The sequence below is a fragment of the Trachypithecus francoisi genome, unplaced genomic scaffold (assembly GCF_009764315.1).
Source record: "Trachypithecus francoisi isolate TF-2019V2 unplaced genomic scaffold, Tfra_2.0 Lachesis_group11, whole genome shotgun sequence".
Lineage (NCBI taxonomy): Eukaryota > Metazoa > Chordata > Mammalia > Primates > Cercopithecidae > Trachypithecus > Trachypithecus francoisi.
In genome coordinates this window covers 110,076,954-110,365,311 of record NW_022681456.1, presented here as the reverse complement: position 1 = coordinate 110,365,311, position 288,358 = coordinate 110,076,954, and the positions used below count along the sequence as shown (strand labels likewise).

General features: G+C 36.6%; 2 protein-coding genes and 1 pseudogene across 3 annotated transcripts; 1 reads left to right on the top strand and 2 right to left on the bottom strand.

The window, feature by feature from the left end:
* Nucleotides 1–56,627: 56,627 nt before the first annotated feature.
* LOC117090412 (solute carrier organic anion transporter family member 1B1) lies at nt 56,628–171,132 on the top strand. The gene is made up of 15 exons (XM_033222709.1): nt 56,628–56,720; nt 60,853–61,001; nt 100,930–101,071; nt 102,976–103,108; nt 105,180–105,301; nt 107,278–107,424; nt 107,624–107,722; nt 125,226–125,468; nt 128,802–128,966; nt 130,772–130,967; nt 133,320–133,485; nt 138,475–138,659; nt 140,865–140,929; nt 143,233–143,350; nt 169,351–171,132. Exons 2-15 carry the CDS (start codon nt 60,918–60,920, stop codon nt 169,559–169,561), a joined length of 2,076 nt encoding a protein of 691 aa, XP_033078600.1. The 5' UTR covers nt 56,628–56,720; nt 60,853–60,917; the 3' UTR covers nt 169,562–171,132.
* Nucleotides 66,454–67,390, bottom strand: LOC117090414 (annotated as a pseudogene). Its single transcript, XR_004439996.1, has one exon. The product of XR_004439996.1 is annotated as a 60S ribosomal protein L6-like (transcript).
* Nucleotides 171,133–210,112: 38,980 nt separating the features above from the next.
* On the bottom strand, nt 210,113–267,224 carry SLCO1A2 (solute carrier organic anion transporter family member 1A2). The gene is made up of 15 exons (XM_033222708.1): nt 267,132–267,224; nt 266,891–267,012; nt 251,792–251,933; nt 247,536–247,668; nt 239,944–240,050; nt 237,464–237,610; nt 234,182–234,280; nt 233,361–233,582; nt 230,643–230,807; nt 228,857–229,052; nt 227,206–227,371; nt 225,411–225,583; nt 217,374–217,438; nt 216,715–216,832; nt 210,113–211,086 (listed from the first exon to the last, which is right to left on the bottom strand). The coding sequence occupies exons 2-15, from the start codon at nt 266,948–266,950 to the stop codon at nt 210,867–210,869; spliced, it is 2,013 nt and encodes a 670-aa protein (XP_033078599.1). The 5' UTR covers nt 266,951–267,012; nt 267,132–267,224; the 3' UTR covers nt 210,113–210,866.
* Nucleotides 267,225–288,358: the final 21,134 nt, after the last annotated feature.

The window sequence follows — 288,358 nt, the reverse complement described above, 5'->3', positions numbered from 1 at the left end:
TAAGGCAAACAAGTATTGAGAGTCAGGATGCAATGATATACAGAAATGGGCATCCTTTGCATCTAGGACTGTGAACCATTTAGTTTTCTCAGGTATTTGAGTCAGCAAAGTATAGGGATTAGGGACAATCAGATGAACTGGGACTGTGGCCTCATTAATGAGGCAGAGGTCCTGAACTAGTCTCCATTCCCTATTAGGTCTTTGCACTCCTAATATTGAGGTGCTGCAGGAAATGTTACAGAGTTTGAGGAGGCCCTGCATCTTTAGGTTATTAACATTGGCTTCTAGCCCTTTTCTAGTCTCTGCATTTAGGGGATATTCTCTTGGGTTAGATAAAGAAGTGGGATCTTTAAGGTGGATCCAGACTGGCCTAGCAGTTACAGTCCCATTATTCTTCCTTGAGTTGCACACACTTCTGAATTAACATTAACTTCCACCAGAGGGAGACAAAGAGATTGTCCCAGGGCAATAAGGATGCTGGCCTTTCTGTGAGCTAAAGTATCTCTACCTAATAAAGGAGTAGGACTTCCAGAAATGATTTAAAAAGAATGCGTAAATAATAGGGCCCTCAAACTACAACTACATGGTTGAGAAAAATATTGGTTTAGAAACTTTTCTGAGATGCCCATCACAGTTATGCTATGGGAAAAGGGAAGGTCTGGATTTGAGAGAAGAGTGAAACTGACTCCAGTGTTCAGAAGGAGGTCCACCCTCATTCCTTCAATTTCCAAAATCACCCAGGGCTCCTGACCTGGAATAGCAGTTTGAGCAACTGGAGCCAGGGTGTTGAGCCATGTGACCCATTAGTCCTGTTGGACCATCTGTCAGATGGTCAGTTGTGGACTTGGTGACCTCCATCTCCAGGGCAGTCTGATCTCTAGTTGTCTCCCCCACAGGCTGGACAGGATCAAGGTGGCTTCCTCTTGCTGCCTGGGCAATCTTTTTTAAAGTGCCCTGAGTTGCCATATTGGTATCAACTAGCAGATGCACCTGGAGATATTGGAATTTGCAAGCTTGAAAGCAGCTACTGGAACTTCTGTCCCTCTCTTGTGTTTCCTTCTTATCTCTTGGGTCTCCTCCTGGTCTCTATTATAAAAGACCAAGGTGGCCACCTTCATGAGGTTTCCCAAGGTGCTATCTAATCCTGCAGCCTGCTTCTGTAGTTTCTTTCTAATATTACAAGCTGCCTGTGTAATAAACTTGTTCTTTGGGATGAGCATTCCTTGAATTAATCAGGGGACAAAGAGCTGTGTTTTATTAGTGCCTCTCTCAGTCTTCCCATAAAGGCTAAGGGATTCTCATTTGGTTTCTGGTCTACCATAGACGGTTTAGAGTAATTAAGAGTTTTGAATCCGTTCTTCCCAGGCCCTTTAATATGCACATTAAAAAGGGTTTCTTGTTTTGTTTTGTTTTTCCATTCATTTGTGGAGTCACCGGGCTTACAATTGGGGTTGCCAGAGATGCCACCTCTTTTCTTATTGGAAATGGTGATTCCTCTATTTCTTTGCTTTTCCTATTTTCTCTTTTCCTTTTTGGCCTGCTCTGGGAGACATATTGCTCATCTCCAAACTTCTCTGCTGCCTGCACAGCTACCTATTTTTTTCACCAGCTGTTAGTGTTTGGCTTAGGAACAGCACAACATCCCCCCATGTGAGGTAAAACACCTGAGTTAATTTTGGAAAGTTTATATATCACTGTAGGGATCGTCAGAATATTGACCCAACTCTCCCTTTATTTGCATAAGGTCGTATAATGAGAAAGAAACTTGAACCCTAGTGGCATCACCTCCATTGGGCATTTCCTGTAGGGGTAAGAGTGAAATTGGGTAAGTGGAAAGTTTTAGAGATGGTGGAACTGGAGGAGTAGATGCCATGGTTGGAGGAAGCCCCAAATAAGAAGGAAAAGAAAGGCCAACACCCTCAATTGCTGCATGAGATGTTACCCCTGGAAGTTACTGTTCTAGTTTTGTAGAATTGTTCCATTTGGGCCTGCCTGATATGACTCTTAAAAGACCTGGGTTAATTGTGCAATACTTGCAAGGGTCTAGTTTATCTCACAGGACAAAGAAAGCCTGTATATAAGAGACTTCAGACCACCTACCATCCTATCTACAGCAAAAATCAAATTGTTGGATAGTATTTAAACCAAGGCTTCCCTACTCAGGCCAGATTAGTTTAAGATGGTACGAATGCCAATCCCAACTACAAAAGAAAATGAATCACGTTTTATTCAAAGTCTCAGGGCCAAAGAAGTCCCAGTCCTTCAAATGCACTCCAGAGGAGTGCAGGACAAAGATGGTCTGTTCCTCATCTAGAAAGAGAAGGGAGAATAAGGCATCCTTTTTGTCTCCTTCTTTTCCATTGGAACAGCCCAGTGTGGAGGGCAAGATAGTAGAGGCATGCCCCCAACTGTTTGCTCTCCTTGGTTCCCTAAGCCCTGACATCTGTTAAAGGTGTTGCCCATGGATGCAGGCATGACCCTCAGTCATGGATCCAGAGGAACTAAGGGATGGGATTACTAATGCTAACTAACGCATCTCTAGTCCTCCACTGGTGATTTTCCCTTGACATTTTAGTCTTGTGTGATCTGTGTGGCTGCCCGATAGATGGATGTTGGGAAAGACTGTGTAATAGGTATTTGGGCAAGGCCACTTAATAAAGGGATTGTTCTGGGTTGAGTTTTACATTTTGCTATTATGGCCCAGAATAAAGTATTTCTTCTTTTTTTTTTTTTTTTTTTGAGGCGGAGTCTCGCTCTGTCGCCCGGACTGGAGTGCAGTGGCCAGATCTCAGCTCACTGCAAGCTCCGCCTCCCGGGTTTAGGCCATTCTCCTGCCTCAGCCTCCCGAGTAGCTGGGACTACAGGCGCCCGCCACCTCGCCTGGCTAGTTTTTGTATTTTTAGTAGAGACGGGGTTTCACCATGTTAGCCAGGATGGTCTCGATCTCCTGACCTCGTGATCCGCCCGTCTCGGCCTCCCAAAGTGCTGGGATTACAGGCTTGAGCCACCGCGCCCGGCCTAAAGTATTTCTTCTAAGGCAGTAGATCTGGTTAACTGTGGACATAAAATCCCCTTGTTTAGATAACATTGTAAATGGAGGCAGAACAGGTACCTTTCAAAAATATGGGGTCTGAGTGGCAGTTTTCCTCCTGATAGGACACTATCAAGACAAAAATTTGGTTTTGGAGGATATTTTCCTCCTAATTGTTGAGTTTTCTTATTCACAGAAGAAGAATAAAGCCTGGTCTCTAGCAGAGTGGCACAAAAAGGGAGGAGAATTGGGAATCCAGTGTTTTGGAAAAGGGCCAACAAGATTCCTCATTAAGAGGATTCCTATTCCACTAAGTAGTGCTATAAACTTTGAAATACCATGTGCTCTCTGGACCAAGCATAGTAAGAGAGAGAGACATTCACTGCAAAGGTAGGGGGAGACCTTCTCTTCCTGGAGAATCCCAAACATAGAATTCCCTCGAGATATATTCCCAGTAACTGTGGATTTTGCTGATCTTGCCTAAAAGGATTATTTCCCTGAACTGTAAAAATTCCTGTAGCATTGCATACAGAGAGGGAACAGAAGACATGGTGGTCATGGAAAGGAAAGGAGAAAAATTGAGATACAAAAAGCTTAGAGATTTTGTTGCTGATGCTCAGTGGGCAGTTGGAGGAGGGGTTAGTCCAGGAGTCTTTGGGTAGCACCAGGGTATAGCCCCAGGTGGACACTGTCAGTTGGCTCTGGACCTCTTCCAGTCCCATGTGATGACTAGGCTCTTCATGAAAAAAAATCTGTTCAAAACAGAGCCAACATACTCAGCACCTGGAAGGCACTGGAAGACTCAGCAAGTTCTCCCTGGCAAGCCTTTCCCCTGAGTCTTATACACTGGCAGCCATGCTAACCATTCTTTAATGGCTGACAGGACCCAGTTTTTCTTTTTTATTTTGAAAAACACTGAGGGCGAGAAGCTTTATAAAAGAAAGTAGAGAGTTGGGGTTTACTCGTATACTCAGCCTTCCAGTGGATCTACATTGGGATGTGGGTGAACCCCCACAGTGAAAAAGTCTCATTGCCTGGAGCAACATTCAAAGTTAGTTTTCCCATGGACAAGGAGAATAAGGACATGGACATACTAAGAGTGAGGTTGAAAGTGGAAGTTTCATAGGCAAATGAAAGAGAATAACCTTTGCTGCAGAGAGGGGTCACAGAAAAATGGGTTGCAAAATCTGTGGTGAAATACAAGAAGTTTTATAGACAAGTTTGTAACAAGATAGTGTCTCATTTACACTGGGCATGGAAAACTGGTTAGAGTAGGTTTGCCATTTGCATAGGGTGCAAATTTCTGGTACTCTCTAACTTAGTTTTTTATTATGCATGTGTGTTTTCTATCTGAGCTGCACTGTGTTGCCCATTTTTCTGTTACTGAACATATGGTTTAAGAAACAGGAAGATGAAGCCTCCATGTTGGATATGTCTGCCCCCATGTAGCCCTTCTCTACTAGCACAGCTGCTGGCATTCCCCTGTGCAAACTTTCAGCTTGCTTATCTACGTTTGCAGCTTGATTTCTCAGGCTGCTCTTTGTTAGGAAAAATACCCACATGAGTGGAATTCCCCCTAGCACAGCACATGACCTCTACCAATGGCAACCAGTGCGCTTCATTAAACATGTCCCATACCTTGTACCCCATGATGGGGTGAGACCCCTCAACAGGGGTCACTAAACAACTTATAAAGCAGTGTTCCTGCTGGGATCAGGTCGGTGCCTCTCAGGGATAGTGATTCCAGAGAAAACAGCAGGCATCCATCCTTGCTCTTCTGCAGCATCCTTGGGTGACCCCTCCAGGTGCACGAGGCACTAACCTCCTACTAACAATTCTTCAGTGGTGATTAGGGTTTGCAATTGACCCCCAGAAATCCACAGCAGCCTTACAGAAGAGTCTGACTATTAAAAGAAAAACAAACAGAAAGCAGCAACAATAACAGCATCAACAGAAAAGTTTCCACGAAAACCTCATCCAAAGGTCAGCAGCCTCAAAGTCCAAAGCTAGACAAATTCATGAAAATAAGAGAGAATCAACAGCAACAACTACAAAACAAACAAACAAACAAACAACTTCTGAAAACTCAAAAAGCCAGAGTGTCTTTTCTCCTTTAAATGATTGTAACACTGCCCAAATAAGGGCACAGGACTGAATGGAGGCAGAGATGGATAAATTGACAAAAGTAGACTTCAGAAGGTGGGTAACAACAAATTTTGTTGAGCGAAAGGAGAATGTTATAACCGAATGCAAAGATGCTAAAAACCATAATAAAACATTACAGGAGCTATTAACCAGAATAATCAGTTCAGAAAGTAACATAAATTACATGATGTAGCTGAAAAGCACAACATGAGAACTTCATGAAGCAGACACAAGTATCAAAAACTGAATAGACCAAGCAGAGTAAAGAGTTTCATAGCCTGAAGACTATCTTGTTGAAATAAGACAGGCAGACAATATTAGAAATTAAAAAAAAAGGAATGAACAAAACCTCCAAAAAATATGAGATTATATAAAATTAATAGCACTAAATGCCCACAAGGGAAATCAGGAAGGATTTAAAATTCACACCCTAACACCATAATTAAAAGAATTAGAGAAGCAAGAGCAAACAATTTCAAAAGCTAGCAGAAGACAGGAGATAACTAAGATCGGAGCAAAACTGAAAGAGACACAAACATGAAAAACCCTTCAAAAAATCAGTGAATCCAGGAGTTGGTTTTTGAAAAGATCAACAAAATAGACTGGTAGCCAGACTAATAAAGATGAAAAAAGAGAAGAATCAAATAGACACAATAAAAAATGGTAAAGGGGATATCACCACTGATCTCACAGAAATACAAACTACCATCAGAGAATACTGTAAACACCTCTACACAAAATAAACAAGAAAATCTAGAAGAAATGGATATATTCCTGGACATATACACCCTCCCAAGTTTAAACCAGGCAGAAGTCGAATCACTGAATAGAACAATAACATGTTCTGAAATTGAGGAAGTAATGAATAGCCTACCAACCAAAAAAAGCCCAGGACCAGATGGATTCACAGCCAAATTCTATCAGACATACAGAAAAGAGCCGGTACCATTCCTTCTGAAACTATTCTAAACAATAGAAAAAGAGGGACTCCTCCCTAATTCATTTTATCGGCCTGATACCAAAACCTGGCAGAGACATAACAAAAAAAGATAATTTCAGGCCATATCCCTGATGAATATTGGTGTGAAACTCCTTAATAAAATACTGGCAAACAGAATCCAGCAGCACATCAAAAAGCTTATCCACCACGATCAACTCGGCTTCATCCCTAGGATGCAAGGCTTGTTCAATAAATGTGCATCACTAAATGTAATCCATCACGTAATCAGAACCAATGAAAAAACCCACGTGATTATCTCAATAGATGCAGAAAAAGCCTTCGACAAAATTCAGCATCCCTTCATGCTAAAAACTGTCAGTAAGCTAGGTATTGATAGAATGTATCACAACATCATAAGAGCTATTTATGACAAACCCACAGATAATATCATACTGAATGAACAAAAGTTGGAAGCATTCCCTTTGAAAACCAGCACAAGACAAGGATGACCTCTCTCACCATTCCTATTCAACATAGTATTGGAAGTTCTCACCAGGGTAAACAGACAAGAGAAGGAAGCACACCAACATGGCACAAGTATACATACGTAACAAACCTGCACGTTGTGCACATGTACCCTAGAACAGAAAGTATTAAACAAAAGGCATTACAAAAAAAAAAAAAAGAAAGAAATGAAGGGTATTCAAACAGGAAGAGAGAAAGTCAACATGTCTTTATTTGCAGATGACGTGATTGTATATTTAGCAAGCCCCCTTGTCTCAGCCCAAAATCTCCTTAAGCTGATAAGCAACTTCAGCAAACTCTCAGGATACAAAATAATTGTGCAAAAATCACAAGCAATCTTATACATCAATAATAGAGAGCTAAATCATGAGTCACTTCCATTCACAATTGCTATAAAGAAAATAAAATACCGAGGAATCCAACTTACAACGAATGTGAAGGACCTCTTCAAGGAGAGCTACAAACCACTGCTCAAGGAAATAAGAAAGGACACAAAGAAACAGAGCCAAGGAATTTGGACACCCTCTAGAAATCGGAAAAGGTAAAGAAACATATTGTCCCAAACATTTCCAGAAAGAAACGTGGTCTTGCCAATACCCTAAGTTTAGTTCACTGACACCCATTTCAGGCTTCTGAATTTCAGATCTCTGACATAATACATTTGTTGTTTTAAGGCATTAAGCACACATATGCACAGACAGGCACCTACTCGCAAGTGTGCTTTGGGCTGTCATTATCAGCTAGTGATAAACATTATAAAACTCAATCAGGTGAAAGAGTTATGCATAGAGAATGCTGTTTGACATGGGGGCATCGGGGATGAGGTAATGTTTAAACAGAAATCTGAATGAGATGAAAGCACAAGACAACTGGAAGAAGAATGTTTTAGAAGAGGAACAAGGAAGTGAGAAATTCCCCAAGACAGAATTGTGCTTGGCATGTTTGAGGAATAACAAAAAGGTCACTATGGCTGGAGAAAAGAGACCCAGAATAACCCCTGTGGGATACCAATCTTAGTGGTGGTTACATATGTACTTACTTCAGAAGGAGTGGGAATGAAGGAACAAAGGGGGAACTTTTTATTTTGCTCTAATTTTTTTTTATAATAATACATTACTTCTGTGTTGTTAAAGACTTTTTATTACAATGTAGAGGTACAGGAAATTTGAAGAGCAGAAAGACCAAGTATAATGATGAAGGATATAAAGGAAGGTTCTATGTAACCTAGTTGGTTCAATTAAAAAAAAAATTGAAGTAAAAGGGTAGAAAATAATCAAAAGTGTGTTATTTTATTTAAATGGGTTTATCTACTTGTGCTGTTTTCACTTCCATATACTGAATCTGTGTGTGCAAGTCAGTAACTAGATGGGTATAGATTTCAGATGTTTCCTCTTTTCTCATATATGCATTCAGTGCAATAAACTTCCCTCTAAGCATTGCCTTTGCGACCTGTCACACATTTTGATGAATTGTGTTTTTATTTTTATTTAGTCAGAATATTTAAAAATTTCTCTTGAGATTTCCTTTCACCTATGTGTTACTTAAAAATGTGTTTTTTAATCTCCACGTATTTGTGGATTTTCCAGTTATCTTTCTGTTACTGATTCTAGTTTAATTCCATTGTGGTCTGAGAACAAACATCCCATTTTTTTAACTGATGAGATATATCTTATGGCTTAGAATGTGGTCTCTTTTGGTGAACCTTCCTTGTGAGCTTCAGAAAAATATCTATTTTACTGCTGTTACTGAAGTAATATATAGATATTTATTATATCCAGTTGATTAATGATGTTGTTAAAGTCACTTATGTTCTACCTGTTTCTACCTGCTGGATCTGCCCGTTTCTCATAGACGAGTGTTGAATGTCTCCAACCATGATAGTGTATTCATCCATTTCTCCTTGCAGTTCTACTTCCCAGAGTTTGATTCTCTATTGTTGGGTGCATATATGTTAAGGAATATTATATATTTTGGAGAACTGATCTCCTTATCATTATGTAATGCCTCCCACCCCCTTTTTTTTTAACCTCTTATAACTTTTCTTGCTTTGAGGTTTGCTGTCTCTGAAATTAATTTTGCTGCTTCTGATTTCATGTGATTATTGTTAGCATGGAATATTCTTCTCCATCGATGTATTGTTAATCTTTATGTGTTTTTATATTCAAAGTGAGTGTCATGTACACAACATATGGTAGGCTCTTGTTATTTGATCTGCTGTGATGCTCTCAATCTTTTAATTGCTCCATTAAGATCATTAATGTTAACCTTCATTACTATTACACGGTCATGTGACGTTCAATGACAGAAATGTATTCTGAGAAGTACATTGTTAGCCTTTATTTTTCAACTTTGCACACATTGTAAAGTGTACTTACATAAAGCAAGGTACTGTACTAAATACTGCAGGAATTGTAACATAGTGGTACGTATTTTTGTATCTAAACATAGAAAAGTTACAGTAAAATATAGTATTATAAGCTAATGGGACCACTTTCATATATGCAGTCCATTAATGACTAAAATGTCATTATGTGGTGCTTGACTGTAGTTGAATTAATAGCTACCATATTTCTTACTGTATTTTTATCTGTTATTCTTGATCTTTGTTTCTGTATTTGTCTTCCACCCTTTTTGTGCTTTCTTGGTTTAAAAGGAGTATTTTATATGATACTATATTTTCTCCTTTCTTGGCATATTCATTACATTTCCTCTTTGACTTGTATAGTAGTTGCCCTGATGCTTGCAATATACATTTACAACTAATTCAAGTCTACTTTCACATAACACCATACTGCTTCATGGGTAGTGTGAGTAGCTTGTAAAAACAAATTCTTAACCAGGCGTGGTAGTTCACACTTTTAACCTCAGCACTTTGGGAGGCTGAGATGGGTGGATTACTTGAGGCCAGGAGTTTGAGGCCAGCCTGGTAAACATGTTGAAACTTTGCTCCACTGGCCGGGCGCGGTGGCTCAAGCCTGTAATCCCAGCACTTTGGGAGGCCGAGGCGGGCGGATCACGAGGTCAGGAGATCGAGACCCTCCTGGCTAACACGGTGAAACCCCGTCTCTACTAAAAAATACAAAAAACTAGCCGGGCGCAGTGGCGGGCGCCTGTAGTCCCAGCTACTCGGAGGCTGAGGCGGGAGAATGGCGGGAACCCGGGAGGCGGAGCTTGCGGTGAGCCGAGATCGCGCCACTGCACTCCAGCCTGGGAGACACAGCGAGACTCCGTCTCAAAAAAAAAAAAAAAAAAAGAAACTTTGCTCCACTAAAAATACAAAAATTACCCAGGTGTGGAAGTACATGCCTGTAATCTCAGCTACTCAAGTTGAGGCGTAGGAATTGCTGGAACCTGGGAGGCAGAGTTTTCAGGAGCCAAGACTATGCCATGAAACTCCAGCCTGGGTGACAGAGTCAGATTCTGTCTCAAAAAAAAAAAGTTATATTCTTCTATTCCTCTCTCCCATTTATTGTACCATTGTTACATTTTTTATATTTATGTGTAAGCATATATGATAAAAATACATTGTAGAATTGTTAAATAACCATTTCTGAGATCAGTTATGTATAAGAATACTTTTTATTTTACCCTAACTTACTTTTCTGCCATACCTCCCTTTATTTATGAAGTTCTGAGTTTTTGATCTATAGTATTTTCTCTTTCTCTAAAAAAAACTTCTTTTAGCATCTTGTCAGGCAAATAAACTGACAAAAAACTTCTTTAATTTTTGTTTGTCTGAGAAATTCTTATTTCTCCTTCCTGTTAGAGGACAATTACACAGGGTTTATAATTTTAGGTGGTTGTTTCTGTTTTCTATCAATGCTTTACATATTTTACTCCACTTTTTGTGCAGCCATGGCTCCTGAGAAGTCAGATGCAATTTCTTATGTTTGTTCTTATATAGGTAGGCATTGCTTCCCCTCTAGCTTTATTTGGATTAGTTTTTCCTTTGTCTGCTTATTTTCTGCAGTTTGAAAATGATATTAATAGGTGGATTATTTGGGGGCATTTATCCTGCTTGTTTTTCTGTGAACTTCTATGATCTGTTGTTTATTATGTCTGACATAAATTTGGGGAAATAGTTGTTATTGAATCAATTATTTCTTCTATTTCCTGTTTTCTTTTTTCTTTACTGAGTGTGCCCATTATATGTAGGCTGCTCCTTTAATAGTTATCCCTCAGCTTTTGGATATTTTGCTTGGATTATTTTCAGTCTTTACTCTTTTTGCTTAAGTTTTGAAGAGTTTAATTGGTATATCCTGAGGTTCATATATTCTTTTGTGAGGCATGTCAAGTATACTACTATGCTTATGAAAGGAATTCTTCATTTCTGCTACAATGTTTTGGTCTGTAGCATTTGTTTCTGGTTCTTTTTTTTAGAAACTTTATCTCCGCTTAAATTGCTTGACTGTTCTGTTGTTACATGCTGTTTTTTTTTTTTTTTTTTTTTTTTTCTGTGACAGCCCTTAGCATATTGCTCACGGTTGTCTTAAAATCCCTGGTAATCCCTTAAAATCTGATAATCTGATATTTCCAACCTCTCTGCCGTACTTGAGTTTGGTCTTGATTCTTGCTCTCTCTCTTCTAATTGCATTATTTGCCTTTCAGGTGACTTGTCATATTTTCCTGATAGTGAATCAGAATGTATTGGGTTTTAAAAACCTGATATACATAGGCCTTTAATAATGTCTTGGTAAGGCATGGTCAGGAGAGGAGGCATCCTGTAATTCTGTGCTTAGGTATCAGTATTTGAATAAACCTGTACCTTCAGACTATACATTTCACGAGTGCTTCTCGTGGTGTTTTTTTGTTTTTTTGTTTTTTGTTTTGTTAGTTTGTTTGTTTTAATTTTTCCTTCCTAGGCAGAACAGAATGGCTATAGTGGGCTGGAACTGAGTATTTTTCTCTCTCATATGGAAGTCTAGGACTGGCTGAAGTTGGATATTTCCTTTACCTCAGGTCACTTAGGCTCAGACCACACTAGAGTTTCTGAGATTCTAATTAACTAGTTTCCCCTGAGGGCAAGTCCTATAATCCCTATTAACAACAGAATGCTCTGGCTTATTTCAAAATGCCTTCACACTGATGGAATGAGAGAATTCTTTCTCCAGTATTTACTATAAGATCTGGTTTGGGGTCTTGGGGAGAACAATCATAAAAAGCGGGGTCCTTGACTGAGTACCCCTGGAGTGTTTAGCCCTCAGACTTGTTCACATTGAGACTCCAACAATTCAATTATAGTACAGATTTTTTATTATGTATTTATTTATTTATTTTGCCTTGGCCTTGTTTACTTTGTTGTTTCTGTTTATGAGTTTCTGCTCCAGAAAGTCAGCTTATAACTCCCTGTATGGGGTTTGCCTCTTCAATCTTGGAGACAGTGTTTTGCCATATGTCATCACCTCTTTTATGGATCCAGGAAGAGTTGTTGCTTTTCAGTCAGGTTAGTGTTTTTCTTGTTGTTAGGACAAAATGGCACCCTCCAACCTCCTTGTCTTCAGAACTGGAAACCAGAAGTTCCAACATATTTTTTTAAATAGTATTCACTTATCTCATGACTTATTGGTTCTAAACTTTTACTTAAAATTTTATTGTAATTTCTTCATTAATACACAAATTATTTAAAAATAAGATTTTCCTTCAAATATGTGGAGATTTTTCTTTAGAAATGTTTTCTAGTAGTGTCTGCCATAGTTGCATTGTGGCAGGTATTATCTGTATGACACCTACTTTTTGAAATTTGTTGAAATTCTTTTTTTCTAACTTTTATTTTAGGTTCAGTGGGTACATGTGCAAGTTGGTTACATCAGTAAATTGTGTGTCATGAGAGTTTGGTGTACGGATTACTTTAATATTCATGTAATATGCATAGTAACCAATAGGTACTTGATCAGTTCTCACCCTCCCTGTACCTTCCACCCTTAAGTAGGCCTTGGCATCTATGGCTCACTTCTTTGTGTCCATGTGTACTGTTGAGACGTTTTTATGTCCAAATATATCATCAATTTTTGTAATTCTCCCTTGTGTACTTGAGAAAAATGCATGTCTTTTGAATTGTTGGATGTAGAATTTTATATGTCTTGTTAATTGTATTTTTTAGATCTTCTATGTCCTTGCTAATATTTTGACTAGTGACCTATTATAATTGAGAAAAAGGATACATTGAAATTTCCTCTAATTACAATAATTATATTGATTTTTCTTTAATATTTTGCAACTATTAAGTTGAATATTTTATAATCATTTTATCTTTCAGGGTGATTTACGTGTCTCAATATGTAGACACCTGTATCCATAATGATGTTTCTATAAGTCTACTTGGGCTATTATTTATACAGCTATAAGATTTCCTTTTAATTGTTACATTTTTTATTCCTTTATTATCATCAACACTTCCTCACAATTTAGAATTACCTCTTATAAAGAGCATTTATTTAGATTTTTTGGAAAATATTCAAATTGAAAAATCTCTGGCTTTAAACTAGCAATTCTGTCCCTTTACATTTATTGTATTTTATATAGTCAGATTTTTTCCCACTATCTTGGAATATGATGCCAATTTACTCCCTTCTCAGCTGACTTTTAATATTTTCTTACGCTGTTTGAATTGATATATCTATTTTTATAACAAGGCAAACTGTAGCATATTGCTATGCTCTGAATATTATGCCCTCCCCCCATTCAATTGTAGGGATATTGGCAATTGATTAGGTCATGAAAGCAGACCCCTCATTAATCGGTTTAGAGTCATTATAAGAGAGGTCCCAGAGAGCTCTTTTTCCCCTTCCAGCATGTGAGATTACAGTGAGAAGATGACCCTGCCATGATCACAGACTTTTCAGACTTTAAAGGAGTGACAAGTAAATTTCTGTTGCTTATAACATTCCCAGTTTTGTTATATGCTATATTTTGCTATGTTTTCAGTAGAAGTGCCAAACAGACTAAAACGTAAGTTCTCAAGTTCTTTGGTATGCCTTCTTAACTTCTATACTCTCAAATAGTATCTGGATTTTTAATCTAAAGTTTTAAATTTTGGATACTATACCTATTTTCCCTTCTTTTCTATTTTTGGTCTTATTTTTTTTAAGACAATAACAAAATTACCAAATATTTTATTCACCTTGTTTTGCAAATCTCACACAATTATCATTTATATTTTATTCTTATTTACGTATTTCTTCCAAAATGGATTTCAGTGTGAATCTTTTCATGCCAAAGTTTTGAGACCTTATATGCTTGAGAATATGTTTTCTTATAGTTGAATGACTATTTGGTTAAATGCAAAATTATGGATTTCACGTTCTCTTACTTCAATACTGTAAAAGTATTATTAATCTTTTGTACATCCACACTTGCTGTTAAAAAGTAAAATGTTTTCTTTCCTTAAAGATTTCAACATTTTTTCTTGCCACTGATATTCTTATGTTTTACTAAACTTTCTCCATATATGTGTGTGTTCTTACTTACATCTTTCACTGGGTTTTCAATGGGCACTCTCATCCTGAAGTTTTTATATTTTTGTTGAATATTGGGAAATTAGCAATTATTATTTCTTTAAATATTTATCCTGTTTAATTAATTTTTCTCTTTTTAAGGAATTCATTATTAATTTATTGTTAATTTTAATTAAAATCTTTATATACTTTACACTTTCATATATATGTGTGTATTTCCAAATTTTTAAAATAAAATTCTGTTTAATTTTCTAACTCATACTTTCTTGTTTTTATCCATATATTATTTTAAACTATTGCATATTTTGCACTTCATGTTTTACACTTGTACTTTTTAAATCTTATTTTGAGTTTATTTCATTTTGCTATTATTTTTCCTTATATATTTTGTGTATTTATTATATTTTCTTTAAATTCCTGTCTTCTAAAACATCTACTTCTATGATGTCTGCATACCAGTTATTTTCTCTCTCTGTCTCTCTCTTTTGAAGGGCTTTATTTTCCTCAATAATCTTGATATTTTGTCCTGTGTGTTCACATTTACCTAGTTGGGATGGTCACTCTTTATAGTCGTGAGCACAGGGGAGGACTGCCTACCTTTGCACTCGTACGAATCTCAGTTATTGTAAACCCTGGGAGGTCAGAAAGAGGGGAAGAAGATGAACCTGAAGGTGAAGACCAGCTGCCAGTAAACCATATTGCTCTGTGGTTTGCCAAACATTTTTTTAATCCATGACTTCCTCACTCCCCTGAATGAGAAACTGCTTTGGGGGAGATTATGATCAATTACTGCAGGGATATTGAGGGAATTACCTGTGGAAGAGAAGCCCCAAGGCTGATAAGCTCTACCTTTTTTACTCAGCTACTCTGTTGAGCAGGACGTTGGAGCTTCTCTAACTTTACGCTGGAGGACACATGGAATGGAAGGCTGAACTGTTATCCCAAATCCTTATATTGAGATAGAAAGCAGTGATTACCAGAGGCTGAGCTGGATCATGTAACTATATTGAAGACAATAAAAGATAGTATAATAGCTGTGAATTTTAATTTATTAAAACAATTTTTTAAATTTCAATAGCTTTTGGGGTACATTGTACACTAGTTGCACCCACCCCTTTCAACCTCACCCTTTTGAGTCTCCAAAGTTTATTATCTAACTCTGCCTGGCATTGTGTATTAACGCCTGCATCTCCCAGATATAAATGAGAATGTATCATGTCTGGTTTTTCATTGTGAGTAATTTCTCTTAGAATAATAACCTCCAGCTCCATTCAAGTTGCTGCAAAAAGATATTGTCTTGTCCCTTTTAAGGGCTGAGTAGTGGAATAATTCCACCGTGTATATATACCACATTTTCTTTATTCACTCATTAGTCTATGGGCACTTATGTTGCCTCCACATCTTTGCAACTATGAATTGTGTTGCTATAAACGTATGTGTTCATGTGTGTTTTTCATATAGTGACCTCTTTTCTTTTGGGTAGATACCCAACAGTGGGATTGCTGGATCAAATAATAGATATCCTTTTAGTTTTTTAAGGAATCTCTATACTGTTTTCTATAGAGGTTGTACTAATTTCTATCCTCACCAGCATATAAGCATTCCCTTTTCATGACATCCACACTGACATGTATTGTTTTTTGACTTTTTAATAATGGACATTCTTGCAGTAATAAAGTTGTATTTCATTATGAATTTAATTTGCATTTCCCTTATGATTAGTGACATTGAGCATTTTTTCATATGTTTGTTGTCTATTTGCATTTTTTTTGAGAAATGCCTATTCATGTCATTTTCCCACTTTTCAATGGGATTATTTAGTGTTTTCTTACTTATTTGTTTGAGTTCCTTATAGATTGTGAATACTAGTCCTTTGTCAGATGCATAGTTTTTAAATATTTTCTTCCATTTTGGTAGGTTGTCTGATGATTTTTTTTGTTGTTGTGCAGAAGCATTTTAGTTTAATTAGGTCTCATTTATTTATTGTTGTTTTTGTTGCATTTCCTTTAGGCGTTTTAGTCATGAATTCTTCACTTAGACCAATGTCCAGATGAGTTTCCCAAAGTTATCTTCTAGAATTTTTATGGATTCAAGACTTAGATTTAAGTCTCTAATTTTTCTTGAGTTGATGTTTTGTATGGGGTAAGGAATAGGTATCTGGTTTTATTCTTCTACATGTGGCTAGCCAGTTTTCCTAGCATCGTTTATTAAATAGGGTGTACCTTCATCAATTTATGTGTTTGTATGCTTTGTTGAAGATCAGTTGGTATAAAGTATTTGACTTTATTTCTGGATTCTCTATTCTGTTCCATTTTCTGTATGCTTACTTTTATACAGTATCTAGCTGTTTTGGTAATTACAGACTTGTCGTATAACTTGAAGTCTGGTAATGTGATGCCTCCAGATTTCTTCTGTTTGCTTAGGATCACCTTGGCTGTTTGAACTCTTTTTTGGTTCCATATGAATTTTGGGATTGCTTTTTCTAATTCTGTGAAAAATGATGCTGGCTTTTTGTTGGGAACTGCACTGAATCTGCTGATTGCTTTGGGCAGTAAGGTCATTTTTGGAATACTGATTCTTCCAATCCATGAGCATGGAATGTATATGTGTCATCTATGATTTCTTTCAGCAGTGTTTTGTAGTTCTCCTTGTAGAGATCTTTTATTGCCTTGGTTAAGTATATTTTTAGAAAATATATATATATGCAGCTGTTATAAAGTGATTAATTTCTTGCTTTGATTCTCAGCTTAGTCCTTGTGGTGTATAGCACTGCTACTGGTTTGCATACATTGATTTTGTAACCTGAGACTTAACTGAATTGTTTTATCAAGTCTGGGGGTTTTTGGAGGAGTCTTTAGAGTTTTCTTAGATATGCAATCATATTATCAGTGAAGAGCAATAGTTTGACTTCCTGTTTTCCAACTTGGTTGTCCTTTATTTCTTTCTCTGACCTAATTGCTCTGGCTAGGACTTTCAGAAATATGTCAAATAGGACAGGTGATTGTGGGCATCCCTGTCGTCTTTCTCTTGTTAGGGGGAAAGCTTTTGAATTTTCCCCATTCAATACCATGTTGGCTATTGGTTTGTGATATATGGATTTTATTATTTTGAGGTAAGTCCCTTCTACACCTAGTTTGTCTAGGGTTTTTATCATAAAGGAATGGTGAATTTTATCAAATGCTCTTTCTGCATCTATTGAGATAATTATATGATATTTATTTTTAATTCAGTTAATGTGATGTATCACATTTATTGACCTGGTATGTTAAATCATCCCTGCATTTCCGGGATGAAACCCACATAATCTGGTGTGTTATCTTTTTGATCTTCTGTTGCATCCAGTTAGCTAGCATTTTGTTGAGGATTTTTATATCTGTATTCATCAGGTATACTGGCATGCAGTTTTTTTTTTTCATTATATCACTTCCTGATTTTGGTGTAAGGGTGACACTGACTTCATAGAATGATTTACGGAGAATTTCTTCCTTCTCAATCTTTTGGAATTGTTTTGGTAGGGTTTATGCCAATCCTTATTTGAATATCTGGTAGAATTCAGCTGTGAATTTATCTGGCCCTGGTCTTTTTTTGTTGGTGATTTTTAAAATTACTGATTCGGTCTTGCTGCTTGTTATTAGTGTGTTCAGGGTTTGTATTTTATCCTGATTTAATCAAGGAGGGTTGTACTTTTTCTGGACTTTATCTATTTTCTCTAGATTTTCTAGTTTGTGTGCATAGAGGTGCTTATATTAGCCTTGCATGATCTTTTGTATTTCTGTGGTGTTTATTGTAATGTCTCCAGTTTCACCACTTCTTCTTCTTTTTTTTTTTTTTTGAGACAGAGTCTCGCTCTGTCGCCCAGGCTGGAGCCAGTGGCGCGGTCTCAGCTCACTGCAAGCTCCACCTCCTGGGTTCCCGCCATTCTCCTGCCTCAGGCTCCCGAGTAGCTGGGACTACAGACACCCGCCACCGTGCCCCGCTATTTTTTTTGTATTCTTGGTAGAGACAGGGTTTCACCGCGTTAGCCAGGGTAATTGAGCTTATGTGAATCTTCTGTCTTCCTTTCTTGGTTAATCCAGTTAATGTTCTATCAAATTTGTTTATCTTTTCAAGGAACCATCCTTCAGTTTCACTGATCTTTTATATTTTTTGTTTCCATTTTATTTAGTCCTGCCTTTATCTTTTTTTTTTTTTTCTTGTTTCTGTAGTTCCTTGAGGTGTGACATTAGGTTGTCTTTTTGTGATTTTTTTATTTTAATTTTTATTCTTATTTATTTATTGATACAGAGACTCGCTCTGTTGCTCAGGCTGGAGTGTGGTGGCGCCATCTTGGCTCACTGCAACCTAGGCATCCTTGATTCAAGCAATTCTGCCTCAGCCTCCCGATTAGCTGGGATTACAGGCACCTGCCACCTCACGGAGCTAACTTTTGTATTTTGAGTACATACAGGGTTTTACCATATTGGCCAGGCTGGTCTCAAACTCCTGGTCTCAAGTGATCCACCCGCCTCGACCTCCCTTAGTGCTAGGATTAACAGGAGAGAGTCACTGCGCCCAGCCAATTTGTGATCTTTCAGAGTTTTAATGTAGGCATGTAGCACTATAAGCTTTTCTGTTAGAGCTTCTTTTACTGTATCCAAGGGGTTTTGATAACTTGGGTCAGTATTATCATTTATTTCAAATAAGCTTAATTTCCATCTTGATTTCATTGTTAACCCAAAAATTATTCCAGAACATATTGTCTAATTTTCATGTATTTGTATAAATTGGGGGATTCCTTATGGAGTTGATTCCTAGTTTTATTCCACTGTGGTCTGAGAAAATATTTGATATGATTGTGAGTTTCCAAATATTTATTGAGACTTGTTTTCTGTCCTATCATATTATCTATGTTAGAGAATGTTACAAGTGCTGATGACAAGAATGTTATTGCGCAGTTCTTGGGCAGAATATTTTGTAAGATTCGTGTGTATCTGTTAGGTTCATTTGTTCTAGAATGTAGTTTAAGTCCATTTTTTATTGATATTCTGGCCAATCTGTCTAGTGCTGTCAGTGATGTTTCCAGTCATCCACTATTATTGTATTGCTGTCTATCTCATTTCTTAGGTCCAGTAGTAATTGTTTTATGAATCTAGGTGCTCTATTGTTTGGTGCATATAAATTTAATATCTTCTTGTTGGATTGATCCTTCTTTCATTATATAATAATCTTCTGTGTCTTTTTTTTTTACTTCTATTGCTTTAAAGTCTGATTTATCTGATATAAGAATAGCTACTTCTGCTGACTTTTGATTTCCATTTCCATGCAATATCTTTTTTCACCCCTTTACCTTGAGTTTTATGAATCCTTATGTATGATGTGAGTCATGTGAAGAAAGTTGATATTTGGTTTGTGATTCTTTATACATTCTGTTGATCAGTATCTCTTAAGTGAAGCATTTTGGACACTTACATTCAACACTAATATTTAGATGTAAGATATTTTCCCACTCATCATTTTAATTGTTACTTAGATACTTTTTTTTTTAATTGTGTAATTCTTTTAGAGGCCCTTTGAGTTTTATGCTGTCAAGTTCTATTTTGGTGCATATCAAGCTTTTGTTTCAAGATTTAAAACCCTTTTCAGAATTTTTTGTAAGGCTGGTCTGGTAGTAACAAATTCCCTCATCGTTTGTTTGTCTGAAAAATACTTTATTCCACCTTAATTTATGTAACTTAGTTTTACAGGATACAAAATTTCTGTCTGACAGTTATTCTGTTTAAGGAGCCTAAAGATAGGACACTCATCCCTTCTGGCTAGTAAGATTTGTACTGAGAAGTCTGCTGTTAGTCTTACAGGTTTTCTTTTACAGGTTACCTAATGCTTTTGACTTAGTACTCTCTGAAGTCTTTTTTCATACAGACTTTATGTAGCCTGATGACTATAGACCTTGGTGATGACCTTTTTGCAGTGAATCTCCAGGAATTGTTTGAGCTTCTCATACTTGAATATCTAAATTATTGCAAGACCGGGGAAATTTTCCTCAACTGTTCCCTGAAATATGCTTCCAAGACTTTTTGTTTTCTCCCTCAGGAACACCAATTATTCTTAGGTTTGGCCCTTTGCCATAATCCCATAGATCTTGAAAACTTCATTTATTTTTATTATTCTTCTTTATTTTTGTCTGTTTGGGTAAATTTAAAAGCCCAGTCTTTGAGGTTTGAATTTTTTTCTTCTACTTGTTCTAGTCTATTGTTGAAACTTTTCACAGCATTTTGTAATTTCTAAATTTGTCTTTCATTTCCAAAAGTTCTGACTGGTTTATCTTTAAGATATCTATCACTTTATAAAATGATTCCTTCATATCCTGAATGGTTGTTTTAATTTCTTAATGTAGGCTTTCACCTTTTTCAGGTGTCTCTTTGAGTAGGTTTATAATCAACCTATTGAATTCTTTATTTTATATTCCAAAGATTTCATCTAAGTTTGGATCAATTGGAGTGCTAGTATAATCTTTTGGGGTGTTACAGAACCCTATTTTGTCATATTAACAAAATTGTCTTTCTGTTTGTTTTTTTTCTCATTTGGGTAGAGTATTTCTTCTAATTATTCTTTTTTTTTTTTTTTTTTTTTTTGGAGTTTTGCTGTGTCGCCAGGCTAGAGTGCAGTGGCACAATGTTGGATCACTGCAACCTCCACCTCCTGGGTTCAAGTGATTCTCCTATCTCGGCCTCCAGAGTAGCTGGGATTACAGGTGCTCGTCACCACACCCAGCACATTTTTGTATTTTCAGCAGAGGTGGGGCTTCACCAGGAGATGTTTTCGATCTCCGACCTCATGATCCACATGCCTTGGCCTCCCAAAGTGCTGGGACTACAAGTGTGAGCCACTATGCCTGGCCTAAATATTCTTATTTATTTTTCATTTGACTGGTTTTTTAAAATTTCTTTTCCCCCTCAAGTATGTGACTTTAATGTTTGTAGTTTATTGTAGCTTAATTTGGCTCTTTGTACTTTAATGGGTAAAGATTCTGTATGAATTCCTTGGTTATAGAGAGTCTTTGTATGATGGCTTTCTCCGATGCTAGTTGTAGTAGCAATGTGCTCACCGTGTAAGCAAGTTCACAGTCTCCTATAGAGTTGGAATGACAGAGGTCTCTTGAAGCTTATCTCATTCCACTCTGGTGTGCATGTTTTTGTTTATTTTTTCTAAGTATTTTAGTTACTTGGTTAAATAGTTCAGGCTTCAGTCCAGTGTGGGAGGTATCCATGTTTAAAAACCAGCTGTGGCTAATCTGAAGATTTAATTTACTCCTTTGAATTTGTTGGGCGGGTGGGGGGGGCGGTGTCTCTTTTTTTATATGCCTTATTATTTTTTCTTGAAAAAAAGTCTGCATTTGATAAATCCAACAACTTTTCAGACTTTGTAGTCCAGTTTTCCAGAGGGAGAACTTTTTGCATTCTACATGGCTAGAGAGACTCTGGACCCCTCTCAGGCTTTTCTGGTTATGCATTCCTCTCTGTGTGCTTTGGCTCATGTGTAATCTTCTATTTGAAAAGGTTTGCTGGTTTCTACTCAGGCCCTCTCTGTGGCCAGGCGAAGTGGCTCAAGCCTGTAATCCCAGCACTTCAGGAAGCCGAGGTGGGCAGATCTCCTGAGGTCAGGAGTTCGAGACCAGCCTGGTCAATATGGTGAAACCCCGCCTCTTCTAAAAAAAAAAAAAAATTAACCAGGCATGGTGACAGATGCCTATAGTCCCAGCTACTTGGCTACTTGGGAGGCTGAGGCAGGAGAATGGTATGAACCTGGGGGGCAGAGCTTGCAGTGAGCTGAGATCAAGCCACTGCACTCCAGCCTGGGTGACAAAGCGAGACTCCATCTCAAAAAAAAAAAACAAAAAAACCCCAAAGCAAAACAAAAAACAAACAAACAAACAAAAACCCTCTCTCATGTCTGTGATACTGTGACCTCTCTAGCATTACAGTAAATTATGGTACTGGCGTTGCACCTAGTCTTTCTGTGGTAGTGCAGATTCTGATGCACATTTATTGTCTTTGTTCAGAGAGATACCCAACCTGTGCCTTCATTTCTATCAGTACTTGAATATAGGTAAGACAGAGGCTAGACTTTTGGCAGTCACCCTAAAGGTAAAAACATTGGACATAGGGAATTTAGATGCTTCCTCCCCACTGCATGACACAGTGTGGGGTGGGAGGGTCTCTGGTGAGACAGAATAATGAGAATCATGATGTTTCTTTCCATGTTGTATTTATGCTAACTTATTGGTGCAGAAACCTTGTAATTGGTATCTGGAGTTCCCACAAAGGCATTTAGTTTATTTGTTGTTAAACCTGTCTTACGGGAGAATGAGGGTCCTAGGCTTCCTCTTCTGTCATTTGGCTGAAATCACTCCCTCCCACATTTTTCCTTTTTTTTTTTTTAAGGTTTTGTTTGTTTTTAACATTTATACTAGCTTCGTATGGACACGCACAGCTTACTTTCACGGGTAAATTGCATGTTCCTGGGGTTTGATATACAAATGATTTCATTACCCAGGTAGTTAGCACAGTACTCCATAGGTGGTAGCTTTCAACCCTCACTCTTCTCCCAACCTCCAGCCTCAAGTAGGTCCTGGTGACTATTATTTCCCTCTTTGCATCCATGTGTACTTAATGTTTAGCAACACTTGTAAGTGAAGGCATGCAGCATTTGTTTTTCTGTTGCTACATTATTTTACTTAGGATAATGACCTCCAGTTCAATCCATGTTGCTGCAAATAACATTGTTTTATTTATTATGGTTACATAGTATTTCATAGTATGTATGTGTCATATTTTCTTTATCCAGTCCACCCTTGATGGACATCTAGGTCCTATATATTTGCTATTGTGAATATTGCTACAGTGAACATACAAATACATATATCATTTGAGTAGAATAATTCACATTTCTCTGGGTATATACCCAATCATGGGATTGCTGGGTCAAATGCTAGCTCTGTTTTAAGTTTTTGAGAAATCTCTAAATCGTATTCTACAGTGGAAGAACTAATTTACATACTCAACAGCCATGTACAAGTGTTCCCTTTCCTCCATAACCTAACAAACATCCATTTTGTCATGGCATGGGTTAGGAAGAAGTCCCTCTTCCTCAATGTTTTGGAATAATTTCAATAGGATTGGTACCTGCTCTTTTTTATACATCTGATTGATAGAAATTGACTGTGAATCTCTCTGGTGATTGGTACCTGCTCTTTTTTATATATCTGATTGATAGAAATTGACTGTGAATCTCTCTGGTCCAGTTTTTATGTTAGATTATAGGATTTTTTATTAATAATTTAATATTTGCCATGTTATTGGTCTATTTAGGATTTCTCCTGGTTTAATGTTGGGAGGTTGTGTATTTCCAGGAATCCATCCTTTTTTGTTGTTGTTGTTGTTATTGGTTTTCTAGTTTGTATGAAAAGAGGTGCTCATAATAATAGTCTCTGAGGCTTTTTTGTTTTTCTCTGGGGTTGGTGTCATTTGTCATTTCCTATTGTGTTTATTTGGATCTTCCCTCTTATTATTTTTTTTATTAATCTAGCTAGTTGTCTATCAATCCTATTTAATATTTCAGGGCCAGGCGCGGTGGCTCATGCCTGTAATCCCAGCACTTTGGGAGGCCGAGGCAGGCAGATCATGAGGTCAGAAGTTTGAGACCAGCCTGACCAATATGGTGAAACCCTGTCTCTACTAAAAATACAAAAACTAGACAGGCGTGGTAGCGCACTTCTGTAGTCCTAGCTACTCAGGAGGCTGAGACAGGAGAGTTGCTTGAACCCAGGAGGCGGAGCTTGCGGTGAGCCAGATCGTGCCACTGCACTCCAGCCTGGGCAACAGGGCAAAACTCTGTCTCAACAACAACAAAAAAAAAGGATTTCAATTTATTTCTGGTTTACTGTTGGGAGGTTGTATATATCCAGGAATCCATAAGGTTTTGTTTTTGGTTTTGGTTTTGGTTTTGGTTTTCTATTTTGTGTGAAAAGAGGTGCCCATAATAGTCTCTGAAATGATTACAATTGAACAATTTTCATTACTATTCTCTGACACAAAGACTGTATGTACTTCTGTATGTGCAAGCTGTCAGACGTGACTCGCTCAGATGAGAAAATAGATTATTCACGGCCTTGTAGGCCATTGGAAAGACTTGATATTGCTAAGAAGCACATGGGAAGACACTGAGTGGTAGCATGATCTATTTCTTTTTAAATTATTTTGAAAGGATTTCTCTAGCTACTGTTTTGAGAAGATTCCATTAGGCAGACTTGTGCAGAACTAGAAAGATGTATCAAGAGGCTACTGCAGTTATTAAGGCCAGACGTGGGGGTGCAAACCACTGGGAATATAGAAGGTAATAAGAAGGGGTCTCTTAGTTTAGAATGACAGAATAACAAAATTGGTAACTGAAGAACAGAACTTTATTTCTCACATTTCTGAAGGCTGGGAAGTCTGAGATCAGGGTGCCAGCATAATTGAGCTCTGATGAGGGCCTCTTTCTGCTTTTGAGATGGCTATCTTCTCACTGTGTCCTCATATGGCATAGAGAGAGGGCGAGAATCTCTCATTTCTCTTGTTATTAGGGTGCTCTACTCTTGTGACCGAGTACCTCTAAAAGGCCCCATCTCCAGTTATCATCACACTGGAAATTTGTGTGTCAACATAAAAATTTGGGGGGGAACACAAACCTGCCGTTCAGAGGCGGGTAATATTTTAATAGTAGGGCTAAAGGAATAGCTTAAGGATGTAGATGTGAGCTTTAAGAGAAAGGATGAATCAATAAATTTTGTTAGAAGAAAATTGGAAATTAAAACATCCCTACTACATCTCACATTGATACAGTCACTTCTGTTGGTCATAAAATTCCTCTTTGCTTCCACAAAGTTCAATATTTTAGCTGGCTCCTGGAAGTGCTACCTTTGCGAATGTACTACCGCCCACCCTCCCGATTAGCCTATGCTATTCACATGGAAATAAAGAATAGCTCACCATCGTGGCCATCTGAGAACAGTGTCTGGCTTCCTATAAATCACTTTATGATATTAATTTAGAAATAACAACCCTGATTATATTCCTCTAACAATCGAATGTTGTAACCAAGTTAGAAAATCATGCTTTACTAGTGTAGTGATAATACTGTTACAGGATATTAGACCTTTGTCAGATGGGTAGATTGCAAAAATGCACAAGAAAAAAATTTAAAACCCATCAAAATGTGAGCAAAGAATATGAATAGACACTTCTCAAAAGAAAACATTTATGTGGCCAACAAACAAACAAAAAAGCTCAACATCACTGATCATTAGAGAAATGCACATCAAAACCACAATGAGGTACCATCTCACACCAGTCAGAATGGCGATTATTAAAAAGTCAAGAAACAAGAGATGCTTGTGAGGCTGTGGAGAAATAGGAATGCTTTTACAATGTTGATGGGAAAGTAAATTATTTCAATCATTGTGGGAGAGAGTATGACAATTCCTCAAGGATCTAGAACCAGAAATATCATTTGACCCAGCAATCCCGTTACTGAGTATATACCCAAAGGATTATAAATCATTCTACTGTAAAGACACATGCATAGGTATGTTTATTACAACACTGTTTACAATAGCAAAGTCATGGAATCGACCCAAATGCCCATCATTGTCAGACTGGATAAAGAAAATGTGGTACGTATACACCATGGAATACTACACAGCCATAAAAAGGAATGAGATCATGTCCTTTGCAGGGACATGGATGAAGCAGGAGGCCATAATCCTTAGCAAACTGACACAGGAACAGAAAACCAAACACTGCATGTTCTCACTTGTAAGTGGGAGCTGACAGTGAGAACACATGGACACAGGGAGGGGAACAACACACACCAGGGCCTGTTGGGAGTTGGGGGACGAGGGGAGAGAACTGAGAGGATGGGTCAAAAGTTGCAGCAAACCACCATGGAACACGTATACCTATGTAACAAACCTGTATTTTCTGCACATGTATCCTGGAACTTAAAGTAAAATTAAAAAATAAATAATAAATAATAAAAACAAGTAAAGAAAATGTGGCTTATATACATCTTGGAATACTACTCAGTCATCAAAAGGAATGAAATAATGTCTTTGGCAGCAACTTGGATGGAACTGGAGACCATTATTCTAAGTGAAGTAACTCAGGAATGGGAAATTAAATATTGTACATTCTCACTTATAAGAAAGAGCTAAACTATGAGGATGCAATGGCATAACAGTGGTATAATGGACTCTGGGATCTCCAGGGAATGGTTGTAAGCGGAGTGAGGGTGTACATGTGCTGTACAGTATACATTGCTTGGGTGACAGGTGCACTAAAATCTTATAAATCACCACTAAAGAACCTCTCCATGTAACCCAAACCACCTATATTCCCAGAAACTCTTGAAAAAAAAAAAAAATCACTAAAAAAAGTTATAGGGCTGACAAGTTCCAATTTGTATAGGAAAAAAGATGAGTATGCTTTTTGTGATAAAAATGTTTTTAAGTAAAGAAAAAAGCTATTTTAATTCCATGTACTTATAAACATTGTGTAGTTCTTTGATTAATCAATTTTCTCTTTTCTTTCTGCTATTTTTTAGTTCTTCTCGACAGTCCTGTCATTCAGCTATGTTGCTAAAGCACTAAGTGGAATTTTTATGAAAATATCCAACACTCAAATAGAAAGGAGATTTGAAATATCCTCTTCTCTTGCTGGTTTAATTGATGGAAGCTTCGAAATAGGTAGCTTTTTTTTTTTTTTCTATTTTAATAACTATATCTGCATATGCTAAAAAAAAAAACAAAAAACAAAAAACTGTTTTTAACACTTGGCTCTCAGCCAGGTGTAAATTTGTCCCTCATGAGCAATTTGGCAATATCTGAAGACATTTTTAGTTGCCATAAATAAGCTGAGAAAGGGAGGATGCTACTGGTACCTAGGGATAGAGGCCAGGGATGCTGCTAAACATTGTGCAATGCACAGGACAGACTTACCAACAAAGAACAATCCTTCCCAAAATGTCTATAGTGATGATGTTGAAAAACTCTAATCTTACACAAACTCATTGTTTGCAAATTAATGCCTTGTGAAGCTTTACCTCTCTTGTCTCAAGGTGCCCCAGTGTGAAGAAAGACTGAGGGAGGACTATAATTCCTACGGTTTTAGGAGGGAGGGACTGTGTAGGAGCAACCTGTACTAGATTCTACTGTTTAATGGGGTACACAAATGAGGGGTTAAAGTCTTTTTTGGGGGAACATTGAAGATATTGCTTTGTTGCCTTCACTTTAATTTGTATTTCTGCAACAATTGAAATTTTTCAATGTATTGCTAGATCATAGTCTCTGCTACTTTTCCCTCTTCTTTTTACTTTCTAATTATTTAGAAGGACCTCCAAATCGTCTATTATATAAACTACAAATATTTTATACAATTGTTGTTTCCAACTTAACTGTATTTGCAATATGCTTAACTAAATAATATTTAAAAAGTAATTGTCAAAGGAAGACATCTCTTTAAATCAATTCAAAATATTTGTGATCCCAAGATATTACACTCTACATGTCCTTCACTCTTTCACCTCTCAGGCTTAATGAAATCATCAAGGATTTTAGAATTAGAATGTTATTAGTTTTAAAGTTTAATTCACTGAATGTCTCCTTTTGTTAAGAAATTGATCCTTCATATTTTGTTAAACTTTGCAGCTGTCTAACAGCAATTATTTGAACATCATTATCAGTTTGGTTTCTTTGCTTACCTCTGTTTCTTGAATCTTATGACTTCAAATCTCATCTTTAGTCCTTCTGGAATATATCTTCATGTACAGATGACCTTCTGAATGCACAGAAGGATGTGTGCCGCATCCATGGATTCAACCAACCGTGGATGCAAGATATATTCAAAAAAGATAAAAATGAAAAAGTAGCAATACAATTGTAAAAATGATACAAATAAAAGCAACACAGAATAACAACTGTTTACATAGTATTTATGTTGTATTAGGTATTAGACATTATCTAGATATGATATAAAGTACACAAGAGGGTATGGATAGGTTATATGCAATATTACACCTTTTTACTTAAGGGACTTGAACATCCACAAATCTTGGTATCTACAGAGCATCCTAGAAGCAATAACCCATGGACATTAAGGGATGACTGTAATTATGTTTTTAGGAAGAATTTAAAATATAGCATATTTTCTAAGCCATTGCCTTTTGGAAAATGTGTGTATTCATTGTTTTTTCTATCATAAAGATGTGGGTGAGACACTCCTGCTTCCTGCATCTCTGATGGAATGTGAAAGTCTCATTTTTATTCCTTTAGTGTAAAGGGAAATGTGTTTCAATTGCCTTCATAAATTTTCAAAACCAATTTGAATTATATGAGAGTATCTCTCTCCTTTTCCCTCACCTGATTTTTCTTAATAGATTCTCTAATAATTCATATAATCTTAATAGATTCTCTAACAAACAGGATATATCAGAGTTTAAGTAACCCTGGATTATTTTACCAAAACATCAATCCTTCACACCTCTCCCTTCAGAGTTTTAGTGATGTTCCCCTCCCAATATCTCCCATACTCTTAATCCAATCTTTTCATTAATATAAAGTCTCTAAACAACTGAAAAAGAAAAAATAAAATGATGCCATTAATATAGAAGGTGGAAGAAAAAGTGTAATTTTGTAAATGTATCTGATATTTTGAATAATTGCAAGAACATGTCCAGTGTGGCAAACTTGTTAGATGTTATTAGGTATATACTATACTAGGTCTGCAAGTGACTTTTCTCATAGGCCTTAAGAAAACAAGCAGAATTATCAAACAATAAGATTTTAAACTCATATTAAAGACCTATACACCCTTCCGCCACACTAGCTATTCCAAAAAAGTAGCACAGTGTATCTTTACTAACAGAAAGAATGTATCTCTTTCAACTTTTATTGCAGTCATTTAGTCATCAAAAATGATGTTGTTGAAGGGTATCTTGAATTTCTCAAACTTTTCATGTTATCAAGATAGGTTAAAGTAGTATTTTATTCAATAATTGACCTCAACAGTAATGATAAACATCTGAGGACTAGAAGAGTCCTGTGATGGTCTTTAATTTGATTTTGTTTTTCATACAATTTGCTTAAATTTTTCTTAGGACCAACCATAAGAAAAAAGCAAAGGTTTTTCACTTTGCTTTTATCACCATGAAGCTTTACTTTATTAACAATTGTTTTTAACAAAGCTCTGAGCTCTTTATTTGGGATATGAAATAACAGCTGCCTCACCACTTGGATCATTTCTGTAATTTCTGTCCTGTATGAGTCATGAAAAAATAAAAGGAACATAGCTACATTGTTCATAAACATAAAAATAATCTACTCAGACAGTTATTTGTTGGATCTAAAAATTACTTGAGTGATATCTTTTAAAACTAGATAACGATCATACATTTAAATATTATTTCCAAAATTTCCTGTGCCCGTATGAACAAACTGAAAAACATTTTAGATACACCGTTAGTAAAAACAAAGCCTTTCTTTCTATTCATCCTAGAGTGGGAGAAAACATGTAATCAATTTAAGTTTTAAAGCCATGATATTGTGTAATGGCATTTATTAAGCCAGTCCTAGGGCATAATTGAACTAAGGGTGACACATAAGTAAACATATGTTTCTATTCTCCGGGCATGGGCCGTCCATTATAATATTCACTTTCAAAATTTATTAAATGCTCTGTTTTTTTCTTCTTGTCCATTCCATTCCCTTCCTTTCTTTTTCTTTTTTCCTCTTGTCCATTTTTCTTTCTGAATAATTTGAACTTGACCCATTAGGTGGGACCTAGCAAGTGGGACTGTATATCAGGTAAGAAAGGGGGTGGCTCTCTAAGAGAAACTATAAGCACCTGAGTGTGGTGTAAGAACCCAAGGGCCCAAGCAGTGTTAGAAGAGTGTCCAAGGAGAGTGATGGTTCAGTGGTGTGTCAGAACCCACTGAACTAACTAAAAGCATATTAGGCTTCTCCAGAGAAAAAGAACATTTCTATGTATGTCTTAATACATATGCATGTGTGTATGTGTGTTTGTATCTGTGTATACTTGTAGTTGTCCCTTGAACTACATGAGTGTTACAAATGCCAACCTCACAGTCGAAAATCCACATTTAATTTTTGATTCGCCACAACTTATGTACTAATTGCCTGCTGTTGACTGGAATCAGTACCATTAACATTTGATTAACATGCATTTTGTATGTTGTATGTATTACATACTGTATTCATTCCACAAAGTTAGACAAAAGAAAATGCTATTAAGAAAATCATTGGGAAGAGAAAATATATTTACTATTCATTAAGTGGAAGTGGATCATCATAAAGATCTTCATTTCTGTTTCTTCACATTGAGTAGGCTGAAAAAAAGAGGAAGAGGACAGGTCGGTCTTGCTGTCTCAGGAGTGGCAGAGGCAGAAGAAGTGAAGGAGGTGGAGGAGGGCTTAGGAGAAGCAGACACACTTGGTGTAACTTTTATTGAAGGAAATCCATGTATAAGTGGACCTGTGAAGTTGAAACCTGTGTTGTGCAAGGGTCAGCTGTACACACACAGACCCAGACAGAGACACACACATATACACACACACACACACACACACACACACACACACACACACATATATAAGGTTAGACTAGTGGCTAGACTAGTGGCTATATATATATGTGTGTATGTGTGCATGCGCACGCGCGTGTGTGTGTGGGTGGATGTGTATATATGTATATACAGACAGACAGAGAGAGAGAGAGAGTAACCCTGCAAACTAGAGACCCAGAAAGGAATTGATGCTGTAATTCAAGTCCAGAGGTAGTGTGCTGGCAGGATTTCTTTGGGAAAGGTTAATCTTTTTCTATTAAGACTTTTAACAGGAAAGGTAATATGTTTTACTCAAAGTCTATTGATTTAAATGTTAATATCTTTTAAATACACATTCACAGAAACATCTAGAATGATGTTTGACCAAAAATCTAGATACCTTGTCTCAGTCAAGTGGAGACATACATCACAGAGAGCAAGGAGAATATCTATACATGGGGTATCCTGGCATGGGTGTCAATACCTGAATAGGGTGAGGAAGATATCACTGTGGTGGAGGGTGAACAGGAGAGAGGTCTGATATGAAGTGTTAGAACCTGAGTAAGGTTAGACTAGTGGCTAGATAGGAGAGTAGTTCAGTTCCTAGTGTGGAATCCCAACTGAGGTGAAGAAGAGATCTGCAGGGGAAAAGATAGGAGATGGGTTGTCAGTCCCACATTGACTCAGTTACTTTGGCTTTATAGGAATTAATATCCGAAGCTGGCTTCCTCCACCTTCATTCTTCCTCAAGATTGCTCTCGTTATTCTTGGCCTTTTACATTTTAAAAGAAAGGTTAACATTATCTCGTTAATTTCCACATTTCAACGAGTACTGGGATTTTGTTTGAGATTTCACTGAAACTACAGATGTATCTTTGGAGAGCCAACAGTCTTACAATATTGTTTTTCAACTAATGAATATGATATAGGTTTTAATGTCTTTAAATAATGTTTTGTAGTTTGGGAGTAATGGTCTGGGGCACCCATTATGAAATCTATTCCTCGGGTTTCAATTTTTTTAAAATGGCACTAAGTAGTATACTTTACTAATATTATTTCCTAACACGACTAATGTATAAATCACTACATTTGATTGTGTATATTTTATTCTATCCAGATAACTTGTAAAAATTAGCATTAATTTTGAGAGTTTATATGTAGTAACCTTTAAATTATCTACCTATACCACATGTCACTGACATTTTTTTTCTTTTCTTGTTCTTAAATTTAAATTCTTTTTCTTGCCATTTCTCTGACTAGAACATCCAGGATAATGTTTAATGGAAATGGTGATAGCAGGCATTATCTTCTCACTCATGACATCAACAGGAAAGCTTTTAATATTCCCCATTTTAATATAACGGTTGTCGTAGGGTTCGTTTGCTTTCTTTAAAGTCATGATTATATCCCGAAGCATATCACATGGAATTCGTTGTAACTTTTTTCTCATTCTAAGTAAATATTTGCTTCATATGCTCATTTTTATTTGTAATTTTGAATTATTGTCTTATAAAGGCCTTCTCTTAAATTTTATAATCTTATGAGCACAGGAGTTCAAGGCTACAATAAACTACGATCATACCACTGCACTCTAGCCTCGGTGCTGGAGAGAGAACTTGTCTCTAAAAGAAAAAGGAAAAACAAAGACCTAGAAGCATAAAATTCCACAACACCTACCCCTACCCCTGTCGATGCAGACATTCAGTTCTGCCTTGGGTAATGACCCTCCAGCAGCCCCCCAGCTCCACTACCCTTCCTGTGCTGTCTTTCTTCCCTAGGCTTGTTCCCTCATGACTGCAAGGTGACTACTGCTCCCCATGGCTAGTATCCCCAGTTGAGAAGAGAAGAAGAAAAATGTCTTCTCAGAAAGCTTTGTTGTTTTATTTTGGAAGGAAATTCCTTCCTAATTCGCAGCCTCTGCCAATATCTCATTGGCCTGAGGGGTAACCACTGAATTGTAGCCAGTAGCAAAGGAGACAGTCTTATATTTGCCTCTATTATTAATTACATCAGTAAGGACTGGATTTGGTTACTCCTCTTCATCAATCTGCAGTCATCATATCTCACCAAGACCTGCATTAAAAGCATAGCAAAAAACTCTGATTAGTTAGCGACTTATCACATTTCCACAGGATTTGAAATTAACTAATACTTTTACTTGTTGTTCTGTAATTCTTTTCTGTGTATATTTATTTATTCATCCTAAAAAGAAGATATCAACTTGAATTTTATACCTTACAACTTAGTAAGTTACCACCTGCCTCCCATACCCACACCAACACGCCTCTCCTCTACAATAAAGAAATGAAATGAAATGAAATGAGAAATCAATTGTTCCCTAAACATCTATTGGGGATCTTCAATAACATAATTTGGGGACTCAGTTTCTTCCCCTTTGATAAAATGCATCATTTCAATTATTATTATTATTTTTACTGATATGAGGTTCTTTATAAACATTGTTATTATTATTATTATTATTAGAGACACGGTATTGCTCTTTAGCCCAAGCTGGAGTGCAGAGGCACAATCACGACTCACTGCTGTTTCAGTCTCCTAGGCTCAAGCAATCCTCTCACCTCAGTCTTCCAAGTAGCTGAAACTACAAGGCCTCATTATGTTGCCCAGGATAGTCTTGAACTCCTGGACTCAACTGGGCTCAAGCAATTCTCCCACCTTGGCCTCCCAAAGTGCTGAGATTACACACATGAGCCACCATATCTGGCCAAGGTGTTATTTTTTAATTATTTTTTTTCTGTACTAGAAAAAAAAAAATCAAATGACACAAAAGGAATTGAAATGAAATACAAATGTATTGTCCTGTGATCCTCCTTATGACTAGTCCAATGCCCCAGAGACAAACACTTTTAAGCAGTTTTGTTTTTAGGTCCACTGGTAGTGAACTCCATAAATCATATATGTATACCATTAAATCTTAATTTATCAAGTTTAAAACATCTTTTAACAACATGCCATAAAGTATTAGACATTGTTATTCCTCTCCTTCTATTTATATTTTTCCCAATTTTCATTTTTTTGAAGTAGTTTTCAAAATTCCTGTAAATATTGATTGCATTTGGAAATGTAAATAATATGTTAAATCACAATTTTTAATTTCATTAACTTGAGACTCCTCACGATATTAAATAAGAAAAAAACTGACCCTCAACTTCTCACCAACTGTTTTGTTTCTTTCCTCTGCGTTTGTCTGCTGTTATTATCTCCTCCCTCATGAGGGTAGTACCAGTGCTCAGAATAAGAACTGAACTCCCAGACCTCATGGATGCCACTGACAGAGATCATAAGGGATCCAAAAGTGCTCCAACACCCACTTTCTCTGACCTGCTTTCCCCCACCAAGAAGTGTCAAAGGAGAAACCTATGCTTTCACAGTAAAATACCATCTCCCCCATGAGGCAATAAGAGTGAGCCCACGGTACTAACTCCACAATCATGTCCCTCTGGGCCTACGTTGCTGCATTGAGGGAGGAATTTAAGTGAGTGAATTGTGCACAGAGAAAAGACTTAACTTTCTCCAATCACCTCAAACCTATCAATAGTGATCAAAAAAGGGCCACAGGTGCTTGAATGAGTTACTACTTCTCCAGTTTGTCTCCATGGCAAGGGGTTGCCAAGTAGTCCAGGCATACTTTTCCTAATATTGACATCCACCATCTCACCAATACTGTCTGCCTTGAATTCATAAGAATTAATCTCATTATGTCCTTTGCTCCCATTTATGTCAGTCACCTGAAAAGCTCCAGAATTGCAAGTTAGTTTTCATTATTTTATAATTGCCATAAGTCTAACCTCCATATACCTCCTATGCTCCACCTTTTCGCCCTGCTTCCAGTTCATAAATGAGCATTCTGTTCACCACTGCACACTCAGCGAAATCTGCTTCCTCCGAAACTTTATCATACAATGGGTGTTTACTTTGTCTTACAACTCTGTGGTTAAAGGGCAAGACCTTGCTTCTCATTTTAGCTTCCAGAACATTATTCTCGCTCCCTCCTTGCCCCCCACAAAGAACAGCTTCACATTTCATGTCCTTAGACCTTAACACAATACCTACGTCAAAGTTACATTCCTCTTTTCCAATGATTTCAGCTCCTCTTCTTGTTTCAAGGCTACCCTCATCTCGAATCTTGGTTATTTGGAAGACACTCAGAGATAAAGTTTCAAACTTCATGGACCTAAAACTTAACCCATAATTTTTCCCCTTAAACCTGTTCTACACATTCTTTTGTATCACAGTTGCTTCTGGCTGATATCTCTAGACCTGTCTGGGGCCAAAGTGAACTCATGGCCCTAAAAGGAAGTAGACAAGCCATTCTGTAGGTTGCCTGTACACTCTAATGATAGTAATTGTTTTTTTTCTGCACAGAAGCATTTTAGTTTAATTAGATCTCATTTGTTGACTTTGGCTTTTGTTGTAATTGCTTTTGATGTTTTGGTCACCAAGTCTTTGCCCATGCCTATGTCCTGAATGGCATGGCCTAGTTTTTTTTTTTTTTTCTAGGATTTTGGGTTTTACATTTAAGTCTTTAATCCATTTTGAGTCAGTTTTTGTATAAGGTGTAAGGAAGGGGTCCAGTTTCAGTTTTCTGCATATAGCTAGCCAGTTTTCCCAGCACCATTTATCAAATAGGGAATATTCTCCCCATTGCTTGCTTTTTTTGTCAGGTTTGTCGAAGATCAGATGGTTGTAAATGTGTGGTGTCATTTCTGAGGTCTCTATTCTGTTCCATTGGTCTGTGTGTCTGTTTTCGTACCAGTACCATACTGTTGTGGTTATTGTAGCCTTGCAGTACAGTGTGAAGTCAAATAGCATGATGCCTCCAGCTTTGTTCATGTTTTGTTTAAGATTGTCTCAACCATATGGGCTGTTTTTCTTTGCATATAAAGTGTAAAGTAGTTTTTTTCTAATTTTATGGAGAAAGTCAAGGGTAGTTTGATAGGAATAGCATTGATTCTATAAACTATTTTGGGCAGTATGGAAATTTTCATGATATTGAGTCTGTGTATCCATGAGCAATATCAGTATGATATTGGCTATGGGTTTGTCATAAATAGCTCTTATTATTTTGAGATATATCCCATCAATACCTAGTTTATTGAAAGTTTTTAACATGAAAGGATGTTGAATGTTATCAAAGGCCTTTTCTGCATCTATTGAGATAACCATGTGGTTTTTGACATTGGTTGTCTATGTGATGGAATACATTTATTGATTTGCATATGTTGAACCAGATTTGCATCCCAGGGAGGAAATTAATAAGCCTTTGATGTGCTGCTGGATTCCGTTTGCCAGTATTTTATTGGGATTTTCGCATCCACTGTTCATCAGGGATACTGGCCTGACATTTTCTTTTTTTCTTGTGTCTCTGTCAGGTTTTGGCATCAGGATGGTAAAGGCCTCGTAAAATGAGTTAGGGAGGAGTCCTTCTTTTTCCATTGTTTGGAATAGTTTCAGAAGGAATGGATCCAGCTCCTCTTTGTACCTCTGGTAGAATTTGGCTGTGAATCTGTCTGGTCCTGGACTTTTTTTGGTTGGTAGGCTATTAATTACTGCCTCAATTTCAGAACTTGTTGGTCTATTCAGAGATTCAATTTCTTCCTGATATAGTCTTGAAAAAGTGTATGTGTTGAGGAATTCATCCATTTCTTCTAGATTTTCTAGTTTATTTGGGTAGAGGTGTTTATAGTATTCTCTGATGGTAGCTTGTATTTCTGTGTGGTCAGTGGAGATATCCCCTTTATTATTTTTTATTGTGCCCGTTTGATTCCTCTCCCTTTTCTTCTTTAGTAGACTGGCTAGAGGTCTATTTTGTTAATTTTTTCGAAAAACCGGCCCTTGTATTCAATGATTTTTTGAAGGGTTTTTTGTGCCTCTATTTCCTTCAGTTCTACTGTGATCTCAGTTATTTCTTGTCTTCTGCTAGCTTTTGAATTTGTTTGCTCTCATTCTCACTTCTCTAGTTCTTTTAATTGTGATGTTAGAGTGTTGATTTGAGATCTTTCCAGCTTTCTGATGTGGGCATTCAATGCTATAAATTTCCCTCTTAACATTGCTTTAGCTATGTCTCAGAGATTCTGATTTGTTGTCTCTTTGTTCTCACTGGTTTCAAAGAGCTTTTTGATTTCTGCCTTAATTATGTAATTTACCCAGGAGTCATTCAGAAGCAGGTTGTTCAATTTCCATGTAGTTGTGCAGTTTTGAGGGAACTTCTTATTCCTGAGTTCTAATTTGATTGCCTTGTGTTCTGAGAGACTGTTTGTTATGATTTCAGTTCTTTTTCATTTGTGTTTTACTTCCAATAATGGGGCTGACTTTAGAATAAGTGCCACATGGCTCTGAGAAGAATGTATATTCTGTTGATTTGGGTTGGAGAGTTCTGTAGATCTCTGTTAGATCCACTTGCTCCAGAGCTGAGTTCAAGTCCTGATATTCATATTAATTTTCTGTTTTGTTGGCCGGGCGCGATGGCTCAAGCCTGTAATCCCAGCACTTTGGGAGGCCGAGACAGGCGGATCACGAGGTCAGGAGATTGAGACCATCCTGGCAAACACGGTGAAACCCCGTCTCTACTAAAAAATACAAACAAACTAGCTGGGCGAGGTGGTGGGCACCTGTAGTCCCAGCTACTCGGGAGGCTGAGGCAGGAGAATGGCGTGAACCCGGGAGGTGGAGCTTGCAGTGAGCTGAGATCCAGCCACTGCACTCCAGCCTGGGCGACAGAGCGAGACTCCGTCTCAAAAAAAAAAAAAAAATTTCTGTTTTTTTAAGCTGTCTAGTATTGACAGTGGGGTATTAAAGCCTCTCACTATTACTGGGTGTTTGTCTCTCTGTAGGTTTCTAAGAACTTGATTTGTGTATCTGGATGATCCTGTATTGGGGGCACATATATTTAGAAGAGTTAGCTCTTCTTGTGTGATTGATCCCTTTACCATCCTGTAATGCCTTTATTTGTCTTTTTTGATCTTTGTTGGTTTAAAGTCTGTTTTTTCAGAGAGTAGGATTGTAACTCCTGCTTCTTTTCTTTTTTTTTGCTTTTTATTTGCTTGGTAAATATTTTCCCATTCCTTTATTTTGAGCCTGCGTGTGTCTTTGCACGTGAGATGGGCCTTCTGAATACACCACACTGATTGGTCTTGACTCTTTATCCAATTTGCCAGTCTGTGCCTTTTAATTGGGGCATTTAGCCCATTTACACTTAAGGTTAATGTTGTTATGTGTTAATTTGTTCCTGTCATCATGATGCTAGCTGTTATTTTGCACACTTGTTGATGCGATTTATTCATGGTGTCATTAGTCTTTATGTTTGGTTGTTTTTCCAGTGGCTGGTACCAGTTTCTTTTCCATATTTAGTGCTTCTTTCAGGAGCTCTTGCAAGGCAGTCCAGGTGGTGACAAAATTCCTTAGCATTTTGCTTGTGTGGAAAGGATCTTATTTCTTCTTTGCTTATGAAGCTTAGTTTGGCTTTATTTGAAATTCTGGGTAGAAAATTCTTTTCTTTGAGAATGTTGAATATTGGTCCCCACTCTCTTCTTAGGGTTTCTGCTGAGACATTCACTATTAGTCTGATGGACTTCCCTTTGTAGGTGACCTGACCTTTTTCTCTGGCCGTCCTCAACATTTTTTCCTTTATTTTGACCTTGGAGAATCTTGTGATAATATGTCTTGGGGTTGATCTTCTCCTGGAGTATCTTAGTGGTGTTCTCTGTCTTTCCTGAATTTGAATGTTGGCCTGTCTTTCTTGCTTGGGGAAGTTCTTCTGGATAATATCCTGAAGTGTGTTTTCCATGTTGGTTCCATTCTCCCCATCACTTTCAGGTACACCAATTAATCATAGGTTTGGTCTTTTCACATAGTCTCGTATTTCTTGGAGGCTTTGCTCATTCCTTTTCATTCTTTCTTCTTTAATCTTGTCTGTGTGTCTAATTTCTGCAAGGCAGTCTTCAATCTCAGATAGCCTTTCTTCCGCTTGATCAATTCAGCTATTGATGCTTGCGTATGCTTCACGAAGCTCTCTTGCTGTGCTTTTCAGCTAGATCAGGTCATTTGCATTCCTCTCTAAACTGGTTATTCTAGTTGGAATTTTGTGTAACGTCTTATTAAGGTTCTTAGCTTTCTTGAATGGGATTATAACATGCTCCTTTAGATCAGAGGAGTTTTTTTATTATCCACCTTCTGTGGCCTACTTCTGTCAATTCATCAGTCTCATTCTTCGTCCAGATTTGTGTCCTTGCTGCAGCAGTGTTGCGATTCTTTGGACAAGAAGCAGTCTGGCTTTTGGAATTTTCAGTGTTTTTTCACTGGTTTTTCCTCAGCCTCATGGATTTATTTACCTTTGATCTTTGAGGCCGTTGACCTTTGGATGGGGTTTTTGTGGGCAAGCCTTTGATCTTTGAGTCTGTTGACCTTTGGATGGGGTTTTTGTGGGCAGGTCTTTTTTGTAGATGTTGTTGTTGTTATTGCTTTCTGTTTTTTAGTTTTTCTTCTAATAGTCAGGCCCCTCTTCTACAGGTCTGCTGAAGTTTGCTGGACGTAAACTCCAGACCCTGTTCACCTGGGTATCACCAGTGGAGGCTGCAGAATGGCAAAGATTGTTGCCTGCTGCTTCCTCCAGAAGCTTCATCCTAGAGGGGCAATGGCCTGATGCCAGCCAGACCTCTCCTGTATGAGGTGTCTGGCAATCCCTGTTGGTAGGTCTCTCCCATTCAGGGGGCACGGACGTCAGGGACCCAGCTGAGGAGGCTGTCTGTCTGTTAGCAGAGCTCGTGCCTGTGCTGGGAGAATTCCCCTTGTCAGGATCAGAGCTGGCGGGCTGGAATGATTAATTTTATCTGTAAGCACCTGACAGCAGCTGCTGTGTTTTTTGCAGAGATGCCCTGCCCTGTGAGGAGGAAGCTAGAGAAGCAGTCTGGCCACAGCTGCTTTGCTACGCTGTGGTAAATTCTGCCCAATCCAAACTTCCCAGTTTGCTTAGCACTGTCAGGGAAAACTGTCTACTAAACCCACAGTAATGACGGTCGCCCCACCCCTAACCAAGCTCTATCATCCCAGGTATCTCCAGACTGCTGTGCTGGAAGTGAGAATTTCAAGCTAGTGGTTCTTAGCTTGCTGGGTTCCATGGGAGGGGAACCCACTGTGTGAGACCACTTGGCTCCTTGGTTTCAGCTCTCTTTCCAGGAGACTGGATGGTTCTCCTGTCTCACTGGAGTTCCAGGTGCCGCTGGAGTACAAAAACTCCCGCAGCTCAGTGCCTGTCCAAATGGCCACCCAGTTTTGTGCTTGAAACCCAGGGCCCTGGTGGTGTAGGCTCATGAGGGAATGTCTTGATGTGCAGAGTGCAAAAATCTGTGGGAAAAGTGTAGTATCCAGGGTGGGTAGCACTGTCCCTAACCGCTTCCTTGGCTGGGAGAGAGAGGTTCCCGGCTCTTTGCACTTCCCAGTGAAGCCACACCCCACCCTGCTTCTGCTCGCTCTCCATGAGTTGCATCCATTGCCCAACCAGTTGCAGTTGCAGATGAGCTGGGTGCCTAGGTTGGAAATGCAGGGATCACCTGTCTTCTGCACTGATCTTGGCCCCTCCTTGCCTTTTTATTCTTAAAAGTGTTTATTTGTGCTTCCTCTCTCTCTGTATTTGTCTTTCTAGATTATTTTTATTGTTATTATGTTTTACCTTTTCAAAAACATAGTGTTTTATTTTTTGTTACCTCTATAGAACATAGTCTATTTATTAAATTCTGCTTTTTATTTTTAAATTTTTATTTTATTATCAATCATTTCTGTTATATAGAAAAGACATTGGTGATAAGAATTAAGTCATACTATAATCCAGCATAACCTCATTTTAACTTATATCTTAACTAATTCCATTGGCAAAGACCCTGTTTTCAAATAAGGTAATATCGTGAACTTCTGAATGAATATGAATATTTTGAGGAACACGACTCAACACAGTACAAGGTGTTCTATCTCATTAATTAGATTGAAATCATGAATCTGGATTAATCTCTTCATTCCGTATAGATATATTATTTTCCCTTTGGAAATTGATATCCCAGAAACCATTGCCCATTTATAGATTTAGAGCCTGTGCATTCAGCCTATGAATTCAGTTCTGTTTACTCCTTTATGTTTCTGTTTAATTTCTGGAAAACCAGATGTCAAGGGCAATGTTTATATTGTCTTTGAACATAGATATGTCCCTGTGGAATTTTAAAAGCATATTGTACCAGTTATTCTTACTTGATGTAGAAAATATATCAATATGTAAATTATCAAATTATTTATCAGGTTGTTCTATTTTTTATTTTTTATTTTGAGATGGAGTGTCACTCTGTCACCCAGGCTAGAGTGCCGTGGCATAATCTTGGCTTACTGCAACCTCCAACTTTCAAGTTCAAGCGATTCTTCTGCCTCAGCCTCCCGAGTAGCTGGGACTACAGGTGTCGCCACCACACACAGATAGTTTTTGTATTTTTAGTGGAGATGAGGTTTCACCATATTGGCCAGGCTGGTCTCGAACTCTTGACCTCGTGATCTGCACACCTCAGCCTCTCAAAGTGCTGGGATTATAGACGTGAGCCTTCTCATCCAGGCTCTTTCACTTTTAAACTAGCTTTTTTCAAGTCCTGAAGTACCAAATCATCAGGCTTTTGGGAAACAGAGGGAGTAGGCAATGCTCTATTACTTCCTTTCTATTATCTTTTCCCCCTCTTTTTTCTCCCCTTTATTTCCCCTTCTCAGGCTCAATCACCACGCACAATGTCAGAAACATTATAATCATTCAATGCATTGGGTCTATCATAATAGTTTTTATCAAAGTATAGACAATACTGTAGTAAACATCTTTTTATGTAATTATTTGAATACATCTGTAGTTTTCTACAGTATATCATCTTGGAACCAAAATTACTGAATCAAGGAGTATAAGCTTTTTGAAGTTCACTTTTCAAGTTTCTTTTCAAAAAGATTTTACCAAAATAGTTTTTCCGTACAGATTGTCCCTGCTTATTCATATTTATCAGACATAGGGTTTTTTCAGTATTCAATAATTTATTGCAAAATGGTATCTCACTGTTTGTTCATTTTTATATATCTGATTGTAGATGGCATGTATGCTATTTTGACAGGAATTTATGATAGAGTCCTCTAAAATATTTTGTATGATAGAAACTTTTCTCAACTCTTTCTGGTTCTCTTGGGCTCAAGTCTAGAATAATACTTTTTATACTCAATGGCTAAAAAATATGTGTCCTCTTGGATAGCACCAATGTGGCTTTGGTTTACTGTCATAGAAATCCTAATTGGTGCTCAGTTTTCTGATATATGATCAATAATGTAGAAAACAAGATAAAGAGGTTTTCTGAAAATTTCAACTTTCTCATAGAATTCTGAAGTCATATATTCTCACATGATATAACAAAAACCAACCACAATACCTCAGATTTTCTTTGCAGCAACAGCATTCTCCTGTCCTCAACTCCTGCTAATTAAGTGTCTCCCAAAATTCCAGCTGTGACCTGCTTGGATCATCTTGTTCATCTGCCTTAGACCTCTAAAAATGTGTTCCCTGTTCTGTCGACTATAAGCCTTCTGAGATCCTCTTGACACACTGGATATCTATAGCTGCCTAATAATTTTTACAACACATTAAATATAAAAAACAAGTTTCTATAACATCCCAAAAGATCATACTAGCTCACCAGCATCCAAAGCAAGCAAATGTGAATTGCCAGAAAAAGAATTCAGAAGGTTGATTATTAAGCTACTCAAGGAGGCACCAGAGAAAGATGTAAATCAGCTTAAAAAACTCTCTAGAGATATAGATAACATACATAAAAAACAATCTCCACTTCTGAAAATTAAAGACACACTTAGAGAAATGCAAAATATGTGGAAAGTCTCAAAAATAGAACTAAACAAGTAAAAGAAGTAAATTTAGAGCTTGAAAATAAGACTTTTGAATTAACCCAATCTGATAAAGACAAATAAAAAAGATTAAAAAATGAACAGCCCTCAAGAAGTTTGGGATTATGTTAAATGACCAAACCTAAAAATAATAAGTGTTCCTGAGGAAGAAGGAAAATATAAATGTGCTGAAAATTTATTTGAGGAAATAATTGTGGAAAACTTCCCTGGCCTTGATAGAGATCCAGACATCCAAATATAAAAAGCTCAAAGAAAACCTTGGAAATTTATCACAAAAACATCATCACCTAGGCACATAGTCATCAGGTTGCATAAAGTGAAGACGAAGGAAAGAATCTCAAGAACTGTGAGGTAAAAGCATCAGGTAACCCATAATGTAAGACCTATCAGATTAACGGCAGATTTCTCAGCAGCAACCCTATAAGCTAGAAGGGATTGGGATTCTATCTTTAGCTTCTTTAAACAAAATAATTGTCAGCCTAGAATTTTGTATCCAGCAAAACTAAGCTCTATAAATAAAGAAAAGTTAAAAAAAGTTAAAGTCTTATCCAAACAAATGCTGAAAGAATCTGCTACTACCAAGCCATTTCTACAAGAAATGCCAATAAGATGTTTTAAACCTTGAAACAAAACTTCAAAATACAACAAAATAGACCTATGTAAAGCATAAATCTCACAGGGTCTATAAAACAATACATAATAAAGAAAAAATAAGGTATTCAAGCAGCAACTAGCATGATGAATAGAATAGTACCTCACATCTTAATACTAATGTTGAATGTAAATGGCCCAAATGCTCTACTTAAAAGATGCAGAATGGGAGGGGGCGGAGCAAGATGGCCGAATAGGAACAGCTCCAGTCTTCAACTCCCAGCGCGAGCGACACAGAAGACCGGTGATTTCTGCATTTTCAACTGAGGTACTGGGGTCATCTCTCTAGGGAGTGCCGGACAATCGGTGCTGGTCAGCTGCTGCAGCCTGACCAGCGTGAGCTGAAGCAGGGCGAGGCATCGCCTCACCTGGAAGCGCAAGGGGGAAGGAAATCCCTTTTCCTAGCGAGGGGAACTGAGACACACAACACCTGGAAAATCGGGTAACTCCCACCCCAATACTGCGCTTTAAGGAAACAGGCACACCAGGAGAATATACCCCATACCTGGCCGGGAGGGTCCCACGCCCACGGAGCCTCCCTCACTGCTAACACAGCCCTCTGCGGCGATCTATCCGCAAGGCAGCAGCGAGGCTGGGGGAGGGGCGCCCGCCATTGCTGAGGCTTAAGTAGGTAAACAAAGCCGCTGGGAAGCTCGAACTGGGTGGAGCTCACAGCAGCTCAAGGAAGCCTGCCTGTTTCTGTAGACTCTACCTCTGCGGACAGCGCACAGCTGCAGTCCATTAGGGGAAAGAGCGGGGCCGTGGCAGACGCGAACGACTCTGTCTGACAGCTTTGGGGAGAGCCGTGGATCTCCTAACGCGGAGGTTGAGATCTGAGAAGGGACAGACTGCCTGCTCAGGTGGGTCCCTGACCCCTGAGTAGCCTAGCTGGGAGACATCCCCCACTAGGGGCAGTCTGACACCCCACACCTCACAGGGTGGAGTCACCCCTGAGAGGAAACTTCCAAAGAAAGAATCAGACAGGTACACTCGCTGTTCAGCAATATTCTATCTTCGGCAACCTCTGCTGCTGATACCCAGGCAAACAGGGTCTGGAGTGGACCTCAAGCAATCTCCAACAGACCAACAGACAGTCCTTCTGACTGTCAGACGGAAAACTATCAAACAGGAAGGACACCTATACCAAAACCCCATCAGTACGTCACCATCATCAAAGACCAGAAACAGATAAAACCACAAAGATGGGGAAGAAGCAGGGCAGAAAAGCTGGAAATTCAAAAAATAAGAGCGCATCTCCCCCTGCAAAGGAGCGCAGCCCATCGCCAGCAACGGATCAAAGCTGGTCAGAGAATGACTTTGACGAGATGAGAGAAGAAGGCTTCAGTCCATCAAACCTCTCAGAGCTAAAGGAGGAATTACGTACCCAGCGCAAAGAAACTAAAAATCTTGAAAAAAAAGTGGAAGAATTGACAGCTAGACTAATTAATGCAGAGAAGATCATAAACGAAATGACAGAGATGAAAACCATGACACGAGAAATACGTGACAAATGCACAAGCTTCAGTAACCGACTCGATCAACTGGAAGAAAGAGTATCAGCGATTGAGGATCAAATGAATGAAATGAAGCGAGAAGAGAAAACCAAAAGAAAAAAGAAGAAAAAGAAATGAACAAAGCCTGCAAGAAGTATGGGATTATGTAAAAAGACCAAATCTACGTCTGATTGGGGTGCCTGAAAATGAGGGGGAAAATGGAACCAAGTTGGAAAACACTCTTCAGGATATCATCCAGGAGAACTTCCCCAACCTAGTAGGGCAGGCCAACATTCAAATTCAGGAAATACAGAGAACGCCACAAAGATACTCCTCCAGAAGAGCAACTCCAAGACACATAATTGCCAGATTCACCAAAGTTGAAATGAAGGAAAAAATCTTAAGGGCAGCCAGAGAGAAAGGTCGGGTTACCCACAAAGGGAAGCCCATCAGAATAACAGCAGACCTCTCGGCAGAAACTCTACAAGCCAGAAGAGAGTGGGGCCAATATTCAACGTTCTTAAAGAAAAGAATTTTAAACCCAGAATTTCATATCCAGCCAAACTAAGCTTCATCAGTGAAGGAGAAATAAAATCCTTTACAGATAAGCAAATGCTTAGAGATTTTGTCACCACCAGGCCTGCCTTACAAGAGACCCTGAAGGAAGCCCTAAACATGGAAAGGAACAACCGGTACCAGCCATTGCAAAAACATGCCAAAATGTAAAGAACATCGAGGCTAGGAAGAAATTGCATCAACTAACGAGCAAAATAACCAGTTAATATCATAATGGCAGGATCAAGTTCACACATAACAATATTAACCTTAAATGTCAATGGACTAAATGCTCCAATTAAAAGACACAGACTGGCAAACTGGATCAAGAGTCAAGACCCATCAGTCTGCTGTATTCAGGAGACCCATCTCACATGCAGAGACATACATAGGCTCAAAATAAAGGGATGGAGGAAGATCTACCAAGCAAATGGAGAACAAAAAAAAGCAGGGGTTGCAATCCTAGTCTCTGATAAAACAGACTTTAAACCATCAAAGATCAAAAGAGACAAAGAAGGCCATTACATAATGGTAAAGGGATCAATTCAACAGGAAGAGCTAACTCTCCTAAATATCTATGCACCCAATACAGGAGCACCCAGATTCATAAAGCAAGTCCTTAGAGACCTACAAAGAGACTTAGACTCCCATACAATAATAATGGGAGACTTCAACACTCCACTGTCAACATTAGACAGATCAACGAGACAGAAAGTTAACAAGGATATCCAGGAATTGAACTCATCTCTGCACCAAGCGGACCTAATAGACATCTATAGAACTCTCCACCCCAAATCAACAGAATATACATTCTTCTCAGCACCACATCACACTTATTCCAAAATTGACCACATAATTGGAAGTAAAGCACTCCTCAGCAAATGTACAAGAACAGAAATTATAACAAACTGTCTCTCAGACCACAGTGCAATCAAACTAGAACTCAGGACTAAGAAACTCAATCAAAACCGCTCAACTACATGGAAACTGAACAACCTGCTCCTGAATGACTACTGGGTACATAACGAAATGAAAGCAGAAATAAAGATGTTCTTTGAAACCAATGAGAACAAAGATACAACATACCAGAATCTCTGGGACACATTTAAAGCAGTGTGTAGAGGGAAATTTATAGCACTAAATGCCCACAAGAGAAAGCAGGAGAGATCTAAAATTGACACTCTAACATCACAATTAAAAGAACTAGAGAGGCAAGAGCAAACACATTCAAAAGCTAGCAGAAGGCAAGAAATAACTAAGATCAGAGCAGAACTGAAGGAGATAGAGACACAAAAAACCCTCCAAAAAATCAATGAATCCAGGAGTTGGTTTTTTGAAAAGATCAACAAAATTGACAGACCGCTAGCAAGACTAATAAAGAAGAAAAGAGAGAGGAATCAAATAGTCGCAATAAAAAATGATAAAGGGGATATCACCACCGACCCCACAGAAATACAAACAACCATCAGAGAATACTATAAATGCCTCTACGCAAATCAACTAGAAAATCTAGAAGAAATGGATAATTTCCTGGACACTTACACTCTCCCAAGACTAAACCAGGAAGAAGTTGAATCCCTGAATAGACCAATAGCAGGCTCTGAAATTGAGGCAACAATTAATAGCCTACCCACCAAAAAAAGTCCAGGACCAGATGGATTCACAGCTGAATTCTACCAGAGGTACAAGGAGGAGCTGGTACCATTCCTTCTGAAACTATTTCAATCAATAGAAAAAGAGGGAATCCTCCCCAACTCTTTTTATGAGGCCAACATCATCCTGATACCAAAGCCTGGCAGAGACACAACAAAAAAAGAGAATTTTAGACCAATATCCCTGATGAACATCGATGCAAAAATTCTCAATAAAATACTGGCAAACCGGATTCAGCAGCACATCAAAAAGCTTATCCACCATGATCAAGTGGGCTTCATCCCTGGGATGCAAGGCTGGTTCAACATTCGCAAATCAATAAACGTAATCCAGCATATAAACAGAACCAAAGACAAGAACCACATGATTATCTCAATAGATGCAGAAAAGGCTTTTGACAAAATTCAACAGCCCTTTATGCTAAAAACGCTCAATAAATTCGGTATTGATGGAACGTACCTCAAAATAATAAGAGCTATTTATGACAAACCCACAGCTAATATCATACTGAATGGGCAAAAACTGGAAAAATTCCCTTTGAAAACTGGCACAAGACAGGGATGCCCTCTCTCACCACTCCTATTCAACATAGTGTTGGAAGTTCTGGCTAGGGCAATCAGGCAAGAGAAAGAAATCAAGGGTATCCAGTTAGGAAAAGAAGAAGTCAAATTGTCCCTGTTTGCAGATGACATGATTGTATATTTAGAAAACCCCATTGTCTCAGCCCAAAATCTCCTTAAGCTGATAAGCAACTTCAGCAAAGTCTCAGGATACAAAATTAATGTGCAAAAATCACAAGCATTCTTATACACCAGTAACAGACAAGCAGAGAGCCAAATCAGGAATGAACTTCCATTCACAATTGCTTCAAAGAGAATAAAATACCTAGGAATCCAGCTTACAAGGGATGTAAAGGACCTCTTCAAGGAGAACTACAAACCACTGCTCAGTGAAATCAAAGAGGACACAAACAAATGGAAGAACATACCATGCTCATGGATAGGAAGAATCAATATCGTGAAAATGGCCATACTGCCCAAGGTGATTTATAGATTCAATGCCATCCCCATCAAGCTACCAATGAGTTTCTTCACAGAATTGGAAAAAACGGCTTTAAAGTTCATATGGAACCAAAAAAGAGCCCGCATTGCCAAGACAATCCTAAGTCAAAAGGACAAAGCTGGAGGCATCACGCTACCTGACTTCAAACTATACTACAAGGCTACAGTAACCAAAACAGCATGGTACTGGTACCACAACAGAGATATAGACCAATGGAACAGAACAGAGTCCTCAGAAATAATACCACACATCTACAGCCATCTGATCTTTGACAAACCTGACAAAAACAAGAAATGGGGAAAGGATTCCCTATTTAATAAATGGTGCTGGGAAAATTGGCTAGCCATAAGTAGAAAGCTGAAACTGGATCCTTTCCTTACCCCTTATACGAAAATTAATTCAAGATGGATTAGAGACTTAAATGTTAGACCTAATACCATAAAAACCCTAGAAGAAAATCTAGGTAATACCATTCAGGACATAGGCATGGGCAAGGACTTCATGTCTAAAACACCAAAAGCAACGGCAGCAAAAGCAAAAATTGACACATGGGATCTAATTAAACTAAAGAGCTTTTGCACAGCAAAAGAAACTACCATCAGAGTGAACAGGCAACCTACAGAATGGGAGAAAATTTTTGCAACCTACTCATCTGACAAAGGGCTAATATCCAGAATCTACAAAGAACTCAAACAAATATACAAGAAAAAAACAAACAACCCCATCAAAAAGTGGGGAAAGGATATGAACAGACATTTCTCAAAAGAAGACATCCATACAGCCAACAGACACATGAAAAAATGCTCATCATCACTGGCCATCAGAGAAATGCAAATCAAAACCACAATGAGATACCATCTCACACCAGTTAGAATGGCAATCATTAAGAAGTCAGGAAACAACAGGTGTTGGAGAGGATGTGGAGAAATAGGAACACTTTTACACTGTTGGTGGGATTGTAAACTAGTTCAACCATTATGGAAAACAGTATGGCGATTCCTCAAGGATCTAGAACTAGATGTACCATATGACCCAGCCATCCCACTACTGGGTATATACCCAAAGGATTATAAATTACTCTACTACAAAGACACATGCACACGTATGTTTATTGCGGCACTATTCACAATAGCAAAGACTTGGAATCAACCCAAATGTCCATCTGTGACAGACTGGATTAAGAAAATGTGGCACATATACACCATGGAATACTATGCAGCCATAAAAAAGGATGAGTTTGCGTCCTTTGTAGGGACATGGATGCAGCTGGAAACCATCATTCTTAGCAAACTATCACAAGAAGAGAAAACCAAACACCGCATGTTCTCACTCATAGGTGGGAACTGAACAATGAGATCACTTGGACTCGGGAAGGGGAACATCACACACTGGGGCCTATCATGGGGAGGGGGGAGGGGGGAGGGATTGCATTGGGGAGTTATACATGATATAAACGTCATGCACATGTACCCCAGAACTTAAAGTATAATAAAAAAAAAAAAAAACAAACAAACAAACAAACAAACAAACAAAAAAAAAGATGCAGAATGGCAGGATGGATAAGAATTCACCAACCAAGCATCTGCTGTCTTCAAGAGACTCACCTAACGTATAAAGACTCACATAAACTTCAGGTAAAAGGATGAAAAGAGATGTTCCATGCAAATGGACACCAAAAGTGAGCAGAGGTACTTCTTCTTATATCAGACAAAATAGACTTTAAAGCAGCTGCAGTTAAAAAAGACAAAGAGAGACATTATATAATGATAAAACCAACAGGAAAATATTACAATCAAAAAAGTATGCATTCACCTAACACTGGAACTTCCAAAATTATAAAAGAATTACTACTAGACCTAAGAAATGAGGTGGATAGCAATACAATAATATTGGGAAACTTCAATACTTCACTGACAGCACTAGACAGGTCATCAAGACAGAAAGTCAACAAAGAAACAATGGACTTAAACTATACCCTAGAACAAACAGACTTAACAGATATTTAGAGAACATTCTACCCAACAACTGCAGAATATACGTTTTATTCATCAGCACATGGAACATTCACCAAAATAGACAATATGATAGGACACAAAGAAAGTCTCAATGAATTTAGAAAAATCAAAATTATATCAAGTACTCTCTCAGTTCACAGTGGAATACAATTCTAAATCATCTCCAGAATGAACTCTCAAAGCCATGCACATACATGGAAATCAAATAATCTGCTCCTGAATAATCTTTGGGTCAACAATGAAATTAAGATGGAAATTTAAAAATTCTTTGAACTGAATAATAATAGTGATGCAAACTAACAAAACCTCTGGAATACAGCAAAAGTGGTGTTAACAGGAAAGCACATAGCATTAAATGCCTACATCAAAAAGTCTGAAAGAGCACGAATAGACAATATAACATCACATCTCAAGGAACTAGAGAAACAAGGACAAACCAAACTCAAGCCTAGTGGAAGAAAAGAAATAACAAAGATCAGAGCAGAACTAAATGAAATTGAAACAAAAAATATACAAAAGATAAATGAAACAAAAACCTGGTTCTTTGAAAAGATAAACAAAATTGAGTTTTTCAAAAACCTTTATCTGTGCTTTCCCATCCTTCTGAAAGCCTTCTCATATTTCTAAGTGAATATCTCACATTGAAGGCCACTGGGATAGAGGATTAATAGCTAAGATAAAAGAAGAGATACTAGATCTTTCTTTGTGCCAGACATGTTCAGAATTCATGAAGTTGATAATGGAGAGATTTTTGAAGGCATAGTTGATTCATTTATTCAATGTATTTATTTTCTATAATAATAATTTATTGTAATATTAAGTTACAATGAACTTTATCATAATAAAGCTAAATTTATTATAATAAATTAATATTAACAAAGGTTAAGTTCCTATAATACATTAAATATCTTAATTTATTTTGATATTAAGTTATTATAATAATAATTTATTTCCTACATATATTGATTTATTCTTTGTGGTAATATGCCAAGCTCTATACTAGAATCTGATGACTGATCAAAAAAAGATGAAGTTCCTGATCTTTTGTTGATCATATTTACGAGAGAAAAGACAATATACAAACATATTTCATAAAATCATGTAATTTTAAGAGATGGAGGGGTTAGGGCAAGAAGGTAGAAATTTACAAATGTTACATTTTTAGGCAGGTCAGGGCGAGCATCTGCAAAGCAGTAATAATTGAGCAGAAAAACAATTGAAACAAAAAGTGGACGTCTGTAGATAAAACATAAAAAAAGGAAGAATCATGTAGCTTGCTTCATGGTCAAGTTTGACTCTTTAAACAAAATAAATGTTGACTGCTTCCTATTTGTATCACATGTACTGATGATTGAATAACTGCTTCACATACAATTACAGTCATCTTTCTTACCATTTAAAAATACTATTGCAGATTAAGTCTTGGTTTTTCACATCAGTTCGTTGGTATGCATTTTTAAAATAGATATTTCATTTATTTATTTAAAAAATATTTATTGATTATCTTCTAGGTATGAGATACTATTCTTGGAACTGAGTATACAGCAGTGAACAAAGAAAACAAAAACCTATCTTTGTTCGTCTGGAGATTCCTCTGCAGCATAACTTAATGGTTGTTGGGGCAAAGGAAGGCTGGCAGTAAACAAAACATGTGAGTAAAATTTATAGTATGATGATGAGAGAGTAATAATTGAGTGCCAAAGGGAGTAATATTAAAAAATTGTTAGATAAGACCTCGCTGGGAAAGTGTCATTTGTGTGGGTATCAGAATATGGTGAAGGAGTAAGCTATGCAGCTATAGGGAAAGAACATTCCAGACAGAAAGAAAAATAGGAACAAAGATCCTCAGTAGAGGATGTATAACTCATAAGGTCTTAAAGCTGTTCTTTTGATTTTTGAGTTGCTCTGTGAAGCCAATGGGGGATTTGAGCAAAGCTGTGACATGGTATGACCCTCACTGATGTGTTAAGATTTACACAGGGGAGTGAGGTTGGGGAAGAGGGGCTGTGAGTGGTCAGGAGAAAAGCCAAGATGCAAGTATGAGGGTATTGCAATAATTTAGGACCAGCCTCAAAGTTGTGGAGGAGGTAAGAAATCATCAGATTCTGGGCATATTTTGAAATTAGAGCCTAATATGAGTGTGAGAAATAGAGAAGAATAATTCTAATATTGTGTGTGTGTGCATGTGCATGCATGTGTGCAACAGGAATGATAGAATTACAATGTATGGGGATTATTGTCTTCCCTGGACAATAATCCCTGGAAATGGGGATTATTATAAGACGAGAGGTTTGGGAAGGGAAGACAAAGATACCAGGTTAGAAAATATTAAGTGTAAGATGCCTATTAGAGATATATAGGAAGATGGTGAGAAGTCAATGGATAAATCTAGAGTTCATGAGTAACTTGGCTAGAGAAAAAATTTTGGAATTATCAACATATGGATAGGATTTAAAGATATGAGAATAGATGAGGTCATAAACACACACAATAAGGTTATTTTCTGACATGCTTCAATTTGGAAGACAAAGATAAAGAATTTAGAGTAAATGAGGTGTAAATAGGTAAGTCAGTGAGTTAGAAGGCAAACTACAAAGGGTAGTGTCCTGCAAAGTTTTGCTTACAGAGGGAATTCTCAGTTCTGAAAATTGCTGCTAATAGCTCAAGTCAGATGAGGACTATTAGATGTAGCATTTAGGTAATTTATGACTTAGAGAAAGTAGTTTCAGTGGAAATTTGGGGGGCAAAAACCTGATAAGAGTGTGCTCAAGAGAGAATGGAAAGCGAGAGATTGAAAGCAATAATTAGACAAACTATTTCTCTGTAAAAATAACACAGAAATAGGGCAATATTAGGAAAAAATGGGATCGAAAGAGAGATTTTTGGAAGATGAAAAACTGACGGCATGCTTACATGCTGATGGAAACATTTCTTTAAAAAGAGGATAGTGATATCCTTAAAAACACAAGGGAAGAGTCAATGTCATATGCAAGTGGAGATTGGCCTTAGCTTAAACTTGGGTAGTTCGTGAAGGTAGACCATGTGATACTGGGGCTTTACATAGATAAGTATGGTCAAGGGAGCTTTTGAAGTTTCTTCTTTATTTATTTATTTATTTTTTTCAGTCAAATAGGTCATCAGCTGAAGGTGGGGAAGAGATGTATTAGAATTAAAAAAAAAATAAGATGAAGGCACAAAATACTCAGAATGCAAAATGATGTAAACGACTTCTTGGCAAAATAAAAGGTCCATTTGGGCTTCCTAATCATATGTTTAAAGTCAGCATGGTTGAGAGATTTTCCTCAGTTACATTTAGCTTCATGAGGGAAATGTGCAGTTATTTGAGAGTTAAATTTTATCAAGATTGTGGCTTTGACATGCAATTAAAATAATGCAAAATAGTCAAAATTACATGAAATTATATAGAAGAGAGTGATTACCATGACCATTAAATTAACCCAGATATATAGATAAGGAACACTGAAATCTCCAGCAAAATCAAATTGTAAATTATATATCCTCCTGGTCAGTGGAAGCATGTGGATCTAGGGTGTTTCTGAGTGTGAGCTAGGAATGATAAAGAGTGGTGCTCCAATCTTTGATATTGTGGAGAGATTACAGTGGTGTGAAGTCTAGGATATGCCCATAGTAGTAGGTAGAAGCCAAGATCATTGAGTAGAAGGCTAAAAAATTTAAAAAAAAAAAAAAAAAAAAAGGAGAATTAAAAAGATTCTCTTCATGGTCATCACAATCATGAATAATTAAAATAGTAGTAGCATTTTGAGAGAATGGCTTTGAATCGAGAACTCAAATTGTCATGAAATGAGTGGGAGTGACTGAGGGTTGATAGATGATTTCAACAAGAAGAATAAGTGATAGAGTCTTTTAATATGAGATCCAAAACTGTGGATTATGAGTGTAAAGGGTGGGGCAATGTAAAGGAACTAGCAAAGTGAGGCACACTGGAAACCAGTCCATCTGGTCTGCAGCAATAGGGGGGATAAGGCAACCCCTGTGTATCACTGCTGCGGGAGAGGGAGGGTTTCAGGGAAGACCAATTTTTAAGTTCAAGCCAGAAGTGAAGCAGAATAACTTGGAGAAGAGGTAAAGGTAAGGGGAGTTTCAGTCATGATTAGTGATGAGTTCCAGAAAACTCAAGAGAAGAATTTCAGTCCAGGATTGGGAGCGAGAGAGAAGATGAGGGCGAAAATAGGAATGTGCAGAGCCTTATGCGGATTAGAGAAGTGGTGATGAGTCATCAGGGAATCCTTACCTTCTTTTAGTGGTCACTAACATAAGAGAGATAATTGCCATGGTAATATTGGTCTTGATGATGTCAGAGCTTTGAGTATTGGTGGATATAGAAACATGTTTGGAGAATAATATGTAGAATAGGGGTTCTTTCCAGAAGAGTGTAGCTTTCTGGAGCTGTCTCTTAATCAGCACCAACGGAACTGAAACGTTCAGGTATTGGCGGATCTGCTCTGAGCCTGATGGTTCCCTCTTGAGATGTGCCTGTGGTACACACATGAGAACTCTGGGGCTAAAACCTATTGGACATATCTACAGGATACAGATGTCAGAGATTTTATTTGTACTCATTTAATATAAATTAACTGCTTTAAAAATATATAATATGCAAATCTCATACAATTAGTCTAATTAAGTATTGAATCTATAATGTGCCAGGCATTATATAAGGCACTTTACATACACTAAATCTTTATTCCAAATATTGACTTCCTACTTTATAGATGAGCGCACTGATGCTCAGAAATGGTAAATAACCTACTGATGTTTATACTGCTGACATGTACCAGAGACATATTGGCATTTAAGTCTTTCAGACTTCAAAGGCCATGATATTTCATCAGAGCTGTGATAGCTGTTCCTGCAAAAAATATCAGCTGATTCTTTCAATCTATTTTTGTCATCTAATTGATGCATAACTGTTAGCATAATATTGATCTTGAAAGATGTTTCACAACATCTTTCCCCTGGTGTACTCTTGTTTTTCCATGATCCCACAAAATGAGCAGTCTAATTATTTACACAATTAGGAAGAGAAAAGGGGCACAGAGAATGCTCTTTGACCTCTGAAAATATTGAAGAATTTTACAACTGGCACCTTTAGCTTAGGATTAAAAAGGTTGTTAGTTAGTTTGTACTGTTTTGTCTTCATTGTATATAATATATATATTAGTCTCCAAACATGTTGATGTGTTTTCAATGAAATAGATGTCTGAGGAGAAAACCATTATCCTGAGAAAACCCAAACTGTATTCCCATTGTGAATAAAAGGAAGTCCATAAAAATGATGGAAAATGTTCTGCATTCCTGCTGTGATATCCAAATCTGGCAGTACGTGAAAATTTTTCAAAGTGCTTATTTAAAAGGCATAATCTTTAGTTTCCTGAGCCAGAATCTGCTGGGTATGGGACTGGATTGCTATTTTGACAACTCGCCAGTAGATTCTTACTCAGCAGAGTATTTGGAAGCCTTACTCTAGTGTTTTGGCCTTGGGTCTACATTTCTCAGCTTTGCACAATCATTCTTCCCCTCTACACTCTTTAGTTTGTCTCATGATTCCAATACTCTCAATAATTAACCAAGAATAGAACTAATCAATCAGATGACTGTGACACAGATATCAAATACATTTTGCTGCAACCATATCAATAAATGTCCCATGAATGATAAGGGGTAACCATATTCTCATATATGCATCCTCACATTACCACATATATAATATATATATACGTGTGTATATGTGTCTAAATGTAAGTGTGTGTATATATGTATACATGTATGTTTGTGTGTATATACACACACATATCTTCACACTTTTCTGAAGTATATATATTTATGTGAGAGAAGGGTCTGTACTTTATTTCAGAAGAGAGCTTAATGTCTGAAGTATAATTGGGAGTCTAAAATGTTTGCGTTATTGAATTAATTAAACTTCATCTCTACTCAAGAAAACTTTAACTGAGTTAAGCTCTTCCTTTCTCCAAAAGTCAAGTCAATAAAAGGAAACTGTGGTATTAATAATTCTTTCAGGTTTTGATGTAAAGAATCTATCGTGCAAAGCAGTGTTAATTTTCGTTATTCAGAAAAATGGTCTCGCAGTTAATTTGGACTTTCCTATTCCAGATGGTATATCCAGTCTCCATATATACTATATTAAAACCATACCTATGTACCAAGCAAAGATGGTATATTTTAATTTGTAAATGCCAATGTAACCTGTAAGAATATTTTTATGTGTCTTAAATTATTTCCTATTTGGAAGTTTTGAGTACCTTGATTTATTGTATTCATATTTTTAAAGAAAAAAATCTTATGCCACCAACTTAATTGAATAAACAAGTAAAAGCCATTCCCAAAAGTAAGGTTGACTTGTTAAGATTAACATAATATAATGTGAGAATTCTGAGAAATACAATCTTTAAATATTGGCAGCTGGAGTGAACTCTTAAAACTAACTAGGTTTCATCTGTTTGACTAGAGCAATGACATAATAAGATGGTTAATCATCACTGGACTTGTCTTCAAAAAGCCAACTATTTTAAGAGGAATAAAGGGTGGACTTGTTGCAGTTGCTGTAGGATTCTAAGTCCAGGTAAGAACCATTGAGATTCTCTAATTTTAACATATATTTTATGTAAGAAATTTTCACTAATTTCATGGAAAAAGATTTTGATGGTCTTGATAAATATTACAAATTTTATGCTCTGTGTCTTCCACATGCTTACATTCAGAGTTCTCAAAACATGGTAAATATTCCTTCCGGGAGTAGAAGAGCCTCAGATTTTTATACTGTTAAAAATAAAGTAGAGAAAATAATACCTTTATATATTTAAATATAAAGTTTCAAATCTTGGTCTTATGAATTTCTAAACAAATAAAAATCAAGTCACAAAAATGAAGCTCTAGTTACCTTCTTAAAATATGCTACAGGATAATTATTTTTATCAACTACATTGACTGATCACACTAGACTCCTTATTTCTTTGACGTCTTCTTAATTGGATGAAGGCAGCCCAGGGTGGGAGTAGAGGGAAGAGTTAATTGGCAAACAAAAAAATAGGTGTCTCAAAGCCACACAACCACCTCAGCTTCCTTGTTTCGACTCAAGTTTGATACAGGGTGAAGGGAAATATATTTTCTAGATAATTTATCTCCAATTAAATAAGCAAAAAGTGTTCTCAGCACAGTTTTTGGCATGAACTAAGGCCTCGATAAGTATTAATTCCCTTCTCCAATTCAGAAAAGTGTCTGCCTTGGTAAGACAATTGTTTTTATTGTGAAAGTAAGGTGGAGATGGGGGATGTCTCCCCTATAAAAGGTCTAAGAAGTTAGCAAATGCTGTTTTTCCTTTTTGCTCCTCAGTTGCATAGGTACGTGGTAGAAATTGGGTCACTTTGCCTAAACCAGTTTTCTGTAACCCATTAAGTATTGAAAGCTTGACACAGATAAGTAGAGGCTGATAAGATTCTGCCCTGCACCCCATTCCTATCAGATTTGGAAGAACTGAATTATTCAGGGAAGAGATGCAATACTAAATCCAAATGCCTATGGCTCTATCTATCTTATAAACAAACGGTGTCCTCAAAATTCATTTATGTAAATCATTTGAATTTTAAGACAAAAAAATATGTTCAGAGAAAAATATGTTAAATGTCAAGATGAATTAGAAACTGTGGCATTTAGTCAAGCCTAAATTAATATTCCAACTTTCTAGTTACTTTGTAGTTACTTATTTAACATTTTGGTGACGTGAGGAACAAAGTGTCCACCTTTTTTTTCTCCATATTTAATCTGAAGATCTAGGAGAGAGATGTGGAATAGTTGTCTGGGGAAGTAGGGGAAATACAAAGAAAAGTAATGACTTTGGGTATATTCTCCACTGGCACAGCAGGGTGAGAGATAATATCAACAGGAGGTAAGTATGAAAATATTGAAGAGGTACAATTTGGATCAGCATTACAATCAAGAGATGGAAAAGGACGTTCAGGATTGAAAGAAACACACAGGAGGACAGAAAACTTTCTTCTTGGGACTGTAGTTCGATGTGTCTGCAGGTGCTATGGGTATTTTGAGAATGGTTCTAAAATCACAGGCTTGGTTTAGGTTGTGAAGACCCTCAAATAGAAACTATGAATTTTATTTTGTGTGGTGTAAAGGGATCTTTGAAAGATTCTTAGAATAAATACATAGGATAGAAAGAAAGGTGGGAGACAGAACAAACAGAAGTTAATCAATTGAAATAAACCAGGTTTGGAGTGGTGGGACAATAGCCTTCAAGACTTCAAGAATATTTGTTAGTAGAGAGAAAATAAAAACCTAAAACTAAGGGAAGAGTATCCACCTTGCAAGTCATACAAAGATATTTGCTATTACATAATTTTTTTTTTTAAAAAAAGGGATTTCCTAATATTTAAATTATGAAGAAAGAAATAGAAACAGATATTCATGGAAAAAGTGGGGTGAAATTTATCAAAGGACAGCTTATTACCTTGAGACTACCCAGCCAATGACTTTTTCCTCACCTCACTGAACCCAGAAACCCGACATATTTAGGTACAGGCATGCATAAAACACACACATACACAAAATGTAATAATTGGAGTTCACTTAGAGATGCACATATATGGGTTTCTGTATTCAACCATATGTTTATATATACTCACATATACATAAGTGATAATATCCTATTTATTACTTCCACATTTATGAACTATCCCTTAAATATGTATTATAATATTTACATTATTCAGAATCAATAAGCCCTTGTTGAATAAATTAGTGAATGAAATATGGAGTCGAGCCTCATTACTCACAAATTCTATGTAAGAAAATTTGTCTACTCACTAAAATTCCTTTGTGACATCAAAATCAATACTGCTGGACTTTCATGGGCGTTCACATGCATGTGCAAAGTGGTGAAAAATTTGAGCTGCCGTGTTCCTAACTGAGGTTGAACAAAGTGAAGCTCTGTCTTCTTGTTTCAGCTCACATATGATAAACAAATATCCTTTTCACAGTGTGTTTGTTGCCACATTTTTGGCACTTTTGTGTTTTGTGTTTCTGAGTTTAGTGTTTCAAATGGGCCCCAAAGATGGTGCTGAAGTGCTGTCCGGTGCATGAGAGTAACCCAGGGAAAAGACACATATGCTGTATAAGCTTCCTCTAAGCCTGAACTACAGTGTTATTGACAACTAATTCAATGTTAATGAATCAAGAGTGTGTATTAAATAAAGTGTCTTTAAACAAAACATACATAAAACACAGTTCTCTATTGAACATTTTACAAAAATATTGTGACCAGAGGCACACAGGCACATAACTACCCTGACATCTCTCCAAGGAACAATGGTTCAATATTTGCTAATTCAGTGCTCCCAGCAACTTTATTAAACATAACTACTGTAACAAGTATCAACTGTACATATAACATATATTAGACATATTGTATAATTAGTGCCCTATTAGAAATCATGTATCTATGCTGTGTCTGCTTATATAGATATCTTAGATACATAAATATGTATTGTTTACACACATATGAACAAGAATGTATTTCTAAAACTCCATGAAGAACATATTATATTCTATATAAAAGAGTCAGCTGAAGTAAAAAGTTAAGTCATTTTACTAGTCTTTAAAATAGGACCTTAATGGCTTTCAAAATAACAATTTCCCTTATACATTGACTCCAAAACTCTAGTTGTTGAACTTATTCTGCACATATGGCCACATAAAACCAAAATGGCATATGATATATTAAGAACATCTTTAATATGAAATGATTAGGTACAACCTAAATGCTGATTAATATAGAACCAGTTACATATATTATGGACAACTTAATACCCTGCTACCATAAGAAAAATGAGAAAGACTTTTATTAATACAAAGTTAAGTATATAGAAAAGATAAAAAGGTAGATAATAATGTTTAAGGTATGCTAGCACTTGTGTTGAAAAGGAAAATATTATGTACTTACTGAAAAATGCATATTATATTCTGGATAAGGGGACAAGAGTTAGAGGAAGAATCTTCGTTTTTTTTTTTTTTAATTTGCGTTTTCAACTATATGCATTTTCTCTTGGAAAAGAAATGAACAAAATCAAAATAAAGTAACATCATGATGGTGGTAAAGTCAAGCAATACCGGAGTTGCTCTGAGAAGTACTAGGAGTACACTTTGCTCTTTTTAACAAATCCAAATTCTGTCTGCTTTTTGAGCCTGATTCCAGTGATGTCTCCTTTATTAAACTGTCTGAGGCCATTCTGATTTAATTGTTTATATTGTTTTTGTATCCATTTTGAATATCTACTCTGTGCAAGGGACTAATTGGCACATTTTAAAACTATAAGGATAAAGAAAACATATATTTGCTTTTATAAATTTTACAATATAGGTGTGTAGAAAAGATAATTTAAGTTTCTATAATTTAAAATGTTCATGTAATCTGGTGTGTGATTCTATATTACTTATTTGTTTCAAATTTCTCTCCACAAATTTATTTTTCTATTAAGTTATAATATCCTTAGGCTAGAATTTGTTATTGTCTTTGTCTTTCCTACTTTTGTGTCCAGCATTGATCTAGCAGAGTGGTCAAGACATAGTAGACCCTGAGTGAATGTTAGTGAATGGTTGATTGGTTGATGATGGCCTTGTGACTTTTCTTATTTCTAAATTATATATTGTAAAAAATAAAATAAACTATATTTTTTCTTCCTTAATAGGTGATTGTTTCAAACGAAGCATCAACAACAACTGAAAATATTCATATGATATCTATATTTCAATCATGGACCAAAATAAACATTTGGATAAAACAGCAGAGGCACAATCTTCAGGGAATAAGAAAACAAGATACTGCAATGGATTGAAGGTAGAATAAGTTTTATGTTTTTGAGCTAAAATAAGTAAACAGGGAACTTTAATGTATAGAAAGCAAGTTGTTAAAAAGAATATTATATTTCAAATTATGATTTTCAATTGAAGCATATATTGAAATATTAACATAATGATTCATACCTTCATTTCAACCAATCTTTTAATCTGATCAAGTATTTCTTTGGTGAAATTTTTGATACTTAAAAGTTTATCAATGTAGAAAATGTAGAAATATTTTGATAGCTTCTCTTTGGTTTTGGATTGATCACGAGATACTTACGAATGTGATTAAAATAAAAAATGCACAATGAATAATATGTTAAAAATTCTTGGAATTAACTTAGAAACTTAGCATATTAATGTCTTGGGACTCACTTTGTGATACTGTCTTATTTAAAAATTCTTTTTAAAAAAACAGCATTTAAAAACATTCTGATAATTTTTTTAATTATCAGAATTTAGGCTCATGGAACAGAAGTCTATGACAGTCAAAAACCTGGCCCAAAGACCTGTTTGATGATTTAGAAAAGATATTTAATTTTTTCATTTGCAAGCTGATAAAAGTAATAATTCTGCCTTTTGCTTTTGACACAAACTGTATTAAATGATACAGGTGAGGTGTTAAGTGATGCTGGCATTTTTATAAACAGGAAGGAGTACTCCTAAGCACAATGCTAAATGGGAAGCCAAGACTCAGAAAAGTTAAGAAACTTACCTGAAGTCATCTACATTGTGAATTGAAAACCCTGGAACCCAAGTCAAAGCCTTTGAATCCCCAAACATACGGAAGTCTTGAGGAAATCAAGAAATAAATAAGGGTCACCTTTTAGCAAATGTTTTACATTTTTTATTTAGTCAAATTTGTAGTCTTATACAGCTGAATAAAGACCACCAAGATTGGAGTCGATTGCAATAATGTTATAAAAGGTTCCTTTTTTTTCATCCAGGGAACATAAAATTTGTTTTCTGAGATCACTGATAAAGTCTTCTCTGATGAAATATTTGAGTATTATTTAGGCAGAATGGCAGACATAAGGAAAAAGTACTGGTTAGTGCAAGTGAATTATGTTCTATATTCTAAGGGTAACATAATGTACTGAATTGTTTTTATTTTGAAATACTGAGTGTTACGGTGATTTCACTTACACATGCAACAGCAAAATAGCAGCAAATTGCCTGGAGTAATAACATTTCCAGAGTGATCCCTTATAGCATGTCTGGAGAAGCTGGGAGTTAGGGAATTAGCATTGTATGGAAAGGACCTTAACTGCAGCCCAGTGAAGACGACCAGAGCTAGAGGAAGATACTGGGATAAGACTGACATCACTAATGCTGGTATTTCAGAAACATCGCTAAATTGGTTAATCATGTCTACAAGTGATATTTAAAATAATATTTTCACTAACTTAAATTGTTAACATTGATACGTTGTTGAGAAAGAATATTAAACTCAACAATCATTTTACAATAATTCTGTAAAGACTTGTGTGCCTGTAGTTGAAGTCTGTTGCATTTCTGAGCTTACTTTTTATTCATGAGGAATGAAAACATAATGCCACAAAATTTTTTAAATGAAAGGTATTTTAATTTTTTATGTTTAGGACTTCAAAGTATTAACAAAAGTTGCTGAAAATATATTGACTTTTACTTTCATTAAATTACATTTTATCATCTGATTTCTTAATTTTCTGTATTTGAAATATTATGAATTAGAGATATTTCAATAGATAGAAAGATAATGAAAACATAATGGTAAAACAAGCAATTCAGTAGCATAAAAAAAGATGAGAGAAACCTTAATAATAGTAGGTAACATTTATCGAGCATTTACTATATATGCCAGACATTGGTTTAGTGTTTTACTTTTGCTAACAGATTTTTTTCTTACCACAATTCTATCAACTGGATGCTATCATCTCCCCTTTTCGGTGAAAAAACCTAGACATAGAAGTGGTCTTCTCCTAGGCCTCAAAGTTGGTAATTGTGTACACTGAAGGTCTGAACTCAGGCAATCTGATTCCAAATCCTATGCTCTCAACTCTATCCCATATCACTAAAATAAATGTGGATTTTTGTAATATTAGTACCCTCAAGATGTTATGGCAAGCAGGGTTTTATAAGTGCTCTCTTTAATAACTTCCCCCTACTTCTAAAAAAGTATCTTAAGATTAAATTATTGAGTGTCAAGCAACCATGGATTCTAACACTTGCTAACATGCATGCACACACCCAAATATACATGTTGTTACTTACTTACATATACAGACTCAGCAGGTGGCAATGTATAAGTGCAAATTGATAATGTATCCATGTAAATAAAAACAATACTTTCAGAAATCAAATACTTGGATTCTTTTCTACCCCTTCTCCTCAATTTTTGTACTGAACTAACTACACTACATAGAACCTGCTAGTATACGCTTCATCATTACGCTCGTCATTTCTTCTCTTCAAATTTCAACTCAACAAGATACAGGAGAAGATTTAAACACAATCCAAAGAAAACAGGAAAACAATTCAAGAGTTTAAAAATGACATAGTCATTTTAAGAAAGAATCAAAATTGACTTCTGAAATTAAATATTTTACTACAGGAATTTCATAATACAATTATAGTAATTAACAACAAAATAGACCAAGCTTAAGAAAGAATCTCAGAGTTTGAAGATTACCCATTTGAATCAACACAAGCAGACAAGATTAAAAGAAAAATATTAATGAACAAAATCTTTGAGAAATATGGAATTATGTAAAGAGACTAAACCTGTGACTCATTGGCATTCCTGCAAGAGAAGGAGAAAGAGTAAGCAACTTGGAAAACGTATTTGAGGACATAGTCCGTGAAAAATTTCCCAATCTTGCTAGAGAGGTCAATATGCAAATTCAAAAAATTCAAAGAATCCCTTCAAGATACTATACAAGATGGCCATCCACAAGACACATAATCATCAGATTCTCCAAGGTAAACATGAAAGAAAAAAATCTTAAAGGCAGCTAGAGAGGAGGGGCAGGTCACTTACAAAAGGAGCCCCATCAGTCTAACAATAGATCTTTCTACAAGCTAGAAGAGATTGGGGACCTAATTTCACCATCCTTAAAGAAAAGAAATTTCAGCTAAGAATTTTATATTCTGCCAAACTAAGCTTCATAAGTAAAGAAAAAATATTCTTTTCAGTCGAGCAAATGCTAACAAAATTTGTTACCATTAGACCTGTCTTACAAGAGATGCTTAAGGGAGTCTTAAACATGGAAATGAAAGAGTGATACCTGTCATCACAAAAATGGACTTAACTACAGAGCCCACTGACATTATAAAGCAATTATGCAATCAAGTCAACATAATAACCAGCTAATAACACTATGACAGAATCAAATCTTCATGTATCAATATTAATCTTGAATGTAAATGGGTTAAATGCCCACACTTAAAAGGCATAGAATAGCAAGTTGGATAAAGAAGCAAGACCCAACCATTTCGTTGTCGTCAAGAGACCCAACTCACAGGTCATGACATCCATAAGCTAGAAAATTAATAAATTGAAATAATATTTATCTCAGAGTTGTCAGGATATTTATAAGGTGCTTAGCACAGTGTTACATAGAAACTCAATAAATTGGAAAGTTCCAACATAATAGAATTATAGTTGCTGCCCTTTTTTTGAGAGAGGGCCTCTGTCACTCAGGCTGAAGTGCAGTGGCATAATCTTGGCTCACCGCAAACTCCACCTCCTAGGCTCAAGTGATTCTCCCACCTCCTGAGTAGCTGGAACTACAGGCACATGCCACTTTACCTAGCTTTTTTTTTTTTTTTTTTGTATTTTTAGTAGAGATGAGGTTTTACCTTGTTGCCAGGCTGGTCTTGAACTCCTAGGCTCAAGTAATCTGCCCGCCTTGGCCTCCCAAAGTGCTGGAATTACAGGTATGAGTCATTACAGCTGGAAGCTGTTTCTTTTTAAAGTGACTACATTAATTTATTTGATCACAAGTAATATGTAAATGAAAATTGGAGTATACATTCGCTCCAACATTTGGAATTATGTGACTTCTAGATTTTTGCAATTTAAGTAGGCATAAAATGGTATTTTATTTTGGTATTTGTGTTCCTTGATACTTATAAATATTATATTATCATGAAATCCATTGCTGAATGCAAGTGGGGCTGGTTACATTTGCCTATTTCCAAGTTTTAGTACATTTATTTTTGAAATATATTTGATCAGTTTAAGGATTTATTTGGAATATCTTTGTCTGGTCTTGGTATTAGGGTAATGTTGGCCTCAATAAATGAGATAGGAAGTATTTTTCTGCTTCTAACCTCTGAAAAAAATTGTAGAGAATTGATATAAATTAATTCTTAAGTATTTGGTAGAATTCATCAGTGAAACCATGTAGACGTGTTTCTTTCTGTTTTGGAAAGTTATTAAAAGCAGTTCAATTTCTTAAACAGAAATAGTCTTTTTAATATTGTCTATTTATTCTTGTACAAATTTTGGTAGATTGTGTCTTTCAATATATTGGTCTATTTTATATAGGTTATTATAGTTGTAGGCAGAGTATTGCTTATAGTATTTCCTTATTATCCTTTTCATGTATATAGGATCTGTAGTTATGTACCCTTCTTTATTTCTGTTATTAGTAATTTGTGTCTTCCCTTATTTTCTTAGGTAACCTGGCTGGGTCAATTTTATTAATCTTTCTAAAGAATTAACCTGTGGTTGTGTCATTTTTTGTATTGATTTCCTGCTTATAATTTAATTGATTTCAGGCCTAATTTTTATTCTGTTTTTTCTTGTGCTTAGTTAAAATTTAATTTGCTTTTCTTTTTGATTTTCCCAAGGTGGAAACTTAGATATTGATTGTAGAGTTTTCTTATTTTCTAATATATACATTCAGTGTAATAAATCTCTAAGCCTTGATTTTGCTACCTTTCACAAATTTTGATCATTTGTATGTTTAATCTTATTTTTTTCAAAATGTTTTAAACTTTTTCTTCGGATTTCTTTCGACTCATACGTTACTTAAAAGTGTGGTAGTTAATCTCCACATATTTTGATATGTTTACAGTTATCTTTCTGTTATATTCTAGCTTAATTTCATTGTTGTCACTACAACCTCTATTAGTTTAAATGTGTTAAGGTGTGTTTTATGGCTTAGGCTGTGATATATCTTGGTGACTGTTCCATGTAAGCTTACGAAGAATGTGTATTCTGCTGCTGTTGGATGAAATAACATATAGATGTTTATCATGTCCAGTTAATTGATAATATTGTTAAGGTCAATCATGTTCTTCCTGTTTTTACCTGCTGTATCTTTCCATTTCTAAAGAGGCATAGAGTCTCCAAGTACCATAGTGTATTCATTTATTTCTCCTTGTATTTCTACTAGCTTTTACTTCAGGTAGTTTACTGCTCTGTTGTTTGGTGCTTCTATGTTAAGAAGTGTTATGTCTTTTTTTTTTTTTTTTTTGTAGTTAGCTATTTAATGAGGTTCTTAAGACATTTAGAACACCAATTTGTGAGGATAAATTCCATTCGTCAGGGCAAAAACAGATCGCAGGTAGCCCTGGAGCTGAGGAACAGCTTTGATTTTTGGTAGAATTTGTGAGTCCACAGCTTTCTGATCAATCTTGCACTGCTCTGTAATCTCGTATTTCTCTTTCTCTTGTCGAAGATCTCACCTTGCTGGTGTCTGGGCTTCCACAACTTCTTCTTCTTGAAGTAAGCATCAGTAAGATGTTTTGGGATTTTGACATTGCTGATATCGATTTTGGTTGAGGTGGCAATGACAAATTTCTGGTGTGTTCTTCGTAGAGGAACTCGATTGAGGACCAGAGGTCCAGTCACAAGTAACAAGCCACTAGCCAGCTGCTTCAAGAAAACCACCCTCTTGCCCCTGTGGCGTCCAGTGAGGATGATCAGAATGGTCCCGGGGGTAATGCTGGCTCGCAGTTTTCTCACGTGCTGACTGAAGGGTTTTTTGCCGTGGCTCAACAGCTTTCGAGGCACATCTTCAGTAGGATAATATCTAGGCATTTTGTGAAGTGTAACCACCTGGGTACCGCCGTTCTTGTCACCACTAACTGGTTTTGTAAGAGTTGCAAGAACCTTCTCCTTCTTTTTCTTTTCAACCTTGGATTTAGCGGCTGAGTACTTCCTCTTGTACATGGCCTTTCTGGAATACATGGCAGATCGGGAATACCTGCCAATTCCTCTGACAAGGACAGGGTTGTGGCTGCAATGGGGCTTCCCCTTCTTGGGCTTCTTAGCCTTGAGGTTACCCTTTTTCACCTTGCCACCAGCATCAGCCTTCTTGACTTCGGGTTTCTTCTCTTTAGTATCTGGCTTCTCAACTTTTTCACCTGCCATCTTGCAAGATGGGAAAGAGCAGAAGTGTTATGTCTTTTTAAGAATTGACTCCTTTATCATTTTGTAATGCCCCTTTTTTACCGCTGTTAATTTCCTTGCTTTAGAGTCTGCTGTGTCCAAAATTAATTTAGATTGTCTTGCTTTGTTTTGGTTATTATTGCCATGGAATGTTTTCCTCCACTTCTTTACTTTTTTAAAAAATTATACTTCAAGTTCTGGGATACATGTGCAGAACATGCACGTTTGTTACACAGGTAAACACATGCCATGGTGGTTTGCTGCACCCATCAACCCGTCATCTACATTAGGTATTTGTCCTAATGCTACTCTTCCCCTAGCCCCCCAACCCCCAACAGGTGCTGGTGTGTAATGTTCCCCTCCCTGTGTCCATGTGTTCTCATTGTTTAACTCCCACTTATGAGTGAGAACATGTGGTGTTTGAATTTCTGCTCCTATGTTAGTTTACTGAGAATGATGGTTTCCAGCTTCATCTATGTCCCTGCAAAGGACATAAACTCATTCTTTCCTGTGGCTGTGTGTCCAGAATTGGTGGGTTCTTGGTCTTGCTGACTTCAAGAATGAAGCCACGGACCCTCGCAGTGAGTGTTACAGTTCTTAAAGATGGTGCGTCTGGAGTTTGTTCCTTCAGATGTTCAGATGTGTCCGGAGTTTCTTCCTTCTGGTGGGTTTGTGGTCTCACTGACTTCAGGAGTGAAGCTGCAGACCCTCATGGTGAGTGTTACAGCTTTTAAAGGTGGTGCATCTGGAGTTGTTTGTTCCTCCTGTCTGGAGTTGTTCGTCCCTCTCAGTGGGTTCAGGGTCTCACTAGCTTCAGGAGTGAAGCTGCAGACTTTTGCAGTGAGTGTTACAACTCATAAAGGTGGCACAGACCCAGAGAGTGCACAGCAGCAAGATTTATTGCAAAGAGTGAAAGAACAAAGTTTCCACACCATGGAACAGGACCAGAGCAGGTTGCCACTGCTGGCTCGGGCAGCCTGCTTTTATTCCCTTATCCAACTCCACCCACATCCTGCTGATTGGTCCATTTTACAGAGAGCTTATTGGCCCATTTTACAGAAAGCTGATTGGTTCATTTTGACAGGGTGCTGATTGGTGTGTTTACAAACCTTGAGCTAGACACAAAGTGCTGATTGGTGCATTTACAATCCTTTAGCTAGACACAAAAGTTCTCCAAGTCCCCACTAGATTAGCTAGACACAGAGCACTGATTGGTGCATTTACAAACCTTTAACTAGACACAAAGTGCTGATTGGTGCATTTACAATCCTTTAGCTAGACACAAAGTGCTGATTGGTGCATTTACAATCCTCTAGCTAGACACAAAAGTTCTCCAAGTCCCCACTAGATTCCTGAGACACAGAGCATTGATGGGTACATTTACAAACCTTGAGCTAGAGACAGGGTGCTGATTGGTGTGTTTACAAACCTTGAGCTAGACACATAGTGCTGATTCATGCATATACAATCCACCAGCTAGACATAAAAGTTCTCCAAGTCCCCACCTAACTCAGGAGCCCAGCTGGCTTTACCTAGTGGATCCTGCACTGGGACTATGGGCAGAGCTGCCTGCCAGTCCCACGCCGTGTGCCCACACTCCTCAGCCCTTGAGCAGTCGATGGGACCTGGCGCTGCAGAGCCGGGGGCGGCACCCACCCGGGAAGCTCAAGCCATGCAGGAGCTCACTGGCGGTGGGGGGAGGGTGGGACTTGGGCATGGTGGGCTGCAGGTCATGAGCCCTGCCCTGCAGGGAGGCAGCTGGGGCCCCGTGATAATTCAAGTGCAGCATGGACAGGCCAGCAGTGCTAGGGGACCCAGTGCACCCTCCACAGCTGCTGACCCAGGTGCTAAGCCCCTCACTGCCTGGGGCCGGTGGCACCAACTGGCTGCTCAGAGTGAGGGGTCTACCGAGTCCGCGCCCATCTGGAACTCACACTGGCCCACGAGCACCGCATGCAGCCCCAGTTCCTGCCCATGCATCTCCCTCCATACCTCCCCACAAGCAGAGGGAGTCGGCTCAGCCAGCCCAGAGAGGGGCTCCCACAGTGCAGCGGTGGGCTGAAGGGCTCCTCAAGTGTGGCCAGAGTGGACACTGAGGCGGAGGAGGGGCTGAGAGCAAGTGAGGGCTGCTAGCACATTGTCACCTCTCAGCTGCATAGTATTCCATGGTGTATATGTGCCACATTTTACTTATCCAGTCAATTATTGATGAGCATTTGGGTTGGTTCCAAGTCTTTGCTATTGGGAATAGTACTGCAATAAACATACATGTGCATATGTCTTTATAGTAGAATAATTTATAATCCTATGGGTATATACCCAGTATGGGTTTACTGGGTCAAATGGTATTTCTGGTTCTAGATCCCTGAGGAATTGCCACACTGTCTTCCACAATGCTTGAATTAATTTACACTCCCACCAACAGGGTAAAAGCATTCCTATTTCTCCACATCCTCTCTAACATCTGTTGTTCCCTGACTTTTTAATGATCTCCATTCTAACTGGCATGAGATGGTATCTCATTGTGGTTTTGATTTGCATTCTCTAATAACCAGTGATGGATGATGAGCTTTTTTTATAGGTTTGTTGGCCACATAAATGTCTTATTTTGAGAAGTGTCTGTTCATATCCTTCACCCACTTTTTGATAGCATTGTTTGTTTGTTTTTCTTGTACATTTGTTTAAGTTCTTTGTAGATTCTGGATATTAGCTCTTTGTCAGATGGATAGATTGTAAAAATTTTCTCCCATTCTGTAGGTTACCTGTTCACTCTGATGATAGTTTCTTTTGCTGTGCAGAAGCTTTTTAGTTTAATTAGATCTCATTTGTCAATTTGGGCTTTTGTTGTCATTGCTTTTTGTGTTTTAGTCACGAAGTATTTGTCCATGCCTATGTCCTGAATGGTATTGCCTAGGTTTTCTTCTAGGGTTTTTATGGTGTTAGGTCTTATGTTTAAGTCTTTAATCCATCTTGAGTTAATTTTTGAATAAGGCATAAGAAAGGGGTCCAGTTTTCGTTTTCTGCATATGGCTAGCCAGTTTTCCCAACACCATATATTAAATAGGGAATCCTTTTTCCATTGCTTTTTTTGATCAGATATGTCAAAGATCAGATGGTTGCAGATACATGGCATTATTTCTGAGGCCTCTGTTCTGTTCCATTGGTCTATATATCTGTTTTGGTAAAAGTACCATGCTGTTTTGGTTACTGGAGGCTTGTAGTATTGTTTGAAGTCAGGAAGTGTGATGCCTCCTGCTTTGTTCTTTTTGCTTAGAATTGTCTTGGCTATACAGGCTTTTTATTGGTTCCATATGAAATTTAAAGTAGTTTTTTCTAATTCTGTGAAGAAAGTCAGCAGTAGCTTGATGGGGATAGCATTGAATCTATAAATTACTTTGGGCAGTATGGTCATTTTCATGATATTGATTCTTCCTATCCAAGAGCACGAAATGTTTTTCCATTTGGTTGTGTCCTCTCTTATTTCCTTGAGCAGTGGTTTGTAGTTCCCCTTGAAGAGGTCCTTCACATCCCTTGTAAGTTGTATTCCTAGTTATTTTATTCTCTTTGTAGTAGTTGTGAATGGGAGTTCACTCATGATTTGGCTCTCTGTCTATTATTGGTGTATAGGAATGCTTGTGATTTTTACATATTGATTTTGTATCCTGAGACTTTGCTGAAGTTTCTTATCAGTTTAAGGAGATTTTGGACTGATACAATGGGGTTTTCTAAATATACAATCATATCATCTGCAAACAAAGACAATTTGATTTCCTCTCTTCTTATTTGAATATTTTTTTATTTCTTTCTCTTGCCTGATTGCCCTGGCCAGAACTTCCAATACTATGTTGAATAGGAGTGGTGAGAGAAGGCATCCTTGTCTTGTGCCAGTTTTCAAAGGGAATGCTGGCCAGGTGCAGTGGCTCAAGCCTGTAATCCCAGCACTTTGGGAGGCCGAGATGGGCGGATCATGAGGTCAGGAGATTGAGACCATCCCAGCTAACATGGTGAAACCCCATCTCTACTAAAAACTACAAAAAACTAGCCGGGCAAGGTGGCGGGTGCCTGTAGTCCCAGCTATTTGGGAGGCTGAGTCAGGAGAATGGCATAAACCTGGGAGGCGGAGCTTGCAGTGAGCCGAGATCCGGCCACTGCACTCCAGCCTGGGTGACAGAGCGAGACTTCGTCTCAAAAAAAAAACAAAAACAAAAAACAAAAAAAAAACAAATCAAGAGGAATGCTTCCAGCTTTCACCCATTCAGTATGATATTGACTGTGGGTTTGTCATAAATAGCTCTTATTATTTTGAGATATGTTTCATCATTATCTAGTTTATTGAGAGATTTTATAACAGCTGCAGTGTGCAGCTCCAAAAAGATCAATGCAGAAGGTGGGTGATTTCTGCATTTCCAACTGAGGCACCCAGCTCATCTCATTGGGACTTGTTAGACAGTGGGTGCAGCTGACAGGAGGCAAGCTGAGACAGGGTGGGTTATCACCTCACCTGGGAAGTGCAAGTGGTAGGGAAACTTCCTTCCCTAGCCAAGGAAAGCCATGAGGGACTGTGCTATGAGAAATGGTGCATTCTGGTCTGGATACTATGCTTTTCCCACAGTCTTCACCACTTGCAGACCAGAAGATTCCCTCGGTTGCCTACACCACCAGGGCCCTGGGTTGCAAGCACAAAACTGGATGGCCATTTGTGCAGACACTGAGACAGCTGCATGATTTTCTTTTTAAACCCAAGTGGTGCCTGGGACACCAGCAATACGGAACCATTCACTCCCCTGGAAAAGGGGCTGAAGCCAGGGAGCCACTTGGTGTAGCTCAGCAGATCCCACCCCCATAGAACCCAGCAAGCTGAGATCCACTGGCTTGAAATTCTCCTTGCCAGCACAGCAGTCTGAAGTCGACCTGGGATGCTCGAGCTTGGTAGGGGGAGGGGTGTCTGCCATTACTGAGGCTTGAGTAGGTACTTTTCCCTCACAGTGTAAACAAAGCCACTAGGAAGTTTGAACTGGTTTGGAGTCCACTACAGCTCCACAAAGCCCCTGTAGCCAGACTGCCTTTCTAGATTCCTCCTCTGTGGGCAGGGCATCTCTTAAAGAAAGGCAGCAGCCCCAGTCGTGGGCTTATATATAAAATTCCCTCTATCTGGGACAGAGCACCTGGGAGAAGAGGCGGCTGTGGGTGCAGCTTCTGCTGACTTAAACTATCCTGCCTGCTGGCTCTGAAGAGAGCAGTGGATCTCCTAGCACCATTCTCAAGCTCTGCTAAGGGACAACTGCCTCCTTAAGTGGGTCCCTGACCCCTGTGCCTCCTGACTGGGAGACACCTCACAGCAGGGGTCAACAGACACCTCATGCAGGAGAGCTCTCACTGGCATCTGGTGGGTGTGCCTCTGGAATGAAGCTTCCAGAGGAAGGAACAGGCAGCAATCTTTGCTGTTCTGCAACCTCCGCTGGTGATACCTAGGCAAACGAGGTCTGGAGTGGACCTCCAGCAAACTCCAGCAGACCTGCAGCTGAGGGGCCTGACTGTTAGAAGGAAAACTAACAAACAGAAAGGAATAGCATCAACATCAACGAAAAGGATGCCCACACAAAAACCCCATCTGAAAGTCGCCAACACCAAGACCAAAGGTAGATAAATCCACGAAGACAAGAAAATACCAGCGCAAAAAGGCTGAAAATTCCAAAAACCAGAATGCCTCGTCTCCTTCAAAAGATCATGTTTACTTTTAATCTCTATGTGTTTATATATTTAAAGTGGGTTTCATGTAGACAACATATAGTTGGTTCTTGTTATTTGATCTACTGTGTCAATTTCAGTCTTTTAATTAATACATTTAGATCATTTGTGTTAAAAGTGATTGCTGGTATATAGTCATGTGTCATTTAACAACAGGAATGCATTATGAGAAATACATTGTTAGATAATTTTGTCATTGTGCAAACATCTTAGTGTGTACATACACAAACCTACATATTGTAGCCTACTACACACCTAAGCTTATGGTATAGGCTATTACTTTGAGGCTACCAAAACCTGTACATTATTGTGGCTTATTAAAGACTGTAAGAATTACAACACAGTGATATTGGTGTATCTAAACATATCTGAGCATAGAAAAGATAAAGTAAAAATATGGTATTATAATCTTATGGGACCATCATTGTATATGCTATCCAACATTGACTTAAATGTCATTATGATGTGTGTGACTGTAGTTAGATTAATATCTACCGTAGTGGTTGCCTCGGAGTTTGCAAGATACATTTACAAATAATACAAGTCCACTTTCACATGACATCATACCGCTTCATGGGTAGTGTGAGTACCTGATAATAGTAAATTATTTATAATACTCTCCTTCCGTTTCTTGTATGATTATTGTCATTCATTTCAATTTTTTGTCAGTATACATAATCAAATACATTATAGATACTATTTTAAAAACAGTTATGTCTTAGATTAAGAATAAGAAAAGTAATAATTTATATTTTATGCTCACTTATTTCTCCAATACTTTCCTCGCTTTAAATAGATCTGAGTTTCTGATTTATACTGTTTTATCTTTCTGTAAAGAACTCCTTTTAACATCTTGCAAGGCTGGTCTAAAGCAAAACAGTTCTCTCATTTTCATTTCTCAGAGGAAGTTTTATTTCTCCTTCACGTTACGTGGATAAATACACAAGGTATGGGAAAGGTATTTTTTCCTGTATTATTTTGCTATTTTTTTCCTTTGTCTGTGATTTTCTATAGTTTTAAAATGACATGACTAGGTGTAACTTTTTGGGCATTTATACAACTGTTTATTCTATGAACTTCCAGGATCTGTGGTTTGTTTTTGCCCGATATTAATTTGGGGAAATTCTCAGTTGTTACTGTTTCAAATATTTCTTCTGTCTCTTTCTATTTCTCCTTTTAGTGATTCCATTATGTATAGGCTATGCCTTTTGTAGTTGGCCCACAGGTTTTTGATACTTTGTTCTATTTTTTGTCTTTGCTATTTTTATTTGCTTTTTAGTTTTGCAGATTTTAATTCATATATCCTGAATCTCAGATATCCTTTTATCAGTCATGCGCAGTATACTGATGTTTACCAAAGGCATTCTTCATTTCTGCTACAGTGTTTTGACATTATAATATTGTTTTTTAATGAAATTTTTATCTTTCTGCTTTCATTGTTCTGTTCTTGCCTGCTTCTTTATTTTACCACTAGAATGCTGATCATATTCATTACAGTTGTTTTAAATTCTCAGTCCAATAAATCCAACATCCTTTCTATATCTGAGTTTGTTTCTGATTCTTGCTCTGTCTCTTCAAAATTATATATTTTTTCTTTTAGATGACTTGTAATATATTCTGGTTATCCAGACATAATGCACTGAGTTTTGTAAAACATGCTATACATAGGCCTTTAATAATTGTTGCTAAGGTGTGGGAGAAAAGAGGCTTTTTTTTTTTTTTTGGCCTCTGGACTGTAACCTTCACAAGTGTTTTGTAGTATTTTTTTTCCTTCTTAGTCAGAATGCGTTTGGTAGCGAGAGATGGATTTTTGTATTTTCCATCTGTCACATGGAAGACTAGAATTAGCTGGAGTTGGGTATTTCCTTTCCCTTGGGTCAGTTAGGCTCTAATAATACACCATCTTATGAGGCTCTGATAAACTAGTTCTGCCTGAGGGCAAGCACTACGAGTCCTATTAAAAACAGAGGGCTCTGGTCTATTTCAAAATGCGTCTTGTCCCCGAATGCTACTGAAAGAACAAGACAATTTTTCTCCAACATTTACTCTAAGAACCTGGTACAGCTCCTGGAGGGAAAACTCAAAATGTGGAGGTCACTGACTGGGTTCCCTTGGAGTGTTTAGTGCTGACTTAACCATACTGAATGAGACTCTAGCAGTTTATCAAGTGTAGTGAAAGTATTTCTACCTTCACACTAGTTCCTGTGTGGTTTCTGTTCATGAGTCTCTACTGCTGTAAGCTGTGACTCTTTGTAATCATCTATTTGCCTCTCCAATCTTGAAGGCAGTCGTTTGCCATTGGTCCTCACCTCTTTTACAGATCCAGGAAGAGTTGTTGCATTTTAAATTGGTTCAGTGTTTTTTTTTTGTTGTTACTATAAAACAGCAACCTCCAGCTTCTTGAAGTTTTCCAGAGCTAGAAGCCAGAAATACGAGCATATATTTTTTATTGCATTTTCTTATCTCTTGTCTTACAGTTATACATTTTACTTAAGATTTCATTGTGATTTCTTGATTAATACACAAGTTGTTTAAAAATAACATTTTCTTCAAATATTTGGAGATCTTTCTTAATGAATTTTTCGCCACTAATATTTGTCATAATTGCATTGTGGAAGCTATGACAACTAATTTTTGAAATTAGTGGAGACTTCTCTACATCCTAGTACATCATCAATGTTTGTAAGTCTCCCTGCTGTACTTAATAAAAATGCATATTCTTTGAATTGTTGGATGTATAATTTTATATGTGCCTGAGAGGTCAGTCTTGTTAATTGCGTTATTCAGATCTTGTATGTCCTTGCTAATTGAAAGAAAGATAATGATTTAGTAATATCTCTTATAAAAAGCACAGAGGTAAATTTTGAAGAAAAATGCAAACTAAAAATTACTTATCTGTAAACTAGCAATTTTTTCCACTTATGTCTATTGTATCTGTTGATATAGTTAGACTTGTTTTTACTGTCTTAGATTATTATGCTGATTTTCCCCTTTATTATACTCCCTTAAAATTCTTTCTTATACTTTTTGAATTTATATGCCTATCTCTCTCATAACAAGACAAACACTCTAGCATGATTCTATGGTTTGAATGTTTGTTTCCCGCTAAATTTGTATGTTGAGTCATAATCATCAAGGTGATTCTATTAGAACGGGGGGACTTTGAAAAGTCATTAGCTCATGAAAGTAGAGTCCTCTTGAACAAAATTAATGTCCTTATAAAAGAGACCCAATAGAGCTTCCTTGCCCCTTCTAACATGTGAGGTTGCAGTGAGATGATGGTTCTCACCAAATACCAAATCTGTTGATGTCTTGATCTCAGATTTCCCAGGCTCAAGAGTTGCAAGTAGTAAATTTCTATTGTTTATAAAGTACACAGTTTTCTTATATGCTGTATTTTGCTATACTTTCTTATAGCACTCCAAACAGACTGAGACATATGTTCACATACTCTTTGATATGCCTCCTTACCGTCTATACAGTATGATGCTATCTGGATTTTCAATCTATAATTTTAAATTTTAGATACTATGACTATTTTACCTCCTTTCCTGTTTTTAGTTTTATCTTTTTAAGACATTAAGAAAATGTATCAAGTATTTTATTCACTTCGCTTTACAAATCTCATGCAACATCTTCAGAATTTGATTCTTCTTTCATTTAAGCAATTCTTCCAAAATTGTTTCCAGTGTGAGTGTTTGGTTACAGTATTTTTGAGGTCTTATATGCTTGAGCATATATATCTTTATAGTTGAGTGACTGTTTAGCTTAATATAAAATTATGGGTTCAATGCTCTTTTACTTCAGTACTTAAAAAATATGTTTCTTTGTCTTTTGTATACCCACTTTTGCTGTTAAAAGGGATATACTTTCTTTCCTGAAAGACTTCAAATTTTTTTCTTGTCTTTGATATTCATAAATTTTAATGTACTTCTTCCAAATATGTCTGTGTTCTTACTTATCTCTTGTGTTGAGCATTCAATGGGCACTCTCAACCTGCATTTTTTTGTTTGTTTTTAATCTTAGTAAATTATTGGAAAATTTTCATTTATTATTTCTTTAAATATTTCTCCTCTTCAACTTATTTTTTTCTAATTTTAAGGCATTAATAATTAAATCATTCTCAATTTTAGTTAAAAACTATGTATATCTTAACCTTTTACCTATATATGTTTTTAATATTTTAAATGAAATAACCAATTTTATTTTCCAATTCTTTTCTTGTTTTAAACCCATATATTATTTGAAACTATTATACATCTTGCACTCCATATTTTCTACTTCTTTTTTGTTATCTTATTTTGCTTTTATGCTATTTGGCTAATTTTTTTTTTCTTATATATTTTGTGTATTTGTAATGCTTACTTTAAACTCCTGGTAAGTGTTTTCTAAAACAATTACTTCTTATGGTGTCTTCAAACCAGTTTGCTTTTTTCTTTCTCTTTTGAAGTGTTTTCTCAAAAACATCACTATTTTGCCCTGAAGTCACACTTACCTAGCTATGATGGTTTCTTTTTTATAGTAATTGCACAGGGAAGAGCTAAAGGATAGAACTCTGTCATTGTGAACCCCCAAAGGTCAGAAAAAGGGGAGAGAGATGAGCCTGAAGGCGAAGACCAGTAACCAATAAACCACACGTCACTCCGCACTTTGACAAACATTTCTTTACCCATGGCTCCCTTAGACCCCTGAATGCGAAATTGCTTTGAGGAGATTGCTAACCAGTACTGCAGAAATACTGAGGGGATTACCTGTAGAAAGGAATGCTCCAGGCTAGTGAGTCTTTCGTCCTTTGCTCAGCTGCTCTGTTGAGCAGGACTTCAGAGCTACTCTGATTTTACTATGGAGGACACCTGCAACCAACATCTGAACAGTCGTACTCAATCCCTGCATTGAGGTAGAAAGCACTGATTACTAGAGGCTGATCTGAATCATGCAACTGTATTGAAGGCAACAAAAAAAATAATAAAATAGCCATGTATTTTAATAGGGAAAGTATATAGTAATTGAAAAGAAAAACCAAAATCAATACAAGAAGTCTTGTGACTGAGAGACAAAGGTAAATTTGAAGATAGGTTTGTGATTTCATAACAGAGACCTTTGAATGCTAGGAGCTACACCCTCCCTTTGTAAAGAACAACATTAGGTAAATGATTAAAAAATTATGTCAAAGTCTATGATTTTGAAACTCTACCATGTTTGAAAATATTATATTAAAATAATGATACTAAACAAAGAATTTATGACAAATGTTCATCTTTTAAGTAAAAGAACTTTAAAATCTGTAAGCAACTTCTTCTAATGACATAGGCAACTGCTAGGATATCACAAAAGAATGAGATTGTAATAGTGAATTTACAAAATTTGCCTGAAATTAATCAAATCAGCACAGAAATGCACAGATGACAAACATTGTAAAATGTAAGAGGAATTAATCATAAGAAGTTTATTTGGCTGAAGTGACTACTGTTAAAGATAGAATTGCCTAACGTTAGTTAATAACAGAAAAAAATCTGAAATTTTAAAAAGTGCTATCTTAATCTATCAAAATTATATAAAGTTAAAGCAAAGCAATGTAGGTTTATAAACAAGAACCTTTAAAGAGCATAATACTGATGCTTAATACAAATTCATATCTTGAGCTGGGCTACCTCATCCAATTTATGCACGAGAAAAGTGTTTTATAATTTTTCACTCTGTAATTCATATTTTAAACTCATCTGAAAAGTATTTTACAGAGGTAATAACAAGCAACTTGATGCTCAACTCTCTTCCTGCTCTTCTCCTAGTGCTAACAAAATTTGTGTAAATGAACTGTGAATGAATTTAAGTTTCAGAAATAAAATTTATATTAATAGAGAGAAAGAAGGATAAATCAGTAGTCTTCCAAATATGGTACATGTACAATGCATTGATATTCACGAACATGTTCATGAACACATGAACATAATTTCTTTTGAATCTTACCATGAGCTTCTAAAATAAGTAAGTTGAATATTCTATATTATACTACTATTTATGAGGAAACTACATTTCTGTGAATTGTGTAACTTTTTCATCTTTGTAAGGTTAGCAAGCTAAAACAAACAAATAAAAAACAGCAAAATAAACAAAAACCAAAAACTTGGCCCAGATCTGACTTTAAAGTGCGTTCTCTTTTATTGTGTAACATACGATCTAAGTCCACAGATGGGTTCCTGATTTAGCCAAGAATATAGTAAAGTGAGTGTAAAGTAGAAGAAAAAAGAAGGAAAATATTAGGTTTAGAAGCCCACATGAAATAAAGACAGCCTACTCTTTCTGAAATGCACCAGTAAAACGTACTTGAATCTTGTATATTGAGTTTATATTCATACATTCAATTCAAAATTAAACTAAAACTATGGAAACTGATGGCTAATAATAAAATGATATACACAACATTCTAACCAGAAAATCTTCTAAGCAATTGTACAATTCAGATAAGAAGGAATAACTACAAATGTTCAGAAATTTAAGATTAAGGCTGTAAATTTTTTTTTTTTTTTTGATATGGGGTCTCGTTCTGTCGCCCAGGCTGGAGTGCAGTGGTGCAATCTCGGCTCACTGCAAGCTCCGCCTCCCTGGTTTAAGCCATTCTGCTGCCTCAGCCTCCGAAGTAGCTGGGACTACAGGCGCCCACCACCACGCCTGGCTAATTTTTTGTATTTTTAGTAGAGATGGGGTTTCATCGTGTTAGCCAGGATGGTCTCCATCTCCTGACCTCGGGATCCGCCCGCCTCGGCCTCCCAAAGTGCTGGGATTACAGATGTGAGCCACCGCGCCCAGCCAAGACTGTATAATTTGTTCCTGAAGGGCAGGGAAAATACAGTAGTAATTTTTCAAGATGAATTGGAAGATAAAGAGAGGTCAAATTTTTGGTGTTATTCAATTGAAATAGTTTTGAATTTCAGTAAAACAAGCTAAGGAATGCCCTTTGTCATCAAATTGAAGTGAAGACTAAAATAATTTTAAAAACTGGTCAGGTGTGGTGGCTCACGCCTGTAATCCCAGCACTTTGGGAAGCTAAGGCGGGCGGATCACAAGGTCAGGAGATCCAGACCGTCCTGGCTAAAACGGTGAAACCCTGTCTCTACTAAAAATAGAAAAATTAGCCAGGTGTGGTGGCAGGCACCTGTAATCGCAGCTACTCAGGAGGCTGAGACAGGAGAATGGCGTGAACCTGGGAGGCGGAGCTTGCAGTGAGCCGAGTTCGTGCCACTGCACTAAAGCCTGAGCGACAGAGTCAGACTCCTTCTTAAAAAAAAAAAAAAAAATAAAATAAAATAAAATACTAAATTCTTTAATATGTGAAAATAATCAAAGATTATTTAAATTTCAACAAACATTTAACAAGTGTATACCCATCCTAGGTTCCAGTTTTATCCAACTTCTTATTCCTAAGTATACTAAGTAAAGTAATAGCTATTAATATGTTGATGTCATTAGCAGAAAAATAATTTTGCAAATGATTAAGTGATGACAGTTGTATATCCATGTTATTAGATGTTCAAAATTCAAAAAGTAATTAATTCAATAAATTTTGAAACTAAATTCATAGAATAAAAACATAGTTTTTCAAGCTGTATTTTTCAAAGGTAAAAATTTCTCACATTAGGCCAGGTGCATGGCTCATGCCTGTAATCAATCCCAGAACTTTGGGAGGCCGAGGCGGGCGGATCACGAGGTCAGGAGATCGAGAGGAGCCTGGCCAACATAGTGAAACCCTGTCTCTACTGAAACTACACAAATTAGCCAAGTGTGGTGGCACGTGCCTTTCGTCCCAGCTGCTCAGGAGGCTGAGGTGAGAGAACTACAAAAATTAGCCAAGTGTGGTGGCACGTGCCTTTAGTCCCACTACTCAGGAGGCTGAGGTGAGAGAATCACTTGAACCCAGGAGGCAGAGGTTGCAGTGAGCCAAGACCATGCCATTGCACTCCATCCTTGGAGATAGAGTAAGAGTCTGTCTCAAGAAAAAAAAAAAAAAATTCTCACATTATTGTAAATAACATTACAATAGCTAGCATAAATTCAAGATTTATAATAAATTCCTTTCTTTTTTTTTGCTCATACAAAATACACATTTTACTGGATATTGGGTGTTGCAGTAAAAAACAATTTACTAAAATGAAAAAATATAATGTATATCTTAAATACATACAATTTTATTTGTCAATCATACCTTATATGAGAAAATAATGTTCTTCTTTTTCAAAGAAAAAAATTAATAGAGCAAAGCATTTTTATATTTTACAACAATTTACCTATAATCCATAATTCTGTCTAATATTTGATATTCTACTAATTGAATTGAAGCAGTGCTTGCCGACATTTACACATATATGAATAATCGAACTATAAAAGTTCTGAGAAGATGCTGATCTGAATTACAAAAGTTCCTCTATGATAGTAAACATATGCATAAATTAATTCTATAAGGTTTTATTGCATTTTCTCAAAATGCATTGAAGTTCTGTAGTCACAGTAATCAATAGAGAGCCAAAACTGGTTTTGAACAGGTTAGCATATTTTCGCTATTAGAAACAAAACTTGCAGATAGATATAAGAAAAAGAGCTGGCCAAATTAGTTTATTAGGGTTTAAATTGCATAAAATAATAATTTTGAAATTCTAAAATTGTATTTTAGAAAATCTTGACAGGTAGAAAAATTATTTTAATACAGGTCTTATTTGAATTAGGTAAACTTATATTCTATACCTGAATAAAAAGCAATTTAAAATACCTATGACTTTGCAGCAATAAAAAATGGCAAAAGAAAAAAATAATAAATACAATTTATTCAACTTTTTCTTACATAAATATTTGTGAAAAGGGGAAACTGAAGAGAGAAAATGTGATAGTTTATTTAAAGTGAAACGTTTACATAGTTCAATGTAGATAAAAATAAATTGAGAAAATTCCTATTTAGCATTATTTGCTGTGCGTTTACCAAGATAATGTTTTTCGCCATTTTAAAAACAATGGTCTATGGTCAAAAAGTAAGTCAAACTATCCCTGTTTGCAGATGACGTGATTCTATATCTAGAAAACCCCAAAAGCTCCTTCAGCTGATAAACAACTTCAGCAAAGTTACAGGACACAAAATCAATGTACAAAAATCACTAGAATTCCTATACACCAATAACAGTCAGACTGAGAGCCAAATTGGGAAGGCAATCCCATTCACAATTGACTCAAAAAGAATAAAATACTTAAAAGTATAGCTAACTAGGGAGGTGAAAAATGTCTACATTGAGAATTATGAAATACTGCTCAAAGAAATTAGAGAAGACACAAACAAAGAGAAAAATATACTCATAGATAGGAAGAATCAATATCATTAAGATGGTCATACTGCCCAAAGCAACTTACAGGTTCAATGCTATTCCTATTAAACTACCAACAATATTCTTCACAGAACTAAAAAAACAAAAAGAATTTTGAAAGTCATACAGAACCAAAATAGCCCAAATAGCGAAGACAATCCTAAGCAAAAAGAACAAAGCTAGAGACATCATGCCATCTGATTTCAAATTATACTACAGAACTATAGTAACCAAAACAACATGGTACTAGTAGAAAACCAGACACATAAACCAATGGAACAAAATAGAGAGCCCAGAAATTAGGCTGCCTGCCTATGACCATTTGATCTTCAACAAAGCTGACAAAAACAAGCATTGGTGGGGGGGGAACCCTGTTCAGTAAGTGGTTCTGGGATAACTAGCTGATCATACACAGAAAATTGAAACTGGACCCCTTCCTTACACCATACATAAAAATCAACTCCAGACAGATTAAAGACTTAAATCTAAAACCTCTGGCTACAAAAACTGTGGAAGATAACCTAGGCAATATCATCCTGGACATACGAATGACAAAGATTTCATGACAAATGACACCAAAAGCAATCAAAACAAAAGCAAATATTGACAAATGAGAAATAACTAAACTCAAGAGCTTCTGCACAGAAAAAGAAACTGTCAACAGCATAAACAGACATCCTACAGAATGAGAGAAAATATTTACAAACTATGCATCTAACAAAGGTCTAATATCCAGCATCTATAAGAAACTTAAATTTACAAGAGAAAAACAAATGGCCTTATTAAAAAGTAGGCAAAGGGTATGAACAGACACTTTTCAAAAGAAGACATACACATGGCCAACAAGCACATGAACAAAAAGGCCAATATTACTGATCATTAGAGAAATTCAAATCAAAACCACAATGAGACTATCTCACACTAGTCAGAATCACTATTATTAAAAAATAAAAAACTAACAGATGCCTGGGAAGGTTGTAGAGAAAGCGAACAGTTATACACTGTTGGTGGGAGTGTAAATTAGTTCAACCATGTGCAAAGCAGTGCGGCAATACATCAAAGAGCTAAAACCAGAACTGCCATTCAGCCTAGCAACCTCATCACTGTGTATATACATCCAGAAGAATATAAATCATTCTACTATAAAGACACATGCATGTGAATGTTCATTGCAACATTATTCACAATAGCAAAGAAAGACATGGAATTAACCTATATGCCCATCAACGACAGATTGGATAAAGGAAATGCGGTACATTCTATGGAATACTGTGCAGCCATAAAAATAACAAGATCATGTCTTTTGTGGAAATATGGATGGAGCTGGAAGCTATCATCTTTAGCAAACTAATGCAGGAAGAGAAAACCAAATACTTCATGTTCTCACTTACAAGTGGGAGCTGAATGATGAGAACTCATGAACACAAAAAAGGGGTTGACAAACACTGGGGTCTAGCTGAGTGTGGAGGGTGGGAGGAGAGAGAGAAGCAGAAAAAATAAATATTGAGTACTAGGCTTAATACCCGGATGATGAAATAATCTCTACCTCAAACCCCCATGACACATGTTTACCTGTATAACAAACCTTCACATGTACCTCTGAACTTAAAATAAAAGTTAGAGAGAAAATATTAACAACTTTAAATCTAGTAATCATAAATGTCAAATTTTTAAAAAAAAGATTGTAGGCTGGACACAGTGACTCACACCTGTAATCATAGCACTTTGGGATGCCGAGGTGGGCGAATCACTTGAGGTCAGGGGTTCGAGATCAGCCTGGCCAACACGGTGAAACCCTGTCGCTACTGAAAACATAAAAATTAGCCAGGTGTGATGGCATATGCCTGTAGTCCTGGCTATTCAGGAGGCTGAGGCAGGAAAATCGCTGGAACCTGGTGGGCAGAAGTGGCAGTGAGCCAAGATCACAACAGTGCACTTCAGCCTGGGTGACGGAGTGAGATTCTGCCTCAATACATAAATAAATAAATATGTAAATAAATAAATAAGATTTTAAATAATACTATAAATAAACTAAAATTTCTAGGAACAATTTTTTAAAATCAGAAAAATAAATCACATGATAATACAGATACTCTTAAGAAATGTATACATGAATATACATGTGTTCTTATTGATGTACATGAAAATAAACATATATCCAACAAGAATAATTATATCCATTATTTTTTAATATTAAAGTAAGCAATAAAAAGAACACTTAAAAATATTTTATTCAATTTAATGGGCTACTTTTTTAAATTTGGAAAACAATTTTAGCACGTATTTTAAATAGTTTAAATAGAGAAAAATGTACATAGAGCTGTATTACAAAGATATTCATGGATAAACATTTCAAAATTTTTTTAACTTTGTTATTTTTATCACGTATTTTGCTCTAGAAAATTTCCATTCCACATGATACATTTGTTGCATAAGAGATACAAAACAAATTCGTACTAGAAGAAATAAAGCTTCACTAAGGAGGTGGCATTAAGCTGGGCATTAAAATTCATGTAGAATTCCCATTGTTTCAAATGGAGAGAAGCAGCAGTGCACCACGGATAAACCAAGTGAGATGTAATAAGGGTTTAACTCAAGATAAAAAGGAGACGAAGAAAAAGGGGGTTATATTGTGTTCATGAACTACTTTTCTTTTTCATGTATAATACTTTTGTTCCAATTCCAGTTATGCTCCACTTCAGTTTTGTTTCTCTAGTTAAATAACTTTGCATCTCTAAACTTTATTATTCTTATTTGTGTAATGAAGACAGCAACATATGCCAGGCAAAGATTTTGCAGACACTAGAAATAATATACACAAAATAGCTGGAACAGTTCCTGAAAAATAGTAGATTCCACATAATGACATGATTTATGCTTATGCTCTTTCTGTATTATTTGGAAAGAAATATGTGAAGTGCAGGAAAGTGTTGTGAGGTTATTTTTGTGGGATATCTGATGTAATCCTTCTCCTTTATTGATGTTATCAAATATTTTTCGAAAGCTATATTTCCCATTAATGCTTTTGTGAATAAATTAATGAAGAAAATTTGAAGAAGGGCTACAACATACATCACAGAAAGGTATATATTACAAAAAGAGTATACACACAATACCTGTCCAGAAACTGTGGTATAAGTTAACATTTTGATTATACTTATTTACTTCAAATATTGCAAATTTTTCTTATTTTTATACCTTTTTCCTTTTAGTGACATTTCCCATATTTTCATTCATTATGACATTGTTTTCTTTATGTCAATAGTTATGAAGAGAACTAACTATTCTAACTAGGGAGTAGTTAGAATAGTTATTTTAAAATACTTCATTAAAAGACTACAATGTGTGTGCCATCTATGAATTAGTATTGGTTGATTGTCATTTTTCATGATCTTCATAAGTGGGTAATTTGAACACTCTTATATTATTTCAAAGTATGTTATTTGTTTGTTCATATGTTCTACAAATTCAGACTTTACATTTTCTCTTTTCCCTACCTCCTGTTGGTTCTTCTCTTAAACTATTCCTTGTGTGTCTGTAAGCTTGTTAACTACTTTTCATCACTACTCATTTTTTTTTCTGAAGTCAGCTTTCTAACAGATCTCTTTTTTGTAAGTTCTTCTTCTTCCTGGCTGCCTGAATTAACCCTCTAAAATTTAATTTTGTTATATAATATTTTTAAATGCATACTGACCCCTCAGTGTTGGACATATTTCTGTCTTTACACTTCACCTACACAAATATTATTTCTGGTTTTCAAATAATCCATGTTATTTCACTTCTTAGGGGCTTTTCATGTGCTTCCTATTTTGTTTTAAATATTTTGTGTCTTCAATATCTAAGCTTCTATGACCAACTGAAGGCTTAGCCCCAATGTCAACACATCTATAAGAACTTTAACCTGTAAGATCAGAATAGTCCCTTTTTCCTATCTACTCATAACATTATAAAATTATGGCAATTATAGAACTCAACACATATTATACTGTCATTATTGGTTTACTGTCACTGAAGATTATAATTTTTAGTGCATTGATTATGTCTTATTTGTTTTTACTGTCATTGTTCTTGTTCCTCTATACCTGCCTCAACTACATAGCTTAGCAGAGTAACTGCTATATTGCAGTTGCTCGATGAGTGTTTCTTGAGTAAATCAGTTGAGTCCCAAAGCTAATCGAAGTTGTGCATTTGACAAATGAGAAGCTTGGAACTGTCTTCTGACTTTAAGTTTAGAACTATAGCCATAATAAATTAATGACCGATCTGCCATGATTGCAGGTAAATACAGACTTTATTTCTTATCTCAATGTCAATTGTCTCTTTCTGCCAATGCACATTTTGTTTTATGATTGTGCACATTTATATCTCTGGTTTTTATTTGAAGAAGTTTAGAGCATATAGCTAGAGATGGTAGCTCACGCTGATGATGAAATTAAGTTATTATTATCAGGTTTATTATGTAGCTAGCATGGCATGTACACAGAAGTATTTAGGGAGCCACACATATGTCCAAGGCAAGACATATGCTCATAAAACGTCTGAGAAGATTGTATCCTTTTATCTAATGCTAATCCCCAAGCTTAGAAAAAGGCAAGTGAAAGGTCAAAGGAAATAAAAAATACAATAAACAAAATGAAAATTTACAAGAAGGTGTTATGGACTAAATATTTGTTCCCCTGTCCCCAAAACTGTATATTGAATTTCAAAATCCAACGTGATAGTATTTGGAGGTCTTTGGGAGCTAAAGAGATTATGAGAATTTTGCTCTTATAATGCGAGTAGTGCCTTATAAGAAAATGCTGAAGAGCTCACTAGATTTTTTTCCTCCGTGTGAGAACACAAAGAGAAGTTAGCTGTTTACAGCCTATGAGAGGGCCCTCACCCGAAATTGACCATGCTGGCACCCTTATCTCAGACTTCTCACTCTTCACAACTGTGAGAAAGAAATGTCTGTTGTTTAAGCCATACAGTCCATCATAATTTGTGATAGCAGTCTGAACTGACTTAGACAAAGATTCAACAGTAAATTTTAGTAGTTAGAACACAGAATCAGCAAACTTGAAGATAAGACAATTGAAATGTTTAGTCTGAGAAGCAGGAAGAAAAAAAAACTGAAGAAAGATTAGCAAAACCTAAGGAACTGTGGGACACTATCAGGTGAACCAGCATAAAAATTATGGTAGTTCCAGAAGGAGAGGAGAGAGAGAAAAGGGAAGAAATAATATTTGAAAAAAAAATGGGGCTGAGGACATCCCAAATTTGATAAAATATATGATCTAAACATTGCAGAAGCATAAAATCCAAATAAAATTAACTCAGAGATCCACTTTGAGGCACATTATGATCAAACTATCAAAGTCCAAAAATAAATAATTACAGAATCTTGACAGCAACAAGAGTAGGAAATAATCATGGGTAAGACTTCCTTAATAAGATTAACAACTGATTTCTCATCAGAGACCAGAAGACATTGGAATGATATACCCAATAAAGAACTGATATTCAAAAGTATGCAAAGACCACCTAAAACCCAATAATTAGAAAAATAACCCAATGATAAAATGAGGATGAAATCTGAACAGATGCCTCACTGAAGAAGATACAGAAATGACAAATGAGTATGTGGAAAAATGCTCCACATCACATCATTAGGGAATTGTAAATTAAACAATGAGCTATATCACTATATACTTGCTTAAAGGACTAAAATTCCAAACACAAAAAATACCAAATACTGGCAAGAATGTGGAGCAAAAGGAACTCTTATTTATTGCCAGTGAGAATGCAAAATAGTACAGCCACTTTGGAAAATATTCTAATGGTTTCTGACAAATGTAAAGATAGGCTTACCATACAATCAAGCATTTGTAGTCCTTGGTATTTACTGAAATAAATACCAAGTGGGAAGCATGTCTACACAACAACCTGCAAACAGGTGTTTATAGCAGCCTTATTGATAACTGCCATAAGCTAGAAGCAATCAAGGTGTCCTTCAATATGTGAATGGGTAAAGCGATTATGGTACATTCATGCAATAGAATAAGAATATTTTGGGTGATTAACAAGAAATGAGACATAACAAATGAAAAGACATAAAACATTAAAAGCATATTTATAAGTAAAAGAAGTCAATATTAAAATGTTACCTACTATATGATTCCAACTACATGACAAACTTTATTTTAAAAATGCTTTATAACAAAAGTTATTTCTAAAAATATTGAAATGCCACCAAAAAACAACCAAAAAATGTGGTGGAGATCATCTTTATAGTTTTTTATAATAATCCTCTTGATAAATATTTTATCATAACAAATCTTGACAGTTTACATACAAGGATATGACATTTTAATTACAAATTAATAAAATCTAATAAAATGTGACAATGAAAATATAGCTCATTATAAAAGAACCTAAATTAGTAGAGGGTGAGAGAGGAATGGGGAAGGGGATGTTTATCAAGAAGTTCTATATCAGTACAGAACTTCATAAATTAGTGGATACAGTATGGTAAAGAGCAATTGTAAAGCAAATGAAAATGTCGCAGAACTCCTATTAGTATCTGCAGCCACTCTGGCACTTTAAACATATCCAGTAGGAGAGGTTAATTCTCTCAGCAGGAGACCACTCACATTACTTTTTCTCCCTATAAAATAATGCATTGTTTTGTCATGCTGGTAAAAAACCCATAACATTAAATGTACCTTTTCAACCACTTTTTAAGTGTACAATTAAAAAGTGTAAAATACACTCACATTGATGAACAACAGATCTCTTGAACTTTTTCATTTTCCAATGACGAAACTTTGTATCCACTAAACTATCTTCTCCTCAGTTCTTAGTAAATACCTTTCCACTTTCTTTTTTTTTTTTTTCTTTTTTTTTTTATTATACTTTAAGTTCTAGGGTACATGTGCATGACGTTTATATCATGTATAACTCCCCAATGCAATCCCTCCCTCCTCCCCCCTCCCCATGATAGGCCCCAGTGTGTGATGTTCCCCTTCCCGAGTCCGAGTGATCTCATTGTTCAGTTCCCACCTATGAGTGAGAACATGCGGTGTTTGGTTTTCTCTTCTTGTGATAGTTTGCTAAGAATCATGGTTTCCAGCTGCATCCATGTCCCTACAAAGGACGCAAACTCATCCTTTTTTTATGGCTGCATAGTATTCCATGGTGTATATGTGCCACATTTTCTTAATCCAGTCTGTCACAGATGGACATTTGGGTTGATTCCAAGTCTTTGCTATTGTGAATAGTGCCACAATAAACATACGTGTGCATGTGTCTTTATAGTACAGTAATTTATAATCCTTTGGGTATATACCCAGTAGTGGGATGGCTGGGTCATATGGTACATCTAGTTCTAGATCCTTGAGGAATCGCCATACTGTTTTCCATAATGGTTGAACTAGTTTACAATCCCACCAACAGTGTAAAAGTGTTCCTATTTCTCCACATCCTCTCCAACACCTGTTGTTTCCTGACTTCTTAATGATTGCCATTCTAACTGGTGTGAGATGGTATCTCATTGTGGTTTTGATTTGCATTTCTCTGATGGCCAGTGATGATGAGCATTTTTTCATGTGTCTGTTGGCGGTATGGATGTCTTCTTTTGAGAAATGTCTGTTCATATCCTTTCTCCACTTTTTGATGGGGTTGTTTGTTTTTTTCTTGTATATTTGTTTGAGTTCTTTGTAGATTCTGGATATTAGCCCTTTGTCAGATGAGTAGGTTGCAAAAATTTTCTCCCATTCTGTAGGTTGCCTGTTCACTCTGATGGTAGTTTCTTTAGCTGTGCAAAAGCTCTTTAGTTTAATTAGATCCCATGTGTCATTTTTGCTTTTGCTGCCGTTGCTTTTGGTGTTTTAGACATGAAGTCCTTGCCCATGCCTATGTCCTGAATGGTACTACCTAGATTTTCTTCTAGGGTTTTTATGGTATTAGGTCTAACATTTAAGTCTCTAATCCATCTTGAATTAATTTTCGTATAAGGGGTAAGGAAAGGATCCAGTTTCAGCTTTCTACTTATGGCTAGCCAATTTTCCCAGCACCATTTATTAAATAGGGAATCCTTTCCCCATTTCTTGTTTTTCTCAGGTTTGTCAAAGATCAGATGGCTGTAGATGTGTGGTATTATTTCTGAGGACTCTGTTCTGTTCCATTGGTCTATATCTCTGTTGTGGTACCAGTACCATGCTGTTTTGGTTACTGTAGCCTTGTAGTATAGTTTGAAGTCAGGTAGCGTGACGCCTCCAGCTTTGTCCTTTTGACTTAGGATTGTCTTGGCAATGCGGGCTCTTTTTTGGTTCCATATGAACTTTAAAGCCATTTTTTCCAATTCTGTGAAGAAAATCATTGGTAGCTTGATGGGGATGGCATTGAATCTATAAATCACCTTGGGCAGTATGGCCATTTTCACGATATTGATTCTTCCTATCCATGAGCATGGTATGTGCTTCCATTTGTTTGTGTCCTTTTTTATTTCACTGAGCAGTGGTTTGTAGTTCTCCTTGAAGAGGTCCTTTACATCCCTTGTAAGCTGGATTCCTAGGTATTTTATTCTCTTTGAAGCAATTGTGAATGGAAGTTGATTCCTGATTTGGCTCTCTGCTGTCTGTTACGAGGCCGAGACGGCGGATCACGAGGTCAGGAGATCGAGACCATCCTGGCGAACACAGTAAACCGTCTTACTAAAAATACAAAAAAATAACTCCGGGCGAGGTGGCGGGCGCCTGTGTCCCAGTTCGGGAGGCTGAGGCAGGGAATGGCGTAAACCCTGGAGGCGGAGCTTGCAGTGAGCTGAGATCGGCCACTGCACTCCAGCCTGGGCGACAGAGCGAGACTCGTTCAACAACAACAAAAAAAAGAATGCTTGTGATTTTTGCACATTAATTTTGTATCCTGAGACTTTGCTGAAGTTGCTTATCAGCTTAAGGAGATTTTGGGCTGAGACAATGGGGTTTTCTAAATATACAATCATGTCATCTGCAAACAGGGACAATTTGACTTCTTCCTTTCCTAACTGGATACCCTTGATTTCTTTCTCTTGCCTGATTGCCCTAGCCAGAACTTCCAACACTATGGTGAATAGGAGTGGTGAGAGAGGGCATCCCTGTCTTGTGCCAGTTTTCAAAGGGAATTTTTCCAGTTTTTGCCCATTCAGTATGATATTAGCTGTGGGTTTGTCATAAATAGCTCTTATTATTTTGAGGTACGTTCCATCAATACCGAATTTATTGAGCGTTTTTAGCATAAAGAGCTGTTGAATTTTGTCAAAAGCCTTTTCTGCATCTATTGAGATAATCATGTGGTTCTTGTCCTTGGTTCTGTTTATATGCTGGATTACGTTTATTGATTTGCGAATGTTGAACCAGCCTTGCATCCCAGGGATGAAGCCCACTTGATCATGGTGGATAAGCTTTTTGATGTGCTGCTGAATCCGGTTTGCCAGTATTTTATTGAGGATTTTTGCATCGATGTTCATCAGGGATATTGGTCTAAAATTCTCTTTTTTTGTTGTGTCTCTGCCAGGCTTTGGTATCAGGATGATGTTGGCCTCATAAAAGAGTTAGGGAGGATTCCCTCTTTTTCTATTGATTGAAATAGTTTCAGAAGGAATGGTACCAGCTCCTCCTTGTACCTCTGGTAGAATTCAGCTGTGAACCCATCTGGTCCTGGACTTTTTTTGGTGGGTAGGCTATTAATTGTTGCCTCAATTTCAGAGCCTGCTATTGGTCTATTCAGGGATTCAACTTCTTCCTGCTTTAGTCTTGGGAGAGTGTAAGTGTCCAGGAAATTATCCATTTCTTCTAGATTTTCTAGTTGATTTGCGTAGAGGCATTTATAGTATTCTCTGATGGTTGTTTGTATTTCTGTGGGGTCGGTGGTGATATCCCCTTTATCATTTTTTATTGCGTCTATTTGATTCCTCTCTCTTTTCTTCTTTATTAGTCTTGCTAGCGGTCTGTCAATTTTGTTGATCTTTTCAAAAAACCAACTCCTGGATTCATTGATTTTTTGGAGGGTTTTTTGTGTCTTATCTCCTTCAGTTCTGCTCTGATCTTAGTTATTTCTTGCCTTCTGCTAGCTTTTGAATGTGTTTGCTCTTGCCTCTCTAGTTCTTTTAATTGTGATGTTAGAGTGTCAATTTTAGATCTCTCCTGCTTTCTCTTGTGGGCATTTAGTGCTATAAATTTCCCTCTACACACTGCTTTAAATGTGTCCCAGAGATTCTGGTATGTTGTATCTTTGTTCTCATTGGTTTCAAAGAACATCTTTATTTCTGCTTTCATTTCGTTATGTACCCAGTAGTCATTCAGGAGCAGGTTGTTCAGTTTCCATGTAGTTAAGTGGTTTTGATTGAGTTTCTTAGTCCTGAGTTCTAGTTTGATTGCACTGTGGTCTGAGAGACAGTTTGTTATAATTTCTGTTCTTGTACATTTGCTGAGGAGTGCTTTACTTCCAATGATGTGGTCAATTTTGGAATAAGTGCGATGTGGTGCTGAGAATGTATATTCTGTTGATTTGGGGTGGAGAGTTCTATAGATGTCTATTAGGTCTGCTTGGTGCAGAGATGAGTTCAATTCCTGGATATCCTTGTTAACTTTCTGTCTCGTTGATCTGTCTAATGTTGACAGTGGAGTGTTGAAGTCTCCCATTATTATTGTATGGGAGTCTAAGTCTCTTTGTAGGTCTCTAAGGACTTGCTTTATGAATCTGGGTGCTCCTGTATTGGGTGCATAGATATTTAGGAGAGTTAGCTCTTCCTGTTGAATTGATCCCTTTACCATTATGTAATGGCCTTCTTTGTCTCTTTTGATCTTTGATGGTTTAAAGTCTGTTTTATCAGAGACTAGTATTGCAACCCCTGCTTTTTTTTGTTCTCCATTTGCTTGGTAGATCTTCCTCCATCCCTTTATTTTGAGCCTATGTATGTCTCTGCATGTGAGATGGGTCTCCTGAATACAGCAGACTGATGGGTCTTGACTCTTTATCCAGTTTGCCAGTCTGTGTCTTTTAATTGGAGCATTTAGTCCATTTACATTTAAGGTTAATATTGTTATGTGTGAACTTGATCCTGTCATTATGATATTAACTGGTTATTTTGCTCGTTAGTTGATGCAGTTTCTTCCTAGCCTCGATGGTCTTTACATTTTGGCATGTTTTTGCAATGGCTGGTACCGGTTGTTCCTTTCCATGTTTAGGGCTTCCTTCAGGGTCTCTTGTAAGGCAGGCCTGGTGGTGACAAAATCTCTAAGCATTTGCTTATCTGTAAAGGATTTTATTTCTCCTTCACTGATGAAGCTTAGTTTGGCTGGATATGAAATTCTGGGTTTAAAATTCTTTTCTTTAAGAACGTTGAATATTGGCCCCCACTCTCTTCTGGCTTGTAGAGTTTCTGCCGAGAGATCTGCTATTATTCTGATGGGCTTCCCTTTGTGGGTAACCCGACCTTTCTCTCTGGCTGCCCTTAAGATTTTTTCCTTCATTTCAACTTTGGTGAATCTGGCAATTATGTGTCTTGGAGTTGCTCTTCTGGAGGAGTATCTTTGTGGCGTTCTCTGTATTTCCTGAATTTGAATGTTGGCCTGCCCTACTAGGTTGGGGAAGTTCTCCTGGATGATATCCTGAAGAGTGTTTTCCAACTTGGTTCCATTTTCCCCCTCACTTTCAGGCACCCCAATCAGACGTAGATTTGGTCTTTTTACATAATCCCATATTTCTTGCAGGCTTTGTTCATTTCTTTTTCTTCTTTTTTCTTTTGGTTTCTCTTCTCGCTTCATTTCATTCATTTGATCCTCAATCGCTGATACTCTTTCTTCCAGTTGATCGAGTCGGTTACTGAAGCTTATGCATTTGTCACGTATTTCTCGTGTCATGGTTTTCATCTCTGTCATTTCGTTTATGATCATCTCTGCATTAATTAGTCTAGCTGTCAATTCTTCCACTTTTTTTTCAAGATTTTTAGTTTCTTTGCGCTGGGTACGTAATTCCTCTTTAGCTCTGAGAGGTTTGATGGACTGAAGCCTTCTTCTCTCATCTCGTCAAAGTCATTCTCTGACCAGCTTTGATCCGTTGCTGGCGATGGGCTGCGCTCCTTTGCAGGGGGAGATGCGCTCTTATTTTTTGAATTTCCAGCTTTTCTGCCCTGCTTCTTCCCCATCTTTGTGGTTTTATCTGTCTCTGGTCTTTGATGATGGTGACGTACTGATGGGATTTTGGTATAGGTGTCCTTCCTGTTTGATAGTTTTCCGTCTGACAGTCAGAAGGACTGTCTGTTGGTCTGTTGGAGATTGCTTGAGGTCCACTCCAGACCCTGTTTGCCTGGGTATCAGCAGCAGAGGTTGCCGAAGATAGAATATTGCTGAACAGCGAGTGTACCTGTCTGATTCTTTCTTTGGAAGTTTCCTCTCAGGGGTGACTCCACCCTGTGAGGTGTGGGGTGTCAGACTGCCCCTAGTGGGGGATGTCTCCCATCTAGGCTACTCAGGGGTCAGGGACCCACCTGAGCAGGCAGTCTGTCCGTTCTCAGATCTCAACCTCCGCGTTAGGAGATCCACGGCTCTCCCCAAAGCTGTCAGACAGAGTCGTTCGCGTCTGCACCTGCCCCGGCTCTTTCCCCTGTTGGACTGCAGCTGTGCGCTGTCCGCAGAGGTAGAGTCTACAGAGACAGGCAGGCTTCCTTGAGCTGCTGTGAGCTCCACCCAGTTCGAGCTTCCCAGCGGCTTTGTTTACCTACTTAAGCCTCAGCAATGGCGGGCGCCCCTCCCCCAGCCTCGCTGCTGCCTTGCGGATAGATCGCCGCAGAGGCTGTGTTAGCAGTGAGGGAGGCTCCGTGGGCGTGGGACCCTCCCGGCCAGGTGTGGGATATATTCTCCTGGTGTGCCTGTTTCCTTAAAGCGCAGTATTGGGGTGGGAGTTACCCGATTTTCCAGGTGTTGTGTGTCTCAGTTCCCCTGGCTAGGAAAAGGGATTCCCTTCCCCCTTGCGCTTCCAGGTGAGGCGATGCCTCGCCCTGCTTCAGCTCACGCTGGTCAGGCTGCAGCAGCTGACCAGCACTGATTGTCCGGCACTCCCTAGAGAGATGACCCCAGTACCTCAGTTGAAAATGCAGAAATCACCGGTCTTCTGTGTCGCTCGCGCTGGGAGTTGGAGACTGGAGCTGTTCCTATTCGGCCATCTTTCTCCGCCTCCTACCTTTCCACTTTCTGTTTCTATTTTTTCGACTACTTTAAATATTTCTTTCTTTTTTTTTTTTTTTTTTTTTGAAATGGAGTCTTGCACTGTCACCCAGGCTGGAGTGCAGCAGTGGGGTGGGGCGATCCCTTCTCACTGCAACCTCTGCCTCCTGGGTTCAAGCGATTCTCCTGCCTCAGCCCCCCAAGTAACTGGTATTACAGGCGACTGCCACCATGCCCAGGTAAATTTTTTTTGTATTTTTAGTAGAGATAGGGTTTCACTATGTTGACTAAGCTGGTCTCAAACCCCTGACCTCGTGATCTGCCCACCTTGGCCTCCAAAAGTGCTGGGATTAAAGGTGTGAGCCACTACGCCCAGCCTACTTTAAATATTTCATATGAGTAGAATTTTACAGTGTCTCTCTTTTTGTGACTGGATTATTTAGCTTAGCATAATGTCCTTGAGTTTCATCCATATTGTAGCATGTGATGTAATTTACTTATTTTTTAAGTGTGTATAATATTCCATTGTATATGTATACCACATTTGCTTTATTCATTCATCAATAGACATTTGGGTTGCTTCTACCTCTTGGCTGTTGTTAATAGTGCTGCAATGAATATGCATGTGCAAATATCTCTGCTAGATCCTGTCTTGATTTATTTTTGAATATATACCCAGAAGAAGAATTAATGGCTCATATCGTGATTCTATTTTTTGGTATTTGTGGAACCTCTAAACTCTTTTTCATGAGGGCTGAACCATTTTATATTTCCATCAACAAACATGAAGTTCCTAACTCCTCTATATTCTCATCAACACTCATTATTCTCTATTCCTGAAATAGTGACTTTTCTGATGGCTGTGGGGTGATATCTCATTGTGGTTTTAATTTGCATTTGCCTGATAATTAGAAAGTTGAGCATCTTTTAATGTGCTTATTGGATCTTTGTATATCTTCTTTGCAGAAATGTCTGTGTAAGTCCTTGGCCCATTTTTAAATTGGGTTGTTTCCTTGGAAAAGTTCATATATTCTAGATATTAACTCCTCACCACTTATATTATTTGCATTTATTCTGTGCCATTCCATAGGTTATTTTTTCACCCTGTTGTTTTCCTTTATGTGCAGAAGATTTAAGTTTGATATAGTCTGATTTGCGTATTTTTAATTTTGTTGCCTGTGCTTTTTGTATCACATTTAAAAATTTGCCAAATTCAATGTCCTGAAGCTTTTCTTCTATTTTTTTTTCTATGAGTTTAAGGTCTTACATTGAGGTATTGAGTTCATTTTGAGTTAATTTTTGCATATACTATAGGGTAAGGGCCCAACTTCATTTCTTTGCATGTAGGTATCCAGTTTTCCAAATACCACTTGAAGAGCTGTCAGCTTCCTTGTACTAAATCAATGGTTTTTTTTGCTGCTGCTTTTAAGAATCTCTGTTTGTGTGTAATTTTTGACAGTTTGATTATACTGTGTCTTGGTATAGAGTTTTTTAGATTTATCTTATCTGGAATTATTTGAGCTTCTTAAATGTTTGGGTTCCTTTATCTCCTAAGATTTAAAAAATTGGGGGCCATAATTTACAAGTTTTCAGAACTTTCTCATTTACTTCTCTTCTGCTATACCCATAATGCATATGTTGCCCTGCTGGATGGTGTCCCATAATTTCTTTAGGCTCTTCATTGTTCTTCTTTTCTTTTTGTGCCTGTGACTCTAATTTTACAAGTTCTGTCTCTGATTTTGCTGATTTTTTTCTTCTGCTTAGCCAAGTTACCTTTTGAGTCTTTCTAATGAATTTTTCAATTCAGTTATTTTATACTTCAACTCCAGAATTTCGATTTGGTTCTTCATAGTTTCTACCCTGTTAATATTCCTATTTTGTTTATTTGTTATGTTCTTCATTTCATTTAGTTGTCTGTTCATGTTCTCTTTTAATTCATTGCACATACTTGACTAATTTCAAGTCCTATGTCTGGCAATTCCTGTATCTTCATTTGTTTTCGGTCAGTTTCTGGAGATGTAATTTTTTTCCTTTTAATGCGTGAGAATCCTTTCTTCCTTTTTATACTTTGTATTCTTTTGTTGTTGAGATTTTAACATTTAAAAAATCAGCCAACTCTCCCAGATTTTGTGAGATGATTTTCTACAAGAACTCTCCTCACTAATTCTGGATAGAGATTCCGTGGCCTACTCATGCTATTTTTCTAGTATACATTCCATTCTTTCTCCTTTAGGCTTGTGTGTGAAATCTGTTTGAAAAGGTTTGTTGATTTCTATAGAAGACCCTCCCCTGTTGCTTGAGAGTGGCCTTTCTGGGGCTGCATTAAATTGTTGTACTGGTGCTCCACCTCGTGTCTATGTCTGGAACTGCAGTTTTGGTGCACCTTTGGTTGCCTTTGCTTTGAAAGACTCCATTTTTATTAGTACTTGAATATAGGCAAGTCAGAAGCCAGTCCTTGGACAACCTCCTTAAAAATCAAAATATTGGCCGGGCGCGGTGGCTCAAGCCTGTAATCCCAGCACTTTGGGAGGCCGAGACGGGCGGATCACGAGGTCAGGAGATTGAGACCATCCTGGATAACACGGTGAAACCCCGTCTCTACTAAAAAATACAAAAGAAAAATTAGCCAGGTGTGGTGGCGGGCGCCTGTAGCCCCAGCTACTCGGGAGGCTGAGGCAGGAGAATGGCGGGAACCCGGGGGGCGGAGCTTGCAGTGAGCTGAGATCGGGCCACTACACTCCAGCCTGGGCGACAGAGCGAGACTCGGTCTCAAAAAAAAAAAAAAAAAAAAAAAAAAAAAAAAATCAAAATATTGAACATAGGGGACTAAATGTTTCCTTCCAACTGCATTGCACAGTGTGGAGTGAGAAAGACTCTAGTGAGAGAGACTGGAAACAATCATGATTTTTCTTGCCAGGTTGTTTTCACGATAGCCTGGAGGTACAGAAACCTTGTAATTGGTGTCTGAAATTCCTACTGAGGCATTTAGTACATATAGTGTTAAAACTGTGCCTTGCCGTTGAGGTTCCAGGGCAGTTCTGCTGTCTTGCTGATGTCACTATCTTACACATTTTTTAGTCCTTTTTAATAAAATGATTTTTTAATGATTAGGACCTGAACAATTTTCATCCCTATTCTATGGCGCAAAGACTGTATACATTTTTACAAGATGTTAGAATTGAGTATCTTTGAAGAAAATCTTCATAAGTTTTGCCTAACTCCGTTGCCCCTTTCTCCTGTCTTGTTCTTCCCATCATCAACTTAGTACAACTAGTATTGATACTCTTCTACCTTTTATGCTGTTTCGTAGATAACTTTTTATATTTTATTTTAAAACTTTTAGTTATCTCTATAAGTTGTATCATTTAATAAATTTTTTAAATTCCTTTTATCTTCATTGATACCATGTATCATTTGACAGTTTCTTATGCAGAAAGGAACACACCCACATTTTATCAGCTATCAAAGAGTTTTTTAGGGGGGGGCCTTTTATCTCTATCCCCCAAACATGGCCTAGGGCAAGACACAGAGTAGGTTTTGGTTATATAAATGTTCACTCATTATTTCTTAAGCATCTTTGTGACAGGCACTGTCCTAATCACTGGGGATGGAGCAATGAAAAAAACAGACAAAAACCTATGACTTGACGGGGCTAATATTCTGCTGTGGCAATATAAAATAAACACATAAAGGAATAAATGTATTGTGAGCAGAAAGGGGTGCAATTTTAAAGAGAGTGGTTGAGGAAAACCTCACTGTGAAAGTTCCATTGAGCAAAATTCTTAAGGATGTGAAGGAATGAATGATAGAAATATGACTACAGGGAAGAGCCTTTCATGTCAAGTGAAAAGAATAAAAAGCCTGGAGCAATATAATGAATCTGGAATGCTCAATATACAACAAGAAGGTCTAATGTAGCTGGAGAGGAATGACCAAGGACAAGAGTAACAAAGTATAAGATTAGAAAGATAAGAGGAATATTTGTGGGGAGGTGGGTGTCCAAAAGAGGACAGGTTGTTTATGGTCTCATAGGTTATCGGAAAAAACTCGATATTACTATAAGCCATATGGGAAGACAGAGGGGCAGCATGGTCTATTTCTGATTTCTAAAGGACTTCTTTAGCTACTTTGTTGAGAAGAGACTGTTAGGCAGATATGCGCAGAAGTAGACACATGGGCTTAGGGGGCTCTTGCAATAATTGAAGCTAGGCATGGTGGTGGAAACCATTGGGAAATATAGGAGGTAATTAGAAGGGGTCGTTTAGTCAGTTCAGACTGACAGAATAGCACAGACTTGGTGTCTCAAACAACAGATATTTATCTCTCACATTTCCAGAGGCTGAGAATTCTGATATCAGGGTTCTGGCCTGATTGAGTTCTCATAAAGGGCCCTATTCCTGGTTTCCAGAAGGCCATATCCTTGTTGTATCATCACTTGGCGGGGGGAGAGAGAGAGAGAGAGAGAGAGAAATAGAGAAATAGAATCTCTAACTTATTGTTTTGTGAGGGCACTAATCTTATCAAGAGCACTCCATTCTCATGACCTAATTGCCTCAAAAAGACCCTATCACCAAATATCAACACATTGGAAATTAGAGTTTCAACATATAAATTTGAGGCAGGGGATATAAACATGTAATATATAACAAGGTAAATGTTAATAGTAGAGAGCACAAAGAAATTTGTTTATGGATATAAATGTGAGCTGTAAGAGAACTGATTAATCGATACATTTTATTGACATGAAATTGACAAATAAAACATATATAACCACTGCATCTTACGCTGGATGCCAGTCACTTGTGTTGGTCATAGAATTTTTCTTTGCCTCTGAAAAGTTCTATTTTTCAGCTGGCTTCCTGGAAGTGCTACCTTTGTGAATGTACTGCCACTCCCCTCCCAGTTAGCCAATGCTATTCACGTGGAAATAAAGATTAGCTCATCATCATGGCCATCTGAGAACGTGAAGTAGCTTTCTATAAATCAGTTAATGAGATTAATTTTAAATTAACAATCTTAACTGCAATGCTGTCATATTTTGATATTATAACCAAATTAGAAATGATGCTTTATCAGTGTAGTGATAATAACATTTAAATGTTAGTACCTGATTAGTAGTAACTGGTAAGAGGGAAAACTAAGTATGGTTTTTAAGATACAAATAATGTTTTTAAGTAAAGAAGAAAAGCTATTATAATTCCTTGTGCCTATTGACATTATATAGTCCTTTGATTAACCATTTTCCCCCTTTCCTTCTGATTTTAGATGTTCTTGGCAGCTCTGGAACTCAGCTTTATTGCTAAGGCACTAGGTGCAGTTGTTATGAAAAGTAACATCATTCATATAGAAAGGAGATTTGAGATATCCTCTTCTCTTGTTGGTTTTATTGATGGAAGCTTTGAAATTGGTAACATTTTTTTTTCTATTTTAATAACCAAACTTGCAAAGTTAAAAAAAAAAAATGCTTTACACCACTGGTTATCAACTGGGGTAAATTTATCTCTCACAGGCAATTTGGCAATGACCAAAAACATTTTTGGTTGTCATAACTGGACAGGGACTGGGGGGCAAGGGAGGTACTACTGGTATCTAAAGTAGAGGTCAGGGGTACTGCTAAATATTCTATAATGTGCAAAGAATGATATAGCCGAAAATGTTGATAGTGAGGATGTTCAGAAATCCTGATTCTACACAAATTCAATTTTTGCAAACTAACACCATGTCCTACTTTACCTCCCCTCTCTCAAGATGAAGAAAGTTTGGGAGAGGACTGTTATTCTTAAGGAGAAAGGAATCTTTTCGGAGCAACCTACATTAGACTTTTATTGTTTCACTGAGCACACCAAAATCTTTCCTTTGAAATATTTAAGATATTTTGTTGTCTTCATTTTAATTTGGATTTCTACAATAATAGCTCAGGGAAAACATTTTCTGGTTCATATTTGTGTCTTTCCCTATTTAGTTATTTTCTTCTAGAGCATTTATGAGATGAATATTAAATTTTCTGGGAATTTTTCTCTTTAAATTTTTTTCTCCTAAATTTCTATAGTTTTTCTTTATGTTTCATTAATCTTTGCTGATGCCATCAGTCATCTTACCATATCAAGTTCTAATTGGTATATATATCTATATTTTACATTTACAACAGCACTTATTATTTTTAGGCTGCCAGTTCTGATTTTACGGATGCAATGTGCCCTTGTACTCCTAAAGACACTAAATTTTTTATAAAGTAAAAAATTTACTCATTCATTTTGGTGCTTTTCTTCCAAACTATTTTTATGCTATTTTTTTCATAAATGTTCAGGAATCCTTAACTGCTATTTCTTCGTTGTTGTGCATGAGGCTCCAGATGGATTAGAAGTGGTCATGACTCTTTCCATTTGATATGCTCTATGTATTATTTAATATAAATGACTTATGCACGACATTAAATCTCAAGTGGTTTCTCCTCCAGGAACCTTTCTGGAAGCTCTGTTTTTTTTTTTTGTTTTTTTTTTTTTTCTTTTTGAGAGGGAGTCTCGCTCTGTCACCCAGGCTGGAGTGCAGTGGCGCAATTTCTGCTCACTGCAAGCTCCGCCTCCCGGGTTCACGCCATTCTCCTGCCTCGGCCTCCCGAGTAGCTGGGACTACAGGCGCCCGCCACCTCGCCCAGCTAATTTTTTTATATTTTTGGTAGAGACGGGATTTCACCGTGTTAGCCAGGATGGTCTCAATTTCCTGACCTCGTGATCCGCCCCCCTCGGCCTCCCAAAGTGCTGGGATTACAGGCATGAGCCACCGCGCCCGGCCTCTGGAAGCTATTAATTAAGTTCCCCCTTTCTGTGGTTTGATGGCAGTTCTGTCCCTCTGTTTTTGTCGTTAGTATGAAACTTCTTGAAGACAGATGCCATAGTTTATTCTTTTTCAAGTAACTTTCTTATTTCTGGCTGTGAGCTTCATGTCAGGTACATTTAGAAATTTAACTAATATTAAGAATAAAAAAGAAATGCATGAAGGAGCACCTTACCCTCAGATCAGGAAGATTCATCTCCATTTTTCTTCATTCCAATATAATCCAGTCAACTCCAAATTTTTCAGTAAAATTTTGCTTCACTAATATTGCCAAGTATTTCAAGTGCTTTTTTTGTGTATTTAAAACAACTTTTCAGTGAGTGGTCTAATGTAGGTGAATTCACCTTCTCAATTAAATTACATCATCTTTGAGGGAAGGCACTATGTCTGGATTCTATTTGCATCCATTCTGGGGTTTTCAATTCTAGAGGCAAAATTGAACTAAGTTGTATCAACATACTTTTGTTCTCTTCCTAGGAAATTTGCTTGTGATTGTATTTGTGAGTTACTTTGGATCCAAACTACACAGACCAAAGTTAATTGGAATCGGTTGTTTGATTATGGGAATTGGAGGTGTTTTGACTGCTTTACCACATTTCTTCATGGGACAGTAAGTGTTTAAAAAAAAGAAAAAGGCCTCTGTGCCAGTAACTATCAGTACCTTGTAAATTAGGAGTAGAATTTTATTATTATCCCTTTAAATAGGCAGTTACCTTTTGAGAAGTATACCCACTAAGTGTGTATAGAAATAGTGTCTATTTGTCTACATAATCACTTTATTTATCATAGCTTTCATAGACTTTGAAGTAACAAAAAGACTAAATTGTAGAGTTTCAAATGAAATACATAGGCATTTTATGAGTTTTTAGTATAACATATATACTGTATGTCTTTGCCTATAAGATTTTGATTATTTTTGATAACACTTCAACACTTATACCTCTACCCACTGGGGTATAGGTGTTCCCATCATTTCGCTGAAGCTGTTATTCCTAAGGTCACTGTGTAGTTATAATTACAGTCAGATGGTCCTCAGAGAAAAGTTTAAATGACACATGAGGGAGAAACTTATTTTTCACATTAAAGTTAATGTAGCCAGTTCAAGGATGATATGATTCTACCTCTTTCCATCATAGTGCTATGCCTTGCATGGCCTTGGCCTCATGATCCAAATTATGGCAATGTATTTCCAGGCAACAAGACAGAAGAAGAGAAGAAGAAGAAGAAACAAACAGTCCACACAGGCTGAGGCTTAAGAAGCATTTTTAGAAGCAAAATATCTCCACTGACTTTACATTTACCATATATTGGCTACATTTCACACATAAATATATAAATACTGAAAAAAAATAGACATTATTCCAAGACACCATGCTCCCAGTTAAAAATCCCAACTATGATTACTATGGAAGGAAAGAAGAAAGGATATTGAGAGACAAGGAGCAGTGTCTGTTAGGGACACCAATTACTTTCTCATTGCCAAATCCAGCAGTGATGTCATTTGCTTACCATATTAATTCCATCTCCCTGCCATATTTGGCCCTTATAAGAAGTTTCTTCTTAGTGGTACTGCTCTAGCTTGTTTTCATCATACTGCACTCTCTTGATTCATTTTCTATCTTTGTGTCTTCTTCATCATGTCCATTTTTTTCCCCTCTGCTTTGGCACCATACCATCAGAGTCCTCTAATTCCCTTTTTAATCTTTATTTATTATTCGTCATGATTTGTATGGAAAATAAACCTCAAAGGCAACTGTCACAGCTTCATCTTTCATTCCACCCTAAAATTAAGGACCACAGTCTAGATCAGCATTTCTCTAAATATGACATAATATGTAACACCTTTGCACCTATTATTTCTACAGCCTTGAATACCTTTGTTTCTTTGTCTGCCCTTCTATTCATCTTCAAGATTTCTTTTACCTATCATTCTTATTTTGGTGTCTTCTCTGATCTCTTCCCACAACCTCCAAGCAAAGCTGATCATATCCTTTGTCTCTGTGACAACTCAGGACCTTGTATATTAAACTTATACATTTTATCATATATGTTTATATTAGTGTGAAATTCCTTAAGTACAAAAACTGTGCATTTTATTTCTAGTTCTTTGAAGCTGAGCATAATGCCTGGAATACAGTAGGCTGCCTTTAGAGCTCACATGGTACCTAATTATTTATGGATATTAACATCTCTGTTATTCCTATCAAGTTTTTTCTCATCTAGTTGAAATGGACTAGATTTTATTTTTACTACGTTTTGAAGAGTCATACATTAGAGCGTGTGTGTGAATATGTGTCCATGAAAGAAAATCTGACAGACTGATCATCTTTGAAGATAATTCAAAACGATGAATGGTTACATGCAATTAATAATTACTTTTTAAAAAGGTGAAACCAGGGTATTGCATATATTGACCTAAGATATAACCACTCCTAGAATAACAGGAAAGTGATAACCCACCTAGCCTGGGGTGTACCAAATCATCTTTCTTGCTGGACACTTTCGTTTCACTTTTACCCATCACATCTCTTAAAACACATGCTGGGAAATTGACAGAAAGGATTCTGGTAATTTGGGGAAGATAATGGTGCAAATAAAGGGGAATATTTCTCTATATTTCTAGGAAAAGTGAAAATATTCAGTAGATAAGCAAAATGTTCAATTCAGTGATGTTCTTACAGTTACAGGTATTCTAAAGAAATTAATATTGATTCATCAGAAAATTCAACATCGACCTTATCCACCTGTTTAATTAATCAAATTGTATCACTCAATAGAACATCACCTGAGATAGTGGGGAAAGGTAAGAATTAACATTGACAGTAAAAAGTCTTCCAAAATGTATAAATTTAATTACATCTCTAAAAATTGTTGTGATATTCATTAGCAAAATTTAATTACGAATGAATAGGAAAAACACTTGACTCTTACAGACATAATTATAGTGTTTATGTACACAGTTGACCCTTTAACAACACAGGTTTGAACTATGTGATTTCACTTCTATGCAAATGTTGTCCATCCAAACTGAGTGATAAACCTGCCAATAAGAATATCTGACATTTTCTATATTTGGATTGCACAGGGCCAACTGCAGAACTTAAGTGTGCATGAATTTGAGAACACACAGGCAGCCCTGTAACAAATTCCTTAATATAACAAGGCATGACTATATTATATGTAAAAGTGTTTAGAAGTAGATCAGAAAAGAGAATATTTTCAGTAGGAAATTGACAAAGAATATATGTATTAAAGTAAAACAGGAGGAAATAGTATAAATATGTAAATCATATAACTTTGCTTTCAATGCAAAAGGCAAACTATTGTATCATTTAAAGATTTTTTGCCTATTGTAACCCAAATTATAAATTATAATTGCAAATTGTACCGCTAAGGATATTTTTAAACCTATTAAACAGAAAAAGACTAAAAATATATAGAAACGAAGTGGAGGCAAAAAGGATTTCACATTGTATCTATTGCTGAAAGTGTATACATTTGTAAATCTTTCTGGAGATTCATTATCAATATATATTAAGAACAAAAATATACTTACCTACTTAGTCTGAAATTCTGCTATTATTGATTAATCTTGAGGAAATAACCAGGAAACTGCAAAAGGACTTATTTACAGTTATAGTCATGATAAACCTAACAGAATAAAACAATAAAAAAGAAAATAAAGCCGGGCGCGGTGGCTCAAGCCTGTAATCCCAGCACTTTGGGAGGCCGAGACGGGCGGATCACGAGGTCAGGAGATCGAGACCATCCTGGCTAACACGGTGAAACCCCGTCTCTACTAAAAAATACAAAAAACTAGCCGGGCGAGGTGGCGGGCGCCTGTAGTCCCAGCTACTAGGAGGCTGAGGCAGGAGAATGGCATGAACCCAGGAGGCGGAGCTTGCAGTGAGCTGAGAACCGGCCACTGCACTCCAGCCCGGGCGACAGAGCGAGACTCCGTCTCAAAAAAAAAGAAAAGAAAAGAAAAAATAAGATATTGAATAAACACATTTTGAAACTTATTCAACACATTACTGTCCAGTCATTAAAGTTTTGATATTAAAAAAATCTTAACAACATGGAACTATTGTTATAATATAGTGTTAACTGTGTATACCATTTCATAATATGAACTGGATTTTTAAATACATAATGGACATAATGAGTATAATGCATATATTTTATGCAAATCTGGAAGATATATAAAAACACTTGGGGTGATCTTCTGTGTGCAATGTGATTACAGATAATTTTTACTTGTTTATGCTTTTCTATATGATATGGCTTGACTGTGTCCCCACTCAAATATCACCTTGATTGTAATAATCTCCACATGCCAAGAGTGGGGACAAGTGGAGATAATTGAATCATGGGGGCGGTTTCCCCCATACTGTTCTCATGGTAATGAATAAGTCTCACAAGATCTGATGATTTTATAAATGAGAGTTACCATGCACACGTTCTCTTGCCTGTCACCATGTGAGACACGTCTTTGCTCTTCCTTCACCTTCCACCATGATTGTGAGGCCCCCCAGCCATGAGGAACTGTGAGTCTGTTAAACCTTTTTCCTTTATAAATTACCCAGTCTCAGGTATGTATTTATTAGCTGCACAAGAATGGACTAATACACCATATTTTCAAAGTTTGCAAAGTGAATATAAATTACTTGTACTTGTAAACTTAAAAAAAAGAGTAGAGTAAGAGTTTACAAGTAGTTGAATTTGTAATAGAAATGCTAAAATTAATGTTTACGATGAAACACTGTCTTATCTACATAGGTTGTGTGAAGGAATCTGGGTCATACATGTGGATGTATGTGTTCATGGGCAATATGCTTCGTGGAATAGGGGAGACTCCCATAGTACCACTGGGGCTTTCTTACATGGATGATTTTGCTAAAGAAGGACATTCTTCTTTGTATTTAGGTAATGTACACAAAATATTAAATTATATGATCACTTTCCCTTTGTCTACTTTTGAAATAGTAGAGTTACTAAACTTATTATTTCACCTATTAGAACATATATTTGGGTATATGTATTGTATCATGTTTCTTTTAAAAACATGGTAAATAAGAGCCATGCATTCTTGGCATCTAGTAAAATTGCTTTATAATATTTTCAGGTATATTGAATGCAATCGCAATGATTGGTCCAGTCATTGGCTTTACCCTGGGATCTCTGTTTTCTAAAATATACGTGGATATTGGATCTGTAGATCTAAGTAAGTGCAACCAGAACAAGGTACCATGATAATGTCTTTCTAAGCACACACACAGAAAACATTTTTCCAAATAACTGAATTCACTCTTTCAATAGTCCTTTGCTTAATATAATTAGAAAGTTACAAGTAGGAAATAAATGCATTACTAATCAGAATAAATATAAAATCTAGCTCCCATTTATACTATCTTTTACAGCTAAGTGTAAAATGAGAGAATGTAAACAAATTTATTTTCATGAGCTTGGGCCAAAATAACCAAATGTAAAAAGTCTCCCTCCCAAACTGACGGCCCAGTCAAGTAAATTTTATTTTTCAGTTGATGGTGGCTTGGATGTTGATGTGTAGAACTTAAAGTTTGCTTTGCTAAAGTCTTCTTGTGGCTGCTGCATTGGTTTATGGCTGGAGTCATTTGAGAGACTTCACTGTGTAACTTATGGTCATTTTCCCTGGTCCTAGCAGAGGGCTTGGCATATGGCAACATTCAGTAAGTACTTGTTGAACAAAGTAATAAAGCAGAGGTTACATAAATAAAATCTATGATTTTCTTCTTCATTCTCAGAGCATACTTTCCTTCTTATCTCATAGGTGAAAGTGATGCCATGTTATAAAAACTGTCTCAACTTCAGGCCCTTTTCCCTAAAAATATTCTTGCACCATATCTGTCTTTATCTTCTTTTTCTCTTTCCCAACTCAGTGGAAAACATATCCATCTGTATCCAATGCTGATAGATCTAGCTGGAGCTTAGATTCTCCCTTCCTGTTTCTTTATCTCCATCTTCTCTTTGATTCAGCAAACACACTCAAGTATTTCCCATCTTTATACATAGCTACAGTTTTTTACACCCCCACACAACTTTCTAGCTGAATCTTTTTTTTATTCCTCTTCAGAGCCAAGCACCTAGGAAAATATCAACTAAATTAGCTAAGATATCTCACCTTCTCACCTCCCATCCACTTCTCAATTCAGTATAATCTGCTTCTGTTGTTAGTGAAACACAATCGATTTCTACCTACTTTACTACAGATCTGTAAATAGGTATATTTCTATCATTTGTGTTAATTGATATTTCCAGTTCCTCTTCATGTTTTCCCTTCTTAGATATCCTATTAGCCCCTAAAGCGCAATATGTCAAAATCTGATCTCATCATCTTACCTCCAAACCCACTTTATTCCCTCTATTCCTTCTCTTGATTAATATCCATACCTTATTCAAGCATTGACTGAGTTACTGTGCCCTGTAATCTCACATTTCTCTGCATTTACACTTGGTAAAACTTTTCCCTTTTTTCATTTGCATAGATCTTGAAGTCTCTTCAAAAATATGGATCCTCTTAGAGAAGCCTTACTTCACCACTTTCTATTAGTCCCAAATGAATAGCCAAGAGCATGCCTTTATTGTAACCCTTCTCACAATGAGCTATTAATATTTGTGTGCTTACTTGCCATCTCTTTACCACATGACAGAATGACATGTTCTTAGCAAATAATAATTAGTTATGTTTGTGAATAAATAAATACGATTTTCTATCTCACTAGGACTTCAATAGATCATTCCAAAGAGATCAAAGGATCCATTTCCACGATGAGATAGACATCACAGTGGGCCAGCAACAGCCAAAAGCTTGAAAATGTTTGCTAATCTAAAACTATAAAGAAAATACTTGATAAAATGTTTTACATGTTCAGTGTTAGACATATAACTTAGAGTAGCTACATGTTACGTTCATTATTTCTACTCATTCAACTCCAGTTTCATCATTGCTTTATCACGAAGAGTACAGAAATAAGTGGTAAATGTCCTTAGGTAAATTATTTTATAAGCTCTCTATTAAGAAACCATTACATTATTTTATAATTTATCACGATACAATTTCTAACATTGAATGTTCAGGTATTATTATATCTTCTCTTATTCAGTGATGAGTATGAGCTTCGCTTATAAAGTATACTTTGGCAAACTCCAATGCCTAACGGAGCTGAAGAGGTAAAATAAATGAGTAAAAAGTGCCAGGAATAGGAATTTAGGGTGTGATGGTTAGAATAGGAAAATTTTTTTGGTTGTGAACTGCTCTCCCCACAGGTCCAAAAGCACATGTGTTCCTCAGCTCTGGCTTATTCTTTTAATGCACAAATTTAGGCCCTGCATTGACAAGGACTTCTGATTGGTTTCCAAGAAAATCCAAAATCCAAAATTTTTATGTAGAATTTTTCAATTTTTAAGACTGTGAGTAAGCCAAGAAAAACTATTTCTCAGGTCCTATCTAGCGAGATTATGACCCTTAGTTAGTATGTGTAGAACAGTGAAAGAACAGAAAAAAAAAGTCATCAAAATTACATTTGTCACAGGTGATGAATAAATACTTTGCATGTAGATGGAGTCACTGATTTAACCAATCATTTCCTGAAGTCTGAGTTGTTGATTATGACACAATATGATCATATAGATCAAGTTTAAATCTGTGCATACTTGAAAATAAATTATTTCTAGATAGTTTGTAATCAAGTCAATGTTATCTCATATTAACGAGTTTTCTTATAGATCAGAGTAATGGCACCACTTAATTGTGCCACAAACTTCTATGGTGTGTGTGTTTCTGTATGCATACGCTTTTTTATTTCTTATTATTTTTCTTTTATTGTGGTAAGAACAATTAAAATGAAATCTACCTTCTTAACAGATTTTGAAACATACAGTGTACCCATGAAAAATAGGTTTAAATTATGCTTGTCCACTTATGTACAGATTTTTTCAAGAAATATATTGAAAAACTTTGAGGAGATTTGTGAAAATTTGAGAAAATTTATAGATGAATTACATAGTGTAGAAATATAGAAAACCCAAAGAAAAAGGCATGTCATGAATGCATAAAATATGTTTAGATTCTAAACTGTTTTATCATTTACTACCATAAAATATACACAAATCTATTATAAGAAGTTAAACTTATTAGAGGGGACAACATGGCCAACTGGACACACTCAGGAAGTACCACTTCCACTGAGGAAGCCCAAATTATTGAATAAACTAACATACTTCCAGCATATCTTTTGAGAGAAAACACTGAAAGTCAATAGAGAGGTGACACAGACACTGAGGCTGAAGAGAGAGAAAACTGGAAACCCAGTGCAAGGTTGTTGAACACCAGAGATAGTTTCCAGCTAAGGGGTGAGTAAAGTGGCAGTGGAACAACCTATTCTTGCTGATGACATCTGGGATCCTACCTACAAGAGAACCCACAGTCCCCAGAGACAGTGGAACAGGCAGAGGCACCTGCCCAGAGAGTGGACAGAAATAGAACTACTGGCAGCATTGAACCCAGGGAGGTTTGCATATTGGGTAGCTGCAGCAGAACGCAGCTGTAGGTGTCCAACATTCAGTGCTCCCTTTCTTCCACCAAGTAGCTCTCAACTCACCTGACTGCTGAGCCAAGAGAGAGTGGGGCCAACTTTCCTGTGAGCTGGGACACATCTGTACTGTAGGCCCTTCTGCCTGCCAGTTCCTCCCAGTACTCCTGCCTGGCCACACCTGCAAGAACATGTGTACAGCACAGCCTCCACTGCTCAGCCTGAGGGTTTTTTCCAGTACTCCCACCTGGGTACTTCCTCAGTGTCCTTGGAGCACTTCAGATCCCCCAGTGTAGCTACTGCCTGAACGAGAAGGACCAGACAATGGAGCCACAGGCTAGTCCCAAAACCTCAGGGCTGCAGTGCATAGGTTGGGAGTGTGAGCTGAGATTGGTGCCAAGCACTCAAGCAGAGGAGGAGCCCCCAATCTCAGAACACTGAGAGGGGTGAGATGCATGGGGTCATGGGCCAGTGCAGAATGAGACATGCCTCTTTTCATAGGCCCAGTCCAGGAAGGCTGTGTCCTGTCTGGTAGCTCCTGCCTCTGCCTGAGGGAGCTCCATGGCTCAGAACAGTTTCCTAACAAAGGAAACACAAGTGTGGTACCAGTGACCAGTGACCAGAGAGGGCATCCCCCAAGGCCCAGGAGTAGGCCTGTTATGGGGATCATCTGTCTTCCCTGCTGCCACAAGCACTGTTGTAAACACACTGAAAAACAAAAGAGCTATGCCCCTGAGTAACAGTTTATCTGGCAGCCATTACTCTTAAGCACCATTTACTGGATTACAGCTCAATTTAAAACATCTATATTTATATAGATAAACATAGATAACATAGATAAACATCTATATAAATACATATACACACGTATATATGTGTGTTTATATATATATATATACACACACACATGTGTGTGTATGTGTGTGTGTATACATATATATATATATATATATATAATTTGAGACTGTATCTTACTCTCTTACCCAGGCTGGAGTGCAGAGAAGTAGTCATAGCTCACTGTAGCCTCAAGCTCCTTGGCTCAAGTCATTCTCCCATAGCCTTCTAAGTAGCTGGGACTACAGGCACACACCAGTACACTTAGCTATTGTTATTTTCTGTAGAGACAGGGTTTTCCATGTTGCCCAGGCTGATCTCAAACTTCTGGCCTCAAGTGATCCTCCCACCTTAGCCTCACAAAGTGCCGTAATTACAGGCTTGGGTCACTGTGCCTGGCTTCAAACATAGTTTGCCAGTATACATTGTGTATGAAACTGAGAGCAAGAATCTAGCTACAAATAAAAATATTGTACAGAGTCTTATCCCAGAACTTAACCCAACTGACCATACTGAACTTGTACCACAGTTAAACGAACACCAGCCATTCAAAATTAAAAGGAATCAACAAGAAATCTGGCAATTCAAAAGGTAAGAATGTACCTTAAACTTAAAATGGGTGCATTTGAGCTCTCCAGCGATGGTTCTTAACCACATTGAAATGACTAAAATGACAGACAGACAATTCGGAATCTGGATAGGAAGAAAGCCATTGAGCTTCAGGAAAGTGTTGAAACACAATTTAAGAAATTCAATAATTCCAGTAGAATGATCCAAAAGCTGAAAGACAAAATAGCCATTAAACAAATACTACTTCTGGAATTAAAAAAAAAAAAAACTACATGAATTTTATAATACATTCAGACCTTTAGCAGCAGAAGAACATACCAAAGAGAGAAAAGAATCTCAGAGCTTGAAAACCAGTTTTTATAATCAACTCCATCAGACAAAAATAAAGACAAAGAACCCTTAAAAATGAAGAAAACTTCTAGGAATTTGGTTTCTTTCAGTAAAGAAACCAAACCTATGATTCATTGGAATTCCTGAGAAAGAAAAAGAGAGAGTAAGTAACTTGTAAAACATATTTGCAGATATAGTCTATGAACTATATCTATTGCAGATATAGTCTATGAAAATATTCTCAATCTTACTAGAGAGATTGACATGCAAATTCATAAATTACAGAGAACCCCTTTGAGATGCTATGAAGATGGCAATCCCCAAGGCATCTACTCATTAGATTCACCAAGGTCCATATGAAAGAAACAAATATTTTAAGATTTTTTGAGGGGCAACTAGAGAGGTGGATCAAGTCACTGTCAAGGCGAACCCCATCAGTCTTGCAGAATGCCTTTGAGCAAAAACCATACAAGCCAGAAGAGATTGGGGGCCTATTTTCAGCACCCTTAAAGAAAAGAAATTTCAACCAACGATTTCATATCCCACCAAATTAATTTTATAAGTGAAAGAGAACTAAAATCTTTCTCAGACAAGCAAACATTGAGGAAATTTCTTATCACTAGGCCAGCCTTATAACAGGTCTCTAGAAGAGTGCTAAACACGGAAACAAAAGATTAATACCTGCCACGACAAAAATACACTTAAATACATAGCCCAGACACATAAAGCGACTACACAACCAAGTGTATGAAACAACCAGCTAACAACATGATGCCGTGATCAAAATCTCACATATAAATAATAACCCTGAATGTAAACAGGCTAACAGCCCCAATTAAAAGACACTGAGTGACAAACTTCATAAGAAGACAAAACTTAGCCTTCTGCTATCTTTTAAAAGACACATTTTACATGTATAATACCCACAGGATCAAAGTAAAGGGACGGAAAGAAATCTATCCATGCAAACAGGAAACAAAACAGGGCAGTAATCACTATTCTTACATCAGATAAAACAGACATTAAACCAAAAACAGTTAAGAAGGATAAAGAAGGGTATTATGTAAGGATAAAGTGTTCAATTTAACGAGAAGACTTAACTATTCTAAATATATATGGAGTCAAAAGTGGAGGATCCAGATTGACAAAAAAATTTCTTAGAGACCTAAGGAAACTAAAAACAGACAGCCGTACCATAATAGTGGAAGATTTCAGCAACTCACCGACAGTGTTAGGTATCTAAGCAGAAAATTAAAATGTAAATTTTGGACTTAAACTCGATTCTCAACCAATTGGATACAAAAACATCTTACAGAATACTCCACCCAACACTAACAGAATATACTTTCTTCTGATCTGCATATAGATTGTATTCTAAGATCAATCACATACTCAGTCATAAAGAAAGTCTCAATACATTCAAAAACTTAAAAGTTTTTTGAGCACATTCTTAAACAAAAGTGCAATAAAAATAGAAATCAATACCAAAAATAGTTCTTAAAACCACCCAATCAGTGGTTACCAAACATGGTAATTCAACAACTTTTCCTGAATAATTCTTGATTTAAGAATGAAATTAAAAGAATTTTTTGAAATTAAATGAAAGAGAGACATACCTCACTAAAATCTTTGGAATCTATCTAAAGTAGTGTTAAGAGGAAGTTTACCATGCTAACGGCCTTCATCAAGAAGGCGGAGAGATTTCAAATTAACAATTTAATCTTACACTTACACTAACCAGAAAAAAAAAAGGATATCCCCAACTCAAACTGAAAATAAATAACTAAAATCGGAGAAGAACTGAATGAAATTGTGATGCAAAATGTAGAGAAAAGATAAATAAAACCAAGAGTTTGTTATTCAAAAGAATATAAAAAGATTAATAGACTGTTAACTAGATTAACAAATAAAAAAAGGAGATCTAATTTAGCACAGTCAGAAATGACAAAGATCACATTACAACTCCCATAGAAATGCATTATGAATGCCTCTGTGCACACAGATTAGAAAATCTAGAGGAAATAGAGTCATTATTGGAAACAACCTCCAAAGATTAAATCAGAAAAAAAGTGAAAACCTGAACAGACCGATAACAAGTTATCAAATTGAATTAGTAATAAAAAACCTACTGACCAAAAAAAGCCCTGGACCAGATGGATTCTCAACCAAATTCTACTAATTCTAATTTTATTTTATTCTAACATAAAAGTTCATTTTTTTAAAAGTTAAACTTTAAATTTAAGGACAGAAATACATATATACCTCATATTATGTCATCTGCACTCAAGAGAAGTGAAAACAAATGTGAAGATGTACTATTAAGGCATAACTTTATAAAATTGACTGTAGCACATACTTTACTGCTGTAATAATTTCATAGCACCTCCTGTAATTGTAATAATAAGGCTGTGTTGAAAGCACCTGCTTAAAACACCATGTGACACTAATTATCTCCACATGAACAGTTCCTCTCTCCAGTAAATTGTGGACTGCAGCAAAATCTGATTGCTTGTGATGTTTATGTATTTTTATACTGTTTAGTGCAATACTGTAAAGTTGGAATAACACCATTGGAGCCATATGAATTGTCACTAGTGATGCTGAAACTGCTCCTAAGAAACTGAGAAAGTCACAACATTACAAGAAAAGTTGAATTGCTTAATATATATGCAGATTGAGGTCTTCAGCTGCCCATTGTTTCAATACAAATGAATCCAGCATAAGGATCATTGTAAAAAACAAAAAAAGAAAAAAGAAAAAAAGAAATTCATGATGGCATTGCTGAGGCTATGCCAGCAGGCACAAAATCTTGCACTTTTAGTAATATACCATTGTATCTCATATTGAAAATGACATTGTTATGTGGCTGCAAACTTTTATAAGAAAGGCATAACCATAGACTTTAATATGACTTGAGAAAAAATGAAGTTATTACATGACCATTTAAAGCAAAGGAAGGTGAGGGATCTAAGGCCGGAGAAACTAATGCAGGCAAAGGATGATTTGATAATTTTAGAAAAATATTTGAGTTTAAAAATTTTCAAAATAACAGAAGAAGCAGCTTCTGCCAAATGAGAGAAAGTGAAGAGATTTTCAGACTCCACTAAGAAAATCATTGAGAAAGGATATCTGCATGCGCAGGGTTTTAATGCAGATGAAAGTGGGGGAAAAAAAGCCACAAAGGACATTTATTAATAAAGAAGAGAATGAGCACCAGGATTTAAGGCAGGAAGGGATAGACTAAGTCTACTATTCTGTGCAAATGAGGTCAGGCTTATTATCAAAACTGTTCTTATCTACAAAGTTGATAACTCCCAAACCTTGAAGGGAAAAAATAAAAATCAACTGCTAGTCTTCTAGTCGTACAAAAAGAAGGCCTGAACAATTAGAACTCTTTTTCCATATTGCTTCCATCAATGCCTTGTTCTGGAAGACAGGAAGTAGCTTGACAGTAAGGGACTGCCTTCACAGTTCTTTTCATATTAGTCAATGCCTCTGGTCACCTAGAACCCCATAAGTTCAACACCAAGGGCATTATAGTGATCTATTTCTTCCACCACAATATCTCTAATTCAATCTCTAGATCATGGTGTCATAAGAAACTGCAAAGGATCATTGCAGGTGATACTCTACGGAAAGGATTATCAGTGCTATCAAAGAAAATCCTGATAGGCAGAACATCATAAAAGACTCGAAGAATTGCACCACTTAAGATGCTATTGTTGTTATAGGAAAAAAAAAAAAAAGTGAAAGTCATTAAGTGCAAAACAATACATTTCTACCAGAGAAAATTTTGTTCAGATGTTGCGCATAAATTCATAGGATTAACAACATGGCCAATCAGGAAAATTATGAAAGAAATTATGGATATGTAATGAACGGTGAGGAGTAAAAATTTCAAGATATAAGTATTGGAGAAATTCAAGAGCTAATTCGTACTTCATCAGAGAAATTAACAGAAGATGACTTGATGGAGATGAGTGCCTGAGAACTAGCGTCAAATGATGGAGATGGAGACACAGAAGAAGCAGTGCCAGAAACAAATTGTTATTAGGCTATCTAGCAGAAGGATTCTGGCAATTCAAGATTGTTTTTGGCTTCTTTTACAACCGGGACTCTTCTCTATTGTGGGCACTGAAACTAAAGCGTATGTTGGAAGAAGGATTAGTTCCATTTAGAAAAATTTTTAGAGAAATGACAAAACCACAAAGTCAAATAGAAATTATGATGTATTTCTGAAATAGTTACTGAATGTACTTGCCTCTTGCTTTCCCTTCTACCTCCTCCACCTCTTCCACCTTTTCCACCTCTGCTAACCTAGTGAAAGCAAGACCAGTGCCTCCCATTCCTTCTCCTCCTCAGCCTACTCAATGTGAAGAGATGAGAAAGATCTTATCATGTTCCACCTCAACTTAATGAATAGTAAATATGTTTTATTTCCCTGTGATTTTCTTAATAATATTTTTTTCTCTAGCTTACTTTATGGTAAGAATACTATGTACAATACATATAACATACAAAACATCTGTTAATCAACTGTTTATGTAAGGATTCTGATCCACAATAGCTGATATGATTTAGATCTGTGTTCCTGCCAACATGATGTAGAATTGTAATCCCCAGTGATGGAGGTGGGACCTGGTGGGAGGTGATTGGGTGATAAAGGTGGCTTTTCATGAATAGTTTAACACCATCCCCCTTGATGTTGATCTCATGATACCGAGTGAATTCTCATGAGATTTATTTGCTCAAAAGTGTGTAGCAACTCCCTGCTCTCATCTTCCTGTAGAGACTGCAGAACTCCATGACTGAAACTTTATACCCATTGACAACTCCCTGCTTCCCCTTCCCCTTAATCACTGACAATCACCATTCTACTCTTTGCTTCTATGAGCGTTACTGTTTTATGTTTCTCAAATGAATGTAATCATGCAGTATAGGTCCTTCTGTAACTTGTTCATTTTGCCTAATGTCCTCAAAGTTCATCCGAGTTATCACATATTGCAGAATACCCTTCTTTTTAAAAACTGAATAATATTCCATTGTATGTCGATACAATATTTTCTTTATCCATTTATCCATCAGCAGACATGAGGTTGTTTTTACAGCTAGCTATTATGAATAGTGCTGAAATAAACATGCAAATGCAAATGTCTCTTCAAGATAATGATTTCAATTCTTTTATATATGTACCCAGAAGTGGGATTGCTGGGTCATATGAGAGCTCTGTATTTAATTTTTGAGGAATGTTTATAATACCTTTTATACTGGCTGTACCTTTTTGTATTCTACCAGCAGTGTACAGTGTTCAAATATCTCCACATTCTTGCAAACACTTTTCCTTTCTTTCTTAAATGGTAGCCATTCTACAGGTGTAAGGTGTAGGAGAAGTGTGGATTTGTGCTTTTAATTTGCATTTCCCTGATAAGTGATGTTGAAAATCTTTGTATTGAGCTGCTATTCATTTGTATGTCTTCTTTGGAGAAATTTCTATTCAGGTATGTAGCCTAATTGTGTTTTCAAATTTACTTTTTTTTTTTTTTTCAGTCAGAGTCTCGCTCTGTCACCCAGGCTGGAGTGCAGTTGTGTGATCTTGTCTCACTGCAATCTCTGCCTCCTGGGTTCCAGTGATTCTCCAGCCTCAGCCTCCAGAGTATCTGGGATTACAGGTGCCTCCACCACACCTGGCTAATTTTTGTATTTTCAGTAAAGATGGGGTTTCACCATGTTGGCCAGGCTGGTCTCAGACTCCTGACCTCAGGTGATCCAATTTGTCTTGGCCTCCCAAAGTGCTGGGATTACAGGCATCAGCCACCGAGTGACATATATAAAATTGTATTTTTATCATGTACACTCCAATGTTTTGAAATAAATATATACGTGGAATAAATTTAGCTAATTAACAAATGCATTATCTTGAATACTTATTTTTGTAGTGGAAACACTTAACATCTACTCTCTCAGCATATTTCAAAAATACAACATATTGTGGTTAAGAATAGTCATGCTGCTGCACAATAAACCTCTGTAATGTATTCTTCCTATCTAATTGTAATTATATATGCTTTGACCAATATCTCCTCATGTGGGAGATCTGTCAGAGTGGTGGAAGAAGCTATAGGGAAAGAGCAGGCCTTTTGAAAGGTCAGAAAGCTCTGCAAAGCTTCATGGGAGAATAAGCTGATGACAGCTGTCCTCTTACCCTGAGGCAGAGGGCGAGAAGTAGGTACAAGGAAGTATAGATGAATTTATCTAAATAGGCTTGTTTACCCATGTTGTCCAGAAACTGACCTTTGACCGTCACTCACGTGACTGTTCCCTGTAAGGGGGAACAATAACGTTAATTGCCCACAGATTAACAGTATTGGCTCCAGGTTTTCGGGCATTATGTCTATACTAAATAAAAGTGAGCAGCACCAGCTTATTGGGACTGCTGCTCACTCTTCCACAGTCCCCTAGCCACTCTTTCACTGCATACCTGTGTCTGAGTACTCCTTTCATCCATTGGTAGGCCAGGGTCTGCAGGACAGACCTGACATCCTCAACTCCACTCTTCTCCCAACCACCTGGCTTCTGGTAGCCACCATTCTACTCACTAATAATTAATTAATTTTTATTTCAATAGCTTTTAGGGTAGATGTTTTTAATTACAAGGGTGAATTCTATAATGATGAATTTTGATATGTTAGTGCACCCATACCTGAGTAATGTACACTGTATCCAATATGTAGCTTTTTATCCCCTCAGTCCCCTCCCATCTTTCCCCTTCTGAGCCTCCTAAATCTGTCACATCAATCTGTATATCTTTGTATCCTCATGGCTTAGCTCTCAATGATAAGTGAGAACATACAGTATTTGATTTTCCATTCCTGAGTTTCTTCACTTAGAATAATGTCCTCCAGTTCCATCCAAGTTGCTGCAAAATTTTTAATCAAGTTATTATATTTTTGCTATTGAGTTGTAGGATTTCCTCATATGCTTTATAAATTAACCCCTTTTCATATATATATGATTTATAATATTTTATTTTATTCTGCATGTTTCTTTTTTACCCCATTTATTGTGTCTGTTCTGTTCCATTGATCTATATTTCTGTTTTTATGCTGGTAACATATTGTATTAATTCCTATAGCTTTAAAATACATTTTGTAATTAGGAAATGTGAGGCAGCTTTATTCTTTCTCAATGCATTTTTGGCTATTTGATGTCCTTCTTGGTTCCATATGTATTTTAGAATTGTTTGTTATATTTTTGTAAAAATATGGTTGGGCTTTTGATAGGTATTGTATTGAATCTTTACATATATTTAGGTAGTATGGACATTTAATATTAATAAGTCCTTCAATTAATTAATGCAGAATGTCTCCCCAATTATTTATGACTTTAATTTCTTTCCTCAGTGTCTTGAAGTATTTCGTGCACAAGTCTTTCACCTTCTTAAATTTATTTTTGTGTTTTATTCTTTATGATTTTAGTGTAAATGGAATTGCTTTCCTAGTGTCTTTTCAAATAGTACTTGGTTAATGCATAGAAATATAAGTAATATAATGATTTTGTATCCTGCAACTTTACAGAATGTGTTTATTCAATTCTGACAGGTGTGTGTGTCTGTGTGTGTGTGTGTGTGTGTGTGTGATCTTTAGGGTTTTCTGTATACAAAATCATGCCATCTGCAAGTAGAGGCAATTTTACTTCTTTCTTCCAAGTTTGAATGTCTTTTATTTATTTTTCTTGCTTAATTGCTCTGGCATAAAATGGCAGGACCATGTTGAATAGAAGTGATGAGAATGGCCATTTTCCTTCGTTCCTGAAAGCTTTCAGTTTTTCACTCTTGAATTTAATGCTAGCTGTGGCCTTTTAAAATATGCACTTCATTTTGTTGAGGCAATTTTTATCTATTCCTAGCTTGTTAAAAGTTTTTATCATAAAACATTGTTAGATTTTATCAAATGCTATTTAACATCTGCATATATGATCATGTAGATTTTGTCCTTTATTTTGTTAATGTGTTACATTACACTTGGTGATATTTTTTAAACTTAGCATTTCAGGTATAAATCCCCCTTGAATATAGTGTAGTGTCCTTTTTATATGCTATTAAATTTGGTTTACTAGTATTGTTTTAGGATTTTTTCCTCTGTCTTCATCAGAGATATTGGTTTGTAGTTTTCTTTTGGTGTCTTTGTCTGGCTTTGGTATGAGAATAATGCTGGCCTCATAAAATTAGTTTGAAGATGTTCTCTTCTCTTCAATTTTTGGCAAGAAAGTAGAATGGATTGCCATTAATATTTTCTTTAGCTATTTAGTAACACACACCAGTAAAGCCATCTGGTCCTAAGTTTTTTTGTTGAGAGGTATTTGATTATTAATTCAATATTTTTATTAGTTGTAAATCTCTTTATATTTTCTATATTTTCTGTGTTTTATGTCTCCAGAAATTTATTTTTTCTTTCTTATCTAATTTTTGATGTATAATTTCTCATAGCAGTCTCTTATGATTGTTTTATTTTTCTAGCATCAATTGAATGTCTCCACATTCAGCTCTTATTTTGTTTAGACTAAGCTCTCTTTCGCTTAGTCTAAAGTTTGTCAATTTTGCTTATCTTTCAAAAAGATCAACATTTAGTTGTGTTGATATAATTTTTTTCCCTATTCTTTATTTATTTCTTCTCTAATCTTTTTTCTTCTGCTGCTAACTTTGGCCTTAGTTTGTTTTTCTTTTTATAATTTTGTGAGGTGTAAAATAGGTTGTTCATTTGAGATAATTCTTTACTTTTTACTAGCATAATTATGCAATATTTATCAGTGTGTATTAAGAGCAAACAATGCCAGATGCTGCTAGTGACCATAAATTAGAGAAATAACCTCTGTTTTTTGAATATGGAAATAAAATTTACCCTACAAATGTAGATATTTATTACTAAACACTTCCCTCTTACTACTGTTCTTGCTGCATCTCATATTTTAGAATGTTTTGTTTTTTATTCTCTTTGTATCTAAATATTTTCTAATTTCCCTTTTGATTTCTTTGACAATTTAATTATTAAAAAGTTTGTTAATATCCATATTTTTACAATTTTCTACTTTTCTTTTTGATACTAATTTCTGGTTTTATTCCACTGTAGTTAGAAAAGATAATTGGTATGATTTTAATTTTAAATTTATCAAGACCTGTTGCGTGATGTAACATGTGGTCTATCTTAGAAAATGTTCCATTTCTGTTTGAAAAGAGTATACATTCTGTTTTTATTGAGTGAAGTATTCTCTATGTGTCTGTTATGTTCAATTGGTCTATAATGTTGCTGAAGTCCTCTGTTTCCTCATTGATATTCTCTCTGGTTATTCTATTTATAATTGAAAGTGAGATATTATGACATCAGCCTACTATGGAGGGCTCACTGTAATACACTATTTTATATAAGAGACTTGAGCATCCTTGAATTTTGGTATCCATAGGGAGTCCTAGAACCATTGCTCACAGATACCAAGAGTTGATTGTATTATATTTCTCTGTATTTCTCTTTTCAGTTCTGTCCATGTTTGCTTTATAGCTTTTGGGTTTTTGAGATTGAGTGAATATATTGGGTTGTATATTCCTTGTGAATTCACTTAAAAATCATTCTATAATGTCTTTCTGCAACTTGAGACAGTTTTTTACTTAAACTCTTTTTCTTTCTTTGACAAATAGTTAGCTTGCAAATTTTCCAAACTTTTATGCTCTGCTTCCCCTTTAAATATAACTTTCTACTTTAGGTCATGTCTTTGCTCTCATATCTGAGCATTGCAGGTTGGAAGCAACCAACTTATATCCTTAATGCTTTACTGCTTAGAAATTTCTTCCATCAGATATTCTAAGTCATCATTCTTTAGTTCAGACTTCCACAGATCCCCTAGGGTATGAACACAATGCAGCCAAGCACTTTGCTAAGGCATAACAAGAGTGACTTTTGCTACAGCTCCCAATAACTGTCATTTCCATTTGAGACCTTGTCAGCGTGTACTTCATTGTCCATGTCACGATCTGCATTTTGGTCATAATCATTTATCCAGTTTCCAAGAAGTTTCAAACTTTCCCTCATCTTATCTTCTTCTGAGTCCTCCAAACTCTTGTAAGCTCTGCTCATTACCTAGTTCCAAAGTCAATTCCACATTTTCAGGTATCCTTATAGCAATGTCCCACTTCTTGGTAACAATTTTCTGTGTTAGGCCATTCTGGCATTCTTATGCAAGAATACGTGAGACTGGGTAATTTATCAAGTAAAGAGGTTTAACTGGCTCATGATTCTGCAAGCTGTACAAGCATGGCACTGGCATTCTCTCAGCTTCTGAGGAGACCCCAAGGAGCTTTTACTCTTGGCAGAAGTTAAAGCAGGAGCAGACACATCACATGTTGAGAGAAAGAGCAAGAGGGAGGCGAGGTGCCACACACTTTTTAAGCAATCAGATCTTCTGAGAACTCATTCACTATTGCAAGGACAGCACCAAGCAATGAAGGATCAACCCCCATGACCCAAACACCTCCCACCAGGCCCTACCTCCAACATTGGATATTACATTTCAGCGTGAGATTTGAACAGGACAAATACCCAAGCCATATCAGCCTCCAAGTCTTCACGAACTGGTATTATATAGGAGAAAACTTTCATCGTCAACCCAGGCAGAGCTTCTGTCGGACTCTCAAATTTTGATTCTTGTTTAAACTGCTATCTTTTTCTTAGGAACTTCCAGAATCTAGAGTATGTAGGGTCTCATGAGCACTTTTAGACAGTGGACAGAGAAGCCACTGTCTAACTCCCAGTTTCTTGGTCAATTCCCAGAAAATTTTGATTATTTCACATGCTATACAATTTTTTGCCTTCCCAAGGAGAATTTGAAAACTGAAGTGTTTTCTTTATTTTTTGTTCATTTGCTTGTTTGTTTGTTTGTTTCCTTTTGTTTTTTACCTCCTCACTCTGCATAGAACTGGGAGCAGGGAGGAGCTGTGGCAAGTGCTCATTTGCTAATTTAAGCCATCATTTTTGCATTCTTTATAGCCCATTGGAAGCAAGCATATGCCTAGCCCCAAGATAGGCAAGACAATGACCAGCTGCTGGAGTTGGACACAGAAAAGATGAAATGTTAGGTGTGTGGTCGAAATATTTCCCTCCCCATAGAGAAGCTGGAGTTAAGTTTTTGTTTTTAAATTTTTTTAACTTGGTCCCTCTGCCCTAAGCTATGGGCCAGGAGCTATGGGAATGTTTACATACTAGTTCAAGCTGCCGTCTTTGTTTTCTGTAGCCTCCAAAGGTCTGGTATGTGCTGGGTCCTGTCAACACTTCAAGATAGGTGATATAGAAGACAGTCGCAAGGATAGTACCTGAAAAGTTACAATTTTGGATGTGCAGTCCCACTCTGTCTCTCCGCAGGGATAAGCTGGAGATGCGGTTTTCTTATATTCAGTCAATGTTGAGCCAGGGAAAAGAGCTATTGCAAGTGTTCTCATACGCTTTCAAATTTCTAGTTCTTCTTGAATGCATGGTATTATAATGAGGAGAGGAACAGCAAAAAGGTGTCTCCAATCTTCTTAAAAGTGTCAATGTAGCTAATATTGCACATTCCTGGGGTACGATGGCCTGTCAACTAGTTTCTGGATTTTTCACTAATGGAATTGATCTGCATATTATTGTTGAATCAGTATGTTCATGAAAGAAAAAAGGGTCCAGTCCTTCCTATTATGCTATCTTGCTGATAACTCAGATAGGCTTTTTTATTACTTAGACTGTTTATTTTATACCTGTTGAAAGAGTGCATTTACACTTGAGATATACCATTTACATAGTACTCTTATTCATGATTTAAAGAAAAGTATGATTGAAATAAAATGGTTAAACTATCCTTAACATTTAGAGTCTTAACTCTTCAGGGTTACTTTTAAACTCATATTTTCTTATCCTCTGTGCTGTCAAGAGAGTTGAAAATACTTATTTCAGGCATGGTGGGAAGCCCCTGTATTGGCTCAGTGGATTTCTTGCAAACTGCTTACATTTCATTGCTGACCCTTTCTTGATTTTATTAGCTTGTGCCAATAGACATTTTCAGACAACAATGAGACGTCATAGTTCTTCCACAGGTAGTTATTAAATGGTCTGCAAGCTTAAATGTCCAGTGATAGAAATTGTCCAGTCATGTAATCAGAAAAGCCATCAAGTGCACACAAGCTCAGGCAATGACAACAATATCATGAGTGATTCCTAGACAGTATCAGTTGCATTATGTCATCAAATGTTAGACTGATCCTAGTCTCAGAGATGACAAAAAATTAAAATAAAAAAAGCATGTCTTGGAATTGAGGAAATTTAGTTTACTTTCTTCATACCATTATTTCCCTGAACCTATTGTATTTCAAAATGATTTTTGACTGGCTTCTTTAATTATTTATTCTAGGCACTGTCAGGATAACTCCTAATGATTCTCGTTGGGTTGGAGCTTGGTGGCTTAATTTCCTTGCGTCTGGACTATTCTCCATTATTTCTTCCATACCATTCTTTTTCTTGCCCCAAACTCCAAATAAACCACAAAAAGAAAGAAAAGCTTCCCTATCTTTGCCTGTGTTGGAAACAAATGATGGAAAGAATCAAACAGCTAATTTGACCAATCAAGGAAAAAATATTACCAAAAATGTGACTGGTAAGTATTTTACATTCATTGTCAATTTGGAGTTGTTAATCTCAATGAAAAGGAAGAATAAGTATTCCAAAATAATAAAGCATACCCAACTCATCTGGAATTGGCCTTCTTTTGCACTAAATTTAGATAAATTATTTTTCTAAAACTACTATTAAAGTTAACATATGTATCTTGAGCACATAACAAGTGGAAGAGAATTAGGTTTGGGCTTTTTAGCAGGGAGAAACCAACCAAAGTTCACAAACATCCATTTTTTTATGAGCCACGTACTATATATTAATTTTAATATTATATGGTCTAAACTGGGAGAGTTCAAAGAATTATAATATTTCATTTCTTAATTTATTCAACAAATGGTACCAGGAACTGTACTATGCCCTGGTAATAAAACATTACCTCTATTTTTCAAGAACCTAGTGGGTGATATTGAGAAATATATAGACAATAGCAATATAGTGCCTTAAGTAACATGGTGAAATTAAACTTAACTATTCTCAGGTATAGAGATGGATTAAGGCGAGGAAGTCAGGAGAAGTTTCTCCGTAGGTAATTAGAGTAATATTTCTTTTGGTAATTATCTGTCTATCTATCTTATCTAAATATTCAAAATAAAGTGGAAACAAGGGTGGTAGTTAAGATAATTAGAGTTAGTAATGTAAATTGGGATGCATCAGCATTTGATAGTGCCTCCTCATTTGAATATAAGCCCTGGGACTAATGGAGAACCATTGAGAGTCAATAAACAAAGAGAATGACTTGGCAGCAGTCAGAGCAAGATATGTGAATCAGTGAGGTGTTGACAGCAGTTTTCAGATTAGGGAGAAATGGTGAAATAGTAAAAGCCAAAGCAGTGCAACACCTAAACCCTTGACGTCGTTTTCAAGTTTTCTTTAAAGTAAGATGACAAATTCTCCAGTGTAACCTACGTTCTTCCTTTTATCAGGTCTTTTACTTATTACTTTATTGTTATTTTCTCCTTTCTATCACACTAACCCAAGAGCAATGGTGTTCTGGTACTCTTTATATTGGCTCATAGCAGAGGACTGTTAAGTTTCAGCTGCATTGATAGGTTGAAATTGTTCATGGCAAGAGAATTACCATGATTTATAACCATGAAATTGGGATATATTACAAGTAGAAGTTTGTTTCCCAAGAATCAGATGTTAAACATTTATGTTTTTAAAAATTAACGTTCACACTAAAAGTACTATACCAATAATTTTCATTTTGTATATGTTTCTACTCTACCAAATCAAATCTTCAAAAAGTATTAGATTGTCTAAACCTATAAGGAGCAGGGTTGACTGTGATCCAAAAAGAACAGAGAGGATAACGAAGATGTAAAAATAGGACAGTTGCAGACATAATCTGTATTATGAACAGTTTTTGTAGGAATGACCCTAATAAAGAGGGTCTTAAGTATGTATTTATTAGGAATGGATAAAATAAGAATATATAGTCAGAAAAAAAATATTGAATTTATTCCATATGCTCTTGAATAGAACTAAAACTGATTAGAAAGAAAAGATGATTTCAGTTCATTACAAAAACTGTGTAAACAATGAGAACTTTTCAAAAGTGGAGCAAATTGCTTCCTGAGGTACTCAGTTTAATGCCACTTAAGTTGTTTGTTGATCCACTTATTAATGATGTATAGTAGATCATGACCATACAGAATTTTACACTGGATGACATCGAATTTCTCATCCTCAAAAATGCAATGATTGTGTGAATATATATACTCCATTTCTGTTGAAGAAAGGCCACAACTCACTTATGATACTTACAAATCAGGGACGCTTCTTCATGACTGGGGAAACCTGTGGAGAGAAACGTGGCACTTTTGCCTAAGAATTGTAAATGTTTTTTATTCCTACTCTACATTTTCTTTCCTCTTCTTTTTTTCTCTTCTGTGTCTTTTCTCTAACTCGCTTTTCTCCTTATTTTAAGTGGATGCAACTCTTTTGTAGCTGACATTAGATGGATGTCTTAGTTCTGACCATATCTAATGAAAATCTTTAGAGATTTAAATAGAGAAAAATATTTCAAAGCACGTGTTCATCCATCTCTCAGTAACCATATCTTGGCTGTGTCTTGATGAACTCTGATACTTTCTACTGTTTTTCTAAGTAGTTCCTTCTACTTTTAACTCCTATGACAGCTAGTTGACCTGGTGATCACAGCTCCAAATGACATAATTTCTACCATGAACAGAAGTTAGAAGCTTGTTACCACAGCTTTTGTAGGGATAGGTGGTTGTATTATGACTATTATAATACTACTTGGGACACAACATTATCTCCTGGCTGTTTTCCTTGTATCTTAAGACAGAGGGTTAATGATATTGCCAAATATACTGAGAAAGTATGTTATGGTAGAAAAGCTGTATACTAGAGAAACAAGAGGTCTGAGTCCTCATACTAAATTAATCTTTAAGAATTTTGAACCTCAGTGTTCTAATTTCTGTGAGTTTTGGATTATGCTGTCTTTACATTTCCATTTAATAGTTATATTTTTAATATAATGTATAATTAAGTACTAAAAAATAAGAAACATAATATGTCTTTTTCACTTTTTTGTTTGTTTGTTTTTGGTTTTTGTTTGTTTGTTTGTTTGAGATGGAGTCTTGCTCTGTTGCCTAGGCTAGGGTGTAGTATCACCATCTCAGCTCACTGCAACCTTTGCCTCTCGAGTTCAAGCGATTCTCCTGCCTCAGCCTCCCGAGTAGCTGAGATTACAGGTGTGTGCCATCATGATGGCTAAAATTTGTATTTTTAGTAGAGACGGGGTTTCACCATGTTGGCCAGGCTGATCTCGAACTCCTGGCCCCAGGTGATACATCCACCTCGGCCTCCCAAAGTGCTAGGATTACAGGAGTGAGCCACTGTGCCTGGCCTTCACTTTTGTTTTTTGAACAATTAGCATATTGTCTGGTATCCAGTTGAAAACCTAACATTTGTTGAATGAATGAATAAGTGAATTAATATGTTTGCAATAGTATTGTAAAGTACCCAGGATAACCAAATATTAAGTGAAGAAAGCAAGTTACAAACCAGCACTTATGTACGACCCTATTTGAGGGTAAAATAAACTCATAAATATTAATAGTCGTATGGAAAATTTTGAAAGGATACATTTAAAAACTGTGGACAGCCTGTGGTATTGCGGACTATTCTCACTGTTTGCATGATGTGGTATTGCAGGCTATTCTCACTCTTTGCGTTATGTGTTTATAGAATTTTAAATCTTACATGACTTACGGTCACAAGTTTTAGGTATAAATATATGTCTAAGTTACATTCAAATATTTTCTTTATTTTTACAATTTTATAGGTTTTTTCCGGTCTTTGAAAAGCATCCTTACTAATCCCCTGTATGTTGTATTTGTGCTTTTGACGCTGCTACAAATAAGCAGCTATATTGGTGGTTTTACTTATGTCTTCAAATATGTAGAGCAACAGTATGGTCAGCCTTCATCTAAGGCTAACGTCTTATTGGGTAAGACATATTTTTTACTTGTGTGCTTAATAAGTGAAATACTACTAAGTACTGTATTCCAAGTGACATTTTATTGTAAAAGTGACTTTGTATTTTAGTAATACAAAATAAGTACAATTTTCTTGTATTCTTTCTCAAATGCTATTAAACATATGAAACTTGTGATGTCATTATTGCTCTGCATTTGAAGTTGTATCTTATTTTAGATGAGTTCCTGAAGCAAATGTTGCAAATAAATGGAAAATTTAGAGGTAATATCTGTATAATTGGGACTTATAATTTAGTGCTGAGATCCTGAGACAAACCCTTTTGTAATTATAATCATTATAATTCTATAATTTATGGACTTTGAAATCAAGATTCAGTTACTTACAAAAATATGACACTAATAGTTCCCAACAGAGTATCAATTTAAATACATCAAAATATGCATAATTCAAAACAAATATCATATTTTACGGAGTATTTTTTGCTACAATATCTATGTATTTTCCTTAATAGGAAAGTTTCCTTGTATTATTCTTCCCACAACTCTAGTATTGTAGACACATTATATAAATTCAATAAATATATGATGAATTAAACAACTTATCATGTGGTATGTAACTAGGTCATACGTAAACAAGAAAATGAATGTACTGAAGCAGGAGACCAAGCTTCCAGATAATCTCTTTATTGATCTCTTTGTAGATCGTAAAATCTAAAGATAATGTTTTGACTCCCAGTAACCTAGCCTGAGCTTTTTCCTAGAGAAGACTTCATCTTCAATAACTCTTACTAGACAATGATATGCAAAAGTTACAGGAGGGATTAAACATTATTAATCCTGTGTGTAGACCTATTTGTCAATTCAGGTTCTATATGTTTTTTAATAAATGACAAAGATATATTAATTATTCTATTGTTAAGCTCTGGGCAGATTTAGTGTGAATTATTGAGGGTTAGAACTCTATGTGAGAGAGGTAAAAGGCTTTAGATGAATTTCCATAAGCAGAAAGATGGTGTTTTGTTGTTGTTGATTTCCAGAAAAACAAAATTGCCTCATAGAAATTATCTGCTCCAACAAACAAATATCCTTAGCCACTGCCTTTTGCTATTGAGGGAACCAAACTGTCATCATTGGCAGGAACAAATTACATGGATCCCCTACCACCGTCCAGCTCTGTCATTCTTCTTTTTAAAAAGTAATAAGATTGGCATTCTACTATAAAGACACATACACACATATGTTTATTGCAGCACTATTTACAATAGCAAAGACTTGGAACCAACCCAAATGACCACCAATGATAGACTGGATAAAGAAAATGTGGCACATATACACCATGGAATACTATGCAGCCATAAAAAATAAAGAGTTTATGTCCTTTGCGGGGCATGGATGAAGCTGGAAACCATCATTCTCAGCAAACTAACACAGGAACAGAAAACCAAACACTGCATGTTCTCACTCACAAGTGGGAGTTGAACAATGAGAACACATGGACACAGGGAGGGAAACATCACACACCGGGCCTGTTGCAGGGTAGGGGGCAAGGGGAGGAAGAGCATTAGAACAAATACCTAATGCACCCAGGGGTTAAAACCTAGATGACAAGTTGATAGGTGCGGCAAACCACAATGGCACATGTATGTGTATGTAACAAACATGCACGTTCTGCACATGTATCTCAGAACTTAACATGAAATTTTAAAAAGAAGCAATAATATTGAATAAATTTGATTGACATACACTGTGTTTCATCTATAAAGACATATCAGAAAACCTATATATGATTACAACTTTTTTTCTTTTTTTTTTCTAGGAATCGTAACCCTACCTATTTTTGCAAGTGGAATGTTTTTAGGAGGATATATCATTAAAAAATTCAAACTGAACTTAGTTGGAATTGCCAAATTCTCATTTTTTACTGCTGTCATGTCATCGTTATTTTACCTATTATATTTTTTCATACTCTGTGAAAATAAATCGGTTGCCGGCCTAACCATGACCTACGATGGGTTTGTATATATCACTATATCAATTGCATAATATGTTAAGCATCTAATTAAGAATCTCTGTATGATACAAGGCAGAAAACAATTTTAACTAAACTTTCTTTAAGTTAAGAGAAATTTCAATTTAAAATTTTTTTAAATGTCTGTTTCTTAAGACCTCAAACACATTCTTTTATTCATCCATTAAAAAGAAGCAACATAGGTTGTAATAATAATAACTGTTATTTATGTGGTACTTACAATTAGTAGAGGGTACTTTTATCCTTATTTTATGAATGGGAAAAGTAAGGCTTAGAGAAATACATGGATTACACAGCTAGCATTGTTAAGATTCTAATTCAAATTTGGGTTTTTTTAAGTCTAAAACTCTTAGTCTTAACCATCACTGTAATCTTGGATGGATCGCAAGAGTCACATAAATGACATTATCCGAAAGTGACTAAACAACCTTTATCTACAGTTCATATTGATGTTTAACAACTGCCTTTACAAAAGAACACTTTTAATGTTGTACCAAATTTTCTTTTTTGCAAGCTAATATTGTTTTTTCTGATATTATCTACATTGGAAGTAGCATTAAGAAATATTCTATATATAATTGCATATTAGACATTGAAGAATCTGTACTTTTCCATGAATACCATGTATAGCAAAGTATTTTTAGTGCAACAGTCTCCACATCAAATCAAAGGCAAGAATCCTATGCAGTTTTCTAATAATCTCCTGAATATAGTGCACAAGTTCAAAACTATTTTTATAATAATACTAAGATATTATTTGCCTTTTTATTCTCATGCTCTCCTGGCAGTATAGTGATATTTTCTAATGCTCCAAGGTATGTTATTAATTCATCAATCTGACTGCTAACAGTGTGTGTGCTTATGTACTTTTGTGTATTAAAATTTTCTTAGTATTACTTTCTAATATAGTACATGTCAAGAGAGCAACTTAATTTAACAAAATCCCTTTGGAACAGGCCCTCAATCTTTTATAAGAGTGTGAAGGACTTCTGAGAACCAATTTTTTTTTCCAAAAGAAAAAACCCTGTGAGGTTGACATTATTATCTATGACTTACAAATGGCAAAACTGATTTTAGAAAGAAGTACCAGAATTAATATAAACACAGATGTGACTGATTGCAATATCTGGACTGGGTCATTGTCTTAGTCCATTTAGGCTACAAAATTCCAGGTAGCTTATTAATACACAGAATTTTTCAAGATTCTAAAGGCTGGAACATGTAAGACCAAGGTGATGGCAGATTTGGTGTCTGGGGAGGGCCCATTTCTTAATTCATAGATGGTACCTTCTCATTGTGTCGAGGCATGGTGGATGGAACAGGCAAAGGGTCAATAATTCCATTCATGAGTACTCATCCCCATGACGTTATCACTTGCTAGAGGCCTGACTTCATAAAGTCTTCATATACGAGATTAGTTTTCAATCTATGAATTTGGGGGTCGCAAACGTTCTGACTATAGTAGTTGTAAACCATTCTGCTTAACCACTCCAAGTAGTATTTCCTTAAGCAGAATATGCTTTTTAATAAAACTATTGATAATGTAATTTCTGAAGTATAAATCTTAGTTTTTCTTTTAAATTATGTGCTCATTCAAAGATAACACATCAATCCTCAATTATTATCAAACATTTGAAAGAAAATTTTTTAAACGTTTAAGCAGAAATGAATTATACAAAAAATATATTTTATAATTTTAGCTATGGTATAATCATATTTTATAATTTATAACCATTTTGTAAAGGAAATCAGTATAAAGTGTACTATAGTTTTATTTCAAAAATATTCCCAGTTTTTCTAGCCTTTTTCTATTATTCTTGATTTTTCATTTTGTAGAGGCTCTGCTTTAAGCATGTCTGATTTTTTTCTTACACATTACAATAGAGATTTTTAAATTCAACCTAGTTAAATAGCATTCATAGACTCACAAGACTTTACAGTGAGCTAAGAGGAATGTCAGTCTAGTGTCATCACCTTACTGAAGAGAAACTCAGTCTCAGAAAAAAGACGTAACTTATCTAATGTGAAATTTCTTGATAGAATCATAACAACTTCTTGTCTAAGTCTTACTTAATATCTTTGGTTTATTTTTACATTTTGCTTTTTCTAAGTCACAAGTCATGTCTTGGCAAAGATGGAGAGCATAAAATAAATAAGCATTAAAACAAACTTTGCCATTTCACATCATCAAAGCAAATTTCTTCATATAAAGAAAAATTCTTTCTCTTTTTCTTTTCCCTCTTTCTCTGCTTCCACTTCTTCCTTCTCCTCCCCTTCTTTGTCTTTTTCTTCTCTCACTCTCTCTTTTTGATATATGTCTATCATATATTTCCAGAAATAATCCAGTGACATCTCATAGAGATGTACCACTTTCTTATTGCAACTCAGACTGCAATTGTGATGAAAGTCAATGGGAACCAGTCTGTGGAAACAATGGAATAACTTACATCTCACCTTGTCTAGCGGGTTGCAAATCTTCAAGTGGCAATAAAAAGTCTATAGTGAGTATTAGTTTTTATTTTCCTCTCCTTATTCAAAAGCAAGGATTAGATTGAACAATTTTTTACCAAATCTTTGTGTAACTGTAAACTGTAAGGACTCCATTTAAAAGATAAAAGAGAAAGTTTCCAATATTATCTGTTATTGTGATGGGTGTGATGTTGTAAAAACAAAGTTTTATATAAAAGTCTGTTTAGGGCAAAATCAGGTTTTTCTGTTACTTGAATTCTAATTGGAGATCACCCCACTTTTTTCCTTTGAGATTGTAAGACTATGACCTTTTAGAATTTGAATACATTTAGAATATCTAAAAAGCACCTAATTTGACTGAAGCCTATAATTTTCATTACTTTATCCCTCAGAATTCAGGAAAATGTCCTGAGTTAACCCATTGTTAACACTTCCTATCTTACTAAGACAAAAATCAATATGCAATGTTATATTCGGATTCTGATCTGTTTAGATCTGGAATCACTACCCTTTTTACTTTCTAAGAAATTAATCAAGGCTTCATGCTCACTTAACCGCCCTATTCTTGATTTTCTATTTTGATTTTTCCAAAACTGGCACTTCTACCCAAGATAATGTAGTATCCTGCTCACCTACTGCCAATATATCCCACAGAAATGTCATTTCTTTCTTCTCGCAAAACCTTTCTTTCCATGTGAACTATGGTTTTTCTCTAATCTCCTGGGTAGCTCCCTATCATTGGGAATGGGTTATGGTGTTTTCCACTCAACATCTCACAAAGTCGTGTAATGTTTTCCTAGGAACTTTTACTATTACCAACATTAGTGAAACAGTCAGCTACAATTATTGCTCTCGGCCACATCCTTCTGTGTTTGATTTTTAAACATTCTCCATCTACTCTTGCCCACAGATCTATCAATTGTAATATGTAAGGGCATGTAGAACTTTAAAGAATAAAGCATCCTGGACTTTTTGAAAATATTTAAGTGCAACTTTAATAAACTTGCACAAATATGGCCCAAAGACTATACTTAAAAGCTCACACCTCAGTCATGGCAATAATGACTCTGTTGTTCGATTGTTTCCTTTCCTTTGCTATTTATTTTTACTTTGCTATTTTTTAAAAAATAATTCAACTCTTACTCTAGGTAAAGGGGGTCCAAATGAAGATGTATTACATGGGTATCTTGTGATAAGCCAAGGTTTAGGGTACAATCGTTCCTATCCCCCAGGTAGGGAGCATAATACCCAATAAGTAGTTTTTTAGTACTTGCTCCTCTTTTCCTCTGTCCATCCTAGCAGTCTGTAATATGTATTTTTCCTGTCTTTAAATTCGTGTGTACCCAGTGATTAACTTCCACTTATAAGTGAGAACATGTGGCATCTGGTTTTCTGTTCCTATGTTAATTCACTTAAGTTAATGACCTCCAGCTGCATCCAGGCTGCTGTAAGGGACATTATTTCATTCGTTTTTGTGGCCATGTAGTATTCCATTGTCCATATGTACCACATTTCTTTATTCAATTCACTGTTGATGGGCACCCAGGTTGAGACCATGTCTTTGCTATTGTGAATAATGCTGTGATGACGATATAAGTATATAAGTAGATATGTTTTTGGTAGAATAATTTATTTTCCTTTGGGTATATAGCCAGTAGTGGGATTGCTGAGTTGAATGGTAGTTCTGTTTAAGTTCTTTGAGAAATCTCAAAACTACTTTACACAGTGACTGAACTAATTTACATTCCTACCAACATAGGATAAGCATTCTCTTGCTTTCTGCAGCCTTGCCAGAATCTTTTTTTAACGTTTTAATAACAGCCATTCTGACTGGTGTGAGATGGTATCTCCTTGGGATTTTGATTTGCATTTTTCTGATGATTAGTGATGTTAAACAGTTTCATGTGTTTGTTGACTGCTTGTATGTCTTCCTTTGAGAAGTGTCTGTTCCTGTCCTTTGTCACTTTTTAATTTTTTATTGTTTTTTGCTTGTTGAATTGTTCAAGTTTCTTATAGATTCCGGATATTAGTCCTGTGTTAGATGCATGATTTGCAAAGGTTTTCTCCCGTTCCATAGATTGTCTGTTCACTCTGTTGATTATTTCTTTTGTTGTGCAGAAGCTCATTAGTTTAATTATATTCCACTTATCAATTTTGTGTGTGTTGCAATTGCTTTTGAGAACTTAGTCACAAATTTTTTGCCAAGGCCGATACCCAGAATATTTTCTAGGTTTTCTTCAATGGCTTTTATAGTTTTAAGTTTTACATGTTAGTTTGTAGTGCATCTTGACTAAATATTTTTTATGAAAAGAAGGGGTCCAGTTTCATTTTTCTGCATACAGTTAGCCAGTTATTCCAGCACCATTTAATGAATAATGAGTACTTTCCCCATTGCTTTTTTTTTTTTTTTTTTTTGCCAACTTCATTGAAGATCAGGTGTGCGACAGGTTTTAGGTGTGCAACTTTGTTTCTGGGTTCTCTATTCTGTTCCTTTAGTCTATGTGCCTGTTTTTGAACCAGTACTATGCTGTTTGGTTACTATGGTCTTTTAGTATAGTTTGATATCAGGTAATGGAATGACTCTCACTTTGTTCCTTATGCTTAGGATTGCTTTGACTACTCAGTCTCTTTTTTCGTGTTGAATTTTACAATAGTTTTATTCTAATTCAATGAAAAATGATGCTGGTTGTTTGATAAGAATACCATTGAATTTGTGGATTGCTTTGGGCAGTATAGACAGTTTAATGATAATTTTTCCACCAATCCATGAGAATAGAATATTTTTCCACTTGTTGGTGTCGCCTATAATTTCTTTCATTGGGGTTCGTATTTATCCTAGTAGAGATCTTTCACTTCTTTGGTTTAAATGTATTGCTAGGTATTTAATTTATTGTGGTTATTCTAAGTGGAATTGCATTCTTGATTTGGGTATCAGTTTAACTGTTATTGGTGTATAGAAATGCTACTAAGTTTTTTCCATTGGTTTTGTATTGTGAAACTTTATTAAAGTATGTTATCAGTTCTAGGAGCCTTTTGGCAGAGTCTTTAAGGTTTTTGAGATATAGAATCATATCACAGTGCAGAGAGATAATATGAGTTCATTTCCTATTTTTCATGTTTTACTTCTGTCTCTTTCCTGATTGATCTGTCTAGGATTTCCAGTAGTATGTTGAATAAGAGTGGTGAGAATAGGCATTCATGCCTTGTTCCTGTTCTTAAGAAGAATACTTCCAGCTTTTGCCCATTTTATATGATGTTGGCTGTGGTTTTATCATAATGGCTCTTATTATTTTGAGCTATGCTCCTTCAATGCCCAGTCTGTTGAAGAACTTTATCATAAAGGGATGGTGGATTTTACTGAAAGCTCTTTCTACATCTGTTGAAATGCTCATATACTGTTTATTCTAAATTCAATGTATGTAGTGAATCACATTTATTGATTTGTGTATGCTGAACCATCCTTACATCTCAAAAATAAAACCTACTTGGTCGTGATGAATTAACTTTTTGATGTGCTGCTGGATTCAGTTTGGTAGTGTTTTGTTGAGGAATTTTGCATCTATGTTCATCAGGGATTTGGCCTGTTGGTTTGTTATTGTTGTTGTGTCTTGCTAGATTTTGGTACCAGGATGATTCTGGCTTCAAAAAATGAGTTAAGAAAGAATCCTTCTTCCTCAATTTTCCAGAATAATTTCAGTACAGTGGGTACTCACTCTTTTTTGTATTTCCAGTAGAATTTGGCTATGAATGCATTTGGTCCAGGGCTTTTATTGATAGGGAGGTTTTTTCAGTACTGATTCAAATTTGGAACTCCATATTGGTGTTCAGGGTTTCAATTACTTCTTCATTCAGTCTTGGATGGTTGTGTGTTTCCAGGAGAATAAGAATGACCCAATTAATACATGGTCCCTCTTTGCACACTAGTGAAGGCCTAAAAGTGATGTAATATTAGAACCCTGAAAAGAACTCTGTCTACCACAAGACATAATCTACATTATACTGGCAATGACTATGCCATTTGGGGGCTACTGCAAAGTTTTTATTATTTATTTATTTATTTTTTACTAAATCCTCGATAATGAACCATCACTTCTTAAAACAGTGTTCTTTGTACCAAAGCTTAGTTTTATTGACCACTACACTTGTTCCATAAAAAATTCTTCTATATTATTCCTAGTGGAAAAAAATAGTAAGAACTGTAAGTTTGGCAGAACTGTACTTGTATAGATTTAAATTATTCTACAATTCTTCCTTCAATAGTTGGTCTTTAGTATTAATAGATTCAAGGTGAGCCTCCCTTAAACTTTTGCCTAGATTTAGAACAGAATTTATTAAAGCCACCTATCTACATAAACTGTCCAACTGATTAAAAATCTGAAATCACTTGTTTCTACATTTTCCACTTCTGTGCTCTAAACACTAGTGGGGCATTCTGTTGTGTTTAATGTCTCTGGTAATAATATCATCTGTCATTATGTCCTTGGATTTTGTGTATGCCTGCTAAATTAAAATTTTAGCATTTCTACCTGCCTCTATTTTTCCTGAACTCAGTGCCATTTTCATGGGTGACTCCAGTTAAATTTTGATTCCTCCCAAACTGCTATATTATCTGAATTCTTTGGGTAATTCCTCTTCAGGGCATGTCTCTGAAACTAAGAAATTGTCCAAAAGATAATCTCTGTTCTGCAGAGAGTAAAAGGGAATGGAAAATAATTATTAAAGAGAATCTACAGACATAAGAAAATTATATACAGAGTTCTAAACACTAACTTCTTTGTTTCTTAATTTTAAAATTAAGAATGAACTAAATGTCAATCATGAATTACATTTTCTTATATAGAAAGAAATCCAAAAAACTATTTTACATTTTATCTGTTCAGCAACTGTATTTTTAGAATCTTCATAAACTGTAAATATATTAGTTTGAACAAGTGAGACTTCACTGGATATAATGCAATGTATTTGCAGCACTGTTGTGTCTTCCAGATTTCTTATGTCATATTTTATACACAACATTTCAGGTGTTTCATAACTGTAGTTGTTTGGAAGTAACTGGTCTCCAGAACAGAAATCACTCAGCCCATTTGGGTGAATGCCCAAGAGGTGATGCTTGTATAACGAAATTTTACTTTTTTGTTGCAATACAAGTCTTGAATTTATTTTTCTCTGCACTTGGAGGCACCTCATATTTCATGCTGATGGTTAAGTAAGTATGACTTTTAAAAACATTTTCATATGCATGAGACTATAAACACACCTAATGACCTAATGATATGCATATTTTTACATAATATACTGGGATTCAAATTCATATTTTGTCAAATTTTAATTTTCTGAGAATTCATTTTATTAAAATTACTATGAACTCTCAAGGCCATAATTAATAATTTTGCCACTAATTTTTCCATTAAGAAGTCCAGATTCCATACTTTCTTCTCTTACTAAGAAGCTGATGACATAGATCGGCAATTGCCTCAGTTGTAAAAGAATCTCCCTAGGATTCTAAAAGAACCTTTTGAATTTTGAGTTGCCTTGCATCCTAATGGGTCTGTCAGGGTAAATCTATTGATTTCACTAAAATAAAGCATTTGAAAACTACATAGAAAATATGCTCCATTTGATAATAACATTCCAAAGCTTTTAATCCACACACAGCATGACTTTTATAATCCTTGTAGAAAAATAAGAAAATCCACAGAAGAATTCATTCTTTTCTTGGTTCATTAGAAAAGATACAATGCTTGATGAATATTACATGGTAAATGAAGCCAATAAGATACTTGTTGTCGTACAACTTTCAAAATTACAGGAAAGACTGGTGTGAGATAAATAATCTTAAAATCAAAACATATTTAGAAATTGTTCTGAGTCCTCATCAGGAAAAAGATTTCCCTAAAAAGAAAGATTCAAAAGGGAAAGTTAATTTAGGATTGGGTGGGGGGGCAGCTGTGAAGAAGAGGAATCAGAGTACATCTCAAAATAAGTAACATTTATTCTAAAGGTCTAAAGAAAAAGCCAAATCAAAGGGTTTCCGGGAGAAGGTCTGGGTGCTGACACCTTAACACAGGAAAGAGCTGATGTGTTTGAGAAATGGAAAGAAGCTGGCAGATTGAAACATACTGAATGAGAGGCTGTGACACATGATAAGATTGGAGAGTTAGGCAGGGTGCAGGTAATGCATGTCCTACTGGCCAAGTTGATTCAATCACCTAAAACTGATAACATGTAAATAATTGGTCTTAGATGTTAGAAATATATGTGTGTAAGTATAGTGATCTGGGTTCACATTCAATTGTACTTTTAAAACCTACATAGTTGATCACAAGTTCACTGTCAGCAAACAGCATGACATAGTAGAGATGAAAAAAGCAAAAACATTTTAACATTTGTTATCATTAATATCAACTTGTAATTTGAATTTACAGTTGTTTAATTTTGACTCTGACTGCAAATCTTATCAAATTATTTATACTAAATATTCCACAGATATAGCTCCATCTCAATATAAAATGTTGTCTACTCAAAAGAAGTCTTTCATATTTGCCCAATTAAACTCATTAACATGCTAAAAATACCTTAAAATTCAACAATAGTTTGCATATCAACAGGTTTTAGCTTTTTATTTTAAACTCATGAGTTTTAAAAAACACTGTTCCATCATTGATGATAACAATATCATATCTATTTCAGAAACTGATTAAATCAGCATTACAACTTGTCAAAATATTTAACTCTCGCTAGCCTTTGATTTTATTGAAAGAAGCATTTTGTGAATATGACTACAACACAAAAATATAAATTTCAATTTGTTAATAATTTTCTAATGCTTAGACTGTAAAGCTATTTTTTAAACTTGATTAAGTGGGCAGAAGGACATCCATTTATTCAATATGTATTCATTTTGTGTGTCAGGCACAATTGTATGCACTGAGGATGCCACTGTGAACAAAAGTGATAGAACTTTATTAGTTTTTAGTGTGGGTGGGGAATGAAGGAATGAATGTACGTAGCAGAAAAAACAATAAGCAAATAAGTGAGTAAATATACAAAGTAAGTGTGAAGCACTAGAAAGATAAATAAATCAGAATTAAGAAAATAGAAAAAAATGAGGAAATAGGTAAGAGATACTAGTTCAGATATTATGCATTGAAAGTCCTTTGAGTAACCTGAATGAAGAGATAGAAAAGCCATCTTGAAATCATGATGCATTGAATAAATAAGGTAATAATTGTTATTATTGCTGAGGTGTTTGCCTTTTAAAACAATTAAAATATAACTTTACATAATGGCGCCATTCAACTGAGAGCTTAATTCTATCATGAAGGAAAACAACACAGGAGAAGGCTTTAATGTTGTTTCATTTTGATATTTTAAGGATATTTAACGTTTCTTTGCCTTTATCTTGTTTCAGACTTGTTCAACCTGAATTGAAATCACTTGCACTGGGTTTCCACTCAATGGTTATACGAGCGCTAGGTATGATGAAAAATGTATATATATATATATACACACACACACACACACATATATTAAATTTAAGTTATAAATATAAATGTCAAGGCTTGAAGACTGAATGTAATGAATCTTTAATTGTGATAGTAAATAAAATTAGTATCGTTTCTATTTTGTGATAAATAAAAACAATAAGAGACAGAGTAAAATTGAGTGACCTAAAAGAGAATTCAATTGTTAATTATACGTAAAGTTAATCTGTTAAGACTAAGGAATTATTGTATTTATATTACACTCTTTCAAACACAAAGGTAGATGTGGTCCTCCAAATTTTTCTTTTTTTCAGAAAAATAAGAATATTTCCTCCCGGTAGGCAGAGTGAAGGGCCTAACTTCTAAACTGAGGCATGATTTAGGCAAGGCCTAAAGCTAGCTTGGGAAGCATGGAAATCTGGCCAGGCTATGGCCAAATTACAATGAAGAAATTGTCTAAGAAGCATATTTGATGATAAAGTCACAAATCCTCAAAGTTAAAAAGAAGAAATATACAGGAAATAAAACAGAGGAGATGAGATGCTATAGTATTCCATTGGTTTTCTTCCCACCATTCCCTTTCATGTGTCTCTAATCTCCCAGACTCTGTACATCCTGGCAGTTTTCTACCTTCAGATTCAATGGGGATGCCTCACCGCTAGAACATGGGTGACAAAAGCTTAAAGTAACACCTGGGTTGTTAGTACTCCTTTTGATATGTAGTAATGAGACCAAGAGAATGGAGTAAATTTTTTTTTTTAGGAAAAAAAATGAGTTTCACCATTCTAATACTGCGTATCCTATTTCGATGTATCCAATCTGCGGCACGATGGAACCTCATGCACCTATGGAAAAAATGCGCATGTAGTACAAAACTTCCATTTCACAAACAATTGTCTTGAATGCAATAAAAGTGTAAATTGTGGAAGGTCTATACAGTGAAAAAGTCATTTAGAAAATAGGTTATGAGTTTTAAAATTGTAGTGATTAGGACCAAGTTTGTTACTTAAAACAATCCATTACATTTGTTCAAATCAGTGGCATTATGTGGAGAAAATAAATTGTTAGCATATATTTTTCATTTTTCAAAGGGTGGCTGTGATTTTTGAAACCTGAAAATTTCTCACCCATTTCCTCAGTACCAGGTTTTTTCAGATACATTGGCCTCAGTCCCTTGTCATTTTAAGATTTCTCACTCTCAAAAAATTAAGACTGATGAAAACTAAATGGAATAAGTAAAATTGTGATACATCTATCACTGTCATTTTTTCCATGACAAAATAAATTCTGAAAATTATTCACCACAGTACAAAAAAGAACAAAGTAAAGTTATGAATACTTCAGTTGCACCATCTGAAGGATAGTTCTCTACTGGCATGTCCCTAAAATTCTTTATCAAATTACTTTTGCCTAAAACCAGGAATCAATCTCAGAGTTCATTAAAACAGCAGTGGAAGCAGATGGAGACTTATTATATAAACAATTTATTATATAAACAGCATATCTGTCCATGCATTCTGCAAAATCATGAGCTCAAATAAAAATTAACCAAAGAAAAGACCACTGAAACCTTATGCATCATTGTGATCAGAACACTAACACAAACAAAATTTAGTACCACAAGCGCTCACTTAGCCTAAGCTGCTTCAGGAGGTATTTACAAATGCACAAAATCAATTAGTAGAAAATCACTGGACTATGACCTCTAATGACATCAATAAGTGGGAATTAGACATCTGAGCCCAGAAAAAAGTACAGCCTGCCAAAAGCTAAGCACTCTCTGAAGCTCAGCCTATACTTATCTGGGGAGGGGGTTCTGATGAAGCACTCACTTTTAAATTATCTTAAAATAGTGTTAAAAAAAAAAAAGTCTGCCTTTACAGCAGTTGAGCCACGATCTTTTTCCTTTCCCCATAAAATTGTAATTCTCCTCCATTTCAGGTTTCTTTGCCTAAGAAAAATCCCATATTAACCAACATAACTTCCCGGTTTTACTAACAACATTCTCCTTTTTACCATTCAGGCTTAAGTTAATTGCTACCACAAGAACAGACTGTATAGGCATGTATGTAGGGAGGGTACAAGTGGGTAGAAGGCATCAATGACATTACTACATGATTTGGGTCTTTGAGATTTCAAATAGCCTTTATTATTGGGTAGATGCAGAACAAAATAATAAATAAATTCTCCAAATTTTTAACCGTTTATTTAATCAAAATGTATCAATGTGGAATATCATGCAGTTACATTTAAAATATGCTCCCTGGACTGACATCGTCTCTTCTCCTATTACAGGAGGAATTCTAGCTCCAATATATTTTGGGGCTCTGATTGATAAAACATGTATGAAGTGGTCCACCAACAACTGTGGCACACGTGGGTCATGTAGGATATATAATTCCACATTATTTTCGTAAGTTGTCATAAATATATTTCATTAATTTCTCTTTGACTATATTAATTCCTAAAGAATTTCATTTTCATTATATAATAATATTAATAGTGATAGCCACCATTTAATGAAAACTTACTTTGCATGCAGTATGGTATCAAGCAATCTGGTATCTCATTTTAGTACTCATAGAAACTATAGGACATGGATATTTTCTTCTATTCTGTTATATATGAAGAAACTATGATTCAAGGATAATAACCAACTTGTCAAAAATTAGAGATAATAGAAAATGGCTAGGATTTGTATGTGAATGTTTTTTATTTCCAAAATTCTCTTCATGTTAGTATATATAAGGATAAATATACAAATGTAAATATATATGTGTGTGTGTGTGTGTGTGTGTGTGTGTATTCAATTGCCTCTGACTTCTCTAGAAAGACACAGAATGACTAGCTTGGACTCTGGACATATGTCAATGAAGAAAAAAAGGGAAAATATGTTTCTATATTAATCTATTCACAGGGAGAGATATTCCATAAGTGACATGAAGATAACTGCATGGGCATCTGGAAAAACAAAATGCTATAATTATAGTTTACCTCTTTAAAAAAAAGTAATTTCAAATTCGTATATTCACAAATTATACACTTTGAAATGTGAAACCACATGTATTAAAACTCATAGTATAATTTCTTTCAATTATCTATGAAACAGAAACTAAGTATGACCCAAATGCCCAAAACTATAATAAAGGACAAAATATTTATAAAATCTGCATCATTAAACTTTTAAAAGCAAATTTCAAAGTGAAAATATAAATTAGGAGAATAATTTGCAACTTGTAACACAGACACAAGCAAATATCCTCACTATATAAGGAACTCTTAAAAATCAGCAAAAACAACATCCAATGCTGGCAAAGATGCAAAACAACAGGAATTTCCTTCCATTTTTTCTTTCATTGCTGGTGAAAATGTAAAACATAGTAGAGCCATGCTGGAAGACAGTCTGGAATTTCTTACAAAGGAAAACATGGGCTTATGATATGGTTAAGTAATCATGCATCTAAGTATTTACCTAAGCTAGATGAAAACATGTCCCCACAAAAACCTGCACTTGAATATGAAAAAAATGGAAGCAAACAAGATGTCTTTCAGTAGGTGAATGGATAGTCAAATTGGGGTATGTTCATACAATAGAAAAGTATTCAACAATAAAAAAAAGTGACCTGTCAACTTAGAAAAAGACAAGAAAGAAACTAAATGCGTGTAGCTAAGTGAAAGAAGGCAGTCTAAAGAAGCTTCTGAGCCTGGTGCAGTGACCCACGCCTGTAATCCAGGCACTTTGAGAGGCCGAGGTGGGAGGATCCATGAGGCCAGGATTTCAAGACCAGCTTGTACAACATGGCAAAGCCCTGTCTCCACTAAAAATACAAAAATTAGCCAGGTACGGTGGTGCACATCTGTAATTTCAACTACTTGGGAGGCTAAAGCACAAGAATCCCTTGAACCCAGGAGGCAGAGGTTGCAGTAAGCCAAGATCATGCCACTCCTCTCTAGCCTGGCTGACAGAGTGAGACTCTGTCTCAAAAAAGAAAAAAAAAATTAACAAAAATTAAAGAAGCTTCTGACTTTATTATTCTAACTATATGACCTTTTGTAAAAGGCCAAACTATGAAGACAGTTAAAGATCAGTGGTGCTTGGAGCTCAGTGGGGAGAAGACAGGGATGAGTAGGTGGAGCACAGGGGATTTTAAGGGTGGTGAAATGATTTTATATGATTTTATAATGTTGGATACATGATGTTATGTATTTGTCAAACCTGTGGATCCATACACATACAACAGACAAACCACATAAAAAGCAAACTCTAATCTAAAATATGAACTTACTAACAATGTATTCATATTGGTTCATCAATTGTAACAAAGTTACCACACTAATACAAAATAATACAAACTATTAATGATAGGGGAAACTGTGTGTGTGAGGTGGGGAGTATACGGGACTTCTTACTTTCTGTACAGTTTTTCTGTAAATCTAAAATTTCTGTAAAAAGTAGGTTCTATTAAAAAAATCAAATAGCTCCCAAAGAAAATACTAATGGCTATTAAATATATGAAAAGATGCTCAAATTAATTGATAATGATAGGATTGCTATTAAAACTCACTCAGATTGTCAACAATCAAAAATGTTAAGTAGACATTGTATTGGCAAGAGTACAGAACTTTGAGCCAGCAGCAAACTTCTAGAAATTTATCCTACAGATAGCTATACTCCCAAATAGATAAAATGGCACATATATAAGATTACATACATGTGTATGGCAACATTGTTTATGACGGCAAAATATTGGAAGCAACTTAAATATCTCTTGATAAGGGAGTAATTAAATAAATAGTTCTACCTGCAGGAAAATGAATAGTCTGATGTCTTGAAAAAAGAAGAGGCCGGGCGCGGTGGCTCAAGCCTGTAATCCCAGCACTTTGGGAGGCCGAGGCGGGCGGATCACAAGGTCAGGAGATCGAGACCATCCTGGCTAACACGGTGAAACCCCGTCTCTACTAAAAAATACAAAAAACTAGCCGGGCGAGGTGGTGGGCGCCTGTAGTCCCAGCTACTCGGGAAGCTGAGGCAGGAGAATGGCATGAACCCGGGAGGTGGAGCTTGCAATGAGCTGAGAACTGGCCAGTGCACTCCAGCTTGGGTGACAGAGCAAGACTCCGTCTCAAAAAAGAAAAAAAAAAGAAAAAAAAAAAAGAAAAAAGAAGAAAAAATTATTTGTTTACTAATATGCAATCTTCTTCAAGACATATTTTTATATGGAAAAAAAGAACCATGAAGAATGTGTATGGAGCATGCTATCATTTATGTGAAAGTGGAGGAAGTTTATTAGTTCAGGATACATCTCTGGAGTAAAGACCTAGCATCAGATTTACCAAAAAGACTTCCTTCCATTTAATGTGTAAATCCACTATCTAAAATCCCCAGTGGATAAAATGATCCAGCTTTTTCCAGAATTGTACCCCATAGGCATTCTCATAAATTTATTTAAATATTAATGATAGAAAATTTCTCATAAAATGGGAGAAAGAAATGAAAAGAAATTACAAATGAAAACTTCATAAATTTATCTTAATGACTTTTTTTAAGAATGTGTTCATTTTTTATTGAAATCATTATTTATTTCCAGAACACCTGGCAAGATGCTCCTCAGAATTTCCCCAAAGTAATGACCACAACTTCAAGTATTCATGTAACATTTTGAGATGGCTTTATAATGGTTTGAGTATAAAAAGACCCTAAAACTATTTTTAAGCCATACTAGTTCCTTTTTGTGCAGTAAAGATTTAGTTAGAACTAAAGTGAAATTTTTAAATTTTTTATGTTAATTGATTTATTAATGCATTCTTCTTGTGGAATAACTGTTATAGTATCCAAATTTTTAATATACTGCAAAGACCATTGTGATAACATTATATAGTTATATGTGTGCTATATATATTTAATATGCATATATATGCATATATAAGATAGACATATAATATATATGTTATTCTTATGTACTTTAATATATGCTCATCCCAAGACATTAAGATTTAAGGGGTCAGTCTTTGTACATCTCGACGTATTTATCATTTTATTTTCTCTGATTTCTTCTTGCATGTCCGATTCCATCTAGGGTCATTTTCCTTCTGATTAAAGTAGATTTTTTAAAATGTCTTTCAGTGAGCTCTTTAGTGGCAAATTGCCAATTTTAATTTCTCAGGAAAGAACTTTAGTTCAACTGTATACTTAAAAGAAATATACAAGATATGGAATTCTAAATTGACAATTATTTTCTCTTGTCAGATTGAAGATATTATTCTATTGTCCTCTAAGTTCCATTTTACTCCTGATAAGTTAGCTATTGTCTGTTTTCTTGTTCCTTTAAGGTAACCTCACTTCTCTGTGGATTCTTTAAACATCTTGTCTTAATCCCTGGAATCTGTAATTACACTATGTTCAGGTTGCAGATGGAATAAGTTTGCAAATTAGCTGAACTCAAGATAAGAAAATTATTTGGTTGGGCCCAAAGTAACCACAAACATCCTAAAAAGTAAAAAGAGGAGATCAGAAGGATGTCATATGAGAAGGACTCATTCTATTGTTGCTTTGAAGATGGAAGAAAGAGGCCAAGAGCCAAGGAATGTAGGTGGCCTCTAGAAGTGAGAAAAAGCAAAGAAACAGCTTATTTCCTAGAGGTCCCAGAAAGGAATACAGCCCTTCCGACACCTTGATTTTAGCCAACTAAGTCAAGTATCAGGCTTGTAACTGCCAGGAAATGCTCCATGCTTAGCTCACACACCCTTTTCTTTCTTAAAGTTCACACCATTCCAACCAGCTGGAAATGACCAACCCTCTTTGGGACTTACCATATTGTAGCTAACTCATGGCCCTTATCACTTTCCTTTTGGTCACTTGTGTTCATTGCTTAATTGTGTAAAGTGGAATTAAAAAAAAACAGCAGTGCATTTACCAATGAATACATAAAAGGTTAAATTGTTATCTTATGAATTTTTTAAATAAACTTTTATTTTTAGAGCAGTTTTAGGATCACAGTAAAATTGAGGAGAATTACAGAGATTTCCCACATACCACCTGCCCCACACATGCATAGCCTGTCCCACTATCAATATCTCCCAACAAAGGGTGATACACTTGTTACAAACGATGAAACAACATTAACACATCTTTATCTCCCAGAGTTCACAGTGTACATTAGGTTTCACTCTTGACATTGTACTTTCTATGGGTTTGGACAAATGTATAATGACATATATCCACCATTACAGTACTATGCAAAATAGTTTCTCTGCCCTAAAAATCCCCTGCTCTGCCTATTCATTCCTTCCTCCTCTAAAACCCCTGGAGACCACTGTGCTTTTCACTGTTTTCATAGTTTTGCCTTTTCCAGAATCATACAGTATATAGCATTTTTAGACTAGCTTATTTAACTTAATCACATGCATTTAATTTTCCTCCAAGTGTTTTAATTGCTTGATAACTCATTTCCTTTTATAGTTAAATAATATTCCATTGTCTAGGTGTATAATAGTTTCTTTATATGTTCACCTACTGAAGGACATCTTGATGGCTTCCAAGTTTCATGTTTCTCTGCTGATATATATGAAAATGTTTGATTTTGTTATATTACCCCAGATCCTGTGTCCTGAAACCTTGCAATAATTGCTTATTAGTTCCAGATGTGTTTTTGTCTGTTATTTTAAACTTTCTACCTAGACAGTTATGTCATATTGCAACCAAAGACAGTTTTATTTCTTCCTTTTCAATCTATATACATTTCATTTTCTTTCCCTTTTTAAAATTACATTAGTTCTGACTTCCAGTACCATGTTGAAAAACAGTGGTGAGAGGGGATGTGTTTGACTTATTCCTGACCTTAGTGGGAAGACTTTGAGTTTCTCACTATTAGGCATGAAGTCAAATGTAGGGTTTTGGTAGATATTTTTGATCAATTTGAGGAGGTTCTCCTCTATTCCAAGTTTAATGGGAGCTTTCATTATAAATGAGTGTTTGATTTTGCAAATGCATTTTTCTAGATCTATTGATGTGATCGTGTCATTTTATTATTCTTCTTTAGCCTGTTGATGTAATGAATTGTAAGAACTGATTTTGAATGTTGAACCAGTCTTGGAAACCTGAGGGAAATCCCACTTAGTCATGATGTATACTATATTTATACATTGTTGGAGTCAATCTGATATTTTTTTAAAATTTTCACATCTATGTTCATGAGAGAAGTTTTTCTGTAGTATTCTTTTTTTTTTTTTTTTTTCTGAGACAGAGTTTTGCTCTTGTTGCCCAGGTTAGAAGGCAATGGTACAATCTTGGCTCAACACAACCTCCGCCTCCCAAGTTTAAGTGATTCTCCTGCCTCAGCCTCCCAAGTAGCTGGGATTACAGGCATGCACCACCACGCCTGGCTAATTTTGTACTTTTAGTAGAGATGGGGTTTCTCCATGTTGGTCAAGCTGTTCTCGAACTCCTGACCTCAGGTGATCCACCCGCCTCGGTCTCTCAAAGTGCTGGGATTACAGGTGGGAGCCACCATGCCTGGCCCTCTGTAGTATTCTTTTCTTGTAATGTCTTTATCTGATTTTGGTAATAGGATAATGCTAACCTCACAGAATGAAATAGGAAGTACTTCTGCTGCTGCTGTCATCTGAAGAAGATTGTAATGATTTGGTATAATTTCATGCTTAAGTGTTTGATAGAATTCACCAATGAACCTATCTTAATTTGATGCTTTCTGTTTTAGAAGGTTATTAGATATTGATTCATTTCCTTAATACACATAGACCTGTTCAGATTGTCTATTTCCTCTTGTGTGATTTTGAATAGATTGTGTCTTTCAAGGACACAGATTATTAAAATTGTGGGCCTAGTGTTGTTCATAGTACTCCTTTTTTTATCCTTTTAATATCTGTATAATCTGCAGCAATGTTCAGCATTTCATTTCAAGCATCAGTGATTTTTGTCAACTTTTAAAAATCTTAGCCTATCAAGAGGCTCATCAATTTTTTTGTTCTTTTCAAAGGAACAGCTTTTGGTTTTGTTGATTTTTCTCTATAAATGTCCTGTTGACAATTGCATTGACTCCTGCTCTAATTTGCATTCTCTTCTTCTGCGTACTTTGTATTTAGTTTGCTCTTCTTTTCTAGTTTACCAAGGTAAAACCTTAGATGATTAATCTCAGAGCTCTCTTCATTTCTAATATATACATTAATACTATAAATTTTTCTCTAAGTAGTGTTTTTGCTGCATTCCACAAATTATGTTATATTTTCATTTCCATTTAATTCAAAATATTTTTGAATTTTTTGACCCATGTTTTATTTAAAATCTATTTTTCAATCTTCAAATATTTTGAGATTTTCCAGGTATCTCCCTGTTGTTGACCTCTAATTTAATTCCGTGGTAGATGTTGTATGATTTCTATTCTTTGAAATTTGTTCAGATATGTTTTGTAGCACAAAATGTGGTTTATCTTGATGAATATTCCATATGAGCTTCAGAAAAACATGTATTCTGTTGTTGTTGAATAAAGTATTCTACAGATGGCCATTATATACCATTGATTGATGGTTTTATTGTGTTCAACTATGTCCTTAATGATTTTTGCCTGCTAAATATGTTCATTTCTGATAAAGGATGTTTATTTCTGTAATAGTGCATTAATCTTCAGTAAGTCCTCACTCATCATCATCAATATATTCTTAGAAACTGACATTAAGTGAAACAACATAGTATATATAATAGTAACTAACTCTTATATAAATTAGCCTATGGTAAAATTGGTTTCATTATACATTACATCATTTCACTTAAATTTGGTTTCCAAGAACCTATTGAGATCATTATGTGTGGACTTACTTTATTTCTCCTTGCATTTTTATCATTTTTTCTTATGTATTTTGACACTAAGTTTAGGTACCTACAGGTTCATGACTGTTACGTCTTTTTAAAAGATAATAAGAGAATTGACTCCTTTATTATTATGTGGAGCAGTTTTTAAATCCCCGATAACTCCCTTGCTTTGATCTGCTATATTTACAGTTAATATAATTCTTTCCATTTCTTTTTTAAATTATAGTTTCAGGGGGTACATGTGCAGATTTGTTACATGAGTATATTGTATAATGTTGGCGATTGGGTTACAGTGAACCCATCACTCAAATAGTGAACATAGTACCCAATAGACTGCTTTTCAACCTTTGCTTCCCTCTCTCACTCCCCTCTTTTGGAAGCCCGAGTGTTTCATATTTCCATTGATATATGCATGTGTAACCATTGTTTAGCTTCTACTTGTAAGAGAGAATATGTGGTATTTGATCTTCTGTTTTTGCATTAATCCACTAAGGTAATAGCCTCCAGCTAGATCGAGGTTGCTGCAAAGAACATTATTTCATTCCTTCTTATGGCTGCATAGTATTCCATGATTTACATGTACAACATTTTCTTTATTCAATCTGTTATCGATAGACACCCGGGTTGATTCCGTGGCTACTTTTCTGAAAAGTGCTTCAATAAACATACAAGTGTAGGTGTCTTTTTGGTGTTTTCCTTTGGGTAAAAGCCCAGTATTGGGATTGTTGGGTCAAATGGTAGTTCCACTTTTAGTTCTTTGAGAAATCTCCATACTGTTTGTTATAATGACTGTACTAGTGTACATTCCCACAAACAACATATAAGCATAGCCTTTTGCTGCATCCTCATCAACATCAATATTTTTGACTTTTTAATAATTATTTTGACGAGTATGAAATGATAACTCATTATGGTTTTTATGTGCATTTTTTTATTAGTGATGCTGAGCATTTTCTTATGTTTGTGGTCACTTATATGTCTTCTTTTGAAAAATGTCTGTTCATGTCCTTTGCCTAATTTTCGAGTCATTCATTTTTTTCTTGCTGATTTATGTAAGGTCCTTATAGATTCTGGGTGTTAGTTTTTTGTTGGATGCATGGTTTGCAAATATTTTCTCCCATTCTCTAGGTTGCCTATTTACTCTGCTGATTGTTTCTTTTGCTGCACAGAAGCTCTTTAGTATAATGAAGTCTCTTGTCTATTTTTGTTTTTGTTGTGTTTGCTTTTAAGCCTAAACAAATGTCCAGAAGAGTATTTTTTTTTTTTAGATTTTCTTCTAGAATTTTCATAGTTTCAGGTCTTGCATTTATACCTTTTATTCATGTTCAGTTAATTTTGGTATATAGTGAAAGGGAACTGTTTACATTTATTCTTCTGTGTATGGCTAGCCAGGTTTCTTAGCACCAATTATTGAACAGATTGTCATTTTCCCATTGTTTATTTTTTTCAACTTTGTCACAGATAAGTTGGTTATAGGTTTGTGGCTTTATTTTGGGTTCTCTACTCTGTTCCATTGATCCTTATGTGTATATTTATATCAGTACCATGCCCTTTTAGTCATGATAGCCTTGTAATATAATTTGAAGTTAAGCAGTGATGCCACTGCTTTATTCTTTTTTTTTTTTTTTTTTTTGGAGACGGAGTCTCGCTGTGTCGCCCAGGCTGGAGTGCAGTGGCAGGATCTCAGCTCACTGCAAGCTCCTTCTCCCGGGTTCACGCCATTCTCCTGCCTCAGCCTCCCGAGTAGCTGGGACTACAGGCGCCCGCCACCTCGCCCGGCTAGTTTTTTGTATTTTTTTAGTAGAGACGGAGTTTCACCAGGTTAGCCAGGATGGTCTCGATCTCCTGACCTCATGATCCATCCACCTCGGCCTCCCAAAGTGCTGGGATTACAGGCTTGAGCCACCACGCCTGGCCTGCTTTATTCTTTAGGTTTAGAATGGCTTAGGTTTAGGCTCTTTTTGTGTGTTTCCATATGAATTTTAGAATTATTTTAATTCTTTAAAATAAATGGCACTAGCAATTTAATAGAAATTGCACTGAACCTGTAGATTGCTTTGGCCAATATGGTCATTTTAATGCTATTGATTTTTCAAGCTATGAGCATGAAATGGTTTTTCATCTGTTTGTGTCATCTATGATTTATTTCATCCGTGTTTTGTGTTTCTCCTTGCAGATATCTTTCACCTCCTTGGTTAAATGTATTCCTAGATATTTTATTTTTTGTGTGACTATTGTACATGAGATTGAGTTCTTGATCTGGTTCTCAGGTTAAATATTATTGGTGTATAGAAATGTTACTAAAGTTCATACATTTATTTTATATTCTGTAACTTTACTGAAGTCATTTATCAGACCTAGGAGTCTTTAGGTGGAATCTTTAGGGTTTTCTAGGTATGAGATTACGTCTTCAGTGAATACATATAATTTAATACCCTCTTTGGATGCATTTTATTTCTTTTTCTTGCAGGATTTCTCTGGGTAGAATATAAGAGCAGTGAAAGTGGACATCCTTGTCTTGGTCCAGTTCTTAGGGGAAATGCTTTCAACATTTCTGTATCAATCTATTCTTGAATAGCTATAAAGAACTACCTGAGACTCGGTAATTGATAAGAAAAGAGATTTAATTGGCTCACAGTTCTGCAGGCTCTACAGTAAGCATAGCTAGGAGGACTCAGGAAGCTTACAATCATGGAAGAAGGTGGAAGAAGAAGCAGGCACATCTTCACATGGTTGGCAGTAGACAGCAAGAGAGAGCAAAGGAGGAGGTGTTACATACTTTCAAACAACCATATCTTGTGAGAACTTTACCAGGAGACATCATTAGGGGGATGGTACTAAACCATTAGGAACCACCCTTAGAACTGCCCCCTAATGATTGAATCACTTCCACCAGGCCCCATGTCTAACACTGTGAATTACAATTCAATGTGAGATTAGAGTGGGGACACAGAGTCAAACCATTTGTATTTCCCTTTCCAATATTATGTTGGCTGTAGTTTTCTCATAGATGGCTCATTATTTTGAGGTATGTTTCTTCAGTGTCTAGTTTGTTGAGGCTTTTTATCATGAAGCAATGTTAAATTTTATCAAATACATTTTCTCTGTCTATAAAGACATTCACATGGTTTTTGTGTTTAATTCTGTTTATATGGCATATAATATTTATTGATTTGCATATATTGAACCATTCTGGCATCCAAAGAATAAAATATACTTTATTGTGATGTTATCATTTTTATTTACTGCTGCATTTGGTTTTATAGTATTATGCTGAAGACTTTTGTGTTTATGTTCGTAAGAGATATTGGTCTTTAGTTTTCTTTTGTGTGTATGTCCTTGCCAAATTTTGGTATCAGAATGATACTCGTTTTGTAGAATGAGTTTGAAAACAGTCTGTCTCCCTTGATTGGAATCGTTTTCATAAGATTAATACCAGCTCCATTTTGTACATCTAAAAAAATTCAGCTGTTAATTTGTCTTCTCCTGGGCTTTTTTTGTTGTTACCTATTTTATTACTGATTTAATTTTGTAACTTGTCTTTGGTCTGTTCAGTATAGCAATTTCTTTGTGGTTCAATCTTGGAAGATTGTGTGTTTCCAGGAACCTATTCATTTCCTCTAGGTTTTCTAGTTTCTAGTTTGTGTGTGCAGAGATGTTCATGGTGTTCTCTGAGAATCTTTTATTTCTGTGGTGTCAATTATAATGATACCTTTGTCATTTCTGATTGTGCTTATTTAAAGCTTTTTTTTTCTTGGTTAATCAAGCTAGTGGTCTATCAATTGTGTTTATTTTTTCAAAGAACCAAGTTTTTGTTTCATTAATCCTTTGTATGTGTTTATTTGTCTCAGTTTCATTTTATTCTGCTTTGATATTTTTTATTTATTGTCTTCTGCTAGCTTTCGGATTGATTTGTTCTTGTTTTTCAAATTCCTTTCAGTATGTTGTTATGTGGTTAATATGAGATCAGTCTGTTCTTTTATTTAAGTGTAACTGCCCAGTGAGTTCACCTTGCTCACTGCCTAAACAGAACTGATATAGCAAGACAGAAGAATTGCAATAAAGAAAGAGTAATTTATGCAGAGCTGACTACACAGAAGACCAGTTTTATTATTACTCAAATCAGTCTCTGAAAATTTGAGGACTGAAATTTTTAAGGATAATTTGGTGGACAGAGGGCCAGTGATTCAGGAGTTCTGATTGGTCAGGTCAGAAGTGAAATCATGGAAAGTCCATGCTGTTTTTTTGTGCTAAGCCAGTTTCTCAGTGGAGGCCATGGGACCAGATGAGCTAGTTTATCTATCTGGGTGGTGCAAGCTGATCTGTCAAGTTCATTGTCTACAAAATGTCTCAAGTACTGATCTTAGGTTTTACAATAGTGATGTTATCTTCAGGAGCAATTTGGGTAGGGTCAGAATCTTGCAGCCTTCAACTACATGGCTTCTAAATCATAATTTCTAGTATTCTGGCTAATTTGTTAGATCTGCAAAGACAGTCTAGTCCCCAGGTAAGAAGGGGGCTTGTTTTAGAAAAGGGATTTTATTGTTTCTTTTTTCAATCTCTATAATGTAAGTGAAGTTCTTCCCAGAGTTAGTAGCAAAAGGAATAATTATTTGTCATATAGGTTCTTTTATAAAATAGTCTATGTTGAAACTTTATCCTATAAGGAATATTATATTCTAATTTTTAAAGCCTTGATGTTCCACAGGTTTTCTGTACAGTGTTCCCGACCTGTGATTTTGTGCCATCACATACCTGTAAGAGTTGGGTAATTTTTCCTCCTCTCAAGGTCCCTAGATAAAATGTGCCAAGAAGAAAGGGGCATTCTTATCACAGGTCAGGAACACTGTACAGAGAATGCATAGACAAGATATAAGGCCAGCTTTTCCCAAGGGATTTTATTGGATCTGTAAGTCAACTTCTGTTCCTCAAAGAAAGCATTCCATTCCAGGTAAAGCCTTGGTAAAATAACCAGTTTATCCAGTTAGGTCCTGTTATAAGAAAAAACATATTCTTATTGCACTTATGCAAATAAGTATACTACCATAAGTTGAGAATACTCACAAATAGTTTTTAAATTCTGGAGAAATTAGTTAGAGGGAAAGCAATATGCTCCAAAGTTTACTTCCATGAGCATACTTTACTCAATTGCTTAAAGTTGTAAATACTCAAAATAAAAAGGTTTATTGACTCTGAAAAACAAATGAATTAGCAATGTTTAACATATCAGCTCTCTGCGAGAGACCTAGAAGTTTGTGTTTTTTTTCTTTTATTCCAATAGCACAATTTCTAAAGTTATCAGGGGCCTGCATTCAAGAGTACCTGTCAGAGTCCTCTATCTGATTCTAAACTGCCTTTTGGAAAGGATCAAAACAAAACAATTATCTGTGAATAAAAAAAAATCTTAAGAAAGCCACTATTGGCCAGGCGTGGTGGCTCACACCTGTAATCCCAGCACTTTAGGAGGCCGAGGCAGGTGGATTACGAGGTCAGGAGATCTAGACCATCCTGGCTAACACAGTGAAACCCCTTCTCTACTAAAGAATACAAAAAATTAGCCTGGCGTAGCGGTGAGCATATATAGTCCCAGCTACTCAGGAGACTGAGGCAAGAGAATGATGTGAACCCAGGAGGCAGAGGTTGCAGTGAGCCGAGATTGTACCACTGCACTCCAGCCTGGGCAACAGAGCAAGACTCCATCTCAAAAAACAAAACAAAACCAAGAAAGCCACAATTAAAACTACAATTCACTAGGAATTTTGCTAATTTTGTGACATACAACAATTTTACATAACAATTTTAATTATGAATAACACTAAGTCATATCAGAATTTTAGGAGTTTCTCATTATTTTGGAACATATACCAATAACTTATTTATACAAATAGAGTCCAAAGAAAGCCAAACACCATTTAATATTTGGCAGTGCTTCCTGTATAATTTTTGTACTAAAGAAAACAAATATGCCATTTTTAGACTTTAGTAAACCTAATATCTAAAAAATTAATTAGGTCAGAAAAAGACATACTCATAACTCATAATTTAATTTTGGGAAGTTTGTCAAATATCAAAGATTTAAAACATTGGGTATCACAAAATAGTATCACAGGTTATTTAGTCAAAGTGGTAACTCAAAAAATTTTAAAAAGACAAAAACCTGTACTCATTGATATAGGAGAGAATTATCTTTCTAAACAACAAGACCCAATAAAAACAGCATAAGTCCACCTGACTCTGTTTCTTTCCTCTCCCCTCTTTCCTTTTTCCTACCATGTACCCAAAGAGACAAACAAAATCCTTTCATTATCTTTTAATATTACACAAAAATTTTGTTCAGAAGAGAACGTCAAATTTCACCCTTGCATAGTGTACTATTAATGTTAAACCCAATTCTTTAAAAAAAAAAAGCCCTATAAACCAAGTTATATAACTCTTAGTTAGTTTGAGCATATGGTAACATTCTCATAAGCTTATTATATCCCTTTACAATTTTTATTTGTTAAACAGCAGAACAATGCTTTAAGAAAACCCTGTCATACTTTTATTACAAAGTTCAATTTATGGAAAACTGAATAATACCCCTTTAACTTAGCTACAGTTTACACACAGAATTTCCTTTACAAGATTAATTTTTCACAAACCTTTCACAAGTTGCTCAAACTTTTAGTTGTATTCTAACTTAAGACATCCCTTTAGCCCTCTAAACTAGGCAAAAACAACATTTCTAAGCCTTCTTATAATCTTTTACCAAAAACACAGTTTGCTTTCCTTACACACTTTACATGAAAAACTATTACTCCAGTAATCTTAATTACGTGTTTCAATATTAACTCAGCAACTTTTATTTTTGGTGAAAACCCTGATAATTAGTAATTTCAATTATGTCCTTGGTATGGAGCCTAGGACACCAGACAGAAGTGCAAATAAGGTCTGACTCTTTCCAGAATAGCTAAGTAGCATGGCTAACTCAACATGTCCCTCAGGCCTTACCTAGAATCTAATGGTTCTAAAGCAATCAAATGTCAAAATTTTGAAGACATTTTTATTTTGCCAATAACCTTTATAACTGTTTTTATTTCCCAAAGATTACTAAAGTCATGTGAACCAAAAGGCATTAAAGTATCTATTTCTCTGACAAAATATTTGACTTAAGTGCTTAGTTTTTAAGCCAATTAATCAGAGCTCTTTTATATATAAATGTCACACATAACACATATAAATACACAAAAAGACAGAAAAAGATTCAGTACTTGTAAAATATTTTATTAACCAGTTTCTTAATTGAATTAGTGGCTTCAGCATGGAACCCTTTGAGGTAAAGGGCCAGGAAAGCAAGCAGTTTCTAGGGCCTAATAAGCAGGCACAGTTGGAAGGCAAAAACAACAGGTAACATAATGTAAAACAGAGCAGAACTCTTGATTTTGAGAGAGTACTATTCTCCTTCAATGCCTGGGGTTCTAAGAGGAAAACAGAGCTTTTTCCCCAAAACGGTACCCCCCATTTTTCCCAAGGAGTCCTAGTCTGTCAGAAATTAACTTAGTAACTTTCATGTGGGTATCAAGAGTAGCAAAAAGACAGACTGAGGAAATAATTCACTTAAGTGAGAAAAAAATAAACAAACAAAAAGTTATTCTCAAAAAACAAGATCCAAGAAGAGAAAAAGCACAAAGGCCTTGTGTGTATATATATATACACACACACATATATACACACACACACACAGACACATATATACACATATACGTATATATGTGTGTATATATATACACACACATATGTATATATGTGTGTGTGTGGAGAGAGAGAGAGAAAAAGAGAGAGGGAGAGCACTTGGATATCCATTTTTAGTTAAGGTAACTTTTAGCCATAGTATCCTTTAAAAAAGAATTCCTTTATATCTCTTGTTATCTGACTTGAGCAAGGCCAAACAGCCAATATTTCTGGCTTTTGAACTTCTTTGCAAATAGTAATCTCCTAGGTGAAATAAATAAGCCTGAACTAAGGTTGTAACTTAACCATGAGTGTATGAGGTATTTTCAAATAGGTAGTGAGCAGTTTTTACAAGATCTAGAATCTTCAAAGGTAACTCAGAGAAGCGAAAATTCAAGAAGGGAAGCCAGAAGTTGGTCATGGAGAAGGAGAGAATCAACAAATGGCAAAAGTCACAAGAATATAAGCACTCATTCCCTGGGCCAAGAATTGAGTCCCAGGCCACCATTGTGAAAAGACAAACCCTTCGTTTCTGAGCTACAGCATTGGTTAGTCTTCATTACCTTTCCTAGAAGGATTTTAGTGCAACCAATTTCAAGCTTGCAAAGGCTTTTAACTGTTCAAGATAATTTTTAGGGCTAACATTAACCACAAAATTCCTGTCCTCTAGATGGCAGAGACCAAGAGTAAGTACTGCCACATGGTTACAAGGTCAAGCTCCCAAGGACATAAAACAAGATGACCCCTCCTCGTCTACGCGGGACCCAGGAACCTCGTCCGAGAACGCGCGGTGCGAACTTCCTGGGCCCCTCCTCGTCTATGCGGGACCCGGGAACCTCGTCGGAGAGCGAGCGGAGCGAACTTCCTCGGCCCCTCCTCGTCTGCGCGGGACCCGGGAACCTCGTCCGAGAGCGCCGGAAAAAAAAAAAAAAAAGAAAAAAAAAAAAAAAAAAAAAAAAAACAAGATGAGAGGGAAATCTCATCCAGTATAGGTTTCAGAAACACACAGCAAAATTTGTAACTGACCAGCCTGAAAGGCTGGCTTAAAAAGTGGGCTTATAGGAATCCTAAGGCCTATTCTTTCCCATGATACCCCTCTCCATTACAGAACAACACTAAAAGACAAATTCTTAGGACAAAGTACACCAGATTTGCTAAAGCCTAAGACTGGTCTGAAAAATTCATTTTTCTATTAATCAGACTACACACACACAGAGTGAGAGAGAGAGAGAGAGAGAGAGAAAGACAGAGACAGAGACCAGAAGCTTGGCTGGTAAGAAATTCTTACCCCTTTTGCCAGCATGCCACATTTCCGGGTTCCCTTTCTCTGCACTTCCAGAAGAACGAAGTGGCTTTTGATGACCCTACTCATCGCACTGTAGCTTTGGGGGCCAAGCCACTTTATAAAAGAAAATTATCCTTTTCTGTTTTGTAAAACCATAGGCAAAAGCTTCTCATTTTTGCAAGATGCTGCCCAATGGGCTTCGTGAGGAATCAAATTAACATTTTCCACCCCTGCCTAGCAAAATACACATAACAAAACAGACATTTGTCACCTCATTCAGCACCCAGTATTGACCTGGCAAGGCTCAAACTTTCCTTCATTGGTCCCTGTCATCTCTGATCCACTCAAGGTTTGGCGAGATAACCTCCAACTGGGAATTCAGTTCTCTGGGCAAGATGAAGAAGTGGACAGTCACCCCAAGTCAAGCCTTTTGAGCTTCCTTCAGGACTCACTGAATGTGACCAGACAATGAGAGTTTTCTGAGTTAGATGGCCTACACTTCCATCAGTAGTTCCTTTAGAGGTCTCCTCCACATATACAAACAAACACACAACAAAAACAAGACAGACAGAAGACCTTCCAAACCAAAATTTCTAACCAAGAATTCCGAGTATTCCTCCCAAATGAACCTTCTATTCTCCACCTAAGAAATCTCCCTGAAATCTTTTTGATTGAAGAGAAATCTCCTGAACCAAGACTGTTTCTACTAATTAGAGCTAACCAACACCTCCAAAGGAGCTGAACTGAGACCTCAAAAAAAAAAAAAAACCAAGGACCCCAAAGGAGCCAAACCAAGGCCCCTAAAGAAGCCAAATCATGACCCCCAAATGAGCCAAACCAATTGGGAGAAGGAAGGAGATGTTGGCAGTGCCTAGAATACTCACCAAATTAGTTTAGAGACAGACACTATTTCCAGGAACTATTTCTCCATTGCAATTAAATTCATGCGCATTGGGTCAGCAGCACCCTGCCAGTAGAGACAGTGCCAGAGTCAGCCCACAGTCCAAGAGAACTAGGCAGTCGCTTGAGTTGGCCTCTGGATCCATCACCAGAGCAGGGCTACTGAACCACGGGCAGGTAGGCACAAGAGCAATCCCAGATGAGACCCCAAGTGTGTAACCACCTAATGGGTTCATCTCGCCCACTGCCTAGACAGAGCTTATTTATCAAGAAAGACGTTACTAATCAAAACAGAGGAATTGCAATAAACAGTAATTCATGCAGAGCCAGCTGTGCAGGACACCAGAGTTTTGTTATTACTCAAATCATTCTCTTTGAGATTTTGAGGACTGGAGTTTTTAAAGATAATTTGGTGGGTAGGTGGCGGGGGCGGGGGGGCAGTGAGTCAAGAGTTCTGATTGGTCAGGTCAGAGATGAAATCATAGGGTGTTGATACTGTCCTGAATCACTTCCTGGGAGGGGGCCACAGCTTGAGATAAGTCAGTTTATCAGTCTGGGTGGTGTGAGCTCATCTGTGAATTTCAGGATCTGCAAAATATATCAAGTATTGATCTTAGGTTTTCAATAGTGCTATTAGCCTCAGGAACAATTTGGGTAGAGTCAGAATCTTGTAGCCTCCAGATGCATTACTCCTAAATCGTAATTTCTAATCTTTTGGCTAATTTGTTAGTCCTACAAAGGTAGTCTGTTTCCCAGGCAAGAAGCTGGTTTGTTTTGGGAAAGGATGGTTACTGTCTTGGTTTTAAACTCGAAGCTGTAAATTAAATTTCTCCCAGAATTAGTTCGGCTTACACCCAGAAATGAACAAGAACAGCTTGGAGGATAGAAGCAAGATGGAGTTGGTTAGATCAGATCTCTTTCATTGTCTCAGTTATAATTTTGCAGGGATAATTTCATAAGCATTTAGTGCAATAAGCGTTCCACTTTACGCTGTTTAAGCTATATCCTACAGGTTTTAATATACTTTGTCTCGATTTTCATTTGTTTAAAACAAAAAAATTGTGTTCTGCCCTAATTTTGTTATTTACCCAAAAGTAATTCAGGGCCAAGTTATACAGGTTTCTTGTAATTGTGTAGTTTTGACAGTTGCTCTTGATATTGATTTCTATTTTTATTCCACTGTGGTTCATGAAGATGTTTGTTATAATTCTGATATTTTAAAAAATGTATTGTGACTTGACTTATGATTTAGAATGTGGTTAGTTTTAGAGAATGTTTTATAAACAGATAAAAAATGCATTTTCTCTGATTTTGGGGTGAAGTATTATCTAGAAATCTATTAGATCCACTTGGTAAAGAGTCTAGTTCAAGTCGAAATTTTTTTTTAGCTTTTGGCCTTGATGTTGTGCCTGCCTAGTGCTGTCAGTCTTGTGTGGAAGCTTATTTCTCATTGTATTACTTTCTATCTCTTTGCTTAGGTCTGGTAGTATTTATTTTATAAATATGATTGCTTCAGTATTGAGTGTGTATATATTTAGATTAGTTAAATCTTGTTGAATTAAATGCTTTATCATTATATAATGCATTCATTTGGGTTTTATTGAAACTGTTGTTTGTTTAAGGTCTGTTTTATTTGATACAAAGAGAGGAATTTCAGCTTGTTTTTGCTTTCCATTTGAAAGACAGATCTTTCTTCATCCTTTTACTTTAAGTCTATGGGTGTCCTTACATATGAGATGGATTCCTTAAGGGCAGCAGAAGGTTGTCTTTTTTTATTTTAAATCCACTTTGCTACTCTATGTCTCCTATATGAAGCATTTAGGCAATTTACATTCAAAGTTAATATTGATACGTGAGACTTTGTACCTCTCATACTGTTGTTAGTTGCTTTGTAGATGCCATTGTGTAGTTACTTAATAGGATCTGTAGGCTTTCTAATTATGTGTGCTTTTATGGTAGCAAGTATCGGTCTTTCTTTCCTGTTTTGAATCGCTTTGAGCATTTTTTCTAAAACTGATCTGGTGGTGACATATTTCCTTAGCGTTTACTGGTCTGGAAATACTTTATTTCTACTTTATTTACAAATCTTCATTTGGGAGGTTATGAGGTTCTTGGCTGTCATTATTATTATTATTATTTTGTAGGTCTAACAATAAGCCCCCAATCTCTTCTAGCTTCAGTGTGTCAGCTGGGAAGTTCACCTTTAGTCTAATGGTATTTCCTTCATAAATAATTTGGCCCTTTTCTCTAGCTGCCTTTAAGATTTGTTCTTCCATGCTGAATATAGGCAATCTGATGACTATATTCCTCTAGAATGGTTGTTTTGTATAGTATCTCATAGGTGTTCTCTGAATTTCTTGTATACGGATGTGAAGCTCTCTAGCAAGACTATTTTTTAATTTCTGAATTATTCCCACAACTGTGTTTTCTAAGTTGCTTACTTTTTCTTTTCTCTCATTAGTGCTAATAATTCATACATCTTGTTTCTTTAAATAGCTCCATGTTTCTCAAAGGCATCACTCATTTTTTTATCTTCTGTTTTCTTTTTTTTTTTTTATGACTGTGTTAATTTGAAAGACCAGTTTCGAGATTGTATTAGTCAGGGTTATCTAGAGGGATAGAACTAATAGAATATATATATGTATAAAATATGATACACATAGATTTATATATAATTTTATATATCTAGATTATATATATCATATATATCATATTATATGTAATCTACATATAGAGAACTAACAGAATATATATAATATGATTTTATGTATATATAGGAGCATATTAAGGAGTGTTAACTCACACAATCATATATATATCTCTCATATATATCATATATATATATTACATGGAAGCATATTAAGGAGTATTAACTCACATGATCACAAGGTTTTACAATAGGCCATCCATAAGCTGAGGAGCAAGGAAGCCAATTCAAGTCCCAAGCTGAAAAACTTGGAGTTTGATGTTTGAGGGCAGGAAGCACCCAGCATGGGAGAAAGATGTAGGCTGGGAGGCTAAGCCAGTCTAGTCTTTTCATGTTTTTCTGCCTGCTTTATATGCTGGCCATGCTGGCAGCTAATTAGATGGTGCCCACTCAGATTAATGGTAGTTCTGCCTTTCCCAGTCCACTGACTCAATTGTTAATCTCCTTTGGCAACACCCTCACAGACACATCCAGGATCAATACTTTGCATCCTTCAATCCAATCAAGTTGACACTCATTATTAACTATCACAAATACCTTTAATTATTTTTTATGTTTAGTCTAATGTCCCGTCCAGCGGGATCATTAACACAGACCTTGAAGGAGGGGGTGGGAATTGTGAGAGACAAGAGACACAAGAAATGGAGACAAGACAGTATTCTGATCAAGTCTCATTTAATGGCGGCGGTGTAATGCCTTATATATGCTGCCAGGTAAGAGGAAGGGCTCAGAGCAGGAGGGGAGGGGAATAATGAGAGACGTCACCGGACGCATGCTCGGTAGACTTAGTCATATCCGGACACAGGAGGTAATCTACTGGCGGGCGGGAAAAGTTCGCGCCCGCGGGAAGGGTTGATGATGAAGAACCAGGAAGTGCGCCATCTTGTCTTTACAATGTGGAGTTTAAGCAACAGAGGCTGCAGCAATTTCCAAACCTCACAGCTCCGGACAGTCTAATTTATTGTCAAAGTTTCCAACTGTATTTCGGAATTCTTTTGGTAACTTTTTTAATTCCAGAAGTTCTATTGGGTTTTTTCTTAATATATCTATCTCGCCTTTCATATCCTAAATTGTTTTTCTGGTTTTACTTATTGGTTTTCAACTTTCTCTTGGATCTTATTAAGTTTTCTTGCAATTTATATTTTGAATTCTTTGTCTGTCATTTCAAACTTTTCCATATGATTAATGTCCATTGCTAGAGAGCTAGTGTCACCCTCTGGAGTTGTCAAGATATTCTGGCTATTTGTCCTGCCAGAGTTCTTGTGCTGATTTCTTCTCATTTGAGAAAGCTGGCACTTGTTATTTTGAATTTTCTGTTGTTTGAATAGGACATTTTAAATTTTTTATTATTTCTTCCCTTGAGGATATGACTGTGGTGTATGTTGTGCAGGATGGTTTGGCCTCATTTCTGGGTTTCATAAGGCCAAGGCTTAGTAGGGTTCCCTTGGTTGTGGATAGATTCTGTGCAGTGGTTTTCTTAGATGTTACTTGTTGTTATGATGTATTGAATGTATGATCTGACACACTGTCTCTTATGGCGTGAGGGTATGGAGGTCTCAGGAATTTTATCTTAGGGGCTAGCTCTAAGCTATTCTGGTGGCACGTTTTTAATTTGGTGGATAGTTCAGGCTGCAATCCAGTAGATGATACTTAAGAGTGAGAGCCAATTTGTCCTCAGTTAGACCGAAACTGAATTGAAGCACTTTCCCTGGCCCTGATGGGATGTGATATAAAGAAATCATGTATGGATATGTAAAATTTGGTGGAAATGGGCCGGGGAGGTCCACCAGTGTCTCATTCTCAGCTGGCAGAAACATAATCTGCCTCACTCTCATGCCCCTGTTACAGGGCTCATGACCTTCAGTCCACAAAATCCTTGTCCTCTGTTTTCTGGCCATAGTGCAGCTGCAGGCATGCCCCTCTAGTGACTATCATAAAAATGGATTCAGGGTGGAGCCTCTTTCCCAAGTCCAGAGCAGGCATCTCCATGACCGGTTTGTCCTCCATTACCAGGATACTACTGTTATGTGTAGGGAGGGGTAGCTGGACCCCGCCCTTCATGTAAGCCCAAGCAGGACAGGTTCACTTTTATCTGGGCTGCAACTCTTGCAAAAAACATAAAAGATGCTTTATCTGAGTGCATACATGCCAGTCCTCAGCAGGAAGAACCACTGCTGTATCCACAACAGTGTACGGTGGAGAGGGTGGGAAATCACCGTCTACCCAGATCCATTCCTGAGTGTTGATACTGCCTCCTTTAGTAATTGTTGCTGTACCCATGTTCTCTTTGTCCCGAGGAAAGCTATAGTGGGCTACAGTCCCCACTCTCTTAGGGGAAGAACACACTGAGAGTTAGATCTCCAGAGGTCCTGCTGTTTCCCCAAAGTCCACTGACCCCTGTGCCTGCCAAAGTCAGAGAAGTTTGTTGGATATGTTTGCCAGGAATTTGGTGGTGTGGTGACTCAAAGATGGAGAATCCTCAGGCAAGGCAGTGGCATACCACAGATGCACAAACAGTGTGGCACCTCCTTCCTTTAGATAGGAAGGTGGTGCAGCTGTACCTGTGCAGGCTGGCCACCCAGTTGTCTGTCCCTGGGGAGTTCCCAAATTGCTACCAATAGCATTACCCTGGGTCAAGAGGGCAGAGGAAATTCCCAACAATTTGGTGGTCAGCAGATTATCAGACATGTGAGGGGAGCAGAGAAGCACTTTTAGCTATGTTTTCACAGGGTTCTCTGGGGGTTGATTATTGCCAGACTTTTACTGCTTTTCTTTACTGCACCACAGCTTCTTCTTATGGGCACTTTAACAGTTCCGGGCTCTCTTTCCTCAGTTTTTCTTTTTTTTTTTTTTTTTTTTTTTTTTGAGGCGGAGTCTCGCTCTGTTGCCCGGACTGGAGTGCAGTGGCCGGATCTCAGCTCACTGCAAGCTCCGCCTCCCGGATTTACGCCATTCTCCTGCCTCAGCCTCCCGAGTAGCTGGTACTACAGGCGCCCGCCATCTCGCCCGGCTAGTTTTTGTATTTTTAGTAGAGACGGGGCACCGTGTTAGCCAGGATGGTCTCGATCCCCTGACCTCGTGATCCGCCCGTCTCGGCCTCCCAAAGTGCTGGGATTACAGGCTTGAGCCACCGCGCCCGGCCTTTCCTCAGTTTTTCATTTGGAACTTCCTTATTCACCAGTAACCTTGATCTTCTTTCTGAGGAGAATTGTAATTTGATGTCCCTGGTCAGCCATCTTGAAAAGAACTTGACTATTTTTATTTTTATCAGTGGTAGCATGATATATCTTCCTGCATCTAATTACTTTTAATCTATACGTCTTTAAAGTAGATTTCTCAGAGACTACATATAGTTTGTTTCTTCTTTTCAATCCTTTAACAAACTCAGTCTTTTAATTGGTGGATTTAGATCATTGACATTAAAAGTGACTGATGTTGTTAGACTAATGTTGATCATAATTTTACTATTTTCTATTAGTTATACTTGTTCTTTGACCTATTTTTGTCTTCTATTCTTTTTTCTTCTGTTGTGGTCAACTAAATATTCTATATGACTCTGATTTTATATGAGTGTATAATTATAAACTTTTATTTTAGCTTTCTTTGTGTATGTCAAGTTTCTGACCTATATGAGTCTCTCTAAAAAGCTTCTCTTAACATTTCTTACAAGGAAGATGTGCTGGAAAAGCATTTCTTCAATTGTTGTTTGTCTGAGAATGTCTTTATTTCTACTTTACTTTTAAAAGAATTTCACAGAGTACAGAATTTTAAGTTGGTGATTTTTTTCTCTTAAGACTTTAAATATTTCACTCCACTCTCTTCTTGCTTGCGTGGTTTCTGAAGCGAAGCCTGACATATTTTCTCCCCTACAGATAAAATTTGTTTTTCTTTCTGGTTAGTTTCAGGATAAAGGTACTTTATCTCTGACTTTCTGTAATTTGAAAATAACACACCTACATGTAGTTTTTTTGATCCATAATAACTTATTTGTATATTTTAAAATAACTTAGGAAGTGTAGTTGAATTGTTTGTAACTCAAAGGATAAATTCTTAGCATTTTCTAAGGTTCCCGAATCTGTGATTAGTGTCTGACATGAATTTAAGAGAAATTCTTAGTAATATTTTCTTTTTTTTTTTGAGATGGAGTCTCACTCTGATGCCGAGGCTGGAGTGCAATGGCATGATCTGGCTCACTGCAACCCCTGCCTCCCGAGTTCAAGTGATTCTCCTGCCTCAGCCTCCTGAGTAGGTGGGATAACAGGCACCCACCACCACACCTGGCTAGTTCTTGTATTTTCAGTATAGACGGGTTTCACCATGTTGGTCACGCTGGTCTCTAACTCCTGACCTAGTGATCCTCCCGCCTCATCCTCCCAAAGTGCAGGGATTACAGGTGTGAGCCACTGCACCTGGCCAGTAATTATTTTTTAAAGATATTTATTTTGCTCCTTTTCTCTTTGTTTTCCTTCTAACCTTTCCATACACCCACTTATATAATTGTCTCAAAATTTTTATATAATATCCATTGGCTTACTTTTTAGTCTTGTTTCTCTTTGCTTTTCAGTTTTGGAGGTTTTCATGGATATATCTTCAAATTAGAGCGTCTTCGTCAGCTGTGTTCTACCTAACAACAAACCCATCAAAGGCATTCTTTATTTCTGCTACAAAATTTTTTATTTTTAGCATTTTTCTTGGAGTCTTAAGATTTTTATTTTTATACTTACATTGCCCATCTGTTCTTGAATGCTGCCTACTTTATTGATTAAAACCCTTAACATATTAATCATAGTTGTTTTAAATTCCATTTTGAAAATTTCCACATCCCTGACATATCTAGATCTGGTTTTAAGCTTACTTACTTACTCTTTTCAATCTAAGTTTTTTTTCACTTTTGGTATGACTGGCAATTTTTTTCATTACAGTTAAGCATAATGCATTGGGTAAAAGGAACTGCTTTGATAAGCCTTTATTAATAGGGCGTGAGGTGCTGGAGAAGGGATAGCATTCTACAGGCCTATATTTAGGTTTAATTATTTTAGTTATAATCCAGTAACCTCTGGATTATTATTATTTTTTTTTTTTTTTTGTTAAGAAACTGTAAAAGTCTTTTTTTTTTTTTTTTTTTAGATTGCCTATCTCTTTTTTTTTTTTTTTTTATACTTTAAGTTCTAGGGTACATGTGCATAACGTGCAGGTTTGTTACATATGTATACTTATGCCATGTTGGTGTGCTGCACCCATCAACTCATCAGCACCCATCAATTCATCATTTATATCATGAATAACTCCCCAATGCAATCCCTCCCTCCTCCCCCCTCCCCATGATAGGCCCCAGTGTGTGATGTTCCCCTTCCCGAGTCCGAGTGATCTCATTGTTCAGTTCCCACCTATGAGTGAGAACATGCGGTGTTTGGTTTTCTCTTCTTGTGATAGTTTGCTAAGAATGATGGTTTCCAGCTGCATCCATGTCCCTACAAAGGACTCAAACTCATCCTTTTTTATGGCTGCATAGTATTCCATGGTGTGTATGTGCCACATTTTCTTAATCCAGTCTGTCACAGATGGACATTTGGGTTGATTCCAAGTCTTTGCTATTGTGAATAGTGCCGCAATAAACATACGTGTGCATGTGTCTTTGTAGTAGAATAATTTATATGGATTATAAATTTCAAACATACTTCTCAGTTTCTCCTCCCAGCTGTAGGTAGGGTGGGACAGCTTAAGAGGGCTTGGGTTGTATATTTTTCTCCTGCTATGAAGAAGGCCAGAGGCAACTGGAGCATAGTTTCTATGGCTTCATAACCCTATTACAGTAATAAAATATCTATCATTATGCCCTAATACAAATAATTATTAGAATTATTGTCTTAATATTTTATCTCTAATTTTATTTTTTTCTTTAGGATCCGGATACTGAAGGAAATGTTGTAAGTTATTATACACAATTTAAAATGATTTATTGTTCTATTTTGTCTGTTTCCACAGAAAGGTCTACTTGGGCTTATCTTCAGTGTTAAGAGTCTCATCACTTGTTTTATATATTATATTAATTTATGCCATGAAGAAAAAATTTCAAGAGAAAGATATCAATGCATCAGAAAATGGAAGTGTCATGGATGAAGCAAACTTAGAATCCTTAAATAACAATAAAGATGTTGTCCCTTCTGCTGGGGCAGATAGTGAAACACATTATTAAGGGGAGAAAAAAAAGCCACTTCTGCTTCTGTGTTTCCAAACAGCATTGCATTGATTCAGTAAGATGTTATTTTTGAGGAGTTCCTGGTCCTTTCACTGAGAATTTCCACATCTTTTATGGTGAAAGTATTAATAAGCCTATGAATTTATAATAAAACAAACTATATGTAGAAAAAATGAGAGTACTCATTGTTATGTTATAGCTATGTATTTGTGGTTAAGGCTAGACTATAAGATCCATACAAGTTTAAAGTAAGAGGCATGGTTATTGTGTAATAAAAGAAAAAATACTTGTTTAAGTAATTGTAATTCTTAATAAAACAAATGAGTAGAATACAGGTAGAGGTTAAAAAGAAGGAGGTAGATTAATATCCTAAGTAAAGAGAAATGCCTAATGTCTATTTTTTATTAAACAAACAAATGTGCAGTTTGAACTGTAATACTGAGGCCTGAAGTCTAGCCTGGATGCATGCTACAATAATATCTGTTATTCACATAAAATTATATATTTCACAGACTTTCTTAATGTATAATTATTTTGGTCAAGTAAATTTAGAATACATTTAAATATTAATGAAGAAATAAAGACATTCCAATATTTGCAAGCAGTGATTGTCAAACAGCATATTACATTATGTGTTAAATTTCTATTGGATTTAATGGATTAGGAAAAGTTGATTTTGACTAATGTAGCCACTCTCATCTTAGCTAGATTTCCTGGATCATTTGCTGCACCTTCTACATCAGCACTTGCTTCTTCACTTTGCACTTAGGTAATGAAACCAGCTCCTTTTTTTAAACCCCATGAACTAAATTCTACAGCATTTTTTCTTTTGCAGCTTTCCCACCTCTCTTAGTTATCATAGAATGACAGAGAGGTAGGACCTTACTCTAGATTAGACTTGGCCTAAGGGAACATTGTGACTGCTTTGATCTTCTAACCAGGCTACTGAAGTTTTCTCCATATTAGCAATAAGTGTGTTTCACTTTGTTATTATTTGTGTGTTCACTGAAGTAGGACTCTTAATTATCTTCAAGTACTTTCTTTTTGCATTCACAACTTGGTTAACTATTGAATGCAACATGCTTAGTTTTGACTTACCCTGGCTCTTGATATGCCTTCCTCACTAAACTTAATCATTTCTTAAATTTGATTTAAAATGAGAGATGTGTGACTCTTTCTTTCACTCAAACACCTAGAGGTCATTGCAAGGTTATTAATTGTCTTAATTTTTATGTTGTTCTGTCTCAGGACATAGGAAGGCCCAAGGAGAGAGATGTAACAATAGCTGGTTGGCGGAGCATTCAGAACACACACAATTTTATTGATTAAATTCCACGTATTATATGGGCATGGATAGTGGCAAGTCAAATCAATTACAATAGTAACATCAAAGATCACTAACCACAGGTCACTATCACAGATACAATAACAATGAAGACGTCTGAAATATTGTGAGAATTAGCAAAATGTGACACAGAGACATAAAGTGAGCACATATTTTTGAAAAACTGATATCAATAGACTTGTTTGATGCAGGATTGCCACAAACTTTCAATTTGAAAAAAACATAAAACACCAAAATATGTAAAGTGCAATAAAGTGAAGTTGAATAAAATGAAGTATTTCAGGAATAAAAACTAGCAGGATCACAGGATCAATCTGTACTTAAAAGTATTAGAAATATGGAGGTAAACAGAAGAAATAGCTAAAAAGAGTTGTAAATGCTTGCCTCCAGAAAGCAGTAATAACAAGCAGAGAAAAACTCATTTTCAATATGAGGTTTTTTATGTAATCTTATTTTTACAATTTGTGCATAAATCGCTTAGGTAAAAATTAAAAATCAATCATCAGACTGGTATGTCTCATTAATCAACAATAAACAATAATATTGATATCCAGATACTACACTGAGAGCCTTGGGTGAGTCTCCAAGTCTTGCTGGCTTCACATACCAGAGAGATCACAGGGGTTAACACACTAAGCAGACTCTTGAGGTCCCTGGTTCCAGGACTTGACTCTTGGATAGCATTTCTGAACCTGCCCTTGGCCAGAGAGGAGCCCACTGTCCTGCAGGTTGAATCCCAGGTCAGGCAGAATTCAATAGAAGCTGATTAAAGTGCCCTTGGGCCTTAAGGAAACATTGGCAGTAGTCTGGCAGTACTCCCTGTGGGCCTGAAGTGGTTGTGGCTGTGGGTTGAGGCTCCCCTGTATTTGGAAATGTGAGGGAAGAATGGGAAAGACTGTCTTGTGGTTTGAGTGACACCTCAGCCACTATATGATAGAACACCAGGTAGCCTTTACTAGTTTTGGCTCCAGTCTCTGACTCCTGGATGGCACCTCTGGGACCTAGGGGACCTCACTACCCTGAAAGGAAGGACACAGGCCTTGCTGGCTTTGCTGCCCGCTGATTGTAGAGCCCCATGGGCAAACATGGGCAGTAGTCAGGGAGTAATTATAGCAGACCTTGGGCAAGACTCAGAAATGTGCTGGTGAAAGAGATCAAATGAAGAGACTAAGAGGCAGAAATGAAGTCCACAGGCAAACAGCCCGGGCGGCGCCCTGAGCCTAGTTAAAGATCGACCCCGGACCTAACCGATTAAGGTTATCTATAGACTCCAGACATTGTAAGGACAAACGTTGTGAAAGTCTCTGTCCTGCTCTAATTACCAGTGTCTGCCACATATCTTAGTCCTGGGCCCAGTACAAACAATCCTCTATTTTGTCCCAACTTCCTGAGCCCCATATGCCTGCCCGACACAAACACATGAAGAAAAACAACACCTAGGAAAGCTGCAATAAGGTTACAACCATTTGTCAAAGCGCAGGAACCGATAAGAAGGCTGCTAAAAGCATAACTTCACATTAACATGTAAACCAATTGTAATGCTGTAGCCTAGAGAAATGCCTTGTTCCTCTGTAACCTGACAAGTCCTGTTTACCTCAAGCTATAAATAGCAAGCGCACGCATTGTTTGGGGCCCTCTTGTATGTTGTGGAACGGAGGGACCAAGTTCGAACTTGCATTAAAGATCCTTGCCGCTTGGCTTTGACTCTGGACTCTGGTGGTCTTCTTCGGGGAACAAACGGTCTGGGCATAACACTGGCTTCAGGTGTAACCCAATGTTATCATAGTTCTGGAGGCCACAGAGCTGCTCATGCCACTCCAAACCTAGATTTAGTTGGTTCAGAACAGAGAAGGAGACTGTATGTTTGGGAGAAAATAACCAATAGAACAAGAATCTCTGCCTGGAAATCCAGACAATTCTCCTGGATGTTGTTCAAGACCATTAAGGTGGTACCTCTACGAGTCTGCAAAAACCTCAGCATTACTGGGCTTGGGGTCCTCCCTAAAGCAGACACAGCTTATATCACAATAATCAAGTTCTTTTAAATGCCTGGAAACCCTTCCCAAGAAGGATAGCTGCAAATAAGCCCAAACAGCCAAACAGCCAAGACTACAATAAATACTTTGCTCTTCAATGCCCAGACCGACAAATATCTACTAGTATCAACACCATCCAGGAAAACATGACCTCACCAAGTGAACTAAATGAGGCACCAGGAACCATTCCTGGAGAGAGATATGTGAGCTTTCAGACAGAGAATTCAAAATAGCTGTTTTGAGGAAACTCACAGAAATTCAAGATAATACAAAGAAGGAATTCATAATTTTATCAGATAAATTTAACAAGGACATTGAAATAATTGAAAATAATGAAGTAGAAATTCTGTAGCTGAGAAATACAATTGGTATACTGAAGAATGAATAAGAATCCTTTAATAGCAGAATTTATCAAGCAAAACAAAGAATTAGTGAACTTGAAGACAGGTTATTTGAAAATACACAGTCAGAGGAGATGAAGAAAAAAAAAAGCACATAAAACAATAAAACAAGCCTACAGAACATGGAAAATAGACCCAAAAAAGCATATCTGTTATGGGCCCTAAAGAGGAGGTAGAGAAAGAGATGGGGTAGAAAGTGTAGTCAAAGGAATAATACCAGATAACTTATCAAACTTAGAGAAAGATATATCCAAGTACAAGAAGGTTGTAGAACACCAAGCAGATGTAATCCAAAGAAGACTACCTCAAAGCATTTAATAATCAAACTCTCAAAGGTCAAAGATAAAAAAATGATCCTCAAAGCAGCAAGATAATTAAGATAGAGTGGCACTCCGAAATTCGGGCAGCGGAGTTTTTACTGGAAACCTTACAGGCACGCATGGCATAACATATTTAAAGTGCTGAAGGAAAAAAAACAAAAAACAATAAGACACTTTTACCCTGGAATAATATATCCAGGAAAAACACCTTTCAAACATGAAGAAGAAATGGAGACTTAGCGAGACAAACAAAAGCTAAGGAATGTCATCAATACCAGACCCATCCTGTAAGACATACTAAAGGAAGTGCTTCAAATGGAAAGAAAAGAACATTATTGAAAAATAAATAATCACCTAAAGGTACAAAACTCACTGCTAATAGTAAGTATGCAGCATAACATAATGTCATAGCACCATAACTGTGGTATGTGATCTATTATTCTAAGTAGAAACACTAAATGATGAACCAATCAAAAATGTAACTTCAACAACTTTTCAGGACATGGTACGGTAAGCTATAAATAGAAACAAGAAAAAGTTAAAAATCATGGAGATAAAGTTAAGGCGTAGAGTTTTTATTACTTTGATTTTTGCTTGTTTGTTCATGTAAGTAGTGTTAAACTGTTGTTAGGTTAAAAATAATGAGTTATAAGATAGTACGTGCAAGCCTCATGGTAACCCCAAACCAACAAAACATACAATAGATGCACAAAAAATAAAAAGCAAAAAATAAATTATATCACCAGAGAAAATCACCTGCACTTGAGGAAGATAGGAAGAAAGAAAGAAGGATGAAAAGACCACAGAACAACCAGAAAACACCTGTGGTGTAGGCACTTATAGCTATAAACTTCCCTGTTAGCACTGCTTTTCCTGTATCCCATAGATTACCATTTGTTTAAGAATTTTTTCAAGATTATTTTAATAATCTTCCATGATGTGCTTATTTTACACTGCATGCCTGTATCAAAATATTTTATATACCCCATTAATATACATATCTACTATGTAACCACAAATAAAATAATTAAAAACAACACAATCTCTTTGTGATTAGAAGTGTCTAAATAATCCTAAGAAGGAAATAATCTCAAATTTTGCCTGGTCCTGAGAATATTTACACCAGACTCAACTCCTTGAAAAGAATGTCCAAAATTCCTATTGAAAAAATGGACAAAAATGACTCTGTGAGTGGAAGTGAGAGAGCCACAAGCACAAAACAGACTGATGGAATAGAGCTTGCATCTTCCCATTCCCATTACAGTGGAAATTATTCATTGAAGTAACATAGTTCAAGTATTAGTGTAATTGCTTTTCTATGAATAAATATCTGACACTAAGTAATTTATGAAGAAAAGAGGTTTAATCAGGTCATGGTTCTGCAGACTTTACAGAAAGCATGATAGTGGCATCTGCTTCTAGTGAGGCCTCAGGAAGCTTACAATCATGGTGGAAGGTGATAGAAGAAGCCTGCATGTCACATGGTGACAACAGGTGCAAAAGGGAGAGAAGAGGGGAAATCCCAGACTTTTAAGCAACCAGATCTGATGTAAATTAACTGTGTGAGAATTGACTGATTACTAAGTGATGGTGCTAGTCTATTTATGAGGGATCAAATTCCATGATCTATTCATCTCCAACCAATCCCCACCTGCAACACTGAAAATCACACTGATGCAGTCTCGCCAATGCACCACAATGTACCAGTCTCTTGTTGCCTAAGGTAGTACCAGGAGTTCTTTGTCTCAGCACCAGTAAAGTTAAGGAGTGCAGACACCAAGGGTGATGTTGTAGTGGAAGCTTAATAAGCTAAAGTAGAAAGCTCTCTGCTGTGAAGAGGGGGCCTGGAAGAGTGTTGCCGTTTTTACAGTTGAATGCAAAAGCTTTTATAAAAAAAAAGGGGGGTGGGCATCTTATTTGCAAAGGCACAACTTTCCGGTGTCTCCACCCCATCCTCTTAGTGTGCATGTGGGCCCTTAGCTTGAGTTGCTCCATATTCCTTTGTTCCCCTTACTTCGCGTGTGTCAGGGGATGCAATTTTCCATTGCGGACATGTCTGGGCAAGTCACCTGTGTAGCCTTTCTTATTTGTGTGGCTGTGGGCATGTCTTAGGCAAGCCCCTCTGTGCAAGTTCCCTTATTTGTGGCTGCAGGCTGTTCTTTTGTTTGAAAGGAATTCAACCGAATTCAACCGAGGATGCAGCCTAACTGGCTGCCTGGCTGGGTTTTTTGCTTTCTCCTCTCTTAACATATTAACATGAGATTTGGAGGGGACAAACATCCAAACTATGTCATTCTGTCCCTGCACCCCAAAAAACATCATATTCTTTTCACATTGCAAAATATAATCACCCTTTCTCAATAGTTCCAGCATCAACTAAATCAAAATCTGATCCAAAATTCAAAGTCTCTTCTGGAGATGAGTTCCTTCAACTATTGAGACAAGAAGTCTCCCGATCGAAGGTTTTTCTTGATCGAAGGGTTCATGGTCTCACGGGCTTCAAGGAATGAAGCTGTGGACTGCAGTGGCGAGTGTTATAGCTCTATAAGAGAAACGCACAGACCTAGAGTGTGTGGCGGCAAGATTTATTAAAGCAAAAGTGAAAGTACAGCTTCCATGTAGTGGAAGGGGACCCAGAAGGGTTGCTGTTTCTGGCTTGGGTGTCTTATACTTATATCCCCTTATGACCTCTCCTGTTTTCCTTTCTCTGTCCTATAGAATTAGCTTATTTTCTCTCCACTTGTGGGTTGGTGGGCCTGATTGATTAAAAACATCAGGCTGCAGCTAGAGCTTAAACTCATATGATTGGTTGAAGTTTCAATCCCTTAGCTTGCCGCTATGACTCATTTTGGGTTAGGGGAAAATCCCCTTAGGGAAGTCCCTATTGACCCAGGAAGTCCAGCCAACTTAGCCACTTAGTGCCTCACTATGAGCTTGTGAAATCAAAACTAATTTAGTTACTCCTAAAATACAATAGTAGTACAGGCACTGGGTTATTCATTTCCTTTCCAAAAAGGAGAAATAAAGCGAAAGAAAGGGGCGATAGGTCTCACACATGTCTGGAACTCAACAGGGCAGTCATTAAATCTTAAAACTCCAAAATAATCTCCTTTGACTTGATGTTCTGCATATAGGGCACACTTGTGCAAAAGGCTGACTCCCAAGGCCTCAGGCAGTTTCATTTCTGTGGCTTTGCAGGGGGCATCTCTTGTGGCTGCTCTGATGGGTTGGAATTGTGTGCTTCAGTCTGTTCCACACTAAGGCCACAAGCTTCTGTTGGCTGTACCATTCTCGGGCCTGGAGAGCAACAGCCCGTTTTCCATAGCTCCTCAAAGTGCCCAGGTGGACTGTATGTGGGCACTTTAACACCACTAGCATTCCCTAGTAGAGCTTGTTTGTAGGGGTTTAACCTCTGTAGCAGGCTTTTACCTGGGCACGCAAGCTTTTCCATACATCCTTTGAAATCTAGATGGAAACTACCCAGGCCTTCTTCAAGCTTGCATTCTGAGCATCTACAGACTTAACAGCACGTGGAAACTGACAAATCTATGGCTTGCACACTCAGGACCTGTGACCCAAGCTGCACCTGAGTCCCTTTGAGCTGAGGCTGGAACCAGAGCAGCCAGGACACAGAATCAGTCCCTCAAGGCTGCTCATGAAAACAAGGCCATGGGCCTGGTTCAGAAAACTGCTTTCTTTTCTCTTAGGTCTCTAGGGAGAGGCGGCCTAGAGGATCTCAGAAATGACTTTAGGCCCTTTATCCATTGTCTTGGATGTTAGCACTTGACTCTCCTTTAGTCATGCTAATATCTCTAATAAGTGTTTGCAACATGCTTGCATTTATCTCCCCACAAAAACCTTTTTTTTTTTTTTATCTTTACCACATGGCTAGGCTGCTAGTTTTTCACATTTTCCAAACTTTTACACTCTGCTTCCCTTTTAAATATAAGCTCCAACTTTAAATTATTTATTTGCTCCCTAAATTATTTATTTGCTCCCATATCTATGTATAGGCTATTAGAAATAGCCAGGCCACATCTTGAATGCTTTGCTTCTTAGAAATTTCTTTCAACAGATACCCTATTGAATTATTATTAATTTTTCATTAATATGAATTTAAAACAATTCATATTAATGAAAAAAGTAAATACAGAGTTTCAGATACTAATTTCTTCAATTTGTAATTTTAAAATAAAGGGTGAATTAAATGTTAATAATGAATTAAAATTTCTTGTATAGAAAGGAATCTAGGAAAATATTTTATTTTTCATTTATTAACTCTATTTTTAGAATTTTTAACTAAATACTTGAGTTTTAATGAATGTGAATTCTTTAAATACAATGGGATATATTTATAGCCCCATTGAGTGTGAAAATGCACTTTGAATTAGCACTCAAGTATAATAATTCCAAAACTATTGTTTTAGGTGTTTTATAAGTGTACTTGTGTGGAAGTACTTGATCTCCAAAGCAGAAATTACTCTGTCTCTTTGGGTGAATGCCCTAGAGGGGATACTTGTGCAGGGAAATTTGACATTTATATTGCAATGCAAGCCTTGAGTTACTTTTCCTTTTCAATTGGAGGCCCCTCACATATTATGCTGTCAGGTAAGTGATTTGTTTTTCTAAGACCACCAGAGCGGGCACAAAAGAACCAGCGACTAGGCAAGTGTAGGAGCAAAACTGCAAGTTTATTTTGGTCACCTAAGGTGTGGGGAAGAGGTCTGTCGGCCTCAGGCCGACAGAGTCCCTCGGTGGGGCTCTCCGATGGAGTTCCCACAGTCCCGACATCCCAACAGGAGTGGGGCTATGAGAAGGCCGCGCGTGGCGTCCCTCCGGAGCTGCTTTTCTAGGAGTGGGAGGGCAATAGGCGGGGCACGGGCCTGTCGTGGGGCGTTCCACAGGTGCGACCAGGTAAATCTTGGTCTCTTCGGATTGACGTCACCTGGCGCATGCCTAGTTGGTCTGCACCTTCCCGGGTGCCGGCTGCATTTTCGCGCGCGCGGGAAAAGTTGGAGGGGGGGGGGATGAAGAACCCGGAAGTGCACCTTCTTGCCTCCGTTCGTCCAAACAGTAAGTATGCCTTTTTAACACATTTTCATATGTAACAGACTATAAACACACTTAATGATATACATATTCTTCCACAATAAATTGAGAACTTAAATTTATATTTTGTCACATTTTAATTTTCTGAGAATGAATTTTCTTACTATTACTGTGATCCTTCAATGCCATAATTAATAATTGTGCTTCTAGATTCCGTATTTTCTTCCCTTAGTAAGAACCTTAAGAGACAGATTGACAATTGCCTCAACTGTAGAAGAATATCTGTATGATTCTAAGAGAACGTTTAATTTTGAGTTACTTTGAATCCTAATAAGCTAGATGTGATAAATCATCTGTTGATCTCATTGGAAGAAAATATTCGGGAACTGTGACTGTAATCTTCAGTCTATAATGAAATTCCAAAACTTTCAATCCATGTACAGCATGGCTTTTGACCTAGTCTCCCATAATACACTTACAGACTAAAGAAAAATACACAAAAATAATTCATGCCTTTCTCTACTCATTAGATATATATTTAGATAAGATATCATGCTTAAGAAGAATTTCTCATTGAATAAAATGAATTAGTTACTTATCATACAGCTTAGAAAATGACAGGAAAGACTGACATAAAACAAATATGCTTTAAATCAAACCCAGAATTACAAGTTGTTCTCAGTCCTCATGAAGAAAAAAAATCTATTTATTCTTAAAGGAAAAAAAGGAAAATCTAATTTGGGAATGAGGTGAGGGGTTGTGAAGGAGAGGACTAAGAGAGTACATCTCTAAAGAAGTGACATTCAATCTAAAGGTCTAAAGAAAAGTTAGCCAAATAAAGTGATTTCAGAGAGGGGGTCTAGGCAGGAAAGAGCTGGTGTCTTTGAGAAATAAAAAGAAGCTAGTTAACGGAAACATACCGAGTGAGAAGGGTGTAGCACAAGATAAGAATGGAGAGTTGGGGAGGAATGCATACCCTACTGATCAAGTTGATCATTGAATCACCTAAAAATTAGAAACATGCAAAAACATGCATGTATATCTTAAAAATTTGCATGAATAAGTATGTTGACCTGGGTTAACATGTAATTATTACTTTTAAAGCCAACATAGTTGATTACACGTTCACTGTCAGCTAACAGCATGACATCATAGGGGAAAAAACCAAATGTGTTTTTAACTTTTGTTAAAATGAATATAGACTTGTAAACTGAGTTTACAGTTGTTTAAATTTAACCCTGCCCCCAGATCTTGTCGAATTAATCCTACTAATTTATTCTACAGATATAACTCCACCTTAATATAAAATATTGTCTACTCAAAAGGAGAACCTTTTATATTTGCCAAATTACAGATTTATTAACTTACAGAAAATCACCTCAAACTCCTTACTAATTTGCATGCCAATAGGTTTAAAGATCTTAATTTATACTACTTTATGAGACAAAAAGGGTTTAAAAAAAACAACATGTTTGTGTATCTCCATTGCAGCACTATTCACAACAACAAAGACATGGAATCAACCTAAGTGTCCATCAGTGGTAGAGAAAATGTGGTACTTATACGCCATGGAATACTATTCAGCTTTAAAAAAGAATGAGATCATGTCCTTTACAGGAAAATGGATGGAGCTGGAGGTCATTGTCCTTAGCAAATTAATGCAGGAACAACAAACCAAATACTGCATGTTCTCACTTATAAGCAGGAGCTAAGTGATGAGAACACATAGACACATAAGAAGGGGACAAAAGACATCGGGGCCTATTAGAGGGTGGAGGCTGAGAGGAGGGAGAAGATCAGGAAAAATAACCAGTGGGTACTGGGCTTAATATCTGGGTGATGAAATAATCTGTACAACAAAAACCCCAATGACACAAATTGACCTATGTAACAAACTTTCACATATACCTCTGAACTTAAAAGTTAAAAAAATAAAATATATTGGCAAGAAAAAAAGATAACAAAGAAAAAAAGGTAAGAAAAAATCACTTTCATTATTTATAATAGTTTTATTTTATTAAGAATGTGATTAAATCAATGTTATCACTTCTCAAAACATTATTAATTATTAATATCTCAGCAGCCTTTGATTTTATTGAAAGAATATTTACTAAGCTGACTGTAGAACAAAAATATAAACTTCAGTCTACTAATGATTTTGTAATGCTTGCATCATAAGTCATTGTTAAAACAAGACTAAGGAGGAGAGAGGACATTCCCTTATTATGTATCCATATGTGTCAAGTACAGTTCTATGTACTGAGGATGCGCCTGTGAAAATAAGGTGATAGTGAAAGAGATCAGATGAAGAGACTAAGAGGCAGAAATGAAGTCCACAGGCAAATAGCCCGGGCGGTGCCCTGACAGCCTGGGCGGCGCCCTGAGCCTAGTTAAAGATCGACCCCGGACCTAACCGATTAGGTTATCTATAGACTCCAGACATTGTAAGGACAAACGTTGTGAAAGTCTCTGTCGGCCGGGCGCGGTGGCTCAAGCCTGTAATCCCAGCACTTTGGGAGGCCGAGACGGGCGGATCACGAGGTCAGGAGATCGAGACCATCCTGGCTAACACGGTGAAACCCCGTCTCTACTAAAATATACAAAAAATTAGCCGGGCGAGATGGCGGGCGCCTGTAGTCCCAGCTACTCGGGAGGCTGAGGCGAGAGAATGGCGTAAACCGGGAGGCGAAGCTTGCAGTGAACTGAGATCCGGCCACTGCACTCCAGCCTGGGCGACAGAGCGAGACTCCGTCTCAAAAAAAAAAAAAAAAAAAAGAAAGTCTCTGTCCTGCTCTGTTCTGTTCTAATTACCGGTGTCTGCCACATATCTTAGTCCTGGGCCCAGTACAAACACATCCCCTCCCTCCCACACATCTCAGAAACACCACCTAGAGAGCCCCTGATAAGGTCACAACCGTTTGTAGTTTTACTAAATGCGCGAGAACAAATAGAAAACTGTTAATTGTATAACTTAAAATATTAACCAATTACCAGTTGTGATGCTGCAACCAAAAGAATTCCTTTGTACCTCTGTAACCCTACATGTCCTGCATACATCGGACTATAAAAAGCAGGCACATGCATCATTCGGGGCCCTCTTGTATGTTGTAGAACGGAGGGACCAAGTTCGAACTTGCATTAAAAATCCTTGCCGCTTGGCTTTGACTCTGGACTCTGGTGGTCTTCTTCAGGGAATAAACGGTCTGGGCATAACAATAGAACTTTACTAGCTTCCCGGGGGGGATGGGGAATAGGGGAGTGGATGGGTGTAGGAGAACCAGCAAACAAATAAGCAAGGAAATATGTAAAATAGGGTAATTATGAAGCACTAGAAAGAAAAATAAATTAGAGTAAGAAAATACAGAAAGTGGGATAGGTAAGAGACACTAGTTCAAATATTGTACATTGGAAGTCCTTTGATGAAGACATGAAGAGTGAAGGTACAAACCATGCTAAATAAGGACAGGGAAGAACAATCTAGGTAAAGTGGAGCAAAGACAAGGCCCTGGTGTAGAGCATACTCAACATGTATAATACAAGGTCAGAAAAAAGTGTGAAGAAGAGAGAGAAAAAGTGCAGTGAGAGAGCTAGCATGGTCCAGATCATGTGGGTCACAGGAAAGATCACCAATAAGAGTGGAGTTTATTCTGAATGTTTTGGGAAGCCCCAGGGGGTTTACGCATTAGCATTGCACAGCTGACTTACCTAACTAGATCACTCTGACTGTGCATGAAGTATGTTTTGGGAAGACAATGAAATCAGAAAAAACAGAGGCTTTGATTGTCTTTCACAATATGAAGGCTTGAATGAAGATGCAATGTTAGAATGGAAAGTGATTTGAGTTTCAGTCTTCATTTTGTTTTGTTTTTTAATGCAAAGCCAATAAGGTTTGCTGTTAGATTGAATGTAGCCTTTGACAAAGAGAATTTAAGGATGATCCCAGGGTTCTGGCTACATTCTGGAAGGATGGTGGCACTATTGAACAAAATGGGAAACACTAAGGAAGAATAGGTTGCAGGAAGTGGAGAAGTGAGAATGTGTTCTATCTCCAAAAATTTGATCTGCCTTCTAGATATCTAGTAACAATGCCACATAGGCAATCCAACGTTCAGGAGAAAGTTTGAAGCCACAAACATACATTTTAGACTGAGCAACATTCAGATGGTATTTAAATCCATGGAATTAATGAGATCTTCTAGGGACTGAGTACAGACAGAAACAAGATCCTAGGACCAAGGACTCTAAGTTTATAAATCAATAGAAGGAGAAACCAATGAAGAAAACTACAAAGGAGATCCTATGGGAAAAACTAAGAAGGGGGAGTGTCCCCAAAGCCTAATTAACCATGTATCAAAAAGGAAGTAGTAGTAATTGCTTCAAGGGTTGCTGAGAGCTCATAGGAGTTAGGGACTAGAAAGTGACCATTGGGTGTCATTATGTGCGGGTTACTTAACCTAAACAAAAGTAATTCGTGAAGATGAGAGGTGGGAATAAAAGACTGTTTAGTAAGGAATCAACAGAAAATGCAAGAAGGGGAAGTACAAACAGCCAGTATGGAAAATCCTTTTCAGGAAAAGTGTTATAAAAAGAAGCAGAGAAATGGAGTGGTAGCTGGAAGGGTTGTGGCATCAAAGTTCTGTTTATGCCTAACTCTAGATATAATAGCATGCTTGCATACTGATGAGAATTGTCAGGTAGAGGAAAAGACAGTTGTTAACCCAGGAGAGAAGTGGAATGAGTAAAGAGGAAGATGAAGAGAGATATCAACAAAGACAGACAGTTTTGCCCTGTAGTAGAAGGGAAGGTTGGCTGTGTGGGTAAAAGGCAAGTAAATGTGTAGCGGTAGTGGTGCAAGAGTATTGAAATTCTTTTCTAATTGCTTGTATTTTCTCTATTAAATAAAAAGCAAGATAATCAGCTGTGAGTAAGGTGGAAGAAAAGAAAGAGGTGAGATGATATCAGGACATGTGAACTAGCAATCTTGAAGACCGCAAGAATATAGTGACTGGGAAAATGTACCAGTAAACTCTTGCTGAATTGCCTGGAGACCCCTTGAATGTTCATGCTTATGAAATTAAAGTGAGTCCTGTCAGCATGCATGAATTATTTCCTCCAGCAATGCAGCTCTTTGTATATAGGTACAGAAGAAGCAAAGGGTTAGATGAAAGCATTTTTGTTTGTTTAGTACAATAAAGGATAAAACGGGAAAAAAAGTACAGAATATATTCAGAAGAGTGATTATAATAAGAGATCACATTGAGAAAGGAAGTGAAGAGGTGAAACTACACATAGCCTGTGAAAAGTTAGAGGAAGAGAAGGGCCTGAAGAGCTATACGGGGCTGAAGATTGTTGCAGCAGGTGTATTAAAGGGAGTAAATTTTAAAGTTAGGAGGTGGTTATGATGACAGTGATGCTCAAAATGGAGAATTTTAAGTGTGTTCTGATGGGCTGACTATGGGTTGAAGAGGTAAGATTTGCAGAGAAGAGGTCAAGACATTGGAAAGCCAGAGCGTTGGGAGAATGATCTAGGTGGATATTGAGACAATTAGAAAAAGTGGCAGAAATTTTGACAAAAATGACAGAGACCTTCTAATGAAAATCATCAAGAAATGATGGAATGGTGGTGTGCCTGCCCACAGCTATGTTCAACAGCGAGATTAGAGTATGGTATTATGAGGGTGGTGCACCTCTTCCTGGAATCTAGAAGTCTTTCAGAAGAGGGACTCAGGTATGGAAGTGGTAAAAAATGATCAAGGACAACTACATTTCAAGCCCATTAATACACAGGATATGGGAAGAAAACGGCCCTCACTTGAGATGGATGCATGGAAAGAGAGTCATTGGGAGATAGGCTTTGTTTCAATAAAAATGTGAAAAGATTGCAAAGAATATAAATGTAAACATTTTGCTGGTAGCAGACATGAGTTTTCTTAAGCAAAAAGGAAGGCTTTGAATGACATGAAAGGAGTGGAAGAGTGCGTGGAATTAAGTGATACACTAAACCATATGGGATGAGAGCCTTGGTACCCACAGATGTCTCAAAATCTTGGGATCTTGCTCTTCACAGAGATGTGGGCATCATGTAAGCTTATGACTAACAAAATGTTAATCTTAAATAGCCCTAAAGAGGGCAGTGTTTAAAAACTTTTTAAAAATTTACAGTTCATTGATCTGGCTCAACTATGAAATGACTTAGAACTTTTTTCAATCTTTTGCAAACAGTAAGACAAACATTCCCTATCTATACTGCCTATTGATAGGTTTTTATTAGATCTAACCGGAAATCATCTCAAGAAACAACACATCGTAATGGGTTATTGTCATTCATGAGAACAACAGAGTATCAATTTAAATTACATCTGTTGTATTAAGAATATATTCTTCAATAATTAAATGAAGTAGCACATTTAGCTTCACAGGGTGCTTTAGTGATGAATTCATCCCGTGAGAGGTCTATCAAAATACAGAGCTGCTCAATATCACATGTAAAGCAGGAGTCACATTACAACGATAAACATCTTACATGATAACGACGCATGGGTGTGTGCATGTGAGTGAGTATGTGAGTATGAGCATGCGGGGAATAGTGTGAGTGTACATGCATGTGAATGTAGAAGTGTGATTGTTACTGTATACCTATATTAACTGTATCACACGCATCTATCATTTCCACTGAATTGTTGAAGATTTTAAGCCAACTTTTAGGAAAATATTATCTCTACCTGCAAGTCCCCCAATTCTCCTGCATGCTAACCTTTTCCCTGGGTGAAGATACAAGTTGATAACAAATGTCAGCTTGCCTCTTGTGTGTGTAGTATGCAGACAGGGTACAACTACCACTGAAACTCAATTACAATGAAAAATACATGTCAGGCACTTATCAGAGAACACAACCAGGAATGAACTGCAACCTCTACCTTCCCAAAATCTCCCTTGAGAAATGTAATATTTGAGAGAGACCTCAGTAGATAACTTTCCCTTCCTGATGATTTCCTCTTGACAATCTCCTTATGAAAGAAACTTCTTCCTTAAATAGCAGACATGGCTTCACTGCCCTCAGTGCCCTCTACTGGGCTAACAAATTGTTGCTGTCCTTTGCAAAAGCAGAGCTAAAAGAGTTTCCTTTGTTTTGTTTGTTTGTTGGTTGATTTCGTGTGTGTGTGTGTCTCCTAAAAAATAACTATACGTTTAACTTTTATTATATTATGTTTAACTTAATTTTTGCCCCTTTTAATCTTATAGGTGTTCTTGAATACTTTTGAGAACCTTAATAAATGATAACTCTCCTACAAACTTTAAGGGGAAACTACATGTAAATAAAATTGAGGTTTACAGTGCTAGTTCATTGTGTTGAAGATTTTCATAACATATGAGATAAGTATTATTATCCTCACTTAGCAAACACGGAAACTGAGGCTAAGAAAGGTTAAACGACTTACTTGTTCTAGTCACTCAGTTGAAAGGAAGCATCATTTATCTCTTTATGCTGAAGAACATGACTAGCATAGCATCTCCTAGGAGGTGCTTGGTAACTGTTGAATGATGCCAGCTACTTAACTCTGAAAAAAATACAGTCATCCAACAGTTCAAGGGGAAAAACACCTTTTCATCAGTTAATTCAGTATTTCAGTAAAAATGGAATTTCGAATCTTGGTCACCTCCCCAACCCCAAACCATCTCCTCCACTACTGCACTATAATTTCATTTCACTTGGTAGGTGTTACCACGGGGATGGTAGCAACATTCATTGACCACAGAAAAACAAAATTGTGGAAATAGCTTTCTAAATGCAAGAGCGAGTAAATTTCTAAGCAAGGCTATAAATGTGTTCTTGGTCCAGCGCGGTGGCTCACGCCTGTAATCCCAGCACTTTGGGAGGCCGAGGTGGGCAGATCACCTGAGTTCAGGAGTTCGAGACCAGCCTGACTAACATGGTGAAACCCTCTTTCTACTAAAAATACAAAAAAAATTAACTGGGTTTGATGGCCTGTGCCTGTTATCCCAGCTACTCGGGAGGCTGAGGCAGGAAAATTGCTTGAACCCAGAAGGTAGAAGTTGCAGTGAGACGAGATCCCGCCATTGCACTCCAGCTTGGGCAACAAGAGCGAAACTCCATCTCAAAATAAATAAATAAATAAATAAATAAATAAGTTCCTTACCTTTAAGATGGCAGTTATGTACTAGACACTAGAATACAGAAAACGTTTTTGACTCCTCTGGATATATTGTGTAATTTATGAATCGTATTAGTAAGCTTTTTCATTAATGTTGATAACAGAAATAAGGTGGCAAAAAGAGGTCTGCTAAGATTTACCCTGAGAACAAATATCTAGTCTTTTCATATGAGCTATCAGGACTGAATAGACCGTACAAAATCAGTGTTTTTAATGGACATAAGAAAGTCTGTTCTAAGCTTACTCATAAGATTTTCATAAGGACCAAATGTGAAAATATTCATTCAACTGTCTTGAAATTATAATGCCTTCAATAAAGAAGGAAGTAATAATTGTTATCATTATCATTCTGGTGTTTGCCTTTTAAAACAACTGATAATATAACTTTATCTAATGTGGGCCATTCACATGAAGGATTGTATTATATCATGAAGACAAACGATACTGAGAAATGTTTTGATGCTTAGTTTAATATTTTAATGATGTTTAATGTTTCTTTGACTTTATATTATTTCAGGATTATTCAACCTGAATTGAAATCACTTGCAGTGGGTTTCCATTTTAAGATATAAATAATAGTAATAAATGTAAGATATAAATATTTGTATCAAAGAATAAAGACTAAATGTAATTAATTTTCAATTATGAGAAAGTTAAAAAAGGAATAAGTAAGATTCATTATTTTTTACGATCAATGAAAATAAGAGATGGAGGAAAATTTTACCTAAAAGAGCATTTTAATTGTTATTTCTGGTTCAAATCTATCTGTTAAGAATAAGGAATTATCATATTTTGATTACAGTCTAAACCACTGAAAGACAGGTGGTTCTCAAAGTTTCCTCCTTTCAGAAAGTTAAGAATATTTATCCCAGGTAGGCAGAGTGGGGGACCTTCCTTCTAAACTGAAACACTATTTAGGGAAGGCCTAAAGCAACTTGGGAGGCCTGGGAATCTGGCCAGGCTGAGGCTGTGCAAAACAACAGGAGCTGACATTAACTGTGCCACTTCCCACTGCCTGGTCCTGTAAGGCTGGGCAGCTAAGCTTTAGCAGCAGTTAATGCAAAAGGAAATGAGAACTCAGACTCTAGAACTGTGGATTTTTGATTAGGAGAGTGTTCTGAATAAAGGAAAGCTAAGGAATCATGTTTCTCTTGGCAAACAGTAAGAATATAGAGGCTAAAGGCTTGTTTATAAATATTTAAAGGTGATGAGAAAAATATTTAGGATATTACTATCTTTCTTGTTGCCATTTACCATTTTTAGCACACTGGTGCCTGTTATTGTTAAGTAATATCTACTCTAATCTTCATGAGTGCACGTTTGTAAGAACTGTAAATGTTATGTGCTTATCCCTGGGAAGTAGAAAAGGGGCATCATTCCTCTAGGGTTTGGTGCAGAGGACTGATCCTGGCAACCTTTGATAGCAGAAGGAAAAAAAAATGGGAGGGGTCAATTTCTGGAACCTTTGAAAGTAAAGGAAAAAAGTGTAACTCTGTGATGGCCAAATTACAATGAAGAAGTTGTCCAAGAAGTATATGTGATGAGAAAGTCACAGTTCCTCAAAGGTTAAAAAAAAAAAAAAAAGAAGAAGAAGAAGAAATATAAAGGGAAAAGGAGGGAGGAGATGGAGATGCTGCAGGGTTCCATTGGTTCTCTTCCTTGTATTCTCTTTTCTGTATCTCTAATGTAATCTAATCCAGCTTCTGTATACCCTGGCAGTTCTCTACCTCCAGATTCAATGGAGATATCTCACTCCTAGCAGCTGGACCACAGAAGCTGAATATAGAATCTGGGTAGTTAGCACTCTTTCTGATATGTGGAAATAATAGTAGAAGCAATATTTTTGGCAATACAAAATAGAAAAAATGAATTTTGCCATTCTAATTCTGAGCATCCTATTTTGATGTGCTCAGTATATGGCAGAATGGACTCTAAATGGTTCCATGGGAAAAATACACAGAGCACTAAGCTTCCAATTCAAAAATAATCATCTTGAATACAATATATGTGTAAATTGTGGAAGGCCTGTAGAGTATTAAATTGAAAACGTTATTTGTAAAATGAGTTGTGAGAAGTTTTAAAATTGCAGTAATAAATTGTTGACATATTTTTTTCAGTTTTTAAGGACGGCTGTGATTTTTTGATACCTGCAAATTTCTCACCCATTTTCTTACTACCAGTTTTCCTCATATTCATTGGCCTCAATTCATTGTCATTCTAAGATTTCTCACTCTCAGAAAATTGAAACCGTGAGAAATAAATGGAATTAATAAAATCATGATATATGGATCATTAAGATTTTTATGTGACAAAATGAAAGTATTCATCGCAACACAAAAAAAGAACAAAATAAAGTCATGAATACTTCAGTGCTACCATCTGAAGGACAGCTCTCCACTGTCATGTCCCTAAAATTTTGATAAGATTACGTATGCTAGGATGGGCGCAGTGGCTCACGCCTGTAATCCCAACACTTTGGGAGGCCAAGGTGAGTGGATCACCTGAAGTCACGAGTTTGAGACCAGCCTGGCCAACATGGCAAAACCCATCTCTACTAAAAATACAAAAATAAGCTGGCATGGTGGCACACTGCTGTAATCCCAACTACTAGGGAGGCTGAGGCAGGAGAATTGCTTGAACCCGGTAGGTGGAGGTGGCAGTGAGCTGAGATTGCACCACTGCACTCTAGCCTGAATGATGGAGCGAGACTCTATCTCAAAAAAAAAAAAAAAACAGATTTCCTCTGCTTAGAACCAGGAGTCAATCTCAGAATTTATTAAAATAGGATTAGGAGCAGATGGACACTTCTGCTATACACAACATATGTCCCTGAAAAGCCACACATTGTGCAAAATAATGCACTACAAATAGAAATTGACTAAAAGATAGAACACTGAAAACATGCATTATTGTGATCAGAACAATAATCAGAACTAACAAATGAAATTTAGCACCGTAGTCTAAATTTCCAAGTCTAAGTCTAGCACCGTAGTCTAAATTTCCAAGTCTAACTTCTAACTAGTTGCTTCAGAAGTATTTAAAAATCCACAAAATCAGTAGAGAGAAAATGCTGGATTATGGGCACAAGTGATATCAAGAAGAAGGAAGTAGAGCTGTGAACCCAGAAAGAGGTATAAGCTGCCAAGAGCCAAGCAATCTCTGAATCTGGGCCTGCACTTCTCTGGCGATGGAGTGCTGGTGTGAGAACTCACATTTTAATTTTCTTAAAAGAGTGTTGAAAAATCTTGTCTGTACAGCATTTAAGCTGAGAATCTTTTTCTTTTAACATAAAGATATACTTCTATTCCCACAGTTCCATCTCTCCTTGCCTAATAACATCCCATATGAAACAATATAACATTCCTATTTTACTAACACCATTCTTCCTTTTACTAATCAGACTGAAGTTAATTGATATTGTAAGGAGAACAGAGTGTACAGGCATATAATGCTTCTTCTTCCCTATGTGTGTAGAGAGGGGAGGGTAGATAAAACATGTCTATAACACTACTATATAATTCGGGACTTTGAGATTCCTTATAATCTCGATTCTTGGGCAGATTTAGGCCAAAACAGTGGAAGAATCCTCCAACAAGTTTAACTTTTACTTTATCCATTATGAATCAATGTGAAATATTATCCAGACACATTTGAAATACGTTCCCTATATTGACACCTTCTCTTCTCCTGTTGCAGGAGGAATGCTAGTTCCAATATATAAAATGGTGCTCTGACTGATAGAACATGCATGAAGTGGTCCTCCAATAGCTGTGGGAAACGAGCATCTTGTAGGATATATCATTCCACATTATTTGGGTAAGTTGTCATAAATTCCATTAACTTTTTTCCTTTGCGTTATTAGTTTCTAAAAACATAATTTTCAGTATGTAATAATATTAGTGATAGACACCATTTAATGAACACTTAATTTTGTATTTAGTATTTTATCAGGCAATCTGGTATCTCATTTTAATACTCATAGAAAATGTAGGAAATTGATATTTTCTCCTTTTTCTCTGTGTTTCTCTAGAGAAGCGAGAGGCAATTGAATGTGTGTGTATATATATACATGTGTGTACACACATGTGCACGTATATACATATACGTGTATATATGTGTATACATATACATGTGTCTATACATGTGTAGACACGTATATATACGTATATACATGTGTACATACATATACATGTGTAGACACATGTATATACATACATACACACACACATTCAATTGCCTCTGACTCTCTTGAAAAACACAGAATGACTAGCTGGAGCCTGGTCATAAGTCAATGAGAAAAAAAAAGGCAGAATATGTTTCTATATTCTTCTATTCATAGGGAAAGATATTCTGGAAGTGCCATGAAGATAATTGGAAGGTCATTTGGAAAGAAAAAGTGCTGAAATTATACCTTAACTCTTAAATATAAGTCAATTCCAAATTTGCACATTGACAAAATAAATACATTTAAATGTGAAATTACTGTTATTAGAAGAACTCGTAGTAGAATTTCTTCTAATTATCTAGTAAGCAGGAATGTGTTTCTAAGTATGACCCAAATGCCTAAGGCCATAATAGAAAAAAATGATAAAATAGTTTTAAAACTCTACATATCAAAACTTTTTTTAATCAAAGTTTGAAAACAAAAGATAAAGTAGAAGAATTTGCAACTCCTAACAGAGACACGGGCAAATGATCTAAGCATATACAGAGCTGTTAAAAATCAACAAAAACAATGCCAATGCTAGTAAGGATATGAAGCAACAGAAATTCTCTTTCACTGTTTGTGGAAATGTGAAATGGGATATTCATATTTGAAGAGAGACTGGAAGTTTCCTACAAAGGAAAACAGACTTATTACATGATCAAGTAATTGTGTTTCTTGGTGTTTACCTACACCATGGAAACATGTACACACAAAACCTGCATTTGTATGAAAAATGGTAGCAATCAAGATATTCTTCAGTAAGTGAGTGGCTAACCAAACTGAGGTACATTCATACACTGAAATATTATTCAGTAATTTAAAAAAATGAGCTATCATTGCTGATATTATTCTGTAATCTTAAAAAATGAGCTATCATCTACAAAAAGACAAGGAAACTTAAATGCATATATGTAAGTGAAAGAAGAATGTCTAAAAAAGTTTTAGACTATAGGATTCCAACTGTATGATCTTCTGCAAAAGGCAAAACTATGAAGACAACAAAAGATCAATGGTTGCTAGGATATCAGTTAGGAGAGATGTATGCATAGGTGGAGCACAGGGAATTTGCAGGACATGGAAACAATTATGTATGATAACTGCTCTAAAAAGAATAAATTTAGATTTCTACTTTCCTTTATCCCATTTTCTCAATTACTCTCAATATACCATTCCTTCTAGTTCATTGGACCATCAGTCTGTTGACCTCTTCATTCTCTCCCTTTCATTAAGATACCGATGTTCAGTAAAAACATAATAAAATAAGATTATTCTGTAGGATATTTTGGTAGACACCTTTATCACCTTAAGGAAATTATTATTATTTTTTAACTTTCAAGGTACATGCAATAATTTAATACATTCATATAATTTTTAAAGATAAAATTAGTATAATCGGGATATTCACTGTTACTATTGTCTCTTCGTTATGGTAGAAATATTCAAACTATTCCCATCTATCTATTTTGAGATATAAAATAGATTATTGGAGACAATTGTCAGTCTACTGAGATATTAAACACTAGGTCTAATTCTTCTATCAAACTGTATATCTGTACCTATTAACAAATTCCTCTTTACCCTCTTCTTTCCCCTACCCTTCCCAGAGGAAGTTTTTGTCTATTCATAATTTGCAAGTTTTATTCATCATGAATGGATGCATTTTTATCAAAAAATTTTTGTATGTCTTTTGAGATGAAAGTGTAAGTTCGAGAATTTTTACTGGTTTATACTGGTGATACAGTGAATAACACTATTAATTGTTTCATGTTAAGCCATCCATTCATGTTAAAAAAGAAACAAGCAAACAAACAAACAAAACCTTATCAGAAAACTAGAAATAGAAGGGAACTTCCTCAATATACACCTACAAAACCCACAGCTAGCTGCATATTTAATTATGAGAGATGAAAAATGTTTTCTCTTTAGACTGAGAACAAGATATGATGCCTGCTTTCACCACCTCTTTTATATTTATTTATTTATTTATTTTACCTTTTTTATTTTATTAAACTTTAAGTTCTAGGGTACATGGGCACAACGTGCAGGTTTGTTACACAGGTATACGTGTGCCATGTTGGTTTACTGCATCCATTAACTCGTCATTTACATTAGATATTTCTCTTAATGCTATCCCTCCCCCGCTCCCCACCCCACGACAGGTCCCGGTGTGTGATGTTCCCCACCCTGTGTCCAAGTGATCTCATTGTTCAATTCCCACCTATGAGTGAGAACATGCAGTGTTTGGTTTTATGTCCTTGTGATAGTTTGCTCAGAATGATGATTTCCAGCTTCATCCATGTTCCTACCAAAGGACATGAACTCATCCTTTTTTATGGCTGCGTAGTATTCCATGGTGTATGTGTGCCACATTTTCTTTATCCAGTCTGTCATTGATGGACATTGGGGTTGGTTCCAAGTCTTTGCTATTGTGAATAGTGCCACAATAAATATAGTGTGCGTGTGTCTTTATAGTAGCATGATTTGTAATCCTTTGGGTATATACCCAGAAATGGGATCACTGGGTCAAATGGTATTTCTAGTTCTAGATCCTTGAGGAATTGCCACACTGTCTTGCACAATGGTTGAACTTGTTTACACTCCCACCAACAGTGTAAAAGTGTTCCTATTTCTCCACATCCTCTCCAGCGCCTGTTGTTTCCTGACTTTTTAATGATTGCCATTCTAACTAGTGTGAGATGGTATCTCATTGTGGTTTTGATTTGCATTTCTCTGATGACCAGTGATGATGAGCATTTTTTCATGTGTCTGTTGGCTGCATAAATGTCTTCTTTTTAGAAGTGTCTGTTTATATTCTTTGCCCACTTTTTGATGGGGTTGTTTATTTTTTTCTTGTAAATGTGTTTAAGTTCTTTGTAGATTCTGGATATTAGCCCTTTGTCAGAGGAGTAGATTGCAAAAAAATGTTCTCCCATTCTGTAGGTTGCCTGTTCACTCGGATGGTAGTTTCTTTTGCTTTGCAGAAGCTCTTCAGTTTAATTAGATCCCATTTGTCTATTTTGGCTTTTGTTGCCATTGCTTTTGGTGTTTTAGTCATGAAGTCCTTGCCAATGCCTATGTCCTGAATGGTATTGCCTATGTTTTCTTCTAGGGTTTTTATGGTTTTAGGTCCAACATTTAAGTCTTTCATACATCTTGAATTAATTTTTGTCTAAGGTGTAAGGAAGGCATCCAGTTTCAGCTTTCTACATATGGCTAACCAGTTCTCCCAGCACCATTTATTAAATAAGGAATCTTTCCCCATTGCTTGTGTGTGTCAGGTTTGTCAAAGATCAGATGGTGGTAGATGTGTGGTATTATTTCTGAGGCCTCTGTTCTGTTCCACTGGTCTATATCTCTGTTTTGGAGCCAGTACTATGCTGTTTTGGTTACTACAGTCTTGTAGTACGGTTTGAAGTTAGGCAGCTTGATGCCTCCAGCTTTATTCTTTTTGCTTAGGATTGTCTTGGCAATTCGGGCTCCTTTTTGGTTCCACATGAACTTTAAAGTAGTTTTTTCCAATTCTGTGAAGAAAGTCATTGCTAGCTTGATGGGGATGGCATTGAATCTATAAATTATTTTGGGCAGTAAGGCCATTTTCACGATATTGATTCTTCCTATACATGAGCATGGAATATTTTTCCATTTGTTTGTGTCTTCTCTTATTTCCTTGAGCTGTGGTTTGTAGTTCTCCTTGAAGAGGTCCTTCACATCCTTATAAGTTTTGCTTGTATTTTATTCTCTTTGAAGCAATTGTGAATGAGAGTTCACTCATGATTTGGCTCTCATTTTGTCTGTTATTGGCGTATAAGAATGCTTGTGATTTTTGCACACTGATTTTGTATCCTGAGACTTTGCTAAAGTTGCTTATCAACTTAAGGAGAAGTGCTGAGATGATGGGGTTTTCTAAATATACAAACATGTCATCTGCAAACAGAGACAATTTGACTTCCTCTTTTCCTTTATTTCTTCCTCTTGCCTGATTGTCCTGGCCAGAACTTCCAACATTATGTTGAATAGGAGTGGTGAGAGAGGGCATCCCTGAGAGAAAAGCACCACTTTTCAAAGGGAATGCTTCCAGTTTTTGCCCATTCAGTATGATATTGGTTGTGGGTTTGTCATAAATGGCTCTTATTATTTTGAGATATGTTCCATCATTACCTAGTTTATTGAGAGTTTTCAGCATGAAGGGCTGTTGAATTTTGTCAAAGGCCTTTTCTGCATCTGTTGAGATAATCACGTGGGTTTTGTCATTGGAGCTTTTTATGTGATGGATTTTGTTTATTGATTTGCGTATGTTAAATCAGCCTTGCATCCCAGGGATGAAGCCAACTTGATCGTGGTGGATAAGCTTTTTGATGTGCTGCTGGATTCAGTTTGCCAGTATTTTATTGAGAATTTTCACATCGATGTTCATCAGGGATATTGGCCTAAAATTCTCTTTTTTTGTTGTGTCTCTGCCAGGCCTTGGTATGAGGATGATGCTGGCCTCATAAAATTAGGTAGGGAGGATTCCCTCTTTTTCTATTGATTGGAATAGTTTCAGAAGGAATGGTACCAGCTCCTCTTTGTACCTCTGGTAGAATTCGGCTGTGAATCCGTCTGCTCCCGTACTTTTTTTGTTTGGTAGGCTATTAATTATTGCCTCCATTTCAGAGCCTGTTATTGGTCTATTCAGAGATTCAACTTCTTCCTGGTTTAGTCTTGAGAGAGTCCATGTGTCCAGGAATTTATCTATTCTAGATTTTCTGGTTTATTTGTGTAGAGGTGTTTATATTCTCCGATGGTGGTTTGTCTTTCTGTGCGATCAGTGGTAATATCCCTTTTATGATTTTTTATTGCATCTATTTGATTCTTCTCTACTAGTTGGAAGAGTTTAAATACTTTGAATAATCTGTTGTATTTGTATTTCTAAAGAAAAAGAATCTTTTGCTTAATTTAATAACAATAACAATTTAATAAACAATATAATACAAATCATTCCCAGAAACAAAATTTATTTTTAACATGAACATAAAATGATATGTTAATTCTGAGAAATTATTAATACAACCTTTAAAATATAGGGACCTGGAGTGAATTCCTAGAATTAGCTAAATATTCTGTTTTCTGTTTACCTAGAACAACAACCTCATGGATGGTTAATCATCACTGGACTCATTAAAAAATACTAACTCTTTAAAAAGTATTTTAACAACAGAAAATGGATAGACTTGTTGCAGTTGCTGTAGGTTCTAAATCCAGGTAGGAACTATAGAGATTCTCTAATATCAGCATGTCTAAATCCAGGCAAGAACCACTGAGATTCTGTGGTATCAACATTTCTTTTATACGCAAAATATTTACAAATTTCAGGTAAAAATGTTTTGATGGTCATGATAAATATATATTTTGTGTTCTGTGTTTTCTACACACTTGTGTTCTGAGCCCTTAGTACTTTATCCTAAGATCTAGAAGACAGGTGTGGAATAGTTATCTAGAAGACTAGGGGAAATATAGAGAAGAGTTATCAGTTATCACTATACACATATATTCTCCAGTGGTACAGCAGGGTGGGGGAAATTATTTCCAGTGGGGTAACTGAGAAAATATCAAAATGATATCATTTGTAATAAGCATCTCTTATGACCTAGAGATGAGGGAGGACATTCCAGCTTGAGAAAAATCATATAGGAGGGCAGAGAACTTTTTTCTTGGAACATTGGTTCCATAAGTCTGCAGGTACTTATGGGTGAATTGAGAAATTGACTAAAAACAAGGGCTGCGTTTGGCTTGTAAAGACACTCAAACAGGAAGTTTTTTTTAAAGCTGAATAATATTTTATTGTGTGTATGTGTGTGTGTGTTGTCTCTCTCTATATATACACATCATATATATTAAATAAATATATATATATATTCAGACACATATATATAGTGTTTTCTTTATTCATTCATCAATGGCCATTTGGGTTTCTTCTACATCTTGCCTATTGGAAATAATGCTGCAATAAACAAGAACGTGCAAATAAATATCTCTTCAAGATCTCATTTTGAATTATTTTGAATATAACTCAGAAGAAGGATTAATGGTGCATATAATAATTCTATTTTTTACATTTTGTTGTTTTGGGATTTTTAAGTTTTATATAGTCTCATTTGTGTATTTTTTATTTCACTGCCTGTGTTTTTGGTATCATATTTTAAAAATTATTGCCAAATTTAATGCCCTAAAACTTTCTCCTTCATTTTCTTCTGAAGTTTAAGGTCTTACAGTTAGGAATTTAATACATTTTGAGTTAATTTTTGCCTATAATGTAAGGTAAGGGCCTAACTTCATTGCTTTGCGTGTGAGTATTCCATTTTCCTAACACCATTTGTTGAAGAGATTCTCCTTTCCCTATTGTGTAATCTTGGCACCCTTGTTGAAAACCATTTATCTGCATATTCAAAAGTTTATATCTGAGCTCTCTATTCTGTTTCATTGGTTTACATATATATATATATTCATGCCAGTACAACAACATCTTAATTACAGTTGCTTTGCAGTATGTTTTGAAATCAAGAATGTGAAACATCCAATTGTGTTCTTCTTAAAGATTTTTTTTTTAGCCATTCGGGGTGTATTAGGATTTTATATAAATTTTAAATGGGGTTTTCCTATCTTTATATAAAATGTCATTGAAATGTTCATAGAAATTGTGTTAAATCTACACATGGCTTTGGATAGCTTGGATGTTTTCTTAACAATATTAAGTCTTTCAATCCATGAACACAGAAAGTTTTCCCATTTACTAATGTTTTATTTCTTTTATTAGTGTTTTAAATTTTCAATATTTATGGATACATAGTAGGTATATATATATTTATGAAGTACGTGACATATTTTGATACATTCGTTATTCCTCCTGATGTTCTCACTCCTCCCACCCCCAACCCTCCAACAGGCCCCAGTGTGTGTTGTTTCTCCCCACGTGTCCATGTGCTCTCATCATTCAGCTCCCACTTATAAGTGACGACATGTAGTATTGGTTTTCTGTTCCTGCATTAGTTTGCTGAGGATAATGGGTTGCAACTCCATCCATGTCCCTGCAAAATATATTATATCATTCCTTTTTGTGGCTGCATAGTATTCCATAGTGTATATGTACCACATTTACTTTATCCAGTCTATCACTGATAGGCATTTAGGTTGGTTCCATGTCTTTGTTATTATAGATAGTGCTGCAGTGAACATACACATCCATGTATTTTGTAATAGAATGATTTATATTTCTCTGGGTATTTTCCCAATAATGGGATTGCTGGGTCAAATGGTATTTCTGTCTCTAAGTCTTTGAGGAATCACCACCACACTGTCTTCCACAATGGTTGAACTAATTTACACTTCCACCAACAGCGTGAAAGTGTCCCCTGTTCTGCACAACCTCACCAGCATTTGTTAGTTTTCGACTTTTTGATAATAGTTATTCTGATGGGTGTGAGATGGTATCTCATTGTGGTTTTGATTTGCATTTCTCTAATGATCAGTGATATTGGGCTTTTTTCATATCCTTTGTTGGCAGCATATATATATGCTTTTAAGAAGTGTCTGCTCATGTCTTTTGCTCAGTTTTGGTTTCATTTGTCTTGTAAATTTAAGTTCCTTATAGATGCTGGATATTAGAACATTGTCAGATGGATAGATTGCAAAGATTTTCTCCCATTCTGCAGGTTGTCTGTTTACTCTGTTGATAGTTTATTTTGCTGTGCAGAAGCTCTTTAGTTTAATCAGATCCCATTTGTCAATTTTTGCTTTTGTTGCAATCGCTTTTGGCATCTTCATTATGAAATCTTTCCCTGTGCCTATGTCTTGAATGGTATTACCCAGGTTTTCTTTAAAGGTTGTTATAGTTTTGGGTTTTACATGTAAATATTTAATCCATCTTGACTTAATGTTTGTATAAGGTGTAAGAAAAGGTTCAGTTTCAATTTTCTGCATATATGGATAGCCAGTTCTCCCAGCACCACTTATTAAATAGGAAAGCCTTTCCCCATTGTTTGTTTTTGTCAGATTTGTCAAATATCAGATGGGTGTAGGTGTGCAGTCTTATTTCTGGGTTCTCTATTCTGTTCCATTGTTTTATGTGTCTATTTTTTTACCAGCATTATTCCGCTTTGGTTACTGTAGCCTTGCAGTATAATTTCAAGTTGGGAAATGTGATGCCTCTAGCTTTGTTCTTTTTGCTTAGGATTGCCTTGGCTATTTGGGCTCCTTTTGGTTCCATATGAAATTTACCATTTTTTTTTCTAATTATGTAAAAAGTGTCAACGGCAATTTAATGTGAATAGCATTGAATCTATAAATTGCTTTAGGCAGTATGGCAATTTTAACAGTATTGACTCTTGTTAGCTGTATTCTTAAGTATTTTATTGTTTTTTGTGGCAATTGTGAATGGGAGTTCATTCATGATTTGACTCTCAGCTTGCCTAACATTGGTATATAGGAATGCTAGTGATTTTTGCACATTGATTTTGTATCCTGAGCCTTTGCTGAAGTTGCTTATCAGTTTAAGAAGCTTTTTGCCTGAGACAATGGGGTTTTCTAGATAAAGAACTATGTCATCTGCAAGAAACGATTATTTGACTTCCTCTCTTCCTATTTGAATACACTTTATTTCTTTCTCTTGCTTGATTGCCCTGGCCAGAACTTCTAATACCATGTTCAATAGGCGTGGTGTGAGAGGGCATCCTTGTCTTGTGCTGGCTTTCAAGGAGAATGCTTCCAGCTTTTCTCCATTCAATATGATATGGGCTGTATGTTTGTCATAGATGGCTCTTATTATTTTGAGGTATGTTCCTTCAACACCTTCAACTCTTTTTTGAGAGTTCTTAACATGAAGAGATGTTGAATTTTATCAAAGGCCTTTTCTGCATCTATTGAGATAATCATGTGGTTTTTGTCTTTAGTTCTGTTTATATGATGAATCGCCTTTGTTGATTTGCATGTGTTGAATCAATCTTGCATCCCATGGATGAAGCCAACTTGATTGTGATTGATACACTTTTTGATGTGCTGCTGGATTCAGTTTGCAAGTATTTTGTTGAAGATTTTTGCATTCTTGTGGTTTTCTGCATAAAAGATAGTATTGTCTGTGAGCAGAGATAATTTTACTTCTTACTTTTTGATTTAGATGCCCTTTATTTCTTTTTCTTAATTGCTCTGGCTAAAACTTTCAGTACTATGTTGAGTAAATGTGGTAAAACTGGGCATTCTTGCCATGTTCCTGACCTTAGAGAAAAGGATTTCAGTCTTTCATCATGGAGTATGATAATTGCTATGGGCTTTTCATATATGGCTCTTATTATGCTGAGGTAGTTTCCATTTTCTCTAGTGTGTGGAATGTCTTTATCATGAAAGTGTGTTGAATTTTTTCAAATATTTTCTTCTGCATCAATTAAGATGTTCATGTGTTTTTTTCCCCCTTCATTCTGTTAATGTGGTGTGTTTTTTTCATCAGTTTTCGTATGTTGAACTATCTTTGCATTCCAGGAATAAATTTCACTTGGTTATGGTTTGTAATCATTTTAATGTTAAATAATGATAAATCATGTTCACTAGTATTTACTTGAGGATTTTTGCCTCAATGTTTATCAAGGTCATTGGTCTTTAGTTTTCTTTTTTCTTTTTTTTTTTTTTTTTTGACACGGGGTCTCGCTCTGTCGCCCAGGCTGGAGTGCAGTGGCCGGATCTCAGCTCACTGCAAGCTCCGCCTCCCAGGTTTATGCCATTCTCCTGCCTCAGCCTCCCGAGTAGCTGGGACTACAGGCGCCCGCCACCTCGCCGGGCTAGTTTTTTGTTTTTTCTTTTTCTGAGACGGAGTCTGGCTCTGTCGCCCAGGCTGGAGTGCAGTGGCCGGATCTCAGCTCACTGCAAGCTCCGCCTCCAGGTTTATGCCATTCTCCTGCCTCAGCCTCCCGAGTAGCTGGGACTACAGGCGCCCGCCACCTCGCCGGGCTAGTTTTTTGTTTTTTCTTTTTCTGAGACGGAGTCTGGCTCTGTCGCCCAGGCTGGAGTGCAGTGGCCGGATCTCAGCTCACTGCAAGCTCCGCCTCCCGGGTTCACGTCATTCTCCTGCCTCAGCCTCCCGAGTAGCTGGGACTACAGGCGCCCGCCACCTCGCCTGGCTAGTTTTTTGTATTTTTTAGTAGAGACGGGGTTTCACTGTGTTAGCCAGGATGATCTCGATCTCCTGACCTCGTGATCCACCCGTCTTGGCCTCCCAAAGTGCTGGGATTACAAGCTTGAGCCACCGCGCCCGGCCGGTTTTTTGTATTTTTTAGTAGAGATGGGGTTTCACCATGTTAGCCAGGATGGTCTCGATCTCCTGACCTCGTGATCTGCCCGTCTCGGCCTCCCAAAGTGCTGGGATTGCAGGCTTGAGCCACCGCGCCCGGCCTGGTCTTTAGTTTTCTTTGCTTGTAGTGTTTTTGTCTGGATTTGGTAGCAGGGTGAGGCTGGTTTCATAGAATGAGGTAGGAAGAACTCTCTCCTTCAAATTTTTTTGAAAAGTTTTGGAAGGACCAATGTTAGTTCTTTAAATCTTTGGTAAAATTCACCAGTGATGCCATCAGGTTCGGGGTTTTTCTTCATTTAAAAATTGTTGATTACCGATTTAATATCCTTACTATTTATAAGTTGATTCACATTTTCTATTTCCTCATAAGTTGGTCTTGATAAGTTTTGTTTTTCTAGGAATTTGTTCATCTAGAATATCTAATTTGTTGCTGTGCAACTGTTCATAGTACTCTCTAATAATCTTTCTTATTTCTGTAGAGTTGATATTAACAGTAATGTCTCCACCTTCATTTCTGATTTTAGCAATCTGAGTCTGCTCTGTTTTTCTTTGTCCATCTAGCTAAAGCATTATTTTTCTTGATATTCTCAAAGAATCAACTTTTGCTTTCATTTATTTTCTCTATTGTGTTTCCATTCTCTATTCATTTATTGCTGCTCTAATTCTTATTATTTTCTTTTTTCTTCTAGCCACGGGTTTAGTTTCTTTCTTTTTCTTATTTCTTACGTTGTAAAGTTAGATTGTTCATTTAAAATGTTTTTAATGTAAAAATTTATAGCTATAAATTTTCCCCTTAGCACTGCTTTCACAGCATTTCATACATTTTTCTGTTTTTGTTTTCTGTTTTGTTTCTAAGTATTTTCTAACTTTTGTTAAAAATTTTAGCTGATCTATTTGGTGTGTAAGAGTATGTTGCTTAATTTCTACAAATTTATACATTTTCCAACCTTTCCTCTGTTATTGATTTCTAACTTCATCTTGTTTTCATTGGAGAAGACATTTTGTATGATGTCAATCTTTTTAAATCTGTGGAGACTTAATTTGTGGTATAACATATGTTCTGTCCTGGAAGATGTCTCATGTGCACTTAAGAAGAATATATATGCTGTTATTATATAGAGTATCTGTATATATGTTAGATATAGTTAGATTGTTACATTCTTTAAGTTCTCTACTTTCTTATATATCTTCTGTTGGTCATTCTATCCATTATTGAGAGTAGGGTATTGAAGTCTCCAACTATGTTGTAGAATAGTCTATTTCTCCATTCACGTCTATCCAAAGGTTTTGTTTCATATGTATTGATGATCTGCTATTAGGTGTGTAACAGTTTATAATTGCTATATCACCTTGCTGTATTGAGCCTTTTATTAATATGAAATGTCTTCGTCTTTTTTAACCTTTTTTTTTCTTTTTTTTGAGATGGACTCTCTTTTTATTGCTCAGGTTGGAGTGCAATGGCGCGATCTCAGCTCAATACAAGCTCCGCCTCCCATGTTCACACCGTTCTCCTGCCTCAGCCTCCCGAGTAGCTGGGACTACAGGTGCCCACCACCACACCCAGCTAATTTTTTGTATTTTTAGTAGAGACAGGTTTCACCATGTTAGCCAGGATGGTCTTGATCTCCTGACCTCATGATCCACCTGCCTCGGCCTCCCAAAGTGTTTTTTAACCTTTTTTGAAATTAAAAGTCTATTTTTTCTCATATTAATATAGCCATTCCTGTTCTTTTTTGGTTATTGTTTACCTGTAACTCACCTTCAGTCTATTTGTGTCTTTGCATCTTAAGTGAATTTTTTGTAGACAACATGGAGTTTGTTCATTTTTTTAAAATCCATTCTGCCAATCTCTGTCTTTTCATTGGAGAGTTCAATCTATTTAAATTTAAAGTAATTACTGATAAGGAAAGACTTACTTCTGTCATCTTCTTATATGTTTTATATTGTTTTCTATGTTGCTTTTTTTGTCCCCCCTTTTCTGAATTACTGTCTTCTTTTGTGTTTAATTTTTTAGTATTGAAATATTTATATTTCTTTCTCATTTCTTTTTGTGTATATTGTATAGTTTTTTTGGTATGATTACATCCTTATTCATTGTGTACACTGTGTGCCCAAAACATAAACTAATGATTTTTTTTTTTAGACAAGGTTTGGGTCTGTCACCCAGGCTGGAGTGCAGTGGTGCAATCTCAGTTCACTGAAATCTCTGCCTCCTGGACTCAAGCCATGCTCCCTCCTCAGCCTTCTGAGTAGCTGAGACCACAGGTGTGCACTCACATGCCCCGTTAATTTCTGTATTGTTTTGTAGAGATGGAGTTTTGCCATGTTTCCCACGCTGGTCTCAAACTCATCAGCTCAAGTGATCTGCCCACCTCAGCCTCCCAAAGTGCTTGGATTACAGGTGTGAGCCATCCTATCTGGCCACTAATTATTTTGAATGCATTAATCTTTTAAATTTCATATAAAACAAAATGTGGAGTTACAAACCAAAATGTCAATGTAATTTTTGTGTAATAGTCCCTTAAAAAATGTGGAAAGTTAAAATGGAGTTATAAATCAATGTTACAATAATGCTAGCTTTTATGATTGCCCATATATTTACCTTTATTGCGATTTTTATTCCTTCACACAGCTTCACCTTACTGTCCAGTGTCTTTTTATTTCACCTTGCAAGACTCCTGTGAGCATTTCTTTCAGGGAAGGTCTAGTGTTAATGAACTTGCTCAGCTTTTGTTTATCCAGGAATGTCTTAATTTCTCCTTTACTTTTGAAGGATGATTTTGCCAGAAGTAGAATTATTAGTTCACAGATTGATTTTTTTCTCTCTTTCAGCATTTTGAATATACTGGCCCACTGCCTTCTTGCCTCCAAAGTTTCTGGTGAGAAATCTGTTACTTTCACTGAGAATCCCTGACATGATGAGTCACTTCTCTCTTGCTGCTCTTAACATTTTCTCTTTGTCTTTGTCCTTCAAAAGACAAAGTGTGGATCTCTTTTAGTTAATTTAACTTGGAGTTTGTTGAGCTTGGATGTTTATATTCATATTATTAATCAGATTCAGGGAGTTTTCAGCTACTGTTTATTCTAATATTCTCTCTTCCTCTTCCTCTCACTCTTCTCCTTCTTAGACTTCCACAATGTGCATGTTGGTCTGCTGAATGGTGTCCCACAAGTCCATTAGGATCTCTCTACTTTTTCTCTATTTTCTACTCTTCTGTTGCTCAGACTCAGTAATTTCCATTGTCCTGTCTTTAAGTGTACTGATTCTTCTGCCTGCTTGAACCTGCCTTTGAATCCCTCTAGTAAAATTTTCATTCCAGATGTTGTATTTTCAGCTTCAGAAATGTTTCTTTTCAAGTATTCTATTTCTTTGTTGATATTTCCATTTTGTTTGCACATCATTTTCTTGACTTTCTCCACATCTTTCCTTAGCATATTTAAAAGAGTTGTTTTAAAGTCTTTGTCTGGTTGATGTACCATCAGGTCTTTTCTAGTAACAACTCCTGTTGATTTATTTTCTTCCTTTGAATAGGCCATGGTTTTCTGTTTCTTTATATGCTTTGTGCCTTTTTTGTTGGAAGCTGGACATTTGAATCCAAAATATATTCTAACTATAAATCAGTTATTTCCCTTCCTTAGGCTTTACTGTTGTTGTTTTTAATACCTATATGCTGCCTGTGTGCCAGGGATCAGCATAAAGTGTAAACTTGACATCTCTGGTCTTCTCTGAGCCTGTGTCTTTTCCTGGCCATGTTCAGTCCCTTTCTAATTTTCCCCGTGTATACAGGTGCTGTTGAATATCTTAGTCTTTAATGTCTGGCTCCCAAAGGGGGGAAAATACAAAAATGAAAGGAGGCAAAGTAGTGCTGGCTTTTTAAATCCTCTGGAAATCACTTCAATTGATGAGGGAGGAGATTGCAACAATGAGGGGAGGTACAAAAACAATGGCTGCCCATTTATGTGTTTGCGTCTTTTGGTTAGAAGCAGCAACCAACATTCTGAGAACAGCTACCTGAAATTTGAAGAACAGGATGATTTTGCCCACCCTGCCCCCACACACTGCATGCAAGCTGCTCCTGGAACAAGTGCCCAGCTGCCTGCCATGGAACTGGCAGTGGGGGGTGGGTAGTTGCTACTCTGCTAAGGGCTGAAGTTCACCAAAATTAACCTCAATTTATGTTTAACTTTCCCCTGGAAGTTGTAAGCCTTCAATTAGCTCCAGAGTTTCAAAATAGTTACATAAGACATAATCTACCAATGAATTTGTTGTCCAACTAGGAAGACAGATTTCTGGTGCTCCCTACTCTGCTATCCTCCCAGAATCCTCTAGAACAAAGTATTTTTACATAGAAAATTATTTTTGGAAGCTTCGTCTGAGTCTAAGTTACAATGAAAAAGAGAAACAAAAGCTTGCATTTAAAAAATCTTCAAAGTACTTTATACCTTGTTTTCTTTTCTCCTCTCCTTTCTTTCTTCCTATATTCTCTCCCTCCTCCCTTCCGTTCTTCCTTCAAAACTAATTTAGTGCTTTTCCAGTTTGGGGGCCTTTTACATTTGGCGAATTAACCATTTAATTCCTCCAATTCTTTCTTCTTGTCAACCTTTGACCATTTTCCTGTTAACTCTTTTCATTGGAAGAAACTGGATGATGAGGTTAATTGCTGACTGAGGTTAGGTATTATCATCGGATTCATGTTTCCCATGTTCTCTCCAGCCTTTCTCCCCTTTGCAGGAGGGGAGACAACTGAGATAACTGAAAGTGGAGTATATTTTTGTGATCTCGAGGGAAGAGGAGAAAGGAAGGGATATGGAAGAGAGAAGATATGATTAAGCCATTGTAGACACTGTTAAGAAATTTATTTGCAATTTTTTTTGTTCATTTGTTAAGTAACATCATTCCTTAAATATAAAAGCAATCTTACAGGAATATGCAATAGTATCTCACACAGAAATGACTCCAAAGCTCTCCTTGAAAGGTTGCCCCTTCTGGATTTCATGACCTCTCTTAAGGGTAAGAAGACACCACCAAAGAAGCCTCTGACCACAGGATCATTTGATCATTACTAACTGTACAGGAATATTTACAACAGTAAGACTGTGAAGTTGTGGAGTCTAGAGGGGAAGGAGCAGAAATGTGCAGAGGTGTGGGGAATGGTGACAGTGGAGGCACTGCCCATCTTCCCATGACTCTCTGAAACAGGCACGATGCAGATTGGTTGAGGGGCATGAAGGTGGGTCTGAGCAGGAGGACATAAGGAGAGGAGGGATGGCGGAATTTTATCTGGAGGCTTTCACACGGAGGGAAGTTTTGTGTGGTAGCTCTGGTGTATTAAAATAAAACATCAATTGTATGAGCATAATAGACATTCTAGTTCTTCACCAGCTGGGGATCTGTCACCTTATTTCCTAATGAACTCATGTGTTTTTCCACAGGTTTTTTTCACCCACTACCATTATAGACTGGTCCAGACCTCCTTATCCTTTTGTTTCCCACAGCCTATTTCAGTGCAAGTCCTCATTTCCATGAGACTCTGGGAGAACAGCATGCATTCTGGGCAGGGCTGGACACAGTGATGGGATGGAATGTGGTCTGGCTGGGAAGTCAAGGGATGGATTCCAGGTTTGAGGATGGATTACAGCTGGATGCATTGATGGCTTAAGGCCAGAAAGTAGAAGGTGCTCTCTGTGTTTTGGTCACAGGGGATGCCTTCTAAAGGAGCCCTCTGCACAGGACTGTGTTAGCAAATCATCTGCCCTTGATGCTCAAGTTTGTTCCTCCAACCTAGAAACTTTTGAACACTGGTGTAGTTTCTCCATGTTGCGAAGGCTTAGGGGTCGGGAACTTGCAAAGGACCCAGTTACTCATCCTCTTTTATGCCCCTTGGGATTCTACAGAAAAGCATTCTCTGCTCTCTTCTCCTGGCTAAGGGCTCAGGAGAATTTCCTCAAGGGATCCTGAAATCTGCACTCTCCAGTTCCTTGGCAAGCAAACAACGGCTTACCCTACTGCCTGCTTACCTCTTTTTCCTTTTCCCCTTGGTAATACATTTGAGGGATCTAAGAATGCCAGAACAGGAATTCTCCAGGCCCAGTAAATAAGAACCATTCTGTCAATTTCTGCATTTTTTGATATAGAAATCATACTCTTTTAACATCTACAACCTCTTCCACCAGGAGCTTTCTCTGATAATGACCTTGGTTCAAGCAGCATGAGTGATTTTCAGATGGTGTACGTTCAGTCAATGTATGATTTATGCCAGGAGAAGTGGGATAGTACCCTTTTTGGAAGGGCTGCAAAGTCAACTTACTTACATTCTCAAAATGGGGACGCATGAGAGGACCCACAAAGCGGAGGTTCACCTATGAATCGGCCAGTATCTGATCTAACAGCTCTGGTTACATAGCATTCTGGTTACATAACATTTAAAGCTTTTGGTTACAAAACATTTCGAGCTTTTGTTTAATTACTTAGTCTTTGTTTTGTCTTCCTTATTGTTAGAAGAGACATAAGAGAATTTCCATGGAAAATTCCAACTCAGACTCTACTCAGTGTTGAACTGATTTGTTATTCTTAATATATTTATTCAGCTGCAATCCCTAGTGTCCTTCCAGAGACTGATTAAAAGGCTCTTCTAATATACCAGAAAGACTAAGGGTCTTTACCACTTCATGTGCTGTTACTCAAATTTCTTAAAGTCATCTGAGGAGAAGTTAATGATTTTAGGAGGAGCAGTATTTTTTCAATGTAGATAAATAATATTTATTTCATAAAATAAATGATTCTGATGGCACTATTTCCACCCACGAAAGTCATTCTGGTTCTGTCTTCATGTCTGCCTATACAATGATCACCCTTCTGGGAGGAGGAAAATTCCCTTATGTAGAGCTCAACCCCAGCCCTTGAACCTTAAGGGTGTGTGTATTCTGAGGTGTTCAAGCATCTCCCCAATAATGTGGAGATGTAGCAGAAACCCATTTACCTGATATAATGCTATCGGACTCCACAAAGCAACATTTCATTGCTTTGAAATAAAAAAATTAATTAAAATAAAACCATAGGTGGATTCACAAAGAAACTGTGTAAGCATTTGTAAGTATAGTAATAAATGTATTACTTATAATTTTTGAATTATAAGTAATATATTAAACCACTATTTCTAGTTTCATTAACTTTATACTCCCCACAATATTAAGTAAGAAAATTACTGACTCTCGACTTCTCACTACCTGTTCTCTTGTTTCTCTTCTCCATCTGTCTGCTATGCCATTATTTCTACCCTCATGAGACAGTACAAGTGCTCAGAATAAGATCTAAACTCCCAGGCTTCACGTATACTAACAACAGAGGTCATGAGGGATCCCAAAGCACTCCAACACCCACTTTCTCTGACCTGCTTTCTCCCACTAAGAAGTGTCAAAGGAGAACCCTATGCTTTCAGAGTAAAATGCCGTCTCCTCCATGAGGGGATAAAAGCGAGGCCAAGGTACTAAGTCCATAGCCACGTCTCTCTGGGCCTATGATGCTCCATTGAGGGTGCTCAAGTGGTGAATTGTCCACAAAGTAAGACAGCTTTCTCAGATCACCTCAAATCTATCAATAGGGATAGATTCTCATGCAGTGGCTCTTTACTTTTTCTTACTGCTCTGTGAATATAGGTAAGTCTTTTCTCCTTGTTTTAGTTTCCAGGCCATTCTTCTCACTTCCTCACACCACAAAGGAAGTGGCCCCAAATTTCATGTCATCAGGCCTTAACATGACACCTCACTGCTGCAGTCATACCTGCATCAAAGTTAAACTCCCCCTTTCCAATGCTTATAGTTCCTCTCTCTTGTTTCAAGGCCAGTCTCATCTTGAACCTTGGTTATATTTAATATGCCCTGAGCTGAAGTCTCAAACTTCATGAAACTGAAACTTAACTTTTCATCCTTCCCCTTAAACCTGTTCTATACAGCCTTTCTCTTCTCAGTTGCTTTCTTTTTTCATGTGATGCATCCGATCATTTGGGAAATCATATTAACATGTAAAGCATCTGTACAAAGTCCTTCAGTTAACTGGCCTGCTTTCTGTCCAGCTACCAACTCACACTCTGAACTGGCAACTCAGTTTCACACTTCCATTCCAGGCTCCTTCTAGGTGTATTCTGTATTTCAGCTTCCTCCACTCTGTTGTATCCCTGCAGACACTCTCCGTTTATAGCACACATAAATAACCATAATGTATGAACACCCACTTCTCCCACCCTTCCTTACTCCATTCTCTTCATCCATTAGGATTTATGTCATTCTTAAATATTGACTGTCATTTCAACAGGAAGGAGAATAAAGAGTAGACAAACAGGTATTTGTCTGTTCATTCTACCCTCTTTTACCAGAAGCCTATATTAATCAGTAAGTCCTCTTCTATATCTAAAATTCTTCAATTTTTAATTTTATCCATAATTTACAAAATAATAATATAAGTAGATTTAGCTTTTAATATGTACCTTAGCCTTTATTAAACTCTGTTTCATAACAGAAGCTATTGTCTAAGATTATTTTCGGAAAATTAGTGTTTGTGTTCTACCTTAGGACACAATGGGTGGTATAAACATTGGTCTAAAGAGTCCTGAGTCTGAGAAAGTGGTTCTTTGACAATATCTGACATTACAAACAGACTTTAAGAGCTGGAGTCTATCAAACAGACTTTAAGAGCTGGAGTTTTTATAATATTGTCCTTTCATCCTTTGATTCAGACACTTGCTTTTAAGAAAGACTTTAGTCACCAGATTTGAATTGCTGAAAAAAAAAAATCCAACAATCTTTGCCTCATGATTTTTAATAACCTGCTTAAGTTTGTCAGTACGCTGTACAAATTGATCAAATGTATGAGTAACAAAGATGAGAAAAAATTGAAAGCAGGAAGGTATATTTATGACTAATCTATTATATAGGAGTCATGCCTAGAATAAATAGAAGAGTTAAAGAACGATTCCTAAATAGAATAAGAAGATGTAGGCTTCTCTCACATGGAAGTGATAAACTTGAATAAAATATTTAAATCTCCACATAACAGAATGAGAATTTAGACATCTGAATAATTCCAATATCAAAGCACAAATTTAGTGGAATTAAATAGGTTTTCATAACAGAAAAATTTTAGAACTATTAGTAGAAAGAGATGTAGGAAGTACACCCTTACTTTGATGAATTAAGAGAAATTGCTGTTTCAACATAAAAATAAAGCTGGCTCTAAGAATCTTCTTTAGGGGGCTATTAGCGATGACCCTCCTAGGAAAACTCAAGTGTTATTGATACCTTAGAAATATCATTAGTGAACATTTTATTATTTTGAGTTAAGAATTTTTTTTCAGGTTCTTAAAGACAAGAAAAAGTTATCTATAGTACCTCTGTTGATTTTTAAAATAATTAAGTTGTACAGCATGTTCTCCAATTCTGAAAAAAGTAATATAATAGGGCAATTACAATTTCGTTTTCAATTCATCATCATTCAAAACCATGGGCTTTTGGTACATATCTTTGCACTCATTTTTCTTCCCTTTGACTTTTGTCTCTATAAGCTCGGTTCCTGAAGAGGCATTTTCACCAGGTAGATGACACTTCCTCAAAAGAATTAGGATGATTAAGGCTGGAACAAAGCTTGATCCTCTTAATGCTGCCGGCAATCCAAGGTAGATGTATCTATTTTTTTAAAAGTTAAAACATATTAAATATTACATAGACAGTGTGGTTAGTGCAAACTAAATTTGTATATCTTTATATTTTATTCTGATAAAAACAGCAGCTGATAGTTTTGCATGCTGATCTTATATAAGCAACTTTACTAAACTCTCTTATTAATTTCAGTATTTGTTAAAATGTTTTTGTTGGCCGGGCGCAGTGGCTCAGGCCTGTAATCCCAACACTTTGGGAGGCTGAGGCGGGTGGATCATGAGGTCAGGAGATCGAAACCATCCTGGTTAACAAGGTGAAACCCCGTCTCTACCAAAAATACAAAAAATTAGCCGGGCGCGGTGGCGGGCACCTGCAGTCACAGCTACTGGGGAGGCTGAGGCAAGAGAATGGCTTGAACCCGGGAGGCGCAGCTTGCAGTGAGCCGAGATCGCACAACTGCACTCCAGCCTGGGTGACAAGAGACAGACTCCATCTCAAAAAAAAAAGAAAAAATGTCTTATGTATTTTTAAAAATTTCCCATTGAGAAAATCCAAATTTATTTTCATCTTTTCTAATGTTTTGTTTTTTTATTTATATTCTAATGTTTTGTTATTGTTGTTATAACTAGCTTTTCATTGAATAGGATCTTCACCTCAAAATTAATACTGATATTGATAGCAGTGAATAGTATTTAGTAAGAATGCTTCCAAAGAATCATCATGAATTATAATATATTGTGAGAGTTTCTTTAGATGACCTTGATCAGATTAAGGAAGTTATTTTCTATTATGAGCTTGCTCAAAGTTTTAATCATGAATGTGCATAATATAACCAAGTAACTTTTCTGCTTGTAGTCGGAGGAGTATCCAAGGTTTTCTACCTTTATTGTGTTAATTAGCATCTATTACACCAATAGATTGTCTGATGTCGACCTATCCTTGCATGCTTAAAATAAACTGTATTTGTAATTTTTACACATTATTAGATTCAAGTTATCAATTTTTATGTAGAATTTTTGCATGTATAAGATTAGCCTACAAATTTTTTTCTTGTACTGAACTTGTCCAGTGTGATTATTAAGATTGTACTAGCTTTGTGAAATGAATTACAAAATTTTCCCTTTTTCTGTTTCTGAGAATAACTTGCATAATTTACGAATGAATCATCAGTTCATTGTAGGTTTTATCAGACTCTCCTGAAAAACATCTGAACTTGGTGCCTTTGGGAGATGAGCATTTTTGAAGGATTTACATTTTTAAGTAACTATAAAAATATTCATGTTTCTATGGATTTATAATAATATCTAGTAATATATAATTGTCTAGAAAAATATCTATTTAATATGTTTCTAAATTGTTATATCTAAAAATCCCTGTGTAACTATTATAATATCTGTACTTATATTACCTTTTTCATCCTTAATGATATTTTATTTGTGCCTCCTCTCTTTCTTTATTTGCCGTTCCACAGTATTGTTATTAGTAATACCTTTGCAACTTTACAAAACCATAGCTCTTTACTTTCTGATTCCCTCTATGGTATATAGTCTATTTATTAATTTCTGCTTCTCATTTCTATATTTCTGCTTCTAAAATTTGCTTTTATTATGAAACATTACTAGGATTCAGAAAAAAATGGACACCAGTGATTGGATTTAAGGCCTACTGCAATCCAGTATAACCTCATTTTAACTTAACTAATTCCACTCGTAAATGCTCTACTTGCAAATAAGTTCACATTGTGAAGTTCTGAGTGAATATCAGATTTTGAGGAACACTAACCCCTGTACAAGGTGTTTTGCCTCATTAATTGGATTAAAGCATTGAATCTGGATTTAGTCTCTTGACTTAGAAGTACCTTATACTTCTTTTGGAAGCTGATACCAGAAACCACTGCCCATTTTGAGACATAGAGCCTGTGAATTCAGCTTTGTTTACTCCTTTATGTTTCTGTTTAATTTCTGAAAAACCTGATGTTTAGGATGATGTTTTTATTGTCTTTTAACCAAGATATGTTCCTTTGAATTTTAAAAATATATTGTATCATTTATTCTTGTTTGAGATAGGAAATATATCAATATGTAAATTATTGAGGCATTTATCAGGTAGTTCTACATCATTTGTATATATTTTATTGTTCTTTTTCTAAATTCTAAGTTCATTAATTTTCAGCCTTTTACATGTAAATGTGTATATGTATATATTTACATACATATTGTTTTATACATACGTGTATATAAACATATATACCTATGTGTATATACATATGTGAATATATATTGCATATGTATATTTATATATGTAATACATCTATATATGTAAATATACATTATTTGTATACATATGTAAATAAATATGTATATGTACTTATATGTATGTATTAATATACATATTCATATACATATATTTGTACATATGCAAACATATACATATGTGTATATATATTTATACATTTAAAGCTCTAAACATCCCTTTGATTACTGGTTGGCTTGGCTTCATCCCACAAGTTTTCTTATTCAGTGCTTTCATTGACATAGAGTTCTAATTATTTAATTATGTTTATTGTAATTTATTCTTTTAACCATGAGTAATTTAAGACTGCATTTTTTTACTACTTTTCAAACATTTGAGGTTTGAGCATCTTTTATTATAGGTGAACTCCATTATATCATTGCATTGTGAACAGAAAACAGGATTTATGTGGTATCAATACTTTTTTTTAACTTTTTAGTGGCATAGGTGCTGGTATTTGGGTTAACAATTATCCATGTATTCATGTAGATATAGATACAGATGTATTATAGATTCATATAGATTATATATATTCATTTACATTTATCTGTATATTCGATTACTCTTGTACAATTTGAAGTTGAAATATACTGTATCCTCACTCATTTTCATCTGTGTTTAATATTCATTTGTGGCACAAGTATATCGAAATTTTCCATTCTGTAGAATTCTTCTTATAATTTTATAAATTTTTGTTTTGCATATTTGAGGTTATGTTGATAGATTTACATAGGTTCATAATTTTTCTATATTTTTGTCATGTTTTCCTTTTATTATTAAGTAATATCCCTGTTTAACGCTATTAATTTTTTCCCTTTAACTTATACTTTGTTTAAATCATTAATATAACTACAGAAGTTGATTTAGTATGTGTCTGGTATCTTTTTAAAATCTTATCTTCAATCATTTTATATTTTTGATCTGTCTCTTATAAACAACACATAGTTCAAATTTTGAAAAGTCCAGTATAAAAATTGCTATCTTTGGCCAGGCACGGTGGCTCAAGCCTGTAATCCCAGCACTTTGGGAGGCCGAGGCGGGCGGATCACGAGGTCAGGAGATCGAGACCATCCTGGCTAACATGGTGAAACCCCGTCTCTACTAAAAATACAAAAAATTAGCCGGGCGTGGTGGTGTGCGCCTGTAGTCCCAGCTACTTGGAGGCTGAGGCAGGAGAATGGCGTGAACCCGGGAGGCAGAGCTTGCAGTGAGCCGAGATCGCGCCACTGCACTCCAGCTTGGGCGACAAAGCGAGACTCTGTCTCAAAAAAAAAAAAAAAAAAAAAAAATTGCTATCTTTTAACAAGCAAGTTTAACCAATTTGCAAAATCACTTATTCTTGTTTTTTAACTTATTTGTGTGGGGTTTTTTCTTAAGAATTACCATATTGCATTTTCTCCCCTTCGATTGGTTGAAATAAATCAAATTAATCATTTTTACTTTTTTTGCAAAATTTAAAGGTAATCAGAAGTTTGTTCTCAAGAATTGTAAAAGAGTCTAAGATTTTACTTCATTTGTAAGTTAACAGGCTAGCCTGCCACAGTTTCAAGGATACTAACAGAAGATACAAGACTCGTAGGTCAGGGACAAAGGACTTTTTTTCACTCGCAACACAGCAGTCAGCACAAGCTTCATTTTCAGGTTGGTTTTCCTTACCCTCCACATCCCCAAGTGGTGAGACAGAGGGAGAACCAGGTAAACGTTGTACACATGGTGGATTTGCGCCGCAGTTAGAAAGTCCTGAATTTAGGAAACCACAATTTTTTTTTTTTTTTTTTTTTTTTTGAGAGGGAGTCTGGCTCTGTGGCCCAGGCTGGAGTGCAGTGGCCGGATCTCAGCTCACTGCAAGCTCCGCCTCCCAGGTTCACGCCATTCTCCTGCCTCAGCCTCCCGAGTAGCTGGGACTACAGGGGCCCGCCACCTCGCCTGGCTAGTTTTTTGTATTTTTTTTTTTTTTTTTTTTAGTAGAGACGGGGTTTCACCGTGTTAGCCAGGATGGTCTCGATCTTCTGACCTCGTGATCCACCCGTCTCGGCCCCCCAAAGTGCTGGGATAGCCACCACGCCCGGCTGGAAACCCCAATCTTTTAAATGGGCTTCAAAAAAATCTGCCCAAACTTTGCCCCAGAGGCAGACATTTTCTTATCATCATGAACAACAAACTACCTGCCCTCTGTCTTTGAGAGAGACACTATTTATATCTTCTAAGGTCATTTACTGTTCCAACATCCTTGAAAATATAGTCCAGAAAAAATGCTCTCAGTGCCCCTGCTAACAAGAAAAGCAGAAATGTAATGTAGGGGTCCATGGAGAATTGTCTGCCAACAATATTTACCCTTATTTCCAGAATATCTTGGCTTCTGGTAGATTTTCTCATGGATACACCATTTCATTGACTAATCTAATTGGTCTGACTAACAGAGAATGGAGCCAAGTCTGTTTAATGTGTCTCAAGCACCATTTGATTCAGGATACTATCAACAAGAATCCAAGCAGCAGGATGAGGCCAACCCTCAATAGTGATCCTTGGAGTTCCTCAACTGTGGTAGAAATCTACTGCATACATAGCATATAGCTGAGCTTCCCTCAACATCACTCCTGGGAAGCTCTGGGGGAAAGGGGAATGGATGCAGAGATGAATCTCCTGCTCTCTGCTCTCCTGATACTTCTTGATATATGTCCTTTTGCTGATCAAGACAAATAGCTCAGAATGCTATAAACAATGGTAAATTGTTTTATACTGAATAAAGTAGCTTTATTATTGCCCCCATCAAGAGAAGTTAATTCAGATTTAAACAAAAGTCAAATTTCCTAATGAAAAAAAAGATGAAAATAGAAAGAACAAAGAGTTTTATTCAAAATTAGACTTGTATTTACCAAGGAGAAGGCATTAGGAGACATGAAGAAGATTGTTTCAGCAAAATTTAAAGAGGGAGAAAAGATATGATTTTGGAGACCAGAGACGTGGTGAGAGGAAGTGAGGCTTCAGACTCGTGACATGATGAAATCATGCAGGATAAAACAAAGAGCCTTTAGAGATCAATATAAATTGGATAGGCATCCATGGTATATATACAACCGTTACCTTCAATATTGTGTTGACTCTAAGAATTTAACAAACAACACTTTGAAAGCCAAGGTTAGGGAAGCCATGTATGCTTATATTTACCAAGCACTTGAGACATAATGGGAAAATACAATTCTAGTACGCAAATAAGGAATGGAGATATAACATCAGTATCTCTTCTGGAAATAAACACAATAGTATTCTTTTCACTTGACAAAAAAAAGTTAGGTATGAATGGTGCTGTGTTATGCACAGTCTATGCTTATAAAACAATTTTAAACCAATTATTATCTTTACCTGAAGGTGGTAGAATCATATATCCTGCATGCCCCTGACTCACCACATTTCAAAGTTCCCCAGTGTAAACATGTGGAATCCATTAAAGCGCCAAAATATATAGGTGCAGGAATGCCAGCTGCAATTAACAGGGAAAGAAAGATCTATCAACAAGAATTAAGATACTTATTTGGAAATATTTTGATTTTCTTTATTTGTACTGCAAAGTTTATCAAAACATAAATCTAATGGCCTAAATTTTATTTTTAGAAATGAGTTACTTACTGTAAAGTTTCTAAATTATTAAAAAATAAGTAATCTTATAAGTAAAAAATTATGCAACACAATTATTAGTAGAGTAAAACATTCAATTAAAGATTCTGAACTTTATATATTTTCTTAAATGTTTTGGGCCTATTATATGTACATTTTATTTGGGCAGAGCATTTTCTTTCATTTTATTTTCAAATCTTCAAAGAATAGTGTAATGAAGGTCAGACAGGGCCTTTTCAAGTAAAAGAGATGCTCTATCTCTTTGTGTGCTGCATTCTCATATTTATAATGTGCTTTTTACATACAGAAGGGACACTTGCTAGACTGTTTTTCTGAAATAATTATCTTGTTTGTCTAGTATTTAATATTGTTCCAATAGGATGTGGGAAAAAAATAACTATTTTTACCAAATACTCTTGTGCAAAATGTATGTAATCCCACACCAAGGGACTTCTCTTCAGATTTCATACACCTGAAAAGTAAATAAGTTTGTAAATAAAAGAAAAACAAAGATTTAAAACTATCATACTGTCTTGAAAAGGCCGGTTGTAAGCTAGTCACACATAATGAACATTCAAAATTTTACTTTCATGCTCACTTATTTGTTATTCAGGGTTTTATTATCCAGCTGGTAGCCTACACAGGAGCCCATTTCTGGCTACTGACACTTCACCTATCATTTTTTCTTATTAATACCTATTTTATTAGTCGGGCGCGGTGGCTCACACCTGTAATTCGCCAGCACTTTGGGAGGCCAAGGCGGATGGATCACCTGAGATCAGGAGTTCGAGAGCAGCCTGATCAACATGGTGAAACCCTGTCTCTACTAAAAATATGAAAAATTAGCTGGGTATGGTGGTGGGTGCCTGTAATCCCAGCTACCTGGGAGGCTGAGGCAGGAGAATCACTTGAATCTGGGAGGCAGAGGTTGCAATGAGCTGAAATTGCGTCACTGCACTCCAGCCTGGGTGACAGAGCTACACTCCATCTCAAAAAAAAAAAAAAAAAAGAAATTGTTTTTAATAACACAGAAACTAGATACAGTAAAAATCTTCAGTAAGAATAATAATAAATAAATTGTATACAGTTCTTATTAAAATTAGGAAAGAACAAGAATACTCACTATCACAACTACAGTTAAATAAATCTTAGAGGTTTTAATTTATGCTACAAGAGAATTTTAGAAGTCTAAGATGCGTAAGGTTTGGAAGTGAAAAGACAAAACTTGTCATATTTGCACATTGAAAAACTTGCACAGAAAACCTAACAAAATCAACAAATTATTAGAACAAATAAGAAGGATGCCGGATAAAAAGCAAATTTTTAAAAACAGCAACACTCCTCTAAACCAGCAATAACCAACTAGAAAATATAAGAGAAAACAGTACCACACATATCCATATATACCTGTCTTTACTTATGTGTAGCGATGATAGAGATAGAGATAAATATGGACACACACACAGACCTATCTGTCCAAAATAGTGCAAAATTTATATTTATAAGGGAGGGGTAGAGCAAGGAGCTAAATAGAAAGCTCCACCAATCATCCCTCCTGAAGGAACACCAAATTTAACAACTATCTACATACAAAAAAACACCTTTGTACGAACGAAAAATCAGGTGAGCACTCACAATACCTGGTTTTAACTTCATATCACAGAAAGAGGAACTGAAGAGAGCAGGAAAAATGGTCTTGAATTGCCAACGCCAGCCCTCCCATCCCCCAGCAGTGGCCACATGGCATGGAGAGGGACTCTGTGCACTTGGGAGAGGGAGAATGCAGTGATTCTGAGACTTCATTAAATCCCGTGCTGCCCTGTCACAGTGGAAAGCAAAACCAAGCTAAACTCAGCTGATTCTTACCCATGGAGGGAGCATTTAGACTAGCCATCGCCAGAAAGTAATCACCCAGCCCCACAGTTAGAACTTGAGTTTCAGCAAGCCTCGCCACCATGGGCAAACGTGCTCTCCCTAAATAAACTTGAAAGCCAGTCTAGGCTGCAAGAACTACAACTCCTAGGCAAGTTCTAGTGCTGAGCTGGGTTCGGAGTCAATGAACTTGAGGGTTCCATCACCTATTGAGACACCAGCCAGGGAAGCTAATGAAGTGCTTGTGCCACCCTTCACCCAACCCCAGGCAGCACAGCTTGTGGCTCCAAAAGAGAATCCTTCCTTCCACTTAAGGAGAGGGGAGGAATAAGTAAAGAGGACTTTATCTTGCATCTGTGATACCAACTCAGCCACAGTAGGATAGGGCACTGGAAAGGGTCATGAGGCACCCATTCCAGGCCCCAGCTCTTGGGTGGCATTTCTAGACAAACCCTGGACCAGAAGGGAACCTGCTGTCTTGAAGAGAAGGACTCAGTACTGGCAGGATACATCACCTACTGGCTAAAGAGCCCTTGGGGCCTGAATAACCAACAGTTATACTCAGGTAGTATGCCATGGGCCCCAGGTAAGACTCAGGTGTGCTGTATTTAGATGAGACTCAGCACATTCAGAGCTGTAGTGGCTGTGGGGAGAGACTCTTCCTGTTTGAGAAAAGCACAGGCACAGGGAGCAAAGGAAATTCTGTCTTGCATCTTAGGTAACAGCTCAGCCACAGTGGGATAGAGCAGTGGTTTCCAAACCTTTTGCACCGGGGACTGGTTTGGTGGAACACGATTTTTCCACTGACCAGGCAGGAGTCGGGGATGATTTTGGATGAAACTGTTCCACCTCAGACCATCAGGCGTTAGTGAGATTCTCATAAGGAATGCGCAGCCTAGATCCCTCACATGTGCATTTCACAATAGGGTTCACGTTCGAATGAGAATCTAATGCTACAGCTGATCTGACAGGAGGCGGAGCTGAGGGGGTAATGCTCGCTACTCCCTCCTGCTGTGAGGTCAGATTCCTACCAGGTCAGGGTCTGGTAATATTCTGTGGCCCAGTTTGGGTAGCGACCCCAGGGGTAGAGCACCAAGCACATTTTTGCAGTTCCAGATTCTGGGCTTTGGGTCTTGGATGGCATTTCTGAACCTGCCCTTCTGGGCCACAGGAGAGCCAACTGCCCTGAAGGGTGAGTCCTGGCCTGGCAGCATTCACACAGGCTGGCTAAAGGACTCATGTGCCTTAAGTAAACATCAGTGGTGGCCCGGGCAGTATTCCCTGTGGGCCTCTGGTGGTGGTGGTGGCCATGGGGTGGGGCTCCTCTGACTTTTGAAAGGGGAGAGAAGAGTAAAAAGGTGTTTCTGATAGTCTGAGTGCCACTTCAGCCACACTAGAATAGAATACAAGGTAGATTTGTATGATTTTTTTACCCATCCCAGGTTCCTGGATGACATCTCTGGACCTTTCTGGGGACTGGGAAAACTCACAGCTCTGAAGGGAAAGACAAAAACATGACTGGATTACCACTGGCTGATTGTAGAGTTGGGCCTTGAACAAACATAGGTGGTAGCCAGGTAGAGGTAACAGTGGGTCTTGGATGAGATTAGTGCTGTGCTAGATTCCAATCTAACCCAGCACAGTCCCCGTGGTGGTGGTCACAGGGGTGTTTGCATCACCCTACCCCCATTTCCTGGCAGCTTAGCACAGAGAGACGCCATTTGTTTGGGAGAAACTAAGGCAAAAGAACAAGAATCTCTTCCTGGTAATCCAGAGAATTCTTTCGGATCTTGTCCAAGACCTCCAAAGTGGTAACTCTATGAGTCTACATGAACCACAGCATTACTGGGCTTGGGGGCCCAAGTCCTTTTGAATACCTGGAAAGCCTGCTCAAGAAGGATGGCACAAACAAACCCAGACTATGAAGACTCTGATAAATGCCTAAGTCATCAATGCCCAGATATCAACAAACATTGACAAGCATAAGGAACATACAGGAAAACATAACCTCACCAAAGGAACTAAACAAGGCAGCAGAGACCAATCCTGGAGAAACAGAAATATGTGACCTTTCAGATTGAGAATTCAAAATGACTATTTTGAGGAAACTCAAAGAAATTCAAGATAATACAGATAAAAAATTCAGAACGCTATCAGATGAATTTTACAAAGAGGTTGACATAAAAAAAAGAAGCAGAAATTCTGCAGTTAAAAAACTGCAATGGCATACTAAAGAATGCCTCAGAATCTCTTAATAGCAGAATTTATCAAGCAAAAGAAAGATTTAGTGAGCTTGAAGATAGGCTATTTGAAAATACACAGTAAGGGATACAAAAGAAAAAAATAAAAAAGAGTGAAGAGCACCTTAATGATCCACAAAATAGTCTCTAAAGGGCAAATCTAATAGTTGTTTGCCTTAAAGAAAAAGTAGAGAGGCCGGGCGCAGTGGCTCAAGCCTGTAATCCCAGCACTTTGGGAGGCCGAGACGGGTGGATCACGAGGTCAGGAGATCGAGACCATCCTGGCTAATACGGTGAAACCCTGTCTCTACTTAAAAATACAAAAAACTAGCCGGGCAACCAGGCGGGCACCTGTAGTCCAAGCTACTCGGGAGGCTGAGGCAGGAGAATGGCGTAAACCCGGGAGGCGGAGCTTGCAGTGAGCTGAGATCCGGCCACTGCACTCCAGCCTGCGTGGCAGAGCAAGACTCCGTCTCAAAAAAAAAAAAAAAGGCCGGGCGCGGTGGCTCAAGCCTGTAATCCCAGCACTTTGGGAGGCCGAGACTGGCGGATCACGAGGTCAGGAGATCGAGAAAAAAAAAGAAAAAATGAAAACGAACTCATGGAGATAGAGAACAGAAGGGTTGTTACCAGAGGCTGGAAAGGGTAGCCTGGGTGTGGTGGGGAAGTAGAGATAGTTAATAGGTGCGAAAAAAATGGAAAAAATGAATTAAACCTACTATTTGATAGTGTATAGAGTGACTATAGTGGAAAATAATTTAATTGTACATTTTAAAATAACTAAAAGAGTATAAATGAATTGCTTGTAACACAAAGTATAAATGCCTGAGGGAATGGATACCCCATTTACCCTAATGTGGTTATTACACACTGCATGCTTGTATCAGAATATCTTATGTAACCCATAAATATATACACCTACTATATACCCATAAAAATTAAAAATTAAAAAACTATATTTATATATGATTATATAATTTTTTAATCTAGTTTTTACTTCTGATTTATTTTATGTATAATTTTAATTATATGCTATGTAATTATAATCTAGATATAAAATTTATATTTGTATATGGGGAAATGATTCACATATATTCATATACACACAAAATATGTAAAATCACATTGATAATCACAAATATTTTACAAGCAATACAAATATAAATTTAAATATATTTAAAATCAGTACAATATAAATCAGTTTAAAATCACAAATACACATATTCATATCTATATATATTTGCAATCACAAATATTTACATGTGTATGATATATATGTGTATTATATGTTTGTGATGGTAATGGCACCATTCTGTGTGTGTGTGTGTGTGTGTGTGTGTGTGTGGATGGCGTCACAAGAAATATATTTGGTCTTTGTCCCTAGCTGCTGGCACATGGGTCCTTGGAGTTCTTGGAATTCCCTTGGAGCATCCTTAGTGGTAGGAATGTATTTTGTCATTCTTAGGGAGATTGTTTTGATCACACCTGAGTCTATACTAATGTATAGACTATACTATACTAATGAGACGACAGGGTGGGTTCCCAGACTGGGCTGGGACTGGTCACCAGAAAGACTAAGTTATTAGAAGACTGGAATTCTCAACCCCACATTCAGACCTCCAGGAGGATGGAGTGGGATGTGTGCATCTTCAGATCAAGCTCACTAAAAGCTCTTGAACTAGGAGATTTGATGAGTTTCTGAGCTGGTAAACACATCCATATGCCAGGAGAGTGGCACATCCCAACCCTACCCTGGTTTCCATTTGTGTCTTTTATAATAACCTTCATAATAAACCAATGAACGTAAGTCAAGTGTTTCTTCCCTGAGTTCCGTGAGCCATTCTAGAAAATGGAGGAGTCAACCCTAATGCATAGCTTGTCAGTCAGAAGCCCAGGGTAGAACACAAAACAAAACAAAACAAAAGCCCAGGGTGTCTGGACTTGTGATTGACATCTAGATTGGGGGCAGTCTCATAGGACTGAGCCTTTTAACTTGTGCAATCTGATGCAAAGTCTATGTAGATAGTGCCAGAATTGCATGGAACTGTAGAACACCCAGCTGGTGCTGCAGAATTGGACAGTGTAGGAAAATAATCCACACATCTGGCTATCAGAAGTGTTCTGTATGAATAGAGAAACCATTTGTTTTTCTCAGTGTGTGTGTGTGTGTCTGTGTGTGTGTATGCATGTGTATATGTATCTGTGTGGCTGTATGTACATATATGTGTGTGCATATATAGACATGTATATGTATACATATGTGTGTATATAATTTATATATTTATATATAGTATTTAAGAAGGAACCTAATGGCACATCACCTTTGTGACAAATTTTCAGAACTTTATTTAAGGATACAAAGGAACATTTAAGCAAATGCGAGGATATTACATGTTCAAAAATATTTGATGTCAGATTTTTCTCCAAGTAATCTATGGAATCTACACTAACTCAGTTGAAATTCTTATGAAGATGTAAAGATCCACAGACAGCTAAATCAGTCTGAGAATAAAAGAATAAAGGCAAAGTGAAGATGACAGGTGGGTGAGGAAAAGTTACCATATGAAATACTAACATTTGCAAGGCCAAAGTAATTAAATCAAGGTGACACTGGTATGAGAACAGGCAAATAAATCTGTGGAACAGAATAAGGATGAAAAATAGATTCACGTTATATAAAAACTTGAGATGGTGGCACCACAAATCAAAGGAAAAAGGATGTATTATATAGGCTATGATTTTGGAAAAAACTTTATTATTCGGAGAAAAATAACACTGGATATCTATGTCCCTTAAACCACATATAAAAATAGATTTGAGATGGCTTAAAAAACTATGCAGAAGGTAAAGCTGGAAAGCTAGGGGGAAATAAAATTTAAGGGAATATTTTTATAAGTTACAAATGTGGAAGCAATTTTAAAAATGTGACTTATCTTCCAAATACACAAACACTAAGGCAAGAAAATTGTTAGATTTTAGTACAACAAAATTTAGGATTTCATTTCATAAATGGCACTGTAAAAGTTAAAAGAAAGAAGACAGACAAAGTGAAGATAATTGTATAATATAAACAGTATTACATTAATACCTGTAATTTACATCGTAATCATCAAAATCATCAAGGAAAACATAGGAGATAGGAAATATAATGAGTAAAATGGGTAAAATAAATTGAATAAGCATCATCTATCAGAAGCCTAAATAGCTAAAAAAGTTGTTTGAAGAGATGCTTAAGCTCAGTATATCAGGAAATCACATATTGACAAGTCAGTGAGCTATCATTAGTATTTTACACCCATTGGATTAGTCAACATCACAAAGTGAGATAATTCTAACTCCCATGCAGTGATGATATAAAAATTACTCTAAATAGGACTGGTGAATTTATCTATGCATCTACCTTATGAACCAGAACAAGACTTAATACCATACCACCATTGGTGTGAATATAAAAACACATACACAAAAAAAATTTTAATATTTTACAAAGGAAATGCATATTTAATGACATTTATCTGTCATATTTCAGTGAGCACCTATAGTGACTGGAAATAGGGAATTGAATAGAAGTAAATAAATAAATGAAGTAAAATAAGAGAGAATCCTTGTTCTGGCCTGTGATGATAATGTGTTATGTATGACTTGAGCATTGTGATTAACTTAACTCTACTTTTGAGCTCCAAAACAAGAAGAAGAGAGAAAAAATACAAACTATGTTCAGGATTGTTTACTAGGCATGAAGAGTGGCGTAGTTGAAAGAAGATTTATTTAATATACCTAAATTTGAAAACTAGCTCTTCAATTTCCTAGTTTTAGAAAGTCCTTCAGCATTGATGCCTCACAGTAGCCTTGTGAGAGAGCTGAGTATTTCTTATTATGCCCATTATTATTAAAGAAAAATGGAGCTCAGAAAGATCCAGTGGTCTTGGTGAGATGGGGGCTTCTCAGAGCTTTGCGCTGCTGTCCTATAGGTTGAACCTTAGGAAATGGCTGCTAGGCACCCACTCTTTACCTATCAAAATGGCCATTTTCTATGGCCTACCCTAAGATGTAAATGTGTCTCTTTTGTCACAAAATGAGAGGTCCACTCATTTAACTCTAAGAAATAAGGAAGAAAAATAGGGAGGAATAGGAATGAAATGCCAGGAGATGAACATGTGCGTTGCTAGCTTTAAAATTGTGTGAAATTCAAAAATGCTTAATACAAAACCCTTAATACATGGTACGTTAGAGCACTGAGTTCTTAGATACTGAGTCCTGAGTGACTTTCTTAGAACAAGCTACCTTAATAAACGACCCCAAAAAATTTAAATAAGGAAAATAATTTTGTACCTCAAGAGAACCATATATCCAGGTATGGCAGCCAAAGAATAAATGAAACTGCTCATTGCTGACAAGATCAGGAAGTACTGGAGCATCAAGAAACAGTCAGGTCCTTTGTCACACAGCCCAAGAACTGCAGATGAATTTCCTGATGTTTGAATACAGCTGCAATTTTGGAACACCTGTCAAAAAATAACATATTATACTAACTAAGAAAGAAATATCTTGAACACAAATTTTAAACATTTTCTACACAGCCAGTTGGATCAAGATGGAGACTGCTTGTTCCCTTTACTCCATCTCCATTATGATGTCTCTCAAGATTACAGCATATAACAAAACTGGAAGGGTGATTTCAGAAAAATGGTATATTTTTCTAAATATGTATAGTAAATTTGTAATAACGAATAAGCTACCCTAAAGACACGCTTTTTAATTATTTTTCTTATTTATTTATTTGAAACAGAGACTCATGCTGTCGCCTAGGCTAGAGTGCAGTGGTATGAACTTGGCTCACTGCAACCTCTGCCTCCCAGATTCAAGTGATTCTCTTGCCCCAGGCTCCAGGGTAGCTGGGACTACAGGCGCCCGCCACTACCCCCAGCTAAATTTTGTATTTTTAGTAGAGGTGGATTTCACCATGTTGGCCAACTGGTCTTGAACTCCTGACCTCAGATGATACACCCATCTCTGCCTTCCAAAGTGCTGGGATTACAGGCGTAAGACAGTGCGCCCAGCCAATACACTTTTTAAAATAGTGTTTTGATACAACACTACATTGAACAAACAAAATCTGTTTCAGAGTGCTCAGTTGAAATATTTAGATGCTTACAAATAACCAAAGCTTTGCTTCTAAAGAAATAGTTTATTTCGGCAGGGCGCAGTGGCTTACGCCTGTAATCCCACCACTTTGGGAGGCCAAGGCAGGCGAATCATGAGGTCAGGAGTTCGAGACCAGCCTGACCAACATGGTGAAACCCCGTCTCTACTAAAAATACAAAAATTACCCGGACATGGTGGCGTGTGCCTGTAATCCTACTCAGGCACTCAGGAGGCTGAGGCAGGAGACTCGCTTGAACCCGGGAGGCGGAGGTTGCAGTGAGCCGAGATCGTGCCACTGCACTCTAGCCTGGGCGACAGAGTGAGACTCCATCTCAAAAAAAGGAAAAAAAGGAAAGGAAAGGAAAGAGTTTATTTCAAAAACAGAATTGTCAACCCTTTTTGAATTGTTACATGTTTCCAGGTCTTAATAAGAATCAAAATTTATAGTTTACTTTGATCATCAACTAACATGATATTAGTATTAGTATTGTTATATTATATCGTGATATGTTAGAGGCAAGAGAACATTCCTAATTCTAAATTCTTAAAGAACTGTCAGAATGTGAAAACCACAGAAAGCACACCCATACATATACACAGAAAAAAAAAAAAAAAAAATATATATATATATATATATATATGTATAGCAAAGCAATTAGCTGGACAATTGAGATCAAAACCACCAACTTTATTTCAATGATAAAATTTTTTTAGTCCAGAGTATTTACAACCCAAATTATTTGAGTAATAATGTAAACTTCTTGGAAATTTCAGATCACTGTTCAGATGCTATGAAGGTTTTACATAAGATCTGGGAAATAAAAGGTAATCAAGTGACTGTCATAGAGTTATTTTTCCACATACAAATAAACTAATTTGGTTTTGAGGAAACACTAATTTTACTTTTATTAAGTGTAGGCCCAGTTCATAGTTGGAAAGTAAAAATGCAACTCAAAATGTTCTGTCAAATAGGATGTCTTACCATGTTTATTCCCATTCCAATGGATGTCTCACAACCAGCAAAACAAGCTGACAGATATGACAAGCCATTGTTTCCACACACAGGATCCCATATTTTAGATGGACAGTTGCAATCCACATTGCAATTAGCAAAGATGTTATTTCCCATATACAAATCTTGTGGAATTCTGAAGTGATTTAAAATAATGCCATAGATATTAAAAGATGATTCAACCCTTTTTTTCTTCTTTTCATCTCAATCCCCAATTAGATTTCCTCTCCTCCCATGAATAGAAAGAGAAATCTTCCAATCATCAATGTGTGACCTGTTTACTATAGCTTTGGTATAAAAGAGACCTGTTTTGATGACCACATAGCCACTCTTTCAATGATTTATTTCAGAAGAATATACAGGCAATAAATAAGCATTGAGTTCCTACCTTGTGGGAGTCACGTTTTCACATACTATTAGATCTCAAAAGATGAGGATGAACTAATCTCTGTGATTCATCCATTAGATAGCAAATAGCAAGAAAGGACTAGCATGAAGACAAAAATCTGCAAGTTCCACTTGTAGTACAGATAATACATTTGGCTCCAGAAACATAGGTATTTGAATTAAAGAAATACATTCTACTAATATAAAAAGTGACCAGTGCTTGTAATACGATTGAAAGAGCACTTGCGTGGCAGTTTAGAGACTGAATTCAGACTAGATCACAGTGCGACTTTCGACACATTATGTCTGGGAATCAGCATCATTGGAGATGGAGACAATCTTTAAAATTTATTCCAATTTTAAAATCCATTTCTGTATTGATGTGGTTGAAGAGATTTGAAATGAACTCCCTTTATCATTAAATCTCTCTGAATCTCAATTTCATCTGTAAAGTGGAGGTAATAATGCTTATCTTAAATAAAGTTTATGAGTCTCAAATAAAATACCATATATAAAATTATATTATGATTTTACATTTGAAATTATTTCAATCTAATAAACCTTGATAATTTTGAAAAAACATTTTAGGATGTTCTTTATTTCATTTTAACTGATAGCTTGATTATCAAAATGTGCCCTACAGGTGAATTCTTTTAATGTACATCACTATGGAAAACCTTTCAATAAAACCCAGATAACCTTCAAAATACAAAATATGAAAGTATTCAATATTTTAGATACAGCAGTACAAATGAAATATATGAATTATGTATTAATTAATTTATCATGTATTATGATTTAGTTATGCCAAACTTAAGCCCATTGTGTAAACATATAGAGGCTATTTTGACTGTATAGTCTACTCTTAGTTTTACTCAGTTATGGGAGTGTAAGACATATGGATAGCATATTTTAATTCAAACTAAAACTGTAGGTAGTTTCTTTCACAGGATAATATCTACTCGGATATCACAAAGACAATCATGCACACACACCCACGTGCACATGCAATCATAAATTCACTCACCCTGTGATATGTTCCCAATCTCGTTAATAAGCCTAGAGCTTGGATAGATTGGCTTTTGATTGACAGATGGAGAAAAGATACAGGAAGAGCATGGATTACTATCACTAACTCCAATAAGCAAACGATCTGATCGTGCATTGCCATTGTAAAAAATATAATATTAACCATTTGTTGAAAGATTCTGACATTCATTAGAAAACAACATACCCTTCATAAGAGGTATTTATTCCAACAACTGAAGAATTTTCACAAGTCACGAGAAAAGATAAAAAATAGAGAAGATACTCAAGTAAGGATAACCAACATCCTATGTGGGCAGCTTGTTTGACAGTAATCTTGAACTTCTTCATAATTAAACCACCAATTATGTATCCAATACATATTGGAGGTAAGTTATAAATACCTATAAATGCAAATAAAATATTATTTACAAAATGACTTACCAAAGGAATAAATATGTTACCACTTTTATGTAATATGTCTTATATAAGGAACTATTTAGGTCCAACTCATAGTGAAGAAGAATGATTTAATTTTATCCCCACTTAGTTACACATGACCCACAGGGAGATTTTGAAATACCCCAAAAATGGGGAAGTATATTTTGGGAGACTCTTGTTGTTATATTATCATTCATTTAACTCATTACAGTAGCTTGTGAATTTCTTATAGGCGGAGATCATGACAAAAATCTCTCTTCTTCGGATCCAGGTAGAAGTGGCAAGTCAAAATTGGCCAGTAATTTATTCATTTATTACCTTCTATTCTGTGTAATGAGAACATATATATACAATTTTTCAGTTACTTATGCCCACTTTGGTTGTGAAGAATTAGACTCCTCTCAAGGTGCTTTTTTTTTATTTTATTAGAGACAGAATCTTGCTCTGTTGCCCAGGCTGGAGTGCAGTGATATGATCATAGCTGACTGGAGCCTCAACCTCCTGGGCTTAAGAGGTGCTCCCACCTCAGCCTTCTAAGTAGCTGGGACTACAGGTACACGACACCACACCTGACTAATTCAAAAACAAAAATTACAGAGACAAAGCCTTGCTATGTCGTCCAGGCTGGTCTTGAACTCCTGGCCTCAAGTGATCTTCACTCCTCAGCATCCCAAAGTGCTGGAATTAAAGGCATGAGCCACACACCCAGTTCAAGGTACTTTAGAGAGTCACTTTGCTGAGCCTGTTGCTGTCAGGTGTATTTACATTTCATGTCTTGCTGCTACTGGCCAGCACTCTTCCTCTCTCAACCCTTCCCAATAAGAGAGAAAAAAAAGAATAGTAAAAGGAGAAGATAGCCCCAGGTTCCTTCCATACAATGTGAACATCTGGCTCCCTGAATCATATTATGGAGAGAACTTGTTAAAAATCCATTCCAGAGCCCCACGCCCTAGAGTCTGATTCAGTGTGTCTGAGGGGGAACCCCAGGTATTTGAAGCTTTCACAAGCACTTTAGGTAGTGTGGATACAAGTAGCCTGGGATATTGACTTTTCAAAACAGTGGAAAGACCCCAGGAAAAACCCAAGTTAGGCTAAAACCACTGAGGTTAGTGTGGTTGCAGGAAAGGCCGAATGTGTGTGGCTGCAGAGACACCTAAAACCACTAGGGGGACCGAAAAATTAAATTAGGAGGACCACAGAATCCTTGAACTGGAACCAAGAGAGTAAAATTTGGTAGTAAAATGCAGAATTCTTTCTGAAAATATGTAATTTTTGCACTCCCAAAGATTTGCATTAATATTATGAATTCACATTCTGACTTCGGAGAGAAAATCAAGATATTTCTGACCTCTTCCCTTCCCTACCCTTTCTTTTTTATTTTTATTTTTATTTTTATTTTTTATTTTTTTTGGAGAGTCGAAGGAAGAAATCCACCAGAGACAAAAAATATGCTAAAAGACTTCAACTTAGGAGTTTGTTACACCTACCATCACACTGTTCACCATTTCATGGGGGGAAAAGTGTGCTAGTAATGCAGAGAAAAACAAACATACCTATTAGAAAGATTGCATCTGAAGATGATTTTCCATATTGCTGTTCTATGTATTTAGGCATGAAAGAGATCATGCTAACGAATGCGTTGAACTGTATCACACTTATAAGTATGAAAAGCATATAAATTGGATTGCAGGAAAGACTTTTCATGAATGGTAGAAAATCTGAAATGAAAGAATGACAACTGTGTCAAATGAACTTGGCTTTGCATTTTGTGACTGGCTTTTCCTGAAACATCCACCTCCTCAACAAATTATGTTTTTTACTACTTTGTAATGTGTATGTGTTTGTTAATTCCTTTTTCCTCTTGAAAGCTGAAGTCATAGAAATGTTTTGGTGGCTTCCAGAAGTCAGTGATGTAGCTGACTGGGTAGGGATCAGAACACAATAGGTTTGCCCTCAATAAGTCACTGTTGAGTCTTAAAGATCAATAAGGAAAACTACAAAGTGACCAAAATATTGTCTATGTCTACAGCATTTTATTTCTAATCTTTTGTTCTTCTATTAATATGTTATTTTTTCTACAGCTCATTAGAATGAAAGATGCTTGTTCTGTTCTGTAATGTCTGGAGGAAAATCAGGTTGATAAAGAAGATTTCACATAAATATTTATTTTATCACTCCTTGAACATTTGAAATAAAGATATATGTGGGAATTAATGAGATATGAACGTTCTCAAGTATCCAGAATTTTTTTTTTGCTTCTTCAGAACAACAGTTTCAGTGGTTCTGGAGATATTTTTTAAAATACCAACATCCAGGTCCCACCCTCAGCGATGCTGATTCATTTGGTACATTCTAAGGACTATGTAAATGATTTAATAAAAAATTATTCCTGTTAGAAAAAGCACAGAGCCAAATGTGTGGCCTGCCTCTAGTAATGTGTGACCTGCCTCTAGTAAATGTTCTTGGTCACACTGCTGCCATTCAGGCTCAAGTTCTCACTTTTAATTTCCTTTCACTTTTCCTGTCCACATGTTCTCTGTCTTGACTTTCTTATTTTGCACAATCCTGGTTTGCTTAATAAACTGCTCACAATTCATTCTGGAACAAAATTTCAATAAATAAACAATTTAGAAGAGGAAGACACACAGATTAATGCAAACAAATGAGTTATAATTGTAAAATTTATATTTATGAATAGGGTACCCGACAGGAGAGAGAGTTATTGTCTGGACTCTGAAGGTTTTTAAGTCACCCATGTTTGTTGACATCCCTGTCCTAATAGATGAGTTTCAGAAGCACAAGTTTGTTTTCTATGTCTTGCAACAAGCTAAACTCTTTCCTGATTTTGAAAATGGAACTGATCTTGCAGACCACAAGAGGTCTATCAGTCCATAATAATCCTTTAAGAAGAATTTTTAATATCATCAGAATGATTCTGAGAATTTGCAAGATTGGCTCCTAATGACCCAAGATGTATTAAATTATGCTCAATTGTGATTTAAGAGCATTTATAATTGTTAAGAAAATTTCCTTGCAAATTGACATTGTAACTTATGGGTGATGATAGAAACAGCAATGGCAACAATAAAAGTACTAATACTAGTATCAGTATTAATAATAATGTATGCTAGAATGTCTTTCACCTTCACACAACAATAATTTATCCCCATTTGACAGAAAACTGAGCCCCTCACCATCCATCAAATAAACATTTTTAAGTTCCAATACCCAGGCCACACATCCACACTAACTAAATCAGACCTTTTGGGAATACTACAGAACTTCCAGGCATCAATCAGTTTTAAAATTTCCTAGGTGATTCCAATGTGCAGCCAAGTTTGAGCATCAGTGCTCTTGAGTACTAAATACTGAGGCTTTTTTAGTTGAGTTTCCCACAGAAAACCCTACTGTAAATTACGCTTTGAGCTTTTATTGAGGTTCTGTACCAAAAAAAAAGTTACATGAAATTTACCCTTTCATTTGCTGGAAAACCACTATGTGGCTCAGTATTACCTATATCATACATCATATGATCATTTTTTATTTTTTTCTACAATTTCTTCCTTGGAGAACTGCTTCTTTTTATAAATTTTTATAAATAATTCTTTCCTTTTTATTATAATTTCTTTTTAAAAATGTTTTATATTTCTTTTTATAAATTATTCATAATTATTCTTCCCTCTACCAAATATAGAGAGGTGGGTCACTGATCATGTTTTTTTTTTTTTCTTTCTGCTTTAACTTCCACGAAGCTCATGATTAAACTAACACATTGGTTACAAAATATACTACCTATTAAGATTAGAGTATACTCTTTCCTACTTTTGTTCTTAGTTTAAATTTGCTTGTTCATTTTGTTTCAACTTAACCTATGTTCTCTGAAAAATGGTTTTGAGCAAATGAGACTATATGTATATAGTCTCATATATATACATATAGTCTCATTTGCTCAAAAAACCCATTTTACAGAGAACATAGATATATATAGACATAGATATAGATATAGATATCTGAGAGAGAGAGAGAGTGCCAAGACTGACATAAAAGTTTACATGAATGCTAATCTGAAATAATTCAGCTTCCAAATTATATTATTTCTTTTCAAGTAGTACCATAGGAGGAAAAGGACTAGTTAGGTATTACTGACTGGTGACTGTTGATGACAAATTGTCTCAACACAGGATAGCATATCATAGTGTTAGACTAAAATACAGACATATCTGTATGAAATAAAAGGTCAATTTCATAGTATTTAAAATATGTATATTTGCCTTTAGTGATTCCATATTTTTCTTTCTTGTCCTCTTTTCTTTGTTTGTCTTCATTTTCATTTTTAATGATGTCAGCATTATTCTCCAGTCCTTCCTTTGGAAGTGTTTTGGGCAAAAAGAAAAAAGGAATGGCAGTGAGCACATTAACTCCTGCACAGATCAGAAAGCCAAACCACCATGCACCAACCCAACGAGTGTCAGTGGGAGTTATGGTCAGATCATCTGTAAAAAAATATACACACTTTTATTAGCTTAAGTCAGTATTTTCTGTATGAAGTATAGAAAATTCTTAAAATTAGAATTATCAGGTCCTAACCAAGTATAAAATTGGCTTACAATTCAGACACTGATAAAATTTTTCTAAAAATACATGGTGTTATAATATTGTCTAGTAATAAATTAGGCTGGTTATCTGTCTATCGTGTAAGGGATTTAAAAGCAGGTATTAACTAAACAGCTGCAAGTTCTATCTCATCATCAACGAATGATTGCTTAATTGAAATAAATTCAAACCTACATGCCTAAATTTTGTAAAACCAAGAAATACAGTTGAAGTGCAGTAGAAAGAGCATGTGATTCTGTGTCAGATTAGCATTTTATTTTGCTCCACTGTTTTCTGGTTTGGAATATTTGAAAAGTTATTTAAATTCCTCCACTAGAGTTTCTCACTTTTAAAGTGGAGATCATTTATCAAATTGAAGGTCAAGTAAGGCCATGACTATATGTAATAATATACCTGAGTATATTTGTATACATACTCTAGACATATACTCTAGCTTTGTATACTCTAGACACTGTACAAATAGATTTTATTGAATTACCTGTGTTCACAGATCCAGTGTCAACATAAACATTTGCACAGAATGATGCCAACAAAAGTCCAATCAAAGGACCAATAATAGCTCCTGTTTCTATAAGCCCTAAAAATAAATAAAAGTATAAGGTTATAGTACAGTTATATGCCCACATAAAGGGTTCTAGGTCCATGAAAAGCCTGAAGATTGAATGTTTTTGCCTTGGTTACTTTTGACTAGATACACAATTTATATGAAATTTAAGCTTGATGTACATATAAGTGACAGTTGTTTCTGCAAATGTTGAAAAAGAAACCTCATAATTTAAAGCCACTTTCCCTGGCCTCCAAATTCTCTTTCATGTTGGGTCACAGGCAGAGATCTGCTGTAGCAGCACAGGCAGTCCCAGCTGGGATCATGCCATCGACTAGGTCATGATATAACCAAGCTCCTGTTAATTCGTCCCCCAGGCATGTTTTGGGAGGAATTCTGAAGCAATACCATCTTATAATGGATTTCTCATGGCACATTCCTCAAAAAAGTTTCTCTCAGATCTGCAACTTGAAACTTCCTTCTGGCTATGTCCTCATTATTATTATATGATACACAACTCTTTGATTTTATCATGTTCTCCTTCCTTTTCTCCCACATTTTTATTTTCCATGTCCAACAGTCCTCTCTGTCTTCATTTGAATTCTTATCTATTAAAATATCATCATCAGCTGTCTCATCACTTGTCTACAATTCAGAACCTATGCTGAACCCTCCCTGATCTCTGAAAATCCAGACACGAGCTTCTTCAACTTTCTTCCTGTTCACTTCAAAATTTGGCTTTGCCTATTATCTCTGCCTTCTCCATGGTTCTATAGAGAACCCACCCTATACACACCTAACTTCTTGGTTCCAACCCCTTCTATCTTCTCTAAGGTTTTGCTCTACCAAACACTCCCTCTCTTGTGTGTGTTCAATTTCCCCATAGCCAGTGATTTTACAAAATCTCAAATCCACCCTGCTTTTTCTCCTTTCACTATACTCTCTGCCTCTACTTCCTCACCTCTCACTCACTTTACTCAAATCCTTTTACGTTCTCCCCCAGATCCTCTCAGGTAGCCCCAGTGATCTCGTTGTCACTAATTTAGTGCTCTCTTTTGGTCTTCATCTTCCTTGCTTTCTAGGTTATTTGACATTGTTGGCCAATAATTTCTAGATTATTTTCACATTTCTTCCTAAGACTTTCATTAAACTAGACATGTATTGTTTCATTGTGTTCTTATGATTATTCCTTCTTTGATTTTCCTTTCTCCTATTCTATTTACTAAGTAGAAATCTTTCCCAGTATTTTATCCTAATGTCTCTCAGTATATATACGGTCTTCCACAGCAACCTCATTTCTCCCTCTTGATTTCATTTATTACCTCTCTATAGATCATTCTCGAATTTTTTTTTTTTTTTTTTTTTTGAGACGGAGTTTCGCTCTTGTTGCTCAGGCTGGAGTGCACTGGCACACTCTCAGCTCACTGCAACCTCCACCTCCCGGGTTCAAGTGATTCTCCTGTCTCAGTCTCCCGAGTAGCTGGGATTACAGGCACCCACCACACCTGGCTAATTTTTGTATTTTTAGTAGAGATGGGGTTTTATCATATTGGACAGGCTGGTCTCAAACTCCTGACTTCAGATGATCTGCCCGCCTTAGCCTCCCGAGTAGCTGGGATTATAGGCGCATGCCATCACACTCGGCTAATTTTTGTATTTTTAGTAGAGACGGGGTTTCATCATATTGATCAGGTGGGTCCTGAACTCCTGACCTCAGGTGATTTGTCTGTCTTGGCCTCCCAAAGTGCTGGGATTACAGGCATGAGTCACCACACCTGGTCGATTCTCCAACTTTTAACCTAGCTTTTGTGTTCTCTTCTAAACTCCAGAGCCATACATGGAACTGTTTCTTGGTGTAGAGCTATTTGATTTATAGTTATTTGGTTATGGATACACACATGAACACACACTATATATGTATATACATATATATACACACACTATATATATAGTACTAATAATTATGTAGTTCTTTATTTACTAACCTTACATGGACCATACCATCCTCATTTTAATATGTATTAGAGATCATCACAGCTATGTTTATATACAATACACCGTAGTATTTGTTGAATAAAGAAATAGACATCATAGCAAGGTGTTTTTTAATTTATTGTAGGAGAGTATTTGCATTCTTTTAATATAAGTGTGTGAAGGAAGTTAAAAGGACTGAATAGAAAATCACTGGAAAAGATTATTGCAAAATTAGTGAGTTGCCAAAATGTGTCAAAAGTCATTTAGGTTAATGATTCCTCAATATTTTCATCCATCTTGATTATGTATAAATCATTTCCATCTTCTCTCACCCTCTTTGACTTTTCTAGTTTTAAAAGATATGCCTACATACATTAATGGCAAAATGTCCCTATACTAAACGTAATGAGTTTATGACCAACAATTGATAGAATAACAAAACATATAAGCAAGTCATGCATAATAAATTAAGAATATTTCAGAGATTGGAAGGCAGCACAAGAAAGTGGGTCTTAAGTTGGCTATTGTGCCAGGTGACCTACATGGATTTTAAAACGGTAATTTCAAGAAACATAAACAAAAAGATGAAGATGTATTTGTGAAAAATATTAAGAAGCCTGACTATATGGAGAGATCATGATGAAGAGAAACTATATAGAAACTAAGTAAGTGAATGTCATGCAGAGCCGTGAGTAATAAGTGGAGAGATCAGATTTAATAAATGAGGAGCTTATATGTGTCATAAATATAGTAGAGAAGACATGATTAAAATAATGCTTAAGAAAAAATATATTGCAGGAACGTTTCTTAAAAACTGAGAAAAGAAAATACTGAAGAGAAAATAATTAATAAAGAGAACCTACAGACAAAGTAATGAGAACCTCAACAAAAACAGAGGTAGTGAAAATAGTGAGAAAGGTTTCATGGAACATTTTAGAGAAAACATTGGTAAGTCTCTTAACACATTGGATATAGTGTGGTGCAAAGCAAATGAAAGGGTCACCTCCAGGAGCACTAGATTTGTGGTATTTCCAATAGTAAAAAGTAGATTTATTAACAAAGTAGCTCATTGTCATTTAGCATATCTCATCTCCATTCAACAAACTTTTATGAAAGGCCAACTATGCCAAGACACTCTACTCATCATTGTGGAAATCACTAAGACTACAAAGTATAATTCATTTCTAACCTCAACGAACTTATTGCTCTGAAAAGAAGCTAAGGTAGATTTTCAAAACTTACCAATATATAAAGGAGAATTTTCAGATTTGGCAAAATCTTCTATATAGGAAATACCCAAAGGCAGGATGGGAGTTTCGCCCATTCCACGTACAATATTGCCTACCAAGACGTACACCCACATTAATGATTTAACTTCCTTTGTACACTCTGCATTAAAGAAAAAAGACATGACGTTAGCACATTGACTATAAAGTGTCAGTAATATTAATTCTATGTTTTCTGTAGGCATTTCACAGTTATATGACGATGGCCCCTTGTCAATGATTTATATTACTATTCCAGCAATGACTTCTTGGGGCACCCCTAATGCATTTTCTGACAGTGGACTTGAGTATGGACAAGTGTAAGTGATATGCTGGAGCCAGTCCCTACTGAGTTGGGAGAGATGAATATGCACACCTCCCGAGGTGTTCAGTGACACCTCATTGGTAGTTTCATAGCAGTGTTGCATCACAGAAATTGGCAAACATTAAAAATCAAGGTTTTTAAATTCTCTACAGAGATTCAGTTTCTCAGTAACTCCCGAACTCATTCAGCTGCTACAAGTGCTTCCCCATTCCTATCCAACGTTGGGGAGACAAAAACACAAAAATATCTTTCTCTAGAATTGGTACTATATTTATAAGATTTAAACAAAAGTTCGCTAAAGCGTGAATTCTCTACAGCTCTAATTATTTCATAGAAACTAAAAATATTTAACTGGGTATTCATCATAGGTTCTCTACAGAGCATGTTGTATACTGTAACAACCAAATAACTTTCAATACAGAAATCCACCCCAATCCGTGGAGCCACAGCTACTTAGTACAGTAACGAAGACTAGACCAAAGGGAATAGAAAGTGAGAAAGATAGGGAGATCTCTGAAGAATTATGTCAATCTCTTTGCCATCTATGTTCTAGGCCAAAATAGCTGATAAGCTGGGAGGAAGCTCTGTGGAGTCCCGTTTTCAGGCAAGTGAAGGTCAATGCACTCTTCACCTCCTGTAAATTGGCCAGGTGAGACTGTGAGGTCCTGACCACAGCTGGGTCCAGGAATTTCTTGTGAGCACTATCTCTCTGTTATTTCCAGTCAGAAAATAATAGTCTCTATTTCTGGGTATTCAGATTTTTTGTGTGATGCGCAAAGTGATTTGTGTCTACAGATCACAGGCAAACTCTAGGCCTATTCTAGGGCAAAATTGAAAGCATCAATCCACCTTCCTGGAGATGTGCCAGAATGGGAAGGTTTTGCTCTATCCACAATGAAGCCGACTAGCAGCTGGGTCAGTCTTTGGCAATAGCCAGCTCAGGAAGAGAACACAGGCCACTGTTAATATCACTGTTTTCCATTGTGTCCCCCATGGGGGTTCTTTGGTTTCTTCTGAGACAGATATTTTTCAACTTTTTGAAACTGTTTTGGTTTCCTGATTCAATGATGATCATGAAATTCCCACCCTTGTGGACTACCGCAACTTCCATGAACATGAATCCAGAATAAAAATGTCCCCATAAAAATGTTGAGTCATCAGAGTCATCTCCAGACCAAGTATAACCAGAAGATTATACAAGCCTCATAGCAGAAGGGACAGAAGGGACAGAAGTCAATACATTGGTGCCTAGAGCTATGGGCAGCTGAAAGAAGTACTACTATTGTGTAGAATTTTAAAGCACTATCTCCAGTAGAGAAAAAAAAAAAAAAAAGAGCAGAAAGACAAGTTCCTAAGTCGATAGAAAGGAAATAGAGTAATTCAGAACTATAGTGTACTTGCCTGTTTTTCCTGCTATTAAAGATCAGTGATAGAACACAAATCTCTTGAACTTTGTTTCTGTCTCTAGTTCCTATTTACATAATCATATACACCAAATCATCAGCATAAATCCGTCCTTCTAAGACATTTTCCTCTGTGGAATGAACTTGACAGTAATCCTTGAATAGATGTCTTTGACTCTTTTTTTTTTTTTTGGAGGAAAGTCTCACTCTGTTGCCCAGGCTGGAGTGCAATGGCGCAATCTTGGATCACTGCATCCTCCGCCTCCTGGGTTCAGGTGATTCTCCTGCCTCGGCCTCCTGAGTAGCTGGGATTATAGGTGCCCACTAGCATGCCTGGCTAATTTTTGTATTTTTTAATAGAGTGAGGTTTCACCATGTTGGCCAGACTGGTCTCGAACTTCTGACCTCAGGTGATCCATTCATCTCAGTCTCCCAAAGTGCTGGGATTACTTTGGGAGTAAATGCACCTGGCCCTCTGACTGATTGTTAAATAACCATGTTAATAAATCAACAAGGAACTCTTAATAAATACATTCAAATATAAGAAAAATAACATTCTTTATTATTAGCTATTCTTATTCCCCATTGTAACTCCTTTGGAAGTTCCTGGAGAGAGAATATATCTTTGTTTAATTATCTAACTCAAGCAATATCTCATTCAGGCCCCTCAGCAGAAAGTGTTCAGTTATAAGTTCGCTGAACAAAAATCAATACAATGAAGTAGACAACCTGATGGATCCTGCGTTGGTCTTAAAATCTGGGTTCCATTTTCCATACACAAGAAACTGTTTGAGGACAAGTTGCCTGAAACTGAAACTGTAGATTCATATTCATATCTGTATAAACACAGGGAAAATATATTTATTTTAAGGAAGTAATGAGGACAATGTGGGCAATGTACAGATTGTTACCTTCTGCTTCCTATACAATACAACATTCAAATCCAGCAAAAATGTCTTTTCATCTTTGGCATCCAAGTTATTACAAGTTAATATCATCAAAAAACTTGCCACTTTCTGTAAATGTACAATCTTTTTACACTTAGCTTTCAATAATCTGCCTGTGGATGATCTACCTTTAGATTATCAAACATAAACCTTCTTTGATTTTTAGGTTATCATTTCCTGGAAATAATTATTATGAGATAAGGAACACAAACTTTAAAAAATGTGAGATTTAATAATGTATAATTAAGAAGATAAATGCTTTGGAAGGAATAACACAACAAAACAAGTCTTCAACTTGGCATTCTCTAAAGTTTGCTCCGAAGCAGCAAAACCTCCAGTTTCTGAGAAATCCTACAATAATTCCTCCATGCGTTTCATAAACCTCTAAGAAAAACAAAATATTTGTCCATCATAATGAGAGGCCTTAAGAGAATCTCAATCACCATGACACATAATGTAATGACTTTTTCTCTTCTCATAAGAACAAATGGACTAATAAACTATGACCATTTAATTTAAGCAAATTACCACAAGATCCACATGCTTTTCCTCGGAAAGTAAATTACATGCTGCAAGAATGGAAAAAAAGAAAAAAGTATATTCAATGAAGTCTCTGTTAGAAATAATGCTGGATTGTTTTCTGTGTTTCTATCAGATAAGGTAGCCAGAAGAAAACTTGCCCTTCTGAATTGCACAAAAGCTAGAGTGTTATGCTTGAATGCCACTGATAGTCTTAATTTCTGTGCTATAGGGTATAATAAGTCTCAAAGTACCTTCCCCTTACAACAATTGCTCAGTGATGCCCAAAGAGTTTGACTGTGAACTATAGACAAAGGCTTTAATCCTATGAGACATGACAACCGCAAGGAAATAACACCTTTGGCAGGTGGTAGAAAGAAATGTAAATAGTAGCTGAATGGTACTTAACATTGTTTTGGGTAGGCTAAGAAATAAAAGAAAAGGAAAGACTCTGCTTAGAAACTCTAATCCCTTCAAAAATACTTTAAAAGAGAAAATATATTTTGTTAATTTATCCACTAAAAATCCAATAACTCAAAGTCTATTCATTCCCAAAGCATCAGCAAAATGACAGTAAACAGATTTTCAAACAGAATAGAAAAAGGCATAATTCCACAAGGGAAAAAAAAGTAGGGAATTTTACAATAAAAGAGAGCTCAACATAATTTTGAAAATGGAAAAGCAGGTACCTGAGTGGTCATTGAAATAGAAGATATGAGAAGTGCAACTGTAAGTGCCTGCAAGAGAGCAATGCTGCAAAGCCCAGGAACATTCAGGCAAGATACTTAAATGCAAAAGTGAGTATGGTCCAAAACACAGAAGAGTGCAAACACTTTGGTTTAAAGTGTGTTTAAGAAACATTAAACTCCCAGAGACATTCCCTGCCACTCCAACTGAAAATGTCCATTGACTCCAGAGTCTGGAGAGGCACATTGAACATAGAAAGGCAATGCAAAAAAATTGGGGGTATTAAGTTAAAAAAATCTACATATCTACATATTAAACAGTGAGATTCCCACTTGCATTTGGCTGGTAGCTAAGCTTCTACCTCCCAAGCAACAGACTGAAGAATCCCCGTCTAGGATAACAGGTTATGTGCAATTCTGAGCCATCTGCAAAACAGCCAGTCCCTGCTCAATGACTCTACAAAGAAGTCCTCCTTTAACCAAGTCCTACACATGTATACAGAACTTCCAGCTGGCTTCTTGTTGTTGCTGTTCCTCCCTCTTAAGTGTGAATAGATAAAAAGGACCACCAGATATATGAAAGAAGTCTGTAACAGTGAAGACAGCTACAAACAAATAAAAAAACGGTACACTTGGAGGAGCCAGAGACCAAGAAGAAAGATGAACAAAATTTAGATGGAAAGAGATAATACATTCTTGAAAGAAAAATAAGATGTTCCTTAAAAAGGGACATTCAAAGAACAAGAGCTGTTGAAAATTAGAAATGTGGTAGCATAAGCTAGAAAGTCATTCAAAGACATGGAAAATAAAATTAAATCTCCCAGAAAGTAACAAGACAAGAGGACAAAAAATTAGGGATAAAAGATGAGAAAACATAAAGTTAATACAGAATGTCCAATATTCAAGTAACAGAAGATCTAGGAAGAGAAAACAGTGTTATGAGAGAATGTAAAGGGGAGATATTATCAAAGAAATAACAAAAGTAACTTTTCCAAATGCCCAGATTGAAGGCTCCTGGCACAATGGAGGAGACAGATTTATACCAACACAATTATCATGAATGTTGGACTTGGAGCTTAAAAGAAAATTCCAATAGTTTCCATTGAAAGAAAGCTGATCACAGAGATTAGAATGGCATAGGATTCTGAGTAATAACACTTGATTACAGGTTTCCTGTGTCAAGTGTTGATTACAAGTGTTAGGTAGAGCTGGAAAACATTGGGAAAATGTCTTCAAAATCCCTAGGGAAAATATTTCCAATCTAGAATTTTATCCTAGCCAAAGTAACAATCAAATGTGGGAGTAAAATAGGAATATTTTCAGATGTACAAAGTCTTATATTTTATACTTCCCTTGTACACTTCCTTGGAAAGCTATTAGATTATTTTCTTCACAAAAACAAGTGAAGAGGAAAGAGGAAAAGCAGGAGACACGACATCCAGAAAATGAATAACTGAATGTATGAAACAGCTAAAAAGCAAAGTCTCAAGGATAATAATGAGGGAAAATTCCACGGAAACAGCAATGCAGCAGGCCTAGAGAATTCCAAGTTCAGATTGCAGATGGAGAATTGAAAGTGGTATGTGAGGAATCTCCAAGACAAAAATCAAACGCTATGATATGGGATAAGAATATTGAGGAGACATTTGCCCTACCAGTGGAGAATTTGGTGATGAATCAGTGAACAATATAAAGAAAGCTAACCATATGATAAAATGAGGTAATTATTAAATCTAGGGAAAATAAAAAGTCATATAAGTAAAGAATGAAAAGCGCATGGTTCAATGGTAAAAAAGATTTACATAATTATACAAATGTAAATAGTAAAAATGATTTTATGGTAGGAATTCAATACATATTGTGTAATACTAATGTATAGGCATACCTCAGAGACATTGCACATTTGGTTCCAGATTGCCACAATAAAGTGAATACCACATGAATTTTTAAATTTTCTAATGCATATAAAAGTTATGTTTGCACTATATTGTAGCCTATTAAGTGTGTAATAGCATTATGTCTGAAACACAATGTACACACATTAATTTAAAATGCTTTATTGCTAAAAGATGCTAACAATCATCTGAGCCTTCAGCGAGTCATAATCACTTTGCTGGTAGAGGCTTTAGCCTCCATGTTGATGACTGCTGGCTGATCAGGGCAGTGGCTACTGCAGGTTGGCGGGGCTGTGGAAATTTCTTAAAACAAGACAATGATTAAGTGTCCTGTGTCAACTGACTCTTCCTTTCACAAAAATTTTTTCTGTAGCACATAATGCTGTTTTGTTGTTGTTGTTTGTGTGTTTTTGAGACGGAGTCTCCCTCTGTGACCCAGGCTGGAGTGCAGCGGCAGGATCTCGGCTCACTACAAGCTCCGCCTCCTGGGTTCACCCCAGGTTCATACCATTCTTGTGCTTCAGCCTCCCGAGTAGCTGGGACTACAGGTGCGCGCCACCACGCCCAGCTAATTTTTTTGTATTTTTAGTGGAGATGGGGTTTCACCATGTTAGCCAGGATTGTCTTAACCTCCTCACCTCGTGGTCTGCCCGCCTCGGCCTCCCAAAGTGCTGGGATTACAGGCGTGAGCCACCACGCCTAGCTGCGCATAATGCTGTTTGATAGCATTGTATCCACAGTAGAACTTCTTCCAAAACTGGAGTCAGTCCTTACAAGCCCTACTGCTGCTTTATCACCTAACTTTGTGTAATGTTCTAAAACATTAGCTGTCATTTCAACAGTGTTCACAGCATCTTGCTCAGTAGTAGATTCCATCACAGGAAACCACATTATTTGCTTGTCCATAAACAAAAAATCTTCATTTATTCAAGTTTTATTATGAGATTGAAGCAATTAAGTCACATCTTCAGTTTCCATTTTAAATTCTAGTTCTTTTGCTCTTTCCACCACATCTGCAGTGACTTTCTCCACTAAAGTCTTGTGATTTCCTTCACTAAAATCTTGAACCCCTCAGGGTTATCCAAGAGGCTTTGAGCCAACTTTTCAAAATTCCTGTTAATGCTGAGATTTTGCCCTCCTCTCCTGTTCCTATTGGAATGTGGAATAGTGAATTCTTTCAAGAAAGTTTTCAATTTATGTTACTTCGATCCATCAGAAGAATCACTACTTATAACAGCAATATCCTTACAAACTGTGCGTATTAAATAGTAAGACTTGAAAGTCCAAATTACTCCTGATTCATGGGCCACAGAATGGCTGTTGTGTTAGCAGGCATGAAAACAACATTCATGTCCATGTATATCTCCATCAGAGCTTCTAGATTGTCAATCAGCAGTAATATTTTGAAAAGACTTCTCCTCCCTATCTCTGAAAGTCCGAGGTGGCATCTTCTTTCAAAAGAAGGCTGTTTCCACTTTGTGAGGCCGAGGCAGGCAGATCACCTGAAGTCAGGAGTTTGAGACCAGCCTGGCCAACATGGTGAAATCCCATCACTATAAAAAATGCAAAAATTAGCCAGGTGTGGTCGTAGGTGCCTGTAATCCCAGCTACTTGGGAGGCTGAGGCAGGAGAATCGCTTGAACCCAGGAGGCAAAGGTTTCAGTGAGTTGAGATCATGCCACTGCACTCCAGCCTGAGCAACAGCATGAGACGAAGAAGAAGGAGAAGGAGAAGGAGAAGAAGAAGAGGAGGAGAAGGAGAAAGAAGAAGAGGAGGAGGAGAAGAAGGAAGAAGGAAGTTGTTTCATCCACATTGCAAATCTGTTATTTAGTGTAGCCACGTTCATCAATTAACTTAGCTAGATCTTCTGAATAACTTGCTGCAGCTTCTCCATCAGCACTTGCTGCTTCACCTTGCACTTTTATGTTATGAAGACAGCTAAGATCTTTCCTTAAACCTCATGAACCCACCTCTGTTAGCTTAAAAATTTTCTTCTGCAGCTTCCTAATCTCTCTTGACTTTCGTAGAATAGAAGAGAGAGCCTTGCTCTTTTGGATTAAGGGAATGCTGTGGCTGGCTTAATCTTCTGTTCAGACTATTCAAACTTTCTCCATCTCAGCAATAAGACTGTTTCACTTTCTAATCATGTGTGTCTTCCTTGAAATAGCACTTTTTCTTTGTTTTCACAGCTTGGTTAACTAGTTAGTGCAAGTGGCTTCACTTTGGGCCTCTCTTGGCTTTCAACTTGCCCTCCTCGCTGAGCTTAATCATTTCTAGCTTTTGATTTAAAGTGAGAGATGTGCAACTCTTCCTTTCACTAAAACACCTGGAGACCACAATAGAGTTATTGTAATAATTGGCCTAATATCAATATTTTTGTATCTAGGAGAATAAGCGGGCCCAAGGAGAGGGCAAAAAATGGGGCAATGGCTGGTCAGTGGAGCAGTCAGAACACACGCAACATTTATTGATAACGTTCACCATCTTAAGACTGGCACAGTGGCTCACGCCTGTAATCCCAACATTTTGAGAGTCTGAGGCAGGCGGATTGCTTGAACCCAGGAGTTCAGGACCAGCCAGGGCAATATGGCAAAATCCTGTCTCTACCAAAAAAAAGAAAATACAAAAATTAGCCAGGCATGGTGGCACGTGCCTGTAGTTTCAGCCACTCGAGAGGCTGAGGTGAGAGGATCACCTGAGCCTGTGGAGGTCGAAGCTACAGTGAGTGAGATCACATCACTACACCCCACTTTGGGTGACACCGTAGCTCTAAAAAAAAAAATAAATAAATAAATAAATAAATCACCATCTTAAATGGGCATAAGTTAGTGGCACATCAAAACAATTACATTAGTAATATCAATGATCACTAATCACAGATCACCATAACAGATACAAAAATAATGCAAAAGTTTGAAACATTGCAAGAATTATCAAATGTGACCCAGACACAAAGTGAGCACGTTATTGGAAAAATGATTCTAATCTTCAACATAGGGTTGCCATAAACCTTCCATTTGTGAAAAATGCAGTATCTGCAAAGTGCAATAAAGTGAAATGCAATAAAGCAGGGTATGCCAGGATTCAACACTAATAGAATAACATTTACTTAGAAATACAGAGGCAAGACTGGGCCAGGTGGCTCATGCCTGTAATCCCTCATTTTGGGAGGCTGAGGTGGGCAGACTGCTTGAACCCAGGAGTTCCAGACCAGCCTGGCCAATTTGGGGAAACCCCATCTTTACTAAAAATACAAAAAGTAACTGAGTGTAGTGGCACACACCTATAATCCCAGCTACTCGGGAGACTGAGGCAGGAGAATCACTTGAACCCGGGAGGCGGAGGTTGCAGTGAGCCAGGAGATGGCGCCACTGCACTCCAGCCTGGGCGACAGAGTGAGCGAGACTATCTCTACAAAAATAAAAACAGACGCCGAGGCAGGCAGATCACGAGGTTAGGAGATTGAGACCTTCCTGGCTAACACAGTGAAATCCCCGTCTCTACTAAAAATACAAACAATTAGCCAGGCATGGTGGCGCATACCTGTAGTCCCAGCTACTCGGGAGGCTTGAGGTAGGAAAATTGCTTGAACCCTGGAGGCGGAGGTTGCAGTGACCCGAGATCGCGCCACTGCACTCCAGCCTGGGTGACAGAGCAAGAGAGACTCTGTCTCAAAATAAATAAATAAATAAATAATAAAAACAGAAAAACAGAAAAAAAAAAAAAAAGAAAGAAAGAAATTGGAAGCTAATAGAAGAAACAGCTAAAAGTTATAAGTGCTTGCCTCTGGAAAGCAGTAATAAGTGACAAGGGAGAACTTTTTGTCAATATAAGCCTTTTTGTATCATTTCTATTTTTATGACTTTGTACATAGTTACTTTGGTAAAAATTAAAAGAAAAATCAACCTTCAGACTGGTCTGTCCCTTGGTGACCTGCAATTAAGCAGAACCTCTTTATAATTAGAAGTATTTACATGGTCCTGAGAAGGGAATAATCCCAAGTTTTGGCTGGTCCTGAGAATCTTTTCACCAGACTCAACTCCACAAGAAAAGGTGTCAAATCCCCATTGTGTAAATTGACAAAACTGACTACGTAAGTGGAAGTGAGGCAGCCAAAAGCACCAAACAGACAGACGGAACAGAATGTGCATCTTCCCCTTCCCATTACAGTGCTCTATGCTGTTGGAAAGCTTTGCTCCTTGAGAGGATAGTGCGAACTTCATTTCCTGCAAGTGAAATTTGACCACCCAAAATTATCAGACTGGAATACTTACTGGTTCATGAGGAAATGAGGTAGTGATTTTAAGAAACAGCCTAAGCCCATAACCACACATCCAATGCCAATCATTATAGGTCTATGCAGTTTGGTTCCAAAATAACTCACAAATATAATCAACAAAAGATTTCCTAGGAAAAATTGAGAATAATCATTTTTAAAAGTATGAACAAAGTCTTAATTAACAGCCTCACCCGATCATTTACATTCTAGTGTTTACTGCATAACAACTATCTTAAATACTGGGATTTGTGCTAGGGTTGCATTAAATAATAAACGAATATAACACAATCCCTGCCCCGAAGAAAGGTTCTGTTTTGCAATGTAGGTGGATACAGAAACAGCTATCTCTGAAACACCAACGTTTATAGAGAGGAGAAGAAGAGAAACCAGTGAAAGAGACTAAAGAATGGTTATAGGAAATTTGAAAGGCTCTATTTGTGACTATCTAGACTTGGGAAATGAGGTGCAAAAGAAGGTGTCAGCCTGCATGTGACCTCTGGCCTCTCTCTCAGTGCCTACTCCATAGAACGTTATCATGTTCTCCTATGCCCGGAAAGAGAAGCAAAAGTCAAATTTAGATAGCTGAGTGTTTTGTAACTCATTATTTAAAAATACCTTCATTTTGGTCAACATGACCAAGACAAGGATCTATTTTTTTTTTTTCTACTTCTTTCCCTAGATCAGACAATGTAGTTAAGTAAAAATTAGTAGACCCCTCCCCTTCTTCTGGGTCTTCAGTGAGTCTGGATTTGAGGAATAAAAATAGCAATGAAAAATGTATCCCCATGTCTTAGGATGAAGCTTTAGAATAAAGAAACTAATGGGGGAAGGCCCAACTGATGGACAGATCCTTGAAGAGTGTGGAGTAAAGATTTGAAAAAAACAAATACGTGAGTAAGTTTTTTGCCAACCATACATTTTTTAATTCAGTAAATAATATTTACCTTGCTCCCACTATATATAAAGAATGCCTCTGCAATGACTCAAGATTATAAAAATTTCAAAAATTTTTTTCCTCAAGGAGTTAATAATCTTCTAAGTGGTATATATTTTGAAAACTTTTCTTTCCATCTATATTTTTCTCTAGTCTGCCCTGTATGTAAAATATACGTCCATTTGTACATTATTTTATGTGGAGCGTGCCCCACGTCAATAACTATATCAGCCACATTGACCTCTCTAGGTTTCTAAAATCTATCACCAAAGCCATCTGTGTTGAAGGTAGTGTCTCTAGAGGCCACTGTTTGAAATTCGTATCTATTTTTTGAAAGGAGAAGAAAGGAAGAACTTTCCTTCTTCATGTAAGAGTGAGTTCGTGTTTTAAACTGCCTTGCTCTGTCAGGAAATAATTGCAACGAGAAAGCATGGGGAAAGGTAAGTAATTTTTTTCAAAGGTATGGAGAATGCTCCCTGTAAAACTGACTGAGGAAATGTAAGCTAAGTGATATGTTTATTGGCATTTGTAAATTTCACAGTATTTCTAATCTTCATCATTCTCCTCAAGCTATCTATCACCACCCACTAGTTGTAGAAATTGTTAATATTTTCTACATTATCAAGAAATTTGGGGCAATCGAACATGAAGGCATTTGAGTTTTCCACCTGAAGGCTTTACCACATTCCTTCAGTTTGAGAGGCTGGGGTGCCCATCTTACCATCTGACACTAAACACATCACCAGGGCACTGCCATTTTCTTCAGCCACTTACTCTAGTAATTAAAATCTCTCATATATATTTTAAGCCTCTCTCTCAACTAGACTTTAGCCTACACATATTCTCTAGTTTCTCTCCAAACTTCCCAGAACATTCATCCATATTCTTAGATTCCACTTTTCCCCCTCCCTAATCCCTTAACATCGCTCCTATCTTCACTGCTTCCTAGCTTCTAAATTTGCTAGTGCCCTGGCAAAGATCATCAGTTATCTCCATATTATGAAACCCAGGGAATAGTTCTTCATCCTTATCTAACTGGATATTTCTAATGCTTTTCACACCTCTGATACTTTTTTTTTTCAAATTTCTACTCTTTTGTCTTTCATAATACTGTTTTCTCCTCGTTCCCCCTCTTGTTTCTCTGACCATTCCTTCTCTTAACATTGTCAAGACTCCTTTTCTTCTACCTGTGCCTTAAATGTTTGTGCAGCTCAGGATCTATTCTTTGTCCATTGTAATTATCATCCTATATCCTCTCCCTGAATAACTTCATAAATTCTCTCTCTAGTTTTAGCAAACGCCTACTTACTTGCTAATCAATAGCTCCAGCCCAGATAGTTCCCCAGTGCTTCAGACTCACATAACTACAATGTTAACATTGTCACCAATTGTCAGCAATAGAAGTCACAGATATATTCAGATGACAATATGGCCGTTGCAAACAGTTCAAAATATTGACACAATAATTACTTTAAAATTAGTAACTTTTTTATTTAATGGGTTGATTAAAAGTACAAATATTACCATATAAAAATTTGTTTTAATATTTTGGTAATTCTACTTCAATATAACTGACTTGCTTTGCACCCATGTAGTTCTTTTTTGTGCAATTAAAATTATTATTCCACGATCGTACGGTGTTAGAATGCTAAAAGAGTCCTTGGCACAGAAAGGTTAATTACCCCTTCCAATCCTCAGTGACACTCCCTCATCTAGAAGATTAAAAGGTAAATGCCACAGCAGGCACACAGAGCTCTCATTAACCCATTTCTCACCCCTGCCCATTTCTCCAGGCTCACATCCTAATCCTTTCCAACTTTATCTTGGCTAGTCAATGTTACCAAGATGAATGTTGCCCCTCACATAGTCTATTACGCTGTGTCATTCTTAGGCTTCTTCTACTGGATTTTTCTTCACATTTGCTTAACCTCGTTTCTTCTCCTAGAAAACTTTTAGTCATCCTCTGAGAGTCTGTCTTCCCTAAATGAGTCTATGTTTCTTCTGTTCCTGTAAGACCTTGTATATATTTACGCTACCAAACTTACTTCATTCAATTAATGTTATCATTATTTGCATCTCTACCTTCCGTTAGATTATGAACTGAGTCAATTTGTGGGCTATACATGGAGTTAGTTCTAACTCTCTCACTGGGATCAGCACACAGGTGATACAGGGTAAGATCTAAGGGAGTTGAACACTAGTAGATAAGATCAAGAATCACTTATTTCAGTTTTGCTTCTCCTCAATCCTGATTTTTTAAATATATTTATATTAAAGGCAATTATCACCTTGAAGAAAGTGGAAGCTATTATAAAACTAGAAAAGAGTGGCACTCATATTTCTATATAACTTTTTTCATGGAAGAAATCCTTCTTTCCCTCATTCTTCCTCTCTGTGGTCACATATTCCCAGTTATCCACAAAAATTAGAATCTACGAGTAGACTTTATTATTCCCTAGAGGCTGCCTCTGAAATAAATTCAGAGAGATATAAAAGCAATCTTTTCTTCCCTCTGTACTTGGAAAAAAAAAATTGTTAACCTCCCAGACCAAATAGCAGAAAAATATTTGCATTTTCATTTGTAAGGCAATTTCCTTGGTCTCCAACAATATCTTCTACATCTTCTAGGTCTTCCACCTTTGTTTTTGTTGTTGTTGTTGTTTGTTTGTTTGTTTTTGAGACAGAGTCTCACTCTGTCACCCAGACTGGAGTTCTATGGCAATCTCGGTTCACTGCAAGCTCTGCCTCCCAGGTTCACACCATGCTCCTGTCTCAGTCTCCTGAGCAGCTGGGACCACAGGTGCCCACGACCATGTCCGGTTAATTTTTTGGTGTTTTTAGCAGAGACAGGGCTTCACCATGTTAGCCAGGATGGTCTCAATCTCCTGACCTCATGATCGCCCATCTCGACCTCCCAAAGTGCTGGGATTACAGGCATGAGTCACCGTGCCTGGTGGTCTTATACCTTTGTATCTTCTAAATACAAAGATGGAGGCCTTAGTTTCCCTTAGGGTTATCAAATGATAGATTTAAATATAAATACTGTAAATACTCTGCTACTCGTGCTGCATAACTAAGAAACTATTAGAATAAAAAGAACAATGGTGGGATATGTGGCAATATTTAGGTGTTAATACGAGGTAATATTTAAATGAATTATTTCCAAGCATATTCTGAGCTTAGCTAATCAGTTTTAGAAAACATCCAACTCAGTCAGATTAAATGACCTAAAACAGCAAATAAGGAGAATAAAATTCAGACATGTTCCATAGATAAGACAAAATACAAAAAGAAGAAATGCAAAAATAATTCATTACCAATCTCAAAGCTTCCATTAATAAATCCAACTAGAGATGTTGGGATGTTGAATTGTCTCTCTATTTGAGTGAGCATGGAATTCATATAAGATCCAGATAGGGTTTTGGATACAAATGCACATGTTATTGCCAACAGAAACATCTAGGAAAAAAATATAAGAAAACATAGAAATATTTATTTTTAAATTGTATACTTGCTGTCTGTTGACAAAATGCCTTCCACCATAAGACTGACTGTCTCCAACTTAAGTAACCTTTGAATCTGCAAGAAACTGTAAAATGTAGTTTGTTCCCCTTGTCTGTCATACTGTGATTTCTCTTTGAAAACTCAAAGTGAGGCTAATTTTGTAGGCAGTTGCAGCCTCAATATTGTATAAGCATACTGGTGCATACATAGAAACAAAGTCATTCAAAGTAATACATAGCTGATACTTTAAACAGGTCTTCAGAACTACAATGATGTCTAAAGTACAAAAGAACTCATACATATACTGTAATGAAAAGAAAGAATGCAGAATTATACAAAGACATTATTTTGGTATTAAATACACTTAAGTTCTCTCTGCAAAACAGTAGGGCCCCAGATTACCTTGGCCGACCCCACTCTTTCCTGTTCTTGCTTGCAATTCTTGGTCAGAAACATTCTGCATTCTCAGCAATGAAGGAAATATCCAGAACAACCTGAGTTATGTTCTCATTCTTCCCATAGTAGGATGCTCTGCAACCCTTGAGCTCAGCAATCCCAGTTGTGTCTAAGGCATGTAAGCCCAGGACACAGTGTTTTCAGGGTTTCTCAGCTGCAGTGTAAATGGAGGAGCACACAAAAATGAGACTCCATTTATTTTGGGAAGCTTTCCTGAACCTTGGAGAATCAGCTCACATGGACCCTTGACTTCTGTTTATTCTTATTGCCTGCCTAATATGTATACTATAAATTTCCATATGTTTTATCAATCATACTTCCTATGAATTGGTATAGTTCCAGGAAACAGTGAGGTTGAGCAATCCATAACAACATCAGGGATGAGTTCACAGATAGAATCACTGTGATCACCAGGAGCTGCTATGGTTTTACTAAAAATATGAAAAGTTAAAATTCTGATAGGTTTATTAAATTTAAAAAGATAGCTTTTAGTAAGAGGTTTTAAAACAGGAGCACTGTCTACTGGTAATACTATAGTTAGGTAGATTAATTACTGCTTCAAAATGAACAAATTATAGATTTATGTCAACTTGAATGGTGGTCTTCAGTCACACGGGATAGGGATTTTTGCTTGGTCCTATTAAAGATATTTTCTGATGACATTTGCATCCTGGGAGACCATTTGACCTACTATCTAGCTAGCATGCTCAAATTCTTAAAATTCTCACACCTTCCACCTTCCACACCTCCAGTCTTAAGCCAATCACACAACTTATTCTCTACTTCATATATTCCTTTCAAATTAACTCACAATCTTTTCTGTTTCTCAGTCTCCAACCCAGCCACATGCTCTTTCTTCATGACCAGTAAATGATATCAGCAACTTCACCTGCAAACTTACCTCTGTCCCTACCTTCTCTAATTTGCCTATGTCTTTAGAAAGATTGGTGTCCCTTTCTTGTACAATAAAATCCCTCCAATCTTGCTGTTGAATCCATTCTTCCCATTTCTGAGATTCTAGTTCATCCATATTGCTCTTTTTTCTCACTTTTTATTTACTTATTTTTTACTTTTTTGAGACAGTCTTACTCTGTCACCCTGGCTGGAGTGCAGTGGCATAATCTTGGCTGACTGCAACCTCCACCTCCCAGGTTCAAGCAATTTTCCCACCTCAGGCTCCCAAGTAGCTGGGGCTACAAGTGTGTGCCACCATGACCAGCTGGCTTTTGTTTTTTCAGTAGAGACAGGGTTTCACCATGTTGGCCAGGCTGATCTTGAACTCCTGACCTGAGGTGATCCACTCACCTCAGCCTCCCAAATACTGGAATTACAGGCAGGAGCCACTGTGCCCAGCCTTTTCTCTCTATTTTCAACCTCACACTCTATTGCTTGATTGCTTCTTTCCCCACTAGCTTATTAAGATAGCCAAGATAATTCTTGTCTTTTGAGGAAAAAAAAAAAAAACACCTTCCCTCAGTCTTGATGGATAGCTACTCTAGCTACCACAAAGCTGTTTAGAAGAATAGTTTAGACTCATTGTCTGTACCGTTTAACCTTGCATCCGCCCTATAGTCTGCTATAGCCTGGTATTTCTTGAAATTACCTGCATAAAAGGTCATAAAAAACTTCCTTATTCCCAAATATCCCAAATCCACAAACTATGTCTGAATTATCAGCTTACTCCAAGACTCTCAGTCATTTGATACTGTCGATCTCTCTTTTCTTCCTGAAATTCCCTCCCCCATGCATACCTGTATCTCTGACTAACCGCTAGATTATTTCTACTCAGTCTTCTCTTATTTGGTCAACACTTTCAGGCCTCTGTCTTGTATTCCCTACCCTTTTGCTATGCATGCTCTCTTTAGGATGTCTCATGCCCATCCATGCCTTTAACTACCACACATATGATGAAACCTCTCATATGTATGAACAGTTTAGCTCAGACAATTGAAATCCTATTTAGTCTCCTCTAGCCTTGTCTACCTCCAACCTCTCTTTCACATGCCACCTCCAGTAATTTGGATTGTAATTTTTTTTGTTAAATGAATTAATAACATACATAGTTAGCATGTGATTCTACTTCTTAAAACTTTTCAGTAATTCCCATAAACAAAAATCTCTGATTTTTAAGATAGTAAACAAAGTCTCATCTATATTTCAGTATCACCTCCTGTTGCTTGTCCTTAGACACAATGTTCCACCTGTAGCTGTGTTAATTAACCATGCCATTTTATAGTTCAGTGCTTTTATATAATATTGCTGCAGTTATAATGCCTTTTTTCCCTTTGTTCATCTGGTAAATATATAATTCATTTTCAAGACTCAGGTATTTTATTACTTCTATTGTGAAGCCTCTTTTGCCTGTGTACTCCCCAGGTAAGCCCTAACCATTCATTCACTCTTTATCTTCCCACCCTACTGCGTGCCTAACTCCATTACAACCTCTATTACAGTGCACTTCATTTATATAAGTTCCTCTTTATTTATATGTCTATAAGTTCCTCTCTCATTATTCTGTGAACAAGTCAGAGACAGGAGCCATATGTTATTTACCCTTGTGGCTCTGGTGCTCCTTAAGTGCCTGACAAATAGCAGGCACCCAATACAAGCTTACTGAATTAATGACAGAGTAAGTATCAAAAACATCTTGAAGAAATCAGAGCTGAGAGTAAAATGAAATTGAATAAGATTAAATATAGTGTTTTCATCCATCTGGGCTGCTACAACAAAATACCCTAAGCTGAGTGGCTTATAAACAACAGAAATTTAATTATCATAGTTCCAAAGACTGGAAAGTCCAAGAGCAAGGCACTAGCAAATTTGGATTGGCTGATGCCTGTGAACCCAAAAGTATCTGAGACAGTTCTCAATCAATTTAGAAAGTTTATTTTGCCAAGGTTAAGGATGTGGCCATAACACAGCCTCAAGAGGTCCTGACAACATGTGCCCAAGATGGTCAGGGTACAGCTTGCTTTTATACATTTTAGGGAGACATAATATATCAGTCAGTACATGTAAGATTTACATCAGTTCAATCTGGAAGGGCAGGACAACTCGAAGCAGGGGGTTCCAGGTCATAGGTAGTTTTAAAGTTTTTAAATGTGCTGATTGGCAATTGGTTGGAAGAGTTATTATCAATAGAAAGTAATATCTGGGTTATATTAAGGACTTGTGAGGACCAAGGTTCTATCATGCAGATAAAGCCTCTAGGTAGCAGGCTTCAGAAACAATAGATGTAAATGTTTCTTGTCAGACTTAAAGTATGTGTTGATGTTAGTTCTGGCTGGTTTTTGCTGAACTCCAAAAGGTAGGAGGGTACAATGAAGCGTGTCTGACCCACCCCCCTTCCCATCATGGCCTAAACTTGCTTTTCAGATTAATTTTGGAATGCCTTTGGCTGAGAGGAAGGGTCCATTCAGATGGTTAGGGTCCTCAGAATTTTATTTTTGCTTTACATTCTCCCTCTTCCAGCTAAGATTTGCCAGAGGCAACAACAATATCTACAAATTTTTATTTCGTCTCATACCATTGTTGGGGTGGCATGGCTGCCTACTTGAGATCCATCCTGTCCCTCGGTGGGACCCCCTATGGCCAAGGGACTTAGAGTCAAAAGACTTATAGTAAATTAAATGTTCTAAGCCAGATAGGAACAGACATTGACGAGCATTCATTACCCCTTAAATTTTTTCAGTAAAAAGCCAACAAACAAAAAGCAAAGGCCAGGTTACAAAACTGACTTATCTTTAACTTCTATGCATCGAGCTACTATAATCTTGGTTTTAGTTATGGCCTTACAGCAATTAACTACACAAAACATAAGCATTGTTCTGAAAAAAAATTTTTTAATATATACTGGCCAGGCACCGTGGCTCACATCTATATACCCAGGATTTTGAGACCAGCCTGGGCAACATGGCAAAACCCTGTCTCTAAAAAAATACAAAAAGACAAAAGGCTAGCCAGTTATGGTGGTGCATGGCTGTAGTGCCAGCTACCTGGGAGGCTGAGGCGTGAGGATCATCTGAGTCCAGAAGGTCAAGGCTGCAGTAAGCCATGATGGCGCCACTACACTCCAGCCTGGGTGACAGAGTGAGACCCTGAGTGAGTCTCAAAAAAGAAATAAATAAATGAAAATAAAATTTAAAAATACATATCTATCTGCACAACTCATAACTGGGAGTCTTATATCCAGAAGGCTTTGTCACAAGGTACCTTTATCCTCTCAGTAGTTATTTTCTTTTAATTCTACAAAAGGCATGACATTCTTTATGATTGGGCTGGATGAAAAGATGCCACATAATAGCTCAGAAGGCAAAAAACTTTGTTTTACCAGCTGTTTAGGCATCTGTGTATCCATCCTTGATTTGGATGATCTGAACTAATTCACTTCCTCAAACCTAGCCCTTACAATCTCTCACACCCACCTCTTCTGCAGCAGTCCTTAGGCCTAGAGGGAGGGTGCTTGTATAGTCTTAACAGAAGGGCATTTACAGTGAAAAACAGATCGGGCTCAGTGGGATGCCAAACGAGAGAGAATTCCATCTCTAGTCTTGAGAATACCATGATTCCAATTTCTTTGGAAGTAAATCAAGGAGAGATAAATAACATTAATATTTTGACAATCAAAAGAGTATTTGTGTGTCAGAATGGAAAACAGAAGCTATTTCATTATGGATTCAACTAAAAATATGAAGAAAAACTATAATCTGCTATTCTTTAGAGGATTATTATAGCCAAGAAATAATTCATGAATCAATCTGCATTCAAAAACAAAAGTCGGGGCTGAAATCTAGTAACAAGTGTTAAACTTTTCCTTTGAAAAAAATTTTCTCTCTCTCTAGCCCTCCTTTTCTATTAAAGACAAATTATAGTAAGACCGATTTGTGTGTAAAAATAAGTTTTAGGCTTATTATACTTGGCCTGACTACTTGCATAAAGTGCAGCAAGAAATTGACTGACCATATAGGCTCTTTTTAAGTTGGCTTTGCTGGAAATTTACCTGAAAATATGTTATTGTACTCAAAGGCTTGGTAAAATAACCAGTGTCTCCAATTGTCCTGTTTTAAAACAAAAGACTCTTACTAAACTTATGCAAATAACTATATTGTGATAAAACCAGAATACTCACGGTTTCCAAATTTTGGAGAACTTGGAGAGAAAGGTAAATTGTTCATAAAAACATACTGCACCCAATTGCTCTAAAGAATAAATAATTTAAAAGAAAAAGATTCCCTTGACTCTTTAACCAGAGCATCAGCCTTCCAAACAACATGTCCTTTGTTCACCTTGAATTGCCATTCACATGCTAAGCAGTTCTTGTCATATGAGAGCTGTTTATCAGGCACTGTAGAATCTAGCAACTCCTCACAGAGTTAAGAGTCAGCCCTAGGGGAAAAAGAATGCTCTCTGCTCATAAGTATCTCCTCTTTGCATCCTCAGGTAGCAAGATCCTATGTAAACAATTTTTAAGTTATTATGGAACTCTTTAGGGCACCATTATTTCCATTAGCAAAGGAGTAGCTTCAGTTAACATTCCATAACAAGGCCGTAAATGTCCCTCAACTGGAAATTCTCTAGTCCAGTATTTGTCACTGGGAAGTGCTCCCAGTCTTTTACCATAAGCCCTAATAAATGCTCCACACAGGGATATGAAGTGGAGAATTGTTCCCTACTAGCCCTTCAGCTTCTACCATACATTCTGTAGGCTCAGGCAAACTTACTAGTTTCCATTTAGTGAGTTCAATTAACATTCCTCAAAGGGAATATTTACATGACTTCAGTTTCATAGTACTTGATAGGAGAAACATCCCCCAATCAGATACAATACCAATTTTCACAAGACATTTAGGTAAAGGAGTTAAAATTACCTGACATACAGGCTGTGTAGACATCTCAAGTTTCATAATCCTATCAACCTGTACATTTCTATGTTCTGGTTCAAGGAACTTTTCTTTTCTACCCCCAGACCATTTTACTTTTTCTGGTGAAAAGTGATTTGAGTTCCCAGCAGGGGATTGAGCCAAGGGACTTAGGCTCTTTTTTCAATCTTCATCTTAATTTACCTCAGCATTACCCCAGGTAATGTCAGCTCCTTCATTATAACCTTTGCCTTTTGCTGTTTCTTCAATTTCCCCAATCTGGGGCAAATGCAGAAAACAGGTATGCGGCCTTTTAATGTTGGAGGACCAGTAGGGGTTCCCTTTGGTCCACCCAACCTTTGTTTCAATCCCATCGATTTTCATTTTATTTATTTCATTTTTTATGAAACATCCAAATATTTTCATCACCCTCTGGGGTGAGTCCTCTGACTCCCTTTTGCCTTTCTCATTATTCTTTGTTAATTACCCCAATGTTTTATTAAGCATCTATAAGACCCATGAGGACAGCAAATTTGATCAGGATGTGATTCTGTGGTATTAATGTCACCTGGAGTGCCCATGTAGCACTTAATCTTCAAATTTGCCATGTGATATGGTTTGGCTGTGTCCCCACCAAAATCTCATCTTGAATAGTAGCTCCCATAATCCCCACATGTTGTGAGAGGGACCCAGTGGGAAGTAATTGGATCATGGGGGTGGGTTTTCCCATGCTGTTCTGTGATAGTGAATAAGTCTCACAAGATCTGATGGTTTTATAAAGGGCAGTTCCCTGGCACATGCTCTCTTGCCATCATGTAAGACATGCCTTTGCTCCTCCTTCATCTCCCACCATGATGATGAGGCTCCAGCCATATGGAACTGTGAGTTCATTAAACCTCTTTTTCTTTATAAATTACCCAGTCTCAGGTATTTCTTCACAGCAGTATGAAATGGACTAATGCAGTAAATTGGTACAGAGAGTGGAGTGCTGCTGTAGAGATACCCAAAAATGTGGAAGTGACTTTGGAACTGGGTAACAGGCAGAGGTTAGAACAGTGTGGAGGGCTCAGAAGAAAATAGGAAAATGTAGGAAAGTTTGGAACTTCCTAGAGGCTTGAAGGGCTCAGAAGACAGGAAGATGTGGGAAAGTTTGAAACTTCGTAGAGACTTGTTGAATGGGTTTGACCAAAATGCTGATAATGATATGGACAATAAAGTCCAGGCTGAGGTGGTCGCAGATGGAGATGAGGAACTTATTGGGAACTGGAGCAAAGGTGATTCTTGTTATGCTTTAGTAAAAAGACTGGCAGCATTTTGCCCCTCCACTAGAGATCCGTGGAACTTTGAACTTAAGAGACATAATTTAAGGTATCTGGTGGAAGAAATTTCAAAATAAAGCTTTCAAGAAGTGATTTGGGTGCTCTTAAAAGCATTCCATTTTATTAATTCACAAGATATGGTTTGAAATTGGAACTTATGTTTAAAAGGGAAGCAAAGCATAAAAGTTAGGAAAATTTGGAGACTGATGATGCGATAAAAAAAGAAAAACCCATTTTCTGAGGAGAAATTCAAGCTGGCTGCAGAAACTTGCATACGTAATGAGAAGCCAAATGTTAATCACCTAGACAGTAGGGATAATGTCTCCAGGACATGTGATAGGTCTTCACGGTAGCCCCTCCCATCACAGGCCCAGAGGCCTAGGAGGGTAAAAAATGGTTTTCTTGTGCAGTCTTTGGACTTGGTGCTCTGGGTCCCAGCACATGGGACCCAGAAGGAGCCAATGTACACTCAGGCCATGGCTTCAGAGGGTGCAAGTCTCAAGCTTTGGTTGGTCCTGCAGGTGCATAAAACTAAAGAATGGAGGTTTGGGAACCTCTGCCTAGATTTCAAAGGATGTATGGAAACACCTGGATGTCCAGGCAGAGGTGTGCTGCAGGGGCAGGATCCTCATGGAGAACGTCTGCTAGGACAGAGTGGAAGGGAAATGTAGGGTTGAAGCCCCCACACAGAGTCTCCACTGGGGAACTGCCTGGTGGAGCTGTGGGAAGAGCACCACCACCCTCCAGATCCCAGAATGATACATCCATCAACAGCTTGAACTGTGCACTTGGAAAAGCCACAGAACACTCAACACCAGCCCGTGAAAGCAGCCAGGAGAATGGCACTGTACCCTGCAAAGCCCAGGGGTAGATCTTCCCAACACCATGGGAATCTACCTCTTGCATCAGTGTGACCTGGATGTGAGACATGCAGTCAAAGGAGATCATTTTGGAGCTTTAAGATTTGACTGCCCACTAATTTCAAACTTGCATGGGGTGTCTATCTTCTTCATTTTGGCCAATTTCTTGCATTTGGAATGGGTGTATTTACTCAATGCCTGTACCTCCATTGTATCTGGGAAGTGACTAACTTCCTTTTGATTTTACCGGCTCCTAAGCTAGGACTTTTGTGTTAATACTGAAATGAGTTAAGACTTTGGGGGACTGTTGGAAAGGCATGATTGGTTTTGAAATGTGAGGACATGAGATTTGGCAGTGGCCATGGGCAGAATTATATGGTTGGGCTGTGTCCTCACCAACATTTCATCTTTAATTGTAGCTCCCATAATCCCCATGTGTCATGGGAGGAACCTTGTGGGAGGTAATTGAAACATGGGGGTGAGTTTTTCTGTGCTTTTCTCATGGTAGTGAATAAGTCTCACAAGATCTAATGGTTGTAAAAAAGGCAGTTCCCCTGCACATGCTCTCTTGCCTGCCACTGTATAAGATATGCCTTTGCTCCTACTTTGCCTTCTGTCATGATTGTGAGGCCTCCCCGGCCATGTGGAACTGTGAGTCCATTAAACTCCTTTTCCTTTATAAATTACCCAGTCTCAGGTATATCTTCCTTTGAAATAGATACAAAACAGTTTGAAAGGTGGGGGAATCTATGGGAAAGAGAAGAGCAATGGGGACAGGACTCAGTCTTTTTTTTTTTTTTAATACCAGAGGACTCTGGTCTGAACCAGAAATGCAGTTACAAATGAGAATAACTTAAATTATCTGATAATTATGGTATTTACAACAAAAGGGGAGGGAGTCATCTAGTGCCCCTCTTCCAGGCTGGACAGACATCAATCCTACTGCTAGGCTGGATAGATGCCTACTCACTCTAGGTAGTTGTGGATTCTCCTGGCATGAGCAGGTAGAGGTAGTGGGATTGCTGTTTTATGCAGTGTCCTAATCTTGGCCCACCACCCTGCACTACAATGCCATGAGGTCTCTGGAGCTCTTTCTGACCTGGGGGCCCTCCCTCTTTCTGTGCTGAATTACCATTGGCCCTGGGAGTGTTCTGTACAGTCCAACTGCACTTAGGGCAGGATAGACACACATCTGGGCCTGGTCCAGCCTTAAGGATCAACCCAGCATTCTTGTACATTCATTTAGCCATTACAGATAACAGTAACCAAGAGACTGAATATTTTTGCTTTTTTTGTTTCTTATTAGCTTGTATCTCCTTATGCATTTAGACAGCCAAATACCCAGGAGTATAATCCATCCCTAATTCTAATGAATTTTACCTTTTGTAATTGAATGTAGCTCAGCTGCAGCTCCCTACCGTAGGTAACCACATAGCCACCCTGGAGTCAAGGTTTTTCATCACTCATCTTTTGATTTCTCTCTTTATCCATTTAGTTTTATCTGTATAATGTTTTTATCTTTAATTAAAATAACTCTTAGTCTCTAAATTAGAAAAAAATTCTTTAGCAAAAGCTACATCATTGTATTCTTAAAAATTTTACCAAAAACACCATTTACTCTCCTACTGTTTTAACTCTTAGTAACCCAGATTCCCAGTGGAAAAAGATAGGGGTTATTTAATTTAACATAACATGACTTTAAGATTTTAAATTACTGGAGCTAATTTTTAGGTTAAATTTACCAAATTAGTCTTACCCAAAACTACTAAGATCATATGAATTAAAAGGCATCTTAGGTAGCTTCCTTCAGTCTGAAAAGCACTTACTTTTCTTTTAGCCAAGTGATTAGAGGTCTTTCATAAAAATTGTTAGTGAACTATCACTTCTACATGACACATATAAATATATAGCTGTAACAGACATACAGACAAAAACAGATCCAAAATATTTTTCATTTGCCTGTTTTCAAAAATTCTGTTTCTTAGTTTCAACTATTAACTTAAAAAGTTAGACCAGAACACCATAGTTCATGCCTATCATCCTAGCATTTTGGGAAGCTGAGGCAGACAGATCATTTGAGTCTAGGTGTTCGAGACCAGCCTGGGCAATATGCGAAACTCCATCTCTATAAAAAATACGAATAAATAAATAAATAAATAAATAAGCTTGGCTTTGTGGTGCACACCTGTAGTCCCAGCTACTCAGAAGGCTGAGGGGAGGATTTCTTGAGACTGGGAGGTTGAGGGTGCAGTGAGCTGAGATGGTGCCACTGCACTCCAGCCTGGGTGACAGAGTGAGACCCTGCCTCAGAAAAAAACAAAAACAAAAATAAGAAGTTACAAGAGCCAAAAAAAGTTGAAGGAGAGAGTTGCCATTCTAGGCCTTCTCAAAAGAGAAAAAACTGAAGCACAGCAGGGCACAGGTTCTGAGATATCAATCTAAATAATTTCAAAAAGAAACAGATTACAGAATTCAAAAATTTAAAAGTTCCTGCATTAAGAGTAACTCAACATTTTTAATAAATCATGTTCTAACCAATTATTTAGTGTTACATGAGTGTATTTTTAATATCAAAGTTCAATTTTCAGAAACACTATTTATTATAATTTATTTTAATTGTAGCCAACTAAATCACATAACATTTTAATAAATTCCTGTTTTACTAATCTTATTACAACTTACACAGACCATTCACAACATTCTTGGACTTTCTAGTTTGACCTAAATATTTCTCTTTCTTAACAACGAGTCATTTTATTTTGGGACAAAAATTCATCATGCAAGATTCTTTCTCATATAAAATTTCTTTTCTTTTAAGCTTTCTTACCAAAAATACCTCTTTATATCTATAACTTTCTTTACATGTCTTATTTCCTGATCCTTTTTACCTCATTTTATATATAATCCTTAAATAACCTCTGAATTAGACAAAAATTATTTACCTTTGAATAAGAACACTTTAGACCTTAAGAAGAATCTGCCCATGACTCTTGAAATTCCACAAAGAAACAAAGGGTGAGTGATGCCTTTGTTCTGAGTGCTTTAAGGTGTTCAAGTCATTTGATGCCTTCTCTAGATTTTTTTTGCTACCAGACAGTGAAGGGGGAAGGAGAAATAGGGTGGAAGGAAAGAAAATGATAGCACAATTGTCTTTTTAAGACAGGAAGCTGCAACAGAAACCAAGTACATAATTTGTTTGTTTTCATTTTTTCAGCTATTTTAGCAACTTCAGAGGCCTGGCTGCTCATACTTTGGAATTCTTATTTGAGTTTGACCAAGTTGGGTAGAGTTGGTCAAATCTGATGGGTGAAACACCACAACAACAAAAAACCCCAACAATACAATTACTGAGCACTCTAATGCTAAGGAGAAATTAAGACTAGCTGGCTGTCAATTCTAATTTTTAGTAATTAAAGAGAATCTCTGAGACAAAAAAAAAAAAAAGAAAAGTCCACTACTTATCTAGGAATGAGATCCTGGCTCAAGACTGCTATTTACCATCTTAGAAGCTGAAAAAAAAAAAAAGCTCAAACTTTCCTTCCCTGTTGGAAATTAGCTGAAATTCCAGAAAGGAGTTGCCCATTCTCCATTGTCATGGGAGCAGGAAAACTTGCCTTCTTTGTTGGACACAAGTAAAACTCAAAAGAGGAGTTGTAGAGAGAAATAAACTGTAGATCTTGACCAAATTCAGGGAGATCGGGGATTCTCTGGAGTGGGTAGGGGCTCCCAGGCCGCAGCAAATTGTCCTATCAGTTTGAGCCATAAGGTTAGCTCAGGCTGGTACCAAGTACACATAGAAGATTTATCAAAGGTCAGGGGCACCTCCACTCAGAATCCTCTCATGGTTGCTAATTTGTGAACCCAAAAGTATCTGAGACAGGTCTCAATCAATTTAGAAAGTTTATTTTGCCAAAGTTAAGGCATGCCTACAGTACAGCCTCAGAGAGGTCCTAAAAACATGTGTCCAAGGTGGAGTACAGCTTGCTCTTATACATTTTAGGAAGACATAGTACATCAATCAGTACACATAAGATTTACATTGGTTCCATTATGAAGGGCAAGATAACTCAAAGCAGGAACTTGCAGGTCACAGTTTGATTTTAAAATATTCTGACTGGCAATTGGTTGGAAGAGTTATTATCAATAATAAAAAATAATTTCTTGTTTACAATAAGGGCTTGTGGAGACCAAGGTTTTATCATGCAGATAAAGCCTGTAGGTAAGCAGGCTTCATAGAGAATAGATATAAATGTTTCTTATCAGACTTAAGGTCTGTGTTGATGTTAATGCTGGTTGGTTATTCCTGAATTCCAAAAGAGAGGAGGGTATAACAAGGCATGTCCAACACCTCTTTCCCATCACAGCCTAAACTTGTTTTTTAGGTTAACTTTGGAATGCTCTTGACCAAGAGGAGGTCCATTCAGTGTTGGCTGGGAGGGGAGGATTGAATTTTATTTTTGGCTTACAGGCCCCACATATTGATTCATAAACTGCCATCTTTCTCACTGTGTCTTTACATGGCAGAAAATGCAATGAATCTCTCTCAGTCCTCTATTATAAAGCCACTGAACCCATTCATGAAGGCTTTACCCTTGTGACTTAATCATCTCTCAAAGGTCCCACTTCCTACTACCATCACCTTAGAAGTTAGGATTTCAACATGTGAATTTGTATGGGACACATTCAGACCACACAATACACCTAAGCCAAAATTTATCAATTATTTTTGGGAAACCTAAATAGAAATTTAGAAATTTATGTGAAAAGGACCTAGAAATTTGAATAGCAATCTTAATGTGAATCAAAACTGTGATTGACTACAGCATAGTATGGCCATATCTCTAGCTATTTTTTTATATTAAATACCATTTGTGGATATTCTGTCTTCCCACTATAAACCTTCTCAGAGCATATTCTTGAGAGTAAACTATTTTCACATAGTTTTATAAATCAGATTTTATATTTAAAAGTAAGTCCTACTAAATCAAGTACAAATCAAAATAGGAAAAATAATTTATTCTACTTAACATGTTAAGAAAGGAAATTAGATGGATCATGACCCCATTGCTTTTTCCCTAAAACACATGGGTGGCCTACTTGTTTGGTGTTATTCACAGAGTGAAAGAAATCAGTGGCTATTCTGACCCACATCTAGTGCTAAATAATCTCTATATTTATAAAGCCACTACTAGCTTTTAGCAATAATGCCCTTTCAACTTATTTCAACAACAAAGTTTAAAGCAAATTTGTTGAAAACAGTCCTTTCATGCTTCCTAATGAATTTTGCTTAATGAGTATATTTCTAAGTTCAGAGAAGCAGAGAAACCTAACTTGCTATTAAGCAATTGCCTCTCACTTTTACCTGATAAACTTGTGCTTACAGCATTTTGTCATAACATCCACATCAATATCTAACCTTGCTAAACTCCAAAGCAATCAAAAATTAAAGACCTCTTGTTTATAAATAACACTTGACTTTTCTCCACAAATGCTGTTAATATTAATAGCTAATATTTTTTGAAAGTTTACGATATTCCAGTCATTGTTTCAAACATAAAAGAATCCTATAAGGTAGGAATATTGTTATTACCCTTTTCAGATGAGAAAACCGAAGTACAAAGGGTTTTTCATAATTAACATAACATTTCAAGCAAGTCTATTTTTTTTAGATTTATATCATAATTCTCCAATTTTGTATACATGTTTAAATTTCCCCAACACATATATAAATAGAAAACAAACTTCTGATAGGGAGGAAATGAGTAACAGTGTTTTAGTTTTGAAACCACTTGCAGGCACTAGCTATAGGATCAAGAAAAATGTTCAATCCCTTGGTTTATAATAAATTCTAATTTTGTTTGAATATAAAATGACATTGAAGCTAGAAAACAGAATTTTCTCTGAAATAGAAAAAAACATCAGAACAGCTGACAAAATGGCCATTTTTCTTATAGGAAATTATTGTTATGTTGCTAAAGCTTAAAGAAAACATTTGTTTTGCTGGATAATTGCATACAAATCTTTGCATACAAATCAACAAAGCATTTCTGTGCAATGAGCCATTTTCCAAGAGTGACTCCCACACTTCTCTGCATTAAAAACCCTGCAAGAGTGAGTATGGCCTTTGATCCAGAAAAATAAATCCTGCCACAGTATGTGTGCCTGGAAATTTTTAGGATCCTGTCTTCCATTTAAGTCCCTCAAAGCCATTTAGGACTAACTTGCCTGAATCAATAATCCTGTTTAGACACACTCTCAGTTATAAAACCAACTTCTTTAAAGCAAGAAATCATCAATAGATCAGGCAATATGGCATTAATATTAGATCACGTCATGCAGATAGGAGCAATTTTACCAGGACTGTCATATTTTAAAAACTAGTGTACATGCACATATATCCACATACAAAAATTCCATACCTTCAACTTGGAAAGACATCTTATTCTATGGGTTTCAATTCTTTTCTCAGTTTCTCCCATGTTGCTCTTCAGCGTGTTCCAAGCTATGTATGTTTTAAATCTTGGTAAGTCTTACTTCTACCCTTTTAAGCAAACAAAAAAATATGTTAAATTAACTACAAAAATGTAAAGCATCATTCTTTTGAAGTAAGTGCTGAAAATGAACAACGTAATTGAAAAATCCATTATATTACAAAAATACCTGGAATGCTTTTAATACAGATTAGAAAATCATGGTGTTAGAGAAGATTCAGTTGTTGGTTTTCTATTTCAAAAGGTACATCAAATAACTTCGGTTACTCTTCAGTGAGATTAAAGATATTAGAATTGTTTGTTATCATCTTGCAAAATAACGGTCACATGGTTAAAAGAAAGCTTTTCACTTCTCTAGCCAAAACAAATAGTACCAAAGGACTTACATGAAAATAGCTGCTTTTAATAACACACATACTTCGAGTTGTGTTTTTGCTAAAACCTGCTTCAGTAACCCTACCAAGGCTCAAAAATCTTTTTTTGGCCAGGCTCTCTTTTCAAGTTATTTGCATTCCAAGGCTTCCCTAGAGTCTCAGGAAGGGAAACACTTTCTGGGGCACTGCTGATACATGGAAACCTGGGGAGACGTGGAATTTTAATCATGAAAATAGGCTAGTAAAAATAACAAACAATTCTATGTTCTGGAAAATAATCCCACAATTGCAAATTAAGATGTAAGACTTAGGAGATTAAACATATAAATGGATATCTATGTGTAGCTATATGTAATAGGTATAGATATATGTGGAAATATATGTACATATGTATAATATACAGGCACACATTTTTATATGTAAAACAAAAAGTTGACTTAAACTCAAATAAATCCTACTAATCCCATCAAAGATTTTGTTTGTTTTATATCGTGAAACTAAGGCAATATTTTGTATCAAAACCAAAGTGTTTCACTTTGGCAGTATTTATTCTAGTTTCTAGAATGATTTCTAAACAGTATCCCCAGCATTAGTTAATTAAGTCCTTTAAACAATATCCATTTAATATGTGATCCTGAATGGCACTAATTTTTAAAAAAACCGACTGCTTTGCCTCTACAAACGCGCTGAATCCCAAACACATATTAAGGCAACAGTCACTGCACTATAATGCTTGAGTTTTGTTATTTTTACACATTGTCTCACAGATACAACAAATATTTATCGAACATCTACTCTGCAACAGTCATGGTGCTACACGCCAGCATTCAGCAGTGAGCAAGACAGCCAAGTACGTGCCTATGGAGAATATAAACTAGTGAGAGAAGTATGTTTCTATGGAAGATACTTGGACCCGGATTCCAAGGAACTTAAACTTTCATTGGGAACGATAAAACTTTTAAATAAAACACGCTGGAATAGAACCAGATAATGTAGAAGGAAATGCAATTTACTTGGTATGTAAGTGGTGAAAAAATTCATAGGTTATTGTTCTCAACTGCCCTCATTTCTTTCTTCTCGTGCATTAGAATCCTATCTCTTTCCCCTTTTTCCTTCTCTGTCTCCTAACCATTATCTTAGCCTAATATAGTCACCCTATCAAACACTAAGGGAGAGAACTTATTCTTCTTCCTTGTCAAAACTGTCTTCATTCTTCTTTGTGGCTAAAAACATTACTATATTAAACGTCTATTTTTTCATATATCACCAGAGGGCATAGAAGCTGGAGGTAGCACCACAGCAAATCACCACCTAGGGGAATTCTATAGTGTTCCCACCGTGAATTGTGACACTAAGTAACCATCTAGAGCAGGTTTTTTCACCATGTCTGGAAGATTTGTTTCAAAATGTTTTGACGTATTGAAAAAAAGGGTTAAAAAACTATCAACTGAGGTAAGAGGTAATATTTAACGCTAAGCACTTGAAAAGAATTAAATGGAATTAAATGGGATTAAATGAACCCTAAACTTTCCCTAGTTTTCCAACCTATACAGTGAAAATATTTTATATTTTCAGATACATTTCAAACATTTTCACGGAGGAAAATAAATTAACAAAATCTATTCCATTTATTCAACAAAATCCATGAAATCCAACAGTTAATATCACAGTCACTGTTGTCCATCTTGGCCCCAAATCAGGAAATTGCGTGTGTTGCCTTTTCATCTTCTTGAGGTTGTGCTAGTGCCAGCCATGTGAACAATCCTCTTTTGTTAGGACAGCGTTGTTTACACAGTGACTTCTGCTTCCAGGACCACACAGTGTCACCAAGAAATCCCTGTCAATCATCACTTCTAATGAAAAAGACGTGCTGAAGTTTTATTAAGTGGAGGATTATTTTATTTCCCTAACTCCTTCTCAGCATTCAAATGGGAACAGGTAATGCTTCAGTATGCTTTCTCACACAAATGTTGGATGTCTTCCATGCCTGCTGGTCATAGCTCTGTGTTGTGTTTTTTGTTTGATTGGGATTTTTAAAAAACACACAACTAAGAGGAACTCTACTCTCCTAAATTTGTAAGTGCACAGTACAGAAATGTTAACTATATACACATTGTTATATAGCAGATCTCTGGAACTTTTTCATCTTGCATGACTGTAATTCTATATCCATTGAACAGCAACTCTGGGGCTTTTGACACCTGTTGGTTTCCAGCCCCTAATGATGTGTCTCAATCACAAGATAATACAAAGTTTGATATAACAATAATACGAAGTTTTATAAAACAAATCTCGTTTGGGCTCTTGCCCAGTGTTAAGTAAATTGACATAGTCTGTGATTGTTAGAAATCAACTGGGAAAAAATGTGTGCGTTTAATTTTACATTATTCTGCACTCTCAAATTAATGAAATAAAGGCCTTACTTTACAGAAAAGCTAGCAGTATATACATGAAGAAGACTTAGGAGATCATCCTTTTGCTGGGGAAAATAAAAAACGTTACACCAGCAAAAACCTTATTTGCAGGATCTTGAAATGGCTCCTAGCTCTGTGAGAAGAGAACAGCCTCTTGGGTGGTATCCAGCTGAAACAATTTCAACCAATACTAATCCAAGCAAGTATGTGCCAGTGAATTACATGTAGAATCAACAATGGCTTTTTGTATTTTGTCTATCAAATTATTTTACTTAAATTCATTCATTTTCACCAGAAATTAAAGAATAAAATAATGAATTCTGCAATTCAGTTTTACAAATATAAGTATTATTTTATTTTCTAGATTCAGAGGAGGTACTAAGAATGCATTGCTTGGAAAAACTATTGGAGAAACTTAACTGAGCCATAAAATGTTACCCATACATGTGATTTCACCATGCAAAGCAAAGACTGGATCTCACAAAAACACAAGTAAACACTTTCATCAACAATCCATCAGTAAAAATATCTACCCTATGACTTTAGATAATGTACTAACTCTAGATAATAGACCAAGAAACAGAAAATTAAAGTTGAAACCTGAATTCTGTGTTTAGGGGAATTGGTTGTAAATATCATCAGTGTCACACACCATACCAAGTAATTCTAGAGAATGAGTAGATAATCATGGGGATAACGAGCATTTTTCGCACTTGATAACAAGATGAACTCCTTTACTTAAGTCTAGTTCTGACTCCTCTATGTCCCCTAGGCTTCAGTCTTGGTGCCCAACCCTCTACTGCCCAATTGTAGTGGGAATCTTGCTAAGTCTGTTTAGAGAGAATCCCTCACTCTTGATATCTGATTGTCTTGATATTTGATCAAATTCCACATCCCCAGAATTCCCCAGGTGATAGCTGATCATCCTGGCCTTCAGTCTGCAAAAGTCCTGTCACATTGGTTTAGCCACAATCCCTCCTCACTCCCAATGTTTCCTCTTAGTAATTTTCCATGCCCTCACCCCCCATCCTGCTCCTTCGCTGAAAATCTCCATCTGTTCAAGCTACATTCGGAATTGAGCCCAGTACTACAGTGAGGTCTCTTTTCTCCTGTTGCAATAGTCCCTGAATAAAATCTTTTACCACGTTACTGTCCAGCTCTGATTTTAATTTGACAGCAATATCAACTATTTCATTTCTTCAGATTATTATCCCAATTCTTATTTTCCTTTTGTCTGCTTAGTCTAGGTAGGTACAAACATGTATTTTCATTCAATATATGGCATGTAAATACTGAGCTGCTCCTTTTTCTCATAGAGACAAAGCTGCTCCTTTTTCTCATATCTGTTTATAAAGCTCAAAAAATAACTGAAAATTCAATAAAACGCTTTGAGTTTTTTCCAACACATTTATTTATGTATTTTTTTTCACATAAATTGATGTAGGGAGGCAGCTAGACATAGTCAAGATAGCAGACCTTGTAATCCATTTAGCCTAGGTTTAATCCCAGATTAATTGTGAGCTGTTTAAACTCTTTGAGCCTATTCCTCATCTCTAATATTGAAATATTTATGCCTACTTTGCAAGAGTGTCATGAAGATTGAGTTATAAAATTTACATAAGACTCCTTGCAGGGTTGCTGAAATAAAATAGTCACTCTGTCAATGACAGTGATCACTACTCATTTATTCTACAAATATTTATTAAGACTCCACTACATTCCAAGCACAGTAGTAGGTACTGGGGATACAAAGATGAATCGAATGTGCCTGCTCTCAAGTGACCTTATAAACAATTGGGAGAGACAGATAATTAAGTGATGATGGTAGCTAGTTAGTGCCATAATGCAGACAATTTGAGCTAAGTAATAGAAAGAGGCGATTAATGAAAAGTATTCATTTGGGTATTCATTTGAACTATCACTTGAATGCAGCATAGTAGTTCAAATACTTGGGCTTTGAAATTAGTTACAACTTGTTTGAAAACCTGTTTTTAAACTAACTATGTGCTTTTGTTCAAGTTACTTAATGTTTCTATAAAATGAAGACAGTATCTATCTTTGTCAAGGTCCTGATAGGAAAACAGAACTCACAACAGATAACTTAATAGAGGGATGTTATATGGAAAACATCTCTTCATTCTTATAATGATACAAGAAGAGCTAACAAAAATGTGGCATTGTGGGCAACTCAGAGATCTACAACAGTGGAAAGTCACTCCCACTCCAAAGGCTATATCGGAAATGGGAAGGGCTGACGTGCAGGAAGCCATGACAGGCAGAAATACCTTGCTTTCCCCTTCTCCATAACCCTAGTCTCACACCAGTACTACCCACTGACATACATAAAAGGAAGTCAGGTGGCATTGGAGTAGAAAACTTAGTTTGCAGGAGTTATTCTCTTGGGATACAGAGAGGATCAGAGGATAGGAGAGAATGGATGTGAGGCCAGACAGACAAATGACCAACACAACCATAATCATTGCAATAGAGTTAGATAAAAGATGTGTAGTGTCTAAACGTATCATATAAAACTAGCATGCCATCAACATTCAATGAAGGGTAGCTATTCATATTTAATAACATAATTTCCATCCTCAATGGTCTTTTTATTCTTAGTAAGAAAAAAATTCAGGAGACTTACAATCTGCATAATTGGTCAGCTTCCCACTTTACATATGTAGGCATTGCAATTTCTGTGTCATACCAAATACAACAAAATGTTGTCATCAAATCAACTGATTTTTAAACAACGTGCATACATTCACTGTTGCATCATGTAAACACAACCAAAGTCACCAAGTCTTCACATAGCAAAATAGATACAGTTTACTTATTTAGTTTATGTGTGTGGGGACAATGTCCAAGAAGGACTGACTTGATGATACATACACAGTATTTGTTACCATTAGCTGCTTTGTTGGAATGCTTCAGCAGCCAGATTACAAACAGTACGTAATTTTTAAGGCACATAAAAATCAATAGTGAAATGTTTCCATGGAGGAAGGAGAAAAAGAGAAAAGGATAAGATTAATATGTTTCTCATTTTTAGGATTTGCTTCTATGTAGATTTAGCTCCATTGGCACAGCACGCCTTTCCTCTCCATACCCCAGTCACTCATGTGGGTAACACTGACATAATCCAGTGAAAACATGGAAAGTCCTTCTATCTGGAGGTTCACGATGAGGAAATCCACTTGCCATTGGATCCCCTAATAAGCCACATCTCCTAATATGAGCTTGCCTCATGCTAAAATTGACACTTTGGACTCCAGGTGCCATACTTGTGTGTCTTGTGTTTAAATTGATTTACAATTAAGATGGAGGAAGAAAGTTGGTATTTATTGAGTACTTTCAAAGACCCCAACATATAAGAAAAGGATGAAGAGGCAGATGTTCCTAAAGGGCTAGCATAGGAAAACCATAAGCTTTAATATAACATACAATGTGATGTCGCTTTCTGTAAAACTATATACAATTGAGATAATAATAAAAATATAAACATTATATACTGCTTTCTATATTCCAAGCACTGTTCTAGGGGCATTTCAAATGTTGACCCATTTAATTCTCCTAAAATCTTATGACGTAAGTACTATTCCCAACTTTAAAGATATAAAAGTTAAAGCACAGAGAGGTCAAGTAACTTGTACAAAGTCACACACCTTATAGATGACAGAGCCAGGATTCAGACCCAGGAAGTCTGGCCCTAGAGAATCTTAACTACCCTAAGCTACTTCTCCACAGGTGTGTGTGGGTGTGGATATGCCTATTGATGTATTCACTTAGATAAAACACTGGAGGACCTAAACCAGAATTTAAAAAGTGGTTATCTCTGGATAATCTATAGTTATCCAGAAGGTGGATAATCCTATGGTTGATTTTATTTTTCCTTTAGGAATTTCTATGCTGGTTTCCACAAGGATCATTATAGTTTTCCCAATTAAAAAGTCATTTAAAAAAAAAAGAATCATTGGAATCGATTCTTTGAAAATGTAATAAGAATATAGAACACTTTGATCCATGTTAATACTGTGTTTTTGACTACTTCAGGGTTTGGTATTTTTTTCATGTTTCTCTAATTGTTGTATTTTATGTTCTCCAAGAACCTTTGTCAGTCTCCAATTTTTCTGCCTTTTTTTATTACTTAGAGTGAAATTTAGAAAACTGGCCTGAGGTAGCCATAATGTTCCTGACTGGAGCCACGAAATATTAGTTAGAGCTAGGACGCATCCAGTGTTGATTCCCAGAACTTCTCAACTGGCTGCATGTGGTTTAAGGTTGGGATAGTATCCATTCAGATTTCTACTTTGGGACGAGTCAATAATCATTTAAATCATACAAAGGAAACAGTTTGGAGCTCTGTGTATGTATAAAATGGCTCAAGGTCGGGATAGTATCCACTCAGATTTCTACTTTGGGACGAGTAAATAAAATGATGATTGAAATAATATAAAGGGAACAGTTTGGAGCTCTGTGTATGTATAAATGAGGCATGGGATGAGGTTTAATCGATGAGCATGTGCATATGACTCACCTGTCCTTCGGGTTGCCACTCAGCTGAATACCATTTGTCAGCATGGTGGTTTGGATCATTAGACAATTTTAAATGATCCTTATTTGTGGTCACATGCTGTTTTATTTATACCTCTAATGGACCATGGCTAAAGGCAGGAAGCATAAAGAGCACTGATCTCAAAATATAACCTAATGAGGAGCATAAAATGATAATGTTATACATTTCCCTCAAGATTGCCTTCATCTGATCAGTAAATTTCATTCAGCTATTAAAAATATTTACCCAGTACCTCATGTTATTTTTCCATTGTTTCAAGACCTGTTTTTGAAAAAGGCGTAATAGGATGGAGAATTTTACATAAGCAGGCTTTTCATATTCAGAGAAATATGCTGATATAAAACCCACTCTTCTTTCTTCCATTTTAAAGAAAACTCCAACATTATTAAACAAGTGAATTGATATTTTACACTTTTAAAATATTTTAAGTATAAAAATTCCAAACATAAAAAATCAGCTTCTTCTTATTTTAACAAATTAAAACATATAGTAAACTCCAATCTACAAGTATGATATAATGTCATCTATAAATTTATTTCTTAACAGGCCACACTTTTTCTCTCAACATTAATTTAACATAAGGGGTGTATGTTACAAATTAAATAGCATGATATATAAGACAAAGAATATTGTCTTCATGTTTAATATTACCAAATGTCATAAATAAGTTTTATAATTATCTACAAGCATATTGATCTAAAATTAAACATTTTAGATAGAATCATCTATTTGCACCAAAAATTTTTTTCAGAATTAATATTTGTAACTAGCATCTTTAGTGATTACTGAATATATGGGATGAAAGAGGAGGAGGAAGTATCAAAGATGATTCCCAGGTTTCTAGCTTGGTAGTACCAGTACTTGAGATAAAAAATATAGGACAGAGAGCAGCTCTAGGGGAAAAAGTATGCTCAGCTTTAACGTGAATATACTCATGCTCATACTTATGCTCAGACATGACCTATGGGTCACATCCAGGTGGGTAGGTCCTGTGGACAGTAGGACATGAGTCTGAAGCTCAGGCAAAAGGCTAGAGTTATACATTTTGGAATCTTCAGTTTAGCAGGGGACTGTGGTACCCAGATGTGGAAAGGCAGAGAGAGAGACTTACTTGATTGAACTGTTGCTTTGTGACTCTGTAGATATAACCTTGTCATCCCATTAGATTCATATTTTCTTAGGCCACTGAGACATGGTTGCCCATTTTCTCTGATATGTCCTTAGAACATTTTCAGAACTAAATATTCCCAGTCCTATGATCATTTCTACTTGTGTTGAGAACTAATTACAAATGAGACTTAATATCACTTCACATATAGCACTCATGGCAAGGTATTGTATATAGTAGGTGATCAATAAATGTTTGTCCTTATTGCTTACATTCATCTGGCTCTCCATAAACAAAATTGGCTCCTTTTTTCTTGCAAGACCTTCTTTTTTGCTTCTCGATGTACTTCTTACAGTTTTCTAAGACAACTTCAAGGTTAAATGCAAGTGGGCTGTTCTTAGTAGGTAGTTGTCTTCCATTCATCAAGACTGAATGTTTGCCTTATCACCACAAATTGCTTATTGCAGGATTTGTGAACATCTATTTCTTATCTTAGGAAATGCCATAAGACTTATCCAGTTGAAGTCCCATGGAGTGAGTTAGGGTTGTAGCAACCCGGCGTAACAAATCCCTGATTCCAGGTGGTGATGGAGGTTGTGCATCACATTTTAATTTATTTGAAAAATATGTGCAAAAGAGTCACTAAAAATAATAACACTATGCTTTGTTACAGTTGAGTGGCTTGGCAATTTTCTGCATGGAAGAATCATGGGATTTGAAAGATTTTGTAGTGGGATAAACTCCAGTTGCCCTTGGAATGGAAATAGAGTATCCTTCTTAAGAGCACTGATGTTCTGTGATTTCTTTGGTATAATCACCTTTATGAGATGCTGAAGTTCAAGGACTATAACATGTACTATATAGGACCCAGATAAAAGAAACAGATAATAGTGTCCATATGTGTTGGTCCTCTAAGCGCAGATATGTTTTCTGTCTGGGACTTTCACAGTCACATGGGGTAGTTGATTTCCATTCTGATGAAAAACTTGACCCTTTACACCTAGCTGCACCTGTTTTATATATTCAAGTAACGAAGCTTTGTTATCATTCCACAGGAATAGGTGCTTGTCGTTGCAAGGATATTTACAGCATGACAGCTTTAATACAATTTTAAAACACTGGGCCCAGATATAGTTATTATACTCTAGCATTCTACCTGGGAGTGGATACCAAGAGTATTCATTTGTACCTCCATTAGGAAACTTCATTTTGGCTTTTTACTGACCTTTCTTCATGTCGAGATTTGTTGAATCATAGATATGTGCAAGAAATTGGAAAACATCATCATTAGCAATTCAGCTCCAGGAAAATAATGTCCAAGTTGCTGGAACACCATTATCAAACAGAAAACTGGCTACCAAGGCACCACCATGGTTTTCAGAGAAGACAAATATCTCCATTTTCAGTTACTTTATGATTGCCACAGTTTCAGGTTGCCTTGATACATTATTAAATTCAAAAGCATTCAGGAAAATTCTTTTCAGGTCATACTAGTTATAATTCTTCGCTTCCATTAGTGTGAAAACGTTCAGGCTTTTTTATAGCTGCAAATTCATCTGAGTTCACTAAAGGCATGATCTGTATCTCAGTACTATTAATTGGCTTTGTGATTTTAGGGTGTTTCCCATCAGTGGTTATGAGATATTCAATCAGATGGAGCATCAGTTTCCATACAACAGTCTCCTCTTAATGCCTATTTGCCCCAGTTTTGAACATTTGAGATCTGGAATCCCAATCTTGTTCCTTTGGAAATCCCAAAACAAGAACCCGAAAGTTTTTACCCTGAATGACCTCAATAGCACCAAGTCTGAAAATAAAAAACAACCAACCACTAGACCTGGAGAATACAAGCCGCTTAGAGGGTTTTAACCATCTCCTCTAACTAACACTGGCTATCTCTGGCCTATACCAGAGTAAATACACATAGAACAAACTGTTTACTTTTCACAATTTGATTGTCAAAGTAAAGGTAATTTAAACAAGGCTTTTTTTTTTTTTTTTTTTCTGTCAAGATTGGGAAAGCTACCTTTTTTTGTCCTGAAGTTCTTGCTAATAACATGTGTTCCAAAGAGTTGTGAAATACTCAGCATCTTTCTCTTCACTACAAAGTCTGCTCTGTGAAAGGGCAGTATATGCAAAGTGGCCCCAAATGCCGAAAGAGACAGGAAACCAAAGAAGAAGGCAGACAAATCCAGTTTGTAGGTGTAAGATGATTCATTAGAACTTACAGAGAGAAGCGTGTGGGTAGTCACTAGACAGGTACATCTGCACACTGCAACTCCCCACACTCAGGGCTTATATCTCGAGGAAAAAGTACATGTACTCAGAAGGAACTGTAGGTGGTGGCTGTAGGCACCCCGTCTATTATGTATACAACAATATGAAGGGTTGTTCTGAAAGAAAGGCAAAACTTACAGTGAATACATGTTACTGTATAAGGAGGTACACTAGTCATCAACTAGACATTTGGAGGCATTCCTGAACACGGGGATAAACAGATTAGCATTTAAAATAAAGTCCCTCTTGTCCCCACTGTATCTATATTCAGTAATTCACTCAGGGTTTGACACAAATCTTGGGGCTCAAATCTTGGCACTCAGGGTTTGACACACATATGTGCCCAACTGGGTTTGCTTGGTAGATCAAGAAAAGTGCTTCATTTTAGAAAGATTTACTAAGATCTACAAGATAAGAGAGCAGACTATAAGTTTGAGACAGTATTAGGAGTTCAGAAGAAAGAAGGAAAAATGTGTTTTTTTAATTTATAAAAGTTTTCAAAAGATTAGGCATTAGTGTGAAAAATCATTGCAAATCAAATGAGACTGGCAAAGATTGACTTAGTCAACTTCTCATTTAGCAAATATGGAAACAGTCATTGTGTAGGGACAAGGTGACTCTATTTTAGATGCTGAACTGCCATGTGACACCTAAATACCTTCAAGTCCAGGAATGACTCTGGGGTTTCTGGCCTAGGTATTACTTTTTATTTACAAATTTAGAAACACCTACTTACTGTAAGTTTTACCTTTCCTCCAAAACAGCCCTTGCTGCTGCTGCATATATAACATAGGCTATGGCACCAGCAGAATTCTCTCAGGCACCTACATCTTCCTACTTTTTCCTCAAGATATATTCCCTGGGTCAGGGGGATTGCCGTGTGGAATCTACCTGGCTTTCAACTGCCAAAGACCATGCTACTGTCTGAAAGTTCCCCAAATAAATCACCCTGCTCTGTTTCTGAGCGCCTTCTGCATTTTAGGAATTAAGTTCCAGGAAAATAATGTCCAAGTTGCTGGAACACCATTATCAAACAGAAAACTGGATACCAAGGCACCACCATGGTTTTCAGAGAAGACAAATGTCTCCATTTTCAGCCACTTTATGACTGTTTTACATCTACACCCTTTCACAGAACACTTTGTGTACTATATACACAAAACACTTAATAACGTACTTACAAACACACATTGCTTTGACTAAAAACAAATATGTACTGAAGTGCATGATTCTTAGCCAGAACACGTCTTCACTCTCTGCCTGTTTGCTTATCTTTCTACCTGCTCACAGTATATAACACTCCAAGCAGAAATGAACCTTGTTAAAGTACACCTTTCATAAAGAGTTCTATTAATTTGATCTGTTCCTTTGGGCACCGGTATTGTTTTTGGTAACTTTTATTATAACCTGAAACATAGAGAAAAGTTGCGAGTATTACATCGAATTTTCATATAGCTTTTATCAAGAGTCACCACTTGTTTGCATTTTGCATCATTTGTTTCTCATTCTTTTCCTCTCTTGATTGATTAGATAGGAAGGCAGATTATTGATTGACAGATAGATGATAGATAGATAGATAGATAGATAGATAGATAGATAGATGATAGATAGATTTTTTTTTTCCTGAACCACTTAAATAATTTGGAGATATTATCCTCCTTCTCACCAAATGTTTCCGTATGTATCTGTATGTACTTTCTGGAAGCAAGGCACAATAATTTGAATAAAATCATCAAAATCTGAGAATTTAACATTGACTCAGTCTTCATATCTAATCCACTATCTGTATTCAAGTTTTGTCAACCGTCTTAATAATGTTCTTTGTAGCTTTTTTTAATGACCCAGGATTCAGTCCAGCAGCACACATTCTATTTAGTTGTTTTATCTCCAGTTTCTTTTGATCAGAAACGGTTCTCAGCATTTTTAATTATTGGCAATTGGGGAAATATTTTTGTCTTTTTAAAAAAATTTCAGACTATAAGTTTGGCCGGATGCAGTGGCTCATGCCTGTAATCTCAGCACTTTGAGAGGCTGAGGCGGGTGGATTGCCTGAGCTCAGGAGTTCAAGACAAGCCTGGGCAACATGGCAAACCTATAAATATAATAATCTCTAATAAAATATAAAATAAAACCTATAAATATAATAATCGCCAATAAAATATAAAATAAAACCTATAAATATAATAATCTCTAATAAAATATAAAGTGAAAATATAAAATCTGTAATAAAAACACAAAACATTAGCCGGGCATGGCAGTGCGTGCTTGTAGTCCCAACTATTCAGGAAGCTGAGGCACGAGAATCTCTTGAACCCAGGAGGTGGAGGTTGCAATGAACCAAGATCTCGCCACTACACTCTAGCCTGGATGACAGAGCGAGACTCTGTCTCCAAAAAATGAATAAATATAAATATAAAGACTGTAAGTTAGTTGTTTTGTAAAATATTCCTAAATATAAGTTTTTCTGGTGTTCGTTGATTGGGTTCTGGTTACACATTTTGGACAGAAATAATATTGAAATGACATTACGCCTTCCTCAAGTGCTTGAGACACATGATGTCACTTTGTCAGAATGTTGGTGATATTAGCTTTGATGACCTGGTTAAAGTATATCATCCAGTTTTCTCAGTATACATACTATTTTCTCTTCAATAATTAGTAAGAAATATGTGTGGAGATACTTAGAGACCTTATAAACATTAATTTTCTTATCAAACCTTAATCCACTAGTTTTAACATCCATTGCATATTTTCTAACCCCATTATAACCCCATGTTATATTTATTATTTGGCATTCTAGTCTAAGAAAGAGCTTCCCTTTCTATCTAAATATTTATTTATTTATTTCAGTGTGGACTCATGATTTTTTATTTTATTCAATGGGTTATAATCTATTACCTTGATTGTTTATATTCATGTTCAAATTTTCGAGTGGAAGCCCCTTCAAGCTGGTTTCTGTATCGTGATATGTTCTCATTCAAGTAGAAGCCTCTTCAAACTGATTCCTATATTTTTAAGATGCCCACATAATTGAGCACTTCCATACTTTATCACTCCCAAAAATGTTCCAGGCTCACTTTTTACTTTCCCTAGAACAGCTCTCAAATCAACATTATCTTCAAGAAATTCTAGCTCCTTGCAGCCAAGAATAATATTTAGAAGCTAAGATAGAGAAAGAGATAGAGATATCGATACACACGTGCACCCAGAAATATATGTCTATATCACCAAATATAGATGGATGATATATAGATAAGTGTATCAATATTAAAACTGGGTTTTAAACTGATATTTCCAATTCCAATTCAATACCACAGAGTACGTTTTAGTCTTCTTTCTATACCTGTAACTCTCATCTCCTTCCATGAGAAACCTATTTCCCATTATTTTCAACACATTTATTTTGAACCTAGAATATATAGAAAGTACTTTTCAGAATTGCTAACCCTTATGACTTTGAAAAACAAACCTATTAACAGGAATTCAATATTTGTTTACAGCTCTGCAGGTGAAATTAACATACAGTGAAATTGCACTAAGCTTGAGTATGGGTCATTTACTTTTGACAATGAAATACACCTGTGTAGCACACAGCCCTATGAAAACGTACAGTATTTCCATTATGCCAAAAAGGCTCTTCATGGGCATCATGAAGCTATCTGGGATCTTCTTAGTGTGGGTTTTTAGTAGTAACAAGGAGTGCTTTAACTTATTTGCTATTTTAAAAACAACAAATTGAGAATGACTAAACACGCTACGTAATAATACAAAAATAAATTAACTGAGAAAAATCAGTCTTTCCTTGCTGTGGAATATGCTCACATTTAAAAAATTTTTTATTTACATAGATTATTAGAGAGCAGGTGGTGTTTGGTTACATGAATAAGTTATTTAGTGGTAATCTGTGAGATTTTGGTGCAACCATCACCCAAGCAGTATACTCTCCACAAAATTTGTAGTCTTTTATCTCTCACCTCCTTCCCACTCTCTCCCCCGAGTCCCCAAAGTCCATTGTGTCATTCTTAAGCTTTTGCATCCTCATAGCTTAGCTCCCACTTATGAGTGAGAGCATATGATGTTTGGTTTTCCATATCTAATTGACTTCACTTAGAATAATGGCCTCCAATCTCATCCAGGTCACTGTGAATGCCATTAATTCATTCCTTTTTATGGCTCAGTAGTATTCCATCATATATATTCCCTTCAACATAGTACTGGAAGTCCTCGCCAGAGCAATTAGACAAGAGAAAGAAATAAAGGGCACCCAAATCACTAAAGAGAATGTCAGCATTGCTGTTTGCTGATGATATGATTGTTTACCTAGAAAACCCTAAAGACTTCTTCAGAAAGCTCCTAGAACTGATAAAAGAAATCAATAAAGTTTCTGGATACAAAAGTAACGTACACAAATCAGTAGCTCTTCTACACAACAAGAGCAACAAAGCTGAGAATCAAATCAAGAACTCCACCCCTTTTACAATAACTGCAAGAAAATAAAACACTTAGGAGTATTCCTAACCAAGGTGGTGAAAGACCTCTACAAGAAAAACTACAAAACACTGCTCAAAGAAATCATAGACAGGTAGAATTAATATTGTGAAAATGACCATATTGCCAAAAGCAATCTACAAATTCAACACAATTCTCCTCAAAATACCACCATCATTCTTCACAGAACTGGAAAAAACAATTCTGAAATTCATATGGAACCAAAAAAGAGCCTGCATAGCTGAAGCAAGAGTAAGCAAAAAAACCAAATCTGTTCATCAGGGATTTGGTTCTGTAGTTTTCTTTTTTGGTTATGTCCTTTCCTGGTTTTGGTATTAGGCAATAGTCGCTTCACAGAATGATTTAGAGAAGATTTCCTCTTTCTCTATATTGTGGAGTAATGGCAATAGGATTGGTACCAATTCTTTGAAAGTCTGGTAGAATTCTGCTGTGAATCCATCTGGTCCTGGACTTTTTTGTTGGTAATTTTTTAATTACAATTTCAATCTTGTTTCTTGCTATTGGTCTGTTCAGGGTATCTAGTTCTTCCTGATTTAAGCTAGGAGTTTTGGAATATACTCACAATTAATTATCAGCACTTTGTAATAGGGTTATGATTTCAATTATACAAAGGAGAGTAAAATAATTAGAAATAGAAAAAACCTTAGCCTGTGTAACTAAGGAAATATCTTTTCTCGGGTCCTATTTGAATTTTGTTTATTGCGGATTGTGTTAATCATCTTCCTCTGTAACTCATACTGATCTACACTAAAATATATTTCCTCTTGAAAAAAATTTTCAGATTCTCACGTCAAGAAGATTTTGTTTTTCTCAAATATATTTGATTTTCAAACCCAATACAACACTACGTTATCTTTACATGTATTTGTCAATAAATTCATGGCCCTTCTTAGTTCATTAATTCAATTAAAGCTAAACCTCCAGAAGAGCTTACCACCTTTCTAATTATTAGCCAGGGGTAACAAACATCTGTATTTGCAATTCTCTTATGATTTACTCGAGTCTACCTGTTCTAAGCCCTCTTTGGGTGCTTCCTTCTGTGTTCTCTGCTACATAGCAATAGAGAAGTCTTTATGAACCTTTTTGTTGTGGCTGCTATTTTATTTGTTTGACTGTGTTTTTCTATTTGCTTTCTTCTAGAAGTTACTTTAAAAGTTGTATTCAAGCAAAAAAAAAAAAAAACTTCCCACTATTTACCAGAAACATAGAGTCTAGTATAATTCCCCCTATCACTATTAAACATCCATCCTGGAGACAGCAGTTGACAGTTTTGCTGTTTAACTCTTTCTCGCTCATTAGTGAGATGGGCTACACACATTAAAATGAATATATGTTCATGGGCATATTATTTGTATTAGGAAGGGTATGTCAGCTATGTTAAAAAGTACAAAGTTTAAGAGCTATTTATGTTTTTGATCCACAAATAGAAGACCAAAGTTGACTGAATATCTGAAGAAAGTTTGAGGTAAAAGGAAATTAAGAGAATATACATGGAGTGACTATGACATTCTCATTGAGGAAGGCAAGTTTTTCTGCAGAGAGCAAACTAGTACGGACATGCTGGAAGACCAAATAGATGAAAAAGTTAAAAATAGTCATCATATATATTTAAATAGTAAGCTAAAGGGAAAGGAGTAAAGGAATTGGTGAATAGCATTGATTGCTACTCTGAGTCAGACTGCATAACATGTGTTTGTAAAGAAGTTCATCAACATCATTATGCAATTTATTCCAGAAACACTCAATAGAAAAGGCAAAGGAGGAAGACAAGTAGATGTATGTGTTTACTCAGAATTATGAATTAGCAATTTTGATTTAGTGATAGATTAAGGAAGTAAAGGAATCTATGTACAAAGTCAGTAAATATATACTTGAAATTATAGATTATAAAGTCAAGTTTGAATAGAGAAGAAAAGGAAAAGCAAAGAAAGTGATATTAAAACCACAGAGAGGGTCATATGATGAGTAATACGATACAGGCGAAAGTTGATTAATTGAAAAGATTAGAGAATTAGACAAATAAAACATTATTGTTAAAGAAAAAAACATTCAGAAGCATTTCCTGTTGGGAGATAAGAGATGGGGAGTAGTTTCTTGAGGTGACAAGGCCACAGAACAGCAACATACGTTAACTGTTGTTGTAAGGTAGATGTGAGTCACTGAACTGGAGAAGTATTCAAAAGGCAATGCCAAGATTTAAATAATTTATCAGAATGGTGTGAATTTTACCCAGATGAAGCAAAAAGACTTTTTAACTGTGTAGTGCTTAAAAATGTTGTATACATTTTATAGTTAATATTTGACAAGATTGTAGGCTTTTCTGAAATTTTAAAAAATTCCTTTGTCCAACATTTAAAAACTATTGGTACTGTTTTTTCCCATCCCATGTTCCCATTCCTGATGCATCCATTACAATAAAGTGTTCATCAAAATTTAATATTTGACAAGCAGTTAAGCAAATATGCTTCTAAAATATCTCTTAGAAGCTTAGAAAAGTTATAGCCCACACTAAGAGAAATAAAAATTCCAGAAATTCCATGGGAAATGGTAGGAGAAGGGATCAGAAAGCTCAAAAAAGTGCATGAAAATGTATTACATAAAGCCCTAAACTCCACCATCCATCCATATTTCATAGGAAAGTTTACAGAATATTCCATTTTCCAGAGCAATTGGGAATTCACCAGTAAGCATTGTTGAGAATCTCAGAAGTGGCAACCTTCTGTAGGCCAGGAATGACATTAAGAAATCCTTTTAGAGAATAAGGATCTCTGATAGCAGCAGGAGTGATGAGATAGCAAAACCATAGAGGTCAGCTGGTGGCACTTAAATATCAGAAGCAAAGTGGGTACAATTATTGTAATGAGCATCAAAGTTAGGGTGGTAACCAGAGGGAACCACACTGAAGAAAATTAGAGATAATGAATAAAATGTGACATCCCCAAGGCACAATACAGATGGATACCCAACAATAATATCACTCAACCTACGCAATCAAAAAAAGATCAAGGAAGTATTATCAGGGGATTGAGAGCAGCCGCCCCTAATAAAATGTTACAATACCTTATTCAGTTTCCCAGTCTGGACCATTTTTCAGATTGGAACCCACTATCTGAAGGAGAGGCAAGGTTTCCAAAAGGAAGGATGGATAATAACAAGTATATGTGGACTTCCCTTACCCTACCACAAAGAGCCATATGGCCTTTTACTAGAGCAATACATTGGGGAAAAGGATATACTCAAACGTTTCAAGAACTAGTACACAGGGTCTGAGTTAAATTGATACCTAGAAACCATAATAGTCCAGAGGCACACCTCACGGTTTTGTTTTGTTTTGTTGAGACAGAGCCTTCCTGTTTTTCCCAGACTGCTCTTAAACTTCAAGTGATCCTCCCACCTTAGCCTCCCAAAGTGCTGGGATTACAGACATGAGCCACGACACCCGACCCAGGGTCATTTTTTATGGTCCTCAATAATTAGAACAGACACACTTAATAGATGATAGAGCCCCATATTTGCTCCTTGGCTTGTGAAATAAGAACTATCAAGCCTGTAATCCCAGCACTTTGGGAGGCCGAGACGGGCGGATCACGAGGTCAGGAGATCGAGACCATCCTGGCTAACACGGTGAAACCCCGTCTCTACTAAAAATACGAAAAACTAGCCGGGCGAGGTGGCGGGCGCCTGTGGTCCCAGCTACTCGGGAGGCTGAGGCAGGAGAATGGCGTAAACCCGGAAGGCGGAGCTTGCAGTGAGCTGAGATCCGGCCACTGCACTCCAGACCGGGCGACAGAGCAAGACTCCGTCTCAAAAAAAAAAAAAGAACTATCATAGTGATCTATGGAGAACCACAAAGAATTGTATGCAAAAAAGTCAAGAGATGCAGGGTTTCTTTCCTATTCGCCATTTAATGCACCACTCTGACCCCTCCAATAAATAGAAAAATCCTGGAGGATGACAATAGATTACCAAACTCAACCTAGTAGTAATCCCATTTGCAGTTGCTGGGTAAGATGTAACATCTTTTCTAGGAGAGATTTACATAATCTCAGTACCTGTTACACAACCATTGATCAGAAAAATATATTCTTTTCTATTCTTATTAGAAAAAAAGAACCAGAAATTGTTCATATTTATGTAAGAGGGAAAATAGTACACAATTATGGAAGTATCTATGGTGAGAAAAGACAAAACATTATGGCAAACCTCAGTATAAGAATCACAGTATAGACCCTTGGGGTTGTAAAGGCTATACTCTCTGCAGCTGCTGGACCCTGGAAAATACATAGTTATTGACCAGGGCATATTGGTGACCACATGGCCAGACCTGCCTATGATGAGCTGGGTTCTGTAAGACTCACCAAGTCATAGAGTGAGGTAGTTTCTTCAGTAATCTCTCATAAGACAGAAGTGATATATTCAAGATTAGGCACAAGCAGGGTCAGAGGGCAGACATAAGCTGCATGAGCAGGTAGACCAGACTCCATGTCACCTACCAGTATTGCACCTGCATCTCTCCTTCAAATTATGACTATAGCATTAACAATGTTCCTTAATTTCAGCTCACAGAGGAGACAGAAAAAGACTAAGCTTGGATTACAGATGGATGAGCTCAATATGTGAGTACAAACCACAAATGAATTGCTGCCACTCTAGAACCTCACTCAGGGGTAGTGTGAAAGACAGAGATGTCAGGCAATCTTCCCAGTTAGCAGTGCTTCAGGAAACACACCTCATCACCCACTTTGTATAAAAAAAGAAGAGGCCCAAGGTTGTATAGAAATTCAAGTGTAATGGCAAATGACTTGGCTGCTTAATTAGAAATGTATAAAATAAGGATAGAGGAGCTCTGAGAATAAAGCACATGGGTGGATTTATAGAAAGGAGTATGCATGTGAATATATTTGTATAGCATTTTAACGCCAACCAGAGGGCATCTACCATGTAAGAGGCACCAAATAATCAAATAATCAGGATGATTCAACCAACTGGTATCTCTCAGTCTGTTTCATTGGCTACCCTAGAGCGGGGCACATGAACAAAATGATCATTAGAAAGCATGGGGGTAATGCATGGGATCAATAGGATGAATCCTCTCAGCCAAGGCTGATATAGATACTGTCCCAGATAAAGCTGATATAGCTACTGTCCCAGATAAACATTCAATTTTCCAGGAACAGAAACCAACTATGAGTTCCCAAAATTGTATACTTAAGAAAATTAATCAGTCATTTGGTGGCAAATTTCTTACATTGGACCCCTTCCACCCTGAAAGGGGAATTTGATACGTCTGTACCAGAAGAGATACGGTCTGTGTGAAGAAATACCTTTTCTGCTCATAGAGTCTGTCTGAACCATTATCTATGTGGAGTATTTGGTCTACATATGCAGTGCTTGGTCTACCTTCAAAACACAGGATCCTGCAAAACTTAAATGGGACCAAGAAACCCATGTTATTGCTGAAGAAGATATGGACACATTACCATATATATTAGTCTGTTCTCATACTGCTATAAAGAACTGCCTGAGATTTGTTAATTTATAAGGCAAAGAGGTTTAATTGACTCACAGTTCCGCATGACTGGGGAGGCCTCAGAAAACTTATAACCATAGTGGAAGGGGAAACAAACACATCCTTCTTCACAAGGCAGCCGGAGACAGAGGTGCAGAATAAAGGGAGAAGAACCCCTGTACCTCCATTGTATCTAGGAAGTAACTAACTTGTTTTCGATTATACAGGCTCATAGGTGGGAGATACTTGCTTTGTCTCAGATGATACGTTAGACTGTGGACTTTTGAGTTAGTGCTGAAATGAGTTAACACTTTGAGGAACTGATACGAAGGCATGATTGGTTTTGAAATGCAAGGGCATGAGATTTGGGAGTGACTAGGGGTGGAATGATGTGGTTTGGCTGTGTCCCCATCCAAATCTCATCTTAAATTGCAGCTCCCATAATTCCCACATGCCGTGGGAGGGACCTGGTGGGAGATAATTGAGTCATGGAGGTGGTTTCCCCCATACTGTTCTCATGGTAGTGAATAAGTTTCAAGAGCTCTGAAATGTTATAAGGAGTTTCCCCTTTTGCTTGGCTCTCTCATTTTCTCTCTTGCCTGCTGCCAAGACACATGTAAGATATGTCGCCA

Bases quoted from the DNA above. Each gene is read 5' to 3' on its own strand.
- LOC117090412 (XM_033222709.1), top strand. From the start codon at position 60,918: ATGGACCAAAATAAACATTTGGATAAAACAGCAGAGGCACAATCTTCA. The intron at 61,002-100,929 runs GTAGAATAAGTT...TTCTGATTTTAG, and splicing joins GATACTGCAATGGATTGAAG to ATGTTCTTGGCAGCTCTGGA. The intron at 128,967-130,771 runs GTAAGACATATT...TTTTTTTTCTAG, and splicing joins TAAGGCTAACGTCTTATTGG to GAATCGTAACCCTACCTATT.
- SLCO1A2 (XM_033222708.1), bottom strand. From the start codon at position 266,950: ATGGGAGAAACTGAGAAAAGAATTGAAACCCATAGAATAAGATGTCTT. The intron at 237,611-239,943 runs GTTGTCTACTTC...TCTTTAATGCAG, and splicing joins ACCAACGCAGGATCCATCAG to AGTGTACAAAGGAAGTTAAA. The intron at 234,281-237,463 runs GTAAGTTTTGAA...ATTTATTTTTAG, and splicing joins AAATTCTCCTTTATATATTG to GGCTTATAGAAACAGGAGCT.